We start from the raw sequence: 288358 nt of genomic DNA, 5'->3' as shown, positions 1-288358 counted from the left end.
ATATGTCAGGGTGTGCTTTCTAAATGTATTGTTGTGCTATGAAAGCAAAATATTCCTGTGCCAGGAAGCCAGTTTTTAAATACGCAGTATGTTTGTGTGACAGGACCCACTAACTTCTGAAATATCCATCACCCTCACATTCAGAGTTCAGCGGAAGTGCTGTCAGGGTTGAGTATGTGAAACAGATTTCTAGGACAAGATCTCTATACAAACATCATAAGACCTCTGTTAAACCGGTTTGATCATCAACCTGTTTTCTTGCTGAGCATGTCTTCCGCTCTTTGGTCTGTGGAGTGTGTGTTGGTGTGGCTTTTGTGTGCGTGTCTCCTTAGAAGGTCTAAGAGGATGTAAATCACCCCGTCAAAAGTGAGGGCTGTGAAAACATCCTGAGTGCACACTGAGACATCACACACACACATACACCCACACACACACACACACACACACACACACACACACACACACTAGAATTGTCCGTGTGAGATGAGTAATAATTCAGCTGGTGGAGTGAAGTGAAGGAAACTATAAGAATTAAAATTCAATAAAACAAAATTCAATAAAAAATAACAGAGGTGCTTTTCTAGGAAAATAATATTACGTCTTTAAAATGTAAATCTATGCATTACAGTAATTGGGGGGGAGAGGGGGGTGAGTCAAATGGCACCTTTCCGTTTTGTGCAAAAAACACATTGACAAACCACATCCAACAAAATCATTTACAGATAACCTTCAAGTTCCGACCGCAAGAACTTTTTAAAGACTTTAATCTTAGAGCATCTGAACACGCAGTGACACCACATTACATGAAAAAATCTGGCCCACGAACATAGTGTGCCAATGTTTTGTTTCCATTTCCCTCACCTCGGAAACTTATTTTTTTTGGTTTCCTGTGTCAGTTGCAGACGGCTGAAAGTGTTGCTACACCAGAGAGCTAAATATAACACAGAGACATCTGTGGTAAGGAGGTTTTGAAATCATGCAGATAAGCGTTTTGTAGAGATGTGGGCTGTGAAAATGTGAACTTCCTAGTTATTGTAAGATGGCTTCCAGACGGTATGCTGAGTATGGTAAAGTAAATTCAGGATATTTGGCTTTATTTGAAGAAGCCATGTGATGCACTGGACTGAAGGTTCAAGACTTTTGAACCTTAATATTAACTTTCTCCTCCTTATCATTATAGACCTGTAATTTGAGTTAAAATGGGCTGAGAATGTTCCTTAGCTGTATAACACAACAAACGCATGGAAAGGAGTATAATGTGAGTAGAAACCAATTTTAGATGGTCAAATAAATTCTAGGTTATACCTTTAAACAGCAGTGCCATATGAAATGAAATGAACACCCAGCTGCTCTTTGTTTTTAACGTATGTCCTTATAAGTCATATATTGTCCTGTAGCTGTCATTGTGAAATAAGAACATACTTTGATGGCTGTCAGAGACCAATCAAGTCATGGGTCAATGGGTCACATAGCAACAGGCTGCAAAGGCCACAGAGGAAGAGAGAGAGTGACACACAGAAGAGAAAAAGCAAAGACAAATGCTTATCGCTTGAGTGCCCTCGTGTCGGCAGCGCCATCTCTGACTGTCACCACCTTGAGTGACACACATCAGGGTTGAGGGGTCAGCAGGGGTGAGGAAGTGTGATGTATCTGGGTGTGTGTGCGTCTGTGTGTGTGTGAGGAGCTGTAAACTTCCTTTGAGAGGAACAATAAAAGCTGTGATTGCAGGACAGATTTTGAGCTGAACAAAGTCTCAGGAAGTATCCCCAGGAACTAGTCAAGTCTTCTTTATCTCATTAAAAAGATTAAAAATCTGTGACAATAAGCAAAATTTCCATCAAAAAATCTTAATATTGATAGTAGTGCTTGATTGCCAATGGTTTGCTAGTTCGTGTTTGATCACTCAAAGCTTCAAGTAAATCCATCTCGTTACTTCCTGGCCGATAAAAAAGTACTAGCCCAGCAGCAGGGACTTTTGAGGGAGTAGAAATGAGGGCCCAGGACCCAAATCCTAACTCCTAAAAATTACGTTCATATAGAAGTAAAACAATTTCTTATGTACATTGTGGTGACAAATGTAACCTAAACGTTACCCAAAGTAATTAAAGCAGAATTTAAATGCCAAAATTAAAACATTGTGGCAAAAGTGAAAGAAAAACAAACAAACCTGAGCGTAAGCAGGGCAAAAGTTTCAGTTTGATGCCTGTGACTAAATGGACAGGAAGAAATGAATGGGTAACTTGGCCACATTTTAGGGCTGAAAGCAAAGTAGTCTTAGAAGTTGTGTGCCACTGTATGTGTTTGTATATATGTGATATATGTATGTGTAGCAACAAGCTAAAAGGAAAGAATGGAGTAAAATGCCCTCAAGAGGCATTTGGACACTTGAGCTTTATTAAAGAAAGAACAGTAGATGAAGGTGAACGGGGGATGGTGAGTGAAGGTGGAAGTGTGTGTGAGTGACAGAATAGAGGATAGGTAGGGGGCAAGGCGGTAGGTGGTTGGTGTGACCATTGTGAAAGGACAGGCTACTGTTAAGTCGGGTGGGAGCTGCAGAGGAGATTGGAGGAGAAGTGAGGGTGTGACTGACACATAGTAGTGACGACTAGCAGGGGGTGGTAGGCAGAGAATAATGGTGGCAGGATGCGGGTGTGCTGCATTGACGAGGGTGTGTGTGTGTGCGTGCCTCTGGAGGCTATGCGTGGTCTCCATGTTGTTTCAGGTGTCCATACACCCCCAGCCAACCAGCAGGCCCTGGGGGGAGGACTGGCAGCTCATTAGCCTGATCAAAGACTCCTCTTCCCCCTCTGGTTTAACACACACACACACACACACACACACTGCTGTGTTTACCAGGCTAATCTGGGGCTAATCTGCCAATATGCAGGATGTAGGGATCAATTTAGGAAATGAGGGTGTGGTGATAAAGGGAGGGGTGGAGAATGGGAGAAAAGGAGAAGTGAGGTCCAGATTGTCACATTGCCGGGTCAATTATGCATATGCTTTACCGTGCAGACGTTTTGGTTAAAAAAAACAACAACAAATAAGCTCTTAAATATTCTGTTGCTTGGTGGTGAGAGTATTGGTGTCATGGTAGCCTCAGAAAATCAATTTATAAGGTGTACATTTCATGTTCTATTTCCAATATATCTGTATAAAGCGCATCAGTTTAAAATAGTTCTTATAAAGCAAAGCAAAGTCAATCAGCCAATACCATGACTCAGCTTCTGAAGCTGAGATGATTCATTTTAGTGAGAATGATATCATGTAAAAAATAAAAAAGACCCTATAGTGAAGGGCCGCTGTTTATTTTCTGTTCATGTTGAATCGGATCCTGATTCATATCCTGTATTGACTTAGCATTAGTTCGAAAATTGACCACCTCATCATCCATCACAATAAAAGAGCCTGTGAGTCAAAGCATCCCTCTTGAGCCACATCCTCTCAGCTCAGGAGGAGATCTAGTTATATTAATCAGAGGCTTGTGAAGCACACTTACTCACATTTGGACACAAATGCACACAAACACACATTGACTCTAAAGGGCTACATCTGATTTACATACACCTTTACAGACTGGTAAATTTTTATATATAACTATTTCTACTTTATAACTAGTAAAGCGCTGCCTTTCCAGGATGTGATAGGGTTAAAAAGCCTCTGAACAAAATGTTGGCATAGTATCATGTTTTGGGGATTACACTTATTTTTTTTTTTTGCCCAGAGTTAGATGAGAAGATCAACACTACTGTGTTACGTATGAAGCCAGAGACAGGCGATGATTAGCTTAGCTTAGCTTAGCTTAGCATAGCATAAAGACTGGAAACGAGTGGAAACAGCTAGCCTGGCTCTTCCAAAATTAAACACTCCACCTCCCAGCACCTCCAAAACTCACAAATATACATACACACAATATACCTAATTTTGTTCAATCCCTCTACAAACAGAAAAGCAAAAATGACAAGTTGTGTTTTTTTGGGAGGCACGTGCTGTAAATATTTCTTGGCCGGGTGCAGTGACTTCCTTGAATGAGCTTTAAGGCTCTGACACACCAACCGGCAACCATCAGTCGGCTCCCCAAGGTCAAAAAAGTGCCTCGGAACACACCGAAGCGGCGCCGACTTGAGCGCATGTTCTGCACGTGCAAGGCGTTATACGTCTCCATAACAGCAGGCCGCGCTAATCTGTATTGTCGCCCAAAAAATTAAAACCAGAAATGACGGGACATCTCTCTAGACCTAGTAAACACAGAGCACGCTGTAGGATGGCTAGTAATAAGAAGATACTGGCGTTGTCAGCTCCGGTTTTCTCATGCACTGATTCGAAAGTCAAGGGCTAGCACTCCACTAATCAGACTGGTCATTGAGTCCAACTGCCGAATGGCCGGTTCAACAAGTCAAATCGGCCCAAATGAACGCTGACGGCTCCTATGACTGACAACATCACGGAACACACCGAACAGACTCAAGTCACTGACCTTGCCAGACTGTCTGACGGCCGATACCGTCGTCAGTCTGAGGAGCCGTCAGCCTTCATTTGGGCTGATTTGACATGTTGAATCAGAAGGCGGGCAGTCGGGCTCAATGGCCAATCTGATTGGTGGAGCGCTAACCCGGAAATGACGAGCGGGATGAGCCTGACGAACGCCTCTCAAAATCTGACGAAAATCTTTTAAACTGACCTTTGACGATCTGAAATGAAGACAGATTCAGCAACTGCATGGCCTCACTGCATGGTTCGGTGAACTATCTTCGTAAAATATGAAATTGTATTCCGAACAAAGCCACCATTATGCCCGGTTGTAAAATCCGGGAGCAGCCAGACCCACGTGACGCGTTCGTCCAATCAGCTGCCGGTTTTAATTTTTTGGGGCCACAATACAGATTAGCGCCGCCTGCTGTTATGGAGACGTATTACGTCTCGCGCACACGCAGAATGTACACTCAAGTCAGTGTCGCTTTGGTGTGTTCCGAGGCAATTTTTTGACCAACTCGGGGAGGCAGTCAAGAGGTGTTGGTTTGGAGAAAGCCAGGCTAGCTATTTCCCCTGCTTCCAGTCTTTATGCTAAGCTAGGCTAATTAGCTCAATAAAGTGTCTCTCTGCACAGTTTACTTCCCAAAATGTTGAAGAATTCCATTAAAACAATGTAGGACACTCAGCCTTAGCACTGACAACCTTCAGAATGGAACTCAGGGTCAATTTTACATGCAATAAATTTGTTAAGAAAATAAAACTTCATTGCAGGTTTACACACTCTTACAGGTAACAGTAAGCAATCTGTATTATGTCAGCATCCACCGGCTGACAACAGATGTTTAATAAAAGCCCAATATTGCTCAGCATTGTGTCAGTCTAATGCTGTTCCCAGACATTATCAGCCTGCTCTTTTGTATGACCAGTTCACAGCTGACCACATTTGGAAATCATCACAGGTTTGTTCCCAAGATGAAACTGATTTCCTTTGTCTGCCACCCACTTCCACATGCTCTGTGTGTTGTTCTCCAGACTGATGGTTAACAGGAAGTTGCTGTAGCTGTCTCACGCTCAGCCCTCGCCGTCTCCTCCTGTCCTTTCTAATGTCACGTCTCCTTCCTCTGCTCCTCTTTTCTTCTTCTCCCTCCGATCATTTCATACTCCCCCTCATCTCCTCCTCGACAGCCTCTCACCTCCTTCCTCCTCTCCTTTGATCCCCTCACCCCTCTCATCTACCCTCTTTTCTTCTCCCTCTTCCGTCCTCCTGCCCTCGCCTCTCATTTACCTCCTTTTTTCCACTCACCTGATCCTCTTGTCTTTCCTCCTCTTCTCTACTCCTTTTCCTCTCCTCTTGTACACTGTCCCTCATCTGAAGGCTTAATTTAGGCTTGTCATCAGAGTGTCTGTGAGCTGAAGTTGGATACTGCTGATGCAGCAGCCATCGCAACTTCTGGGGTGCAGATAAGTCGCATGCAGTACTGCTTGTCTCTATATGTTTCACATGACAAAATATAATTTTTCAATTTTTTTTTCAACTCAAATATGTTAAAAGCAGAGAAAAATAGGCCGAAATGATTTAGTTCACAGACAATCTAAAAATAGGGAACACATTGTGGATTTGATGTTGATGTTATCAGGCTGGCTTCTAAATTTGACTTTAAAAACAGCATTGGTGCTAAATGTACCTCTTTTCCTATCATTTCATTCCATATTTATTTCAATGAATGACAGTTCATACAGTGGCCATGGCATTTCATAACACTGCAGCTTAAGAAAATACATTCAAACAAACAAAACACAGTGACATAAAGGAAACATTTCCCCCAATTTGACAACACAAGTTCAGCCATTAGAAGGAAAAAACTCTGTAAAATGGTTATGTACAGTTGTACATAAACATTTTACTGCTTAATTTGCATACTTCTGGAGTGTATGTGTCACCAGCTCTTACAAAGTTGATGTGGCTTTTCCTATTATCATGACATTAGGAGACTGAAACTAGCTGTGCAGAGGTTGAATGATACGTAGGCTAAAGAAAAGGTGGTCTTATTAGCCTATAGTCCATTATAACTGCTTGTGATTAAGCTGCTTCAGAGTTCAAGTCCTTTTTCACAATGCATCCTCATACCTAAACGACATTATAGGTCGATTTCCAAAGACACATACGACCGTTCTGTAGTAAACGTTGTAAACTGGAACAAGTTAAGTTTAGGAAACAAAAACACTTAGTTAGGGTTAGCAAAACATCAGGGATTGGACTAAAATGATACTCGTAAAACTACTAAAATAAGGACGTAACATGACGGACAACATTGCGAAGATAATATCTGTATAATAATAAAGATAAAACATTAAGATTATACTTTTGATGCTTTAAACTCAAACCACAGTGTGATATTTATACTTGTTGGCTCTTAGATTCTGTATGTTTGTATAGGACATGTAGTCAAAAATATAAAGTTGAGATTTTATCAGTAAGGCTTTCTGTTCATTTCAGTTCAGTTGAAAAATTCCTGAAAAAAACGGTTTAGTTTGGACTTTGCGGCTCTCGTCTAAACTGAAAGAACCCCGCAGGGCGAGGGGAGGAAAGGAGCGCTCCGGTGGAAGTTGACCTACAAACTTTCTTCAGAAGAGTGACAGGAACCCAACTGCACTCTGACCTCCAGGGACCAACCAATCACTATGGCGTGACCAGCCATCAGGGGCGTGGCTACAAAGGCCCTAACTTTTCCTTGCCACCTCTAACATTCTGGGCATTCCAAGTGTCGCTGTGAGCACATATCATCCAGGCAACCCAGGAATGAACGAACAAACGAACGGACAAACACACACGCACACACCACATATCACATACCACACACAGATTCAGTGGTGAAATGTAATCGAAAAATACATGTATTAAAGTATTCTTTAGGACGTACTTTAGTGCCCCCGTATACTTCTGCTAGCCTAAATTTCCAAGAAAGATTTTATACTTTATACTTTTCTCAGGGCTTTACAATCTGTACCACATCTTACCTCCTTAGACCTTTCGATTCAGATAAGGAAAAGCTTTAAAACTTTATTACGAACGGGGAAAACAAAGTACTACAAATACAGTGAATTACAGTATACAACAAAGAGTGTCAAAGTGAAATTACAATATACCACCAATAACTTATATGTAAACAAAATCTAACATATAAACCTTGATCACAAAACCAGCACAGCACCATATACACCAAAACATGCCAATGGCAAAATAATATTTTTTCTATTGTGACTTTGAAAATCTTTTCCCCGTATGTAATTAACATGAGTTTCAGAATTAGTTCCCCATGTCCCATATGCCCACACATGCTGTTTTCTTTTATTTATATCCTATTTTGTCTTTGATGTACCCTTTTACTACTCGCTGGGCCAGGCATCATTAACATTTCAACTAAATCTGAAAGTTAAAACTCTGCTGTCTGTCTGCTTAGTTTGGCACATTCTTGAGTTTTAGTATGAGTGATGTGTATGTTTTGCGGCTACCTGGTTAAAAGTATTCGCCCCACATTGGTTGTTCTTTGCCATTTATGCATTTGGGAATATGACTACTTGCGTATCCTTGGCAAGTGTACCAAGGATTGACCGACTGCATGCGTGCGTGCTTGCGTGTGTGCGTGCGACAGTAACATGTTTCTTTATGTGCCCTCCATATGTGGTTCGGCTTAGAGCGGTGCAGTCCGCATCCCGTCCTGTGGTGCTGGCTAACATCACACTCAACACACATACACACACACACAGTCTCGACACTGACCCAGACAGAACGCGACCAGGCTACACACTAATTACATGCCTGGAATTAGACATAATATCAACTAGCCGGTTATGGAAAGAGGGATGGAAGGCCAAGTGAGGGATGTGTGTCCAAGTGTGTGTGTAATTTTTGCATGTACTGTATGTCAAATATGAAGTCAGACAAAAGGAGAAAATCAAAAAGTGAAGTACATAACATTTTCAGCCTTGACAGACAAGTTCATCTTTGGTGTTACAATATAAACTCTCCTAATAAACTGTGTTTTAATGATGCTTAGTTGCAAAGATGCAAAGTGCTTTCGCCCATGTTTTGCCTATACAGTGTCCTATTGTAGGACAGCATCCCACAATGATTAAAACACTCAAGTTCAAATGGAGTTTTAAGGCAAGAGACACTGTGCATCTGTGAAATTATTGCTGAACTGTTGTTGAAAAGTGAACAAATATTTATTTTTTTAAACATCGGCTGAGCATGTTTTACTTATAGTAACATAACTTTATATATTAGTAATATAACTTTCATATGTGTCTGTACACCATCAAATCTTTGAATTATTAATATTTCTATGCGATTAAGAAAGGCATTCATAGACTTTAAATGAAAAAGGCATGAAAATGAGTTGAGATCAATTTTGTAATGATTAGTTTATGTAAATAGAGTATTATAATTGTATTTCTTATATTTGTCTGTAGAAAAAGCGGGGACAATATGTTTTCAACCATGAACTGTTCTATAGTAATAAGAGATATTATCACTTGTAGTGAGTGGTAAATTTATATTGCCACCTCTGTCATTTTTCTTGTATTTTGGGGTCCTGGCAGGTCCATGCTTTGTCAGATTGACAAAATGATAAGTCAGCAGAGTTTGTGCTGAACAAAATAAACCATTCATGTGGGGTTAATGATAGTGTAAAAGGTTCTAGACAAAGATCAACTGAAAGTAAATTTTTTAACCAGTGAGTTTTTAACCAAAATGTACCAAGACTCCATTAGCGGATGAGTCCATTATTTTATTTTATTTTTATATTTTTATATCATTCTATAGCGTCCCAGTAGGGCTCCTTTGGTATTCAAATCCAAACAATCACATTTTGGTCAAAGTAAGTAGGCCTATGTTTTACAGTCAAAATGAGCTTTTCCCAAGCCCTTTTAAAAACCTTTCCCCAAGTGACCTGGTTTATGCATTATGACGTTGCTTCAATACATCACAGTACGGTACAATACAGTTACTTGGATGGCAGTCGGCAAGGCCCCATGTTTGGAGAAGCAGACAGGAAGCTAAGCAATGTACGTTACGGATCCGAAAGTCACACAACACCACAAACTTCGGTTCACCAAAGTCACACAATAACACAAACTAGACCGATCAAGGCAGCGAAAGCATCTCCCGTGTTCTGCGTGGTAAAATTTATATTTTTGTCAAAGGAGTCTGGTGGCTAATAGAGTGTTATGTATTGCAGTGGACGGGGGCAGCAGCTAAATGTTTTTGAGCCTCCTATAAAAGGACCCTCTAAAAAGTAAATATGTAATATTTGTGGAATATTTTCACCGCCTTACCTTGCCATCAGACAGTCCTTTCCAAAGTGGAACCGTTAAAGCTGTTATATCACTCTTTTTAAATCCACCAGATTCCTTTGACAAAAACAGTAATTTCACCTCGCAGAACACGGGGGTTGCTGGTCTAACAATACCGCTGCCTAACATGGTGTCCACAGTAGTAACGTTACAGTGCTTAGCTTCTGTGCCGTTGTTTCCAAACTTAGCACAGCTAGTGCTGGTGTTCACATTAATTATAACCTTATTGATTAGCTTACTGTGATAACACATTGCTTTTTGCTAAGGCTGAGTGGGTGTTTCCATTTGAAAACCCCAGAAAGGAATAATGGATGGACTCATCCTTTAACTGAAAGTACTGGCTGGTATCTATTTTTTGTTTCATTTTGCAATTTGCTCACTCACAATATAGCATGTCGGGAACAGGTTTGTGAGACGACATCAAAGAGTAGACTATCAAACTTCAATAAATAATAATAATACATGGTTGTATTAAAAATAATTCCATTCAAATAGATTTAGTTTCTCAAAACCATGTTCACATGGTATGATGGAGGGTCAAAATTACACACAATAGAATAATGCCGAAACTGTGACACAGAGAAGGAATGATCTGCAATATAATGCTATAGGTTAATGCTGTTATAATAAACAGAGGTAAGGTGCTTTTCAAAAAGACATCTATAGTTTACATAATACCGGAAGTATGTTTTCCTGTTTTTCATCCATAAATATACTGCTGATTTCCCATACTGCCGTGACTCCCGGAGTTCATCGGAGCATATAAACAATTATATAGAAGAAATCAAGCGTTCAGGCCTACTAAATCAGCATACGATTTCCACAGGACCACCCATGCTAAAAATGTATCACAGTGTTTTAATGAGATGGATGTATTGATCCCTACAGGGAAATTCTTTTCATCGCTTTTTCACCAACCCAGGAAGTTCAGAGGTCAGGGTCAGCGACAGAGCAGCGCCCCTGCAGCTATCATGGATTCAGGGTCTTGCTCGAGAGCATTTCAGCAAGGCAGATGCTTGTCAACATGGACATCTTGTGTCTGGGTCATCCAGTGAAAATATAGTCTACCTGACCTTGAGGTCAGGGGTTTCCAAACTAAGGATCCTCATGTGCCCCTGAGAGTCACCAGCAAAATGAAGCTGTCGGAGTTTAATGTCACATTTATCCTATTTCATATCCAAACATTTTTCACACATGTACTGTATACATAAATTAACTGATCGTTGTTTTATACTTTCACCAAAAAACATATTTTTTCAATAATGTCAATAATAATCCTTATTGTCAATAATAATCCTTTCAGCAGGACTCTCTGAGACAAGATCTCTTTAATAGGGCCCTGTAGTCTTTTTGCAGTTATTTTGAGGTCACTATTTTGAGGACCGATGCTCAATGTACAGTCTTGCCTGTAATAACATGGAGAAAAGCTTCTGCTAAATGGCATATGCTACTTGAAATTGTCTGAAGTATGACCAACCCAGACCAGGTGAGGCCACATTTCCAGGGATGGCTGCCCAGAAGAAAAAAAAACATTCTATGGGCTCACTGCTGATTTAGACAGACTGCTGCTGAGGGACCAGGGCTTTTCTAACAATGGGTGTGACTATCTGGAGCCACAGAACCCATTTCCTCCTGCGTAACCATGTCAAATTACTGGTCAGAAGATTTCCTTTCAAAATGTCATAGACTTATGTGGAATAAACTTGGCAAAAGTGTTGCTTGGTTTGGTGTTAAAGTAGAAATATTTGAATTCTGGTGATGGATTTGTTTGAATGTGTTTCTTGTGTAGACACTGATTAAAGATGATAAATTAATAGGGTTGGGTACCGAAACCCGGGTCCACTATGGAACCGGTTCCTACGCAACTGGTAGGAATCGGACCGGATTAGAACGCAAATTTTGTTTCCTCATTTCGGTTCCACTTAATGTGTTGACTGAAATATTTTCCCTCTGTCGCTCTGAAACAGACGTAAAAATATTACCCTTTCTCTGTAGTCTACCGTTAGCTAGCTACCGCAAATGTGAGGCTACTTTCAAAATGTCATATTTTCCCTCTGGGCTCACCAAAACGGACGTAAGAGCATATTACGGCTTAGGAATCGGAATCGTTTTAAAAGTACCAGTTCGGCATCGGAATCATAAAAATCCAAACGATGCCCAACCCTATAAATTAATAATTAAAAAGTAGAAGAAAATACATGTCAGACAAAAAAAAGTAGGATCCTTCAAAAACTTAACAAAATGTAGGATTTAGTAATTCATTTTTAGGGAGCAAAAAAAAAATCAGAGTCAATGAAGAATCATGAGGTTATTTTTGCACATGGTGAAGGTTTTTGCATCTTTGTTTGGTAACACTTTACTTGAAGGTATCTACATAAGAGTGACATGACGGGGCGGCCTCTAGCTCACCCAGTAAGAGCGTTCGCCCCATGTTGGCAGAGTCCCGCAGCGGCGCGGGTTTGAATCCGACCTGCTTCCCTTTGCGGTGTGTCGTCCCCCATCTCTCTTCCCCTTTCATGTCTATCCACTGTCACTGTATAAATAAAGGGAAAAGCCCCAAAAAAAGAATCTTAAAAAAAAAAGAGTGACATGACACACATGAACCCTAACCATAACCCTAACGATAACTTGTCATGACAAAAACCAAATGACACTTACTAAAAGAAGCGTTATGTCATAAACTTTTATGACTTGTTTATAATATTTATGACACGTTCATGACAGTGTCATGTCACTCTTATGTAGATACCTTCAAGTAAAGTATAACCCTTTGTTTTTCTATATCTGCAGAACAAATTGTTTCACCAACGTTTTGTTCACTGTAACTTGACTTTAAAGTGGATTTAAAGTAACTTGTAGTAGATTAGTAATAGATAATGAAGTTTTACAAAGAAATTAGATTTTCCAAAGTCTACAAATATATATTTGATTAAAAGTAATAAATAGCTAGGATATTGTTACTCCTCAGGCAGCAGAGCCAGTGTAGCTCATTTGGCCTCTGTGCTGTTATTCCTTTACAGGAATGTTAAAGCTCTCTAAGTGAATTAGGTCTAATGTATCCTATTATGCTGCAATGAGGGCAGGCCAAAGTCATCAAACTCTTTATTTTGATGGATGTGGACACACAGACTCATACAACCACATGTACATACATCCCCACCCCCCTTTCCTACCTCTCTCACCACACACCTCTCCTGACTCCAAAAGCACACAAACACACCTCCTGACCAGGCAGGCAGCGAGGAAGGAAGTCAATATTTGAGGAGTTGAAGCTGGTCGAGATACGCCTCTTACTGTAGGCAAACTATGGAGTTTTCTACAATGCAGCTCTCAGCTTTCTCAGTTTAAATGTCGTAGGTTAAAACACGACACTGCTGTTACTCTTGGCCCTAAGCCTACCCTACAGTTTAAAAGAAAAACCAACCTTACGGTAACACTTCACAGAAACACAAGTACTGTTGATGTACTCTACTGCAGTGGTTCACAACCCCCACAGCCATTTCAGATGAGCTCAAGTAGCCTACCCTTCATCTTCATCACCCATCATATTCCAAATATGTCCTTATGGATCGACTATAAACTGTGAGCTTACATGTTGCTCTTGCATGTTGCACTTACATGTGGCTCTTTGGCTTATTTGAAGCTGACGTACTTCTATGTGATTCTTGCTTTTCTGAGTTTGTAACTTCATGGTTGAATGTAATTACTGGAATTCACTTTGGATAAAAGTGTCAGCTAAATGAAATGTAAAGAAATGTAATTTTCATACAATTGAATTGTCAGTGTTTGGATGCTTTGGTAAAGTTTGCATTTGTTCTGGTACAACTTGGAGTGGCAGAAACTGGAGGTACAAGTTATTCATTACTTAGCTATTTCAATGGTTTATACAACTACAGCTACGGGTATTTAAACTGTTTGATTATAGCTTAGTATTTCAATTGCTATTAACTATTTCAACCATGTATCCAATCATTTTAGGTAACTATTCTGTTTATTTATAGCTAACTATTTCAACATTTATGCTATGTTAAGCTAGTCCAACCTTTTATTCAATACTTTTAGCTTTTAACTATAACTGTTTATTTATAGTTAAAGGTCCCATGGCATGAACATTTCACTTTATGAGGTATTTTAATATTAATGTGAGTTCCCCCAGCCTGCCTATGGTCCCCCAGTGGCTAGAAATGGCGATAGGTGTAAATCGAGCCCTGGGTATCCTGCTCTGCCTTTGAGAAAATGAAAGCTCAGATGGGCCGATCTGGAATCTGCTCCTTATGAGGTCATAAGGAGCGAGGTTACCTCCCCTTTCTCTGCTTTGCCCACCCAGAGAAGTTGGCCCGCCCATGAGAAAGAGAGAGCAAAGTGGCAGTTGGTCAAGGCCTAATTGTACTAAAGATCAGCATCACACCAATTTAATCCTATTTGGCTGTTTATTCTCCTCCCTAACATAAAGATGCAGATATATATTTAAAAATCTAATTTAGTTGAGTTTTCTGTATTCCCTAGCAGCTACAGACATACCCCTGGTTGGGAATCAATGCTCTGTTTCGATATAAACAAATCTCACATGATGATAAGTAACATGGTGGGGCACCTCACAGTTTCCCTTTAATACGTCTTTGCATTAACATCCTTTAGTAAATTTGAGTAACCAACATTCTGCTATAATCATGGCCAAGCAGAGTTGTTTTGATATGTAGGAAGAGATGCCCATCTGAATGCACCAGAGGACTAATGCTCACAGCTACAAGGTAGAATAGGATTGCTCAATGTTCCTTAACACAAATATTTACATGAAGCAAGCAAAGCAGACTTGCCAACTCAGAAACAGAACTCTGAATGGAGACAGAGTTTTTGCTGTGGGGTTGCAGCTGTTTTTCAAACGTCTGTATTCAATCTCAAACGTGGCCATTTTTACTGCTACTATTGAGTTACAGTTACTCATATATAGGTATCTATTGAGATACCTATATATACAGTATATACAGTATATATATATACACATATATATACATACATACATACATGCACATATATATACATATATATATATTTAAGAACTGAAGTTGAAGCTATTAACTTTTAAATAACTTTTTCATAGCATATTAACAAATGACTATGCTGCACATCTGTTCCAGAAACATGATTCAAAATTGGGCAATGAGATACTGTTTACTTCATGTTGTAAATGTATATTTATTCCTCTTTTATGAGTCATTTATGAGTCAGTTTTTGTGTTATCATTTCTAAAATTTTCTCTTCAGGAATTTGATTTATGTTTGTGAGGAAAGCTGTGCAGACATGGTGACCTGGTGTGAAATACACTTTGAAGGCTTTGAAAGATCTTCAGGCTGTCGCAGTTAATTGGTGAGAGATGCTTATTGTGAAGTGTAAAGGGGGTGGGGGTGAGGAAGTAAATGGTGGGTTACCTGCAACAGGAAGCTTTTGATGTAACCTGTGAGCACTCTACGGCTATTGTTGTGATTTGCATTTAAGCACTCACACACACACACACACACACACACACACACAAAGACACATGCATTGAACAATTACCAGCTTTTCTTAAGTTGTGTCTTGCGAGCAGTCAGGAAATACAAGATTGACAAACACCAATAAATTAGTGAAAAACATCAAGTGATAGACTTCAGTGATAGACAACAATGCTATTGACATTGTAATTTGATTTAGAAAGAAACATTTGAGGGTTAGTCTGACATGGGGATAACAGTTCAACTGGACGTTTTTAGTAGAAAGTCTTTTAAAAAAAAATACAAATAATTAAGGTTTTGTTAGGTTTGCACAGTGGAATGATAAAACATTCTTAATATTAAATTTGTCTGCTGTGGAAGCAGATGGGGTTGTCCATTAGAAAACTCAAGCTCACAGCAGTAGCCAGCAGATGCGGCAGGAAGGAAGGCTGGGAGGGAAGACTCTGGAGGGAAATCTAGGCCTTCCCTTCCGTGCATGTATGCCTGGATGATCACACCGACAACAAATCTACAATTCAACAAGCACTTCATGTGGGCCGTGCCTGCAAGCCACACAGCTGTGCACAGAAATCTGCAAGTATATCTACAGTATGTGTCTTTGTGCATCTCCCTATGCGTGTGTGAGAAAGAGAGGGAGATAATAAAAATGTTAGGTAAAGGAAAGAGAGTCTGCCATGTGAGATTTGCATATTTGTTGGTCTGTTTTGAAAGATTCCATTTTTTTATGATACATCTTTAAATTGCAGTGCTAACTTTTTATTAGAAAGATCCCTCTAGACAGAAAGTAAAACCATACAGCTTATTAACTAATAAAGGTCTGCATTGCATCATCTTGTTTTTACCTAGAGCTGTTTTGCAATACTGTACTGTAGATATTAGTGATGCTATTTAAAACTAGCAGCCTGCAGTTATAAGTTAAAATATTTCACACAAGACACTCTGCAGTAGAATATACATCAGATGACTGAAACCACGTGGAAGGCATGCAATAAGATCACTATAATCTCGCCCCTATTTATATAGTCAATCAATTCAATTTTATTTATAGCCGATAGCCCAAAATCACCAAATTCTCCTAAAACACTGGATTACAATCATCACATACAACACCCTTTAGCCTTAGTTACTGGTTATGTATTTACTTTATTAATAAATAGTATTAATAATATAACAATAAGCTAGTAAAGTCATGCTAAAAAAAAAAAATATGCCCCCTGCATTATAAGGTTAGAAATGTACTTTTGAGCAGCCCATTCACACTTTAAATATCTATATATCATTACAGGCATATAATAAAATAGGTAATAGGCCTATAATAAAAAAAAATAATAATAATATTATAAGAAATAGAAAACGCCATAGTGATTAAGTCAAATTCAGAGGATTCAGTTAGTTTTTTGTTTCCGGTATGTTTTACTGATAGGGATGATATATTGACAGTTACCAGTATTGCTGATTCATCCAAATACAATGACATTAAATTCTTTCCTTCCCTTTCTTTTTCTCTTTGTCTCTAGCTTTCTCCAAAACAATAATCCCAATTTGGAGGTGTAGTGGTTGCCATGGTGATGTGTGCAAAAGGATAATGGGACAACTGTTAACCTTTGACTGGTTAAAAGCCCCAAGCTGAGGGAGGGGGGAGAGGGTGGTGGCGGGGGGGTTGCAGGGGAAAAACGCGCACACACCCGAGCGCGCGCGCACACACACACACACACACACACACACACACAGGGATGTCAGAGAGAAAGGAAATTCACACTCATTTCCTCCGTGTGGTTTCGGTACAAATCAACAACATCCTGTCCTTTTGTGAATCCTGCCTGCCCTCATGCTGGTTTGCGTTTCAGAGTAGGCGTTATAACCCCCCACCCTTGTCCTCTCCTCCCCCTCCTCTCCTGTTTTTTTTTTTTTACACTACCACAGAAGCTGTAGTCATACCACCTCACATTGTTGGAGAGAATGGAAGGGCACGTCCTTGTTCGCAATAAACGGCTTTAGATAGAACAGGGACACAAGGGAGCAGACATTATTTAGCCTCATCGAGCTGAGGCATGTGATCTGAAAGGGTCTCTGGCATCCTGATTAAAACAGAAAATAGCCTTCATACTATAATATGTTATTCATCAAAACCATTCGACTCATATTCCCACAGATTTATGACTTTGCGGAGATGTTTTGTTTCCTTCCCGTGTTTTTCATTAGACACTTTGGCACCCATTTATCCAAATCATTAGAGATCAGATTTGGCAGCAATGAAAAAATAAATGAATTCATTGCAGATTCAGCCCCCTCACATCTCCCTCTCCCTCTCATCTATTACACAAAACCACCACAATCACGTCTCCTCTAACATGTTGCAGGAAGCGCGAGCTGCATAGATAAATAAATTAACAGGCTAAAATAAAGCGAGAGTGGCACCACAGCCGATGAGCCGACTCTTTATGTAAATCAGGCCTGACATTGCCCTTGTGACCAAAAAAAACCCACCTCCCCGTTCCCTCACCCCGTTTCCCTCTCTCTCACACACATTCGCTATTTCGTCCCATTCATAAAAATCTCGGCATCGCGCCTGCGCAATGCCATTCGGAGTCCTCCCCATTCATAAAAATGTAACCTCCGCATTTCAGCCCTCCCGAGTCGCTCTACCCTCCCATTCACAAAAAAGAGAAAAAAAAGTCGAGGCATCTGCGCAGTGCCGTCCCTTTCATTTCCTCTACCCTCCCATTCATAAAAACTCACTTCCCTCCCCCTCGGTGGTTGCAACATCATATCCAAAGCCCTGCGTCCACAACGGCAATCGCCTTTACGCACCAGCGAGTGGAGAATCGTGCAGGAGACCCGCTCTCCTTTCGCATTACCTTGCTCACATTATTTCCTAACATTTGGACTTATATTTACTCAACATTTGTGGAGCTACTCACTCGCTTGGACTGGACTATAGTCTGCGCGCAAACGTCGTGCGCAACGAAGATATGAGAATTTTATCCTGAAACCACAGTAAGTGATCACCTCTGGTGTTTCCTCATCGTTAAGTGTGTGTAACTTGTGAGCTTGTGGCTGCAAGAACCTTCAAGCCCATTAAATGCCTTCGCTTGACCGTCCCTCTCAATCCGCCGGATCACAGGCATGAAAACGCTCTTGCAAACTCTATTTTGCAGCAAGGCGTTTCGCCGAGCTGGCTTTGCACTTTGAGTCAATATTTAACCACCGATTTCGTACCAAAAGCAAGGTTGAGTGGAGTGGTGAGAGGGGAAACACTGTCGCGTTGTAAAGCGTAGGTTACTTGTTAGAAATGCCGCTTTATTTGACAGCAGGTAGGCTACGCATTTCAACATATATAGTGTCACTATTTGTGGCTTCTGTTAAAACCACTGTCACGATAAAAGGCAGCGGAAAAGATCCATATTTCCACCTCTGTCTAAATCTCCGTCCACTCTGAAGCCTAGTTCATGTTGTAACCTATCTTGGACGGTTCGGTTGCGTGTCTCGTTCTCGCTGCAGAGACCGCCTGGTTGGCGCACCATGTCTGTGGTGTCAGGTGTTTTTCCCATAAGCAATTTTTTTTAAATCTTATCTGGCTAACTATGAAAATGTGGTTTAAGCTTCCTAACTGCCAAGAGCAATAACGTCCAAATTCACGAATCTAACTGCGCATTTAACTAAAACTACCCCTCCACCGTCTGGTGGCACACAGTGTACCATTTTCTTTATCAATGTCATATTTTTGTCAATTTACAGATATTATGAATCCCTATATAAAAATGCTATTTGAATATGCCGAGCGGTCGCGTCCGGTTTATGACTCAGTCCATTCAAAGGGAGGACGTACGCGCGCGCGCACACACACGCACTGTTCCGACTTGGAGCTCATAATGGTCTGGATTTGACGTGCCAGCAATGTCGCAACAGGTTTTCTCAACCAGGCTTTTGCAAATTAGAGTAAAAGGAGAACAACATGAGCCGACGGTCAAGTAGAGCTGTGTAAACTACTGACAGATTTTTTAATTTTTTTTTTACAGAAAATAGATTATCAATGAGCAGTAATAAAGCACAACACGACCGTTTTTAGGTCCTTGGAAATTGCAGGTTGCCTTGAAAGAATCTTCAAAACCCAAATGCATCTTATGGACTTGAGCTGGGTTTTGTGGTATTTTGCAATTAGCTAAGCACCGCAGATGTTGGTCAGTGGAAATCTCGGTTGTGGTGCGTCGTTTGTCTTCAATCATCCTTTTGTTTCTGTAAAGTAGGTCAGGTCGAGCGTTCATCGATGAAATGAATGATGAAACCGATTTCATTCAGGTTCATCATGACTGGAGCGCATTGATTCATGCTTGCAACACCGAATGCAGCCAGCAGCTTTCATTCAGAAAAAACTGCAGTTCACAAAATCAGATCCATTCACATATTGCCAGATAGGTCCGTTTTTCTTCCGATTCAAAATTTGCGTGTTGCCATATACAGTACTGTAGGCATACATTCACTGAGAGTGACACAATTACAGTACACCAATTATAGATACAATTATATTACTGTCATATTAATGTGTGATTCGATACAAAAACCTAATTTCCTTAACCTCTTGTATTCATTTTGGCTTTGTTAAAGTTCCTTTTCTGGCAACCTCTCCTCTCTTTGCTCTGCCTTGTTTTGCATCTTTAAGTCTTTTGCATGCAAGCCCTGCTCTCTGGTGCTCCCTGCTCTTTAGAGGGGAGGCGGTGAGAGCCCAACTTCTATTGTTCTAATGTCAAAGTTAGAATAGAGGAGGTTTGAAACCCTGTTGGTATTCAGTCTAAAGATCAAGATCGGTTGGAAACTCTACATTCAGATTATTGCAGAGATCCGGCCTTGAAAAAGATTTCTGTTGAGAGATTGAAACACTCTGGTTGTAAAGATTTAATAGTTGTTATTGGTGAAGTAAACTACTTGTAATATACTTCAGTTTGACATGCTCTTTGGGGTGTTGATTTGAAATCTAGTAAACCTGTTTAGTCAGTGTATGATTTATTACAGTCATACAGAAAAGTCTCAACCATGTGGGGAAAGTAGTCATCAGCAGAAGCAATGAAAAAGCAGCAGGAAATTGAAATTATACCACAAAAGGTAAAAATTACACTTTACGTCCTGACCCTCCAATATAACGTGTGAATAAATACAAGGTTGAACACGTGCAAAAAATGTTTTTTTCTCATACCATGTCAAATAAACTTACGTTTTGACCTCAACCTCCCCTGGTTAGGTTAAAGACAAATTAAGGAAGGCACGTATTCACAATCTGTTCATTATGGCTAACCTGGCTGTCAGTCTTTGGACCGTTTTGTGATAATGTACAATGATCACAATGTTATTTTCCCCCTGTCACCCTTTTATTCATAATATACTTTGCTGTCTTTGTGGTTTAAGTTATGGTGTTTGGGGAAAAAAGGAGGATCAAAAGGGTAAAAGAGCAAGAACTTAAACAACAGCAGATGCAGCCGGTCATAACTGTCTTTTTTGTATCTGTCTTTGCAGTTTTGCTAAATGCTGCTTTAGAGTGAAGACGTGCAAGGCACCAGCCTACACATGGAGTCCAGGGTTCCCCACCACATCCCCGGAGTGTCCTCCTCCCTCATATCTCAGCCCCTGCTGGACAGTCGAGTGCCCTATGGCCGACTGCAGCACCCTCTCACCATCTACCCCATCGACCAGATAAAGTCCTCGCATGTGGAGAACGACTACATCGACAGCCCGGCCATCGTCTCCCAGCAGCCTCCGAGCCAGAAGTCCGTGAACCGAAGAATCACCTGGCTTGGTCAGAATCAGGAGGCCTTCCTGGGGGCAAACCACAACCATCATCACAATCACCAACACCAGCACCACCAGCAGGGCAGGTGCGAGCCCCACCCTCACCAGGACAACACTACTCACCCTTGGATTTCCTTCAGTGGAAGGCCCAGCTCTATCAGCAGCAGCAGCAGCACCTCATCTGATCAGAGGCTGCTGGACCACGCTGCGCCCACCCCAACAGTGGACCACCACCCAAACCTGCACCCCCATCAGGGCCCACTCAACACAATCACTACCCGAACTCCAGGCTGCTTCACTTCCGCTGAATCAAAAGTCCTCACCTCCTCTTCCTCTGCTTCCTCCTGCTCCTCCTCCTCTAAATCGCTGGACCTCAAGTCTGCAAAGATGCCTGCGGGAGGCGTGTGCACCACTGGAGGCCAGCAGGGGTTGGCGCTGATCCCCTCCTCCCCGGCCGAGAAGAAGCATCTCATTCTCTGCGAGCACTGCGGGAAGTGCCGATGCACGGAGTGTACGCTCCCCCGAACCCTACCCTCTTGCTGGGTCTGCAACCAGGAGTGCCTGTGCTCTGCTCAGAGCCTGGTGGATACAGCCACCTGCATGTGCCTGGTCAAAGGGATCTTCTACCACTGCACCGAGGATGAGGACGATGAGGGCTCCTGCGCCGACAAGCCCTGCTCGTGTTCCCAGGCTAACTGTTGCGCACGCTGGTCCTTCATGGCTGCCCTTTCAGTTGTCCTGCCTTGCCTGGTCTGCTATCTGCCAGCTACAGGCCTGGCCAAACTGGGACAGAAGTGTTACGACAATGTTAGCAGGCCCGGCTGCCGCTGCAAGAACTCGCAGGGTGGTGTGAGCTCCCCCGTGTGTAAAAACGGTGGCGTGGAAGCAAAAGTTGGGACATTAGAGAAGCAGCAGCAGCAGGGGTCATGATAGTGGCCCAAATTGGCTAGCAGTGGCCTTGCTAAAAAATGGACAGGACCACACAGTACTTGCTTGCTCTCTATGGATAGGACAATCCAACACCAACCCCTTAAACTACCCCATTAATCTGCTGGAAGGTGACTTATGTAAAACAAAGGTACTTAAATGGCTTCTTGACTTATGTTTGATAGGATGGATGATCAAAAGGGGCCTGATCTGAGAGAGTTGGCTAGTATGAATAGCTACCAGGTCCCCTGAGAAGTTTTTTTGTTTGTAAGAGTGACTGAACAAGAAAAAGAAGAAGAAGAAGAAGAAGAAGAGACTAGATTGTGGGACTGGTGTTTGTGTTGTTTTGAAGGCTGAAGGCACAAAGTCATTGTACCTCTCTGCTGCTCTGTATTTCTCAGATAATTTTGTAACGGTAACTAACCAGAAGCTGGTTTGCTGATCCTCGGATAGCGTAAAAGTTATTTGATAAAGATAAATATCTGTACGTCCCGCTCCCACCCCTCAAAAGCACAGCCCAGTGTCCCTCAAGAACAAGTGATTACCTGTACTGTGCTTTTATGATAGGCCACTGCAAGAGTAAAACCACCACTTACTCACTCTCTCCACTATTATGATGATCACCATCTTTTAGTGTCACCATTTTTCCTCTCTTAGCTTTAAGATGCTAGCTTGGTAATGCTAACATTGTATCTCTAATCTCCATGGAGGAGCTGTAAAAACATACGTTTTTTTTGGAGAAAATAATAGTAATTTCCCATAGCCTAATAAAAGTCTGTATTGTGCATAAGCAGTTGTACAGCAAGTGAGAGAGAGTAATCACTTTACAATGTGTTTCCTATTTTTTGGGGGGTGAAGCCCGGAGATTCTAAAAGATTTTGAATGCTGTTCACCAATCACCTCAGAGGTAATGCATGTGACCTGCATGCTCTAGTCTAATGGTTACCCACCGTGCTAGAAGTCGATGTGTCGTAGAGAAATGTGTAAAAAAAAGTACACCCAACCTTCTCAGGGACTGTTTCAGTAATCCTCTCTAGAACTTGGCCTACAGCATGTTGATTTCTAAACTGCCGAAGAGCCTGGTCTACTTCCTCTTTGCACAAGAAGGCAAAGAAACATTTGGGGGCAAAAAGGCAATAGTGAATAATTTAAATAAAGTAAGCTAAGTGAGAGACAAACTGGCCAGAAAATAATGTTTCCAGAGAAGCGGAGATGCAAGTGATAGAGAGTGAAAAGGAGGGAGGGAAGACATAGCAAAGTTGTTGTGTTTGTATCTAGTCAGCCTTTGTCAAAATCAAACCTGCCACTTGCACAACCTTTTTAGGAAGACGCAAAACCCTTAAAGGATGTACTAAAGCACAGTATAAACCACCTCAGCTATCGCACATTAAGTTTGCGTGCACGACATTTAGTCCACACCTCCTTTACACAGTGTCTTCATTAAATTCTAATCATTAATGCTGCATAGCTGCGTTAATCAGATAGTCTGTTAGCATGATGTTCTTAGGACTTTGCCAAAGGAAGCTAGCATAGAATAGCTTGTTTTCACTGTCTGAGTGATCACAGTTGTTATGCACTCTTGCCAAATGAGGTTGACGGCAGTTGGTTCTTAAAGGCATGCTGCCCTTTAATACAGATGGCCTTTTCTGTTTGGCATAAAGGCATACTGTCTTTGTTGCTCCATAACACACACCTCTCTTTCATGTTGGACCCTTAACTTCCATTAGGGTGCCTAACTTTACCGATACCTGTGTTTGTCTTGTTGCACAAAGCTGATAATCACACAGGAAAATAGGAAAGAAAAAAACATGCTGTCCTTAGTCTTGAATGTATGAGGCAATATTTTCAAAACATAGCAATTCCAAGTCCGAGAGTAAGGTGCCAAAACTGAGAATGATTGTGTGACTGGGCAAAGGCCTAATACATGTAGATGGGTGGCAAAAATCACAAATGTTTTGACAATATATTTAGTAATAGAGCTATGCAGGTGAAATGTTATTTGCTGTAAATAGTTTCACAACATTTGTGTCCTTTAGAAGAGACTTTTAAATGTCCTTGAAAGATTGCATGGTACGTTATAACTACAATTCAGTACAAAATATATAGAGAATATATTAAATATATATTTTGAGGGTAAGATTAAGATGTTTTCAAGGTTGTGAGGAGAAAAAAGAAAGGGAGGGTTGTGAGAGGAAGGTCCGGGAAGGGGTAACAAAAATGACAGGTCTTTCTATCACTAGCACTTGATTTAGAAAAGTGTGCCCAGCAATAAAAAAAAAAGAAGAAAAAAAACTCCTGCTGTTTATGCTATCCATGGCTAAGTAGCAGTCGAGAGGCTAAGCTAAGTCCCTGGTTCCTCTCTGAGTCCTAAAGACTGTGGACTTATTGAATCCACACAGGGAACACAATCTACCCCTATAGGGATCAACCCATTTCCTGCTGTTACTGCTCAGTTTCTCAGCTCTCTCCCCTCTTTTTCTCTTTCTTGCTTTTTTCCCCTCCTTCCTCTCTTCCCTCTTCTTCACTCCTTCCTCCCTGAGAAATAGTCCAACAAACACCCCTGGCCTTGATTGACAAACACAGCTGCTGTGCATAAACTTGTCATACCACAGAGACGGGACGGAAAGACAAGTGTGTCTCTCTTTTTCGTCAGTGTCCCCCCCCACCCCCCATTTTTGTTTTTCCTCTCGATTTGTAGTTCTGTGCCATTTACTTTTTAACCAGTGGACCTCTTTTTTCAACTGTCGCTGCCTTTCTTTTCTCTTATTCCTCAGCACTGTCACTGCAAGAGCAATGCTCTTTACTTCACATTTAGCTATATACCTTTACATGTGCTCGCTAGCCTTTTTTAAGGTGTGGAATAATCATCCAACAACGACAACTCAATGATTAATACCTTTTTTTCCCCCTTTGCAACAATGCTGTGACTTTTACACACCCATATCCCTGTGTCGCTCAATTGCGGGCACTGAGTTTTTTTTCAACCCAAACAAGAGGAAACGTCTCATACAGCTGGGTGATGCTATTCCATTCCTTTATGCCTTTGCAATGTCAATGTTGGGGATTAAGAATGAGATCTGTGCTTTTGTTTTGTTTAGATATAACAAAAAGAAAAAAAATCTCTCATATAAAAGGTTCCCTTTATAGATATATTTATTTCGAAGTTCTATTTTATATAGTATTTATTTAGATGCCAACTTTTTGTTTGTGAAGAAAGCTTATGTTGAAATGGAATGTACATTGACAATGGAAATATATATTGTTAAATATACCAGGCTGTTGTGTCGTTACTTTTGAGTAGTTTTCACCCAGATATCTCACTCACACACACACACACACACACACACACACACACACACACACACACACACTCTAGCTTAATGTAATGCCAAATATATACACCAACATTTTCTACTATTAAAACTTGATATGATGAAAAAGGAACAACATGCTGATTGAAACCATAACTGCTGCAGCCTGAAGTCATGTACAGTACATTATAGCACAGAAAATCCCTTTTTAAACAGCTTTTAACATCTCTGTAACCACTTATAAGCTTCTTATGAAGAAACTTTAGTGACTATATGCTGATTACTTACAATTAATCATTCTGTAAGAGAATATTTACGGCTTTAGTTGTTTTACATCAACACTTCAACTTCCTGAGGTCCCCCGCTTCCTGTGTCTGAATAGATCGCTCTCTATAAAACACTGGTAGGTCACTGAAGGCCAAATAAAGCAGCTTGACCTTAAACTGAAAGAAAACGTTCCATAAGTATCAGGAAAAAAAATTTAGCGACTTCCTCTAGACGATGTAACATGACACAGATGGCCACTTCATATCAGAGCTTAATGCTTGATGGCTGCTGTATTTGTGTGTGTGTGTTTGTATCACAGGTTAAACTGACTTCCTCCTAGTTTATAGGGGTGGTCTGTTATAATCTGGATGTGTAACATTCCTTTCTCTCCAAAGCACCTCCTTAAGAAGCTGGAGCACACAAAATCTTCCTGTCTGACACACACACACACACACACACATCACGCGCCCCAGCCCACCTGCGGTGTTCGTTCTCCCTCCCTTTCCCTTCCCCTTTACACGCTTGTTTCCTGGGTGTTTACCCAAATGCACCTGGGAGAGGAGAGTTGAACAAATGAATGACAGAGAGTGTGTGAGAAAGGTAGAGAAGAGACAGCAAGGAAGGAAAAAGAAGACATAAAGAGAGCAGAGCAGGCCTTCCAGCATCACATAAAGAACATGTTTCCGCTGCAGAAGCCCTGCAGGCGCTGCAGCGTCTGCTCCAACAGGTGAGATCAGAGACCAACCTGCCGGTCTGTCAGCACCCAGCTGGGACAACACACACACACGCACACGCACGCACACACACACACACACACACACACACACACACACACAACACACACACACACACAAACACACAGGGTGACATATTATTATCAACACAGGAAGCTTCAGCACAGGCAGGTGAAGAAGAAACCATTTATTATTGGCTAGTATTATGGAAGGCTGGATTCACTGAGGAACCAGTCCTGGGTCAGAAACTATGCAAATATTTTTCTGTGCTGTGGTTTGGCCTGCTGCACTACCAAAAGGGTTGGGTTTACCACAGGAGACAATGCAATGAACACCAGCCAGAAAACAGTTAAACTAATATTTGAATGCTTTTAAAAACTGATTCTGCACGTTTACTGTGCTTTTTTAAATTCGCTAAGCATTGTGTGTGTGTGTGTGTGTGTGTGTGTGTGTGTGTGTGTGTGTGTGTGTGTGTGTGTGTGTGTGTGTGTGTGTGTGTGTGTGTGTGTGTGTGTGTGTGTGTGTGTGGAGGGGCTACAAGCGAGTATGTCAGACTGCTGCTGCATGTTTGTGCTCTGCTTCATTTGGAGTGGTATTGTACAGTGTCAAGAATAAGGTCGCCACACCCAGCACACACGTAGGCACATCAGCTGTTATGTTATGGCAAAGTATTTCTGTTGTGCTGGTAATTTCTCACACATGTAGACATTCTCAATTCTAAGTACGACTAATTATTTAACTTAGCAACTGAGAACATTGTTCAACTGTTCCTTATGTTTTTTAGGACAAATATATGTAATTTTGATCTAGTATAATGTTAAGAGTCAGTGGCTGTGTGTGTGTGTGTGTATGTGTGTGTGTGTGTTTGTGTGTGTGTGTGTGTGTGTTGCACCATTATTACATTTGAGTCCCACTGAAAAGGTTGTGTTGCGATAACGCAGAACAAAAAGGATCATCAGGTGCAACCTCCAAGCGACATAATCTGACTTGACCCATCTCATGTTTGTCTTCTTATCTGCTGTGTTTCACAACTCAGAACTCATCCTGCTAGGTCACTGTATCGCCGTACATCGATGACCCGAGATACCACCTAAAGGGGCAAGATTCCAGTGTGAATCTTCATTTGGTTAACATGTGTTAGACCAGTGCGCTAAGGCCAATGGGAAAACCACATGCCAGTTTCCTGCATTGAATGATGTTTCCCCTCAGCTGGTCTGAATTCATTTGAGATTTTCAAGACGCTAACTGTAATTTTGACTTTCCAGCACTTATGTTAGCTCAAGTAAATCCCCCGCAGTTTGCTGTTTAGATGACATATTGCAAAAGTCATTTTCACATCTGCTGTAGCGCTCAACCAAACACCGACAACCCCCAAACACACACACCACACACACACTTTACTCTTTGTTTGTTTTTTCTTTCATCCCCCTCTCTCTCTCTCTCTCTCTCTCTCTGTTTACAGAACTCAGTCTAAAAATGCAAATAGATTTTTTTTATTAAAAAAGTTATAATTTGACGATATGCCTTTGCCTTTGGAGTTGCAGGGGCAAAATTAGTATGCACAAAAACCGCATGATATGTCGTCCTTGTCAGACTAATTTGTTGTTAAAGTCAGGATCAGACTACAAAATGTTGGCCCTAAAATGGCCCAAACGCACAGATGTGTGGAATTGGGAACTTTGATTAGCACCAGACAATGATTTGTTATTTTATCCGGCGTTTTGTTTCATAATGGAAAACAATTCGCTCTGTACCTGCAGGTCGTGCAAGACTGCAAGCTATGATTTGTCTCTCATCCAAGTTACAGCAGCAACATGCTCAGCTAATCGGACACAGTAACCATCTGGAAAACCTAACACTATTAGCTGTTTTCAGTCAAGGTTTGGTTTTTATAGTGTCTAAGCCAAACATGAAAAATATATCAGTTGGGAAAAACAATCTCTTCATAAACCTGTAGACAAAAATCAAGTTTCCATCCACATGCAGCGCAAATTTTAACCAAATTTCCAGTAAATTGGCAAAACAAAATCCAAATGAATGCATGTTTCCATCCATTACTGGTATGTACATGTAAATATTAAGAGTTTGCGGCATTGAGATAAACAGCTGGTGGCACTAATTCTCCAGTTGCCATTAAACCACTGCTGAAGAAGACACTGCAATGAGGTGACATAATAAAAAGAGCGCCAGTCAAATTTCAAATGAACAAAAACAATGTGGAGACATGACGGAAATAGGGCACAATATGGCATATGACTTTTATGGCATAACATTTTTTTTGCAATATTTCAATTTTTTTCTTAATTTCCTGTGATTCTTATGTGCAAATTGAAAAGCTCTTAAAAACAGGTGCATAGAATCACACTTAGAGACTTGGGTGCCCTGAATCAGGAGCAGGGTGATGATGGCGAGTGAGGAGGAGTTTATGTCTGTGTATAAATGTGTGTGCTTATGGGTGAGTTGGGGAGAGGTTCGTAACGCTCGTATGCACATAAGATCCTGCACAGGCTGCAGGAATGTGCACTCTTATATGGGGCAGACATGGCAAGTGCACCCTGTTTAGAAATGGAACCCCTGACATTTAGACCTTAGATAGATCATGTAGCCCCCCCCCACACACACACACACACTCTCTATCTCCTCCTCTGCCCTCCTCCTTTTCACTCCTCTCCATCCTCTACGGAATTCAAAAGTAAAATGAACCCAAGTGTGACAGGACGGCTTGAGCTGTAAGAAAAACACACATTTCAACACTTGGGAAGTGGCGGGGAGAGAGGAGAGTAGCAGGAGCTGCTGGGACAGTCGGAGGAGAACAGGGAGCAAAGGAGGAGTGGTTGTTTGGGATTCTGAGAAGCTTGTCTTGTCTGATTTAGGGTGCATCCGTCCTTAAATGGTCAATGACAGCCTCAGTGTGCTTGAACTACAACTGTAGGTATTAATATAAAACATCTTAAAGTTTTTCATGAAAAATTTCTGCTTTCACAGCTATTGTGAAACATCCAAATAGTTTTCACTTCCAGTATTTCAAAATCTGAGGCGGTGGTGCTGGCACATGTTTTTTTATGGAACAGAATATATCTCAGTCCACAGCTTAAGTGTTCCTTTGAGCCCAAGGAGGCGAAAGAGTAAGAAAGACAGAAAGAAGAAGAGAAAAGAGAGATTAGCCACGATTTTTAGTGCTGCAGTTGCCTACCTACCAGCAAGTCAGCCAGGCAGTCAGCCTGTCTACCATGAAGCCAGTCACCCAGCCAGCAAGCAAGCCAACCGGTCCATTTCATTCAGTGGGGCCACTGGCATGGGACCAAGTAATGCCACGAAACAAAGAGCTACTGTCTTGCATCACTTCCCCTCAGAGAGGCCATCGAGGCCGCAGCCTCTTATCACCAGGCACTGCCAGTCTGCAGCACACCAAGGCCTGCACCACACCAACCTCTTTACTACTTTCTGTTACAGTCTTCTCCCATTATACCACCATTACACAATCCCTGTACCCAGAAAGAGGGTTTTATTTCAGCTTTCAAGAGTGTCAACAAGAGGGGCAGTACGTAAAAAGAAAAACTAATTAAACCCATCAAACAGCATTTTAATTGAATTGCATCTGACCTCCCAATATAAAGAACTTATTTTTTTCCAGTACCAAGTGATGTTATTTTATGTTCATACAGTATGTGTTTTTCGCTTCTTGTCAGTGGACTTCTGCTTTAAGAGTGAGTCTTGTGTCTTAGATTTCCAACTGAGGGAGAAACATTTAACATTTGAAGCCTAGAAATTCTACATATTATTATATTATGTTGTATTGTGATTCTATTATTTTGTTATTGCAAAAAGATAAGCAGTGAAACTCAGGAATCTTAATGGGCAGCTTTGCTTCTCCGTCTTGATAAGTATTCTGCCGGTGTAGTTTGATACTTCCTTCCATGCCACAACCTCTGTGTGTTTGTGTGTGTGTGTGTGTGTGTGTGTGTGTGTGTGTGTGTGTGTGTGTGTGTGTGTGTGTGTGTGTGTGTGTGTGTGTGTGTGTGTGTGTGTGTGTGTGTGTGTGTGTGTGTGTGTGTGTCTGTTTTCAGGCCCTGTGGATGCCTGAGGGGGGGTGGACATGTGTAAAGGAACAGTTGCATTCCTTTCAGATCCTCCTCTCAAAAGGGAAAACACACACACACACACACAAACACACTCTTTCAAATCTATACAAAGTAAGCTTACAAGAACACACAAACCTACACCCTCTCTCCCCTCTTTCTCTCTCTTTTCCCTCTCGTTCTCTCTCTTTCTGAACAACAGCGGAGCAGAACGGTCCCCCGAGGCGTCGGAGGGGCCAAAACTGAACCGACCAAACTTGGCTTCCGACCCCGGAGTAGCGACACGCCCACTTGGCGGCAGCCTGCAGTGCATTCCTGGTGAGAGCATTGTCAAAGCCAAGCACTTCCTCTGGCACAGTGCCAGCCCCGCCACAATAACATTTCATACATTTATCTCTTGCGTCTCTTACACTCAGTACTGACACAAACAGAGAACAGACACACGTGTGCATGCACGTACAAAGACAAGTATTGCTGGTTTGATTCCTGTCTTTGCTCTCCTCCTCTCTGTCCAAGTCTTCCTATCCATGTTCTTTCTCTAATCTTGTTTTCTCTTTTCTAAAGTGAAGCTTTAAGTCTAAAGTGAAGCTTTAAGTCTTCTTTCCCTCCCAAAATTTCACTAGATTGCAAATAACATCACCTTCATTCTGACCTCCACTTGTTACAGTATACAACTGATATCCTATCCTCCTCTGCCAGTTTCAGAAATGTACTATGTCCAAGATAAAAGTGTGCACAAAATTACGTTTTTCGAGAGACATAAATCATGTAAAAAGAAAAGGCTGCTTCTTAGTTAATATCGAAACCACGCCCTGTAGTTGATATAGCTGATTGGTCCATCTTTCAGCTGCCGAGCTCTTATGATTTTCAGCGGATGTTTTTTTTAAGATATTCTCACAATGAAAACTGAGATTTAGGTTGGTTTATTTGTGGCTTCACATCTATGGTAATTAATTAGATCTATACAAGAAACACACCAAGCTTGCATCGAAACGAAAAACACGTATATCACCCGTTTGCCAGGGGATGAAAAGGGAATTTGTGAGCTATAAAGTCCTTTAGAGTTGGTGTATGTTAATAATTCATACTAATTATTCATGTCAGAAAAGGTGCCCGCTATAATTTTCCAAACCCCAACATGATATTTTCAAATTGCTTATTAGTCTTTCCTATATTTGGCTGGATGTAATTCCTGCAGAGGTTCTCAAAGGTTAAATCCGCTTAATTCACAAGTCTGCTTGTCTGTCCTTGCTCCAGTTTCTATTCTGTCAGTACATATACAAAAGGAGCCAAACACACACAGAGAAAGAGAGAGAAACAAGGAGAGAGAGAGACTTATGTAACAGGTATGACTTCACAGGAAGTCATCGCCATTGTGTGTGTGTGTGTGTGTGCTTGCGTGCATGTGTGCGTGCGTGCGTGCGTGTGTGCATGCTTTCATGTATGCGTGTCATAACAGTGCATCTGTATCTGCCAGCTTTGTTGTCAACAATGAGGCTTTGTTGTTGGACTCAGGAGGTTGAATCAATGTCCTGTTAGACTCTTGATTTTCAGTTCCCTGTGTGAGCCGGTACACTGATTGGACAACAGACATATTGTCATATTTTAAGTCCCATTTACAGCACTAAATGCATAATGTATAAGATGGAGATGGTTTTGTTTGATTTTTAGGTTGTGGTTATTATACTGTATGTTAGTGTTGGATGTGACGTTTACTGAAAAATGGTGGGACATTTCACTGCTGTCCTGAGGGTTTTTTCTTAAATTTGTGTGGTAAAATGCTGTCAAAAAATCTGACAAAGTCACCAGCACAAATAAAGACAGTTAGTTGGTGTGCATGAAATCATTAAGTCATGGCCGAGAATATCTGTCCGCTCATCTTCATAGGAAATGAATGAACTTCCAGAGACTCACTGACTATAACTGTCACTGTGGCGAGAGCCAGAAGAAACAAATCCAGGTTACACATCAGACTAGAGACAGGCAGCTTATGTGAACTTTATCCTGTGGGTATGCAACATGCCAGCATATAGACTTTGCTTTATCATGCTATATACAAACTATGGCTGCATACAAACATTCACAAAATTAATATGGACTCACTCTCACACATCCTGGGGGTCTTGTAGGGTTTAGTTGTGAAGGCTGGATGTGTTGCGATAAACTTACAGCAACTTTGTATTACAAATCCAACAGTGGTTGTGCCAGTGACTGAAATAATGATGTGACACACACACATATGTTACTCTACTGAATCTGCCAACTCACTCTCCAGCTCAGGAGAGGAGAGACCCTACTCTCGTGAAACGTTGCTCTTGTAAATTCCACATGGTCACATCTTCTTTAACAGCCGATCACTAACATAGCTCTACTCTGAAATGCCCTCTCTCCTTCCTGTTAACATACATCTGTTCAGTCAATATCATGAGCAACAAGGTAAATCACCACAGCAACCTATCAGAAACAACTCACCACCTCGCACACTAACGCACCTATGGGCAAAAAGAGAGGTCAAGTCATGTTTTCTCAGATATGTGAGAGTTGTGTGCATTTGTGAGTGCGTGTATATGTGTTTGCATGTTTAGGACCTAAGGGTGGGGTATCTCGGCATGTCTCACTACGGTTCAATGTTTCCTTTTAGCTTAGTTGGCACTCTCATGTTCCTGTTGGCTGACCTTTTCTCTTCCTGTGAAGTTCCTGTCATGCATTCTCTGTTCTCCAACTTCATAGATCTCCTAGCCAAAGCCAGTTGTACTGCATGAAAGTTTAGAAAGAGGTACATTATCACAGAAATAGAAGTGAAATATTTAGCACAAAGAGTTTGATGAACCTTTGATTACATTATGAAATCGTACGAGGTACAATTCCAGTGAAATGTAATCCCATCAGTATTGTCTGGCTGCACAAGTTTACATTTGCGATAGGGGGAAAAAAGCTCTGGGTTTGTATGTATTTCTTTAAATGAATTGTGCACTTGCAAAATAGATAGCGGAGATAGCAAAGGAGAGGACTAGCACTGTACATCAAGTAAACCAGACTAGTTACGTACAAGTGTTATTCCAGCTGTTTTAGCTTTCATAACAAGTGGGTATGAGGAGAACAGTTAAGCTAGTCTCTGTTTACCAGACCTTCCTCTACAGCGCTGCAGAGGAAGGTCTGGCTAGTCTACACAGCATTCCGGGATGTGAGAAAAACATGCTCTGGTCTATCGACATTTCTTTAAACCAATCACAATCGTCATGGGCCTCGGTGCCTGGAAGGAACTTGTTTTGGTTGAATGTGTACATTCAAATGTGTACATTCAAATGTGTACATTCAAATGTGTACATTCAAATGTGTACATTCAAAAGTTGTTTTAGTCGAAAACTCAGATTGGACAGTCTAGCTAGCTGTCTGGATTTAGAAAGAAAGTGTAAGGTAACGGATATCTGGCCAAAAAGAAGAACGTACGGCTGAATTTCCGGCGGCAACAGAGCAATCCCGGAAGTGGAAGTTCGTGGATATAGACTACAGTTTAGCTAGCCATTTGGGAAGGGCTTAGGGAAAGACAAAAAGCTTATTTTGTGTGACAGTAATGCACATAGGAAGTGGTAAGAAGGCAAGTTGGAAGCAAAGCAGCAAGTGTACGTCCTGGGTGAGCAACTACTGTTTGAGTGGGCACCACGCAATATCCAATTATCATAAAAAAACATTATTTTAAGAGAAAGAAGCATCACATGAGGTGATAGGTGAGGATAGTTGTACCTCATCAATTTTAATGATTCTTTCTCCTTTTTTAAAGGAACACGCCGACTTATTGGGAATTTAGCTTATTCACTGTAACCCCCAGAGTAAGACAAGTCAATACATACCCTTCTCATCTCCGTGCGTGCTGTAACGCTGTCTGACGGCTCCAGCATTAGCTTAGCCCAGCACAGATCCTGCAGGTAACTGGTTCCAACTAGCCTACTGCTCCGAATTGTGACAAAAGTGACAAAATAACGCCAACATGTTCCTATTTACATGTTGTGATTTGTAGAGTCACAGCGTGTACAAAAAACAACGTAACATGAGACACAGCCGTCTTCTAACAGTAAACACACTGGGAACTATATTCTCAGACAGGCTTGCTGCGAGCATATCACTCCGCCCAAGTACTATATTCTTCCGCCTGAGAATATAGTTCCCGGTTGGTTTACGGTTAGAAGATGGCTGTGTCTCATGTTACGTTGTTTTTTGTACACACTGTGACTCTACAAATTACTTTTATCAATAATTGGTAATGTTATATTCTATCTATTCGAAGCAGTAGGATTACTGGAACCATTCACCTGCCTGTTCTGTTATGGGCTGATGCCGCTGGAGCCGTCAGACAGCTTTACAGCACGCACGGAGATGAGAAGGGTATGTATCGACTTGTCTAACTCTGGGGGTTACGGTGAATAAGCTAAATTCCCAATAAGTCGGCGTGTTCCTTTAAAGTGTGTGCATTGAAACTCCCTTGACTTTAGGGATGTGCAATATTAGATAAACTGGCTGGCTTTTAATCTTACTCAAAAAAGCTCTGTACCCAGCTGTCAATCAATATGTCTCAATAGACAATTCCCTCTCTCCATGTTTTCAGAGGTTCTAATTATAAACCCTCTGGATTCACTTCCTGCCAGCCATTGTGAAAAGTGATTTAGGTAATGGTTTCCAAGAAAGGGAACCTCTAGGAACTAGTTGAGCTGAACCACGTACTTGTGCACACACACACACACACACACGCTTGTGTACAGACATACAAATGCAGCCAAATGTATATTAGCAGCAAGCCTTGTGAATTCTGTGGCAGTTGTGTTGTCTATGAGAAGTGGTCTGGCCTGTGAAGCCCTGTGGCCTAGAATATATGTATGTGTGTGTGTGTGTGTGTGTGTGTGTGTGTGTGTGTGTGTGTGTGTGTGTGTGTGTGTGTGTGTGTGTGTGTGTGTGTGTGTGTGTGTGTGTGTGTGTATGCGTGTGGTTTAGCCAAGGAAGTGGTTGTCTCATTGAAATGCTTACGAGACGGATCCTTCAGACCCCCACCTCTCTACAGTATCTTGTGTGTGTGTGTGTGTGTGTGTGTGTGTGTGTGTGTGTGTGTGTGTGTGTGTGTGTGTGTGTGTGTGTGTGTGTGTGTGTGTGTGTGTGTGTGTGTGTGTGTGAGAAAGAAAGCGAGGCATCATTCAACAGCCGCTCCATCCAGGAGCATCGGATATTGGATTAGTGTGTTAATCTCCCTCTCGTTCTTTTCTCACGTTCCTCTTTCCTGGGCCTGTGTGTGTGCACGTGTTTTTGTGTGGTTGCGTACACTTGCCTTCTTCAATACTTCCTCACAGTCCCGATTCATCCTTTCCTTTCCTGCCGATGGCCTATGATGCTGTAAACAACATGCCATGTTTGTCCTGGCTGCTGAGGTCAGACATAAGCTATGATTAATGCTCAATAATGAGACAGAGAGACAAATAAAGAGCTATGTTTCTATCCAACTATGAAAGAGTATAAAATAAATGTCAGATCCATTTCCATCAGCTGGTTTTAAGTGCAGCATCCACAAGAAAAAAGGAAACATTTTTAAGTGATAGATTAGCCATTATTGCTTAGAATGAATGCTTTCATCCAAAAACGAGAATAAAAAATGCACTCGGTATTATTGTAATGTTTCTTCTAACAGCCATGTAACTGCTATTGACATATTATGCACGTAAAAGACAAAAGATTTGACATCTGTCTCATTTCCAAGCTGCAAAATGAATATTTGCACTATAAATAACTACTCATTCAAGCCAGAGTGTGGTAGTTATTTATTTTTAATTTATTCACTAGTATGTCTTCCTTGGTTTTTGGCACTTTTGCGCTTTATCCCAAAATTTCTGTATTACAATATTAAGAAGGTTTTAGGGAAATCTGCGCTCTCAAATCAGGGTTTATAATTTTCATACATCAAATATTGAAATTTGGGACATTTGGATTGTAGGATGATTTTTATGAAGACTTTGCAAAAGGAGCTTTAATATTTATAACAATGTCATCACTAAAATGAAGTCTTACATGGCAAATAATGTAGCTTCCTGTGCATGTAGAACTTTAGTAAGTATGGTATGTCAAAGTTGAACCTTGAGGTCAGTCGGTAATCTGTGATGGATTTCAACAACAGACAGTTTGAGTGATAATTTTACTCGCCTTCGTATTCTCTTCTTAATAGGTTAAATTAAGTTTGGCTTACTTCCTAAACCGGGACTGAAACAGAACAACCTTTTCAACACTGTGTCTTCATCAGAGTCAAGATAAACATAAGGCAAACACATGTATTGCCAATATAGATTATTGGATAGTTGGATGAACAAATCTGTTGCATAATGGATCCAATAGTGGCAGTTGCCATACCCCATGCACTATTATGACATCCGAAACAAAATAGCACATATATCTTAAATAGGGTTGGGTAGCTACCGAAACTCGGTGCCAATAGGGAACCGGTGCCGACGTAAACGGTAGTAACGAGACCGAATAAGAACGAAAGTTTCGGTGCCTCATTTCGGTGCTTGACTTTACACTACACCTGACAGCATGTAACGTTAGCCTACCTTTAGCTAGCAGCTGGATTAAACACCGGTAAAATGCTGACAGCTAACGTTAAACAGTGTAAAGTGTTTATCAATAGCGTAAATTCCGCAAACACAGACGGTGCATTCACTTAAAACAGGTAGCCTCGTGGTGCATTCACAGTAATTGTAAAATACCCTTTTCCCATCTGGGGTTCAACAGCAATATACTGGTGAAAAAAGTTATTGTTATAGTTATTACATTATTATTAAATCTTTAATTTTGACCATGGCCTTAGCAATAAACAAGTCACTGACTGTTGTTTACTACCCTTATTTTTTTTCTTCTTCTTTTTTTTAACTTTATTGAAAAGTACCGGTTCAGGCACCATTTAGGCACCGGCACCGTTTTAAAAGTATCGATTTAGCACCGGAATCGAAAAAAAAAACGATACCCAACCCTAATCTTAAAGTACAAGTACAAGCTCAAGTGTGATCAGAGAATGAATCCAGAGCATGGAGCGATCAAGTTTGGCTAACATCTGGGGGATTGTCATCTTACTTCTTTTCAGCATGTTGCAGCAATCCCAGAAATCAGCAAATAACCCAAGTTATAAAAACGTTCCACCCATCAGTGTTTTTAATTAAATTGTTGTGAAATTGTTATCATAACCATCTGGCGGGAGATGCATCCATTCTCTGCAAATATTGAATAATGTTCTTTTTTTCCGACTGGAAACCAGTCCAAAGAAAGATTGTCAGTTTCATTATAAATGAAAGCTAAATAATGAAATGAATGTTAACAAACTTGACACTACAATAGATGCTCCATTTTCTGTAGCTCTGAAATTCACACTTTTGTGGCATTCATATCAGGAAGATATCCATAATTGTTTGTAATTCCACGCATTTAATGTGAATGATACATGGGAAAACACAGCTAGAGATCTGGATAAAGAGTGAGAAAAAGATAGAGACAGAGGGAGAGAAAAGAGAGAGCGGCGGAGACAAAGCACCTGCTCGACGACCTCGGGGCCCAAACAAAGACACCTCTGTCCCACAGTACAATGATGCCTGGGACACTAACTTCCTGTGACTGGTGGGACGACCACACAGCACAGCAAGCTAGCTGTTTGTGCAGGCTGAACACACACACACACACACACACACACCTCTGAACAAGTTTTAGTTAGTAGAAAACTGAATTTTATTCTTAAATTCATTTCAGAGAAACTGGTCCTTCATTTTAAACTGCCTCAGATGAAACATATTGTTTCCTGGTGGAGTTTGGAGTCGGATTAAGATGAGCAGTATGCTTTTTCTAACATTTCCTTGCAGGTTTGAATTCATTTTAATCAATATATTTAATATATTTAATTAAAAAATTGTTTTGTCTGAGAGATTTAAAACGCAGAAGAGAAAACAGGAGTCTGGTGCAAAAAAAAGAAAAGAAAAGGAATTAGAATCACAATCCACAAAAGTTGGCTGCCCTCTCCCTTCAGGGCTGAACTGGATGCTAAACTTGAGACTAACATCGCCATGGAAACAGCTCAACAACCATAGAAGAAATGTAGGTAACATTGCTCAAATACTGTAGTTACCAATAGGAGGTCAATACAAAAGAGAAAGGGAAAAGCTTTTTGAAAATGGAAACGTTAGATTAAAGCTTACATCAAAGGACTTTATTGTCCTTCTTTCCTTATCTTTTCTTTGGTCTCAGAACTCAGCTGAGCAACAGGTCCATGATATTCAGTGTTACATAACTGTCCACCACCTCAACGTCTGTCTTTGATAACAGGAAGGAGACTCAACCTTTTAAAATCAACACACCCGTCCTTGGATTTTTATAGCCGTACAGTTCAAGGAAATCAAGGCATACAAATCCTGACCTCCTTTTCCTGCTTACCAACTTAGAATCTATAATATATTTTAACTGTTTTTGTAACTGCAGCAGCTGTAGCTTTAAATCCCTTACATTCAAAATACATAAACCTTTAGAAGTTACTGGTTAGCTGCTTACAATTTTAAATCAAAACAGCAGATTTATTCCTTATTTTAGGCTGTAATTGATGTTTAACCACAAGAAACTGCTTTTTGACATGCAAAAAAAGGATTCCCAAGTCTATTTCATTAAAGCTCTTCCCTTCATATAAGCCAAAAAGTAAACCTTTAGTTTATAAAGTAACTGTTTATAGTAAATGCAGATACAACTAGGCCACTGTGACTGCAGAAAACAATCTATTTCCACTTAAAATAGTCTATTGAATTCTATTTGCCTGGGTCAAGACCGTTGAATCTGCCGACTCAACAGAAACAGAGTGTAGCTAGTTGACAATTCTGTCTGATATCAGACAATTATTCTACGTAACTTAAAACTTAATATACACTATATGCATCCTGATGATTTATGTTACAAAAAAATCATGTTACTCTAAAAGGCGAGTAAACTGAGTTTTGGCTACAGATGTTTTCACCACAACAGTGAGTACATGTCAGTGACTTGCAACTTTGCAGATTTTTTTTCCTTAAATACAACTTCTGTAAACCAATTACATACATTCCGACTCAACCAAACCCTGTAGTAGCAGAGCTGTGTCACAGTCATTATGGCACAAGATATATGGGAAAAAAAAACTGGGTACTACGCCTCGCCGATAGGACGATGTGATTGGAGTTTGATCCTGGCCACCAATTATGTGGTTGCTATGTTTCCTCTGTTGCTATCCGTGTATCTTCCTTTCACACGCCCGAGAAGAGGAGGACAAGGGGAGAGGAAAGGATATTATAAACAAATGTTGCATTTGAAGCCAAAAATATATCATTGGTGGGCTAAAAATTGGGACTTTACATAAGTTTTACAAAATAGTAGCAACAGTTTTGTGAAGCGGTACTGTAATAGATTTTAAGTGTGATTTTATTCTCTTGCACTTGATGAATTTAAAGTTTGGTTTTTAGATGTCCCTCCTTTCTTTCTTTGCTAAAACATGTTGGCTACACACTAAACATGCAGCTCCATTCAATATTTAGTGATACGTGTTAATCCACAGCAAAGATTCTTGCTATGAAGTACAAAAAAATCAATTTCATTTAACACCTTGATGCACATTCAGAGCCACTGTAAACAAAGGTATTCATACTTCCAAATATGTAAGTTAACTGCTTGATCACTAAAGAAACTGCAGGAAATATAAAAATTGACAACAGACCTTAATTTGTACCACTTTCTAATAAGGTTACCTTATAGATCAATTATACGCCAACTAGCCAAAGGTTGTTCTTAATGGCTTATAAAGTATTCATAACGGCATTAGTTAATTGTTCAACCTATAATACAGCCATTACTTACAACATATGAACCTTTATAAAGGGTTTCTTATAGAAAGTGGTGCCTCTTTATTATGAAATGGTCTCGGTTTGTCATGCAATAATGCTGCTCACTAAGTGGAAAAAGTAACTTTTGTTATTGTATATACTTTTATAAAGTTCCCTTCAGCAAAGCCTGCAAACATACCTTATGCAGAGATGTCATATGTATACACAGGGGTTGTGTCAAATTGATCAAACTTCACTGTTAAGAAGTAGTAGTAGTAAAACATGTGTTATAGTCTCATGTTGGGTGTTGGCGCAATCCCAGTGATAGCACACAATCTCCTTTCCTGTTTGGCTAATCACAGTTTATTTGACACAAAGAACCACAGATTTGCACAACAAATATTTTAAATTTTGGAGGATTGCACGTTGGTTTTGTTGGCGAGCTATGGTTTCCCAGAAACCACTTCTTTCCATCCCAACTCACAAATGCTCAGCCAACATAGACCAATCAAAAATGTTCTTCGGCCCAGAGGTGAATTAAGCTGATTTAACAATAAATGATTTTTGTAAACCTCCTAATATTTATACATTGTATATAAGAGTGCAGCCCATAGGTAGTTTGACAATGACATATTTTTTGCGTCAGTTCTGCACTTCTGCACATTGAATTTTAAATGAAAAACCAACAATGTTTAAGTGATTATTTTCAGCTTTAATTTGATGTTTACATCCACATTAGATGTATCATGCACACATTTCAGTGCACTTAAACACAGTCCCTCAATTTATTGCTGGCAAAAGGTAATTGCACAAGTCAAAGCAAAAACATTTTTAAAAATGTGTTTATTTATTTTCTTGCCAAGACTTTAATGAGCAGACCAATGAGCAGACCAATGTTAAAATTATCATTTGTGCTTTAAAGCCGAAGTTATGCACCTATTCACAAGAAATCACGCCAAATTCATAATGATAGTGATAAAAAATGCTCCTATTCTGACTGGAGAACTTGCAGAGAATGTAGAAGGAAGCAGGCAATTTCAACACTAACAGAGTCTGAGAATGCCAAAAGAAAACTCATTCACTTCTGTGACCTTAATCATCCTGTAAATGCAGTTTCCTTGATTTAACCTCTTAAATATGGGTATTAGATATTTGCGCCATCGCTGGTTATCTCCTCTGATTCCTCTCTTCCCTCTTCCTGTAACAGAAGGAGACGTTTCCCCCCTTTAACTGTGGAAACCTCGGGACACTGAGTCCAAGCCCACAGGCCTCTCAGAGTGTCAGCTCGTAATGTTGCTGCTTAATGAGGGAAGAAATAGCAGTGGTTACCCATTTGGTCCGAGTCCTCTTTCTGTCGCAGAGTGTGTGTGTCTTCACATGCCTGAATGCTTGTGTGTTTGCACCACGGCTGTGCACGAATGAATGCTTGTGTGTAAATGAATGTGATTGTTTATTTGCTGTCTGTTTGTAGGATACAGGAAGCCTTGGGGGCCCAGACCCTTGCTGTTTGATATGGAGGTGTGTGAGAGAGACAGAAGAGGCAGTGGAAGTTAAAGCCATGTCTGCTGTCTATAACTGCTGGGCATAGAGTCTCAGTGGAGCCAGAGCATGGCGCAAGGGGACACACACACATGCACACACGCATGATTTATAGCGGCCTAATGATCCACTCAGGCCTTGAGCCGATTCATCCCTTATGTCAAATCCTACAACTGGAAAACTTTGCACCAACATAAGGGTGCATAAACCAGTCCCAATTTTGTTTTTGTAAACTTTCAACAAATTAAAATGTACAGAGGAAAAAAGATCCCATAGAAGCTGTACCTCCAGAGTAAGAGCGTGTTCTGAAGTTATGGGACATCCTGTAATGTCAAGCCGCAAAGTCAGAGTAAACTGATGCTACTGAGCACTTGTTTTGTCATTACTGTCACTTTGCACATTCCAAACGATAATGAGAGCTTTGCATAGTATCTTTCAGTGCTGAGTGAAGCAGTAAAGGGAATTAAGTGTTTTCACTTTTTGTGGAGGTGCACATGAACCAATGATCACTATTAATGCATTAATACAAATACACAGCATCAGGCAACCTTTATTCTCTCCAAGAAATTAAATTTCACAGCAAATTTGAAAAATAAGTCACCTGAATTACGTTTCTTACCGATAATGTATGTTATATATAAAAGTCGCAATACGTTCATACCATACGGAACATGCAACACGTTCACCGACAATGTATTTTATTTGTTTTTCAATAATATATGCAAAAAAAGCATAATTACATTTGTTTATGGTTATTTTTAGATACTGACAGCATTGGCTCTGGTGAGAGAAACATTTAATTCTTTGTTAACTACTGAAAAAGTGAAAAGGTCTAAAAGCTGAAAAACACGTGTTTAGTTTAACAACCAGTAATGGATACTCAGATCTTAACCAAAGTACATTTAGTGCCACAAAAGTCTTTGCACACCCTCCATCTACACCAGGAAACTCCCTACGACTTGCATGTGGTACAAAGACCTAGCACTTCCTACAGTTCACTAAAAGAAATGGTGCCACTTGATATACTCAAGGTATTAATTACGTTTCCACCAAAACGTAACTAGCAAAACAAATATAAACGTAATTTCAAGGGACAGAGTTGCAAATGGATGTGGTCTTGTTGGTTGAGCTCATTAAATAAATGGTACACTTTTCAAATTAGACAGGTTTGAAGCATCGACAAATTTTACAATAAAATGTAAAGCTTATGTTGTTGGTTATGTTGATTGTCAAGGTACATAGATAAAATCTCTCAACTTCTGAGTGCATCTTTTTTTTTTAAGTTTGTTTTCAGAGGTAAAAAATGCTTAGTGTGGCCACAAGAATGACCAAGAATTAATGCATTTTTAGTGTGACCCAAGTCTTGAAATATTTTACATAAACAGCTTTTTTATTGGTATTTTAGGGCATTTTATTTGTAAAGAAACCTGGATGAAGAAGGCCATTGTTATCTAATAAAAGTACATTTGAAAGACACGGAAAATGAATACTGTAAGATTCTGACAAAATATGTTCTCTAACAGCCAGGCCTCCCCACTGACAGTTTTTTTTAAATCATAAATTATTTTACAAATACCATTTTGCTTAGCTTGTGTTGCAACGCAATGAATATATATATATATATATATATATATATATATATATATATATATATATATATATATATATATAAAAACTCCTCTCCCTCCCTCTTTTTCGCCTCCTGAGGTTTTGCTGCAGTTTCCTTAAGTAATTTGACAGTTTCACCACATCCAGTTTGGTTTCTGGCTGGTGTCTTGGCTGGGAGCGCCGGCAGAGCTTTTTCTGGAGCCTTCTTCTACCCCCTGCTACAGCTCCAATGTGGTTTCATCTCTGAGGGCCTCTAAAGCACATGGCTGTCGTCCCAGTGGGAAAGGACAGAAAACAAGAGAGGCAGACGGTGGTGGAAAGAGTGAAAAAGAGGGGAGAAAGAGATGAAGAAAGTTTTAGGAGGGAGGAAAAGACTGAAATGACCACAGTGATGGACATTTGTGCTCCGAGCAAACAAGGCAGAGAAAGTGAAGGCCTTCATTCTTCCTTCCAGGTCGTCCCCACTTCCTCCCTCTCTTCAAGCCCAGGACATAAACACCAGACAGGCAAAGAGTCTAACCTAAAGAAGAAGAAACATTTCATTTAGCAATTTGTCCTTGTGTTCCCTGACCTCCACTAACCTAACCCTGGGCTTTGCAATTCCATGCTGGACCAGAGACAGAAAACACTCCCCGCAGCTCACAGCTGAAGTGTGTAGTTTCGTTGTGTAAATGCAAAAAACAAGAAAAGATCCATTCATACTGTACATTTCTCGTCATATAAACTTTCCAGACATTTGATCAAGTCCAAAGACAGGTAAAATAATTAGCTGTAAGTTATTAATAAGTTTCTTGTTGCAACTGTGATGCAACTTCTTGGTCAAAGCTCTATTAAGAATACATCAGCGTGTCCCCGTTAGTATAAGATGCAAAAACTAATCACAAAATGGCAACAAAAAAAGAATGCCCTCATTGGTATAATTGCCATATTATCTATTTCTATTATAAATAAAAATGGCTTGCATTTTCCTGTGAAGCGACCTCTTGCAGTTATCTATATTTGTTGTAACACTACAAAACATCTTATTGTGGAGGCCCAGGCATCTTGTCTCCAACACATCCTCATACCTTAATTACATATTTGGTCAATTTAATCATTGGTCGTAATCATGGGACTGTTCTATTTAACGTTACGGGCGCAGTTTTAAACATGTAGTAAACATTTTGAAACGGAACTAGTTAAGGTTTAGGCAACAAAAATACTTGAGTCACATAAAAAGCTGCTAAAATGAGGACCTAACAGGATGGACGTCATTGCGTCACGGTATAAGGTCTGTAAAACTTGGTTGACTTGTTTGGTTGAACCATCCACCACCCCAACTTCACTCCTCCGTACGTGGAAATGAATGCTTATACTTTGTCACCTAACTTCCTTGTTTGCTCTCGCGATAATTAGGTCTGGCAATGCGAGACACCAAGGCCTGACACGGACAGGCTGGAGTGTAGCAACAGGGAGCTAGAGAGGAGGTGACGAATATAAAACTTCACAAATAGCAATTAGCAAATTACCGTTTGTTGTTCTTCCATCAACACCAAAATTATTTTTTCTTATATGTAAAATTGAACACCATTTATTACTGGAAAGCTGAAATAATGCTATTGGAACATGCAGAAATATACAGAAAGACTTATACTGAAAAACATGCATAGTACTGTTATGATTTGGAGTAAAGACATAACCCAAGAGAGAGAGAGAGAGAGAGAGAGAGAGAGAGAGAGAGAGAGAGAATGAAGAGTGGGAGAGAGAGGGGGGTGAGTAATTTACACCAGGAAGTAATTACGTAAATTCTAAGCCGGGTCTTCTAGTTTACAGTCCAGCCATAAACCCACTGTGATGTCTGGCTCGCAATAAACATTATTTATTTCTTTGTTAATAATGCTTCCTCTACTCCTCCCCCATGTTCCTGTGTTGTTTTTTTACAGTAAAGAAAAAAACTAATACAAAACCCCACTCCCAAAGTTTAATGTTGAAACATTTGGTCCAAGGTTAAAAGTATGGGTAGGGTATGTTAATATAATTATTTTTTATGAAACAAACACGACCCCTTGATGTGGGTTTGTTCCATGTGGTTTGATATGTTTTCTGTTTGTGGAATGAAAAGCTGAAGTTTCAAAGTGGGCATTAAACAGATTTAAAGACCTCAGGACAAAGAAAGTGAAAAGTTGAAATCTGATAATATCAAACTTTGCCAACAAGTGTCTTGCAATCATTTAGGATATCAAATGGAAACACATTTTACCTTGTATACATCAACTCTTCTCCCAACTCATGCTATCCCAATTGTCCCCATTTTGTCGCATTTGTATTATATTGTATTTTGACTGCATCCAGACCAAGTTGGCTGAATCTGAAAATGCATCATTTTCTCATCTTCACACCCAAAACCAGATAAATATGAATAAGCCAACCTCGCAGTTTAGTGTAGATTGGGAAAACAATGAGGTAAGCCTTTCTCTTTTTACTTTTGAGTATTTACAGCCATGTTTGCACAACATAAAATGTAATATAAAAACTCCTGATTAAAACCTTTGATCATTATTTCAGTAAGTCCAGATCAAGTAGCCTAACGAATATTTGCTCGAAGGCTATGATTCTGCACCACCATCCACATTAAACCTGGCCTAATGCCGCATGTCTTATTTTCATAACATCTCGGTTGCCCTGTCACAACATCTGCAGTCCTCAGTCGGGTGCCAATAAGCCACCCGCTGAAAAACACTAAGCAGAGGTTAAAGTCCGCGGGGACCAGGCAGCTTGTTTTCAACTGTCAGAGAGGCGGGATTCCTTAATGACATGTTGTATCCCATCCTAACTAACATTCTCCCCACAGGGTAAATAAAAGCTCAAAGTTAGTAAGAGTGTGTGTGTGTGTTCAGAAAGAGATAGATGATCGGTCCTACTCAAGGAAAGAGCCTCCGGTGACGTACATGCACAGCTCATGTGTTCAGGCAAGAGAGGAACACAGAAACAAATGTCCACATGCATGAACGCATGTGTGAGTGTGCATGTGCGTGTGTGTGCGCGCGTGTGCGTGTGTACACATGTGCATGCACACCAGATAGCCTCTGTTTATTTAGTTTGAGGTGACAGCAGGAAGGAAGGCAGGTTAACGAGCTGCCGGCTCCAGGCACCCAGTGGTTACGCAACCCCAGCCAACTCCTCTCTCTCTCACACATACACACACACAACACACACACACACACACACACGCATACATAATGCACTCACCTGGGTGAGAAAACAGACACTCACAACTATGCAGGCACATTCGAGGGCTCGTAGACCAGATTAATGGGATAGTGACTCTGCACATACTTGCATAACAACAAAACTAATCGTTTACTCTGCCTGACTTGGATTGTCACTATAAAGGCTTCTGTCATGAAACACAAAAAGTAGAGAACAGCTCAACAGCTGTTGACATTATGTTGTCATAGCACCATCGCAACAATAGATCACAGTCAATCTATCCAAATTGTGTTTTTATTGCATTCCCTAAATAATCCGGTTTACAGACAAACAGGTGAGGATCATCAGGGTAGCAGAGGAAATAAACTGATATAATTTGGCCAAGAGGTAAAATATAACGAGAGAAGTGCAGAGGGCCAAGAACAGAGTCCTGAAGTAGTCCATTATTCACATCAGAAAATGTAGATGGAGTATTATAGGAAATACACTCTTCTTTCAGATAAGCAAGACTTTTAACCACACAAGAGCCAAATTGAATTTCCAGTCGGTCCAGTATCCAATGATCTATGGCATACGGCCGCACTGAGATCCAGAGTACTGTATGTGCAGTTTCAGTGGAGTGGCAGGCCCTGAAAGCAAAGTGAAAAGGTTTAAAAATGAGGGCCGAAAGTTGCTGGTATACAACTCTTTTTAGGAATTGAAAAGATTGGAAGGTTAGAGACGGATAGATAATTATTCAGAGACCCTGGGCCAAGGTGTGGTTGCTTAAGTAAAGGTTCAACCACAGAAATCTATAGTAGGCACAGTTCCAGTCGTGATAAATTAACAATATTCGGCATTGTAGGTCATAAATAAAAGGTTTAGCTGGTAGGGGGGTCAAGGAGGCAAGTGGTTGGATTAGAAGCCAACAGTAGCTCAGACAATGTTTCAAGAGCGGTAGTCTTGAAATTTGTGAGCTCATCAACATTTCAACATATGAATATTGCACTACCAATTCTGCTGGAGATGAGGAACAAATGTTTTACCTAATCCAATCTATTTTTCTGCAGAAGAAAAGCAGTTTACAGACGGCTGCTTTTGAGTAAGTTTGGCTACAGATTAAAAAAGAAACAGAGGATTGTGTTTGTTACTGATTACAGGAAAGAAATATGCTGCTTTACCAGTTGACAGCACACACACTTGTAATTTAATACACACACACACACAAACGAGGTAGAAACTTTCAGTTTGGATTTACACCGTTCCAATGTCCTGCAGACCATGTGTTTCTTCGGTAAATCTTGACTTTGACGTCTATCATTACAATTTATTTAACACCAATATGTTTGCATGTATTAGTTTCAACAAGCCTAACTAGGCTTATTTATATAAAACCCACCAAGATGACACCAAATATTGTCAGTAATTTAAAATTACTCAATTCAGTTACATTCTGTACAGAACATTTTTTTTTATTTATTTATTTTTTAAGAAATGCAAGCACAGTTGCCATTACACAATCACTGGCAGGCAGGCATGCACTCTTACATTCTCACATGTACACACACAGAGCTGGACATGTGCACATAGTCACTAACATGTCTACCAGGTGCAGCATCTGTGATTGTATTTTGTGCTGCGTAGAAACATCCAAACTGATTTACAGACCCAAAGGCAAAACACAGAACGACAGAAAGAGACAGACCTAAGTGAAAAGGAAAGGAGAGTAGGACTTATGTATAATTTACGTATAAATGTGATTTTATGTGTGTCTGTTTGTGTGTGCACACGGCAGTGATGGTCAGTCAAGCAGAAAAGACTCCCCACGTCACCCATTAACACACTTTCACCTTTGACCCCCACCCCCGCCCCCCCGCCGCCCAAACTCCACTGAATGGCCCTCTAATGGAGGCCAGACATTAAGAGTGCATGCTAGTGTGCGTTTCCACATGCGCTCATAGTTGGTTGCATATGTCCATTTGTGTGTGCATGAGAGCGACAGACAGAAAAGAGACAGACCGAAAAGAAAGTTTGGGAGTACAAAGAAAAACCAACTCCAGAAAGTGGAGGAAGTTTACACAGCCGACTTTGCAGAGTTCCAGGACCTGCTCTATTTATAAAGACAGCAAACCCTCACTACATGCGAGTGTACGTGTGTATGTACACAAGAGCATATTTTCATGTGCAGTATGTGTGAGCTGTTTGAGTACATTTCAACGTGTGCACAGCTATGTGCATCCATGTGAGTGCATGCGTGTGCGTTAGAATTAATAAATACGCACAATTGAAGGCTTCCTGTTATTTGGCGTTGAGGACAGAGGAAGTTATTTTGTGGTACACTGATAATTTTGGTCAGAAAACCGGGCTATAAATACTGTCAGCGCTAAGCACTCCCGCCTTCCTCTCCTTGCTCCATCCCTCCTTAAAAATGAAAAACTGGTGTGCTGCAGGAAAACAAGAGAAAAATAAGCATGCAGGGAGTTGTTTTTAGATTTTTTACAATGTCGCTCTCTCCACTCACTCCAGTGTCATGTCCATTGTAAGGAACAGGCATTGTGTGGCAACGTATGTAACCGATAAAGTCCAAAATGAATACATAGACAGCTTTATGTGTAACATGTGCATATAAAGCTTTATTTTAATTAAGTTCATTTGAGTTATGCTTAAAGTTTACATTGTTTATAGTTTGAGGGCATAGTAGCATGTTGTTCATTCTGTATGCCAGTGCTAAATGAGAACAGGTGTTGTTCAGACAAGAAAATGCTTTACACTGAAGGACAAGGCTGGCTTTGTTCTATACGTTTCTTATTGTCAACAAATCCCAAGAAAACTTAAAAACCAGCAATTAATTTATCCTGTTAACAAGCATTGCCTGTATAGCCAAAGTTTGATATAGCTTTTTCTTCTGTGCCATTGTGTCCAAAAACTATTAAAAAACACCACAACATTTTTTTCATTATAAAAAACAGTGGGCAGTGTAATTTATTTGCAGTCAATCACACATGCATCATTCTGGTGCCGTAAATATCCACTAGCGCACCAAATGTGTGTTGATCGGCAGGTAAAAGTAATAAATTTATAAAAATAATCCCTAATCCCTAAATTTACTCCTGTTTGAGTCACTAGTGGCCATCTGTTTCAAGGAATTACTGAGCCCTTTTCAAAATTAAATTATATTTTTTATAAAAGATTTTGGTCTTTAGTAGAAACAAATAGCCTTAAGGTCACAGACATGGCAGAGAAGTCAAAAAGTACTGAGATTTGTTGACAGTAAGACAAACAAAAGAGGAGAATATTCTTATTCTTGAAAGGGAAACAACTAAAAACAGGAAGAAAAAGTAGAAAAGCAGTCAAAAAGGACAAACCTGAAAGTAGTAGTCGAACGCCCTGGTATTTGAGGGCTTAACAGTAATGAAGACTATAGTGGAACACATACAGGTACACACACACAAAACAGGAACATGTTCACCAATTTGCACACACTCACAAAGAGAAAACACACACCAGGGGCACGGCCTGCTACACATGTGCACACTTGCATTAATATGGCACTCAAAGATGCATTTGGTCACTGCATGAGGCATGCCAGGAAATTCTTTCAAGGGCATGTTAATATTCCAGATGCTTTTGGATATAAACAAGCCTCCAAATTGGAGAGCGGAAATTCGATTTGAACGCAGCTCTGCGTGGCGATACAGAGATGTTTATCCCTCTCTGCCTATCTCTGTAGCCGGATGGCTGAGTGGCCACTTAGTGTTTACCTATGATAAGGGCTTTCTGTTTGACTACCAGTTAAGCTGCAGTCAACAGAGAGGCCACAGTGGGGAACGTAGTTTTTATAAAAACCTAATTGCTGCTCTTGGTGATTCGAGTCGGGCTGGTACAGTTCACTCTAGACGGGCTAAACAGGATGGGAGAATCATTTCTGTGGTTTGTTTTATCGTACTTCGGTACAAGATGGGTGTGGAGTTTGCAGTGCAGCATTGCACAACAAATTATAGAAAGGTTTAGGACCTTTAACTTCACCTGTGTGTAGCCTATGCATCTTAAATCACACACACTACTAATTGATTATGACTACTATTTGATGTAGTTCAACAACAGTTTGTAGCTTATCTGCTTGCTGACACTGAACCTCTAATGTTTTACTGATGTCAAAAATGTATCTTCAGGCAAAGACATTTTGGAAATGAACTCTCCCTGTGAATGTTTGGGATTAGACATCTGCCACAAGGAATTTGATCCACAGTTAACACTCAAGAGCAGCTTCAACACGCAGCTTTTTACGGCCATGCTTTATGTACAGGTTGTTAGTCTGAATGGCCTCTCATCATTAAGGACAAAACAAGCACAGCTCAGAGTTTATGGCAGGACCACTCAAGTCAGCGATCCACAGGAAACTGCACAAAACTCCTCGTGGACTCCCTAAGAGAGTTCAAGAGTGTAACAACAAAAAGCACTATTTCATTTCAAGGTATATAATACAATGAAACTTAACTTTGATCATATTATGCTAATAAGTTCTGTAAAACAGCAGTGCCCTGATGCTATGCCAACTATTGTGCTAACCAGTGTTTACTAATACTCAACCTTTTACAATCTCTTTTTTTGGTAATCCTGAAAAATCTTGTGTTCACTGTGCCATGTCAGTATCGTTCCTCTCAAGCAACCCCGGTTTGTCCTGGGACTCTATCCCCCGGCAACATCGGAACTCACTGTTTACCCATCCCATAATAAGGCTCATTCAGCTGAGGACATCTTGATTAGGTCTGCTGAACGTCTGGTTCTCATTTAGCATGGAGGATGGGGACAGAGAGAAAGGAAGGAAGGAAGGAAGGGGGTTAGAAAGGGAGACGAGGACAGAACAAGAGAGGTGAGTGGAAAAAGGAGGTGACTGCCCATGAAACAGAAAATTATAAATAAAAGGAGGTAATATTGTCTAATAGTGAGATTTTGGGATTATGATCAAGTTGACGTCTACTGGCAAGTTTGGGTTTATATATATATGATAATTGATGAGAAATTCAAAGTGCATATTTGTTTGCATCTGACCTACAGAACTGATTTGGGGCAGATCTACTATAATGCAGAATGTGCATTGATTTGTCTACAGGGCATAAAAGTCTACCCAAGTTAACCTCTGCAATAATGTGGCAAACTCATGCTGATAACCCTCTGTCCTGGGATAAGTTGACCTAATATTTGCAACAAACATCTGGAATTCTGGTACATTTAGATTTCCTTTGAGATATATCCTTGAAAGAACTTCATTTCAGAGACTGTTGGCATGTGACCCTTTCCTGGCAAATCACTATGCAAACAAGCAAATGAGCAACTAGTGAAACAGTTCCAGAAATCTCAGCCAGCCTCTCCTATCCAGCTATGTCAGAGGTTGACAGGGTTTTTTGAATCTGCTGACATGTTAAGCTAAGGTGTGTACGTTGACTGCCTATATATCAGCTATTACACTGCCATTTATACTGCAGAACACTCAAATGTGGTTTTACAGAAACCTATTGGATTGATCTACAGAACAATAAAGAAGAACATTTCTGAAGCCAGCCAGGAGACTTTAGCTTAGCATAGCATAAAAACCAGACAACTAGCCTGGCAAAGGTAGAAAAATCCTCCCATCAGCACCTCTAAAACTCACTAATTAGCACATAATATCTCATTTGTTTAATCCGTACACAAACCAAATTGTAAAAAAACAGGTTGTGGTTTTACATGCAGTAATGTGCCGAACAATCTTTTTGAACGGGCGCAATGACTTCCTGGAGTCATGTGGTCACATGAGGTTGCCAGACAACCGGTAAAGATTTCAGGAACTCACTCTGCCCAGCCAAAAAACTAGTTTGGCACTTAACTCCTCATTAAACCACAACTTGTCATTTTAACTATTTGTACATATTAAACAAACAATATATGATGATATGTCAGTGAGTTTTAGGGTGTTGGGAGGCAAATTAGTGTTTTGGCTTTGGCTTGTACCTAAATTAACGAACAGACATGAGAGTGGTATCAATCTTCTCATTTAATTCTGGAAATGTTTACTTATGTCTATTAAATGTAAAAAGAAAAAAAGTCCTCAAAAGGAGTCGTCTCATTGTTTTGTTCGAGCAAAAGTCCAAAAACCAAAATAAATTCATATTGAAATAATATAAAAAGAAAAAAAGATTTAATATTGTAGAAGATGGAACCAGAGAATGTCTGTTTTGCTTGTTAAATGACTTGCAATTAATCAAAGATTCCTGATCTTTGATTGTTGTGATTTTATTTAGTTTTAGTAAACAAAATTCATCCAATACATGACATTGTGCAAGTGCATCTCCCCTTCACAAGATAAAGTAAGAGACGTGATGATGTCCAACACAAACAAAATGAATCCAGTAGCGTTGTTGCATCAGAAAATGCTGGTATCACATTCACATGGCCTGCAGCTTTAATACAACCTCAGCAGAACACCAACCAGACACACCCACCCACACACAAATACTATCATACACACATAGGGCAGGGTACCGAATTCAATACTTTTATTTATTTATTTATTTGGGCACCGACCGAATTGCAAGTATCAAAAAATGCCTCGTCATTTAATACCCAATTTCAATACCTATGGAGTAAATCGCATCAGCGTCAGTGAACCAATAAGCATGCAGCATGCTTCTACCAAGATCTAATAATGTTGCTGATTGGCTGTCTAACGTTACACGTCGTAGAGGCAGGCAGAAAAAACTCATTTAAGCACAGAAATGAGACTTACGTAGTAGGAGTTGAAAAATAAATAAAAAGATGTGTGCCGTAATGTGTAATGTTGTAATTTATTTTTGGTTTATAAAATTGGTATTGGTAAAAGTATCGCTTAGGAACCGGTATCGAAGTCACGGTATTGGTTTTGAAAAATGTTAACGATACCCAGCCCTAAACAAACACATAAGCACTGAGCGATACACAGACCAACATACATACTCATACAGTATATTTATATTAGTGTATAGCCGAATATGCAACACACACACACAGAGCATGTTTATGTGACAGAGTAGAGTTCATGTCACAGATAAGGATGGTAGAGTCAACAGTGCTGTAGATAGCCTGCTGATAGAGTGTTCCTGAGCTTCCGCTGCCCTTTGTTTACCTAATGATAAAGTGGATCTGTATGTATGCGTGTGTGGATTTGTGTGTCTGTGTGCATGAACACTTGTGATTAAGTGGGTGTTTTCCATCTCCCATTGTGCACCAGGCCACATCCTATATCCTTGGGTGTGTGTACATTGATGTACAATTGGAGCATATCTGTCTCATAGAGATTCTGTTTGTACAGTAAACATATCATGGCTTTCAAACGAGCAAAGTGGCAGTTGGTCAAGGCCACACTCCACCTTGCCCCCCCTCTCTCCTCCTCCATAGCTACAGACACAGAAATGGCACATCCTAAGTAAAGCTCATTGTGGGACTGGCTCTAATGGCTGTAGTTCTGCACCAAGGCTGAATTTCGGGAAAGAGACTTTAGATACAGTGTTAGGGGATCACTAAGGTCTATATAAAAGCATCCAAAGAGCACCATGTCATAGGACCTTAAAGCACCGTTGACGTTAGCGTTTTAGCTCAAAACTCCGTTTGCCTAGCCTCACATAGCCACGAACCAGTCCTGTTTTAACGTATCATCCAATTTGAGACAACAAACAACTGACTCTACCACAGGCTAAACGTATTACCTACAACCACTGCCAGACTGAAATGTTTGAGCTACAAACATGTAACAGGAAAAGCCTTAAATCAAGAGAGGCCATCTCATAACTTAAAAAAATCTCCCAGGTTCAAGTCACTCAGAATTAGAGTAGAGGTTAAATGCCTGCTGACAGTTGGTTAAGCAGCTCTGTGGATCCACACAGTTTGAAACTGATGTACACTACTGTGCAGCATATATGCCCAGAGACAAATAGATTTAAATCACATTAAGTAACTAACTTTATTTTGTCAAGCAAAAATATTATGCTCCATACATATTCTTTAAGTGTTTGTACCTGGAAAACACATGTTGGCTTTTGTAAATGCTTATCATGCTATGTTTACACGTGGCAGGCTATTTTCATAAATGGACATTTCACCCTCTCCGTTTTCAAAAATAACATTGTGCACACCTGTCAGTTTACTGAAAAGTGTTCATTTACACGAACCCGTGTATATATGCCGTCAAAAGCATGCCAAACCTGTAGGTGGCAGTGTAACGAGAAGCTCAAGCCCACATTAGCCAATCAGAATCCCGAAAATAGCAACAACAGCAACAAATCACTTAGGCTCATTCGAGATGAGCCAGGTCTGCGCAGAATCGATCACCGGCGATCGCCGCCCAATGCATGCCGGTTAGATTTGTGTCCGACTTGATCCCAACTTGCTCTGACGTCAACGATAACCTCACGAGAGCAAGGTGGTCGCAGTTCTGAGGCAGTCGACTCAACATGACGTTTTATATGAACTTTTTATTGATGTTGAATTGGAGGGATTTTAACCGCCATTTGTCTGATTTAAAGGTTTATTCCGTACAGAACACATGTTGTGTGGCTGATATGTTTAGAAGTCAGAGAGACTAAATCTGTTCAGATTACGGATCATCTACAGTGTGTTGTTAATTAAAATCAGCAACAGATTGTATGTAGAGCATTCTGAGAGCTACTTTGTCATAATTAAAACAACTGGAGACTGTGTACAAGCTGATATATGGGTCTGATAACATTTTATTAAATTGGAATCGGACCACAGTGTTTCTGTCACTTCCTGTTCAGCCTGAAGGCTGCTGGAATCGGCTGGAAACTGTCCGACTTGACAGCGGATTTTTGTCACCGCCCCTTGCTGCTGCCGCCTGCTCTCGTCCACTTTACAGGCGAGGCGCAGTTCATCTCGAACGAGCCTACTTCCTCTCTCTTTTCAACAAAGATGGCGCCAGGCATCACGTCGGCTTCTGCTGCCAATAACCAGAATTTTTTCTCAGTTTACATGCAAACGTGCAAACAAAGTTTTCCAAAATCTCCACTCTGGCCAGAGTTTTTAGAAAGAATAGTTTTCAGAGGCGAATTCTCCGTTTGCGTGTAAACGAAGGGCACAAACGAAGGGAAATGTCTCAGTTTTTCAAAATAACCATGTACGTGTAAATGGGGTATTAGTGCAACTTCCTCTTAGTACAGTACAGACCTCCTCTGATATCTCTGTGTGGGAAATTAGGTTACAGTACAATCAGCTCAACAGCAGATTGGAGAAAACAGGATAACAATACAGACACATACAGTAGGTGACAGCCAGGAGGAAGAGCTCCAGAAGAGGAGAAAGAGAGATAGACAGTCGGACAGACAGACAGGCAGTTGTTGTACTTTCCTCTCTGCAGTCTCCAGTTGAACACAGAGCGTAGGAGTCATGCATCAGCGGAGGAAATTGGGAATGTGAAACATGCCAGATTAGAGAAGCAATCTGAGGGCTTGCAGACAAACTCAATGGATCCAACCATGGGAAGAAACATGCACTCAGACACACACTCATATGCACACACAACCGCAAATACCCATTCCGATTTTAAACCACCTGCTGCATTCCACAGCCAATAAGTCAGCTACTTAAGGAGCCAGCTTTTAATCAGCAAGTCAGTCAAAGAGCCAGGCAGTAAAGCAGCCATTCATCCCGTTAATCAGCAAGACAACTAACCAGCCGATCTGTAAACCCATCAGTCAGTTAGTCTGATTTACTACTTAAATATTTGCAAGCAAGCAGCCATTTGCAGCATCTTGTGACACAGAGACATCAGTGCAGAGTAACCCCAAACACGGCAGGAAAGATAGCTTGAAATGATGACCACTAAAAGGTGTATAATCTAAAGAAAATTACATGACTAAACAGTGACATGCAAAACAAAATACAAACTGTGACAGACCTTTATGTTCAAGGGACAGATTCTGGGAGACAATAGTGTAGTCTTTTAGCAATACTACAGAATTTAGCTAAGCGTTGGTCAGCCAGCCACCGACACACACACACACACACACACACACACACACACACACACACCACACACACACACACACACACAGCCAGCCAGGACAGGACAAGAGCAGAGGAAGCAGTTATTACGGAGGAAGCCAAGACTTCTTAAAGCCATTATATGCCCCTCACAGAGAGGCAGTCAGAGGCAACACAGCTGACTGGAGCGCTTCAAAGCAGGAAGGAGCCTAGCCACCACCTCCACCAGTCTGCATGTTCAAGGGGAAGTGAGGGGTTTACAGGGTGAGATGGGGGCAGGGTGAGCAGGGTGGGTATTTGGATGTGTGATGGCCGCACCTGCTGCTACACAGCTAAATAAAATGTTGGTAACAGCCCTGCTTACACTAGTTTTCTATAGTTCACTCTTAATAGTTCATTTTCTCCTCATTGGGTTTGTTAACCTTTTGACCTCATGTACAGTGCATCAGCAACAGATACATGTTGGCAGTACATTAGTTTGTATTTGTAGTGCACACATGTAGTTCACTTCTGTACAGTCACACTTTAGGTTTTTAGTTATGAGATTTTGTTTATTTCTTTAGTATATTAATTTGCTGGTGCTTTTCTTTTAGTTAATTGATCAAATATGTATACTGATATAGAGAAATTGTCCTGTTTTATTTGTAGTTTATGTGGTAGTGTCTTCCTTTATGTTACCCCTTTATTAAAAAAATAGGTCTGATTAGCCATTATTTACAGTATGTTCCCCTTTGTGTTCAGTTTGTGAGGCAAAATTAGTCTGTTCAGTTCTATTAAGTTTATGTCAAGTTAGCATAACTCTTCTCCATGAACCATCACCTTATCGTGGTGGAGAGGTTTGTGTGTCTCTGTGAACCTGAGGGCTGTGTTGTCTGGAGCTTTGTGCTCCTGGTAGGGTCTCCCAAGGCAAAGTGGTCTCAGGTGAGGGGCCAGACAAAGAATGGTTCAAAAACCCCAATGGAAAAACAAGGTAGAAATGGAGTGACCCTGCCCGGAGGAAGCCCGGGGCCCCCGTCTGGAGCCAGGCCCAGACGGCGGGCTCGTCGGGCGAAGCCTGGTGGCCGGGTTTGCCACGCGAGCCCGGCCGGGCACAGCCCGAACAAGCTACGCGGCTCCCATCTCTCCAGCCCATGGGCCCACCACCTGTGGGAGGAACCGCTGGGGTCGGGTCGCGCTACCACATGGGTGGCAGTGAAGGTCAGGGGCCTCGACGGACCAGACCCGGGCAGCAGACGCTGGCTCTGGGGGGGTGGGGAGTGCCACCTCTCTGTGGGGAAGGAGCCGGAATTGGTGCGGGAGGTGGAGCGCTACCGGTTGGATCTGGTGGGGCTTACCTCTACGCACAGTCTCGGTTCTGGAACTGTACTCCTGGATAGGGGTTGGACTCTTTTCTTCTCCGGAAGTTGCTCAGGGTGTGCGGGGCCCGGGCGGGTGTGGGGGATACTAACAAGCCCCCGGCGCGAGCCCGCTACGTTGGGGTTTACCCCGTGGAGTTTACCCCGGTGGACGAGAGGGTCGCCTCCCTACGCCTGCGGGTTGTGGGGGGGAAAACTCTGACTGTTGTTTGTGCATATGCACCAAACAGGAGTTCGGAGTATTCGGCCTTCTTGGAGACCTTGAGTGGAGTCCTGCATGGGGCGCCAGTGGGGGACTCCATTGTTCTGCTGGGGGACTTCAACGCACGCGTGGGCAATGATGGAGACACCTGGAGAGGCGTTGATTGGGAGGAACGGCCTCCCTGATCTAAACCAGAGTGGTTGTTTGTTGTTGGACTTCTGTGCTAGTCATGGATTGTCTATAACGAACACCATGTTGAACTATAGGGATGCTCATAAGTGTACCTGGTACCAGAGCACCCTAGGCCGAAGGTCAATGATCGATTTTATAATCGTTTCATCTGATCTGAGGCCGTATGTTTTGAACACTTTCGGGTGAAGAGAGGGGCAGAGCTGTCAACCGATCACCATCTGGTGGTGAGTTGGGTCAGGGGTGGGGAAGACTCTGGACAGACCGGGTAAGCCCAAACGTGTAGTGCGGGTAAATTGGGAACGTCTGGAGGAGGCCCCTGTCCAACGGACTTTCAACTCGCACCTCCGGCCGGAGCTTTTGGTGCATCCCTGTGGAGGCTGGGGGCATTGAACCAGAGTGGACAATGTTCAAAGTTTCCATTGCTGAAGCTGCGCGAGGAGCTGTGGTCTTAGGGTCTTAGGTGCCTCAAGGGCGGTAACCCACGAACACCGTGGTGGACACCGTGTGTCAGGGAAGCCGTCCGACTGAAGAAGGAGTCTTTCCGGGATATGTTATCCCAGAGGACTCCGGAGGCAGTTGCAGGGTACCGAAGGGCCCGAAGGGCTGCAGCCTCTGCCCGTGAAAGAGGCAAAGCAGCGGGTGTGGGAGAAGTTTGGAGAAGACATGGAGAAGGACTTTCGGTCGGCACCAAAGTGCTTCTGGAAAAATGTTCGCCACCTCAGGAGGGGAAGCGGGGAACCATCCAAGCTGTGTACAGTAAGGATGGGACACTGTTGACCTCAACTGAGGAGGTAATAGGGCGGTGGAAGGAGCATTTTGAGGAACTCCTGAATCCGACTAATACGCCCTCTATGTTAGAGGCAGAGCTGGAGGATGACGGGGATTGGCGGGCGATTTCCCGGGCGGAAGTCACTGATGTAGTCAAACAACTCCACAGTGGCGAAGCCCCGGGGATTGATGAGATCCCGTCCAGAAATGCTCAAGGCTCTGGGTGTGGAGGGGCTGTCCTGGTTGACACGTCTCTTCAACATTGCGTGGAAGTCTGGAACAGTGCCAAAGGAGTGGCAGACTGGGGTGGTGGTTCCCCTTTTTAAAAGGGGGACCAGAGGGTGTGTGCCAATTACAGGGGTATCACACTTCTCAGCCTCCCCTGGTAAAGTCTACTCCAAGGTGCTGGAAAGGAGGGTTCGGCCCGATAGTCGAACCTCAGGTTGAGGAGGAACAATGCGGATTCCGGTCCTGGTCGGTGGAACAACGGACCAGCTCTTCACTCGCAAGGATCCTGGACGGGGCCTGGGAGTATGCCCAACCGGTCTACATGTGTTTTGTGGATTTGGAGAAGGCGTATGACCGGGTCCCCCGGGAGAATACGGTGGGAGGTGCTGCGGGAGTATGGGGTGAGGGGGTCTCTACTCAGGGCCACATCTCACCGATACGACCAAAGTGAGAGCTGTGTCCGGGTTCTCGGCAGTAAGTCGGACTCGTTTCAGGTGAGGGTTGGCCTCCGCCAGGGCTGCGCTTTGTCACCAATCCTGTTTGTAATATTTATGGACAGGATATCGAGGCGTAGTCGGGGTGGGGAGGGGTTGCAGTTCGGTGGGCTGGGGATCTCATCGCTGCTTTTTGCAGATGATGTGTTCCTGATGGCATCATCGGCCTGCGACCTTCAGCACTCACTGGATCGGTTCGCAGCCGAGTGTGAAGCGGTTGGGATGAGGATCAGCAGGAGCCAGTTTAGGTGGTTCGTGCATCTGGTGAGGATGCCCCCTGGGCGCCTCCCTAGGGAGGTGTTCCAGGCACGTCCAGCTGGGAGGAGGCCTCGGGGAAGACCCAGGACTAGGTGGAGGGATTATATCTCCAACCTGGCCTGGGAACGCCTCGGGATCCCCCAGTCGGAGCTGGTTAATGTTGCTCGGGAAAGGGAAGTTTGGGGTCCCCTGCTGGAGCTGCTCCCCCCGCGACCCGACACCGGATAAGCGGACGAAGATGGATGGATGGATGGATGGATGGATGGATAGCATAACCTGAGTTAGGTTTTGTTTAGTTGACCTTTTTTTATGGGCCCAGAACTTTAATAAATACTTTGTAAATTGTTTGCTTCATTTTTGGGTAAATAAAACCCCTCTTTTTCAAAAATCCACCAGTTGTACTCACACGCATGACACTGTGGCACAAGCCTCCATAGGTGGCGCGCTCGCTACGACCATACACGGATACGTTTATGCTCAATGTATTGTTCGTTGGCAACAGTAGTAAACACATTCATGATAAACACCAACATACAGCCAAACATTACATTTTTCTTCTCTAATTATTAACATGACGTTTATCTCTAAATCAAAATTACTTTCTGCCTCTATCACTGATACGAACACTCTTTCTATTAGGTCGTTTTTAGCTTTAACAAAGCAATCTTTTTTTTACCCACACATTTTTCCAAACTCCAGCAAAAATGCTTCTTCTTTTTCCAGTGTGGTGGCTCTCATCTTAACACATATTTAAGGCCATTAAACTCCCTGTGGTATGTACATGAATAATTATATAGATGTTTGTTGTAGAGGCAAACCTGCTTTGTCTTCCCAGCCGACCATGTTGAACTGAAAGCGCAGTGTGCGCCGAGTTACAAAAATTCAGAGGTGCACGACCACGTACCGTGACAACTTGCGGAGCCTTCGCGCTTAAACGACAGACGTGGTAACATCATTTTATGGCTTGCGCACCTCGCACTGGGAACACCACAGCAACCATAAACTTAGCTTGACTTACAATGCCTCCTAGCTCGGTCCCTCTTAGACTGGAATGAGATGATTTTGTAGGGCTTGTTTTTACCAGAAATGTGATTTTTTACAGGTTTAGTGATGTCTAGCTATGCAAGTTTTGCCAGAATGAAAGTCCCATTTACTCTGGAAAAAACCACAAACCTTAACGTGCACAATTAAATCTGCATTAATCAATGTTTTTATATTAACAATGGGTTTAATGTTTTGGCACAGTTACACAGTCACCAAATGCCATATCCACTTTATGAGGTGGCACATTTGGGTTTACTACTTGTTCCGCATGCCCCCAAGCGGTCAAAACAAATGAGTTGATACTGCTTTAAGAAATGTAGGAACTTAGAGAGACCGAAGGACAAAAAGAGAGGTGGCTAAAGTAAAAATAACAAGCTACTGGATTTGCTGGTAAGTTTTGAAATAAGTCTGGCCTAACTGTGCTATATGTTGCTAAATAGCTATAGAACAGCTATCATGTAGCCTTTAGTCGGTGTATCTTTGTGGCAAATGAACATGAACTTCAAAAATCAATCCAGCAGTCAGTCAAATACAAATAAAGTTAAGCGAAATGCGATCTGAGCGCATTGTTGTCCTGAACTGTTTATGTTAATGAAGTTTGAGTTCATGACAGCTTAGAACAAGTAAAAAGCTCTAAAAATTTTGCAAAAGCTAAAGCTAAGCTCACTCTTGTGTTGTGAATTAGGGTCAGGGTTACATTTATGACTGAAACTAAAACGGAAATAGAATTTTGGCATATTTTAGAATTGAAAACAACCTATTAGTGGATTTTTTTGTAATGTGAATTATCACAGCGGATGAGAAGTTATCCGAAGGAAGATGATTGTGGTTGGAATGGGATGGAGCAGGAACGGAGGAAGTAATGGTGGTGAGTCATAGCAGAGCCTAAGGATGGAAAGTAGGAGGTGAAGGATGGAAGAAAGTTTGATGGAAGGGAAAATGGCTTTGCTGGGGAATAGTAGAGGCATAAACAAGAGAGGAAGGGAGATGAAGTGCAGAAACAGACCACTTCCTGCCCCATTTCAAAATAAAATTCATGCTTTCATCCTCATACCTCTTGTATATTTCTTTTAAGAGTTTTTAAAAGCTTTATTAGAGAATTCATACAATAAAATGATGCCCTTTCCTTTCCTATGTATCTTCTTCTTTCCCAATAATCCCAGCATCCTTTTGCCTTTTACACCCCCCCCCCTTCCTTATTTCCTCCCTCACATTTCTGCCATTTCATCCTCTTGATCCATCTTCCATCTCTCCCTCTTGCCCTCCTCATCTGTCTTCCCTGTCTGTTTTTTTACCCCTCCCTTCCCACACCCTCACCACCTCCTCCTCCTCCTCCACTCTCAAGCACCTGTGCCCCTGCGGAGGGGGAGTTCCAGGGAAGAGGAAACCCCCGGGGCAGCCAGGCACCTCACAGATGGTTAGCAAATTATACCTTCATTACCTCTCCTCTTCCTCTCTTCCTCTGGCCACTGCTTCACAATCACTCGCTGTTCCTGAGACACCTCACATCTGTCAGCAGCTGGCCAGTCTGCTCATAAAAGTAGCACCTATTTAGGAAGTTTAGAATTATGAAACCACAATACTGTTTTTATATTATGTTTGCAAATAACTATTTTTATATGAACTAAAACTCAATGTAGGCTAAAATATTACCTAAACTACAGTATAATTATAGTACTGTTAAAGCATTTCTTTGTTATCTTCGAAGGATAACTTGCTCTATGGTAGTTACTCACTAAATTGTTGTAAACTAAACTAAAGTGACCTGTAACAGGTACAAGGACATGGCCACATAAGGCCCATGAGGCATTATGTAAAGTTCAGTTTGCACTCAATCATTATAAGGGCTTGTTTATACACCGGGAAAAAAACAACTTACAAGCCTAAAATGTAATTTTAACATCCAATCTTGCCAGCTGTATTTACATTTTATTTTCTTGGTTGTATTAAGTTACTGCGCAGGGACATTGTTTTGCTAATCCCCAAATGTGCTTATTCAACACGCAATGTGCCTTTAAAACCATATAAAAAAACATGTAATAAATATTTTTCAATTGCCACAAGACTATTTTTTGTGTTTGATGTAATTTCCCTGAAAAATAAATTATCGATACCAGAAAAGATTTTTGCACTGCACAGCATTAACCACAACAGGGATGTGTTGTGCTATGGTCTGCCAAGGAGCAGTGGAAACAGGAATCATATTTTGTCAGGAGTAGTTTCAAGAAAGGCAACTCTTGTAGATTTTTTCCTTACTAAATCACAGTCATTATTAATAAGTCATATTAGGCAATAGTTTAAACAATATCACTTTACAAATAGTAGGATGATTTACGAGAACAATGATCAGCTTTGAGCTTTCTGTTGGCTCACTCTGATGGCTCTATTTCCAGAGAGATCTTAACACATCATCTCTGTTGGACTGGAAAGTGAACGTGTCAAAACGAGTGGGGAGGTAAAATTAGGTCTGATAGAAAGATGCTCATGGGAACTATAAAATGGAACACTAATCATGATTCATTGGGGTCTGATATATGATACAACATCAGCCTGAGAAGTCTTTTTAAGTATTTCATAGAGTTCGACGGTGTGTCTCAAATTGCTGTTCCAAAGCTCTGTATGATTCCAGACAAACCCAGTGTAACGTAATCCTGTACAAGGCTGTGTGAGAGCCATGTACGCCAAACACAGAGGAGAAAGTTTATCATTGATGGACCACTTTTTCTGCAGTTTGAATGGAGACCACAAAATAGTGACTATAATGTGATTTGTGTCATTTCTGATATTTTGCAGATCAGCATTTGTGTGGTTCTGTTTGCACTGAACAGCTTCCAAAACCAAATGTAACAACTGTTAGCATGCTAACACGTTGGCCATGTTAAACATTGGGGACCATTGTTAAATATTATACTGTACCTGCTATAAAAAATAAAAAAAAGACTGCATAATCATCATGAAACACAGAACTTAACTTTGACGCCTTTCCAAGTTCTTCTAATTATAGATCCGCTGTTTTGGTTGAATACGGTCTTTAAGTTACCAGCTGTTTGTTGATTTCTAATGACCACTGACTGACTCTCACACCCTGTATCTTATTTCCATGCCTCCTCCAGCCCAGCGTGAAAGCACAGGGCCCAGTGCACCCATTAGTCAAGCCGAGGAAGGCATGGAATAATAATGAACGCACCTCACACGCATGAGCAAGTAAAGCCCCCACCACCACTGCCGGTGAGTTTCCAGGAGGTATTTCCATCATGTAAAATGTATGTCCCTCTCATTTCAACAGATCTCTCCAATCCTCGATCAAGAAGGGAGATTTTCTGTTTTCAGCACTATGAAATGGACCAACTGAAATGGCAGAAAAAAATCCCTTCTTGCTCATTTCTGTCTCCCAAAGTTTGTTAGAGTTTTACTTTACATCTTGTAGCCATCATCTTTATCCATTTTTCTCATCATCGTTATTATATATTGTGGTTACGCACACTGTGTCTAATCGTAGTCCAGCATTTGGTTTACTCATCTTCCTACATTCTGCTGATTTTGTGGTCTTGAAGTAAGATTGTTTTTAAGTTTTATATTATTGTTTTCAACTACTGTATGATTGTGTAACTATATTATATACTTTACTGTTGTGCAAACAAACTATCAGACTAATGTTGTAACTACAGGGAGAAAACAGTCCTGCCTATAGCCATAAAGTCTTTCCCCATGTCCTGCCATGCTCCATGCTGCAACTGGCTTCTCCCAATATTTACTCTGTCTTCTTGGATAAAATACATATTATACATAATGTGTAATATATTGTTGTTATTATTATTATTATTATTATTATTATTATTATTAAAGCCAAAATAATGGCATTGCAAGGCAGCTGCTGGATTGAGCAGCACATTTAAGAGAGCAGAGAATCAGAGTGAAATGATTTCCTCACAGCTACACTCAGCAGCTTCGCACTCTGGCAGGTTTATATATTTTTTTAATCATTCAACATTTATTTCATGTTATTCCAGGGAACTGAAAAAGTATGCTGAGGTTGGCCAGTCAGACAGAAGCTTTAACATCGCACATGTGGCTATGCATGTAGTTCCAGTAAAGGTTGAAGACAGCAGTTGGCCTTTGAGATTTTCACTAGGAGCAATTGTTAAACTGTTCCACTTCTTCCTTGGAGCTATCTGATGTTTACACCATCTGAAATATTAAAACCCAAAACGCAAGATGTTTTAATGGCTGCGCCAGCCCATCAAATAGAAATATTCTTGAAGTCTTGTGCATCATTTTATAATAGATTCACAAAAATCATAATTCGTATCTCCAATCAAATCAAATTCTGCTGGTTTTGACAATGATTTTTATTGACTGACCTACCATCAGGGTCAGTCAGTTTAAGAGGTTTAAAATGTCTTTCATCACATACATCCTAACGGAAAGTGAGAGATGAAGATCTTATAGGAGAGAGCAGACACATGGATGAGACAAAGCAACAATGCAGTGGCAGAGATGCTGTGGAGCAAATGGAGAGGCAGACAGGGAGATGGAGATAAAGGGGGGAGAGCCCACAGCAGGCCAGAAGTCCTCCACTGCTACTGCAGTGGAGTGACAATGAGAGAGGAGAGAGTATGAGTCATACACAAACCCCTCCCTCTCTCCTTCTCTATCTCTCTCCCTACCCCCTACAGAGCTGATGTAGCCGGGTTGCGTTGATCCTGACTCATTCATTCACAGCCGAGTCTCCTACTTTTGTTATACAGATGAAATCGTCCTACTTAAGAGACCATCGCAGCTCTCATTATAGTGTTCTGACATACTTTCCTGCTCTGGCTGCCAGAGTCCCATTCACAAAATGCTCCAGTCTGGAGTATGTGCAGAGGAAGGCACAAACACACACACACACATCTTCAATCCCTTATACGGTTGTCTTGTATAGCTGAATGGGTTGTGGACAAGTGTGTGTCACTGCTAGGTTTTGGTGTTTAATCCCTGCTGGGGCCACCCACACTGAGTGTGTGCACCCATAGTACTGTACCACTTCCGATACATTCCTGTGAATGTGCTCCATCTCTCCTCTATCATATGTGGCTTTCCCTTTATGAAGATTCACCTCTATTTGGTTATTTCTCCCTCCCTACCTCCCTCCCAACATTTTTCCTCCTCTACCCTCCAGCATCTACCTCCATGTGGTTAGCTCATCTCCTTTTCTTCCTCTCCTTCTCTCTCTGGTTAGCTCATCTCTAGGCAGTGAGCTTTGCAGGCAGCTAATTATAGGCCACGCTGTGGAGCGCAGGGCCGGATGTGACAGCATGCTGTGTTTGTGTGTGCACTCTATGTGTGCTTATGTGTGTTTAGTGCAGACATATATGTTGCTGTTTGTCTCCTCATATGTCTTTCTGCATATGAGGAGGTGTGTCTATGTGTGTCCATGTACAGTATGTGTTCATATTTTCATGTGTGTTCTTTTACATGTAATCTACTACCAGTTTTAGCCCCTGGCAGTGGATAGGGCAGTGGATAGTCCTCACTTCTAAGCATTTCAGAATGTATTCCATAAGTGAAGGTCTTCACAAGTATAACAATATGTGTGTGTGTGTGTGTGTGTGTGTGTGTGTGTGTGTGTGTGTGTGTGTGTGTGTGTGTGTGTGTGTGTGTGTGTGTGTGTGTGTGTGTGTGTGTGTGTGTGTGTGTATATGTGTGTGTGGAGCCACCAGCAGGATATCCAATCCCAGCCGTTCCCACACTGTACTGCAGCTCTGACTCATACAAGGTGGAGGCAGAGACAACCAGGGTCTGATGACTGGCAATGAGTATGTGTGCACACACACACACACACACACACACACACACACAGACACACACACACACACACGCATACACATATGCATACTACTTAAAGCACTGTGCATAGACATAAACAGAGGCTAAGTTATATAGTCAGTTACTGTGCCAGTATTATATCTATTTATAGCTATTTAAGATCATTTATGAGAAATTCAAATTTTCTAGGTCCTTCAAAAACCCCTTTAAAAGGTCATTGGACAGACTTAAACATGATCTATTCCATGGCCACAGAAAATATTTATGTCTGATTGCCTGACAGGTGTTTAAAATAATATCACCTCAAGCAGAGTTCCGGTTTACAGTTTATACACTGTTCTAAGTTAGTGCGCAAGGTATATTAAATTGCAGGTAACCATAGGAACAGCACTCCTGTGTTGCGCCACTACTACCTCATGGTTACTACCTAACCATGAGTTAAACTTTCTTCAACAGTTTCTGCTGTTGAGAACTCACATACAGCCAGGTACACACCACTTTGAGCTTCAAGTCCATCACAATTAAACATCTTGCGAGCTGACAATGTGGGAAATAAAGCATGACTTTTTATAAAAGTAACTGTGTGCACATCCCACCTTCTGGCAGGTGCAGGACAAATGAAAGTACTTAAAACGAAAAGAATGTAATGTCCGCAACTACTGTGAGCCCTACATATATCCCTTCATCAAATGTGTTCACCATTTGCCTGAAGAAGACCCAGTAGGGTCGAAACTTTGCATTTTATATTAAATATGGGAGTTTAAAGCAGTGTTGCGGACTTTACAAATAAAGCATGACTACCATTGACATTTACACATTCAGCAGACACAGAGCAACGTAGCAAATGTAAGTCTAGTATTCACAAAGTCATTTAGCTTGGCTTGGGTTTATACCAATACAGTATCTGATCTGGCTCTTTAGTTGCTAAATGCTTTATAATGTTTGCCGTTTGGTGTTGGGCAGGTTACGTACAATGGATTAATCAGACTGATTGCAACTGCTACATCTGGAAATGAGGTTGAAAAAAGACTGAACCAAAACAGTAAAGTTGATGGCCATAAAACCAAAACAATGATATATGTGGATACACAGGTTTTCGTTTGATATTTACCTGAAGATGCTGCATATCCTCATTCCTCTACCACACTGTTAAAGTCAAGAAACACTGGTTTAAAGTAAGAGAATTTCAGGGGCCGTCCACACGGAAACGTTTTTTTGTGCAAACGCACATGTTTTGCATCGTTTGGGCCGACCGTCCAGACGAATCCTGCAAACGCACTGCCTGAAAACGCACTTTTTTGAAACCAGGTCTCAGGGTGAAAAAATCCGAAAACGGCTCTCGTTTGGCTTCGTATGGATGGTAAATACGGATCCGTATTGATGATGTCATCGCCACACCCCTCTTTTACACCCTCTCCCACGGCCGCTGACGCACACAACTGCGGTGAAGGTAAGCGAGCATGTCCCAGCTCCATGGTCAAACCAGCTCACTTCATCTAAATACTGTGTCTCTGCTCCCTGACCCTTCCCTCTGGATTCTACACAAGATATATTGCTAACGTTATGTAGCCAACGTTAAACATCGCTAATGTAGCTGACCGCTAAAGTAGCTGACCACTCCAGCAGCGAAGTAACGTTAACTGCTATGGCTATCTGTTTATAAAGTGGAAGTAGATAACTTATCAACTAGCTAGCTAATCTGTCTGCTTATCAACTCCCTGAACGGATTATAGTAACTTTTACCACGGCTTATTGTAGAAAGGCTACTGCAAGAAAAACGTATAGATTATTAAAAAGACATCATTCATGGATCATTGATGTTTGTTTGACTGCCGATGTTAGAGCTAGCGAACGTTAGCGCGCTAACGCTAGCTCGCTGCTAGCGCTCGCAATCATGCAAAATAAAAAGCAATCCAACAGCATATTATACGAACCAAACAAAGACACGTTTTCTTGTGGCAGCCTTTATAAAATGAGCAGTGGTGAAAGTTATTATAGTCCACGGATGTATTAAGAGAAAATGATAATCTAGCTAGCTAGTCATGTTATGATGGGAAGTGGAAGTGACTATGCTCTTCTTCTCCGTTTTCTTTGGTAAATTTCTGTAGCAGAAACAGCGCCGCCTATAGGCTATAAAATTTAAATTAGATACATGTTCAAAATGACCTAATTATCACCAAATACAAACATGAACAAACTGTGTGGCAGCTCAGCATATTTATATTGTTTTACCTACATTCTTTGATAGTTTCTGTAAGGTGATGGTAAGGTGATACAAAGAGGAAGTGTCTGCATTAGACAGAGAATGTGCACATGGATTTCTCAATGAATGAAACAAGATTGCGTCCATTCATACATTACACACATAGACTCTTATGCATGCACACACATGCACTCGCATAGACAGACAGATAATAGCAGCTTCACACGTAACGGATGAGATCAGCAGTCAATGTGTATCCTTTGAGATGCCATGGGAACTCTCTCTCCTCCTCCCTCTCTTTCTTCATTATCACTCGCTCTTTCCTCCTCTCCTGCTCTGCTTCTGCCTAATGGCTTCCTGTGTCATCCCCTCCCCCACCACTATAAAAGGAGAGAGGCCTGTTCATTCATGCATTTAGCCAGTCAGCTGAGGGAGGAAAAAGGAAGTAGGGAGGGAGGAGGGGAGACAGAGATAAAATGAGAGGAGAGGAAGAGGAAGAGGAAGAAGGCTTCCTCCCTGTGATGAATAGGTCACCTGTATTACATCACTGATGGTGGATGGAGGGATGAAAATAAAAGGTAGGATAAAAAAGACCAGACCCCTCCTTTCCTTCTCTCTCCCCCTCATCCTCTACCTCACTGTCTACTCCTCCCTCTGTCCTTCTCTCTCTCTCTCTCTCTCTCTCTCTCCCTCTCTCTTTCTCTCCCTCTCCATCACTCCCTCCCCGCCCCATCCTGACAGTATGAGTCACAGACAGACCAGTTCCCTTGATGCACTGCGGAAACGTAATGTGACGTAGCCTCCACATCTCTCCCTCCCTCGCCACACGCGTCCCGCCATCCATCCCATTCATCCATCTGTCGCTCCCTCCCATTCATCCATCCTCCCATCATAGCACAGCAAGTCTCCATTCACAAAAAGCCCTGTAAGCCGAGAGATAGAGAGACGGCAGGTGGATTCACACCACCAGAACGAACACAAACTGTGTCACACCAGAATGTTATAAATGTCAGTAGAGTATAATAATGCAGTATAAAACAATCAATTATAATAAAATACTGCTGTAGTAAATTAATTATTAGCACTCATACCATTAAAGCTCACTAAAGAAAGCAGAAGGGAAAAAAACTGAAAATCTTGGCAAATGTGCAAGTATCTTTACTTTTAAGTAAGTTTAATCATCAACGTTGTTCAAAGTTTATTGTTGCCATGGTTACAGCATGTCAAGCAGTCAAATATGAGCTAGATTGAGACTAGATTATGCTCCAAGAGTAATTAAATTGTTGACAGACAGTATGTTTGAGGTGTCCAAACAGTCAAAAGTGAACAACTAACAATCTCAAACTGTGAATAGAATAGAAAAGAATAGAATAGAAATGCAATTAACTATACTGTTCAATATATGTGGTTCAGTTCAGTATAATACATTGTAATAGATAGCAGTGACTAATAGTATATAATAGAATGTGCAGTATATAGTGCATTACATACAATGAGATTTATCAGATTTAAATCATAATACAAGACATTGCATGCATTAGGAGCAGAGGGAAGATTGTTTCTAACCAATAATTTAGAATTGATAATGAAGTTATGGAGAAACTCGGCTCTCGGTGTCTGACACAGCAGCATCTTTACCACTGGCATTCACAGACAATCTTCCAGTTAATAACACAGACAACACAACGGAGCTACATTTTATGACATTCAGAAACGTCTGCAGAACTTAACTCGCCAGCAGTCTGTGGAGGTAAGCAGTAAAGTGAGAAACAAGGGTCATTTTTCATGTTATAGACTAAATAGTGCCATCCAGCAAGAAAAATATAGGAAGGGATGTCATGACATTACATTATTGTCAATGGATAATTACGAGAAATACATCGAAGGGACGGTCAGCCATTTGCTTGTAAGGTGCAAAATCTGATACATTTACAGTATATGGTGACAAAAGATTAGAAAGCACATTCTATTGTATTGGTCTTTGAGATTCTGTATATGTTATTCTTGTATGCAGACATACCTTGCATGGAGTGCAACAGAAGAATAATGTTACATTTCTTGTGTGCCAATAGTACTTTAACTGATTGTCAGGAGTCAAAGCCACAACAGCCATGAAAAAAGTCTCAGTATTGTTAATTATAACAAAGTAATGAAAATGGTTTATTTAAAATGGCATGCATGTTGAATAATACTAACCAGACAAGACAAGTATGTCTGGATAACCAGACATACTTGTTACGTTAACTTTAATGCAACAACTGTAACTGTAACCGTAAGAAGGTTATCCAGGATAGATAATATATTTTGATTACTAGTGAAATGATAATTAAGGTTTTGGGTGATTTTCTATTTGCCCTACTAACCAAAAGTCAGTCTCTCTTTGTGCATTTTTAAGGTATTAAAAGGTGAATTTAGTTTAATACCTGGATAGCTATGGGATCAATTAGCAACAATGATCAAATGTTTACATTTAGTGTTTCTCACCAAAATGCATACTGTGTATCCTTTAGGTCTAACAAACCTATTGAACGCATTTCCTTCCTAGTAAAGGGAATTACATGGCTGTTTTCGAAATCTTCCACTGCATACTACAATACTGTCTATGTCGGTATTTATGTTGGATTTTGCTTTTGTTTGCATACTGCATACCACATGCCACATTTTGGCCAAATCAGTACTTACTGTTAGTATAGTAGGCAGTTTCGAATACCGCGTTCGCTAGCTTGCTCTCTTCTTCTTCTTCCCTGCTTTTGCTGGCGCATTGCTATGCTTGTTTGCATGTTTGCACCACCACCTGTCAATCAGCTGAACAGCAGGAAACCGGTGGCAGGTGTATCGCGTCTCCCATGTGCGATACAAAGAAATCGGGTACCCACGTTTGAAAGCACTATTGCTAGAGGTCAAACACACCACTGGGTACCTTGAAACTAAGCCTCTATCTTTGGATATGTTTGACCTCACAGCAGCTCTCATCCTCTGATTCTTTAGACTACCAGTAACCCAGCTACAGTATGACCTTGTGTGAATCTGAGTGATCATGAAAATGCAAAATTCCTCTAAAACTGAGCAATATTTCTCTGAGTGTGTCTAATCCCTTTGAATAATATCATTGCACGTGTGTTATAATAAATTACATCACTAAATGATTACAGTAGTCAAAAGAGACAAACACTTTAGCAACTTGAGTGTGATTTTATGAATGAATGGGTGACATTCAGGTTTGCACTGCTGGTTGGTTGAAGAGAGGAGCAGAGAAAATCTCAACATACAGTATGATTCACCACAACAAAGTGTTAGGGAGGGGGTGGTGATGTCATTGGTGGTGGTGGGGGAGTCATCTGTGAGTCAGAGAGGAAAAAGAAGAGGTGGAGATGGAGGAGGAAGAGGATAAGGAAGAGAGGTGGGGGGAAAAAAGGAGCACATGGGGAGGGTACCTGCTGTGTGTGACCCATGGTAACAGGCAATGCTGGCCTATGGATGACTCACCACAGCTTTACCAACCTCACACACACACACACACACACACACACACACAAACACGCATGCACGCACGCACACACGCACACACGCATACGCGCACACACACAATACACAGGGATGCTCATGCCATTCGCCATGACACACATATGTAAAATTACGTCATAGCCTGTTTCGTGGCATTAGAAGCATGTAGAAAGCACATGCGTATAGACGCACACACTAATACGCACACACATACGCCACATGAAGTGCAAGGGAGAGAAGGGGAGGGTCAGGATGACTCACACATCAATGATAACACCCCTCCCTCTGCCCCAATCCCACACACACACACACACACACACAAGAAGAAGAAGAAGAAGAAGAAGAAGAAGAAGAAGAAGAAGAAGAAGAAGAAGAAGAAGAAGAAGAAGAAGAAGAAAGGACATATCATTTGGATGCAACCCACATCCTCCCCACATCCTGGGGAACCTCCCATCTGAAACTCAGACTGACAGCAGGAGGCTCCGGCTGACTGCAGTTTGTCTAAGGTGATGGGAATTCTCTGGCAGGATAGTCTGACTTTAAAATAATTAAAGGATAAAGTCCAAAAGTTTGCAATAGTATGTCTGTACCACTCTCAAGGTTTCTACTGTCAGCGCTCATCTGTTAATATCAATTTATTTTCGTCTAAATCAATTTCAATATTTTGGATAATATATCTATATACATGAGGAGCTTAGTGGAGATGATCATCACAAGTTATGTTTTTTTTTCTAATATATCTAAGACCACATTTCCCGGAAACCCCCTCCTTTTAACAGAATGTATCTTTTCTTATCTTTCTGTATCTTTGTCTTACCAAGGAGAATAAACATGTAACAAGTGATTTTTCCACCGGCCTTTCACTATCACCATCTGCTGTTCTGAGAAAACTCTGACAGCTGTAGCTCCATTTGTACTGAACAGTGCCCTCTGGAACTCCTATTAGCACTACATGCTGGTGCTGTATACTATTGTGTACTGTAGTATAGTATACTGTATTGCTTTTCCTGCAATTATGCTAACGCAGGATTTTATGGTTTTTATGTGTTTCATGTTCTGTTTTTGTGCCCGTGCTGCAAATCAATCTCCTTTACCTGACTTGTTTGGTAAAGCAATCTTAGCACACATCTGAACTAGAGTCACCTAATCTGAAATGTTATTATTAATTGATTTTAAAATGCAAATTGGTGTCTCTAATTGAATGTATCCCATGTGTCCCATGTGTAGAACAATTATTGTGCTGTTAAGCAACGTTAGTGGAAAAAAAATTAATATTAAGTGTATTGCTCTTAAGCCCAATCAATAGTGGTAGTTGTAAAATAAAAAAGGGGTGAGAAAGGGATCATCATATGATGCTTATTCTTATTTCTTGCCAAAAGTCGTATCACTTTTCAACTATTGTAAACTCAAATACAGTTTGCACAAAAAGTCTGTGTAACAGAAGCCAGAAAAGTAAAGCACGTCTCTTTGGAAAGATGGCTCACTCCCCAGCTCTCCGTAAATCAAAAAGTCGTCTCTTATCTTTTGATAGCTAAAACATGCAAGTAGTGCAGGCACTTGGCTAGCACACATAATTCCCATCAATTACGCCAAGAAATACTTCCGTCTCAGTAAATCGAGGGCAGCTGACAAGACACAGACAGCTCTTGGCACAATGGAGTTATTTTATGAATGACATCTGGATAAGGAGAACACCTGGACTGGGTGACCCTGCTGGAGCAGAGGAGGAATGACGTTACAGAGGGATTCAAGTGGACTGAGGCTGAATCTGTGTAAGATGTGGATGATGAGGAATTTTGTTGTTTGTGTGCTTTGCCAGAATTTACTGCTGAAACACTGTCAGCGATTAAACCCATCTGCACCTGGTAAAATGGAGCTTGTTTATCCCAGGTCATCTGGTGATGTGGTGGTTCAGTGGGCCGCTGTTCATATGACCTTTGCCCTGTTTTTCTTTTTCTCTCTCCTGACTTTACAGGCTATTTATGCTAAGAAAAAAAAGATCTTAAAATACTCAAGTAATAAGTTTTCTAAAGTTGAGACAGTTTAAAGTTCACATTTTCAGCCCCAGAGCTACTGAACATCTGTAATTTCTGACCAACAGCTGTTTTTGTTTTCCCAAAGTTCACAGAGCAAAAGAAGAAATTACTTAAGGAAATCAGATTTTTTGAAAGTAGCAGTAGTGCAGCAACTCAGAAGTAAACAACAGAAAGAAAACTATAGTTTATAGGAAAGAGAAAGATTTGTTTAAAAAGTCAAGCAACATTCAACAGTTCCCTTTCAGTATGCAGTCCAATTCCAATTTCCTGTCATCAAATCACACTTACAACACTAATACTCTAAAAAAGTATGGACCACATGGCATGAGTTTACAATAAATATTCTCAGTTACAGCACAGTATCCACCATAAGGCTAAGCACACCTTTGGACTGGATTTATGCAAGCATGAAAATCTGGTTTGCTTGACTTCTGTGCTCTGCTGTTGGGAATACTTTAATCACATGCTGTAAAATAATCATTTTTAGTGAATTGTGAGTGACATTTTCCCCTCTGTACCCAGTTACAGATAACATGAATGGAGCTAACTTCATGTCAACTGAGCACCACTAGAGGCCAATATCCAACCATGATGATGTGACACTGTGTGACAGTAAAGGTTTCCAGTGAAATCAAAGACTTGTTCAGTTGGTGTGACAGGTCTTCCAGGTGGGGTGACCTTCACTTCCTGTTCCAACTGCAAGGAAAAACACTGCTGACATGTATAATTAGCAACCAGCAGTAAATCATCTCGACTCCTACACACACACACACACACACACACACACACACACACACACACACACACAAAGTCTCCTGTGTGTTAAATTTAGCATGGCTAAAAGTACGTCTCATGTTAGTGAACTGAACATTGGGTCAGCTCAGCTTCCTCTCTGTGGCTGAGGACTGTTGGATCTCCACCTTTTTTTTAGCCTCTACACACCGGCTAGGCGTCCACACTATAAAATACTTAACATGGAAGATTGTAGGTTTATTTAGGTCAAGTAAGGTCATCAGCGTGAGGTTGAGTTCAAATTAAACTTGATCCAAGTCTTAAACAATGTATCATCCACTGACAGAATATATTTCTCAAATGTCTTGATATATCTCTCTAATTCAGATATTTTGGAGAGAAAAAATCATTTGAAAATCGCAGTCTTATTGATCCCGAGAGGCTTCCCTTTGTCAATCTTGTGATTTTATTTTATTTTTTAATGCTTTGCTTTAAAATGTTAACTTCTTAAGCAGCCCAGAAAGCAACAGGATGGAACTAGACTGACATTTTGTAAATGTGTTAATAAAATCCAACAGTGACAGAAATAGCTCCTTCTTTTACTTAATATCAATAAACCTATCTTTAAAGAGTCCTCTTATGTCCATATATATCATAGAGAGTTATGATTTAAAGTTTTTGTGGTGAGGCAGCTTAGAGGAAGTGGCATCCTGCAACCGGAATAACTAAAAAGTTGTGATGTTTATTTACTGGACGCTTATTATCATTTGATTAAAAAGCTCAACACATAAAATGTACTTTTTTCAGTTTAATTTCAAACATTTTCCAATGCAGGTATTTCAAATTCTTCTAAAAAATAATCATTCGGCTTAATGAGGGCAAACATAAAAAGAATGACTCTTTAACAATTCATTGTTACGTCAAAAAAAACAATCTCTGCTCTGTATTAATATATTCCTTAGTCTTCACAGGGCAGGGTTTCTAAATCCAATCTGGCAATACAATAATTCTTTCCTCCATTGGAAACCATCGGGGTGTTAGTCACTAAGGGCGTGGGAATCATTTATTTACCCAAAACCGTCTCATTGCGCATCTGAATCCAGTGACAGACTATCAGCCTATGGAACTTTTTCTTAACAGACATTTTTGACTTTTCATAGTAGACATGTCAACATGTCTGCCGTGAAAAAGGTCTATTCCATCCCTATCACCGTGTCCTTGAGCAGGGCAGCCTGCCTAAGAAGCTCTGCTGGACATCCCTGCAGCTTTACCTCTGCTGACATACATGCAGTGTATATACAGTATCTATCTATCTATCTATCTATCTATCTATCTATGGAAACGACACTACTGATTACAGTGTGTGTAAGCATGGACTAAATACATGAGGAAAAAATGCTCTAGGGGAAACCCGGCCCCTGCTCTTTCATACATGTGGTCCTCAACCTTTTTAGCCCAAACCCCAAAAAGCTAATTATTTTTGCCTTTTCAGTCTTGTATTGCCTGAATTATACACTACTTCACAAGGGACAAAAAGCATTGGTCAGAAGGTTTAAACGCACATTAAAATGGTACAGGAAATATATTATTTCACACTGCATAAATCAACCCATAACCCCAAAATTACACACTCGTCCCTGGGCTGAGAACCATCTCTCTATACAAAGGACTTCATCTGATAGAAGAGTGGTGAAAAATAACACGAACCACATTGCCCCCTGGTGGCTAAACAGAACAATAGTTCATGCTGCTGTTACCAACAGATAGTAAAACAGTGACTAAGGCATTCATTTATACGTCACAAACTTCATAATTGCAAATAGCACTTGACAGTTCACCACTAACAACTGAAGGGTTTTATACAGATGTCTCAGAATTCACTATTTTACACCAAGAGGGGACAATAAATGTATTCAAATCATGTCAAGCAGAGAAAAAAAAAAAAAAGTTCTTTTCTCCCTTTTGGATTGGGTAAAGCCAAAAGTTATGTATAAAGAGGCAGTTGGGAGGGGGGGTATGATGGACATTGATGGATTGTGAGCTCAGTAGATGAAGAGGACTCGGGTGCGGGGCAGGGTGGAGAAGGTGTCAGCCATTTTGCGGATTCTGGCGTAGTTGATGAATCCTCGAAGGAAGAGCAAAAAGCCTGAAGAGCAAAAAAATAAAAGGGACAGTGAGACACAACTAAAAGTGCCGTACGGATGGGTGATCATTTAGAGTGACTTAACATATACATAGTTATTTAATCGATTGTTAAATCTAAATACTAGTTATGAAAATAAGAATTTACTGTTGAAAAAAACTTGTTCTCCTCCCACTTTGCACCTCTATGCGCTGTAGTCAATAACAGGATAATTAAGGGTTAACTACCCTGCTATAACTATTCTGTACCATATATGACACCTCTACACTGCTGCAATGGAGCTGCAGAGGGCAGAACTGTGTTAGCAAGACAAAACCATTTGATTCCCTATTTGAATCATTTGAGATTAGAGGTTGGTTACTTACCCAACACCAGGAACACCCACCACAGCCAGTACTGTCCATCAAAGTAACCAGGGAAGTATGTGGAGAACTAGAAACCCAACAGAACAACAGAAATGACTGGTTTGAATAAATATGGTCTGCAATGGTTTCACTTCTCAAGAGGTCTTTGAGGAAATAGTGCAACGAGCCAACCACGACAGAAACTACCTAAAAATACCAGAGTGGTGTTTGGAGCTTTTGAGTTGTGTGTTGTTTGTGTGTGTACCCGGACTATGAGGATCCATTTGATGAGGGAGAGGCCAAAGCCTGAGATGGCCCCATAGCGGCCGGCTGCTGAGGTGGTCAGACAGAAAGACAGGAAGAAACCGATCCAGTTGAACAGAAAAGCCACTGGATAGAGAGGGGGTGTTAGACATGTCATCAAAAAACAAACAGAAAACTATGATACTTATTTGTATCTTAAATATGAGAAGATGTCATTTAGCCTCGATTTTAAGCAAAGAGAAGAGGGTGAAGATAAAAGAAGACGGCTGAAGAGAAAAGAGAAACGAGTAGGTTGGGTAACTAACTGAAAAAAGTGAGCATGAAGATGCCGTCATTTCCTATCCTCAGCTGATCAGCGTCTTCAAAGTCATCTCTGGTCACAAAGTCTTCATCCTGTGACAGAAGAAGAAGAAGAGCAAAAAGAGAAAAGAGTAGGTTATTTAAGCACTCAAACTATTTCCCCACAGCCAGGCAGTAGCAGAGCTTTCCAGGGCTTTACTTTACTTACATGAAACTATTTAAAGTCCACAAATCAATCAATTTGATGCTGTGAAGTGTGTTTTATTTTGACCAATTCACAAATGCGTATTTCAACGCACAAAATTCTACAAGTACAATTTCCCATTTTTTTGGGATCAATAAAAATAATCTAATCTAATCTAGTGACTGAGATCAGAGTGAATTGTGATGAAGCACGGGTAAGCACCTGAGGGTGGAAACCAAGCTTTGCTCACAACAGAGAGTAAATACAACACAAACAACCAACAGAACAAGGGAACCATCACAACAACACAGCAAGCCCATTTAATTACTACCATTGTCACTTTATCTAAAAGGTCTGGAGTCAGTTAAATGCAATGTAGGGCATCAGGAGGACCAGTAGATCTTGTATAACTATCAACTAGGGTTGGGTACCGAAACGCGGTGCCAATAGGGCACCAGTTCCGACGTAAAAGGTAGTAAGAAGACCGAATAAGAAGAAAAATTTCGGTGCCTCATTTCGGAGCCTGTCTTTTTTTTTTCAGCAGCATCGCTGCACGGGACGCTACGTTACCGTTAGCTAGTAGCTGGATTAAACACAATGGTTAAAATGCCTACAGCTTACGTTAAGCGGTGTAAAGTGTGACTGTATTTCCCTGCAGAGGATTCCAACAGCGGGACGTTAACAGTCTGACTGCAGCTGCCGTTGTCGGAAAAACACAGACTGTGCATTTACTTGAAACTCGCCAGCCTTGTGGTGCATTCAAAGTTATTGGAAAATACCCTTTTCCGACCGGGTGCTTGTTTTTGTCGTTTACCAGCAATTTACTGGTGAAATAAGTCATTGTTATAAGTTATTGTTATTACATTATTAATCAATCATTTAATTTTGACCATATGTCGTTTTGTCCTCCTTTTTTTAAATAAATAAATAAATAAATTTCGGTTCAGGCACCGGTACCATTTTAAAAGTATCGATTTAGCACCGGTATCGGAAAAAACCCAAACGATACCCAACCCTATTATCAACTAAGCACTAGCTAGCATTCCATTTACACACAGAGACATACAAGAAAAGGTGGGGTACTGAGTACATAAACACTGTAGGTACATCTGCGTTCTCACACACCAAATACACTTCCTCTCATCATACACTCTCTTCCCACTCCTCCCAGTTACCTCCAGTGAACTTCGAATTACATCGCCAAAAGTCTCCAGACGTTCCCTGTGCTGAGGCTGCTGTTGAGCGCAAGGCAGTGTGTGGCAGAGAAACACAACACCAGCAAATAAATCAAACAGGGTGGCCCCACATGCAGTAAGGTGCAAAGCTTCACAGTGACCCCTAGTGGGCAGAGCTATCACTTTCCACTTAATAGATATTTTTAACAGAAACCGTAGTTTTTAAAAGGCGTGTTGGATAGTTTCCAACTGAGTGATGGCTTCCACGTAAAAAGCTTGCACACGGGAGGTTAAATTGCTGGTGTCCTTTTCAAACATTGAATACAAGTTAATGGCATCCTGTAGATAGAAGATTAGGTGTGCTGAAGAATGTTGGGAAATAGTTTTAACATGACTTTAAAATCAACATCCATCGAGCCAAAATGCTTAGGTTATCAACAGTTAGCTCGTTCTGGTTTCCTAACTGCGTCGTGAGTTATAGGAGCTAAACTTGGAGCTTCATGGAGACAGCTAAAGTTTATGTTAGCTGCCCTACAGCGGTCAGAGTTAGCTTTGACTTTATATATTACCTTCTAACAGCTGTATTAACAGTAACGTGACAATCCGCAAAAAAAACTGTTGCTTTTAAATCACTTAAATAGTAGTGACAGTACCGTTTGGCTAAGTTATAAATGCCGTTAGCATTTTGGCTAACACTATTGTTACTTAGTTTATGACAAATCGTTTTGGCTGTGCTTTCTAATATAATGTCATTGTGCTAACCGAGCAACGTTAGCCTTTACAACAGAGCTGCATCAATACACTTGTTAGATAATGTTTCATTACAGAGTTCTCTGTTGATTTGTGTTTGTTGTTGTGTGCGTGGTGGAAAATAATGTAAACAGAGAGCAGAGTGCCAGAAATGCAATGCGCCATGACATAGATCCCCTTCAAGGCCAGGCTGATATTGGAAGTGGACCTCTAGTGGACAGAATGTGTAACAACAACCATATGCTTATAGTGGCATTGACAATGCATAAGCCTGATTAGTGTAGTATGTATTTATGTCAGGCTGCATTTGAGAATTAAATATTCAAATATTATTTGAATATTTAAAAAAATTACAAATGAAATTCAAATGGTATTATAAAGGAAGACTGACAGCTCATTAACTGGAAAGAAAAAGGTTTCCACACAAATGTTTTGTATTTATAAAAGAACATGGATATCTCCCTAAGCAAAATTGCCATTAACAATTTTAACATTGTTATCAGTAATGTAAGGTTTTTAGTAATAAGTAGTTGGAAAAATACAACATCAGGAAAAGTGTGTCTCCCTTCAAAAACACCCACAGCTTGAAAGCAACTTAAACTGCAAATTTCAACCTTACCCACTGTGAGGTAACTCATTTTACAGAGATTGTACTAACCATAGCTACATCACAGGTTAAATACCTGTACAAATATGTAAGGCTCATTTGGTGAATCAGTAAAGAAAATGTTTCAGTCTGAATCTTCCTACACGTTTTAAATGCTGCACCGATGTACCCCGATTTTGGAAGAACAAACCCAAGTGCAAAGTGCACAGAGGGAAGTTCAGGGGCCTGGGAGGTTGAAGGATTAACAACAGAACAAGGGCTAGCACATGTGAGAGCACTTAGATAGACAAGGATAGACAGTGGTCATTATGTACAACAAAAAAAATGATGTTTTTCTTTATTTTTATGAATCTTCTATTGTTCAAACCAGCAACATGTTGAAAGCAGTTCCTGTAGGAACGACTAATAAATAAAATCAGATCTGAAGATAAAAAAACAGCTTTCCATTGCAGGGTGCCTTGCAGTCAACACAGGAAGTGTGTGTGTGTGTGTGTGTGTGTGTGTGTGTGTGTGTGTGTGTGTGTGTGTGTGTGTGTGTGTGTGTGTGTGTGTGTGTGTGTGTGTGTGTGTGTGTGTAAGTAAATGTGAGATACTCACTCTTCCAGTTACCAGGGGAACAGTAGTCTCAGCCTTGGTTCTTTCTGCTTCATCATAGGAAGGTAGCGTAGTCGCTACGTTGTATGATGGAGGCTTGGGGTAAGCCCCGTCATCCTTGTAGTCAAAGTAGGCTGAAGAAGAAACAGCACAGTTCCAAAAACAAAAGGCAGAAATTTTACTTATAAAGTCGTATTTCGTATTGGCAGACAGCAGACTGGTAACTCGAGACTTGGAGGGGATCTCTGAACAAGTATTTCCTCCTTCTCATCCACCACGGATAACAAACTGACTTTTTAGATTACAAAAATGCTTCTTATGCAAACAAGACAACTCTCTACTGTGTGATATTTTACTCATTGAGCAAATTTTTGACTACCCTATAGTGGTAATATACCTGGGAAGTATGGTAAATGAAAACCCCTGATGCTCTGTAAGATGTTAAACATGTAGGAGTCAACTAAAACTAACTAATAAGCCTTCTAAAAGGAACCACGTTAATTTCACGAGTTGCATTTCCCCAGTTAAACCTTTATTCATATATCAATAATTTAAGCTTATCAACTTTTTTTTTTTTTTTTTTAAATAGTGCAGTTATTTATTATTCACTGGCTCAAGAAATCTTACAGCACTAGGTTTCCTCTGGTTCTCCATTGTGCAGACCAACACAAATATGACTCCCCAACGTGCCACCATTGCAAATGACCTAAAACATCTGGATGAGTCACAGTCTTACCGGCACTGTCCACTGCAATGCTGCTGTATGGGGGTGGAGCATCAGCTGCTACCTGTGGGCTCTCTTGTGGGTCCTCCTCATTGGGAAGCTGTGTGGGGGGGTGGGGAGAACCACATCCTGGTTTATTTAGGGCTACATTACATGTGTCAGCACTGGCTGCTCTCCATTTGAAACAGATGCTTTTAGGTAAAGAAGCTTCACACTGCCTGTGTAGTAATCAAATTATTATTTTAACACCCTGGCCTACTTAAAAGAACTAACAATCTAAGCTTCAATAAAATGACAAAAGAATAGAAACCGGGCCTACATATTCAAGCACACATTAACATTATCAAGAAGAAATGAGCACCAACCACATGTTCCTCATTTCTCCTTATTTCTTTCTGTCTCGTTAAAAGTTAGGAAACATGTGACTGGCCAGACTCAGCCACTCCACTCATGATTCAGCTAAACAAGATTTTTTTTTTTTTAAGGCAAGCCCATATGATAAATTAACACTGAAGTCAGTTTCCAGGAGAGACCACTGAAGTGGTGCTGAATACCAAGTAGTAGATCTGCAACATTGGGTTAGCAGAGGTATAAATTACAGTTAACAACACCTTAGTTTTCCCTTTGGTGTGGATGTGACAATTTATTGTACAGGTCCCATAGAACTCAATAATTTCCTAGGAAAGGTGATATCCCACCATACATTTGTAGGGAACATTGGAACAGTCGTAACCTGTAACTGGCACATTTCTAAATAACTCAAACACTAATTAACTCCAATTACTTTATAGCGTAACCAGTGAGTCTTTTAGTCAGTAAGATGAGCTGAAAATGCAAAAATATGAAATGTGTCAACTGGCTTGTTTCAACATATATAGACGATTAATTACATCATCCATGCAACTATTAAATGAATAATGAACTAATATTTATGCGGCGTTAAATTGAGCCATTTTCAAGGTTATTAACTCCCCTGGAAAATATCCGCAAACTCAAGTAACTGTGTCACTCCTAACATTTTCTCGCAATGTTTCTCTACCAAATAAAATACATCATATACGATACTTACTACCTCACTGAGGTGCACTAAAATAGCTAACGTTAGGCCACAGTAAATCATTGATTTGTAACAGCAGTCTCTAATGCATCTTTACATTATTGATCACTGATCAACAATATGAGCAAACTATAGCTAAGGACTAAAGTTATCTGCGCTACCAACCTTGCTAAGCAGGTTAGCGAGCGGATTGCGGTTAAGCTAGCTAGCTAGTTAGATGACCAGCGAACACACCCACTTGCTGTAGGTCATGTGTTATGGTTGCACTAAACATTATCATTAGCATATACAGAGAGTTGCCGAGAAGCGTAAAATTAAGCTAACGTTAGCTACACTTCAATGGTAACTAACGTTAGCTAGCATACAATTAGTTAGCTAGCTAGCTGGCAAAGCTTTCCTGGCGTAACTCAACAAAATCAAGAGACAACACGCCCCAACAGGCAATCACATAACGTTACATACTGAGTAACGTTAGCGTGAGCTTTAGCTAACTAAAACCCTAAAACGAAACCATTAGCTAGCTTGTATCGCATTGATTAAGCTAGCGTGTTGTTAACAACGAGCTTCAATCGATGAAAATAACGAAATTAATCGCAACAGCATTGACCTAGCTAGCTAATTAACGACAACGACATCCTTGAATAGGAAACCGCCACTTTCAGGAAGGTGACACCACCGACACACCTGGGAGTGTCTGTCAGTCTGTCAGTGTCACGTTAACAGTAACGTTATACAGCTGACGTTACCGCATGATGTTAAGTCTTTAACGGTATTAGTAACCGATAGTGTGTTTTCATACCTGCTGATATCTGCCGCACGGTTCGGCCATTCCGATTTGAACGGCTGGGAATCAACAACAGAGAAAGAGACAACCAACGAAAATGATATAGCTAACAGTAACGTTACAAAATGTGAACTCAATCCTCGCCACACTGAAAACCTGTTTCTCCCTCGACTGCTCGGTGCTTACACTAACGTTACTGTCAAGCTACAGTATTGGTTAGCTAGCATAAAACACAAGGCTTCCGGTTACCTTTTTTAAATTAAGTCCAGATTGAGAACTATTATTAGACAGGACATATATTGAGTTCTATTTTGTTAAGTACTAGGTAGCTTCCATCAGTACTAATCTGTTTATTCGGTCAATCTTTCTTATGAAGAAACATTATCACATTTGTTAAAAAAGGAACATTTTCGTTGCTTTATTTTGAAACCAAAACTGGGCGCTTTCTTCTTCGTTCTTGGTTACTTGATGTAGGTCTTGTTCGTCAATCGATTGACGTCATTGGCCACAACAAACCGTCTATCGCCCCCATTTGGAACAAAGTGAAACAACCACGAATATCATTAACAAGTTACAGCTCTGTGGAGATAGGTCTGGCAAGCGAGACAATAACGTTACTGACAGAATTATCTTGGAAAAGTCACCCATCATCAGTCGCGGAGGAAGTACTAAGACCTTTATACTTAAGTAGTAGTATGTAATAACTAACAGAGTGAAAAAAAATAGCAATCCCTCTCCCCCTTCCCCCTCCAATATAAAGTATAGGCCATAGCCTGTTTTAATCTTGATCTTTAAAGAAAAGTAGCAATATCATTGTGTAGAAGCACTTCTATTTCAAGTAAAAGTCCTGCATTCAAAAATGTACTTAAGTAAAATTACAAAATTATTTAAATAGCTTACATTTCATGTAGCCTACCAAACGTACACTTGCTTGTGTGTTGATATTTTCCTCTGAATTGTAGTTGAGCAGAAGTAAAGTAGTAGGAAATGGAAATACTCAAGTTCGTGTACCTCAAAAATGTTTTAATGAGTAGGTAACTCATGAACATCAGTAATTAGCACATTACTTATACTATATTGCAGTTTAACAGTTTAACACACTCAGAATAATAGGCATCATTGTGCAATAAAAACAAATGCAATTGGGTCTCGTAAGGTTTTATTGTATCTTTATCTTAAATAAAAAGACAACAACAATACCTGTGACACTTTATAAGCGAGCTCAAATGTTGGAGAAGTTATATCTCATTAATTTCTATTCAAATTACTTGGTAGGTTTCCGGTACTTAAGCAGCACAGGGTAAGTGGTGCCTATGTGCTTTTGGTTGTAGTGGTGGCAAACAATCTCCACATCATAGAAATTGAATTGGACTTTGACACGCTCGTTGGGCGAGGTGAGGAAACAGAGAGTGTAGAGGGCGAACTCGAACTCGGGACTGACGCCGATGAAGATGCTGCCCTTGGGCTTTATACCGTCCTTCCAGCTGAACTGTAGCGCCAAGATGTGTTTGTTCTCGTCAGGCTGCAGTGAGAAAGAAAAAAAAAGAAATGGCAGGTGATGAAAGAGAGGAGAAGAGGATGGTGAGGGATGGAAAAACATGTAGGATCATTTGACAATAGCAGCCATGGGCTCATTCTGATCGGTCTGAGGAGAAGAGACAGTAAAGACAGACTCAGGCTGTCAGTGTTTCACATACTTATGTTATACACACCACCTGACATATATAGGCCAATTTTTGCCAAGAAAAGGGGAAACAAATGTGAAAAGTAAGGCATGATAAAAAATAGAAATACTCATCAAAATTATAAGATAATAAGTCAGAATTTTGACTAAGCCAATGTTATAATTTTGAGTCATTTAGTAAAATTCTTTGACTTTTAGCTCATAATTTAAGATAACATCAGGCTTACCATTCATATTTTTAAGTTTATCATCCACAACCTTTCATCTATTTTCTTTTCCTGGTATAAATCTTCTATATGTAACATAATTTAAAGAGACACACATTTCTGGGAAAGATTGCCATTAAACTCAGCCATTAGCTGATGACAATATTGAATATAATGATGTCCCCTTGGGTCCAGTGCTCCATGCAAATATGTTTGCATATAGTGTGCTGCATGAAACGTGGAAACGGCATAGGTGATTGTGAAAAATATGCAAAGTAGAATATGAAAATGATGCATTGTTTTAAACTACAGGAGACTCCTTATCGTGTTTAAATAGAAAATGGGTTGTGCTCAGTGATTTGCATTAGGCTCAGATTAGAAAGACAAAATACAGAGAGCTGAGGAGAAGGCGAGAGGTTTCTCATCAGTGTGCAAGAACGATGATGAGAGCAAGACTGCAAAGAGTGCAGCTCAACTTTGGGGAGGAGAGGAGGTGAGAAAAGACGGGAGGACAGATGAAAGATTTGTCAGATATATTGATACGAATATGTGACGGGGAAATACAATACAGATAGGGTAGTGCTAAAAATATATTCTTGCCCCCATTGTGGTCCATCTTTGTTAAAACAAGAGACACACCATAACATTGTACCTGGGGTGAATTTGCAGAGACGCTGTAGCCTTTGTAATCGATGTGTCCCAGCTTCTCTTGTAGGTAGAGCTGGATCCAGTTGTGAAATCCGATGACAGTCCGCCCTCCCCTCGTCTCACCAACAAACACGTGTTCAAATCCAGAGGAGTCTGGCCTGAAGGGTGAAAGACAGACACATTTTCTGATTTGTTGTAAATCTGATGTACTGTAGGCTTTCCACGCCATTTCGTCAGTTATTTTGTCCAAAGAATCTCTCACTCTCATTTTCAAAAGGTGTAATTTCATCAGCTTATGCTCATGCCCCAAGCTCAGTTAATTTATGGAACCTTTATAACTCTAAACTTAGCATGTTTAGACAACATCTATTAAAATGACAAAATTATATTAACTCATGTGCCATGTGGACAAAATGTGGTATTTATTTGCTGCTTCCTTCCTGAACATGCTACAAATAAGCATTTCAGTAGTTCTACTCACAGTAATACTGACTGAATGTGCTACACTGAGCCAGTTTCTCAGAGTAAGACGGTTACCATCAGAGTGCCAGATTCCACTTGTGAAGTTATATTTGGTGCTGTGCCAGATTCCACCCACCTGCTGGATCCTCTCCTCGCATAAAGTTCAAACCAGATCCTGTACAGCTGCTCCTTGAATTGTGTATCGTCCTTTGGAGAGAGCTTATTCTCTACCAGGTATTTATGAGCTATCTGCAAACAAACAAGAATTTACTATTAAATGTTGTCATTTACATTTTTTGCCACACTAGCACTGGGGCACAAGGATGGCAATGTCAGTCAGTCAGTCAGTCCATCACTTTGGTTCAAACTGAAATATCTCAACAACTATTTGATGGATTGGCAGGGCATTTTGTGCAGACATTCATAATTCCCAGACAAAGAACCCCTGACTTTTAATCTAGCACCATCATCAGGTCAACATTTTAATTTAATTCTTCATTGCCACACTAATGATATTCCCAGCAGCCTCGGATGTACTTAGTGTTTGGTGCTAATAAGTCAATGTTGCTTAATTAAGATAGTAAACATGGTAAACATTACACCTGCTAAACATCAGCATGTTAGCATTGTCATTGAGTGCATATTAGCATGCTTACATTAGCATTTAGCTTCAAGCAAAGCTGTGTCTAAGTACAATCTCACAGAGTATCTAGCATGTCTGTAAACGTTTAGTATAAAAAAAAAAATTAAAAGAAAATTAAAAATTTTTTAACAGCTGCTGCCTAATTCTTTCTCATTATTTCTTCAGTAGAAATGGGCCTTTTAGAGGCACAGCAAGATGGGAGAGTTTATATCCAAACGTTCCCACGGGTACCTTCATAGTGGAAGTTTGAATGATGGCGTCCAGGAATTTGTGGTTCTCTGCAACCTCCTCAGGGGTTACAATTTCTGGCTCACCGGTGTCACTCACATAGTTATCCAACAGGGAGATAAAAGCTGTAGAAACAAACAGACACTTATCAAAAAGTGGTTCTGTTCAGTCTGGGACATGGATATAATGACAATTATGAAAGCTGAATACAGAAACCTCAGAATAAATGAGGATTTCTATTTATAAAAAAAAAAAAAAAAATCCTCAGCTCTAGTAACCAGATGACAGACAGCAAAGCAGGTCGCTAAAGACTATGGACAAACTAAGTATAAAAATAGCAAGGAGGGAGAAATCCTCCTTTTCTTCAATGGGACAACTGCCTCAGGGTGAACTCTGAAAACCAGCTGTTACATAACTCAACTCCCTATGCAGCTCACATGATACACAACATACTGTATCTTTGTGAAAACATCACTAGACAAGAATTGCCGGAAGGAAGCATGCTTGGGTAGTTATCATGCAGAGGAAGATTGAAGAAGCCAGTGGTTGCAGAGGAACATCTTTCTGCACCCAGCGCAGTGAACTCTGCATACTCTGTGGTTATGCAACATGCCACAGTTCGTCATAGGAAGATTATGAGTAGATGAAAAAGGTTTACTCTGAAGGGAGGCGGCGAGGAGGATCGTATCAAACTGGTAAACAGTGCAGTGGAATGTGTGAAGAGATCATGTCAATTCAAACATTTTTTTAAGAAACAGCCTCATCCCACAGAAAACAAATAAAAGACAATAAACATTAAGGCATGACGAATGCACTTTTGACATTCTACTTTAATGCACTTACCTAAAAAAGTCTCCTTTTTGAAAATGTTCTCATCGACAAATGTAAATAGAGGATATCCTGCTCCATCGTTGTTGTCGCTCATGGCCATGCTGTCTCCAGCTTTGCCCTGCAGCAGGAAGAGAACCACTCAAACTTCAAAACTGGATTTGTGTAAATAGTTGATGTCACTGCTTTCTGTTTTCCCCATAAAATCTCAGATGCTTCCAGCATGCTTCCATACATTTTGCATTCAGTCAGAGCTACTTTTGCAACGTGGAATGCACTGCCACAGTGCCAGACAATAACCAAACCACTTATAAGTAGGTGATACAGAGGAGAAACAACAGAACCAAACAAAGATATAACCCACAACTACAGTAAAAATTATTCTGTTGTCTAATCTGAGCTGGCAGTTTAGATCAAGACCACAATTTCCACAACCCTCATTGCTTGTCAAATGGTCTTTACCTCTCTGGTTTTCTCTTGATGTTCCATGTGAAAAAAAGATGCTTCAAGGTGGTACACAAAAACAACATGAGGCTCTTAAATTACAGACTGAGCAATTGTAGATGTATTTAAGGGCCAGCTAGGATGTCAGTAAACGTGTGTGTGTGTGTTGTGTGTGGTGCACCTGCAGAGAGATTCTGTAGTCTTTTCCAGGTTTGAGTCTGTTGACGTCGTTGTCCCACAGCTCCTGCACCATGGCCGACAGCTCTCTGTCACTCTCAATCATGATGCGACCGCTGGGTTGTGTTCTTGGTTCCTGCAGTGGATGAGCTGGAGCAGAGGAACAGTTGATGAGTTGCTTGAAAGCTTGGTGTTAACAATGGTGGACGTTAACAAAAGGCACATTTACTCTAGTAATGAACTAAAGTAGAATTTTGATTACTATTCCCGAGGAAGATATTGAACTTTTAGTTTTAATGAGCTAGTAAAACATGATGCAGTGCTAAACAATCTTTGGACTAATTTTACATCATGGTATTGCCAATGTATTCTGGTTTATTTTAAGGATTTGTATACTTTTTAGATCACTTCTGATCTTTAAAGTGAGTATTTAATTGTATTCATAAATGTCTGTCGACAAAGAGTATTTCACATTTTAATTTAAAAAAAACTGTTAAATTCAGTAACTTTTAGTGGGGATAAACATGTTAGAAACATGTCAGTGTGTCACAGTAGTCTCAAACCATCTGTTAAGGAGTTTCATCATAGGCAATAATCAGTAAATGTCTTCAGTGGCTGATCAAACTTGTGTGTGCTGTGTTGTGAAAAAGAATCCTGTTTTCTTTTAGTCCGGTGCGTACAGTATGATTATGATCACTATAAGAGTGATGATGTTCAATGAAATTGCTCAACAAAACCCAGAAATATTCTGGTGTACAGGTTATCAAAGAATTGGAATTGCTGTTTTTGCTAACATGTCTTGTCAGTGATTTAAATGTTGGTGTAGACAGGAAGGCCTGAAATCTGATTGTGGAAATCATTCAAATTGGTTTTCTTTATTGTTGGACTTTTAGTAGACTTGTAGTATTGCTTTAAATGTCTTGTAAGCTCATGCGCCCAATCATGGTTAGGATTTATTCATATTTAAAGGTGCTCCAAGCGATGTTGGGTGACGTTATTCTTGTTGACGTTCAAAGTATTTTCAAACAAAACGAGACTAGCTCGCCCCTCCCTCCTCCTCATCCCGTCCCCTCCCCCTCGATCCCTTCCGTGCTTCAGCGCACTAACCCCTGCCCCACCAAAGTCCTTCTTGACGGTTATTGGCTGAACGCTGGAACACGGTTTGTTATGTTTTTGTGGTGCAGGTTGGCCACTCTGTTCTTGTTGGAGTTAGCATGTTCAGGGGACAGGCTGCTCGCGGATAGTGAGGAGAGGTTTGCTGTATGTGACAACATATGTTGTAGCCTAAAAAATGCGTGACATCGCTTAGAGTACCTTTAACTATCCCTTTTGAAAGATAGTTTTGATTCATACAGCCATACATCTGTCGGCACTGTATTGGGGTATTCATTTCAGAATTTGAATCTGACTAAGACTAAGACATGATAAACAGAAAGCCAACATATCAAAAAACACCACAGCAAAAATGCCTTTAGAGTTTATTTAGCAAAGGCTTCTTAGATAGATAAACGCATTGATGGGAACATATAAAAGTAAAGTTGTATACATAACAATGAAGCAGTGATTTGATAGGCTATCATGAAGCTATTGTGTAGTCCACAGCATTGTAAAAACATAATTGCCTCCCCAGCCAGCCAGACAGAATTCATCCATCCATCCATCCAGCTCAACACCACCACTGCATTCCACAAAAACATGGCTGACAACAGAACACACATCGATGATGACACTGAGCTCTGGGATCTTCATCACCACCATCCTAGCCCAAGGCCGCGTCCCATCAGCCACCACATCAAAACTCCACTGACCTTTCCCTTTGAGTCTCGTCGTGCTTTTCTGGTTCAGCGAGGAGAAAACGATGAGTGATTTGAGGGCTAGTGAAGTTCCTCGGTGTCGGTCAGGTGCTGCTGGTTGTGGTTTCCTGTGTTTGTGAGAGCAGGTGTCTTTATGGGCATAGTAACAGTTCAGTCAGTCAGTCAGTGTATGGAGAAAGACAGGCAGGGGGGGGGGGCAGGTCAGGAGAGAGGGGCCATTTTAAAAGGTTATCCCCTGTCAGCAACTCTAGCCAAAGGGATTACACCATGTTGTCGTCTCTTTTCAATCTGAGGCAAAATTGTGAGCTCTTTGTTTCTTTAGTATTCCATTGTTACTCTCTGTCACAGTATAACCTCTGGAGTAAAGGGTAAATGTGGGTTATGTTTCAGGTTACAAGGTGTTCTAAAGGCTTACTTAGAGCCCTACAGAGAGCTTAACATATACGGAAAATATTCAGTTGTGGTTTGCGAATAATTCAGATGTGACATTTCATTCTAAAGTATTTTAACTCTTAAGACCACAAGTTTGGTCAAAATTGCGGAAAATTTAAATAAAATCCTTCACATCAAAAAAAGAGTAGTGACATTTCTGAATAAAGTCAAACTAAAGAAAACCCTTGTATCAGGTTTGACATGATTTGATCAGCATTTGCTTCCTTACTATATTCTTGTTTAATAATGACATGTAAAAAAAAAAAAAGTTGTATATATTTATACATTCATATAACCCTATTGTTTTTTTCTATTTGTATTTCTTTACTTTTTACACCGAATGCCGTCTTTATTAAACCACAAAAAAGGGAAAAAACTACTTTGTGGTTCCTCCTGTACTAAGTTATGTATTGTCTTACTAAACATTAACACATAATTTTACAATAGCTTAGAGGCAATGGGACTGGAAGCCTAAATGTGATCCATATTGGAGGTGTACATTTGTGAGGAACAACTAAAGTTAAACTTAAGTAAAAAAAATAAAAAATAAACAGCTTAAAAATACCAATGAACACCTGCAATAATATGTCTCATGACCTCACAGCAACCGTGGTTGGTTTCATTTGGTTGTTCCGTTGCTAGTAGCAACCACTACTGGCAAAGTTCTGTGGCAGTGACATGGTTCCAGCCACTATTTTGTCAGATCTGTAACCAAGCAAATACTGACAGACATCTTTTATCTACTCCTGAAATGCACTTGTTGGAGAATTATCTACAAGCCGTTCCTCTGATTTAGTAGAATTTAGTTTTTCTACATTACAATCGGCTTACTGCTAACCAAGCTAGCCACTAAATTAGCTGTCTGGAGCTAACGCATTGCCAAAGGAAAATTCTAAGTAACTGATGAAGTACTGTTGTGATAAGTGTTCATAATTTACTCTTTTGATTTCTATCTCTTGTGGAATTTATGTGAATGTTTGCTATATTATGTAGTACTGTGTTGCACTTCCCCATGTGGACTTAATGTTGCTATTTTACTGGTGTTATTTTGTTTCTTTCTGACATAAAGCACAATGGAACTGATTTGACAGCTAGTCTGTGAATCCAGTTTCCTTGTTACTTTACGATACCTTTGGTCTAACTCTTGGATCTCATCTTTTTTCTAAATTGTAATCACTATTATTGAATTTGTTTCCCAATACTAGTTTCTGTTTCATAACTGCTTCCAGTTAAAACCACAAGGGCCAATTACTATCTTTACCTTTTATTGCAAGTGTTTAGTTTGCTGCATAACGCTGCACCTACACACGCATAGTAAGGGAAGAAGAATTATGCTGACACCAAAGTGCATTTCCAGTCTCAGATTCAAGTCAGTTTGTTTTTTTAAGATAATTTTTTTGGCCGTTTTAGCCTTTAATAGACAGGACAGCTGTAGACACGAAAGAGAGGAGAGAGAGAGGGGGAAGACATGCAGCAAACGGCCGCAGGTCAGCCTCTGCATATGGGCGCCCGCTCTACCAGATGAGATACCCAGGCGCCCAGATCCAATGAATAATTGACAAAATGTTAAGTGGTAACATTTATTTTTGCCAATGCATTTTAACTGGATTCTGCAGGTCTTGCATTCAAATGTTTCTTACATGAGAATGAAGTGACAGTGGGTCTGCACTGAAGGGAAAGTGAATCCATGTGCATTTCAAGACTGAACAGGAGATTGTCTTCTTACCGGTCCAAACCAGAATCAATTATCAAAGTAGTCTGCATTTTTGATGCAGTAAGGAGCAAATCACTTAACATTGATAAGATTTGATGCAGTGATCAATTTCAAACAGAACCGCCTCCATGAGATAGTCCACTTTCTGATCAAATGTAAAAAGAAAGAAAAAGAAAATAAGTTAACATAATATATTTCTTTGTATCTCTAGACATTATCAAGATTATATGGCCTCTCCTTGACACTAAAAGTTGGCAAAAATAAAACTCGTACAAAGGAGGGTGTGAATAAACCTTGTCAAATATCATTCCTAGTAAGTATATTTACTGAAGAGGCCTCCATTATTACCTTCTATATGAAAACAAAACACATTCCCCATCTCATAAAATGCATCTTTTCAATCTGCCTCATTTTTGTCATATGATGTGCAAAGACAAACTTCTGTAAATTAACTCATCTCAAGACAAAGCAAATCTCAACATAATTTTCATTAAGGAGAAGTTAAAAAAATTTGTTCTGTAATTACACTACCAGTCAAACGTTTGGGGTCACTTAGAAATTTCCATTCCACTCCATTACAAACAGAATTTATATTTTTATTTAGTTTTCAGATTACATTATGAGTTTACATAATTGCAAAAGGGTTCTTGACTGTTGTAGAAAGAAGTGGCTGATCTTTAATGCAATATCTACATTGCCCATTATCAGCAACCATTCATCCAATGTTCCAAAGGCACATTCTGTTTACTAATCTGATATCATTTTGCAATTATGTAAACACAATGTAATCTGAAAACTGCTACCCTGATTAAAAACAACAACAATGCAACTGATCTCAGCTGGTATTCTGTCTATAATGGAGTGGAATGGGAATTTCTTAGTGACCCCAAACTTTTGACCGGTAGTGTATGTCTGGTTGACAAATCCTCAGGTTCAACAACCAGGACACGTAACATGACAAAGTAGGACAAATGCAGTCCTTTTCCCTGGAACACCCAGTTGCTAGCTAATTGGAAGCAAACGCCTTAAACTGGTTCCAGTATCACCTGGTGATCATTATGAGCCTATGAGATGTCAAAACCCATCAGGAAAAAGTCTAATTAAGGAGAGAGTAGATCTGTAGACCAGATTTAGAGTATAATAAAGAGAAATTAATCCACAGTTTGTTGTTTTGGAATAAAAGTCCAGTCCTATGACATTGTCATATCTAAAACGTTCACTAACCACATATTTTTGATGTTCATAACCAAGAGCGATTCTTTTTTTTTTTAAAGAAAATGTCTACTTTTACCAAAATATCTCTCTCTGAGCTAAAAGCTAAAACTGTTATGCCATTCATGAACAAATGCTTTATATATCTATAGGACATCTGTCATAAGTAAATATGAAAAGTTTGCACCCAGACATTGAATGTTTTATACCCAAAATGCCTGATCATATTCAATACATAAACAATAGTACATGGTTTTAGTGGCACTGTTGTGCTAATGCAGGCATAGTAAGTGCCACAGGTGAAGTGATGGTTATGTGAGATAAAGTGCTTTCAAATGGAGCATACAGCAATGAGGTACTGCACAGGTTGTCAGTCCTCCTCATCACTCCAGAAGGCATCTTCTTCATCAAGATCCACACCTTGGAAGAGTCTGCAGCAGGAAAAGAAAAGATACACTCAACCAATGTTTTATTTTTATAGATGTATAGGGACTACTTGGCTGGAGTGGTAAACAAAATAAAGAGAAAAATGATCACTCACTGGTTGTAACATGGCGAATGTGGGTTGTTGAAGTGACTGTACGGGTTGACTTTGCTGAGGAGACCCAGGCACAGCCAACAGAAGTATTGTCTACACGAGGTACAGGTCATCTTATTACAGCCATCCACTTTCTAGAAAGACAAAGAGACAAGGCATTAGGGAGAGGACTCAGCAAACATCAATCAACAATCGTAACTCACACAACCTGGGGCTGGACATAGGGACCTATAGGGACAGTATGGAATAGATAATAACATTTGTAAACACTTTATAACCTGTACATTTGAATTAGAATGGCTTAAAGGTTGATTATTAACACAACTACATGTACATCAAACACAGGCTGCAGTTTACATTTTGTTATCACCTGACTACCTTCTCTCAGTCGGTGTATAAAGGAAGTAAGATAAATGCTAAATTTAAAACTGACGGCAGTGAACGCTGACCCCTGGTGATAAAGTCAAAGCCTGTTCTAACCGTACTGTGACCAGCAGGAGGAGCCCAACCTGTATATTGGTTCCACAGCGTGGGCAGCATTTGCAGTTCTCATTAAGCCAGTCTCTGCTAAAGGACTCTTCCACTGCTTTCTGGATAACCCTCTTCCCAAAGCGTTGCTCCATGAACTTTTTCCCCGCAGTTGAGGCTGACAGGTACTCATCTCTGAGGTTGCGCAATTCATCTGTGGAACAAGGCAGAAAACAGGGACAGGAACTCAGGGTTAAGATTGATAAAATGTGGTACCAACTCATTCTTTTTTTTTTATTGAACTCTTTAACAATCTTTTTGTAACACTTTACCATTACAACACCTGGAAACCATTATTATTCACAATATATCGACCCACAAGGGACTCTATCACGTGTTCAGCTTTCATAACTGAACATCCCAACTGTACAGTTAGTTTTATATAACTGTTAGTAGTAGTTAACAAAGCATAACAGTAAGTTATATTTAAAATACACATGGCATTTAGTATTACAAGTTGCAAATAAGTTAATTTCATTAGAGTATTAACTAATTTACCCTCAAAGAAATTGTCTCAAAAATTGTAACTTTAGTTAAAATGCTAACTGTAAATCATTTGGATGGCTGTTGATAGGGATACATCCAACATAAAGTGCCAAATAAATTGACACGACTAAACAGCATGTGTCTCACATTCACGTAGACATGCAGCAGACCAAGACAGGAGGGTGAACTGTGAGATAACCTGATACCAAATTTAGAATTAGGTCACAACAAAAACACCTGGCAAAAAATAAATAAATGAAGAAACAATTAAGTAAAATAGTTAGAACCAGATCATATCCAGAACAGAAATGGCAACACTCTTCAGTTGAAGGGCAGTATCCATTTTCGATAAGCCAACCTGTTGCTACACAGCTTCAAAAGTCTTTTATTAGCATGTGATGTGCAGCAAACTTATTTTCAGTGACCTTACCTGCAGGGATTTTACAGTGGGAGAGACCATGATAGCCCAGCTTGCACAGTGTGCAAAAGGCATACTGGCAGGCCGAGCAAATCCCCATGGTAGTGTCTGGCTCCACCATAACAGCGGTGCCGCAGGACTGGCGGGGACAGTAGACCACGTCGGCCATGAGGTCCAGACTGGACTGGAGCAGCAAACGGTCATAACGGGCAAACAGCTCCTCATCCACCAGCTGCTTCACCTGAGAGAGGAAGACCGAGGAAGAGAGATGGCTCATTACAAGGGATAGGCTGGGTAAACTTGCAGAGTGGGAGATTAATTTAACCATCCTCTGAAAAGCACTAATTCAACTGTAAAGTGACATTAGAACTACAAACAAACACAGGCACATACACACACAAACACATCTTCTTTACCACTCTGTTACCTGTGATGGTGTGGCTAAGGAGGTACATTTGGGCTCAGGGCAATTAAGGCACTGAACGTTGCCGTCCCGTATTTGGATCTGGAAGTATTCAGTCATGCAGGCCTTGCAGTAGACATGCTGGCACTCCTTAAAGCAGAGGCAGTTGGAGCCCAGCTTCTCCACAAAGCAGATCCCACAGCCGAACACCTTGCTGTCAAACACCCTCTGGCGCTGCTCCTCGTCAAAGTCCAGGAGCTGAGGTAGGAGGTCGGCACGCGGGTCCATCACCAAAACGGCCCGCTGGTCCAGTTGAGAAGGCAATGACAACTGTGGCTGCGGTTTCTTTTCTTCAGCATTTTCAGAATGACTCCCACACTGTGTCAGAGCTGAAAAAACAAAGTATTAATCACTCTTAAAAAATAAATTAATTAATAAAAAAAAAAGAAAAAAAACATTAGGCAAAATAATATAAAAATATGAAATAATATTTTGATGGAAGAAAAATGCTTATCATGTGGTGATTTTACTCTGACACAATGTGCTCTTGTTTGAGAGCAATTGGGCAATTGTTTTATAACAAACAAATTAGGCAGAGTGAATAAATGTTAATTTGCAGGTACTGTACCTAGATAATCTACAGAAAAGCAGAAGAGTAGATTAGCGTTTGGGCTGACTAGTTATGGGTGAAAATGAACAAACAAATCTTTTCAAACGACTCTTTTTCGTGTCTGTATGTACCGGGCGAGTCTGACGAACTGTTCGAACATACCAGTGCTCACAAATCCACGACTTTTCCCACTCGCTCACGCTGCTCCTGCTACGGTGGTGCAGTCGCTCAAAACATAGGAAGCGGGACAACCAGTGAATCATTAGCCCCTTTCACACCGCCTGTTCAAGGCGGCACTAATGTGCCTTTAAGCCACCTCGCCTTGGGAGCGAAAGTTTTGAAGACGGAATCGGGGGACAGAGTTGTTGCACCTTAAAGGCCGGGACACATATAGCCAGACGGCCGACCGTTGACAGAAAACCCCGTCGATATGATCAGTCGCGTCCCCGAGGTCCAAAAAACTGCCACAGAACACACCAAAAAGACGAGAGGAGACGAGACGTAATACATCTCCATAACAGCAGGCGGCGCTAATCTGTAATGTTGCCCAAGAAATGAAAACCGGCAGCTGATTGGACGAACGCGTCACATGGGTTTGTTTTCTCCGGATATTGAGAGCCAGACTGTCATGGCGGCCGTTCAGAATACGATCTCATATTGTACTAAAATAGTTCACTGAAACATGTTTCTGAGAACATTTTAAGCGAGAAATAGGTCATGCAGTTGCTGAATCTGTCTTCATTTCAGCTCAACAAAGGTCAGTTTAAAAGATTTTCATCAGATTTTGAGAGACTCTAGTCACCTCATTGCGCTCGTCATTTCCGGGTGAGTCCCGACTTCCCTGCCGCCGACCGAACATGTGAGGTCGGCCAAAATGAACGCCGACAGCCCCCCAGACGGACGACGGCACTGGACACACTGAACAGATTTGAGTCACTGACCTCGCCAGACTGTCCCACGGCCGATAATCGGGTTAATGTGTCCCGGGCCTTAAGCCGGTAGCAGAGGTAGTAACCGAGCGGAACCGACGTCTGCGTGAAAGGGACAGCCAACATGGCGGTACTACATGCAGTATGATGCGCAAGTCGACCCACAGGCAGGTCAAACCTTCTCCTCCACTCGCTCCCTCTCCAAACACACACATTCACACCTATACTTATATTGTTTAATATTACATTTAGAGAATGTGTGATGTGCACCAACAACACCAAAACAAATTCCTTGTATGTGTTAAAAAATGTACTTGGCAATAAAAACCCTTTCTGATTCCGATTCTGATTCTATAACGTCACTGCTAATTACACACACACACACACACACACACACACACACACACACACACACACACACACACACACACACACACACACACACACACACACACACACCTAATAGCCATTTTACATAAGGCAAGCTCTAATATTAACTTGGGTACATCGGCGAGGATATATGAAAATACTTCCCCGTTTGTCACCGACAGTGACCTACTAATTTTAAGCGGCACCTGACGAAGGAACACGAGTGGCCAACCACTCCGGAGATTGGCATTTACAGCTGTACTGTGCGGCGTAAGTCGCCAGGCAATCGGTTTATGCCACTGTACTAACCGGCATACCACTCCAGGGGTCACTAAAATACGATCTACTTCTTATAGAGATCATGCTGCTATTACTACTAGAGAGGTATCCCAGCTAATGCAGATGCATCCACACAAGCAAAATGAATTAATTTAACAAAACTCATAGTGTACCTGTGGCTGCTGGGTCGGTTTTCCTGCGCTCACCAACTGCCTTACTTCCTCCCCTTACGACTTCAAGAGGAGACTGGATGCCCAGAAAGTCCAGAGCCTCCTCTTTGAGGAACTGGATCCATGTGAAAAGAATCACACAGCCCTGGTTCTCCTCCCACAGCTCATCCAGGCGTCTGCACAGAGAGCTCATCTGAGGAGGCATAATGGACAAGGAGAAAAAAAAAAAAAAAAAAAAAGGTATTTAGGGTAATGAATGGTAAGGAAACCTTTTGAGTGATACCATCAAAAACTCTTCTTTAAAAGGTAAAGCCACTTTTCTATTGCATAATAAAGATTGAAATTCCATTGAAATCACGTTGATCCATAGTTCCGTTGAAATTTCAACATTGTTTCAATATTCCTGATAATTGAAATACCATTGAAATTCCGTTGATCTATGGACAGGATTTCAACGTTGTTTCAATATTAAAACAGGGTGCAAAATGATGTAGAATCAACATCAGAGTTTGATGTTGATTCAATGACTGGAATGTTGATTTAACATAGTTTCAATGACTGTTTGCTATCTGGGAAACCTTGCCGACATGTGCGGGTCAGGTTTGTATGGTGATGTAGTGAAGAATTATTTAAGGTACCATGAGTCTTACCTGTGCAATGGTCATCCATTTAGAGCTGAGAATGAAAACTGGTGAGGATGTGGATGGATAGTCTGCAGGAAGCTCAAAGTTGAGCACCAAGGGAGGTAAGAAGCAAACGTTATATCCAGTTTGATTCTCTCCTGCAACACATAGAGACTTAGTTAGATCCCAAATGGGAGTGAGACCAATACATGTAAGAGTAGCAGAGGAGAAGAGAATAACTTTATGAAAATCATCTACAAAACAGATCTAAGGCAATATAACAAAAGTGCCTACTACATTTGAGTTTTGCTTCACACTGCCATAGCTCACTGACAGCTGTACCTTTGACAACAACTTTAAAATCAGGAGGGAGCTCCAGACAGAGTTGGATCTCTCCCCCCTGTGCCGACTCCGCCTGGTGGAACTCCTCCTCATCATAGATACTTGCTAAAGCAAGCAGCTCATCCTCCTGGGCTTCCTTGTCCTCAGACATTTACATTCCTGCAATAAAAACAATAACATGTGTGACAAATTCATTATTAGCATTGTATGCGTTTACACACAGCTAACGCAACTTTGTTGCGACATTAACATCAGCGTGCTTAAGCTAACGTCACGCTAATGTTTTACTTTGGCCCCAAAGTTAGCACGCTAGGTAGCAAACGTAAACTTGATCCTTTTTTAACGTGGTCACCATTTAATAATAATTTAACACTCGCCTAATTAACAACGGGTGTTGATGTAGACAGGGGCAAACCTGGCAAACTTCACGCCAGGACACAGTTAAGCCAAAGAACTACGAAACTAACGTGGTTAACGTTAGCAGTGGGGGGAAAAGCATTCAAGCTAGCTATCAATGTTAGCTGATGTAAACACTGGAACTATGGCTAACGCTACACTCTTAGCTCGGCCATGCTGTAACTTTCCCTCTGTGGTAGCAGCATCAAACAATGGCAACTACTCTTGTGTACTGAGCAAAGGTGCAACACGCTAATGTACGTGCGGCAATAGTTATAATGTGAAACATGACGCGTTTCTTACCTTGTCCGACCAAATACTAATGACACCTGCATGGATGTATTAGCTAAGAGAACGGACTCCTGCCCTCTGACTGGTTCACGACAGGAGTGTGGGAGTGGAAGCGCCGCCTGCAGGATGCTTTGTGTACTGCATGTTTACTTCATTCAAACTTTGCTAATAGGGACACATGCATTCACATGTATTTACAAAAGTTTTTTTGTGTTTGCGTAATTATTATTGTACTACTTTGCATTGTAGGATAATTTAAATCATTGACACAAATTTATGTTCTCAAATTATTTGAAACTCATACGATTCCTATTGACAGGAGAATGATCCATGGTAGGTAAGACTTATAAAACTAACTTTCTGTCACATTTGCTGAAACTGTCCCTATGTTTGAGTAGAACTACATTAGGCAATTTAAAACCTGTACCACCTACAGCCTGTAGTGTGATTTGTAAAAATCCACCGCTCCCTGTTCAGATGCACCAATCAGGGCCGGGGGTCTAACTGCATGTCAATCACTACTCATGCACACACATTCATTCTCCCTTGTGGGGGGAGGGGCTTAGTAGACCGTTTGTGCTTCAGCAGAAAGGGGGGGAGGTACTGAGAAGTTGTTCAAATTCTTTGGCTAAGTCCTGGATCTTCACAATCCTACCTACAGCACCTTTAATACGTACATAATTGTTTTATTCATATTACAAAATAGATACGTCCAATGCCAAATGCTTTTCTGGCAGTATTTATAGTAATAATAATAATTATAATTTTCGAATATTAGGATTGCAGGACCTCCAAAGATTATTTTCTTTAAGGTCAGCAGCTGACTAACGTTAATAGGTCTTTCAATCTGCCTCCAGAACCGAGGCTGACATTTAAATTGCTTTTGTCAGTCCAAAATTCTATCAATCAAGTTTACAAAACTAGAAAACCAAGAAACATTTTCGAAATTGGGACCAGTGCATTTGCTTGGAAAAATACCTAATTCATTATCAAAACTGTTTCCAAATAATTATATGTCCAGTGAGCAATTAACAACTAATCGTTCAGCTGTATCATTGTCTGTCAAATTGCAATTAAATGTCCTTCTGGTCAACTTTACCAACTTGGGCAGAGTGAGGACCTAGCACTCATCTACTTACATAGCTATCAAATCTATGCTCTCACCAATAGAGATCCTTTCGTGAAGACAAATAAAAGGCATTTAAGTGAATGTCCACAAATTACATGGTTACAGGGTGTTGTAGGGTGTTCAATAATCACAATGAATGCTTTTTTACTTTTCAATAAGCCATTTCTCAAATCACATGCTTTTTTTGGGTCAATATTTATTTTTGCTTTTTTTGGTGATGTGGCAACAACAGCAGCACCCAGAAGGTAATTTGTTGGACCACCATTCACACGGTTAAGTAGAAAAAAAAACAGTACAAGGCTACAAGAGAACAACCAACAGATCATTGCTTTTGAATGAGAAAAGCCAAACAATGAACTACTGCATGACAGTAACTTGTAGTATCTAATTTCAATATACAGTACAAGTAAACTCAACAAAAACTCCTTCCTTTTACACTGAATACATCATAATCCAGCATTCCAATTATTTCTAGTGAAAAAAATGCACTATTTGTCATGTGCCACTGTACCTATTTCATATTTAGACATAATGCAATTTTTACATTTTCATGAATCATCATGTGTTTATTAATAGTTTTCTTCTGCACAGCCACTTTGCTTACAATTCAAATCTGACATTCTTAGCTTAAATGTGCTCAGGAGATGCTGAACAAAACAATCTTTGACATAATGGCCATCAAAGCAACACAGAAAAAAAAAAAAAAAAAGTTTCTACCCCACAACTTTTATGTCATAAAGTAATCCATTCAATATTATTATTATGCAATATTTTTGTATTCATCAAAGAAAATAGGAAATGACATGCTGAGGTGGCTGACTGACGAATAGTATTGATTAGGGATGCTGCTATCTGGGTCTTCTGTGCCATCAATAACAATCTCAGAAGAATGACAGAATCGGGGGCGAGTAGCAGGACAAACAGTAACTCAGGTTGCAGCCACAACAGTTAGTCAATGTCCATTTCAGGGAGCTTGTTCTTTGCCGTTCCCTGTTCCGGGCCTGCAGATGTGGCTTTGTCTGAGTTGCATGGCTGGCTCTCTGTTCCCTCCTGTCCATTAACTGGCCCGTTCTCTGTTTTCTCCTCCTTAGGAGGCTCCACCTTGGGCTTGGGTTTGGACACCACGGGGTTGCAGGCTGAATAAAGCTCCTGAACAGGGAAAAAGAAAGCATTCATTAGCGCAGTGGTTCCCAAACATTTTCTGCACGGCCCTCTTTTTGTAGATACAAATATTTTCAACCACCTTTTTTTTTTTATCCAGAGACCATTTGCTCACTTGATCAGTTATTTTTTTAAAGATATTTGTTTGGGTTTTTCCTTTATTTAAAACCGTTGAAGGGAGACAGGAAACTGGGGAGAGAGAGGGTGATGACATGCACCAAAGGGCCTCAGGTCGGATTCGAACCCCGGCTGCTGGCAAGGACTGAGCCTACATGGGGCGCGTGCTCTTCCAGGTGAGCTCTAGGCCGCCCCACTTGATTAGAGTTTTTAAAATGACATTTCTACAACCAATTTGGACAATGAAGACTTGTTTTATTAGTTCACACGTCCTAGCTCCTTCTACAAAATTGCTACAGGCCTTAAAATAATGTAATGTGTTTGTGGTGTCTGGCAATTCTAAATTTTACTGCTGGCTGTGTGTGGTTAATATTTTCTCTTTTTTTTTTTTTTTTTTTTTTTTTTTTTTATAAAAAAAAAAAAAAAAAAAAAAAAAAAAAAAAAAAAAAAAGGGGAAAAAAAGGGGGAAGGAAAAAAACAGAAGGGGGGGAGAAAGAAAAAAAAGGGGGGGGAGGGAGGGAGAGGGGAAAGGGGGGGGGCAACGGCGCCTTTTTTTTTTTTTTTTATTAAAATAATTATTGTGTGTGTGTGTGTGTTTGTGTGTGTGTGTGTGTGTGTGTGTGTGTGTGTGTGTGTGTGTGTGTGTGTGTGTGTGTGTGTGTGTGTATGTGCGTGTGTGCGCGTGGCTGGTTTAGCCAAGGAAGTGGTTGTCTCATTGAAATGCTTACGAGACGGATCCTTCAGACCCCCACCCCTCTACAGTATCTTGCGGTGTGTGTGTGTGTGTGTGTGGTGTATGCCCTCTCAGTACCTTGATCTTCGCCTGGATCTCTAGGACTTTGACCACTGGTTCCAGAGTGAGGTCCTGATTATTCTGCTGGTTCATCTTGCTGTTCATCCAGACCATGGCATCCTTCACCTGCTTGTCCACCCGGGTCACCTCTAGCTCATCAAGGTGATCGTACAGCTCATCCTATCGGGAGAACAGACACACACACACACACACACACGAACACACACACACACACACACACACACACACACACACACACACACACACACACACACACACACACACACACACACACACACACACACACACACACACACACACACACACACACACACACACACACATTAATGGAGAGATGGCAGAGCAAGGGGGGCTGCCCAAGGATATGCAATTAGGTGGTGCCTGCCAGGTGAACTGGCTAGGCTTGGGCCGGTGTAAGGCCGCGTTCAAACAGCCTGCGTCGGGCATCAGACGGTCTGGCAAAAACGCAGGTCTTCCCTTTCATTTTTAATGGGGGTATTGTGTTTAGGCTGCGACAGAGAGTGCCGCAGAGCGGACAAGCAAAAAAAAAAAAGCAGTGGGCCAGTGGTGAAAAGTTGAGACTGACTCAACTTTTGGAGAAACACAACCCCCATGTCACGCTGCAGTGGCCAATTACATATGTGACCGGAGATCACACTTGTTAGTGTGTTTTGAGCTATGGTTTATCGCTTCCACAAGAAAGTTTTAAAACCCTGTGAGGGTAAAAAAAAAAAAAAACGGAACACAAGCACTAAACAGCCCGGGAGTTTTTGCAATGGCTGAATGTTTCCTGCAACAACGAAGTACTCGCTGTGTCTCGCTCATCTCTTTTCCTTCTCTCTTTCTCCTGTGAAATAAAGCTGCCTTCAGGTGCGTTCAGAAACGTCTAAATCTATAAACGATCTGACGGAAAACAGTAATTGTGAAATATAAAGTCTACTTGTGCTACATTTGGGGGTTAAGGAACACAGCGTGACCCCCTGCCGCACAACCCTGCAGCAAATCGCTGGATCGTTTTTTTTTGGTCTGAATGGACCGTAAACCTGTTTGGATGTCGCGCCAAAAACCGGACCACCGGAATTTACCACTTGTCTCATCCGCTCCAGAGCCGTATATGGAGAGAGTATGTCCAACTAGGGAATCAAATGTTCCGAGTTATCCCGCTATGCGATTGGTTCCGAGGTGGTCACGTGTTTCGTGGACTCCATGTTGGATCCCATTGACATAGTGCAGGGAATAGTGGGGAAAAAATAGTCCACCACGTCACACTTGGTCTGTACGGGGCCTTGAAACAATTCTATTATATTACCAACAAAATCTAACTAAGGCTAAGCAATCATTTGGTAAGTCAACACACTTGCTCTCTGTGCCAAGTTACCTTTGCCTTGTAAGCTTCAGTGATCTTCATGTACATCTGGATCTGCCTGCCAAGCTCCTCAAAAGCTTTTGGTCTCTCCTCAGCTTCCATGTATCTCTCACATATTGGCTGGCCCATGTTCTGTAGAAAGGAACATCAGGATTAGTCAGCCAGTCATCCAGCAAGACAAAAAGGAAAACCATTAACTTCTGAAAGTAGTGATATTGTAGAGGATACGATCATATATGCTCCTGCAAACATAACATCCATGTTCAAAATCCTTTATAAATAAACATGCATATAGAATTTTTTTAATCAGTGCCTTCAAGTTTGGTGCTACATGGATCACTGTCACCGGTACACAAGTCCCAAAACTGTACAGTAAACCATCTTCTGAAAAATCTGAGTTCACTTTTGAATAGGAATAATTCTACTTCACTTAGACACGTGTCCAGTCACACAATGCATGCCTGGTTACCTTCAGTTCAGCCAATTTGTCAATGTAAACTTGTTTCTGTTGGTCCTCTCCGTCTTCATACAGCCAGTTCTCTGTGTCCTCCAGTTTTAACGAGAATGTGTCACGATCCTACATGTTGTACCAGAAGCAAGATAAAATTCACAAAAAACATGAACAGAACCAAACATGAAACACATGCATTATATCTGGATTTAAATAAAGATTAGCATCTGTTAACATGTGATATATATTTTCAAGTGTGATCTATACTCACAGCTTCATTTACAAACTTCTCCAGGATGCCGTGCAGTTTATCCCTCATTTCGTACACATACTCTTCTACGTTGTTCTTTGCGTCATTCCTCTCCTTCTCTAGCTTATCCTGCATGATCATCTTACCCTGGAATAGTCACAATGAAAGGGTTACTGATTAGTCAGCCGAAGAGCACACCAACAAACCACTTGATGATGGACGGAATTGACTGAATATATTAATTATATTTGGTGAGGCTCACATCCAAAGAATCATATTTAATGCTTGAATGTAATATATGATAATATACCTTTGATAACAACAATCAAAGCCTTGTGAAATGTTACAATCGTGTTGTGGTATCTAAATGTAAGCTTGAGAAGTTTATAAGTGGGAAAGTGAAGAAGCACTAGGGTGGGGACAAATCTTATCCGCCCATGTAGTACATCTTAAAATAACATTGAGGAAAAAAAAACTTTTAAGTAGTTTTAGAGTATTATGTTATTAGATAAAACACAGCTACAGCAGCAAATGAAGCCAGGACCAGTAAGACTCACGGGCACATGGCTTGGACAAATACAATGAGATCATGGTAGACATTGCAGGTGATTTTTAGAGCATTACCTCATTCTCCACAAACATATTTAGTGTGTCATTGGACAGTTGCCAGTGCAAATTGTTCTCTATAGGCAGCTCCACTGTCTTCGTTTTGACTTTGGGCTTCTTCGCCTCAGGGGGCAGGTCGTTCTTCTTCACCTGCTTGGCTTCCTCTGCGGTCTAAAAAAAGGAGAGATTAAATCGTTTTTGTAGGACTAAAGGCCATGTTAAATATTTAACATATGTTTTACATAAGTGGAGCAGAGCATGAGAAATATTAAATAGCCGACAATCTGACTGATCTTATTCTTAAAAAGATGCCTTTACAGCATAAAGTTATGTGTGACTTAATTCAGTTTCATTAATTTCCCACTGGTTAGTGGCCCCTGACTGGAATCTGTCACGATCCACTTTTAAGATTAAGTGAATTATTTTTGTCCTTTTTTTTGTGCTTTTGGGTCTTACCTGTGATGATACAGTCACTTTTCTGTCCAATCAGAACACCTGATCCAACTACAAAAGGCCCTTCCTCCACCTCCCTCACTCTCAGCAGCATGGTTATTAGCCACCACTTTCTGTTCCTTTGGTGTATTTCATTTGCAATAACCCTTCTTTCGTATAGCTGTTTGTTTGACTTCTGTTGCTTCCCCTGAGCCAGGGTCACAACAGTACACTTAATGCAACGGTTACCTTACTGCAGGGCGATATGGCTAAATAGGTTATCAAGACAACAATTTCCATTTCATGCCAGAGCAATATTTATCCCAATATTTGATATTTTTTCTTTTAAATTCTTATATTCTAAATGTAAAAGTACAAATCCCAACTCCAATGAAGTTGGGGCATTGTGTAAAACGTAAAAAAAACAAAAACAGAATACAATGATTTGCAAATCCTTTCCAACCTATATTCAATTGAATACACTACAAAGACAAGATATTTAATATCTGGATGGTCCTTTACCTCTTTGGCCCGGAGGACATGACGTCCATGATTTCCAAAAACAATTTGAAATGTGGACTCATCATAGCACAGCACACTTTTCCATTTTGCGCCAGTCCATCTCAGATGAGCTCGGGCTCGGAAAAGCCGGTGGCATTTCTGTGTGTTGTTGATATATGGCTTTCGCCTTGCGTGGTGGCGTTTTAACTTGCACTTGTAGATGTAGCGACGAACTGCGTTAACTGACAATGGTTATCCGAAGTGTTCCTGAGCCCACGTGGTAATATCCTTTACATAATGATGTCAGTTTTAATGCAGTGTCGCCTGAGGGATCGAAGGTCACGGGCATTCAATGTTGGTTTTCGGCCTTGCCGCTCTGAATCTTTTGATGATATTATGGACTGTAGATGATAAAATCCCCAAATTCCTTGCAACTGTACATTGAGAAATGTTGTTCTTAAACTGGTGGACTATTTGCTCATGCAGTTGTTCACAAAATGGTGAACCTCGCCCCGTCCTTGCTTGTGAACGACTTTTGGAGATGCTCCTTTTATACACAATCGTGACCAAATGACCTGTTCACCTGTGGGATGTTCCAAACAGGGGTTTCTTGAGCATTCCTCAACTTTCTCAGTCTTTTGTTGCCCTTGTCCCAGCTTTGTTGGACTGTGTTGCAGGCATCACATTCAAAATGGGTGAATATTTGCAAAAAAAAACTATAACGTTTATCAGTTTGAACATTAATATCTTGTCTTTGTAGTGTATTCAATTGAATATAGGTCGGAAAAGATTTGCAAATCAATTAATTCGGTTTTTATTTATGTTTTACATAAATAAAACGTTCCAACTTCACTGGAATTGTAGTTAGAAAATGGGGGGGGGGAAATTGGACTTAATTATTAATACAAAACCTGTTTGCTAAAAATAAAATGTATTGATTAGAAGAACTTGCTCTGTGTCGAAGTTATGGTCCAAGTGTAGTGTTTTCAGTCCTTAACCTGATAAAGTGTTTTCCACAGGTTGACATATTTTTTGCGTTGGATCTGCTAAACAATACACCTTTGAGGTTTGTATTATATTTATACAGATATATATTTTTTACGACGTAATAACTCTTAGTTAGTTATTGCCTCTTTCACTGGCAGAGCTCTGTTTTGGAACTTTGTTGTTGGTTTCTTAAAAATACTGGTTAAAATTACACTAAGGCTGCGACACATTTAGGCGATATTTAAACAAATAAGGAAGGAAGAAAATAAGGAAAAAAAGAAGGAACCTTCATCATTTCCTTCCTTCCTTCCTTCATTTCTTAATTCCTTCCTACTTTTGTTATTTCCTTAGATCCTTCTTATGTCCTCATTTTCCTATTTCCATACTTTGTTCCTTCCTTGTTTACCTCCTCCTTTCCTTTTTAACTTCCTAGTACGGAAATAGGGAAAAGGAAGGAGGTAAGGAAGGAAGAAAGAAAAGCTGGTAAATTCAACCATACACAGTATCAAAAATGTATTGACACTATGGTGATTGCATTATCGCCCAGCACAAGGTTACCTCCATCTCTTCAGCCTCTGATTTCTTTTCTTCGTTGTCTCCAGTCCGAAGTTTCTGATCCTCCTGGTCCACCTGCATTTTGTTCTGACACACGGTAACAAAAGGAAAGACATAGTACATAAATATATAAATGATAACATATGGCATTCTGCGGCTGGTTTTATCCAAACTTTGGGTTTAGAAAATGTCAGCGTGAAAATCACAGAGAAACACCAACCAAACGCGTATTTGTAAGAAGTTGTAACACTGAATTTGACTTGACAAGAGTCAATTGGTTTGTGCAAAGCATTTTGTATGTCGATTTCTGTTTATTCAAGACAACACATTCTTCTCCCTCCGTTCAGAAGAGGAAGTTTGCTGCCTTTTATCACATCACAAAGTCCAAATAAATCAAACTAAGCTATTTAAGCTTCTTAAAATGGTAGTATTTGTTGCACAGCTTTTTGAGTGACATTCAATCAGAAGAACACTTATGACACATTACTTTAAGGAAAAGGGCCAAACTCTGGAGCACAGATGGGAATTAACAACTCCAAATAAAATGCCAAACAAATTACAAAGGAGGCATTAGCGAGAGATAAAAGCAACCCCTTGAAGCGGTGTTGAGTTTGTTCAGTCAAGACATCTAAAATTCCACAGAGATGACTTTTCAAACTGACTACTAAAAACCAAGGTGTGACCAGACTTACTGAATGGGATCTCTGAGGTGAAACACAAAGCAAACAGCATACAAAAACCAGGAGTATATATGTGTGTGTTTCTCTGTCTCTTTCTCACACATCACAACACAGTCATTATTCTCTTACACCCAGTGCAAATACACACCTCCTCCTCCTTCCCTGTCTGGTCTGTCTCCATTGGCTCTTCCCCCTCAGCTGTTTTTATGACTTCTACGAGCGAGGCACTCGATACACTGAACATGCCGTGAACGTTGACCCGAACTTTCACCTTGATCTTTGCACTCTCCCCAGATGCCTGAGGAACCACATTCTGGATCAGGAACTGGCCTGTAGGGCAGAGGAAGTAGTTAAAAAGGTTAGAATAGGTGAGAATATCTTCTTATTAGGGGAAGGGTAAAGGCCTGTTCACACCGGGACGAATTTCGCGCGCGATATTCGCCGACGTTTAACGCCTCGTGACTAAACAAAGGGCGCCAATGTGAGTGTGCACACCGCCGCGAAAAACACCACGCGTAAAAGCGTCATTTTTTAAAAAATGCCTCGGGTTTGTTTTTTTGGTTTGACGCACCGCGTCAAAAACTATCCGACTAATGAGATTGGCGCTTTTGCTCATGTGTCTGGAGCTTCTGAAGTTACAGTAAACACAACTTGGGGGCGCTCAAACACAAAACGGTCTTGCTGAGCACACATACGTAACGGCGAAGAAGATATACGCCAAGTAGCGTCTACACTGCCGGGAAGAAATAAGACGAGGAAGATGCAAGGCAAGATGAATGTAGAGCTGCTGGTCTCGTTGGTGTCGGAACATAAAGCACTTTATGACAAATGCGACAGCGACTACAAAAATCTTGACAAAAGAGAACTGCTATGGAGTGGTATTGCAGAGCAAATGGGCCTTGATGGTGAGTTTCATTTCACTTAATTGTCTTTCATGTACATAGGCTTGTAACTTTTTCCCACAAACGTTTGACAATCGCCATCGTTTGTGTGCTGTAGTGGAGGAGGTAAAACAGAAATAGAAAAGCCTGCGAGATACATATACAATAAAAAGCGCCATCTAATGTCAGGGAATGAATTTGCATGTTTACTTGGCTCATCGTCAGCGAAAATCGCTTGGGTGTGAACACAAAAAACGCGTTGAAAAACGCTGGCGAATAACGCGCGCCGATATTCGTCCCGGTGTGTACGGGCTTTTAGGACGCTAGGCTGAATCACAGGAAAATATATTTTTCTGAAAATTAAACAATTTACATGTCACAATTAACTAGGGCTGAAACGATTCCTCGAGTAACTTGAATAATTTGATTACTAAAAATCCTCGATGCAAAATGATTTGCCTCGAAGCTTCGTTTAATCCATGTTACCGTAACGTATCGCTCACGGTGTTTCTGCACGGATGATTGTTACGGTCGCACACTGGGCTGACGCTGATGTCGAAACATGCCATGAAGACTGACTGCAGCGTAAATAGTGAGGGGCTTAGAGGAGAGACAGGCTGGAGAAAACGACAGGATGTGTCCAAAGTTTGGAATCAGTTCAAACATAATTAAAACGAAAACTCTGTACTGCGTTAAATCTACGCCGTGGCTACATACGTAGGTACGTGGAGACACGGACCCTATGCCGATCCTTCGCCGTAGCCTGACGTACACCTCTCGAAGAAAAAAAAAACCGTGGTCAGAAAGCACAGAGGAGACACTTTTGTTTCTCTCACTATGACTCTAGTCGGTACTCGCTCCGAAGGTAATCGCCGCCACTCTCTCACTCGCTTTACCACACACTCCCCACGCACACATACATGCCGCCCCTGCTGAGATCGACGCACACACACCAACGCACAAGTATAAACTTCAGGCCACTTACGTAGGCTACGGCGAAAGTTCTGCGTGGAGCCGCCGCACAACCATAAATCAAGCTTAAGCCGGAGTTGTTGCTAGCTCCGTGGCTAACTCGCTAATCCCCTTCACTTCAATCAGCAGGTGGCAGCAAGACACGGAAACTTTGCTTGCGTCTTGGGAAGTGTAGTATTTATTCACCGACAAATATACAAAAATATACACACACTGCACTGTGCTACATTCACAGCTAACACAGCTAACACAGCTAACACACACACACACACACACACACACACACACACACACACACACACACACACACACACACACACACACACACACACACACACACACACACACACACACACACACACACACACACACACACACACACACCTTGCAGTACCTATAGTGCCGTTGGGGTAGGGCAGCTCCTTGGGGTTGTTATAGTAACCTTCAAGGGTGAAGGGCTCTTTCCGGAAGAAGGTCAAAACTTTGGAGAAGGGAGCTGCATGGTTCTTTGGGAAAACCTCACAATCACTGTAAAAACACAGCAGAAGGAGTTCATTGAGACAACATAAGTAAAGACCATTCAAGTAAATATTTTACAGACCTATACTAGTCAGGATTTAAAAAATAATCTCGTAAAATGTGAATGCAACTGGCATAGATTTCAGATAGTGGGTGTGTGGTACAAATAGACTATGGGTGTGTGCAGGTGTGGCAGAAAACATGCAGGTACAGGTAAATGCGTCTGAATAGACAGGGGCAGTAGGCAGGTGTGGTCTTAAAAACCAAACCCATGCAGACTTCTAACCTTGTCTTAACTAGGGACAGACCGATTATCGGGCAAATTATCGGCGTTTTATTTGCCTGATAACCAATAAAGTTAATTGATTAAGAAGTGCGCTACTTTGGCTCGGCTACAGCTCTGTGTCTGTCCCTCTGCTTCGGTTTCACTCCCCACTGAGTCTGACTTAATCAGTCCCTCCAGAAAAACGCAATTATGCGATCACATAATTCAATGCATAAACAGTCAAAGTCTGCATATTTATGCGGGGCCTGCATTTTTTTCAAATACGCCACACTTTCACCGCATAAATTGCTGATTTCCACGCAAAATATGCCGGGCTTGCATGATTTCATAATCCCCGCATTTTCGTTGCAAAAAAGACACATATGTCTTAGCAGAAAAGTTGAAAAATATTGCGTTTACTTCACACAAGAGCAGCCATTTTCCCCTGCTGCCATGGGAACGTTATGAAGTGACTTAATTACATGATCATTTAAATTCCACTCATATTTTAGTTTCAGCTGTTAGACCATCAGTGAGAACTATGGTATAATAGACATAACACAAAATAACAGAGATGACTCCTAAAAACTAACTCCTTAAAGCTCAAACCCCAGAATATCAGTGAAGTCCATTGAATAAAGTAGAGTATTAGCTTTGCAGAATCTTGTAAAGCACCATGTCCACGACATCACACGAGGTGTGATGAACTCTCCTATTCTCCCTGTGAGATGCAAACGTTAACCCTCTGGGCTCTTAGCAATTTTTCCCCATCTTTAGGTCGAGAGGTCGGTACAAGACAGTTTTTTTAGGACAACCTGGGCTATCAGGATATGTATGCTGAAGGAATGTCACATGAATGTATAAATTGTTATAGGATTTATAAGACAAAAGAAAAATCTAAAAACGCAAATTGAATCTCACAGAAATGAATTGAAATCACAGATAACCATAATGAATCAGACTTTTGGTTTTAGTACCACTTTTTGCTGGGCAATCAGGGGAAACAAAAATTAACTCATAATTTTTTCCCATAAAAGTACATAAGCTTTCATGAAAAAAAGTTAGTTGTCTCATTTCTCATTTCCAAAGCATTTCCTGTGATTTCTACTATGAGAAATCCTGCTTGTATCAGGCGCACGCCTTAGACTACTATCCAAATGCAAAAATGAGAATCTCTGCTGCTGGAGATACTGAATATGACGTAAAAGGTATATTTTAATTTTGTATACAATATCGTTGGCCTGTGACTGTTATGTAAAACTACTCCTTATTCGATGTTCTCAGGTAAGGCTGACAGAGATCGTACCTCAGTCCCTCCTCTGCGGCTGAATTCCATTTTAGAGAGATGGAGTAGGGGACAACATCTGTAATGGAGAACTCTCTGACTTTGAATGCTGGCGACAAGATAGCACACTGAGGAGAGGAGGAGCAAAATACAAAAACACAAGTTACCAAGGCTCAAACCTTTGCTTCGAATTATTCTGACCAACAGCAAAAAATTCTTTATCCAACCCAAATATTAAATTCCAACTGCAAAAAGAAAAACATTTGATTTGTATTTGTGAAGCTTTAACAAATTTTTTTTTTTTTTAACATATATGGCAAAAAACAATTTGAAAACACATCCAAATGTCCAAAGAACAACAAATAACTTGCATCACTAAAACATTACGCATGCGTTTCATATTACTCTCACTCTACTATCACAGCTGTTTGCTGTGGGAGTCACCAACAGGACCAAAGTGTTGGTCATTCCAGGTGACCTGTACCTGCAGAGCACAGCCTCTAGCCACGGCCTCGTCTGCGTTCAGGGTGGTGCTCAGCTCTTTGCCGAAGAATTTGCTGATTCGCTCTTTAATTGCGGGGATTCTGGAGGCACCACCCACAATCTCCACTGCATAGATATCTTCTTTTTTTAGCTCTGAATACAGGAAGCAGGAGAGAAGAATAAGACAAAACAATATTGTTGAGGTTTACAGAGTCACAGCTTTACTTTTCAATAGAGATGTTCCGATACCAGTATCGGTATCGCCTCCGATACTGCCTAAAACGCTGGTATCGGGAAGTACTGGAGTTTATGCACCGATCGGATAACATGTAATAAAGTCCTAAAGAAAATCTACGTTAAAAGTAGTTCATTTATGTTTTTTCCCGTTATAACTGACTGTCAAACTGGATAATAATTGTTTGTGTTTGTTTATGTTTCACAAAGAGTTTAACCTGAGCCAGACAGACAAAGATAGAAATCATATCACATCCATACAGGGATAGTAGTATACAGCTGTTAAAACATAATAAAATATATGACACACTGGTATCGGATCTTTACTTGGCATCGGCCGATTTGCAAGTTCAGGTATCGGGCCATCTCTACTTACCAAAACGTGTGTGTGAACAGCAACAGAAGTCTTAAAGCGCCCATATTATGCTCATTTTCAGGTTCATAACTGTATTTTAAGGTTGTACCAGAATAGGTTTACATGGTTTAATTTTCAAAAAACACCATATTTTAGTTGTACTGCACAGCTCTCTCTCACTGCTGCAGATCCTCTTTTCACCTGGTTTCTGTTTTAGCTACAGAGTGAGACCTCTTTTCATCTTCTTCTTCTGTACTATCTTTGATTGCACTCGCACATGCTCAGTAGCTCAGATGTAGAGCATGTCAGCTAGCTAACTCTAGAGACAGTAAGTTGTTTCTACAACTTTGGTCAGTTACAAGGCAGGATTAGCTGGGAGACTTCTAAATGAGGGTGCACATGTAAGTAGTTCTTTTGTAGATTATGGTGAACTTGTGTGTGTTGTAGCAGTGCTTTGCTATTGAGAACGACGTAGCATGCTAGCGTTAGCATGCTAATGCTAACGCTACGAGCTAACGGTTGTGGTTAGCCAGCTCATTTCGGACTGTGATGTCACAGTCCGAGCCGATTTTGAACAGCTCACTAGGAGACTGAAGGCAGGACACATTCAGAAACCGTATCTCACTCAAAACAGCATGGATGGATTTTTTTCAAAGTTTGTATGTGTGTGGAAGCCCCAGAGACACAAAAGAACACCCCAAATCCCAGAAAAAGTGATTTTTTCATAATATGGGCACTTTAAGGTGGAACCACACGTGTGTTTGCATAAAAATAACACTGAGGATATGCCTCTTTAAAATTGTAATCTTTTGGTGAAAGCACATTACTCAACAATACTAAACACTACTACTCTGGTATACCCATATATATGTTTTAATTAAATATTTGCCATATGACTCCTCAGAATGGACAAGCAAGAGCAAGCAGAGATAGAGAGGACACAAGGAATGATTAAAGGGAGGCAAGAAGGCAGTGTCCAGAGGGAAGGGCTGTTTTAGAAATATAAGCGAGTGTGCATGTGCTGACGGGGATAGTCCAGCTGCTATTAAATAGAAAGATGTACTCACTGGCTTGTTCCATGACGTTGCGCAGGGGACCCTCTACTTTGGCCAGCAGCCCTGCACACATCTCCTCAAATTGACCTCTGGGGACACATGGTCATAGATTAATAATAGACTCACACACACCGAGTACCTCTAAAAGTCATTTCTAATTATAGGAATGCAGTTTTTAAATGTGTGCTCATCTATAGCAGCCCTCTTTAATATTCAGACATTAGTCCATAGAAAACAAAAATCAAAGACTGTAAAGGCTTCACATAATCAATAAATAGAGCAGACAGGTTGCTTTATTTTCCCTGGTCCATCTTAAGGCCGGGACACACCAGCCAGACGGCCAACCGTCAACAGAAAAGCCAGTCGAGATGATCAGTCGCGTCCCCATGGTCCAAAAAACTGCCTCGGGACACAATGAGGCGACACTGACTTGAGAAACGTAATATGTCTCCATAGCAGCAGGCGGCGATACTTTGTATTGTTGCCCAAGAAATGAAAACCGGTTGCAGCTGATTGGACGAACGCGTCACATGGGTTTGTTTTCTTCGGAAATTCAAAGCCAGACTGTCATGGCGGCTCGTTCAGAATACGATCTCATATTGTACTAAAATAGTTCACTGAAACATGTTTCTGAAAACATTTTAAGCGAGAAATAGGCCATGCAGTTGCTGAATCTGTCTTCATTTCAGCTCAACAAAGGTCAGTTTAAAAGATTTTTGTCAGATTTTGAGAGACTGGTCACGCTCATTCTGCTCGCCATTTCCGGGTGAGTCCCGACTGCCCTGCCTCTGACTGAACATGTCAGGTCAGCCAAAATGAACGCCGACAGCCGAGACACACACCGAACAGACTGTAGTCATTGACCTCGCCAGACTGTCCAACGGCCGATTATCGGCCCTGTGTGTCCCGGCCTTTAAGCAACAATGGCACAAAAACCCATTAATTATAGTGTTTCCCAGGCCCTCATTAATGATTTTGTTACACCTATTGCATAAGAGACTTTATCTTTCTATCTTTTAATTACTAAAGTAACGCTGCATCTTCACCTGTTAAGTTTACCGGAAACATCAATGTCATTCATGAAGCACTCAATGTTGAGAGGCAGGTCTGAAGAGTTGGCACTCATCAGCTTCTTGAGCTTCTCACACTCTTGGTACAGTCGGACCAGCGCCCGGGGCTTGGACTTCACGTCCAGCTTGTACTTTTTTCCAAACTCCTCACAGAAGTGGTTGACTAGGATGTCGTCAAAGCCTTTTCCACCAAGCTCTGAATCAAACGCTGTGGCCAGGATCTGATGGTGGTGGAAGACAAGTGGTAAATATTTGAAAATGATCAACTTACTGGATGAATATTTTATAATCCCTTCATATCTGTATGGGTGTGAGTGAAGATAACAAATGAAAAAAGCAGATTTGTGCTCAACAACAATAAACCACTTTCATTCGCTACATTAGGTACCACGGTATAAACTTGTGAAAGTGGTGAAAAGTATCTTAAAAATCTTATCAATTAAATAAATTGACGTGAAGATAAAGTGTTTCTATTAAAACTACTTTCTGGTTTTGGCCTACTTCAGTTGCAAGGCAGCCCACATACAGTATATGGCATTCCTAATAAGCAATAACGTGTGCAACATGTGGGCCAAATGTTCTTTTCTGCAGATTGTTTTTAAATCATTGGTTTTATCTTTCTTTATAATTCAGCAAAAATGACTAAAAAAACAAAACAATGCTTGGTTACTAGCTCTGCTTACCATCCTGTTTTATCTATGCCCACATGAGAAAAGAAATTATCAACATTTTGGCAAAACATAGTGCTGTATCATCATATGCTGCCCTAAAAACCTTTTCAGCGTGAGTATCGCTTTTCAAAATGGGCACAAATTATTCATCACTCACCTTGAGCTTTCCCTTGTTGAAAGCACAAACTGACACCTGGTAACCAGAGTGGCCCACATCCACAAACACCACTATCCTGGCCTTCTCTTCTGGAGCTGGCAGGTCCTGTTTGTAGATGCCATATGCCAGAGTGACTGCAGCAAACAGGCATAGTCTGGTGTTAGTTTTTGCCCCACAACTATGCTTAACTACATCTGACCTATAAAAATCTACCAGACTGGAGCGCCTTGGTAGCTGAGTGGTTACAGCGCATGCCATATAACCGCAACTTCCCAGGTTTAATTCCAGCCTTGGGACCTTTTTTACATGTCATACACCTCTCTTGCTCCCTCCCATTTCTACTCTGTCATATAAAGGCAAAATTACCCAAAAAATTTATGTTAACTTTTTTTTTTTTAAATAACTACCAGACTGAAAATACTTAAAAATAAAAATGTAGGCATAGCTTCATGACATGCATTTGTTTCACAACATGATGGGAAAGTTGCAAACTAAAATATAAATCTGATTCTATGTTTATGAAAATATGCTGTAGCACTATTGTGGAATATTTAGACAGATGTATAGCTATGGCATAGCTCAAACCAGGGAACCTTTACTTAGCAATGCCTTTTGCCAAATACTTAGCTAGAATTAGACCACTCAATACTTTCTCGTAGCTTCCTTAAAAGAGGTGACTGCTCTGGGAGATAAAAACATCATCTCACACAAAATAGCATCTACTATTGTTGAAAAGCCCGATAACTAGTAACAATGATTCAGATGCTGCTAGTCCTGCGTAGAGAATACTTTGTTTCAACGTACCTGCAGTGGTCTCATTCATTAGTCGTAGACAGTTGAGGCCTGCGATCTGAGCTGCATCCATGACAGACCTTCTATCTGCGTCAGTGAAATAGCTCGGGACCTGGGAGGGAGAAAACAATGCAGATGAGGGATTTATGATTGGAACCCCCCCCCCCAAAAAAAAAAAAAAAAAAAAGTATTAACTGTATGGCATTGATAATGCCAAAAATGTCAACAAGTTAAAACGTATACCTTATTCCTTCTGTGTGAATGATCACTTCGAAAACTATTGATATATGAATCGCCTGCATCGCAAGATGTCTGGATCATGTTGTCGTGTTAGTTACTCTGGGTGCCAAAACAAAACATTTCCTTGTGGAAAAGGGCTAAATTTAGCTATTGGCCACAGTAATAATAACAACATGTTGTTCATCTCTAGGGCTGATACAAACTGTAGATTTAGCCGTTCGCTAAGTAACAACCGCTCTGTGTGAAATCCGTAACATTACATAACAGATGCTGCTGGTGAACGGTGAATACATATACTGAGCACAGCAAGAAACACACATCCCACTCTTCACCCAAAAGGTGCAAGATAGGAAATAAGGCTTTCAAACATACATCTTGAAGTGCCTAAAGCTCAAAATGTCACATGAACAGGTGGTAATACATTTATACACCTTGGAGGGCAGCTTTCACTGGCCATTTTATGACCCCACACTCCTTGAAAATGCAAGAGGATGACATTAATAACTGACACTCAGAATAGCAGAGAACTTAAGTACAGAGAATGGTATAAAGTCAAGTAAAGTGAGTCACATGTCTCTTGAAGCCTCATCAGTCCAATGCCACATCTTTAAATAAACTATGTGCAGTGATCCAACAAGAAAATTAACACCTCATTAAACATTTAAAGCCAATTAGAAAAGATATGTTGCCACAAAAAAGCCTAAACACATCCAGTGGGACATAGATATGCATATTTCCACACTTATAAATAATGCACTGTACTCTATTAAGATGTTTTATAGATTTTCAGACACCCTGCTGAAGCCGGAAAACCGCTGCAGATGTCTCCAGAAATGCTTACCGAGATGACACAGTCCACAACTGGTTTTTTCAGTGCACTTTCAGCAGTCTCCTTTAGTTTGGTCAGCAGCATGCCAGTGACCTGCTCGATGCTGAACACTCTCTCCTCCTCCATGTACATCACCTACAATTGAGGAGAATCAGGAACATGATTACATTGAGGCAAACTGTTTAACTAGCTTATAAATAAGTTTAAACAGCTATAAAAAAAAAAATAATGAAAAAGGCCGCCAGTTTCATTAAAGATATTTTAACAGATTGAAAGCTCATAAAACGTATGTGTATATAGTATGTATATATGCAATCTAAAAAACTCTTAATACAAGGAGTGACTCTGTGGGCATCAACAGCTTGATGCAATCTTCTCTGATTTATCAATTCTTCTGAGGACTCCCATTAATTATCTCCACAGTGACACAACATGTTTTGAGTCTTAAGGTCCTGACACAGCAGGCCGAAGGCAAAGAACTAGTAGCGACAAAGGCCTCACGTCACCTGGGTCTTGGCCAAAAAAAACGGCACTTGAATGCACCACAAAGACTACAGTCGACGGCCAGCTAGCACGTATGTTCTGCCCCTGCGTGAAAGGAAATAACTCTCCATGCCAGCAGGCGGCGGGATTCTATTCGTCATTTGAAGATGGAAACCGAATATTCAAATCACTGCTATGATACATTCAACAAAACAGTGTATGCCCAAATCAGCCAGCGGCAGCACAGAGCCTACGGCCCTTCTGCTTCACTCCCGACCGAGGCGACAGCGGAGGCCGGGAGATGGCTAGCTAGCTTGTCCATCTCCCGGGCTGTCATCTGTTCTCTCTGCAAAGAAGTCTCCCTGCGGTGGGGAGCAGAGGGACCGAGCAGCCCGCTGAGACAAAATGCCAAGAAAATTAATAAAACAGCTTAAGACAGAGGCAAGAAAGCCTGTTTTTTTAGGATAAAGAAAGAGGACTGGATAGACAGGGGAAGAGAACATAGAAGAGCAGCTATGATTTAGAGAGAAGAGCATTATGTGAGGCACTTCTTTGAGCACAGCAGGCTACAGAGGGGTAAGCAATAAAGTCAGGAATAAGCAGATTTTTATACTTTCTGTGTTAAATTTCATTTTTGATTGAAAACCTAGTTCAGCGTACAGTACCACTGATAAATACAGCACCCGGTTGCTGGGTGTGCTAACCCAAGCCTTACTTTGACATTTTGTAACAAAAGAATGCTTCTTTTTGGTTACCTATGTAATATGTAATATCTAATACAGAATAGGCACCATATTCTTAATCTTACTTTAATACCGATGGATCCAGAGGGCATCTGTGCCAGGTCGTAAACCAAGTTAGACTTGGCTGACTGGACATAGGGGTCTGAAAATGCCCTGCCATGGAATCGCTTGAAGCCTTGCACCGTGTTCTGACAGTTGGTCACCACCTGGACATGATGAAGACATGATTAAATTAAATAAAGTTACCAGTTCCCAATTTCTTGCATTCAATTACAAGGAACTCTAGGGATGTTAACAGGGCAACTGAATTGATCTTACCTGGCTCTTTGCAGCTGCTCCTATAGATCGATTTCGTGGTCCAAATGATACGAATGATCTGGAAAACATCAAACAAAAATGTTAAGCTCCAACATACATGCTATTACGAGCAACCTGCCTAAGTTCATTGTATTGTCCACCTATATGTGAATACACCCTATAATCACGACAGATTTACTTGGCAGTTAAGTTATTACATGGTCTCATGCCTACACATGACATCACATTTCATAGCTCAACCCACATAAAACTGAACAGACTGTTTCCCATGTCTGCAGTAACAACACTAAAGTAAAATTCAATGTGTAATATAATTGTTCTTAAGATAATTTCTTACAAACAGTAGCTAATGTAAAAGTGAAATCTTCCACAATGTAAAAAAGTATACTTTTAACCTAAGACAGATCGTTAACCTTTTTTCATATAAAGCTTTATTGAAACCATGATTGTGGATGCATGTAGGCTTGTTACGGTATTGTTACAATATCCATCTCTCTCAGTTCCCACAGTACTGTATAAACACAGTCTGAAGTGGTGTGGTCAGTCCACTTGTATCCCAGCGGGTTGTGGTCTAAACATGCCTGTCATCGTCATCCCTGTCAAACACAGATGTCAGAGCTACAATCGCCGACAACACACAAGTGCAGTTGGTGATGTCAAGGAAGGGTCAATGCAACACGTCTGAGGAAATTGGCTCAAGAGGCACCAGGCCACATCTTGAAGCAAGACCAGAGTATTAAGTTAAGTTTTATGTTAAGTTTTTATTGATGTGAAGGGCAGAGCACATAGACAGAAGAACATCTAGATAAAAACTAAATAAAAGGAAATAAATGAAAGTTGTATTAAATAAAATTAACACTTTTAAGGATTATTTAACAAAGTTGTACACTAGTTTTAGGGCAACACTTCTGAAAGGCAATGCTCATCACGGTTTGATTAATAGATTACATTATTTTGATTAAATATATCCGTATCACAAGATAGCAGAGGCCAGACTGATGCCTTAAAATTGCATATATGATTTGACCAATCTCCGAAGAAGCAAGCCACTCTTCACCATTTTGTTTCTGTAATTAGCAAGTGTTTGGTTTTTTTTGGGGGGGGGGTTATCAGTTTAAAAATACTACTCGGAAACATTCACATCACACTTTTATAATAAGGCCTGAATGGATGTTCATATTCCCCATCAAAACCTGCAAGGATTTAAAACCTAAAATCAATGAAAAAAGCAATATATTTGATGAGGTAATAACACAACACCTCAAGCGATATTACATTTTAAATACAGGATATATAATATACTAATTTGTTATAAGTAGTCATATTCTTGAACTCATTAACAAAGTCTCCTTAATAGCACATGCACACATGACAACACCTTACAAACAAAAAAATTATAGTTTTTCTAAAAGTTAAAATCATAGAAATAAAAACATTTTCATATTAAATACTGTTAAAATAAACTGTAACGTTATATATTTAGAACAAACTTGCTAGAATATTCTAGAATATGTTGTATGATTCCAACAAGCGGTTGGCTGCTGTCGTCATCGTTAAGAACATAACGCAAGGCGCACAGTTTGCCACACGGGGGACACCGGTTGGGTCGGAGCTTTCGCCTTCAAGACATGAACAACATTGCTAAGAACGGGACAAACACCGCCCGCTCGTGTTCGTTGTGGGCAAATGAAGCCGGTTTTCAAACTATACAGTAACGATACTCAAACGGTACGCTCAGCTAACTAGCTAGCTAACTGGGGCTCCATGGTTTGTGGGAGAACGAGCTGTGTAACGTAACGTTAATGATTATTTCTAGATGGTTCCACGATGCGCATCACAATATTTGCATCAGAAGTCCAATAAATAACACCTGCATTTTAGGTACTTACGGTGTGCATCTGTCGCTGTACTCGTTAGCGACAGTCTCGATCCCTCCGGCTCGGGCTACAGCTACATAGCAGCTTTGAAAGCCCAAGTCAAATCCCACCACTGACATCTTCAGCGATACGACTGCCTTCTAGCTATAACGTTATCTACAGCTCTACTTACAAAAATAAAAACAAACGTACAGCTTTAAACGGATGTAAAAAAAAAAACAACAACAGGTGAAGTAGTTGTGTTCTACTGTGTTAAGTCTGGCTACTTATAGTCATAATCCACACCACTATTGCCGGTGTCTCTGATCTGTGTTGGCAGGCTGCAGCAGCAAGGTGGTCTAACTGACTTCTCGCCGGGAGTCATCGCGAGATCTGAGTAGAAGCTATCTCTGGACCTTTCTAGAACCATGTGGAAATGACTGTTCTAGAATACTTTGGTTTTTTGGGGATAAATATCCGTACATTCCTGAGTATTGAGAGATCATTTCGTGGTTAAAGATTTACTGTGAATGCAAATTGCATAAAGAAACCCTTGACTGATTGTTCTGATCATGCCTGGGATCAACTCAATAGGTGGTAAAACAGACAGAAATAGACTGCTGCATGAGGGTGTTGAAAGTATGAAGTCATATACAAGCCTACCACACAGTTTAAACGCTTGAGTGAACATTACATTTTTACAATTTTGTAACTTTTGTAATTAGCTATGATTTACTACACTGTTGGCAGTTTGCTACCATGTGAGCAACACAGAAGCACAGGAAATGGGACAATGCGCAGCACATCATAGCCTATCACCCCACTAAAACACTGCACTCCGGAAATTAATTAAATTAAATTGATTATTTGAGTTTATTCTACCTTTGTAAATTAAGCAAAATGTGAAGGATATACAACATTTTAGATACGCATGTGCTTTTTATAAAACATAAAGTAGGCCTTTAACATGCTTTGTTGGTGGGATTAAATACTGTTTAAGAACCCATGAAAAATAATTGAGAGATGATGAGATGTCCCTGCATCTCTGACAAAAAGTAAATATGGGGGGGTGTAATGACAGTTGAATGGTGGGTGGGAGCATTGTGTTGCTTACACAGATGCACAGCACAGTATCTGAAGATATGGAAATAAAGCCAAGAGACAAAAAATATGTGTAGGCTAAATTACTGCTTAATATCTGCTTTTAAGGAAGATAATTTTTTTTGTAATGTAAATCAATATAAAAAAGCATGTATGAGAAGACACAGCCGTTACAGCTATTGAAAGTTTCATACTAATTAAAAATGTTACCTGTCGTTAGATATTTCATATTTGCATTGTAATGAAATTAAAGCAATAAATACAATCCAACAAGGACAAAAATATGAACTGTTTGTGATTTGTGATCATTTAGTGTACTAAAGCACCCCACTGTGTCAAATCTTGCATTTGTTTTCATTAAAAACGCATTACTGTCAAAATGAACTATAGGCTAAAATATAACCATTATTTTCCTCAAACATCTTTTTGGCCCATGAATGGTAAGAAAATTAAGTGCACTAAAACAACAGGTTACTCATAAAATATGTAAGATAAGATAAGATGATAAGATAGACTTTATTAATCCCACACTGGGGAAATTCCTGTGCTACAGCAGCTCAAAAGAAAAATGTACACACATCAGAATAACACAAATACACATTAATTAGACATAGGAGAAAAAATATACATAAACTATAGGAAATGGAAAAATAGAATATAATTAGTTATAATAATAATAGTAATAAAACAGCCGTATTTACACAATAAACAACCTTATATAAACAGACAGTATATAAACACAGATATACAGATGAGTAAGGTGCGAATGAATAGAGTTAACATATTGCACAGTTGGAGGTGACACAGAGTAATAAATAGATAAATGTGCATAGTGCAGAATATTGATGGCATAGATGCAGTAAATCATTGTTGCCAACAGTGGCGCCTGAATTTCAGGAATTCTTTAGTCTGTTGTTATAGCCTACAGGCTAGTTTAAAACTATGGCAAATAATTAGGGATTGCCACTTATTTTACATTTAATGATACTAATTATCTAATGTGTACAGACTAACACCTGTACAGTAGGCTAAACATTTTGAGCTCCACAACAACCCTGTTTCCCCCCCCAATATGTTTATTAGGTTATGCAGGGACATCCAATTTACATTTACATTCAGAGTTATACATAAACAACAATCCTGTTTTAACGTGTTATGTATCTGTATGTACATACTTCAGATTTGGCATGGCATGGCCTTTTTCCAATTTTTGAACCCCTCTTCAGATGTAAATACTGCACCACAGGAGAAGGCGAGACTGAATGTCGGCACGCATAACAGTAGGCAGAGTCTTTAAGCTAGGTTTATGGTCGCCTCTGAGAGGATTCCAGCAATTATGGGCTACCATAGACTGTTAATATTAATAATAATAATTCATAATATACAGTCTATGTGTGCAACTTGCTGGAGAGACAAGATAGCTCACTGAGCGGTTTCACGTAAAAAGTGGTACTACATCAAACCTAAGACAAACTGTGACTTTCTTCAGTTGCAAAATTATCTTTTAAATTTACGAACATCATATGTGTAATTCCTGGCTCAATTCAAACAGGATCAAAAAAGAATTAGTCTCTCCCCATTCACTACCATACATATTTTTTTCTCTCCAAAATAAGGTCCCATGAGGTCCACCGGAAGGGGAGGGACTTCGCCTCTCTTAAGGTTGCCGGAAATAGGTACTGGTACGAAACCAATGAAGAAGAAAAAGTAAACTGCAACATGGCGACTCCCATGCATAGAATAATAGCTAGACGGCAGGCGTAAGTATAATTTACATAACTTGATAAAACTGCACCGTTTTCATCGTTTAAGCGAATATGGCGGTCTTTTAAACACAAATAACATTGAGCTCATCGTGCTTCGTGTTAGATGTAGGCAGTAAATTACGAACACAGCATGACTGATTAATGGAGCACAAATGCGCCGCGGTCTTTCTCTACAGTACAGAACGATTATTGACAGTTTTCTGTCCTCAGACATGTGTTAGTCTTTAAATCATGCCTGGTATATTTTAATAACTAAATAACCGGCGAAAGTAAAAAAAAAATAATCGAGATTATCGTACAACATATGTCAATTAACAATAATAACTAGAGGTGTGAATCTTCACTGATCTCCCGATTCGATTCGATTACGATTATCATGTCAGCGATTCAATTTGATACGATATCTCGATGCATCACGAGGCGTCGAATACATTTTTCTATTAAAGCCATGTAGGATATTTAATTCATAGCTTTTCAAGCTTCAAAAACAAAACATTCTGCAGTGCTCTAATACTAAATAAAGTGCATACATAAAACTACAGCACTGAGCACATGGCACTTCCTGAATGTGCAAAACATAACAGAATATGTAAACAGAAATGTTGTTAGGCCTACATTAAATTGTAAACAGAAATAATTGATTATGAGCCTGCCGATTAGCATCTTCCATGTCCATGACTTGGATGTATCGATTATTTGATTAATTTCAACACCTCCTAATAATAACTGCGTGTAAGATACATGTTGTCGACTAAAATATTTGTTATGTCTTGTTATATTGACATATATCACATGTGTGATGTTCATAACATTCCCACATTGGAAATAGAGCTGGACATGTAATGTTGGCTTGGTTCAGGATCATTAAAGCGGGTTTTCAAAATGATGACTTCTACAGCACTATGAAATTATTTGTGTATTTATAGAGAGCTCTGTCCGCATCATTAAAGTTGTATATTACTCAAGAAATAAACTGTGTGACAGACTGTAGAATGTTTGATTTAAAACATTTAGCAGGCATCTTCAAAAACATTGATAGGTTTCAACCTTCCAACAGTTTTACCAGCTAAGATTAAGGCATACTTTCTTGATCCCGCAAGGGTAAATTTCATTTTTTCCACTCTGTTGTTAGTTATTTCACACATTAAACCTGAAATACACACACATGCCCAGGACCTACTAATGGAGAGATGTCAGAGTGACCAACCTGATCTCACAGAATTCCGTAAAATGAACATGGGCCCTTAACTCTAAATCCGTGGCAGTTTCACGGAATTGCAACAAAATCCGTTATACTGCCACGGAATAATTCCGTTAAATGAACACGGATCGCCAACGGATCGTCAAATTCCGTGATGGGCTCACGGAAGAATTCCGTGAAATGAACACGGATTGCCGAAAAAGAAACACGGGCTTACGTGACACGCAAGAAGAACGGAGCGGTTGGGTTCAGGAAAAGGTCGTGGGTGGGCTTACGGTTCTGTGACACACGCGGGACATGCTTATAAAAAAAAACCAAAAAAAACACAACTGACAAACGCCACACGCGGGACGCGAACTCCGGTCTCCTGGGTGAAAGTCCTGTGTTTTACCCATCCACCACCCCAACCAACCTCCTGACGCGAAATTCCGGCCTTACGTACTACTCACTACCGTGCTACGTCATCTTCTCATTGACTTTACATTGGCATTGTTTTCCGTGGTGGCTACACGGAATTTTCACACATTCCGTACCACCACCACGGAATGAGCTGTTACCAGTCCGTGCCCATTTTACGGAATTCAGTGAGACCAGTCTGGAGTGACGGGGCTGCCCATGACAGGCGCCCCGAGCAGTTGGGGATTTGGTGCTCAAGGGCACTTTGGAAGTGCCCAGGAGGTAAACTGGCACCTTTCAAGCTACCAGTCCACACTCCGTACTTGGTCTGCACGGAGACCCTCCGGTTCCCAAGCAATGTCCCTGTGGACTGAGCTACTGCCACCCCCAAAAGCGTCAAAGCTGTACTACGAAAAGTACTTCTTTTAACCCCTAAACTGATAACAAGGAAATGTAGCTGCAACAGTGATATGTTTTTTCTTTATAGCTGTAGTGACTGTCATCATCTGTCCTCATTCAGATTTGTCTGTTTTATTTTGCGTAGAGAGGCAAACAAACAACATGTGCGTTGCCAGAAGTGTTTGGAGATGGGACACTGGACCTACGAATGCACAGGGAAGCGGAAATATGTGCACAGGCCGTCAAGAACAGTTGAGATGAAAAAGAAACTCAAGGAGAATGAAAACCAACCCCTCAGCATCACTGGGTAAGGCGTCTCCGTCAGTGCACTACTAATGACAGAAAGGCAGGTCTTTGCTGATTCTGTTTTATACTATTAGAACATGTGAGTAGGCCTGTCACGATAACAAATTTTGCTGGACGATAAATTGTCCCAGAAATTATTGCGATAAACGATAATATTGTCATCGAGAGACCATTTGCATCTAATATAATGATAATGTCCAAATAATAGGCCTAATACTAATAATACTACTACTACTACTACTACTACTACTACTACTACTACAGGTACACATTTTTAAAGATCAATACACTTTTATTTCTAAAGAATATTTAACACTGGAACTGGAAGACATTTTAAATATCCACAATATGTCTTTGATCTCCTTTGGTATGTCGTCTTTCACGCTGATGTAGGCTACAGTTGTGGAATTGCCGTTTGTGACACGTAAGTTCTCAGACTAGAGACTCTGTACTACATTTTACAATTATTTAACACTAAATATTACATTTAAATAATATATAATAAAAAAATAAAATCTAAATGTATGGCTAGCTGCCACGTGGCGAGTAAATGTACCAAAATAGTTCTGTTTTTCAGTCTTCATTTTGGCGAAGGTGCGGCTTCTACTCCTCTGCAGGTCGGAGCTTCGTGGGCGGGCCGACACACAGACACACACACTTTCCACACGTCCGTGTCAGCGGAAGCTGCTTGTACCGTTAATGTTCGGTTGCGTATTGCGGACACATGGAGCCACTTTCCTGAAACCGCTTGCGAGACTGAAGAGTCCACGCAGCGCGTGTAGTATCCGAGCCCGTCTCCACAGTCTCCACCTGCAGGTTGTCAGCTGTGTGTTTTGGAATGAAACGGAGAAAACGGGACGCCGAGTAACACGGGTGATATCGGCTCATATACTTTCTTCTTGGGGGGGCCTTAACTGCAAAGTGCTGCAGGAAACCGTGCTCCAACTCTCCGCTCTCCGCCTGGAGTAGCCTACCGCCCACACAAAGACCATGCGCCTGACAAGAGGGTTCACTCCTCGTTACGCTAAGGAACCGAGAGTGGTCCTCCAGTCTCTTTGGTAGAGAGAGAGAGGGAGAAACGAGGAAAATAAACAAGCATGCAAACGGAAATTATCGCGGCCGGAAAAATTATCGAGCTCATTTTTTCTTATCATGCGATAACTCGATTTATTGACTATCGCGACAGGCCTACATGTGAGTGATTTTCAAAGTGCTAGTAGGTATTTCAGACTTGTAAAAGTAATGTGGAGATATTTTATTTTCTTACTGGCAATGCCGTGGTTGCATGTGCACCCAATAGTGTTTAGGTGAAACAGAGCTGTGGAAGATGTATAATATAATGACATTTGGCAGCAACTTTGGATAACTAACATCGGGATATACGTATAATGACTGAAGTTTACTTTCAATTTGGTGAGTTTCTGGCATTCAATGACAGTTTGTGAGGAAGACAACAGCTTCACTTGTTCACTTCAACGGCCAAATTGTTTTCCGTGTCCGCCTTTTTTGCTCAGTAATTATGGGGTCACAAGTCAGAAGGCACTAAATATGCAGAGACGGCGGTGTTAACAACTTTTGGATTTACAGTTGCTCTGCTAAAGGGTTTGGATCGAGGTGGGCGACCAGATTGAATTTCATGGTTGTCTTAGTCAGTCAGGGAATTTGACCCACCAGAGGAACAGTGAGGGTGTCGGACTAAGCTCACATGTCATGTTTTAAGACTCTGTGTACCATGGAGCAGGAACCACACTCAGCAGTTTCTGACCCACACTAAACAATTTAGCCATATATAAAAATGGAGCCACTGTAGAAAACACACAGCAGACAGACAGCAGAGTCTGGATGAAGCTTTCTGCATTTGTACCAGAAAAAGATTCAAAGCTTTGGGGCTCCAAACACAGTGACACCTGGTGGCTTGCAAAACGCATAGCAGCCCTCTAAGACGGGCCATAGCACTACACCTCCTATTTATAGTTTGTCTCGTGTGTGTGCAATAAAAGTTCAACAGGCTTGCGTTATTATTAAATCTGTAATACTTTTGTTCATAAACGCGGCGTTAAATTCCGATGGTCTTGTGCAACATATTACAGTAAAATAATTATGTAATGCATTCTTAGTCTCTGCAATCCTACGTATAAAATATTTTTGCTGACACAAAAAACCTTAATGTACATAATTGGTGTAGTTTAGGTCCAGTGTCCACTGTGGGCTCATGTGTTTTAACTTCATGGTTGATATTTATGTAACCTTTCAAATGAAATGTGATGTGATTGGAGAATGATAATCATTGAATGAGCTTACCAATTTTATAGCATTGTTAGTTGGTGTCAGGTGTAAATGATATCATACTTACGATTATGTCTTTCTAGCGTACATTGCCATATTTCTGAATGTATTCTCTTCTTATCTTACTATAGTTTAGCTAAAACTTTAAAAACTGAATGAAGCACTTAACCGAAGTGCCTGTGATGTCTGAAGCGTCCGGTGTCATCAGTCACATGGTATTACTCATTTGACACAAGCGCCGATGCCCTGTATTGAAACATTGTGCTTCACAGTAGTGAAACAAGCTTTGGAGCTTCGGTATCATTCTACTCTACTATACTGTTAAACACTGTACAAAAACTAGTCTCACTGTGCCAGACCCTCCTCCATAGCGCGTTGAAGTAGGGTCTGGCTACTCCACACAGATTTCGGGGATGGGAGGAAAATGTGCTCTGGTTTGATGTCATTTCTGTAATCCAATCAGAATCGTCTTGGGCAGTGCTAAACTCTGCACAGAGCCGCTGCAAAATAGTCTTGTGAGAGAAAACTCAGATTGGACAGATAATCTAGCTAGCTGTCTCAGTTTACCCTGCAGAGATCTGAAGAGCAGTTAACCATAGTCCTCATAAATCCACCGAATTTTAAATTCCAACACAAAGAAAGCGGAAGGAAACGGAAAATGCATGCATCCGGCGGAATTTCTTCACTAAGGCTGTTGCTTTTATTCTCTTTACAGACCAGGAACAGAAGGCTCCAGTGAGAAGAAAATGAAAAAAAAGTAAGTAGGATGTATATTGAACCATGTTGTGACAGTTTTATATGTTTTTGCTACAAACAATATATATTTTGATGTGAAATAATTACTAGAGGTGCACGATTTCCATACAATATACTTAAATAATAAACTAAACAGTTTATTTATTTTTTTTCTTTTGGCCAAATTATACTTTTACTCAGTTACATTTTTGGTGGTTTATGCCTCGACACAGAGGTCCAGGGTTCGAATCCGACCTGTGACAATTTCCTGCATGTCTTCCCCCTCTCTCTCTCCCCTTTCTCGCCTAGCTGACCTAAATAAATCGATTACCCTAAATCGATTTCAGCGCGCCATCTTGAAAGTGTCTGAATACCTACCTCGAGTAGAGCGCATCGAGGAAGCTTGCCGGAAGGAGCTATAATAGAATTGGGCCAGTCGGATCATACTAGAGCTGGGCAGTATATCGATATTGTGATATGAGACTAGATATCGTCTTAGATTTTGGATATCGTAATATGGCATAAGTGTTGTCTTTTCCTAGTTTTAAAGGCTGCATTACAGTAAAGTTATGTCATTTTCTGAACTTACCAGACTGTTCTAGCGGTTTTATTTGCCTTTTCCCCACTTAGTCATTATGTCCACATTACTGATGATTATTTATCAAAAATCTAATTGTGTAAATATTTTGTGAAAGCACCAATCGTCAACACTACAATATCGATATCGAGGTATTTGGTCAACAAATATTGATTTTTCTCCATATCGCCCACCCCTAGATCATATACATTAACATTCTTATTAGTGGATGGGTTGTGGTTGGGTACAATAAAACATAACTTATGAGTAAAATATTAATTACGTTCTCTAAAATGTGAACATAGCAGAGCTGCCGTCTGCTGCCGTAGCAGACTGCTTCATTTGTAAGTGCGTCCCCATTAAGAGAGAGACTCGAGAAACCGCAGCCGAACTTCATTATTATTATGATTATTATTATTTCAGAAGCTAAAGGTTTAATTCTGTTTCCCAAGTCAGTTACTACAGTTAGTTTTGCTGCTTAAATGTCCCACGATATTAGCTGCGGTGAAATTACTGTGCGCATGGAAATGTTTGCAATTACTGAAAGCTGCCTCTGTAATCATTAAATTAAATCGTGAGGAGGAGAGGAATCGGGGAACAAACTGGGAATTGGGAAAGGCCTATTGTCATAGAAGGTTGATAAGATCACATGAAAGCCATGTGAGAGTCGTATAGTCACGTAAATTCAAGTTTGAATTGTTGTGAGAATCTGCCTAGGAAAGAATGTCGGGATGACACTGTGATCAAGTGGTGTTTATGGATGGGTAGATGTCATGACCTTTGCAGCATTACTGTTCCACTCTTCTCTTCCAAACTGTAGAGCAGTCAACGTCACCTGGCGGCCCACGGGCCACATCCGGCCCGCCGAAGCTTTTAGTCTGGCCCGCAGAATAATCACGAATTCACAAAATGTAAAGAGGAAAAAATTTGTTCTGTTATTTATCATTTCAAGCATTTAGAGCAAAAACCCAGCCCCCTGTATTTGCATTTCTATTCACATGCCGGGATTCTGTGCAGCGATGCCCGAGCTCCACACACACAGCTGAGCCGAGATGTGTGTGAGTTAAAACACACACACCGCTGAGCCGGGATGTGTGTGAGTTAAAACACGCAGCACCTGACTGGGTACGATACGGCCGCTGGGGCAGATGAACTCGCGCTAGTCTCTTTTCTGTAAGTAGGCTACAATAAAACCTTTGTGAGTTAAAAGCCAATACTTATCAATGCAATCACCTGTGTAGACCGGCATAAACGCGTAGAAAGCGATATTTCAGTCTGCTCAGTCCACTCTTGTCCACCGTGCTGTTTTACGCAAACACAGCTCTACTCTGCAATTTTTTACAAACAAGCTAAAACAAAAGCTGTCAGTTTTTAGTCTAACTGTTTATCTTAGTTTGCCGGGAATCTGGAAATTTGGACAGATTCTTGTAAACCTCACTGCTGGCTGAACAAACCAAACTCCGCTAGAGCGGTAAATCTATGGAGGTATTTTAAGACCAAAACAGATACATGTGGACAGATACTTAACAGATACTATGCAGGTGAAAGACGCGATCGTTATGTTCGAGTTCTTCATTCTTGATGATGATGATGCTGGTTGTATTATTTTGCAACAGCATCTTTCATTGTAAATGAGGCATAATTGACGAGTGCATAGCCTGCTTATCAGTCATTCATGATTAAAGCTGGGCTTTTCCACGTCTTTGACAGTGACATGTTTACCCGACAGCAGCCATTTCTTTCTGCAAGCATTTTCCACCAATCAGGACGTTGCATACTACAATAATGTTTCCATAATCACAGACTTTAACCATCACTCCTCAGTGAACTGCCTCCTAGTCTGAGATCATTTTCTAGTTAAAGAGACAGTTATCAGTATGTATGAGTTTGCTCACACTAATACATGTAAAAAAAATATAGCATTAATTCAATAAGACAGTGGAAATTTCAAACAAGAATAGGCGTATTAGGTATAAATTTATTTTATTTTCTTTATTTGAAAGTCCGGCCCCGGAGTGTCTGCTTAGAAAAATTCTGGCCCTTGAAAAAATGTAGTTGACGACCCCTGCTGTAGAGGTCTATCTGAACATAGTTGACTGAAGTGTAATGTAACTGCTCCCTCTAGTGGAGACTATTGATGACTATGGGCCACTTGTTTAAAGTGCTCATATTATGCTAGAGGTTGTACCAGAATGGGTTTACATGGTTTAATTTTCAAAAAACACCCCCATTTTTGTCATACTGCACATTGCTGCAGCTCCTCTTTTCACCCTTTGTGTTGATCTCTCTGTTTTAGCTACAGAGTGAGACATCTCACTTCTGTTCCAACTGTGTTGGGAGTTGCACATGTGCAGTAAGGACTAATGGCCAGTCAGAAGCAGAGTATGAGGGCGAGCATTATAATGTGTGTTATAAAGTGATGCAAAATGAGGCACGTTCGTCCCGGAAGTAAAGGCTGGACTACAATAGAGCTGTTTGAAGCGGTTTGTGAACAGTGTTTTCTGTTGGAGATGGTAAGTCCCTTTGGGGTGGACTTTGGGCTTTTTCACTTTGTAAACCTATAACCTGCACAAAAAAGATATATGACACAATGAAAGAAAGAGAAATGGACAAAAAGCAAAATATGAGCACTTTTTAATAGTGCGTTCCATTTGCACTCGGAACTCAGATTTTCCAAGGTCAAAGTCGGAAACACACCCCCTGACCTCGCCGAACTCTGGTAACCACAGAGTACCCCCGAGCTAAAATTCCAACGTGGCTGGTCCATGTCCAACAGTTGTGATAGCAGTAGTAACATACAGTTATAAGCACTTCTGTGTTATTTGTGTCTCACTAAATCAGTCGTACACGCAGTGCTGTCATGTCTGTGGCCATGTTGTTACGCTGTTTGTATGCAACAACAAAAAACAGCATAATGGCTAACCTGGCTAGAGCTAATGAAAACAATGAAAATCCGACTTGTAAATGGAACATTCGACTCGGGTGTGACGTCATTCCCAGCTTCGGCTTCCGAGTTCTGAGGTAAATGGAACGCACTATAAACCTCAGCTAGTCTATATCCACGTTGCCTTGGGCTTCCTTTGTGTTGGCATTCTAAACTCCGGTCGATTTATGAGGACTACGGTTAACTGCTCCTCAGATCTCTGCAGGGTAAATCCAGAGCTTTTGAACGTACACATGTTCCACCAAAACAAGTTCCGGCACCGTACCGCCCATGATGATTGTGATTGGTTTGAGTTTCCAGAATGCTGTCTGGACTCGCCAGACCCTCCTCCGCAGCGCTGTGGAGGTAGGTCTGGCAACGCGAGACTATAGACCAGCAGTAAAACGATTCTACTATTGAATCATATTACAATAGTGATAGTTTCTTATCCAGTACTTTTCAATGTCTGCTTCTAAAAATTACAATGTATTTGTACATGTCTTAAAGGTCCCATGACATGGTGCTCTTTGGATGCTTTTATATAGACCTTAGTGTACCCCTAATACTGTATCTGAAGTCTCTTTCCCGAAATTCAGCCTTGGTGCAAAATTCAGACATGAAAATCACTCACCTTTTGGCGAAATTCCCCGTTTTGAAACCAAAATAGGTGACCTACGTGAATCGTGTAGATTCGATTAGAAAATGTTTAAGGAGGGGGAGGGGGTTTAAGTACTCGGGCCTGATGCCCGATTTCTGGCTTTTAGAAAAATAAATAAATTTAAAAAGTCCACATGGGATTTGTTTTAATCATAGACAGTATATAAGAAGGTTTTAATGCGCTGGATTTAACAAATCATCGAACTTCCACCAACCAATGAAACGCGTTCTAGCCAATCAGATGCAAAGTAGGGCGGGTCTTTGCCGAAATGTCAGAGTGCGGTGCCGGTGTGGTCTCCGTGGTAACCTGGTGGTAACACGGCTAAAAAAAAATGGAGGCAAAGTTTATCAAACTTGGAGCATGTAGATACAGGCAGCTTTAGTTGATAAAGTAGTTAAAAACAAATGGCGCTGGGCATGAATAGAGGACAAGAGGAAAAGGGTGGAGACTGGAAGCAGTTATTAGCACTTGGTGCCTCAAATTGAGGGAGCCGGGTGCTTGCTTTTGCAGCGCATGTTGAAAGAAGACACTGGACGGCAGCAGCGGTAAGAAAGTGCTTTCTAGTCATTAGATGCTAGTCACAAAGCTTCGGTCCGTGCACTCTGTCATACGAGTACGTTACCGGCAACGACTGCTACCGTTGCGACTGCGCCTTCACTGACCGACCGTGATACAAACGATACGTGTGTACGTTCATAGCGGAACATGATTTGTAAAAGCTTTGTAAAAGCTATCTGAAGCCCAAACTGCCTTGACAAAGCTGTCTGTTTGGAATTGGCATGGCAGGTATTTAAACATAACGGCCTTGTCCCAGCGTCTAGATGTCTAGCTATATGAAAAGATAAACAATGCGACGTTTTTAATAAATGTAAATGAAGCAGCTAATATCAACATGGACAAAATCATGAATGTACTAATTCGCTTTTTTGATGATGACCTGGTCAAAGTAGTAAAGTTTAGTTTTCACAATGATTCATTGTAGGATTATATTATTGCAATATGTAAATCCACAGTGACTCTTTATTTAACATATGTTTGGAAGAAGTAAAAATTGATCCAAAACTTTTTAGTTTTTAAAACTTATGACTTATTATTGTGTAATGTCAGAAGGACTTAACTTTAATGAGTGCATATTGAAATATTACACTGTTGGTCGGCAAAAAATGCATCTCAAAGTGCATCAGATTGATGCTTTTAAAATATGGAATATTTACATTTTCTTCCGGGGGAGCATGCCCCCGGACCACCCTAGAGGGGTAATATCCTTCTCACCTTTTTCACCCCTGACCCATTTTCATGCCTGAGAATTACAGCCACTAGAGCCAGTCCCACAATGAGCTTTCCTTAGTATGTGCCATTTCTGAGAGGGCGGGGGGGCAAGGTGGAGGGTGGGGGTGTGGCCTTGACCAACTGCCACTTTGCTCGTTCGAAAGCCATGATGTCTCTCTCTCATGGGTGGGCCAAATTCTCTGGGCGGGCAAAGCAAGCCCCCAGCAAGAGCGCCGTGTCTATATGCCAACATGGGCTTAGCGGATAACGGTGGTACTGCACCCCATGGCCCAGAAAGACTTTTCACATAGACATTACACGGCGAAAGAAACGTCTATATTTCAGCGGATAATTTGTTTCGGGGTATATCAACTTACCAGCTTGAACAATGAAAGGGTCATTGTTTAAAACGTTACGTTTTTAACATTTTTAACATTCACTAGAAGCGAATCCAGAATTATTAAATTTGAAATGATGAACGCGCATAATGGACGCGAGCAGACGCACGGGACTGCGCACGCCCGCTCACATGACTGTTCTCCCGAGCTCACGTAGCTAGCTGTAATAATGGATATAGCTAATGGTCATAATTCACCATGTGTTCTATCAATACGTCCATGGTATCATCTTATGAAGTTATGATACATCCGAGGGATGTATGTATGTTGTAAAGCCTGTTACGTGGATGTAACGTCATTAGCGTTTCCCAAACTGGCGGGGCTATCAGCTAGCTAGCTAGTTGCTAACATCAGGGTTGGCTAGCATGGCTGTATTAAGATCATGCCTACATAACGTTACTACAGACATAGTGATGACATGGCCTTGGTTCTCTCTTATGATCCATCCGAGGGCTGTATGCTGTAAAGCTTGTAACGTGGATGAGAGATGAAGCCATGGATGAGCTCTGTTCACGAAACTGCAGGCTAACTGCAAGCGCTAGCTAGTAGCTAGCTAGCTAGTAGCACGACATAATGATTAAATCTCCTTGGTTGTCTAGCTAAATACATCTATCGTTTATTTAGGTAAGCATGTAAACGATCAGGAACAACGAAAACACAATGTTTAACGTTAGTGAATATTTTAGACAATGAAAACGGCGAGTTCATGAATTTGCCACGAGAGATAACCTCATGAACGAGCATGTTGCTACCGGTTGCTAAGACAACACAAACAAATTGTTGCTAGTGCGCGTGTCCACCGTGACGTCATGGGCCAAGAATGCGGAAAAGCCGAGCTCCATGTTTGCATAATGCGCTTTTGAGCACTCTCATTGGAACGTACGGGGCTTCCCGCCGAACACTGTATCCAGTTCTCTTAATACATCCATGGGGCAAAGCAGAGAAAGGGGAGGTAACCTTTCTCCTTATGACCTCATAAGGAGCAAGATTCCAGATCAGCCCATCTGAGCTTTCATTTTCTCAAAGGCAGAGCAGGATACCCAGGGCTCGGTTTACACCTGTCACTATTTCTAGCCACTGGGGGACCATAGGCAGGCTGGGGGAACTCATATTAATGTTAAAAAACCTCATAAAGTGAAATTTTCATGCCATGGGACCTTTTTAAAAAGGTCAAGTGTGCTGATCTTAATCAATTTTATGATACGTTATAATACGTAAAACTTGCTTGGTTATCCTCAATTTTTCATTTGTGTGTTTTACTGTTGATTTAATGTGTCCCAGTAGCCAGAATGCACAACACCAGGCCCCTGAAACTAAAACGGCTAAATGGTATTCATTTTAATATTTACACCTCTGCTTTTTCTCCTTTGACATGTCAGAATGTCTTCAGGAAAAAGCCTGTACTTTTAAACATGTAACCCCCCCCCCCTCCTCCCCAACCCTCTTGATAGCTTTGCCAGCATCTGGGCACTGATTTATTTATTTTTTATTGTTCCCAAATGAATCGATTTTTGTAGGCTGTTTTCATGGCAGACATTTTGACTTGTCGTAGCTGGGAAAGCACAGGTGGAACTAATAACCTTAACGATGGCTTAGTTCCCGCAGTTATTGCAGTGCTATGCAGCAATTAATAATGTTATTATCTCCATCTGTGTTTGCCATTGCAAGATTTCTGCTATGACAAAGGGCCTGTTCAACTTTAGTTTAACTCCACATTTTCCCCCTGGACATGTGTGCTGCCACCTCCCCCAGAACACTGACTTGCATCATAACCGGTTGAAAATTGACTTGTGGCTATAGACTACAAAAATATTACAGCACAGGTTTTTAACGGATTTTTTTAGGCCAAGGACCCCTAGCCTGAAAGGGACGAGCAGGGACCCCCTACTAAATATATTGTATAAAATTGAGGTGCATAAAATACTGGGCCTACAATAACGTGTAGGGCGGCTTGAAGCCTATACACATCCCTTTTCATGGTGCCCTACAGTACTAAGCTATTCAAATTATAATTATTTACATATTCATATATCATCATGTTTTAATGTTAAACATACATGTGGAAGGCACAGTGAATCCATCGGCTTACCTGTAACTGTGGGGGCTACCATAGTGGCTACCTTACCTATAGGCCAGTAAGCCTATCATCAATGTTGTTGAGGTTGTTGTTTTTTTACGATTAGGCAGTTTTATCTTTGCTAATATGTTGGATTCATGTTAATATATATTTTCCTACATATTTTAATTGTTGGGGAACCAATAATTTGGTGGCCCCCCTCCAGTGACTCTGAAGACCCCCCCCCCCGCCCCCCCCTGTTGAAGCTCTGTATTGCAGTGTATAACTTAGCAGTGTGGACTTTTGCAGACAGTTTGGCTCCAGCATAAATTTGGATGTTGTGTCATGTGTAGTTGCTTTATTTGTTTTAGTGTGCCAGGCCATGCTTGGTCTGTTGGTGGGAGGGGCATATGCTATCAGTCAAGAGGTATCAGAGTCTGGTGACTGTGGGAAGTGATGTGTCAAACATCACATCAATGACACGCACTACAGTGTCACTCCCCGACTCACTGATGGGGGAGACTAATACGATTTTAGTTTTCCTTTGGTGTGATTACACTGGTCTGTACAACCTTCAAAGAAGAAAAACAACAGCTAAACAGAAACCTTGCAGATTGGCACTTGTAACCTCATAGACATGTCATTTACTTTCAACAAATGGAGCATTTTTTTTCCTCTCATCTCCTTTTGCGTAGTGACACTACAACAGTCATTATCAGAATCAATAATACAATCACAAAAGGATTTATTACCAAGTAAGTAACACAAGGAATTTGACTAACAGGTAACAGCGTGAGACCTTTTTAAAACAATGCACACTGTTCTGTATTCATGTTTTTCCTTTGTGTTCTGCCACTTGCTCTCAGGGCTAAAGATGGTAGCAACAGCAGCAGTGATTCAGATGGCTCCTCAAGTGACTCATCGTCGGACAGCAGCGACTCCTCCAGCTCCTCTTCAGATGACAGCGACAGCAGCAGTGACAGCGACGATGACAGCTCTTCCTCATCTTCCTCTTCTTCCTCCTCTTCCTCCTCAGACAGCTCAGACTCGGAAAGCAGCAGCGATTCAGATCAAGGACCTCCAAGGAAGAAGAAAAAGAAGAAATAAATATGTTGGAATAAGTGGGTTTTCTTGTTGTTTGTTTCCCTGAGTAAATTTGAGCTGTCCACAATGTTTTTCTCCTAATTCATTCTAGTTAGTTGGATGGATAGGACACTTTTAGGGCTATGCTACAGTTTTAGCAAAAAATATAAATTGGAGAGAAAAGAACATTTTGGGTTGGCCATCGTGTCATGTCTGTATTCAAAACACATTTCCCGTTACTTTTATTAATGTGATATTTTCTCGAGTTTGTAGTTCTACTGAGGATGTGAATTTAAAATATCTGAGAAAACTTATGTGCTTATTCATGTTGAATTTGTGTTTTTGTACGAAAGTATATTTTTAGTCAAATTTAATCTGTACAGCTCACAACCTCAATAAAGCTGCGCCATATCTAGAATCGAAAAGACATTGACATGAGACCTTTTTAAAGGATACCGAATAAAAGTTTATTACATTTTAAATTAGTGAGAAGGTCTTGGTATAAAATTGCAGTTGCTTGTTCACTGTAAAATAAAGTTGGTGTGTTTATTGTTTTTAAGGTTCTTGCATATTTGCTATTGTAAAAGGTTTTATTTTGCTAAAGAGAAAAATAATGACTACATATATGCATTTGAGAATAAAATGAAAATAAATTGTCTTTTTTGTTAACTAATTTACAAATAAGGATATTTTCAAAAACGGCATCTCACTGTGCTGGGCAATGTTTGTAGACATGGTGTCGTTTGCTAGGATAATATGAAGTGTTTGGAAATGTTTTATTTGCATTCATGAGTTTATGTTGCCTCTTCCATTACTAGACCCTGGATGATGATGATGATGATGAATTTGGATGTGGTTGTCTATAAAACTGTCCATAATGCCAAAGCATTGGTCATCAAAATTTGTTGCATGTGTGCCGCTTAAGTAACTTAGAATGCAAATGATTTTTAATGTAGTGGGCTAAAATTGTCTATTTCTTAATGTGCTTAATCAAACACTAAACTTTTTGGGGGATAGCTTATTAATAGCTTCTTTTGAAGAAATGAGATCTTATGAATCCAAAATAGACTAATCAAATCATTCAACTTAACTCATGAATATGAGTTGTTGCACCTTAAAGTCTAGAATCTAAGCATCACGGATAACCAGAAAAATACATTGTGTGTAACTGAATTTACAACATATTTTTCTATTGGCAAAAGGAGACGTGGGACAACTGTATTTAGCAGTACATTTGTATATTAAAAATAAGAGAGGGAACAATGAAACGCTCCTATATCCGTCCTGACCGTAAAGTCTGCAACCTGTGCGTCACATAAATGTTGCATTCACAACGTGGGAATTACCATATCTTAGTGCCCCCATGTTTGAAAAAGAAAACGTAGCAAAAGTGCCCTCTATGGTAGATAAAACATGATAAAGGGTGCCTTTCCAGTAAAGAAAACATGATGATGCCTAGGGTGCTCTTCCAGTAGAGAAAATGTGATGCAGTACCCTCCAGGGTTGCCCTAAAATTGAGAAAACATGATGTTACATGCTAGAAAACTTTTTCTGTGCGCTGGTGCCACAGTATATAAATTTAGTATATCATCTTTTTATACAGTCTATGGTGCCACACTGCATGCAGTTGATGCTTTTTAATTATTTCGTTTGCCCCTGCCCTTTAGACAGCCTGAGTCCGCCACTGGTCCGCTGTCAAAATAAAAAAATCTCTCAAGTTGTATATACCACCTGAGGTACCGTCAGTGTTATTTTCAAATGGTCCATTGTCCGTAGTGCTCCAAACGTATCTATTTTCCCTGTCACGTTTACAAAAAAACTTCATGTTTACTTGGTTAGGTGGTTGGCGTAAGATATTCCCGACAGCAAGTGAAGGCAGCACCGCTTGCTGCCATCCGTGCATCCAGTCCTGTCTGTGGTACCTGCTGGCTGCTTAACTTAGCTAGCAGCCTTACCTATTAGACACTTATGTTCAGGGATAATAAAATGACCGACAAACAAAATGAATTTATTTTGTTTTCCACTCGATGCGCATTTGCGTGTTAAGGAAAAGATGGATACCATCCATTCGGTTTTAGTATTTTAGCTGTTACAGCGTTTTGCTGAGTCCATTTTGCGTGTAACTGGAAAAGACAAAGAGAAAAGAGCTTTCCAATAACGTTAGCTAGAATGGTTTGGGCCTAAAAAGAAGACAAGAGGTAAGGATGGTGAATATCACAAAATGCGTTATTTGGTGATTAACTGTAATAAGTGGTTATCTGACATTTTGAGAGAATGTTAATTTACATTTCCGCTGAAATTTCCAATGGTTTCATAGCTAGCTAGCCGTTAGCCTAGCCCCATAACGCTACTAGTAGATTTGGCTAGCTAACATAACGTTAATGCTAAAGCATATATACAGGTAGCTAGTCCTGTAGGTAGCGTGTTAGCTTTTTGCTGAACGGGCAGACATTGAAACGTTAGCTACTTTTGAGTTCCGATTACGACAAACATTTTAGCTACTTCTGAGTTCCGATTACGGCAAACATTGATTGTTAAAATGACGATAACGCTAAATGTTAATTGTATTCGTGCTGTGTCTCCCCGTTCTCGAAAAGTAAGACTAATATCTTGTTAGTGATCATGTTTTTGTTCGTGTAATGTTGGCTAACCGGTCATGACGTCTGTTTGTGTTGTCTCTATTTTGCCATGGTTAACATACCTTGCACGCCTAAGTTAGCTAACTAATAGTAATTTCTGTTATCGACACGCCGTTAATTATTTGATATTTCACATTTTGTTAAGTGCAAACGGTGAACAGAAGCTGCTTGCAGTTTGTTATGCATATCAGTCATCCACTTCAGCTTCGTGATTAAACTGTAACGTTAGATGAACTCTTAAAGTTAAAATACGAGCAACAATTATTTTACTTGCTTGCAGTTTCTCTGCCGTAAACAGGACAATTTGACTAATCCTAGGCCCATAACAGTCTTCGGTTTTCAAACAGTGACCAGCAAAAACTTTTGGTTACTTGTCCTATTAGCATCTGCACATCCAATCCTGCGTTTATTAAATCGCATGGCTCTCAGTGCCACTCCTAGTTGTCTAAAGTCAAAATCATAATGACTGAAAATGAAGGCAACTAAATAGCTTATGTGTCTAGCTTTGGACTCGCAAAAGCACAGCTGATGTGCTTTTCTAGGAAGCCATTTTACGTGCCACAGTTGGGGGAAGGGCCAGAAAATGCATCATAAGTCCACAGTTAAGCAAGTAAGTAACAATTAGGAATATCACTACTACATGTATATAGCAGGGTATACCTGGCACCCTGATGACAAGGACATAGCAATCAACTTGTTTTTCCTGGTTGACACATCATGGGTGGGGGAGGCTTAAGGTCATGAACTCATTTATGGCAGGTTAGTTGTGAGCTAGCACAACATTTGTAGTCAGGTGGATCGAGGTTTAGGTTGTTTTTGAGTTGTGGGTGCAGTTGTACATGAAGTATATTGTGTGTGGAAGTGTTAGTTTAAGAATGTTATATTTTAATGTGGACATGCAGGAGTGATGATACAGCCGTTGGTGTTTAATAATTAAAGCAAGAGAAAACATCAACCCTTCCCTTTTAGACAGCAACTCAATGCCGGCACTATTTACCAGACCTATTACTCAAAGAAATTGCCAAGTAAAATAAAATTCTCAATACACTAATGGATACCAGCTCAGTCTGAGTAAGCACGGTGGCTGTAAAACATGTTGAATACTCCAACTTGCATTATTAAAGCACATGTAAACAGCTTAACTAAACTATAGTTTGTGACATAGATGGCAATCCTACTGTTTGATGATAGATTCCATTTTAATCTACTCCCATGTTTAGCGGCAAAAAGAGCAGCTTAAAGCATAATGCCTTTGCTAAACTGATGATGTGGTGAGAGCTTTTTTGGGGATTAAGCAGGCTATGCTAAAGGAATAGATGATATGACCAAATATCAACATTAACATTTGATAATATTTAGTCTAAAGCTGTTTTCACATATTAACTCTGGACAATGTCCCTCACAGACCAGACACATTCTCACTTACAGGAAATACTCTTGTTTGTTTAGGCAGGGGGTGGAGCTGGGTAGAGCGTGCAGGAGGCAGGGCATGACGTGGCGGTCACGTATCCGGTTCGTAATTTGGTCATCAACAACCAAGTCGCTTGCTGCTCCTTGAATTTGTCTGATTTCGGCGTCGGCCCTTACCGACAGAAGTTCTCAAATCTCGTCATCTCATCAGTTAGGCTTTACATATTTGTTGCCTCATTGTTTAAATAACCCTTCTTTTTCACCCTCGGATGTTTGTTTTCTTTCAGTTTTTGGCGCGCCGCATGATAGAAACGTCATCACCATGCCCACTCGCTGGCTGTAAATTCTCCACACAATAAGCTGCTCAATTCACACATAGGCTCAATCAGAGATTACACGGTCTTTGTACCCATGAGCTGGAGACCGTTTGATGTCTGATCCAACTGATTCGGGCGTTTGCGTTCTCACATACAGCTCCACTGGGTAATGTCCAGATAATTTCCGGTTTGCAGTGCATGTGTGAAATGGGCTTAAGTTACTACTATCTCACCCAGATGCTCTCTAATTTACAGAAATGTGTCATGGATTGATTAAAGTGAATTGTTACTCGGTAGTACCAACGTGATTAGGTTGGTACCCAACCCTGAACTTGAGCGTTTCCGATGCATGTCATTTTAAACTGTTAAAGCGAAAGCTCATTTTGCATCCTGTTTTTTTTTAGGACGTTGAACAGAGATGAGGCAGAAGCATGTGACTGCAAGATCACATGACCCAGGTGATGTAGTTTTTGTTTAGGGTTAGCACAGAAGCACCTAGGGAAATCTTAAGCCAACATGAGACATGTTTGTGCCTAAATTTAATTCAGTTCAATTTTATTTATAGTATCAAATCATAACAAGATTTATCTCAAGACACTTTACAGATAGAGTAGGTCTAGACCACACTCTATAATTTACAAAGACTCAACAATTCCAGTAATTCCACCAAGAACAAGCATTTAGTGCAACAGTGGCGAGGAAAAACTTTTAGGCAGAAACCTCAGGTGGTGAGGAAAAGTTCCTTAGGTAACTGCTAATGTCAACTTCTTTCAAGCAACTAAAGTAAACAACCTACATTTAAATACTATTTTAGTGTTCGTAATAAAGGTCCATATTCCAACTAATGTGGTCCATGTAAACGTGGTCAGTGTGTCATGGCAGAGAGAGTGGTTTTTTTTTCTGATGTCTTGTGCTCCCTGTGACGCAGCTCACTGTGAAATTCTCTTCACATCCTGTTTAGGTTTTGCTCTGTGGCTTCACTATAACCGTTTCCTCTGTAGCCAAGCAAATGGCACATCGTGCAAATTTTCTGTTGAGATGTTGTGGTGACTTGTCCATTCCAGACAGAGGAGTGGGTGCATGTTTTCTTTGGCTTTGACACATCTATTGTACATTGCAGTAGTAGTACAGTGTGGTTTTCCAGCCTGGGTATTTGGAAAATCAGCAATGCCTAGTTCCAGACTAGGACAACAACAAGTAATTGTACAGGATTGTCGCGCTGCCCTCTCAAAACGGAGTGGTCCATGTCCGAATTAACCACATGCTTTACAATATTCCTTTTGTGCTGTCTTTATCACCTCCATCTCCCTTTGGTTATTGAAATGAATTTCATATGCAAAGTCAAAAAGGAATCGTGGCAATCTTCTGGTTTGTTTATGCAGATGCTACTGCATTTAAGCAGTTATATTCTTTTCATTAACCCTACCCAAAGCAAGAGCTAATGGTGTCTTCAGCTAAGACCTGTAAGTTTATAATCAAATCTTCTTTCCTTTATAAATAGAAGCTTGTTGAAAGTAAGTCGTTTGAAGGCTCTTCCAGAATCTGCCAGTTTAATTAGCCCAAATCTAATCGGACATCAGCAGCTCTTTTTTTTTATCCCCTCAGTACTGTTGTTCACACAGCAGAAAAATATGCTACTCACTGTGTCCTGACCTCATGCATGTGTTCTTCAGCTTTTGTTCTCTAGGATGTGAGTTAAGCTCTCATGTGGCTATATAGTCCAGTGGAGGTGAAGCTCATTAAGGCCATTTAATTTCAGAGATCTGGCGCACATCTTTGCTGTGAGATATACTATTACTCTGGGAATTATACCATCAGTCTTGGAATAGTGTAACAGTAATACGTCTGATAAAGGCAATGGAATTCATTGGCACAACATTTTTCACAGCATGGTAAGTGCTTTGCAGGCAATGATATATGGAGCAGTAACATAAACAGTAAAAATCCAAGTTAGTGAGACTAATATTGCTAACCTAAGCATCTGCACAGGAACCTGCATGGCAAAGACTCCAATTTATATATCATGCTATTTAATTTTTCGTCAACTGGTCTCTTCATTCACGTTCACAATTGGCCACAGCATATATCAAAGCTCATGCTCTGGTGAGTGCGTAGGTTTATTTAGAGGTTGAGAGTAGTAAGCTATAGGTTAGCATGTTTCTATTTGTAGACGGGCAGATACTCCAGTGTCAGATTTAGCCAAGACTGCTCTCTGAGGAATAAGATTGTGACTGATATATGGAAAACTATTACACAGTACAGAAATCCCTATGATGACTCAATAGGGTTGGGGGTCATTATGGACTATTCTTGTTATCACATGATACATAGCAATGACTGTCATGTTGTTCTGTTTAAGTTGCATGATGCCTTCTGTTTTAATGGTCATGTTTGAGCTGGGTTATTGTAGTTTTCTGACTAAGGAACAGTTAATTCATGCTTTTTGGCAAGTAATAGACTATTAAGTGGAGTGTTTCATGTAGGTAATCAATGATTCAGACTAAAAGAGAGCCTGATATACCAAAGTTGAGGGTTGATCTGTTTGCCGAAGCCAAGATGGATTTCACATGGCAAGTGCTTATTGACAATTCCATTACACTGAGCAATAACCAGTGAATTAAGATAATTAAGCCTTTTTTAAACGGTTGACAAGGGCCATTTTTGCAGTATAATCAAAGGCAATAACCTATCGCTCACATATTCACAAAATTGCTCGTCCTGCTCCCGCTACTACAGTTGTGTTTAAGAAATGACCAAAGAAAATTCAAACCATAATAATAATGTTGTGCTTAAACTTGAAGTCTGCCTTTCTGCCAGAAAGATTGTTTATTTGAACTCAATACACAAACTATTACACATAGATATAATAGCTATCTTAGATATCCCAAAAACTTCAGTGACAATTTTGTTATAGCAGTATAGCCTATATATTCTCATGTAATAATCCCTGATGTCATTAGTCACTCTTGAGCATCTTTTGTTCATATATTTGCTTGCAAAGCTACTTTTACTCAACCAGTCTGGATAATTTCACCGTTAACCATAAGAATTTACAGGACATTGGTAAGCATTTTCACAATTACAGAATGATTGAGCTATCCAACATTATAAAACTGCACGATTTGAGTAAACAAAAAGGTGTGCGTGACAGTCTGTATGCCTCCAGTCTCCACATTGTAACACCCTTCACTTTACCGACAGCATTAACAACACATGAAGCCACTGTGTCTTCAGAAGCTTGTTTTATTGTTTGCTGTTAACTCACTTTACATCGTCTTTGCGATCTTTTTTTCCCCTCACACAGCGCCTTCGTTAAGTCCGACACCGCTCACAAGCATTCGCTCTCCTCTCTTGCTTCACCACTCGCACACTGATGTCACTCACTCAACGCACCTGCCGTTGTCGCTTTCACTAATTACGGATTTATGCTTCTGTGTTTAATCAACGTTGACTCTGCCCTCTGAATTACGCTACTCCATGGATGTATTAAGCACTACCCTCGTCCACCAGTCCAGTTAGTCTGGTAGCGCGTGTCGCATATGGTCACGTGAGTATCGGAAGTGTAGAGGGGTTCAGAGCATGCAGACTTTAAGAAGAGGCTGTACAAAGTATATTTAGTAACTTAATCGCTAGTTATTATATAACCCTCTTAAATGCCCTTGTTTATAAGGGAATACAACATTTATTATTTCAATAAGAATACATTTTCCTATTTAATTTGTACTGTTGACCAAAGCTAAAATGTCTATTTTTAAAAGATGGTAAAATATTGTTGCTTAAAAAAAAGTAAATTATTTTTAATGTCATAACTTTGTATGTTTAAGTTGAGAAGTGCACATTTCAAAATGTTTGTATTTTGTTCATTTTCCTTGGTAGTCAAGTAGACATATGATACCATTATATCGCAGTATTGTAAATCGCAATATGACTTTTTTTCCAAATGGTGCAGCCCTGCTTAGTTTATACTGTAGTGATCAAATCCTATTGTATGTTGAATCAATATTGACTCAAAGCAAAGGGAGTGAACTCTTACCATAGTTCAGATACAGGTGCAGAGGGTCATGCGAAAAAAGTAAATGCCTCACGACAAGCTTGGTGTGCACATTGAAGAGCTTGAATGACGCAGGTTCTTTGGAAATGTTGCCAAGATAGTAAAAGGTTGCGTGTCATATGCCACTAACAATGTGGCAGAAAAAAGTACCCTGAGCATTTGTGCCAAAGCTGCGAGTGACCACATTTTCTTACTGAGCTCGTCTGAATTAATTTTTCAATAAAAAAACAAATCCACATAACCTTTCCAGGTGGTTACAGCTATGTATGGTGTTTACTTTACCACGGATTATTATGTTGTTTTGAGGAGTCGCGGTATAAGAAACAATTTGGTGATGGAAAAAAGATATTGATCTAAATGTAAAACCCAGTGTAACCACTCATTGCACTTCGCTTATTTATTTTTTGATCTTTGACCTGTCCTGAAGGCATATTGCAAGGCTCGACAGTAACGATTGCCTGGTTGTCCTTGGCTTCCAGATTGAGTCAATTGGCAACTGTTTCATGGCCTCTGGTTTCCCCCTTGGCAAAAAAAACCCAAATCAAAACCTACAAAACTGGAAAATCATTTTTCAAAAGAAGTCCAGTATTTTATTTGGTTGTCTCCGTAAAGTTTAAAAATTGTCTACGTTCATGCGCAACACAACTTTTCAGCTGTTGTGCGACAGCTTTCCACACATGCGCGTTTGCCGTGAAAAGAGACAGCAACGCATTTTTTTGTTAAAGTGCCTGGTATCTACCGGACGGAATAGCAACGCGGATTTCTGTGCGTCGTTATGGCGCCACTTAAATGTCTGCGCTGCTCTCTGATGCTCCGAAACAGATGTTAGAGGCAATAGAAACATCACTGCATGTCACGCTAGTAAACACTAATAACACGTTACTCTTGGCAGCAGGTAATGTTAGCTACAGTAGTAACTGGATTAAACACGGTTAAAATGCTGACAGCTAAACGGTGTAAAAGTGTGACTGTATTTCACTGTAGGATTCCAACAGCAGGACGTACAACCGTCTGTCGCTAAAGCTATGAGCTAACAGACACAAACTAGCACTTTGTCACTGCTGTTGTCGGAAAAAAAAACAAAGACTTGAATAAAGGTTCCCTATTTCCATCTGTTGCTGTAACGTACGTTAACATCCCATGGTCTCTTGAATGTAGCATACCTGTAGCAAGCTCTTTCGTAGCGATAAAAACAAACGTCGAAGCGGAGCTCCGTGCTACAGAGCGGCGATTGCAAGTTGTTTAAGCCGCTACAGACCTCCGTCACAGCTCGGTTGTATCAGCGGCATTTAGTAGAGGTGTTGAGCCGCAAAAGAGTTCCTCAACACCGCCTCTGGTGCCCCGCATGGTGCTCCTTCAGGTCAGCTGTAGCTGGTGGTTCAGTTATCCCAGAATAGGTGACTGTCAGCCGGGGACAGTGCACCGCGAGCTGTCGGTCATTTCGGCGGAGATTACGGATAAGTAAGTAATGAAACGACTGGTTAAGAAAATAATTAATGTTAGTCCCTGTCGCTGCCATGTTGTTTGTGTCACTTGCTGTTGCTGTTTCGTGTGTGCTATGATGTTGTTGTTGTCGCTTGCCCTACTGCTATGTGAAATTAACTCTACGGAAGCTCCGGGGAGCCAAAAATGTGCCATTACATAAAAACTCGATTTACTTATTTTTTAAATCGCCTGCAACAAAAAATTCGAATTAATTAAACTTTTCACCCAGGCCTACATATGTGTGTACTACTGAGCATTAACATGTTTCATGGAGCGGAAGATATGACTAATTGCCTAGAAGTATTGTAATTAGCTCGTGGTACTTTGTTGTGCAGAGCTTGCGCCGCATTCGAAAGGAGTTGTTTTTGCATCCAACCATTTCTAAAAATTCTTCCAGGTACAGCCAGGGATGTAGAAGGGTTGGCTGGTCTTCCTGGCTACCAACCTCCTCGCTGGTGCTTGGTTGGGACGTTTTGCTCGAGTTCTCTTGAGTCTCTGCCACGGACATCAGTTCGCACTACACTACGTACGTCTGCTATTTCCTTGCTGGAGTGTGACGTGATTTGTGTCATGTGCAGGTGCAGGTGCGATGGATCGCGTACAAACCAATAGGGTGTCGGAATGGTATATGTTTATGCTTCTCATCCAACCACGATCAAATTCACTCTGTCCGGATGGCGCGATTTATCTGGATAGGTTTTAGTTTTATTTTTTTATTTTTTTTTATTTTTTTGGACGATGACAAGTCGGAATGAAAACAAGCAGAGTTGTAATAGGAGTGACGAGGCTATTTTTAAAATGTAAGGAGTAGAAAGTACAGATGCATGCGTGAAAATTGATTGAAAAATGAAAAAGTCTGCTGTGAAATAATTACTCCAGTAAAGATAGATACAACTAGATAGATACCCAAAATGTACGAAGTATTTGTACTTTGTTACTTGACACCTCTGATTCTACTCCACTTCTCAGTAAACAGGCTTGCTAGATTGCAAATATAAAAACGCTCCTAAATTAATCTAAGATTAATTAGTTTTGAAATGCAGAACAGTCCCAGCACTGGGCTCTTATTGCTAAATGCTATCCGCTCCCTCTGATTCAGACAATGCATGCCTGCTGAGTGGAGGCATTCCAGGCAGTGAGTCAGTTCAAATGCTTCAAACCTGCCTGAATGAAAGGATATAAGCAGTTGTTTAGAGAGCATGTTTTGACATGTTAATTAAAGCTAATCTTAAACTGCAAATAAATATTAACTTTTTTTTTTTTTTACTGAAGCAGGAACTAAAGAATTCTGAATACTCACTTAATCCTAATTTTGACATTGTCTTCCTCAAACATCATCAGCTAAATACTTGACGTAAAAAGACCGAAAATTAGGCTTATTCATTACTCCTACTACTGTCTGATTATGTCCGGCTAATGTATATTACCATTTGTGTTTCCTACGGAAAGCAATTTGATTTTGTAAGAGTGTTGATTTAAAGTCACTGCATTGTCAAAAGTCATTGTTTTTTTGGCCATTTCTGATAGAGACCTTGTCCAAGCGGCATGTGGTCTTGATGGCGCTCGTCCCCAAACAGCTGCTTATATGAGGCAGCTTTGCAGCATTTGAATGGACACTCCCTCTGGAATGCTTGCTGTCAGCAGGTTTGCTTCAAAAGCATCAGGGGAGGTGGCGCTGACTGCCCATCTGTACCCATTACTGACAACTTGTTGTTCAGATGCATTATAAAATACTCTTATCAAACTGCCTTTGTATGAATGCAGGAAACAGTTTGACGGTTAACAGTTTTGGGGGTTGTTGTAATTATATATATATATATATATATATTATAATATATACAATATTGTATATTGTATATATATTTTTTTATAATATACAACATCCAAGATTCACATGAAAACGACTTGGTGTGAGCTTTTAACGTAAAATTGGGCCCATTTGTAATTGTCAAGATTTTTAGACTCCATACTATTTTGTTGGTATCACAAAGCTTTGTAGGTGCCCAGTTGCGATTTCTACGTAATGCGATTTGTTATTGATTAAATCAACCAAATAGCATGCTTCTATTTCTAAAAATAAATGGCATATATAATTGATGTGCTGAAAATACCTGATAAATCCTTGCATGACTACGCCTGGCAAGTATGAACTTAAATGGAGAGAGGAATAGATAGTAAAATGGTGTTTTAGATTAGATAGTATTAAATTTGAAATGATTTAAAACAGTACAGTATTTCCAAAAACATGAGTCCCTCAGTTCTGTGCAATCGTAAAGTTTCCATTAACGACCATGTCTACAGAAAAGTTAGGCATTTCAAAATGTCACAAAGTGATTGTAAACTGAGTCAAGGGAGTTTCCCAAATTTGGATTTCATCATTTTATGTCAGGACTTACTTTTGCATTAGCCCTTAAGTGACACCATACAGTACATCATAAAGATTATAAAATGATCTGACAAAATCATTATGCATGTTGCCCAGAGTGGAATCTTTAAAATCTTTAGTACTTTATTGCAACAGAATTCCTGAATGATCACATAAAAGAAAACCTTCATAATTCAAAGCAAGTCAAAGAGTGTAATAACTAGAAGATAAAGGTAAAAGCTATATGATGAGAAGAAATGATAACATTAAAGACTTTGTGTACTTGCCTAAGCCAAACTGCTAAAATGTGGTCATGTTTACTCGAGTGAGTTCACTTGCCTGGACGGTTTTAACAACAATCTACGATATATAACACCCGCTCTCCTTTAGAGCTTTGATTTGGACAAGGAAAAACTAATATGAGAAAAAAGGGGAGATCGCAGAATGAGCAGCAGAGCAGGGAACCCTTCTCCCAGGACTGACAGACATGCAACAGATATTTTACATAAAGTAGCAGCACAATGGGGGGGAAAAAACAGAATCACAATCGTAGGTACCTTTTTAAAAACCTTAGTGTATACTATTATTAATCAGTATTAATCATGATCATGTATAGCTGATGAAAACTCCCGTTGTTATAACCTGCGCGCCGGAAACGGCGCACTGTCTCTTTAACAGGCTGCACGGGTGCTTTGCCCTGTGCTGGGGCATAGTGGGGGAGGGAGGGAGGTTGTTGACGGGAAGATGGGCCCTGATTGGCTGGGCCTTACAGAGGCCAGTGACATCACATGGAGGAGAGGCCCTGTGGTGTAAAATAACATCTCCTTTTATGGGACGAGGTGGATCATTCCATTCTCAGAGAGAGGTGAGATTTGGTTCCCCTCTCACTGCTCCCTTAATGCTGTCTTCCTCCCTGTAGATTTGTTCCCCCTAATGGCCTGTGAGGCTGTTTTGTAAATTAATATAGCTAAGTAAGTATGTCTTGGATCAAGCTTATTTATTTCTTTATTGTTAATCCTCTCTTCTTAAACCACCTCTTTTTTATCACGTTTCATTTTACTACTACTCATTTTGAGTTTTAAGTTTTTAATCATTGTCTCTCCTTGATTTAAGACTTTAAGGTGTAATTAGTGAGATTATTTTATTTTTTAAACAGACATGTATTACAATGTTTCCGCAGTCTACAAATGCCTCATCATCATCACTATGCTTTGTTGTGTTGAGCTTTGTGCCTCAGTAAGTGCCTCTATTTTTCTTTAATTCATAATTATTCTTTATCATGCTTTAATTTACTGTGATTAATAGATCCCTCTACTCTTGCTAGGCAGTTTGTCCTCATAGCTGAAGATTAAAGTTGGCCCACAGCGCTCTTAGCATTAAGACAAGAGGCACCACCAGGACTGTCTCACACTATTGTGGACTGGAGACATGCCAAATCTCTCTTTTTATCCCATCTTTCTCTCTCTCTCACACACATTCCCTCTTAACATTTATGCACTTACCCACCCCCAGCCTTTTTTCAACTCTTGTTCTCCACACATGCCTTAACCTCAAAACACTACAGACAGAAACAAAAGCTGCGGCCCTCTAAGACTTCACCTAGCATGTGACTACCCCCGCTGTTTGCAGACGTGGTATCTACCGAGAACGAGCAGTCACCTCCCCTCCCTAAGTCAGATTTGTCACCACTCCAAGGAAATACACTGTACCTTCGAGTCGAGTAAAGAAACTGTAGTTACACTCTTCCAGATGGACGCCCACAGATACATTTAGGGAAAAACGTGCCAGGTTGTCTTTACTGCAGGAGGTTGGCGTAGAAATTTAGGCTGACAAGTCATAACGAGAATACTTCTGAATCCCTGGGAGATCCTTTGAATCCTCCTCCCTCCTCCTTCCAATGTTTCAGTGGTTGGGGCCATGGCCTCTCAGTCAGGGTAAGAAATGCACGGCTAGTTGGCTGCTTTCCTTATTTCTCTTTGTGTCTGGAAAGAATAAAGCACTTTTCTTAATGTTCACTACGTTGTACAAGTCATACTACAATGTTTTGGATGGTCTAACTGGCTGTCTCACAGAATCCCAGACTGGTATTCATGGTGTTCAGATGACCACCATTCTTCCTTTTTTTTTTTTTCCTTTCTTTTGGTTGTGTTAAAGACATGGCCTGGCTGTTATGTTGTGAGTAAGAAACAGATGAGCTGATTAATTTAGGTACAGAGTGAACTGCCTCTTCAACTCTACAGACTTTGACCTTTTCAGTCTGGCACACCATTGAATGATTACAATAAATGTAGCTGGCCACCACACATTGATAATAACGAATGCCATTTCAACTCGTGTTGTATAAGAAGTGATTTGCTTAGGCAAATTTTTTTTCCTTGTTTTGAAACAATCTACCAGCCTACCTTACTTTTGTTGGCAACTGATCAACTCTGTAGGGCCTGGGCCTCGGATTCAGGCTGGGCTCATTTATGATCTGTGCTTCTTAACATTTGGTCTTGAAACAACTATAATATAAATAAAATTGCTTGTTCTGGGTGTTTACCAAACTGGGGACTAATGCGTGGTTTTCCAGAAGGCCATATGTTAAATGGCAGCTGAAATTGTGGTTAGTGAGTTATGTCTTTTTTTTTTTTTTTTTTTTTTTAAATTCCCCAATTTTTGTTAATGCCCCCAGAAAGAAATAAGTTATGCTCAATCAGAGTCAGAGACTCGAGTCTGTTCGGTGTGTCGCGCACCGTCGTCAGTCTGGGTGGCTGTCGGCGTTCATTTTGGCCGACCTGACATGTTCAGTTGCCGGCAGGGCATTCGGAATGAGGTGACTAGAGTCTCTCAAAATCTGATGAAATCTTTTAAACTGACCTTTGTTGAGCTGAAATGAAGACAGATTCAGCAACTGCATGGCCTATTTCTTACTTAAAATGTTTTCAGAAACATGTTTCAGTGAACTATTTTAGTACAATATGAGATCGTATTCTGAACGGTCGCCATGACAGGCTGGCTTTGAATTTCCGGAGAAAACAAACCCATGTGACGCGTTGGTCCAATCAGCTGCCAGTTTTCATTTCTTGGGCAACAATACAGAGTAGCGCCGCCTGCTGTTAAATAGATGTATTACGTCTCGTCTTGTCTTTTTGGTGTGTTCTGTGGCACTTTTTGGACCAACACGGGGAGACTGATCATTTCGACTGGCTTTTCTGTCAACGGTCGGCCGTTGGCTATATGTGTAAGCAGCTTTAGGCAGACTTTCTCCACTGCATAAGATTTTTGTGCAGTGATTATTTTTTTCTCTGTCCCTGCTGTCTTTTGTGACACAGTAGCTTCTACCCACTGTATTGGACACTTGGGAAACTCGTGATAGACAGAAGTACAGTTGGTTCAAAGTTTTTCAGTAATCAATAAGTTGAAATGGCAAACTTGATTCTTATACAAAGTTCGTCCACATCTCATTGTTTAGCGTAGCTTGTTTCCTATAGGAATATTCATATTTACTTATCCTCAAAGTCATATGATTTCCTCAAAACAAGAACTGGCAAACAAGCATTGTTTAACTGGGTTTTTGGCATGCTTCTCCATATACCTTGTTTGAGTTTTTAGGCTGGTTTAATGCCACCTTAAAAACAGGTTGCGCTCAGAGGCTTAATCCATATTCACACAGTCACATCACGTCACCAAGTTTTTCACATTCTTTTTTTTCCATTTGGTTACTTGGTGTACTTCGATATTTATTCAAAACCAAAAGCACACAGACTTTTTTCCTCCATAAAGAGGACTAGAAGGATCTTTGCGGGTATGGGCCTAAATACGAACATGTATGCTCAAGTATTGTTGAAACTATTAGCAGACTTCTGTCTGATTTTTCTAAAGTGCTCTGCTACAGTATGACAGGGTGTAACCCCCCTGTTCAACTAATAAAAACGAATAGATTGGGCCAATTAGTTGGCAGAATGGACATGAGCAGTGTTTACAAAGGATTCTGTGCCTGAGGCTTTTGACCATTCAACACTGTACTTAGAGTTGCCCATTCACACATTCAGCCCCACTCCAAAACTGACATTGACAGGCTTATTAACATATACAGTACATGTAGTACTAGTATACTAAATGCACCCTTTGCCGCATTATTTTTTTATTTGTGTATTTTTCTAACCAGTGGAGTTGTAGTGACTGTCATTTCCAGGCCATGAAACTGTATTTTTATTTATTTATTTACTTTTTTTTTTTTTATTATACCACAGACATTTGTACCATGAAAGACCTTCAAATGATACTTGGTACTTGTCAGCTGGGTGGTAGAATAGGCAAAAATAACTAACATCAAGCTGAATTTACTAGGATGTGGCTGGAGTAAATCTTCCACTCTTGTCAGCTGTAATAGATCATTGTTGTCTGTAAATGGAGATCAGTTGTAGCAAGTTTGTTATTGTGCATTTGTACTCTAACATTGTCTGTTCAGTTTAAGACAATGTATCGTCTAAACTTTGTTCTTAGCTGTGCTGAAAATCAAATAAAGTCCAGAGATGATAACCGTTGGCTGTTGATAGATGTTTGAATGATGGCTAGCCTAAACAATGTTTTCTCCTCGTCTTCACACCTCCCTTTGATGGAACTGGTGTTATTGGTGGTCTGACACAGTTCTCGATGACCTCGGTCGCTTCCTGTGCTTTGGTTTAATGTAACCTAGCTATAGTGTGTAAATCACGTTGCCTTTTATGAGTGATGACTCATAGTTGCGGGGTTGTTGATGATGTAAAACAGGCACTGGCTTTGGAAAGACTTTGGTTGGAAAAGTACTATTAAGACTTACTGATAAGCTTTATATGTAGCCTTGTTTGTGTACCTTTTCACGTCTTCTTTGACTTCGCTGTGTGTAGTGTTTTTTTTTTGTTTTTTTTTCCTGTTCTAAAAACGGTTTCCTCTTTGCTTCTTTTCATCTTTTCATTCATACTTAGTGAAGATTGAAAACACCCTTGTGTGTTGTGTTTATAATCTAGGAGGAGACCGGGTGGTTGCTGTATAATCACACTCTGTCAACAGCCTTTAAGTCATTGTTGTCAGTGAAGCTTTCAACTCAAACTGGGAGTCGTTCGGCAGGCTGATAATTTGCTTGTTTCCAGTTTCAAAAGCTCTGCAGTTGCTTTCTGTTAAACAAGGTGCACAACAGACATAACAGTTACATTTTGTACTTTGTCAGGTTGGTTGCTCCTTAATAAACACGCACTTGTTCTGTCCATATGCCCATGTTTTAATACTCCCGAAGTGGCATCCAGCGGAACATTTTTATTTTGAAGTTTTACCATTTGTTAAAAAGACAATAACAGCATTGTGTTTTATCCTCTGGTAATGGACACACTTTTGTTACACGTTCATGCATTCAATGTTTGTCTCTTTGGGGTGAATCCATACATTCACTTACAAGGTTTCTGCCCTCAAATAGCTCTCTACTTTTATGTTTGCACTACACACATTATGCTCAGAAGGACAGGAAGGGCAGACATGTGTGTTTAGCAAACCGTTATGAAGTTGGAGGCTTCAAGCTACAGTTTAATAGCATGCAGGTTATTATTTAATGCTAATTACAGGCTGATTTACCTTTTTATGCTACTACTGAGAATATTTTCATATTCTTTTCATGTCGTGAGTGATGCTTTTACAGTGACTCCAAAAAAACAAACTTTTCTATTTGAATGATATATTTTGTGAGCTAACAACCATCCAAATTGTAGTTGTATGACAATGTAGAAAACGGCCATTAGTATTTTCAGCTGGTGTACAAGTTTACATTGACCATCTGTACAAGCAGATTATTTGCTGTAGAAGTAGGCTACTGAGCATTGACTAGACCAGTCTAAGCCTATTAGAGACTACTTTCTCCACAGGTCATCTCTGTGCTCCCCTCTGTTCAGGATGTGTGGGGTTTCACTGATGATGGTCCTGTTTGTGGTTGACCAAAATACTGACTCAAAAGTAGAGGGTAGATGATGGCATCCTGACTGTATGATCTGTGTGGAATAGTTGGAAACTTGTACTTGTTGGTTGTCATTTCTGGACCAAGGAATCCTAGCAGGATAGAAAACTGAAGGGCTAATGTTGTTTAGTTGTTACCTCACTGTTGAAGTTTTAGGGAAATTCTTACAGACTCGTCAGGTGTTTCTTTCATGAACGTCTCACTTTCATGATACCGCGTCTTTTTTATAGCCATCCTTGTAAAGCCACAAGATAAGAAGTCTGTTTACAGTCTCTCCTCGGCGTGTTTTTATGTTGACTTGTTGTTGTTCTGTTTGCGTTATTAGCAACATGAACCGTGAGGACCGGAATGTGCTCCGAATGAAAGAAAGAGAAAGGAGAAATCAAGAAATCCAGCAGGGAGGAGGAGAGGCCTTTCCAGCAAATTCACCTCTCTTCCCTGAACCCTACAAAGTGGTAAGTTTGCTTACCTATCATTCCGTGTTGACCTGTCATTGATTAGTCAGTTTAGAGGAATTTGTAGCAGTGACAGGAAGTGAGAACCGCACATACTACCTGGAGCATTCATGTTAATACAGTTTTGTCAACACACATCAGGGCTCTAACTTAAGGGTGTCCCGCCGTCCCGGGGATGAAAAAAGAAAACACATTTTGGAAAGTAGACCTAGCCTTAAAAAAAAAAAAAAACTGTGATTAAGCCATAGCATTAATTTCTGACAAAGTTGTACATGTAGTATTGTGTGGGAGTACACAATTCAAGAGTGTGCAAGAACTCCGTAATGCACGCGTACACAGCGAGAAGATGGACTGTGGCTGTCAAGCAGTAACTAGTTTCGCATTGCCAGACCTATCTACAGCGCTGAGTAAGGTCTGGCTACACCACACATACATTTTTTTTTTTTTTTTGTATTTCGTTAAACCAATCGCAACCATCTTCGGCGGCGCTAAGCTCCGGACGCAGTGACGGTGGTCCTGCAAAATTCTCTCGTGAAGGAACTTGTTTTGGTGGAACATTTGCACCCCGATAAAAGAAAACGCCACATACAATATTAAATGAAGTTTGCTGTTCACACAATACAGTAACGGGAGCTATTTAAATTGACTAGATACATTGTTAAACATCATTTGCTCTTACCATTGTATCACCGCGTGTAGATAGATAGATAGATAGATAGATAGATAGATAGATAGATAGATAGCACTTTATTGTCCGTATACACGGAAATTTGTCTTGCAATACAAGCTCCAACAATCACCACACAACAACCTAAAAACAAAAGCTATAAACATAGAGACATCAATACAACATAGATACTTAATTAATTAATTAATTAATTAATATAAGGGGTGGGGGGCTGCCCTGCAAGAGTGGTCATAAATAACCATACATATATAGACAAGGTTAAAAGGGTGAGATTAAAAATTGGGGGGAGGAACTATCACTTCTTTGCTTTCCTGTGTTGATTCAACAGAGATATTGACAGAGATATATTGACAGAGATATTGACAGAGGAACAAATGAGTGTACTTCGTCCATAGCAATCTCCATCAATCTGCCCCAAAATGTAGCAGTTAGAGAGTAAATGGCGTAAACATATTCTTTGTAAATCTTTACAATCATTCCCCAAAAAAAACAAGCAGGCCTGCCTTACTGCGCAATCCAAATTTTCTTCAAAACCTGCCATTTTCAGCGTGTAGCTTGATAGCTCGAAGTTTGTTATTGTTTCCCGAAGCAAACAGAGTTTGAGAACGGCAACACAAAGAGAGCAGAAGGTGAGGGACATCATGCGCCGGATGTCAGGCAATTATCCTGGAAATGTACTTCCGTTGATCCAGACTAGTAGTTACATAGTGTGAAACAAAGTTTACAGATATTACAAATCAATGAATAGGTTTATCTAAAAAATGTTTTTATAAAATGCAAAGCTATTTGATAATTCATTATATCACACATCACTTTTGTCATTTTATAATTGGGATGACCAGCATTTATTTTTGGACCGTTTATCTTGTGTTTTGGGACAGTTTGGGATGGTGATGAAAAAAGTTAGAGACCTGCACTTTTTTTTTTTTTTGAAACCTATATCTTTGCTTTCTTTTTGCCTGCTTTGCTGCTAAAATGATTTTTTTGGCTTCAGGCTTCTATGGCAAAGGCACACTTCACGTAATATTTGTTTGACTTCATTTCTACATCATACTGAAAAAACAAACTTAGTAGTTGTAATTTAATGAAAGATTTTTTTTTTTTTGTTTCTTTGTCATAATGACCTTCAGGATCCTGCAGTCTTGGTTTAGTTTGTACTTTGTGTTATGAAAGCTAAATAGGGCAAACTCAAGAAATGCTTTAATACCCACGCGGGACACGTCTGAACAAGCTCTACTGACAATGACCGTCCTTCTTTTTATCAAGATGATCTTGCACAAATTTCAAGCTGGCTGAACTGTGTGCAACATATCTGGTTACGTCAATCATAGGTATTAGAAACTATCTGATGATTTTTCAAACATTTGTTGGCTTAAATTAAATAATGGTTAGCTGTCAGATAGTCAGCCATTGACTAACTCTGCACAAGATGCAAAAGTGTCGACTTGACAACACCTGTCTTTGGTCGGCTGTTTTCTAGTGCAGCTAACGAAGGTAAACATAAGATCATGCCAGCCCCCCCACCCCCCATGTCTTCCTCCTGTGCTCACAGACATGCATAGATGTAGGCCAGCCAGCTCCCACCCGGACAGTATAATTGTAAAGAGGATTTGAGTTCTCTGAACTGGTCTAATCTTTGCCACTAACCAGATTTGAGCAGAGGTAAGTGGCTCTTCTCCTTAGCTAGAGTTGGCCATCAAAGAGGCAGAGAGGAATGTGTCCTGACAGGTTGGGAATAGAAAGGGACCAGAGGTGAGCGATGAGTGGCTGGCCTGTGTGTTTTGTACCACAACAAAGTGAAAGGTAAAAAGCTGACTCTGAAGAAGGAAAAGCCCTTGACCTTTTGCACAGGAAAAAAAGAAAAAGAAAAAAAGCAGTCTTCAGAAACCTAGTACAAACTGGCTCAACAAATGTTGAAAAAGCCAACGGTTTAAGTCTACTGGCTTTTCTACACTTTGTATTTTTTGTCTCTTGCTTGAGTCTTATGTAAGCTTCAGTTTGACTTTTTTCCACCCTCTGTCACGCTCCACTAAGTGGAAGTTTACTGTGTTCTGCATTAAAGGCCATGTGTGCACGCAGCTGCAGCTGTGGCCTCCCAGATGTAGACCAGCAAAGCAGCAGTAACATTTTATGGTGCTGAGTTCACACAGTTGCACAGAATGAAGAGCACAAAATTATCTGTTGAAAGTTAAACTGTGGTATTGGTATATTTGATGATAAAGTACAGCATACTGCATGTAATGTATACTGTACACACTGTAAGTATGTATGAATACATATTGTGATTATTGATTTTGTTTATCAAATAGGCCTTTTAAATGGTGCCACGAACTATTTGTTTGTGTGTATATACAGTATGTCTATATTATACAATTCGCTTCACTCCAGTCGTCAGCTCTGCAAAATGTACACTAAATTGTCTATTTTACAAATATTAGTTGTGCTTTATGTGGTTAACATTGGAGGAGTCCCTCATCAGGCACCGAGGCAAGCTGATTGATTGATCGATCTTATTTGCCCCAGAAACTAAGCACATTCTAAGCAAATACTCACTAAATAAAAAATCCATGAAGCACATTCATGTTTGTCTTTTTACTGCATTTTAAGAACCACACGGATGAAGCAAATTAGCCAGGTAACAGGTTAAAAACTGATGCCATAGTTAATTTTTGCAAGCAAAAAGACAGCAGAGGAAATTTGGAAGAGACAGCAATCCGTGATTTGTTTTTGTAACTTACTGTTGTGGAAATGCAAGGTTTGAAGTGATGTTGGAAAGGATAGTTCCTGGCCAGCAGGGAAATACGGCCTCAGGACCAGAGACTTTTTGCAGGGAAGGAACCAAAGTCTCTGCAACTCTGGTCAGCATGGAGGTAAAGTTCCCGAATATGTAAACCGGCTCCTGGCAAACTTTCTGCAGACCAAACGGGCTGTACGATGCAATACAGCACAATGCAAGAATGTTTTAATAACGTTCTTGTTTTTACAGACTTCTGCCAACACACACTACATTGTTGCAATTTATGTCTCTGTAAACAATGTTTGTTGAACAAACTGTGTAATGATTCAGCTGTTTCTAATTTACCTCAAGCACTTTCTTTTTATACTTGTTTTTAGCTTTATCAGCCAACGTATGTGCCAGTATGTGTGATAAGCCATAATATCAGCCTTTTTTAAAGTACTTGTATTAAGTACTTGTAATTACAAAAAACAGAGGCTATTTCTATTTCGCTGGTGGTTTAATACAATCATAACAAAGCACGTAATTTATGCTAGTACTAGTAGTACCCCCCCCCCCATAACAAAATGGGTGATGCTTCACTTAATCCAACCACACACGTGAGCCAGGCCATGCTAGCAGAAGGTAGTGGTGTGCGTGTTATGACCACGCTAGTTACATTTCCTGCTACAGATAACTGCTTGTGTTTCCTCACCCTCTGTGTGAATCTGTCAAACAAAATCCAGGTCTGAGGCTTCGTGTGAAACTGGATATTCTGCACAGACTGTTACTGCTGGAACCTGTGGTCTCAAAGTGATTGATTAACCTCTGTGTTTGAACTATGGGTAGACTCTTATGTGTTCACAGATGGGTGTGGACTGATCTGGGACCAGTTTGAACAAGCTAACCATGTGATTGGCTCATCTGAATGTTCAATTGATTATTTTCTCAATGTTCCGTCAATCATTTTTCATATAAAACTGGTATCCCATTGTTTTGGATATAATTACGTTCTTTCTTTTGTCAGATGTAAATCTGCATTTCAATTATGCTAATTTTGCATATAGTGATTTTAAGTTTTTTGTTGGAGTGCTACATTTCTTTTCTTTCTTTCTTTCAAAATGTATTCAACAGGAAAGGATTAAAAAAGTAACATTTAGTTACAGTTTAAAAACGGGCCTGACTCGGTTTAAAGACTTTCTCTTCATTTTCAGTGTTTTGTTGGAAAGCAATTAACCCAAGTGTTGAACCTGTGCCCATAATGACTGTTTTCTCTGCCCCCTCTTCTCTCTGCTTTCCCTCTCCATTTCTCTCACTTATTTTCTTCCATATTCTTTTATTTTCTCAATGATTTTTGTCTCTGCTTTCTCTATTCTCTCTATTTCTTTCATCACACTGTCTTCTCTCCCACCTCTTTCCCCTTTCTCTGCTTCTCTCTTCAGTCCAGCAAGGAAGATAAACTGTCAAGCCGTATTCAGAGCATGCTGGGCAATTACGACGAGATGAAAGAGCCGATTGGTGACACACTTCCTAAGCTTGGCGGTAAACCTTCTAACAGCTCGTCTTCCTCTGAGGAGAAATCGGGCCCACCTTTATTTGGTGGGGACCAGCGCGTCGTCGGTAGCGGTGGCAGCAGCCAGAGCAGCAAGTGGACTCCTGTTGGTCCTGCAGCAGGTGGATCTTCATCCCAGTCCCAGAAACGCTCTGGTCTCCAGGGCGGGCACAGTAGCCAGAGAGGCAGTGGCACTAGTGGCAGCAGCAGCAGTAGCCAAAGACACGGAGGGGAGGTGCGGGAAAAGAAGTCAAGTAAACACAGCGGAGGGTCAGAGCACTCAAAGTCACACACATCTAGTCCGGCCAAGGGCTCTCTGAGTTCCTCCGGCAGCAACAGCCACTTGCGCAGCTCCTTGTCTGCCGAGCAGCATCACAGCAAGGAGCGCTACCGCTCCAAGTCCCCACGAGACAGGGAGGCCAACTGGGACTCTCCCTCACGGGTTCACACCACCTTCTCCACTGGACAGCACTCGAGTCAGGCATTTCCCCCGTCTCTCATGTCCAAACCCGGCTCCATGCTGCAGAAGCCCACAGCGTATGTGCGGCCTATGGACGGCCAGGAAACGGCAGAACCCAAGAGCTCACAAGCCGAAAGCTACAGTGGACAGTCGCACAGCAGCACCATGGGAGAGATGAAGTCCAACAGCAAGGCCTCACTTTCCAAACTCAAGATCCCCTCACAGCCTGTAGAGGTAAGGCTTGTCCACTGGCTTTCTATTAAGGGGATGTACTGTGTGTTTATGTAGCTCTTAAGATATAAATCTATAGTAGCAGACGTTGCATGTAGAATGAATATATATGAGACACACACACACACATGGCAGAGCTGTGTTAATATTTGGAGCACATTCATAATGATGTAATAATAGAGTAGATTACCTCGCCGCATGTTAACACTTGGTCTGTTTGAACTCTGTCTCATAAAATGCCTGAAGAATGACTCATGCTACACAAAATGGAAGCAGCCTCTCACCTGCTGGACTGACATCATGTTATTAAACGTGTTAAACGTGATGTTTCTGTCTTTAGGGAGCCGGTGACGCCAACTGTGTCGATGAGATTTTGAAGGTACGTATATGATTGTATTTGGCTAAAAACGCCCATTATCAAGCTGACCGTTCCTCACAAGGCCTGTTGCTCGAGTCAATTTAAGACCATTGCGCATTACGCCTCAACTCATTTTCACTTTTTTTCCTTGTGCTTTTTTTCTTTCTTTCAGGAAATGACTCAGTTGTGGCCCCCTCCGCTGACAGCCATCCACACCCCCTGCAAAACAGAGCCATCCAAGTTTCCATTCCCCACCAAGGTCAGCATCGCACCAGTCCCTGTTTTTACTGTTTGATTCAAATTATTTTGAGTCATAATGAATTAATAGGGCTAAAATTATTTATGTTCGGTGCAAACAGACCTTAAATAGCACGTGCAACCAATCCAGAGAACATTTGGTGGCCGCCTAATTGAAACTATAAAGTGATGGGACTAACTATTGATTAATAGTTAATCTGATAGTGAAATGAACTCCAAAACTGACCTGAAAAGTACTTCACCTCTGTCGTGCTTGCATGTACGGTGTATATATAAACGGCCACAAACTCAAGGAGGAAAAAATCATTCAGAATAGATTCTTTTTCATTAATTCATTGATTGTTATCAGATTCGACAGACAAATTTTTATGGCTTTGTGAAAATAATTCAGATTGTCTTTTTTTTTGTGTTTACCTCAGGACCCTCACCCCTTTCCAAGTGGACACAGTGAGTATCCCACATATTTCTGATTCAAACATGATAGATCTAGATCTTTTACTGCATGTATATATATGTATATATATATATGTGTATATATGTATATATATATATGTGTGTATATATATATATATATATATATATATATATATATATATATATATATATATATATATATATATATATATATATATATATATATATTATATTTTTATTTTTTTTTTTTTTTTTTGTGTGTTTTTAGAGCGAGGTAGTTCTTCCAAGAGCTCCAGCAGCCACCAATCCAAAGCTTGCGATGAGCAGCCCACGTAAGTGCTTCATCCTTTCCTCCCTTTGTCTTTTTTCATTGTAACCCCATGTTTTAGAGTTCTCAGTATTGATCCAGACAACAAAGAATAAAATGAAACAAATAGTTATAAGGTATGAAGCGTTAAGGAACCAGAAATGGATGGATGTCTTCAGTAAGTTATAGAGACATAGCCAGCGATCTCAAACTGCAGCAATTACGCTGCTGTAATAAAACACAAAGATTTAATTTAGGTTCATTCCTGTATTTCAGTATGTTGGAAGATGACCTGAAGCTCAGCAGCAGTGAGGACAGTGATGCTGAACAGGAATCTGCAAAGAACGCCTCAAGGAACACATCTGCAAGGTAGCAGAAAGAATAGTAAAATTACTTTTGTAAAATTTCAATACTGAGTTTTAGTTGCGACTGCGTCAGGTAGAGGTTGACTCCAGCTAAAGTTTTGAGGCCTTGGCTTGCATTATAGTCTAAGGTGTTTTATTATCTTCCTTGTTCCTTATCTTGATAGAGATGGTGTTCAATTTAGGTGACTTTCTTGTCATTTTGTATCTTGTGTTCCCTTATGGATAGTGCAATCCAACAGCATCACAATGGATGGCCTCAGGAATTAAAATAAATTGTTACCTCAGGTCATAAAATTCATTTTAAAATGAAAGGATTATTTTTTTAGGATTTCTGGTTTGCATTATATTGACATCATTCTTTTTTGGTCATTGACTGTATATATTAAATAATCAGCTGATGTTGGGTGTTTTTAAAACCTAAACAATGGGGAAATGTTAAAGAAAGACTATAAACTATATTAAGTTTGGGATTATTGCTTTTTTGTTTGTCCAGAAGGCCACATTACAGAGTCTGGCAGTACAGCTTTTGGCTCAATCTGGTCCTTGTCGCTGCAATAAGTGGTTGGTCAGGGTGTCGGGGTGCAGAGTGGTGTGGGATTTCAGGGGATAGCATCAACCATAGCTGAAAAATGTGCAAATTACAAATCAAGTATGGAACCGTTTAGAAAAATACAAGCTATATGTAGAGGTGAAGAATAATCCTCAGCTGTGAAAGCGTTGCCGTCCATTGTCAAGAGATGATCAGCATATTGAACACTATAAATCTTCACATGGAGCAAAGATGTGTCCATGAAAGTGAAGACAAGATTTTAAACACACAACGTGATGGGGTTGTTTTTATGCATCTTCCAGTCTGTAAAACATGACTGATAGTGTGCTGCATACCTTTTGCACACAATATAAGGCTGTTTTACTCTTTTCTGTAACAACAGCAATAACAGTGAAGGAGCGGAGCAATCGAGGGATGACTCAAGCAGCCACAGCGGCTCCGAGAGCAGCTCAGGCTCCGACAGTGAGAGCGAAAGCAGCACGACAGACAGCGAAGCCAATGATCACCCGCGGCCCGCCTCTCCAGAGGTAATGACTTCCCAGTTACTTTGTACAACGTTGTAGTGCAATTTAGGTGATTATGATTCTGTACTTGATCAACTATTATTTTCAATTGCACTAACCACCTCGCTCTCTCCACCCTTATTTTGGGTTGCAATAGTTAGAAGGCAGTCATTGTACTTTCTTCTTGCCACAATACCATCTTTTTTAGTATTTTATTTTAATGTTTGACAAGGTTTCATATCATTTTCATTAACTAACACATTCTTACAACTGTGGGCTCTGCTCCCGTTTCAGCCTGAACAACCCATGGCCAACAAGTGGCAGCTGGACAACTGGTTCAAGAAGGCCAAGCAGTTCTCCCCAGCCTCTCCAGTGGACAATAATGTTCCAACCAAGTGCAAGAAAGAGGGCAGAGATAACGGCTCAGGACGCGGCTATAGTAGTCAGGGAGGGGGTTCAAAAGACTCAGCGGCACCCATCCCAAGCAGGGACCTACGGGCGGCACAAAAGGGTGCAGAGGGTGGCCGTGGCCGGCAAAAATCCCCCGCCCAGAGTGAGGGTGGCACAAATCCACGAAAGAATGTGGGTAAAAAACAGCCTAAAAAGTCTGAGAAGCCCCCAGTTGTGGAGGAACCCAAGGGAGGTCTGAGGGTGGAGAGTGAGCCAGCTCCAGAGATACCTCCTCATCGGCCCAAAGCTGCTACAAAGGGTTCCCGCAAACCAAGCATAAAAAAAGAACCGAAATCCTCGCCACGGCCCACCGCAGCTGCTGTCACCACTACTGCAGATAAACGCAAAGTCAAGGCACCCACCAAGACTCCCCAGAAGTCTCGCGAGTTTGTCGATACGGACTCTTCATCATCAGACTCTGAGGGGAATGACAGCATCCCGTCCTCGTCGCAGACACCCAAGTACACCGAGAGTATCAGGACCCCTGTGTGTGTGTTTTCTCCAATGGAAGAAAAAGAGTTGTTGTCTCCACTCAGTGACCCTGAGGAGCGCTACCCTGCAAGGCAACCTCAGCAGCAAGTGTTACTAGTGAAGATAGGTTAGTCGAAGCTGCTTATAAGACGAAGAAGTCTTATAATAATATAACACAAATTCTGTATTAGCTGGAGTGCACACGCCTGAAAATGTTCTTTTCTTTGGACCAAAGTAACCCGTACCCTTCCCTTTCCTTCCCATTTCCTATAGATCTCAGCTTGCTGTCTAGGATCCCAGGGCGGCCCTACAAGGAGCCTGTAGAGATAAAAGTGGAGAGGGACGACTCTCTAGATAGAGACAGCAAAGAATTCAGCAAACAGAACTCTGAGAAGAGCTCTAGTAAGGCAAAGAGGAAACACAAGGTATACGACTTGATAAATCAAATTCCTGTCTGTGATCTTTAAATTTATTTCTTGCTTTAAGAAGAGTAAAAGGAGGGTAGTGGCTAGTGCCTACTGATTTCCCACTCTGCACAGTTTTTGTTCCAACAGGTTTCCATTTTTAAATCATAGCTGTGAAACTACCAGACAAAGAGACTTACAATCTAAGTGATATGTTGGGGTTTAACAGTGAGTTGGGAAACCATTAAGGGTTGGTGGAAGGTTGTACTGTACCTTGTAAGAAATCAAGTGCTAAGTTGCACATTTCTTTGTCTTCAAAGCACTTTCTTCAGAGGCACGTACACACAAACACTTAAACATTCTTGAATGTGTCTTTTAATCTTCTGCAATCTTTGTGTATTTTAGAACGATGAAGAAGGCACCAAGCCAGAGAGCAAGCGATGCAAGCTAGAGGAGAAGTCCCTATCTAATCATAAAAACGGCAGTAAAGAGTGGGTATTCTTCCTTTTCCTTCTGATTATCATTCACAGTAAAACCCTCTGCACACCGGGAACACTTGGTAGTAGTTAATGTCTTTACAGGCAAAATGAAGCTTGCCAGATTTGTTTTTCTCTATTCTTACAATTTTAACAAAATAAACCCTCTAAACTCTGAGCCCTATAAAATTAAAGCATAAAGGCTCAGTGTCGTGGCTTGTTTGTTACATTGCGGCCTCTTCAAGCTGCACTTATTATAACAACCTTTATTATAAGGACATCTCTGCTATAATCCTAATGTGGATCTGGAAAATGTATCTTTATTCTTTTGAGTGTTAATATTTTATGATGTGAATACTGTACTGCAACAAAGCTTGTCCATTTTAAATAATAAATAAAAGATGTGTTACAATGACGATTCATGTCCCACCAGGTCTAAGAGGTCTTCGGAGAAGAAAGAGGAGCCTGTGCCCTCTCCTTCCATATCAGGTATTCAGCGGATGCCCAAGGCAGAGCATCCGAGTCGAAAGAGGACAGTCAGCCAGTCCTCCACCTCTTTGTCCAGCGGGACAGGAAGTGGAAAGGAGGGAAGCCACAGCACCAAGGGCAACTCCACCTCCAAACAAAGAAAAGGGGAGGACAAGGGACGTAGCACACGCGATGGCAAGGTGAGTGCTCTCGACCTTATCGCCGGGCATTTGCTGTTGGTGTGAATGCGTGGCAAGCATTTTGGATAGTGCAAGTGCAATCTTTCATCATCTTTGCCAACTGTGCAGTGTTTCCCCTGGGGAGCTTAAATAACTAAGCAAGCATGAAAAACAAAAAAACATGTTTCTGTGGGATTAAAGGGAGTAGTCGAGAACATAACTTCTATATAGGTCTATATACTGTATACTATGTCCAATATCCATAGAGCCAGAAACATTTCTACTTCTAGACACCCTCAATCTCACCTTTTTCTCCCCTCTACTTCAAACACCAGGCCCCTTTTTTCCTGTAACTTTATTTCCCCTCGCTTGCTGTCTCTGCAGGAGAAATCCTCAAAGGGCTGCGATAACCAGCTGGCTGTGCTTCCACTCTCCACGGACGGCTCCAAGGCTCAGAGATCCAAGCTGGTGTTTGAGGACAGGTAAGAAGAGCCCTTTCCACTGTGGATAACCCCTCAGCAGGGTATGCAGAAGGAACTGCTGTGGGGATCTAGGGTTGCCTTTGATGCGTTAAGCTGTAGGAGGTTGGGGAGGTCATGAATAGATGTGCCTGCATGCAGAAGAGATGATGTAAATTTCCATTTGAAAAGGCTCTGTTGGGAATCTGTGTCCTTTGCATGAAGAGGTAAAGAAACAACATGGTCTTGCCTTTTTATTGTTGTCTGTTGTTTCAGGGTTTGATTCAAAGAAAGCATAAGGATATTTTTGTTTTTAGGTTTAGTTTCCAGGTCTGTGCTAAGAATAAATGTTTGCAGAAACCGAGCCATTACAGTGTTGTGGCTTTTTTTTAAGGGTTCAGGGAAGTAATTAAATTAGTTTGACCTGTTTAAAATGTTGTTTCAGGGTCCATTCGGCAGATCACTACTTACAAGAGGCCAAGAAACTTAAACACAATGCAGATGCACTGGTAAGAGCGGCAGCCTAATGCCTATTTACATACGTAATTGAGATGCTAAAGTGTCAGTTGCTGCATGCAAAGCAGTGATGGGAGAGGGTGTTGTTGTTGTTGTTGTTCTTTAATGTAAAACAACATCCTTTTGAGTTTCTGCATAGAGATTAATGATAGATATAGGAACACATTTTGAGTTTTTAACACATTTCCTTTTATTGCTGTCATTTATGTGATTGTATTGTATTTATTGTATTGACTGGGACATTTACCTCAGACACAACGTTTTCAAAGCCCTTTTTTTCTCTGTGCTCTCACAGTATTTGAGCTTAATGTCCAAAAAGCAAAAAAACGGGTCGCTGAAAGATGAGCAGGTGACTATATTTAACTGCAGATCTGGTGTCAGTTACTTACCTGAGGCTAATGAGATACCTGTCTCAGCTGCATGGCATTTCCACTCAAAATCCTTGAAACATTATTGGGTTGCTGCTGTTATGAATTCTGTAATTTAAATACAAAACAGAAAATAACTTCTACATAAAGTTAGACAAACCAACCAATGATGCAAACAGACAAACACACACACACACCCTATTGAGGAGAACTAAGCAATAACATTTATTTTTGTTCTCTTAAAAGAATTTGACGTTATATCCATTATGGATGCGACTTTCAATTTCTTTGTGATGTGCCTGGATTACAATGTATTAGACCTATTATGCTATACATTCAATCCAGAGGCCAACACATAACATAATTGAGTTGTTGCTGTTGTTATTTAACGAAAAGAGTTTATGTATTCCACACCAAATCATATACAAACCATGTCAGTTATATATAACGTGACCATGCCAAAAACCATGTCAAATTTAAAAGTCATGTGAACAGGCTTTAGTCATGCACTGCTGTGACAGTTTCAGAAAGAAATGCAATATTAGACTGGTACATGCTCATTAACTTGGGATGCACCGCCAACAGAAAATGTAATTTTTGTTGTGTCCCTGTTCACTCTTTTGCAGTTGGACCGTTTTGAGAAGGCAGTTTACTACCTGGACGCTGTGGTATCTTTCATTGAATGTGGTAATGCTCTGGAGAAGAGTGCCCAAGAGGCAAAGTCTCCGTTTCCCATGTATGCTGAAACCGTGGAGCTTATCAAGTAAGGACACATAAGTACCTTTTGTTGTTATTGTCACAATTTAAAGGGGAACCCCACAGATTGTGCACATCAAAGTCTGTTTACAGGTCTTAGATAGTACTACTGCATATGTGAATGAGAGTATAACCTGGGAGTGTAGAGTTAGAAAGAAGTGATGACACACCCAAAAATCCAAATGACCTGTCTGTGGTCGATTTGCATTGTGGGTAATGTAGGTGCCAGGTTTGTGACAAGGAAGAAGAATGTTTGGAATAAAAAAAGGCGGTATCTCTGTTTGTTGCATCAATTTTGATACATTTTTTGTAATTATTAAACTACCATTGTGAGTCCATGTTATAGAAGTGCTCAATCAGTGTACATAGTACTCTTTTAAACAGAAAGTCAGTGTATTAAATGCATATGCAATGTTTCTATAATGATTTAACAGTTGGTTCTCCTAGAAGCTAAAAATTTGTTCTGTCTGTACGTTCAGATACACTATGAAGTTAAAAAGCTACCTGGCCCCAGATGCTACTTCAGCAGACAAGAGGCTAGCAGTGCTTTGGTAAGTATGCTGACTGACAACCAGTTATGGATTTCATGTTTAAGAGGTGTCATCCTGTCCTTAGCCATCAACTAAAAGGACTCAACATCCTTGCTCTTTGATTGAATGAGAGTAGTGTATTTAAAGGTGCTGTAGGTAGGATTGTGAAGATCTGGGATCTTCACAGTTTCTGCTAAACCCAGTCTCCTAAGCCCCTCCCCCCACGAGGGAGAATGAATGTGTGTACCTGAGCAGTGATTGACACGTAGTTAGACACCCCCCTGGCCCTGATTGGTGGATCTGAACAGGGAGAGGTGGATTTTTGCAAATCGCACTACAGGCTGGAGGTGGTGCCAGAGGAGCCAGATTTTGTTAAAAATTACCTGCTTCATGTAGTTCTACTCAAACAGAGGGTCGGTTTCAGCAAATATGTTAGTTTTATAAGTCTTACCTACTGCATCTTTAAGGAGTCCACCTATTTTTGGTCATTGCTGTCTTCTTTGCAAGTTTACTGGAAGATCAAAATGAACTTTTTTTTTTTTTTCCCCAGCCTGCGATGCCAGTCTCTCCTCTACCTGCGGTTATTCAAGCTGAGGAAAGACAGTGCACTAAAATACTCCAAAACACTCACTGAACACTTAAAGGTACATCAAAGCTGAAATAAAAACTAAAGGAACACAATATACATTCCATGTATGTCATTTTTTTCTTTTTCTTTCTGTGAATGTGTAACCTGCTGTGTACATAATGTTCTTCCCCTGACTTTGTTTGACAGAATTCTCTGAGTAACACCCAGGCTCCCTCTCCTGGAATGGGAAAGTAAGTCATGTCCTCCTTTGCTGTTTGGAGATTAAACGTAATTGTGAAGGAGACAGCTGTGTTTCCTGTATTTTTAAAGGTTTAATTTTGTTTTACAGATAGTTAAGATAACTATTGAAATACTGTTTTTTTTTTTTTTATCCGCGCCTGTGCAGATACTTGTTGCTGTAATTTCACCTGTTTTAACATCTTGCTGTAAAGAACAGTTTGAAGCTCTTGAGTCATACTGGGTAGCAATTACATAAATACGGCTATCAAGGATGATTTCTAGTTAGTGCTCAGTTTATCTAACGGTCATGCCGTTACAGGCGTTTTGTTGGGCCATCTAAAGATAACTTGCCGTGGATCAAACTGTTTCCATACCAGTTCCAGCACTTTCAACACCACGTCTGCTCGTTTCTGTTTCCTAACGCAGCAAGGCAGCGGGTATGCCCTCTCCAGTGTCTCCGAAGCTGTCGCCAGGCACGGCCGTCGGCTACCCGGCAGTCGTCAGCAGCAGCAGCGCCAGCTCGTCCGTGACCATACCTCAGCGCATCCACCAGATGGCTGCCAGCTATGTTCAGGTCACCTCCAACTTCCTGTACGCCACCGAGGTCTGGGACCAGGCGGAGCAACTATCCAAGGAACAGAAAGGTAAACTACCTCCTAAACTGACCAGGTTTTGGGACAAATCAATACTTGTTTTTCCCTACACATAACCATACAGTAAAGTAAACGTATCTGCATTAAAACACCAGGGTCTCATTTAAAATTCTCTAATAGTATAGCATTGTTGTTGCAATAGTATAATAGTATAGTGTAATAGTATAGCATCTTTTTATGAATGGAGTTGAAATCTTCTAAGCCTTTGTTGCTGAGATGTGTTGCAACTTTTCTCCACTATTCAGGGTAATGTTAATTGATTAAATAAAAAAATAATTCCATTACTTTTAATTTCAGAATTGATCTATCTAATAAAGGCAAAAATACCCAATAAAATATACTTAAAAAATTTAGAGCATGCTAAAAAAATGGAGCTGTGGAATCCTTTGATGTACTGAACTGATTATTAAATTATTAGTACTCATAAGCAGTTCAAGCTAGTGCTGAACCAAATAGTTGATCTACAGGAAATTGGTAGCAATTTTGTAAGTCAATCGCTTACATGATTTATCAAACAAATATGTCGTTTTCAGCTTCTCAAATGTCAGTATTTGTAAAAACTTTAATTAAAATGTAATATCGCGTGGTTTTCAACTTTGGTTGGTCACAACAAGGTATTTTAAAGTGCTCATATTATGCTTTTTGGTTTTTCCCCTTTATTGTGTTATATATCTTTTTTGTGCATGTGATAGGTTTACAAAGTGAAAAAGTCCAGCCCAAAAGGACTTACCTTCTCCAACAGAAAACACTGTTCACAAGCTGCTCCAAACAACTCTATTGTAGTCCAGCCTTTACTTCCATGACGAACGTGCGTCACTTTGTAACACATGTTATAATGCTCGCCTAGCTGCTAGCGTGGCACGCCCTCATACTAAAAATTAAACCACATAAACCTATTCTGATATAACCTCTAAATACAATTATGAACCTGAAAATGAGCATAATATGAGCACTTTAAAACATCTCTGGGAAATAGTTTTTCACTATTTTCTGAGAATGTAAAGAAAAATAAATTATAATGAAAATACAAATGATCTTGCTTGTCTCACCTTGAACTTTTCGCTGGCTGTTAAAGTGACCCTGCCCCCTCTCACTGTCTCTTTGTTTCCTCAGACTTCTTCTTGGAGTTGGACAAGGTGATGGGTCCTCTGATCTTCAACACCAGCAGCATGACAGAACTGGTGCGTTACACACGGCAGGGCCTCCACTGGCTGCGTCTGGACGCAAAGCTTATTCCCTAGCGAGGACTTGTTCTCTGCACGCTGCTTCCACACACACACACACACACACACACACACACACACACACACACACACACACACACACACACACACACACACAACACAAACACACCTCAGCCTTTTGTTCTGCTTCGTAACTCCAACGGTGCTACCACGCGACGCATGCCCTCTCAGACAGACACACATACAATGATGTACTGTATGCACGCACACACACACACATACAAACAATCCACCTCTGGTCCTCCATGCGCGCACACACACACACACACACACACACACACACGTGATGAACTTCTCAGACATATCTCCAACACTGTGTCCATTTTCTACACCAGCTTGCCAAAAACACTGAGCAATCTAGAGCATCTCACACCGCCGACAGCACCACACAGGGAGAAGCATCGAAACTGCAGCACAGGAACAAAAGAGCTTATCGCCATGCTTCATATATCGGCATTCTTACAATCTTTGAAGGCCATGTTTTTATCTCTTTGGCATGGAAGCACTGGGTGAATTATTTCTTACTAAAACGCTTAACAATGGGGTCTGGTTTTTAGGCTACTTTGGCTTTTAACTTTTTATTTGACTTTGTTTCACCAAAGTACCTCCCATAAACACCAAAGGTGCTTTAAAATGAAGGTTTCTCTTTATCATTTTTGTGCCTTGTATGTGAGCGACAGGAAAACAAACAGCCACCCCTCATATCTGATGAATTGTTTTTATGTTTCCTCTTTTTGTTGTTGTTGTTGTTGTTGTTGTTGTTGCTTCAACTCATTTTATGCATTTTGCAGTTAATGGAAGCTGCTAACATTTATGTTTTTTATTGCAGTCTTTCAGTTTTAAGTCAAATCCTGTTAACACATTTTAGAGCAAAGATGGCATTGGCCACAAACTAAGTTTCATTACACCATCTTGATTTCTCTTTCCTTCAAAGTCTCTAGGCGCTAAAGCTAAATCATAGAGCACACCCACAAGATTTAAGGACGTAGGGATAGCCACTGTGCATAGCAGATTCTGACACACACACACACACATATTTATAAATGTTCTTTATCGATCAGTGTATTTATTTTTAACAGTGTCATTTTATGTTCCAAAATCATGAACTACTTTTAGACGTGCTAGAACATTGAATGTTGGTCAGTTTGTTTAAACCACTGTGGTCTGGTTTGATGCAAGAAGCAGCATGGCCTCCAGGGGCCGCTAGCGGGGGCTTTTAGTCTCTTGGCCTTAACATAATTGATCATGTTAATGTTCTCTCTAAGAGATTTGCTGTCTTTGAAGCTCCAGAGTACGAGGCTCTTCCTAGGAAATGTTTTTACACTTGTAGCTCGAGGAAGGGTCACTTCCAGACATGGACGTGTTCATCTTATTTTTATTTTTTTTTTATCCCCTTGTTTGCTCAGAGTGTATTTTTCTAAGGAACAGCAGGGAGTGTCTTAAGTATTGAAGATCATTTCCACATGCAGTTATTTACATTGCAGTTTATTAAAAACTGGGCCTGAGTTGACCACTAATTTGGCACAACTAAAGCTAATTCATCGGGAAGGAAAGATTATGAGAGGCAAACTTATCAGTGTTGCATTTATAGAACAAAGAGTTTTAAATCTATCATTATATATTTCAAAAAAAAGAAGTATAACGGCCAATATAGATTTTATTTATATAGCAAGCAGTTGTTTTTTTTCTTCCTCTGGCCAAGCAGAAGTATAACTTTTCAAATGCATTCTTTTAAAACAGGGTTGAACCAAGGGTTATTAGATGCAAAGTATTTGTATATGTAATTTTTCCTATTTAAATTTTAATCATACTTGTATTACAAGACGGTAGATAAGAAACATGTCAGCTAGTTGTTAGGCTGGGTAAAAATGACAGAGTAATAGTGAATTTTGAATGAAGACGTTAATATTACACCCATGATTTCACTTGACATTTGGGGGTTTGTAATGGCCAATGACATGAAGGACCTTTCATTTTGTTTTGTTTTTTTTTTTTTTTTTTTTTCTTATGCCCACTTCTTACTAAAACATGCTGGAAATATGAATGCCTGGGTCAATTAGTATTGATGAGAACTTTCATTGGTTTGTTTTGGTTAGTGGCAGATGTTTTTGGACAAGAGGAAAGTGACAGAATGTTTCAGACCTATTATAGTCTAACTTTCTGGCACTTTTCTCCCATTTTCAAACATAGATTTGGTGTATTGACACTTCATCTTGCACCTTTTTCATCTCAAGAACAAAAACACATCTTAAGAAAATTATTATTTGGCTCTGGTTTAATTTTTTGATTTTGTTGTGTTTTGTATTTTCTTTCCTTCACTGGCTCCCTGACCTTTATTGTAGGAGGGGATACTGTTATTTCCTCTGGCACTTGAAAAAGAGAAAGCCAGAGGAGGTATTATTTTAATCTATGCAGGATTTTTACAACAACAAAAAAAAAAAGAATCCGTTTCTGTGGAAGAACTTTCATTTTCTTGGCTTGGGATTTTTTTTTTTTTTTTTCTGCCTCAGTGAGAAACCTGATGAACTCAAGTGTCCAATGCCTTTAGCTTTTGCAATTTTGTGTACTGGTTTAGTATATGTGTATATAGATCTTTTTTTATAACCAAACACCGATGGCTTGAGCCATTTTGTACTTAAAGCTGGAGGCCACTTTTCTCATAGGAATTCCTCTGTGGGTTTTGCCAGCCCAGTTAATGTCTTCATACACTGGTACACTTTGTAAGTACAGGTCTGCGCCTTGTGTTCCCTACACTATCTTGTAGTCAAATGTGCAAAATTTAGCATTAGAGTAATTTTTAACAGTTTGTTACTCACACTTATTTATTTTTCTGCCCCTTTGCTTAGTATTTTTTTTTTCTATTTTGCCATTTTAAGGAGTACCATTTTATGAAATAGGAAGATGTAAATGTATTGGGGTTGTTCATGATGAGATTTCCTTGTAAGTAGTAATTAATATTAATTCTAACTTGAATGAATCCAGGGTAAGATGATTATTTTTTTTTATTTTTTTTTTGACATTCAGTAGGAAGATGTTAACACTTGCATGTTTCTATTTAAATACAAATGTATAAATTGTAAATATAACATTTCTTTAAGGGTGAATTTCTACTACAGGTTGACATTTTTATTAAAATTTAAAAATGCTGTAAATACATTCGTGAGATACTTTATGCACACTTTTCCCGCCTCCGTGGGTTTTTGTGTTCTCTTCTTCCAAGCTGTTACAGAGTACATCCTAGTCTCTTAACACTGTATATCAAATTGATTATTCGGTCTTTTTTTTTTTTTTTTTTTTAAACAGTGTACGTATACTTTGTCTTCTGCTTCACTGTCTCCCAGTATCATGGTCGCCACATAATCATTAATGTCTCTAGATCCAAGTGCGAATATTTTGTCTTCTCTGTATTTGATATGGAGGCGTGTACTTTTCATGAAATGTATATTGTTCATCTCATGGGATGGATGGATGGTGTGTACAGTCTGTTATGTAAAACCACGTCTGTTTTCTCCTCACGAGAGAGATGTATTTACTATGTGTCCCTTTTGAACAATTGGTCCAACATGTCTTTTGAAACAAAGGTATTTCTCTACAGGTCAAAACAGTTGTAGCAGTTTATACAGTATGTTGTATAACACCTTTTTTCTAAAAGTCGTCTCTAAAATGAGACCAGCAGCATACACTATGTACAATAGTCAAAGTTGGATTAGTTTTAAGAGAACTGATGATAGAGATACTATATATGATGGAGGCAATATGATTAAAGGTACTCCTTGAGTTTGATCTTCAAACTTGGGTTATGTAATTTAAAAGCATTCTTGTGAAGTGAGTATTAATTGTGACTAATGAGAGTCTGTCCTGAATATTCTTTGTATTTTGCCGTATTGAGAATAAAATATATATGGATATGTTTAATGGAGTGAGATTATTTAGTTTTAGAGAAGGCAAAAAAGCGACTTTTAAAATGAGTAATCTTTACATTCAGTGTTACTCAACAAAACACACTGCATGCTCATGAGCTCATAAGTAGTCCCAGTGGCCAGAAACTAATTATTTTTCCCATGGAAAAAAGATTATCTTTTTGGAGTACAACTAGAAATGATCTAACCCTTTCCATAATGTATCATACATTGTTATATAAAAAGATACCTGTATATCTGAATGTAACAGATAATTGTGAACAGATGTGATGTAAACGCCATCGACAAAGAGGGAACAATGGCCACAAGTTGGGATATGGATATGAGAAAGTAGTAACACTCCAAATGTATAAATACTCCATTACATGTAAAAGTCCTGCATTCAAAATGTTATGTTTTCCGTACAGAAGTATTAGCTATAACATATGCTTACAGTATCAAAAGTACAACAGTATGTTAAAAAATTGAGTATTATTGGATTATTATTAGTGATGTATTATTTGTTTAGGAGTATTTTATGTTTTAGCTGGTTGACGTGGAGCTAATTTTACTGTTGTACAGATAAACATTGCAGTGCCTTGCATTTCATAAACTCATAGCTTTTGTTTATAACAACTTCTGCAAAGTAACTACAGCAGTTAAATAAATGTAATGGAGTAAAAAGTATAACATTCCCATTTGAGATGCAGAAAGTTGCATACAATGGAAATACCCAAGTAAAGTACAGTATTTAACTAAATGTACTTAGTTACATAAGTACTGCTTATTGGAGTGTACTAACAGAGTAAACAAACTAATTTCCCTCTGGGGATCAATAAGGTATAAATTATTATTAATATCACTGGATTGGCAATAGTCAATCACTGTCATTGCTGTTAATGGTTATGATTGCAATAGTATCACTTACATTACAATAAAAACAATATGAACAGGGATCAGGGTGAGTTTGTGAGGTAGATAATTGTGTTAGTCTTTATTGTAATATTTTGTCAACGTTTCCTGGGTTGTAATCTAGGGAGTAAGGAAGGGACGATGGTAAAATCTTAAAAACAGCTACTATTTGCACTCATTCAGTCATTGCACTCTATCTGGAGACAATTTGCGGTCATTTTATAAAAAAATTAAATGGGATTCAAGTCACATCTGCCTTTTATTTTTTGCAACTATATTAATGATTCTCTCCAAATACATCTTATTTTGTGTATTGCATGTGACATGCATGTAATTGGAACACACCTGCCCTAAATATAACATGTTATGATTTATATGTAACATTTACATAAAAGCACCGAGCAGCATTAATAACAACAAACAATGCCTGCTGAATAAAAAATATTACTGGTGGCCTGGAAGATGTTCATATTTTGTTCTACTGTATCCTGAGCCATCCAAAATAGTGTAACTTTAGTTGTTTGCTTTAAGAAATAGATGGTGCTTAGTTCATTCTTCTGTGCATGAACAAATAGAAAGGTATTCAAAGTAGTTTATGTAGCTTTGCATTGCAGAGCCTCTTAGAAATGATTAGCTCCTTTCAGTCCACAATGTGCTGCCCTGAGAACATTAACTCTTATGCAGACTGATGTTTTTTCCCCCAATTTGTCTTATCATTTTGTGTTTTTTTTCCTCTTGTCAGTTTTTACTAATCATTTATATAAAAGATTACAATTTCCATTGCCAGCTTGAATATTTCATGTTAAACTATTCCCATGTACTACATGTTTCTTTCATTGAGTTCAGTAAACATGCAATCAAAATGTCACTGTTCAGTTTTGGCTTCTGCTTCTTTCCAGTGAACTGAAGGACATCAAAACAATACACTCCTGTTTTCCCTGTTCTGCCATTAACACGGGCTGACCAATAGGATGTCGTGTATTCCTTAAAGTGCCCGCCTCTCGCCGCATCTGATTGGCCGACATGGTCCTTTCTATTACCTTTCATCCGCTTCTCTCTCTCTCCAGGGAATAAGGTAAGCTAACTGCGAGCGAAGGAAAAAGGAAAGCTCATTACCGGGTGCTGCGATGCACTGTAGCCAACTACAAAAAAGTGCTTAAGTTAATGTATTTCTTATAACCGTCATTCACTAGAGAAGAGGAAGCACACCCGAGAGAAACAAGGACTACGAGTTAAAAACAGCGAAGTCACCGGGAATCAACAGGTACGTGAAGGGGACTTTAGTAGCAGCAGGTGCATCTAGTATCACTGGCTTTTCAGTTTCGGTTGTCAACTGTATCAGCTTACCATTTCTAGTAAAAATAGATTTATGAAAATATGTGATATTGAACCTCTCTTTATATTTGTAGTTTTAAAAGGTGTAATGCGTGTCGGGGGTAAAATTAACGTCTTTTAATAATCTACAACTGATCTCAGTTCAGTTCTGTTCAGAGCAAGCGTTACATAGCAAATAATCCTTGTTAGTGGTCATAGTGGTTGATTATATCTTTGAACATAGTATTGGTATTGCTACTGCATGTTCTCTAATGTAATGATCTGACTTAGTAGGTATATTGTAAGTTTTGTATTTAAATTTTTAATATATCGCCCATTTTAAATGTCTATTCTCCTTTTGGAAAACTTCCTAGGGCTGTGTTTCTTACCTGGCTTTTTCTTTTTTTCAGTTCAGATGTTCAGTTTATAATGGATTACATTTTTAGTAAAGCTGAAATTCTCTGTTTCCACCATAAATATATATTGGGTTTTTTAACTGCTACAAGCAATTTAACATCACCTTGGGCTCTAGGAAAACAACTGACCGATCATTTGAGGATACAAATAATGGTTAGCTACAGTCCTGCAATGGATAGTGTGGAGACAAACAGTAGTAGTAGATAACTTTATTGTTGGGTTTGCGGCACAGTCGCAAGGCACTTCATGACAGGACATCAGACATATGACACAAACAAACATACATCAGACACCGACAGACATAACATGAAGAACATACATCGCACCCTACAATAATACACTATACACCCTTGGGTGTATCGTGCAACCCAAACTACTGTTATATCACCACATTCCAGCAACCCAAACTACTGTTATATCACCACATTTAATTGCCATTTTCATAATTTCTATGTTGCACATTACTTACGCAATATCTGTTGTTTGCTGGTATTGTGAGAACAACATAGTATTGTCCTCCCTTAACCTTATCTCCTCGCCTCAAATTGATACCTTGCCCTGAATTATGCACTAGAGGGCCTTTCTACCTAATGACTGGACCATGTTTTATTTAAAGTGGGAACAAAAGGGAAACCAGACACTGGTGTTTTGTGCTGTGGCTGAAACTGAAGCACTCGTGAGGTGCATTGGTCAGATGGTGGGTGCAGGAGGAGCACACTGGCCTCTCTGTGTTTGTTGTGCTGCTGAATGGCCTGCTCAGGCCGCTGACCCAGCTCGACTCCACTGCACCCACAGAGTCTGACCTGGAGGCTGCAAAGAGACCCTTACAGAGACATTTGTGCAGAGTAGACGTGCATGTAGGTGTAATACACACACTCACACACACACACACACACACACACACACACACACACACACACACACACATACACATACACATACACATACACATACAGACATACTTATATGTGCACCAAGGCAAGTGAACCCAAAAGCATGCATCAACCTCTTACACACAGGTGCTCACATAAACACCTGTTGATCCAAAACTCATCTGATGTTGCACTACTTGGATAGTCCTTCACAGATGGATGGTTGTACTTGTCAGATAAGGTAATGACTCATTATATTGTATATTGCATTATACCTAGACGCAAAGCCAAAACATTCAAACATGTTGCAATAATACACACATTTGGTAATCGTTGCACAGGTGGTTGTATACATGACAGCATGATGAAGTGGTGTTTGTGTTTGCAAAACGATTAAAGAAGAAAGGAACCTGGAAACAAAAGATTAAACAAATGGAATGGCAAGGCTATGATATGTAAAGTTACCCTTGGTGTTGAAACATGATCTCTGTTTCTTTTTTTTCCCTTTGCTATATCTCACTCTCTCTTTCTTTCTACCTCCTAAGGTAACAAAAAAACGTGTGCACAGTATCGATCGATGGTGTGCTGCAGAAAAAGCAGTTCAACAAAATTGAATACATTTGTATATTAAGACATTTTAGACTTAAAATAGCACGGGTAACAGAGACTTTGTGGGGCTGGTCGTTCTTTTAACAGTGGAAAATTTGTCTGGGTGTGTGTAGTTTTCACTTGGATGTTTACATTCTTTCGGTGTCCTTTTTACTCAGCCTACCTCTGTAAAGATGAACTAACTGGTTTGGCTGCGTGAGTGATTACGCTTAGATTAGTTCAGATGGGTTCAGATTGATTCTGCACCAATAAGGAACCTCATGGACACACTAGCAAAAAAAATAAATTCCATACTAAAAACATTTGAAGATGTTTCTTGCTGAAAGTGATCCAAATGACATGGTAGGATCACACACAAAGTGATACTTTATTTCAGATAAAAACTAAAATGTAATACAATTCCAGAGTCAAAATCAAATGACCTAATGCTGCTGTAATTAAATAATGATTACACTGTATGGTGTCACTTTGAAATCTAGTGAAAGTTTCAATGTGATAAATAATGGACAGGGTTGTAGTAGGAAGGTGTCAGGGTTATAAATCAGTTAACACCTTGTTGGTTTTTGATTTTCTTACCTGTGTTGTATTTTCCCATAATAGAAGTGTGACCTTATTTCCACCTCTTCCTTTGTTACCTGCATTATGCGAGGCTTTCACTGGCATTGTTGGTTTCAGGAAAATAAACGTGTTAAGGAAGTAGCTGTGAATGACTCATTCTAAGGGCCGGGACACATCAGGCCGATTATTGGCCGTGGGACAGTCTGGCGAGGTCAGTGACTCAAATCTGTTCGGTGTGTCCAGTGCCGTCGTCCGTCTGGGGGGCTGTCGGCGTTCATTTTATAATAATAATAATAATAAATTGAATTTATATAGCGCTTTTCATGGACTCAAAGTCGCTTTACAGGGCAGGGTAGATTATAAAAACATAACAAAACAAAACGAGCAAACAAAACAAGTAGAACAAAACAAGATACAGATGAAAAAGGGAGGGGGGCAGGTGGACTATGGGTAGGCTGAGGTGAAGAGATGGGTCTTGAGGCAGGACTGGAAGATGGTGAGGGACTCAGAGGTGCGGATCTCTTGGGGAGGGAGTTCCAGAGCCTGGGAGCTGCTCTGGAGAAGGCTCTGTCCCCAAAACAGCGCAGGTTGGACTTTTGGATGGAGAGGAGACCGGCTGAGGTGGATCTGAGGGACCGTGAGGGTTGGTAAGGGGAGAGGGAGGTCAGTGAGGTATGAGGGGCCGCATGGTGGAGGGCTTTATAGGTGAGGACCAGGATTTTGTAGGTGATCCGGTGGGAAATGGGAAGCCAGTGGAGTTGTTTTAGGACTGGAGTGATGTGGTGCCAGGATTTGGAGCAGGTAATGAGGCGGGCGGCGAGTTCTGGACCAGTTGGAGTCGGTTGATGTTGGTAGAGCTGATGCGAGGGAGAAGTGAGTTGCAGTAGTCCAGTCGGGAGGAGATGAAGGCGTGAATGAGTCTTTCAGCAGCGGGGGTGTGAGAGAGGGTCTGATTTTGGCGATGTGCGGAGATGAAAGAAGGAGGTTTTAATGACTTGACGGATGTGAGGCTCAAGGGAGAGGGTGGAATCAAAGATAACGCCAAGGTTGCGGGCCTGGGGAGATGGGGAGACAATGGTGCCGTCGATGGTGAGAGTGGGGTTATTGGTTTTGCTGAGTGTGGATTTGGAGCCGATCAGAAGGAATTCTGTTTTGTCGCTGTTGAGTTTGAGGAAGTTGTGTTGCATCCAGGTTTTAATAGCTGACAGACAGGAGTTGATGTGGGAGAAGGGGAGGATTGTGGGGGGATTTGGTGCTGAGGTAGATCTGGGTGTCGTCAGCATAGCAGTGGAAGTCCAGGTTGAAGTGGCGGAGTATCTGACCAAGAGGGAGGATGTAGATGATGAAGAGGGAGGGGCCGGGCACGGAGCCTTGGGGAACACCTTGAGTGACTGTGGCTGTGGCAGAGGTGTGGTTGTGGAGAAAGATGAAATGGGATCTGTTGGAAAGGTAGGGAGTGGGGCCAGCTGAGTGCAGTACCGCCGATACCGAGGTCTTTGAGTCTGGTGAGCAGGATGTTATGGCTCACAGTATCGAGGCTGCACTCAGGTCGAGGGAGGATGAGGATGTTGAGGGAACCGGTGTCAGCAAAGGTGAGGAGGTCGTTGAGGACTTTGAGGAGAGCGGTTTCTGTGCTGTGTAGGGGGCGAAACCAGATTGGAGAGGTTCGAATAGGTTATTGGCAAGAAGATGGGTTTGTAGTTGTGGAGGCGACTATGCGTTCCAGGGTTTTAGACAGAAAGGGGAGGTTGGATATTGGGCGGTAGTTGTTGAGAGAGGAGGGATCCAGACCAGGTTTTTTAAGGATTGGGGTGACAGCGGCAGTTTTGAAAGCAGAGGGGACAGTTCCAAGGGACAGTGAGGAGTTGAAGAGGTTAGTGATGTAGGGGCATAGGACCGGGAGGCAGGACTTCAGAAGTGGAGTAGGGAGGGGGTCAAGGGAGCAGGTAGTGGGTTTGGAAGAGCTGATGAGTTTGGAGATTTCGGGAGGAGTGACTGGGTTAAACTGGGAGAGGAGGAAGTGTGGAGGAGGGGTCGGGAGGTCTGGAGGGATGGAGAGAGGAGGGTCCAAGGTAGGTGCTGGAGTAGATCCTGGAAGGTCAGATACAGGGGATAGGGATTTGTAAATGAGATTGATTTTGTCAGTGAAAAAGTGGAGGAATGAGTTGCGGAGATCCGGAGTAGAGGTAAGGAGGCTGTTGGTCCGAGGCTTGATGAGGTTGTTCAATGTGGAGAAGAGGGTTCTGGGGGTTTGGCAGGGGTCGGTGAGGATGGTGGAGAGGTAGGCAGATTTGGCAGCAATGAGGGCATCTTTGTAGGCGGTGAGATGGGATTTATAGGCTTCATGATGGACTGTGAGGGATGATTTCTTTGTCGCACGCGTGCGTTGGCGGCCAGTTTGTTTCATTTTCGGAGTGCAGGTGTGTACCAGGGTGAAGAGGTGTTAAAAGTGACGGTTTTGTTTTAAAGGGGCCAGGGTGTTGAGGGAGGTAGACAAGGTGGAGTTGAGGTGGTCTGTGAGGTCATCGGGTGAGGTGAGGGTTGAGTCCAGGTGGAGAGTGGTGGAGAGCAGGTCAGAGAGATGGTGGGGATTGATAGATTTGAGGTTGCGGAAGGTGATTTCTCTGAGGAGGCGGGGCGGGGTTGGAGAAGGGATGGTGAACCGTATCAGTTTGTGATCAGAGAGGGGAAAGAGGCATGGATGGAGGTCGAGCACTGGTTGGTTGGTGGAGCAGACCAGGTCGAGGATGTGACCTTTTCATGGGTGGGGAATGTGACATGTTGGGTGAGAGAGAAGTTATCCAGTAAAATTTTGAATTCTGATGAGAGCTTGCATGTGGGGGAGTCCATGTGGATGTTTAAGTCACCGAGTAGCAGCAGACGTGGAGAGAGAGATGAGGCTAGTGTGGGAGTTCAGTAAAATCAGAGAGGAAGGAGGGATTTGGTTTAGGTGGCGGTAAATGAGGATGACTGTCATGGAGGAAAGAGTTTTGAAGGCGAGATATTCAAACGATGATACTGAGGGGAGGGTGAGTTCTGTGATCCGGAAGTTCTGATTGAAAATGGCGAGGCGCCACCTCCCCGGTGGGAGGGGCGGGGTTTGCAGATGTAGTTGTAGCCAGGGGGGATGCTTGGTTGAGGGAGAAGAAGTCTTTGGGTTGTTGCCAGGTTTCGGTGAGCAGAAGGAAGTCAAGAGTGTTGTCGAGGATTAGTTCATGGAGGGCAGGGGCTTTATTGTTGAGACGATCGGGTGTTGAGGAGGGCAAAGTTGGCATGGTGAGAGGGTGGTGGGATGGGGGCAGGCTGGAGAGATCTGAGGTTGTCCCGGTTAGCAGTGCGTGTGGTGTCTTGGGGTGTGGGGGTATTGCAGTTGAGGGGGACAGTGAGCCGATTAGCAAATGATTGGAGAGTATGATTGAGTGTATGTGAAGTGGGGAAAGCACTGTAGTCCGGTCCGGGTTTCTGTGTAGCCTGATGATGCGTTCAGCCCTATGTGAACCAGTGGGTGAAGCATTCAGATGACGTGGGACAGGTGCAACAGAGCGTGCAGGTGACCAGATGGATGGAATGGATTGTCCGTGGTGGAAGAAAACAACTTGCGGCGAGAGCTTCTGTGGATGTAACCGTCGGCGTAGAAGTCCGAGCTGTTTGATGACTGGGATGCAGGATGGAATGGAGTAGTTGACGAATTGGACCAGTTGCAGAGTTGAATATTTGATCATGATGCCGAGGCGGAGGGCCGGAGAGCTCCCGTGATAGTGGTTAGCCGTAGGCTAGGAGCACAGAGGTGGGAATGGATGAATAAGGTGATTGCCAAAATGATCCACAGCATGACCGAAGGAGAGGAATGTCTAGTCTTGGTCGCGGCTCGCATCTGGTGGAGGTTGCCTATGAGAGGAGGAGGTCAGCAATCGTTGGTTCCGCCGCGAAGCAGCTAGGATTTGCCGCCACGCGTTTGGTGAACGGGGGCAGCTAGCTAGCGGCTAACCGGACGAGGCAAGAGTCCGGTCAAGGAGCCCCAGGCGGCTTCGGGAACCAGCAGAGAGACTGTCCAGAGGTACAGAGGCTGTCCAGAGGTAGGGGGTACAGCGAACACAAACACAAGAGAATAGCAGACGAATAGCAGATGAATAGCAGACGGAGAAGCGGCGAATAACCAGCGCCAGCGTCCTCTCACGTCGGTGTCGAAAAGGATTTTTGGCCGACCTCACATGTTCGGTCGGCGGCAGGGAAGTCGGGACTCACCCGGAAATGACGAGCGGAATGAGGTGACTAGAGTCTCTCAAAATCTGATGAAAATCTTTTAAACTGACCTTTGTTGAGCTGAAATGAAGACAGATTCAGCAACTGCACGGCCTATTTCTCGCTTAAAATGTTTTCAGAAACACGTTTCAGTGAACTATTTTAGTACAATATGAGATCGTATTCTGAACGGCCGCCATGACAGTCTGGCTTTCAATTTCCAGAGAAAACAAACCCATGTGACGCGTTCGTCCAATCAGCTGCCGGTTTTCATTTCTTGGGCAACATTACAGATTAGCGCCGCCTGCTGTTATAGAGATGTATTTATTACGTCTCGTCTCCTCTCGTCTTTTTGGTGTGTTCTGTGGCAGTTTTTTGGACCTCGGGGACGCGACTGATCATATCGACGGGGTTTTCTGTCAACGGTCGGCCGTCGGCTATATGTGTCCCGGCCCTAAGGGAGTGGGGAATTCATTGGTGTTTTTTTTTTTCCACTGATGAAAAAAATTATTGACTCAGGCTGGCTGTAATCAGGTATAAAGAGAATTTGTAAGTGAAAACCATTAACAGCAAGATTTCGATGTCAGCTGATGTGATCAAGTACCATCAGGTTTCTATATGCAATGTTTCGGTAAGAATGGAAGATTGAGAATGAGATTGTGCTTGTAAGGTTAAGCTACAAAGTGAAAAGAACTCCGCTGTCTGAGTTTAATGGGTAATAAAGTTAGACTATTCAGGATGACCTATGCGAGATAAGCTCAGGACATTATGTGATGCAGAAGTACCTTTTCTATTTTTGAATTTTGGTACATCATGGCGATGCTATAACATAACAATTAAACTGTAGTTAGCATGAAGACTAATTAGCATAAGGTGTGGCATTCTGGTTGGTAAAGTCATCATGACGTCCTGCTCTGTTTTGTAGCTAATGACCTTGATAAGATGATGGATGCATGTTTTAGTGCGTGATTGTAACCGACAGGTATTCAGGTTGTATGACATCATTGCACTGACAACCAGGAAGGTCTCTTTACGTGCTGATAAGAAGATCAGAGTGGAAGATTTGATTCTAGAGTCAGAGAACAGAAGGGGAAGAGAGAGGGGAAGATGTCATATTCAAGTCAAAATTCCCCCGCAGGATTAATAAGTAATGGGAAATATGAGGAAATTCCGAGGTTGTTGAAACTAGCAGGCTTATCAGGAAAGGAAACATTAATAGGAAAATGCCTTAATATTGAATAGCTTTACAGATAATCTGGATGAAAGCAGAAGTAAGTAAATTGAGTAAATGTTACTTTAACATTACATCATTGTGGTAAAACTGTGTGTGTGTGTGTGTGTGTGTGTGTGTGTGTGTGTGTGTGTGTGTGTGTGTGTGTGTGTGTGTGTGTGTGTGTGTGTGTGTGTGTGTGTGTGTGTGTGTGTGTGTGTGTGTGTGTCCGAATTGCTATCACAGAAATAAAACCTGTGACTGTTTTTTGTGACGACAGTAGTGATGCGGTTCATCTATATGTAAGAACCTTTGGTACGACCGTCATATCCATAATCACAGTCGTGTATTATTACTTTTGTACTGTACAGAGGTCACCATGGCATTGTCTGAAAGGCTTTCTCTGACGTCTATTAATGATAATGAGAGATTGCACGTAAGCAGTCACTTAACCTACGGTGGCTTACTTATGTAGGTAGAATGGTTTTTTTTGATGAAACTGCTTGGCCAAAAGTAGCTGTAATGATTATGAATGATCAATTTAATTGTATCTTAACAATGGCAAATTACTAAATGTAATGTCAAAGAGAATTATCATCAGACTCTGCAGTTTCTCAGAGCGTTTTAGTGTTTTTCAGCTCATTGTTTTGGTTTTCTTGTCAGAAGCTTTACTGTTTCGTTTTGTTTTCGAAAAAAAGGTCTAAAAACCTACTTTACGCTACCTGCTCAACACCAAACAGCAGATTGACAAAGTATTTAGCAGCTAAAGAGACAGACATTTCACTCAGGAGTTTGTGAAGAGCAAAACTGAGCTAAAGGGAGAGTGAATATTGGACTTAGTTTCCTCAGGTGGCCAGAAACACAATTTTAAATGAAAAGCCTACTAATGTTGCGCCGTGAGTGCTGGATGTGTAAACGTGTAACTGTTTGCTAAAAGGTTTATCATGTTAACTTCAAAGGTAAGTTACTTCCTACCCTGTTACAGGTTGGTTTACTTTGTTGCTGTCCGTTATTGGCCTCAAAGGGAAAAACACCCTTCTGCACTAATTTATTGTTTAAAAAAAACTCAGACATTCACAGCTTTTCCAGCTCTTTTTTGCCATCTTTTGTCTAGTTTCTTCTAGTAATGGGCGATAGAAACAATATGCAATTTAAACAATACAAAATTGGCCTACGATAGAGATTTTAATTATATTGCATGCTGATAACGCGATAATGCATGTTGATGACGCAATCTACCCGCGAAATTTAGAGCCACGAGCTGCAACCGGCTGCAATGCAACAAAATTATTTTCTTTGCCTAATACTGAAAGTATTTTCAGTACAGTGTCTGTTCCTTAACTAAAAAGACACCACCTTTTCCTGTTCTCTGCATCTTGGGTGGCATTTAAGAACCAAGGATTTAAACTAACTAAGTGTAGTGCCTTTTAGAATGGTTTGCACTAAAGAAAAGAACTCCAATACTTTAAGCTTTTTCTTTGTTAAAGTCTCTGCAATTAGTGTACTTGAATTTTATTTATCTGCAACATTATGTTGTATAATTACAGTTTTGCACAATACATTTTCTCAAAACTACATACTATGTTTCTTTCTTTGAAAAAATAGATTTAGCAATTTGGCTTTCCTTAGGGTCTATGTAACCTGTTCTGAAATGGTTTATTATAATTTATATATCGTGATATTAAAATATATATATATATATATAGTTATCGCAAAAGGCTGCAATGTATATCGCAATATGGATTTTAGGCCATATTGCCCATCCCTAGTTTCTTCTCTTTAGTTGTTGCTTCAGGTCTCTTTTCTGGCTGAAAAGTGTGTATGGTTATGTATGGCTCCCTGCCTATTCTGGTTGTCTGACAGGACCACACCTACACTATTGTATGGCCTAAAGGACCCTCATGGGGACATGGCAGTGTCATATGTCATGTGGGTTTATGTGTTTGAGTAACCTATTTGTATAGGCAGCCAGATTTTTAAAAACTCTGTCCTACACCTTTTCTCTACTTTTTGGGGAAATATAGACGGACATAAAATACCTACTCTATCTGTAAAGTGTCCCGAGATAACTCTTACAAATAAAAAATAAATAAAATTGAATTGATTTGAATTGAATTGTAGCAACAGCACACTGCAGAGACGATAAACAAAACTCTGCAGCCATAGAGTAATTTAAGGTGCTCTGTAGCGTTTTCTTTTAAGTTATGTTTACATTCACTATTAACTTACCTTGTATCCTTGAGGCCTAACAAACATATTTTCTCCCTTACAAAACACTTGCAAAGCCAATTTTTCAAAACATTTAGCTTTTTGTTTACATCAACACTATAGTTAGCAGCCTTCTTTTCCTCTGCCCTTGCAGGCACATTGCTGCATATTTTGGCACATTACCACCACTTGTTGAATAATGTGAAACCACTGACAGGACTGTGTATCGTGCCACACTTGCAAAATAAACGATGAGTACTCCTCAGTCCTCATTAAAAATGTGTTCCATAGTGCTAGAGGTCAAAAACTCCACAGGGTACCTTTTTAAGTGATTTGTAAGAGATTTACACTGATCACGGATTGTGAAAGTTTTAAAATGTTTATGTTGTGATAATCAAGGTCACAGATGTATCAAAAAAGGGGTCTACACAGAGAGGCAGAGAGGAAGAGAAATGCTTTTTCTAACGCTGTTTCACTGCAGTTTGGACGACAGAGCAGCCCTTCATCCTTTGTGTCTGTGTGAGAGTCTGTGTGTGTATTGTACCTCCATAATACACCGTGTTAACAGGTCTGCTGGAGGGCCTTCTCAGATTTCATAGTCCCTGATGAAAAGGTGTGGGTGAGGGGTTGTCACCGAGACTTGAGCCAGCCGCGGACGCAGTAATGTGGCTGTGACATTGAATAATAAAAGAGGCATTTACAGCCGTCTGACATGGCTGGAAGTAGAGGCTTGATGTCTTTATTTTTTTTTTTTCTTCGACACCTGGGTTGTGACTCAGTTATATTTTCATTCTAAATTGCTGAGATAAAACTGCTTAACCCTCATGTCGTCCTTGGGTCAAATTTTACCCGTTTTCAAAGGTTTTTTTTGTATCAGAAATATGGGAACTCGAAATAAGCGCCGAAAATGTTGAAAAAAGTGACAAAACGTTGGGAAAAGCGTACATTTTTTTTGTAAAAAAAACGACAAACACAACAATAAAAACTTAATAAACACCAGAAGAAAACGCCAAAAACGTTGGAAAAAGGACAAAAACATTGGAGAAAAAATGGACCAAAACATCTGAAAAAGCTATAAAAATGTTGAAAAAAGCGACCAAAACTTCAACAAAAACATAAAAAACATTGAGAAGGGACAAAAAAGTGTTTTTTGTTATGGTCGATGGGAAGACAACACAAGGGTTCATTAATTAACATTACTGATAAGCAGTGAGTCAGTTAATTAGATGAAATGACACAATTTTAAGTAAGTTAGGGCTGAAACGATTATTCAATAACGAGCAACTATTTTGATAATTGATTCATCGTTTCACTGATTTTTGGAAAAAATGGCAAACATTCTCTAGTTACAGCCTCTCAAATGAGAAGATGTGTTGCATTTCTTTGTTTTTATATCATTGTGAACTTAATATCTTTTGGCTTTGGACCAAGACATTGAGGATGTCACCTTGGTCTCTGAGAAGTTGCAATGGTCATTTTTTTCCAATATTTTTTTTAAGATTATTTTTTTGGGGGCTATTCCCTTTAATATACTGTGTAGTGACAGTGGATAGACTGGAAAAGGGGGAGAGAGATGGGGGACGACACGCAGCAAAGGGTAGCAGGTCAGATTGGAAACCGCGCCGCTGCAGGACTCTGCCAACGTGGGGCGAACGCTCTTACTGGGTGAGCTAGAGGCCGCCCCTCCGATGTCTTTTGACATTGAATAGACGATTAACTGCAAATATAATCGGCAAATTAATTGATTATGACATGAATCATGAGCTGTAGCTATAAAGTAATTTCAAACGCGTTTGTTTTAAATGTGGGCGCTAGAAAGAAAGGCAAATTCAAAATTCAGTTAGTGAGCGTTTTTTTTTTCTTCAATTTGTGTCATAGGAAGGAGTGACGTTTCCCCCCACAATAGTCACATCATTACTTCCTCAAGCAGCACCACACCATGCCATTTTATTCTCCCAGGTTACAAAGTCCAGAGTATGTTGCCCTGTTTTCTGGTAAAGATTAATCTCTGTGTGATTTATATACCCCACCCCCCTTCCTCTTGATCTGATTTCCCTCTCTTCCCGTGCTCTGAGGTAGGAAACCTGCGCTGCCAGCAGTAGAAGGAGCCCATTGTAATCAGCTCCCCCTAAAATTAACCACGGTGGCAGACTCAGTGCTGGGAAACACAATGGCGATTAGAAATCACTTGACTCCTGAGCATGATGATCAGTACTATTAGGTTACTGTACGTATGTGTTTGAAAAGCAGGACATTTAAAAGTTAACACCTAGTGTTTCTTCTCTGCAGAGGCGTCGATATAATGGGAGATCTACTGTACAGCCGGCAGTCTATAGCCTGAGGTGTAGGTGGGACTCTGTCTTTATCAGCACATCAGACACACATTTGTTCTTTCAATACAGCGCCGACATATGTTCTGTGGGCAAATATGCTAAGATGGAGGTGGGAGGACTGACAAAAATCACGATCCACGTGGCGAGCTAACAAAAAACTACTGTATTCCGGATAAAATTATAATTGTCTTTATATTTTTTTGATATAGCTTTGTGCAGCAAAAAGCAAACTTCTCAGAGGAAAAGCGCTTACCCAAGATTACTCAGTTTGAGAGACTTATCAGCCTGTTCAGGGGGAAATTGTTGGCTGCGTTACATTGATCATCTGCTTCATAATGGCCTGAAGAATGATTAAAAACTGGCTAAATGCTAACTCGGTTCCCACCTGGAACAGATTAATTACATTTCAAAAGCTGTTGGTGCTTTAATGCCAGAAAGATTTTTTTTCCCCCTGTCTACGACAAGGCTGTTGCTATATACTGGTGTGATCAAAAAAAAGAAAAAAGAAATGTAGCAGCACTAGATTGTACAGAATTTAGGCATGGAAAAGCCATTGAGGAACATTTTGAAAGCTGAGACCTTTGCACAAAGCTCCCGTTTTGCTTTTCTAGCGGCAAGCTGTCCACTAAATCAAAATTCATTCTTGGTTCATTTTACAGAAAAATCCCCCTCTAGCCTTGATAAGGCAATACATTCCATGTTAGTCAAATGTTTGGCTCAAAGAGAGCCCACTTGCTCAAACTTTACTTTTGTTTTTATGGGGCCAAAATTGAGATTTTTTATAGTTATGATCAGTAACACAAAGTCTCTTCATTAAATAATAACAGCTGGTCAGGGGTCATCCTGAGTAATTGAAATTCTGGCTGTTGGGGCTGGGTTATTTATTTTTTCCTTGATAACTTTTGGAGAACATTTGGATAACATGTCTAAGACAGTCTGACTAAAACTTGGAATCTCTCGTTGTTTGGAACTGAATCCAAGCAATTAAATCTAGCTTGATCCAACAAAGTCCACTTCAGTGAGGATATTTCACCAGCTTTGCACTTAAAATTTGACAGCTCAGGCCATCACAAATGGCAGGTTTGGCAAATCGTATACCTTGAGCATGATGTAATCAAGCCATCTGTTATTTAGTCTGCTTTGGGCTTTTGTGCCTCACAAGGGGGGAGGCAAAATGTTTTCTGTGGTCTGCTCTGGGCCAAATGACTTCATCTTGTAGGTGTTTCAATCAGCATCTGTCTGCAGGGTAAATTTCCCTGTTGTCTCTGCTTTTGTATGAACGAAAGTACATGTTTAGACAAATAGAGACCCAAAGAGATCTCTGACCAGTAGCAGTGATACTGTGAAAGCAGTAAGTTGATTTCTCCCAGTCTTTTGTGTGTTTTACAGAGAGAAACTAAACTGGGTAGATAAAAGCAAAGTAAATATATCCCTCTGTATTTCATTCAGATTGTGAATTAGCAAAGTAGTAATCGCGAATACTGAGCTCCTCCTTTTTGTACAGGAAACCTGTCAGGACTCCCCTCACCGGCTGTGACCTTTTGTCTGTGTCTGAGGAACATGTGGGAGACAGAAGTGTAAATAGAGAAGAGACTGAGTGTGATTTGAGACCAGGCTCAGGCCAATAAATTACTGGATTTTCAAGAATGGTAATATGAGACCGATTAAGTTCTGTTCTGACACCCGTTACCCACAAGACATCCTTATGCTCCTGATAATATTCACATTGTGCGAAAACAAAAATGTGGAGAATGTTGGCCACTTTTTTTATTTGCTTTATTTCACCTGACAGTAGGAGTCTGTCCTTTTAACTAGATTAACAATTTACTTTCTCAAGAACACGTCTTGGCTCAGATCTGTTGTTTACTTCAGCGGCAGCAGCGCTGGGGTCATTTGGAGTGAATATTAACCGTTTGCCCTCACACAGTGTCTCTGTCTGCCTGGCGGGTTCTTTTGCAATTCAAATCTCTGGTGCAACACTGAGCAAATGTTTCCTTGTTGTCCTGCCGCTGCTGCTCTACAAGGCAGCGTATCGTGTGTCTGAGCAGTCCTTTTCATGCTGCTTAAAGCATCCTGGCAGGTATAAAAGGAAAGATTAGAGGCATGTCTGTTCACTTTCATCACGCCATATTAGATGGTAGACAGTGACGCAGTTTCGAACACCTTTTATCCTATTTATCCTCATATTTCTTTTTTTGTTTTCGGCTGTTTCTCTTACCTCACCATGACGTGACATGATGTCACAGACATGCTCATGTAACAGCAGGAGCTTCTTGCCTGAATGGCTCCTAAGCCTTTTCCTCTTAACAGTCAGTGTAGAATTGCTTGTGTGTGTGTGACCTATTAAAGTGACCCAAAGAGATGCACGCATGTCTGAAATGTATTTGTTAAAAAATTTTCTGCAAGGTTTTTGAATGTGCGTTTGTTATTGAGTGCGTGTTGAGTCTATTTTATAAACTCATACTGGTGTTTTCAATCAGAATGACAACGGTGCAACAGGAGAGAGGCTCAGAGCGCAAACATTTTAGCAAAGAGTCCGGAGAAGTAACCTGACTCCGCCAGATGGATTGCTTCACATTTGCTCGGCATATCCATCTGGTAACGTTCCGTTGGAGATTTTTTGGAAAGGGGTGAAAATACTAGTTAGCTGATTGGATAAACCCTCTGTCTATCACCACCTGTGTTGGTGATAGATGGGCCAAATCAACCAATCAGATCAAACTCTTGCCGAAACCAGTCGGGAGAAGAGCAAAAACATCTTTTCCTCCGAGAAAAGCCTCCAGTGCCGTTTTTTTGCTCTTCTTTCAATGAAGGAATACTTTCTAATTTGGATAAAACTTGCGCGATAGCTACGCTCATCTCATCCGTGGAAGCTGGCATGTTGTTTAGACTGAACAGTCGCTTCTAGTTGCGTCACACCTAAACCTGCCTCAAAACCAACGCTGATTGGTCAGTCGTTTGGCGACCGGCTCCAAATTTTCTCTATCTCAAGATGCCAGACTGATCTGCGAGTGGAAAACTGGAGCTCGCGAGATCAGGACGGTCTCACGAGGCTACCGGAGAAGAGCTCTAATCAGGCAAAATAAGTAGGGGTACTCTGGGTGTGAAGTGCTTTAACTCCCCCCTTTAAAAGAAAGTTTTTGTACATATTAAGAAAACAATCTATAACGTGGTAATTAGTCAAATATAGACGTGCCGGTTAGTTTTCCCTTGTTTCCAGACTTTATGCTAAGCTAAGCTAAGCTCATTTCCTGGCGCCTGTAGCTTCACATTAGTGTACAGACACAAGAGTGGTGTCAATAGACCTTTTTCACGGTAGACATTTTGACATGTTATAGTCTGAAAAGCACAGGGGTATTTAATAACCTGAATGATAGCTTCATTCCACTTAGAGGAGGCCCTTGTATTGTGCATACTGGCTCACTGTAATATCTCACTGGGATACTTTACCCTCAGAATGACTAGTTGTATATCAATTTGATGTTTTGAAGAAAACATTTTGTTTTGCATGCCTCCACAATGAACGGAGAATCAAAAAACTCAGTCTTGATGCATTGAAGTAATAGGGGACCGCGTTTAACGGCAAAACTATATCAAAACATCCGTTTACAAACTCTCACGCAACTTGTGCAGCATAATCCAAGTCTCGTTTATCCAGTCGTATGCTTAGTACTTCCCAAACCCATGCATTTTGGCCAACACCTTACTATTTACACTTCTGCGAGTCCAGACAAGGAGTGAGCCTCGGCAAGCAGGAGACTGTTTTTGCGGAGTGACATACAGTACTAATGGTCATTTTGAGAGTGAAGTATTCCTTTTTAATGGAACCGAGCCATTACAAATGTTATGAATTTCACCTGAGCTTTTCCTACCATGACAAGTCAAAATGTCTGGTGTGAAAAAATGTCCTCTGATCTAATTCTCGACAAGAAAGCAAACAACGGCAATTTAAAATACTTAGGCCCTGCACACCCATGGTTTTTCTCGGGAATGTGTCCGTGTGTACAGGGTGTGTTTGATCAAAGCTGCCAAGTGGAATTCAGCCATCATTAATTGCAACAGCCTGCTTTCACTGCTGTGACACGTCAAACTGTCTTCTGTCAAAAAGGCCTATTGAATAAATAAGGATCAAAATCCAGTGTGGCCGCAACATTACCAGTGTGTACCATTACCAGTGTGTACCAGTCTGATAACCTCACGTAGTACCCACCCACCTTCCCCTGAGCACGACTCTAGTCAGTGAAAGTAACTGAAAACACCTGCAAGGGTGTGCAGGGCAATTAACAAAAGCAGACAGGAGTTTGGACAGATGCACTGTCCACTTTGCTTGATGCCTAAATCTTGCAGTGTGCAGTATTTTTTTGTGTGCATTTGCTGTTGGAGAATGTTTTTATTCCGCCTTCAAAACTACTCCCTGTGTAGCTTCTATTGCATTCTGTGGTCTAGAAATGTCCATTCATTGCTGTAATTGCCTCATATTAGATTGGTCTCAGGGAGGCCATAGCAGGAATGCTGTTGTCTTGGAGCTCAGCAGATCATTTAGTACTGTAACCTGACTTTGACCACTCCAGGAGGTTCGAATGATTACAGGAGGGTAAAAAAACACCCACTTCTAATTATCTTGTCTGAGTGTCTCAAAGTGCTAATGATAGTGTGTTGATGTTAAGATTTAGGATTTGTGTGACTGCAGAAGGATAGGGATAACGTTTTGTGTGTTTTCCCATGGTTTGTGTGCAGTATCTAAATTACCCAAGGCTATAGACATAGCACTTACATCTGTTGCAGCTAAATGTATGTAATGTCTGGAGAAGACTGTGAATTCAGATTAATTGAACAACTTAATATGCTCTGTCACTCAGTGCTATTGCTAAACACTTATTGGCAATTCATGCGTTCATGATTGGTGCTTAATCGCCCTTGGCATGTTATTTATCTGGCACTTCTTCCCTTGCATATTTCCCTCACTGCAAGATTAAATATCTAATGTCATTATGTAATGGGTATTGAAACTAAAACGTTGTACTTGGGATATAATAAAGCCTCATGATATGAAATAATCAGGATGTCTTACTGAATGTCCAAACATGTTTTTTTTTTTTGGGGGGGGGGGGGTTGTCCTCTATGATGGTGAATTGAATGTCTTTGGGGTTTTGAACTGTTAGTCGGACAAATCAAGATATGTGAAGACGTCTCCTTGGGCTCTAGGAACTTGTGACATATTTCTGACCAATCGATTAATCAAGACAATTAATTGCAGATGAATCCATAATGAAAACACTTGTTAGTTTCAGCCCTACTTAAGGAAAATCAAAAGTTACCACATTGCTTAATTGAATGTAACCCCACAGGTTTGTATTTCTGTGATCTCCCTGCATGCACACTGTAGTTTGTTCTACCAGGAAGTGTCCCACACGCTATTCTCTTATTGTCTTATCTTCACCTGCTGCCCAGGGCAATAAATGATTGGTGAGATCATTGCACGGATGAGTATCTGTTATATAAGTGATATTTGAATACAGAGGTGAAGTCAATTATTTTTGAGCACAAATTACAATATCTTCAAGCGATGGTGTAACATTTAAGAGCAGATAGGCTTAGTGTTGTGTGAGAATAAGCCTTGCTATTAGTCCAACTGGGAACTAGATAACTATTGCATAATAACTATTTACCAGTCAAACTGAGGGCTGTGTACTGAATATAACAACCTGTTTGCTTTACTGTACCTGTCCTAGATGCTTATCAAGCACATTCCATTCCATTTGCCTCTGCCAAACAACCAAACCAGTGATAAGGCACCAAGGGTCAGAGTGTCAGCTGTTTGGCCTGCTGAGCGATTGTCACCATGCTTAACAAGTACAGATAGTCAATTGTTTTATTGTATGTCTTTTATATTGTTAGTTGTTTGAATTTTGCTGGCAGACAAACTATAAAGTTGAGTCACACTGTCTGTCACTTTCTCTTCTTTCTCAAGGACCAGAAACTGTGTGAAGAAAACATGGACTATGTTTCTGCCTGCCAGAGTAGACTGTAGAGCCATGCAGTGAACCACTTTGTGAAGCTGTACTTAGGCACAATGATGCTTTGAGCTAAATGCTAACATTCTTACAATGATAGCACTAACATGCTTAGTTTAGCATGCTAACATGCTAATATTTGCTAATTAGCACTAAACATAAAGTACAGCTGAGGAATGCAAGTGGTTTTGCCATTTAGTATTTGGTCATAAACCAAAGTTAGGACATATTTAAATGTTGACTTGATGGAGCTAGATGAAAACTCAGCGGATCACCAAAGTTGTTAGGATGCATCCTCTGGAAACTATGAATGTCTGCACAAACTTTTGTCCCAATTCATCTCAAAATAAATAAATAACTGCTGCTAGCATGGCTGAAAATACATCATTAAACATTTACCTTCTCCTCTGCATATCCACGGACCGTAAATACAAACAAAAGATTGTGATAATTACCACTGCTTTATCTCAGTGTCGGTATAGAAGTAGAAGTGTGAGGCAGACTTAAGGAAAGTATGACTAAATAACACCTAGAATGTGTTGAAAATTAAAGTTAGATTAAAATAGAAGCTTCCTTTAAGGTGCGATATTACACAGAGTGGTACAGTACACGTTTTGCTTCTACCTGTCTTTTTATGATGATTCAAACTAATGTATTTCCATCAGTGACATCCTTCCAGGGAGCAGAACAGCAGTCAACTACGAACAACATATCGTATGGCCTTTATGCCACACAAGTCTGCATATAGTGTGATAAGTCTATTAACAGCTTTTGCCCGGATTTTATCAGCATTAATACATTCCATGAGTAACAATGAATAGTTGGAAGGGGCAAATACCTGTACTGTGTATAGCAGCTTGCACAAAGAATTCATTGTTTTCTTCCCTGTCTGTTTGCAGTAGGACTTCTTTGCTTAGCTTAATTTTATGTCAACATTTTATGAAACCCAAACTGATGCCCTTTATGTGCTCTAATTAATGATGCTAAATCAATTTGTTTATTAATGGCATTTGTCCTCTTGTGGTCATTCATCTTACCAGTATTCCAGCCTTATACAAGTATTTTTATGTAGTTTGGTTTTGCATTTGTGACTGTCTTGTGTTTATGTCTTGCTGCAGAACAAATTGCCCTACGGGGACAAATAAAAAGTCTAAATCTAAATCTATTCAATCTGATATTAGGATCTGCTTTATTGTTTTTGTTTGCTCCGTTTGTTGGCTTCAAATGATACAGAGTTACTGCAGACCCTTAATCGTGACATAGAAGGCACTATGAGATGACTTAACGATGGGGTTATATTACCAGAACAACACATGTACTGTCAAGTCTGTGTCTCTCTGGGGAAGTCTTGACCTCTGTGCTCAGCCGCACGTGCTCCTGGTGAAGTCATGCAGTGTCACGGCTGCCGCAGTACCAGCTCAGGGGCCAACGTGGGTGAATTCCTGCGTCTGTTATGTGTCCGTGGTCAGCTGGTCGCACCACAGCTCATTATATAACTGGGTAGACATGGTAAATGCAGCCTGGCAGGGCAAAGAGCTATAGGCAAGAGATGACACAGGCTGAGCCTAACCGGCAGCGACTCTCACAAATGCATACAGGTTGTTGCTCTCAAAGTACATACACAGAAATACACATACAGCTAAAAACAAGGACAACAATGCTGAACAAGGTACACAAACATTTGACTCACATGTACGGATAAAAGTTTGTATAAAAAAGAGCATATATACATATACAGATGCATACACATATGTACATGCGGGCCTCGTGATCTCTGGTACAAAGTGGTGAATTCATGTCTACTTAATTTCTGGTTTGTCAGACACTACTGTGGGTATTCACATTTACACATTTCCCATTTTTCATTATTCTGACATTATTTATAGACTAAACAATTGAGTATAGGGAAAACATACGCAACTATGCAAAGGTAGTGGGGGGCAGTGGACAGATGTTGCCCAAAGAAATGAATTTCAGCTGAAGACCAAACTAATCTTTATATTCTCTGCCCTGCTTAGGCTGCAGACAGTGTGTCTTCAGGGTCTGTGGAGAGATGAGGCCTGAGCTATTAGGAGACACTGGGGATCCAAGAACAATAGATGCTTTTTTTTTAAAGTATAATTTTTTTCCCGAAATGATGGAGTCATTGAGACTTTTCCCACCTTTGAACAGGAAGTGGGTCATTTGTTATTGTGTTTTGTTTCCTGTGGTGTTTGTCCTCAGCTTCCTGCCGGGCCATCTCACTTTCTGTTTTTTTACATTCCTCACCCTGGCCCTTTTTGTCACTGTGGCTCCCTTGTTGTTGGTGCTATCACACATCTGCTCTGAATAAGGTATCCTTTGGAAATAGATGCCATGAGATGTCGTTAACTGTCTTGTTACTGATGTGATCCTCGAGCCTTAATTAAGGTCAGGTGTGTGTTGGGCATGGGTCATCTTTCTGCTGACGTCTGAAGATACCACCTTGCGTCAAGGAAACCTTGTTGGTCTCCTGCCCAAATGGGTGGTGTTTTTTTATTCCTCAATGTGCAATAAACATTGTCTGTTGCATAACTTTTTATTTCATGTATAAAACTGCGTGTGACATGGCACTTTTACAACGTTCAGTTCCCGGTAGTCCAATTTGCTTCCATAATTGTCCATTTTATAGTCATTCTACATCTGACTTTGATCCAGATCAGTATGTTCTCAGATTTTAATACACATACCAAAGACTGAAAACAATATGCTGCAGTAATAATGAATTTGCACGGTCCATTTTCAGACCAAACGCACCTACACTAAAAAAAAAATCCCATCCCCTGCAGCCTCTACTATTCTAGTGCGGAGGAATTCCTACAGTATCCCATTAAACTCACCATGTCTAGATCAAATTGTAGCCCCCCATGGGGGTCCTTAATACAAAAGTAATTCTCTTCTCAGAATAATATGAAGTGTATCATTGATAGAGCCCTGTGTTCAGTTTTAAAGCTTGAAGTGGCCAGGCATGGTGCAGTTCCTGGTTAATGGTTGACCAGAGAGGATACAGAATGCTTAACTGTTGTGTTTTTTTATAAAGGAGAATATTATTCATACACTCTTATTGACCTTGTTGCATTTGTGTGTGTGTGTGTGTGTGTGTGTGTGTGTGTAATTATATAAGCATTTATTTCTTAACTAGAAGCTTAACACAGATGGCAGGGCTGTTAGCAATTTGCAGCCCTGCAATTACAGAAGAAGCAAGTGTTGTAGTTACAAATGCAGTATTATGCATTTAGTAGACATGTTTGTTAATTTAGGTGTATGCAATTTGAAGTTTTGGGCCAGATCAAGGCAGGAATGCAGAGCTTATTAGAGTGTGACAGCTTGTGTTGGTCAGCTAGAGATTTTAGACACTGGTGTGAGCACTGCCCAGCAACACCCAGCCACAGTTTCTCACCCCTGCACACACACACATAGACATGCTGAATCTCTCTGTCTTTTTCTGTGTTTGACACACACACATACAGGAGTAATTGCACTGCAGGCGTTGTGGTGATAACATCGCATGGCAACGCGGCTTTCCCTTTCCCGGTAATAGATGCTTTTCTATGTCAGTGCTCAACACCCGACCACTTCCACCTTTTCAAAAACCGCTTCCTCTCTGTTTCTGTTTGATCGGGGGACAATAGGAATGATGTCTTTCAGGTCCTGTGGGAGACTTGAGTCCAGAAGTGAAGTGTTTGTGCTTGTGTGATGCCTTCCTCGTCCATTTTATACTGACAGATTTGAAAAGATTTCTCATTTGAAGACACAAGGTAAAGATTTGGGATATGTTTCCAGGGGCTTGTGTTAAGTCTCTTCAGCCTACCTTGATATTTAATGGAGGGTCAAGCACTATGCATGCTGTACATTGTGAGTAATTCAATTCAATTCCATTTTAATTATAGTGTAAAATTATAACAATGTTATTTTACAGATACCGTAGGTCTAGACCACACTCTTTTTACTCTAGTAAGTAACAAAAATAATGGTTCACATTTTGATGAAGGCCTGCAGGGGCCAAAAGGTCAAACGAAAGATTTATTTTTTATTTCCCTTTGAGTCAATAATCTGCCCTCGGGGAGTCTGGTCTATTATGGTTTTGACTGTTCTGTCCTATAGGAAGATAAATATAAACAGCATGTACAGTAAGAGTTGTAGGCAATAGTGTCTTCATTCAGCCTTGTTTTGCTCCCATGGTGCATTGTGCTGGTTTTGACAGTGCTACCCTCATTGCTACCAGGATACTTTTAGGCCAGATAATTGATCTATGACTCATATTTGTTCCTCTTGCCTTAATAATTGAGTTGTCCAAAAGTATTCAAATCGGAATGAACTATTTGTCTGAGAGTTGAAATGACAGACGGACAGTTAAAGTAGATCTGCTTCACTGTTTGTGTTCGAAGTTTTCAGAGATATTTTTGGAGATAGCAGCAGAAGATAAAATCACATTGTATGTAGACCTTTTATCGCAGCAGACATTTTGATTTGTCGTAGCAAGAAAAACACAGGTGCAATTGATAACATTAACAATAACTCCTCCGTAAGCCATGCCAATCAGCAAGCTTGCGCAATACCAAGGGCCAGTTTCCCAAAGATAGATTTGACATTGGCTAACTAATGGTCAGAATTCAGAATATTTCTGGAAGAATAGAATATTTCTGGAAGAATTGAACAGTTATTACCACATTTTACTGGGAAAGTGCAGTAGATTCACTAGGAAATATCTCAGTGCTTTTGCTAACTCGTCAGTCAGACTCAGGATAGTTTCTTTGGGTAAATGAAAACGACTGACTATATCCTAACTGCTGTATATTTCCAATACACTACTGCGGTCTTTATTTTTGTGAAACTGTCTAACTTTATCAGACTAATCTAAAAGCACCATTAAGTCTGTCCCTAACACCACAGACCAGTCTAAAATACCTATGTGAACCAGGTTTTCCAACACATACAGTAAATGGATTGCAACCATTATTAATGTCACTTATTAAAACTGTGTCTTTCTTTCTGCAATAAAAATGTATTATTAGTTGTTCTACCAAGCAGATTTAAAGTCTTATTATACTTATAGTGAATGCTTCTGTTCGAGAACAACAGGGCTAACAGTAGTATTTTGAAGAACAATCCATTTAGCTCCTCAGTCAGAGGTCCGTCAACCCATCATCATCTTAATCAGCAGATTTAGCAGGGCCAGCAGGGCTAACAAGCTTGGTTGGCTTGCTACCATGGCATCAGTCACTATAGGCCCCGAATTTCCTGCTTGTACTCTTTCGTCTTCCTCTCTCCCTCATCTGTGTCATTTCACCTTTCATTCCTGTGGTTCGACTGTGTCTTCTTATCATCCTGTACTCGCTGTTTCTATATTCTCTATTTCTCTATCTGTTTCTGCCTTTTTCTTTTCAGACACCTGGTGGTCCAGTCTCGTGGCTGCATTAGGAAGGTCACGCTGGAACACATAATCCAACAATGAAAGACAAAAAAAAAATAATAATCTGAAAGAATTTAACACCCCCCCCCCCTCTCCCCCCCTCCTATTCTTCATTCCTCTCTCTCCCTATCAGTCTCACCCAATGTTCTCTCTCTCATGTATTGGTTTTATAAATCTAATTCTTCACGAAAATGTGTCCTTGCCTGACACCTCCTCTGACCTCGTTTCTTTTAAAAACAAATGGTCTAAATAAATAAACGAAAGCTTCTTTGCTGGACACAAAGTGATCAGGTTGCATTCATTTTTTATTTTATATTGTTTTTAGAGTACTTATACAAATGTTAAATGATGCCTTCACATTTCTTCAAAGTGTGAGACTCAATAAGTATAATAGCTTAAGGTCTGGCTGTAGTTAGTGCCTGTATCACTGTTACAGCTCAGGTGTTCTTTAATTTTGCACCTTGAAAACTATTTGAATATCAAATCTACACATATGAATTATATAATCTTGTTTAAATGCATCTCTCCCTCTCTCAGTCCTATGTACATTTGTCCATTACAAAGAAAGGTTATGTTGTCATCAAGTGGAGTCAACCACAGCAGCAGTAAAACTAACAACATGACACTGACTACGTTTACATGCACATAATATTCCGGTTTTTGCCCTTACTCTGAAAAAGACGATATTCCGACTAAGCTGTACTACATGGCTAATGAAAGTGAGTATTCCACTAATATTCCCGTTTACGTGTGGCCGTGCAAACTGTTTTTAGTTTTTGCTGTTGGACCGTGCAAACACAGCGTCCCTCTTTTATTCCTTCAACCAGCTTCTCGAAAAGGTTGACGTTGCAATGTGTGCGAATAACCCACGTCTTAATCGGAAAATGCTATATTCGGAAAAAGGCCTTATTCAGAATATCCAGTTGGAATATGCTGTTCACATGACATGTATCAAATTCGGAATATTGTCATTAGAGCCTGACCGATACATCGGCAGGCCGATATTTGGCATGTTCCAAACTATCGATATTGGCATTTATAAAGGCTGATAAATTAATATTTAAAAAAAAAAAAAAAAAACGGACGAAACACCCTTCAACCACGTTATGAGTGTTAGCGTTGCATAGTTTGTCCACCAGAGGGCGCTCCACAACGTCCCTGTTGGCAACACTCATGTTTAACCCTTTAAGTTTCATATCTTAATTTTTTATTTTTATACAAATTTTATTTATCAGAACTTTAATATATGTTGATGTTCCACTGTTCTGTTTTGACAATAAAACAGTTTACATTATTATTATCATTATTATTATTATTATATATAAAGTTTATTTTTAAACTGCATTATCATTATTTTAGTGAGGACTCATAAATAACTACAAATAACTAATGTTAGAGAAATCTGTTGATGTTTTGTTACGCGTTTCTGGATTTTTAAAAAAATATATATCGCCCGATATATCGGAATATCGGATTTTTAAATCACCAAATATTTGTATCGATATCGGCCTTAAAAATCCTGTATCGGTCGGGCTCTAATTGTCATATTCGGAATAATAGGTGAAACGTGGTGTGCATGTAAACGTACTGATTGATGCTGTTCTTTGCACCACTTTGTCCGACACTGTGCTAACAGTAACACAAACTCTGCATAGCTGGGCTGGAGCACTGCCAGCCACCATAGAAAAAATAGAGAGGGCAAATAGGGTCTTTGTCCGACACCAGACAATCCAACAGGATTGTAGAAAGCTGATGGTGTCATTGAGTGCAAGTTTGACCCATGCAGAAGACGTGTCAAATAGTGTTTTTAAATGCTTAAATCTTAGCTATTTTTGTGAATTTAGTACTATATTTTCAGTTAACATACTTGTCACTAAATCTTTATGATGTAATAAAGCCCACCACCTGTCTATTAAAAGTGTCATTCTCAATTTAATTATTCGTTTATCACATTGTTTATAGAGATTTTTTTACCTTTGAAAAATCTTCAATCAGTGGCCAATCAGTTATGTGGCGATTACTACATGAATTAAACATTGTTTCTACAATAAATTACAGTAATGCTGAACTACATATCGGTCTTAAAGCAGAAGATATAACTAGACATCTCTGCAGTTGGTTAATGGTTAGGCTAGCTGTGTAACTTCTTTATAACTGTCATTACCAGGGTTTTAAAGTGGTTTTAAAGAATAGAAGAAAACAGGGGAGACTAATAGCTGTTAGGAATGAGAGAGAAATTGAGGGTAATGGTGGGGGATAGTTAGTCTTTGTGACAGTTTTTTTTGGGGTGGAGGCTGGGAGGTCACCCATCCACCCACCAGCCCCACTACCACTACCCCCTCCCTTCCGCCATCCTCCCTCCTGCCTTGGCTAGTCTCCATGTGCCGGGCTCAGGGCCTTGGGAATGAATGGCGCCCGGCCTCTGCTCTGTCTTTGAAGCCAGCCAGGAATGCGAGGCCTCTTTTTTTCTGCCCTCTCTCTCTGTTGTTCAGGCGGCCGGCAGCACTAGCAGCTATCTGCGGCAGTGAAATATTCCCTCCGCTGCGCTCATTGTGCATCGGAGAGCCGGACGTCATCGACTGGCCAATCAGTGGCTCCCGCTAGGCAGCCTCGGGTCTCGGTGGGGGGAGAAGGGACTTGCTAGAAGTCTTCCCTCTAATATCTAGCTCTCCTGGTTACTTGGTCTGGTCCCTCTCATAGAGAAAGAAAGAGGTTTTGACAGAGAAACATGGATGGAAATCGTTCAGCAAATCCTTATTTAAGTTGAAACTTATTTCTTTTTCAGATGGAAATCAGGAAGGTCAGCGACTTAGACTCAAAGTTTGGGTGAGTTTTTCTATTTCTTTCTTGCCAATGGTGCTCTCTTAAGTTTCTTAAATTTCATTCACACATCTCTGAGTAGCTGCCGGTCTGCCTTGCTACTGTGACTGTTGATCCAGCCTTCCAACTTGTGTTCGGCTTTCCTGCTGTCATTGTTGAGTTATCTTGTCTCTTGTTGTTGTGGTTTGCGTGTGAGGGTATTTGTCTGGGCCGGTCACCCTCTGCCTCACCCTCCCTCCCTCCCTCTCTCCTCTCTGTACATTTTGTCACTGCCTGTCCCCTCCATCACTTCCACTTGAGCGCTGCCCTGTTTGGGAGCCTCTCTCTCTGTTCGCAGAGAGCAAGAGGAGGGCTGGAAACCACACAGACAGAGACACACCACAGATCAGAAGGCCCTTCATAAACACATGGAATCCTTAATACTGTAGTTTGAAAGGCTCTTGGGAGGCGGGTTTTGTGTGTATGCAAAACGACCACCTAGGATCATCTTTGATTCGGGTTTTTAAGCTCGGCCAAAAAACACGGCAATACTGGGAAAATGTTGCTCATTAGAATTGATTATAAAGGAGGTTTCAGTTGTCAGTCTAAGTTACTAAGTGGTCATTTACCTGAGGATTTCTATATTTGTTGGATAAGATAACACATTTCTTGCACCTCCATTAATGCTGAGGCACAACTTTCATACTGCAGTGTCAGAGTTGATTAGCTGGTGGGCTTGTCTTTGTTTTATTGGCAACATTATTCTTTATGTATGCATGACAGGTATGTAGCTTCATCTTGATGACAAAGGCATGGGGAGGCATGCAGGTCACGGGAGAGAGAAGCCTACTTTTACTCTGTCATTAGAGTCCACCGTAAAGCCTAAACCTATCATTAACTTGCAGGGGCTGGTGTCTGTACTGAAGAGGACTTTTTGGATAGCTGATGATGGCAGCAGGGTTTCTTTGTGTAACAGAATTGTAGGACTTGCATCCCTATAAGTTATTAAAGTCTGTGCACTTTTACAGTGAATAAGGAAACTTGTGAAAAATGTACAAGAGAAGTTTGAAGACACCCACCATAGACTGAAGTCAAGATTGAAGTGAATTGGTTTCTGGTCATCAAAAGATTCATCCCAGCTCTGGCCTGTGGAATAAGTGCTGCAGCAGACTCAGTTCGAAAGGCCTAAAGATTATTGATTAAGTGGTATATGCAAGTATTCTATTGGTTGATATTTACTGTGGACATACATTGTCTTTACAAAAACATTACAGCTTCTAACACAAAAAAATAGCCTGTAAAGATTTCCTAATGGTCTGAAAAGTGAAAAGTCAAAAGTGTAATGCTGCCCCAAATTATTACATTTTAGATTATTTGGCAAGAAATGGATTAAGCAAATGCTTCTGTCCCAGGAACAATAAGGGGAAAAGGTAGAAAAGTCTTTACGGCTCACAGTGCTAACAAGGCATTATACGTCTGTCACATGACTAATCCTCCCAGATTTCTCTAGCTCCATATAGAATTCCTGAAATTTTTTGATGTGTGTGCTGCAACCTCGAGGCTCTTAATTAGAGGCCTTGTCGATGCAAAATGGCAGACAGACTCCTCCAACAGGTGGTTAACTGTACTGACCTACAAAACCAAGCTGCAGTTAACCGTGTGAGCTGTGAAACATAAAAATGACTTAAAACCTTGTGTCTTGTACACAAAATGTTGTCTGAGAACATTTTTCTGACCAAACGATTAATCAGTAATAAAAATAATCATTAGTTGCTCACTAATTTTGACACTACCTTGTTGAACATTATATTGTAACTTTTTTTTCACTTTTGAAACTGTAAAATCCTTTTGACCCTTAAAAGGTAAAGTAAAAAGAAAGTATGAGTGAACAATAAAAGTACAGGCGATATCCCAAATTAATGAAGAACAATAATATTATAATGAACTTTACTTGAGTTAAAATACCTTGGGAGTCATGACTAGGAAAGTTTAAGAAGTTTTCCCTTGGTGCTGCCAGGTACCAGCACCTCCACTCTGCTGGGAAGGCAAAAACAGTTCTCTACTGGAAAAAAAAATAAAAAGGAAAAACATCAGTCGAAGGTATATGATTTGTCCTTACAACTTAGAACAGGTGGAGCATAATTTTTCCACTAGAGGAATTTGACCTAGAAATGCCAGGCAAGGATTTTTCACTGGTGGCTTAATGTTTTCTGTCAATAGGGTTCGAGCAGAAAGCACCTTGCAATAAGTTCCTATCTTTGGAGGGTAGCTGATTTAAAAAATATTTCCACGTATACAGCTGATGTGGGGGTGTAGCTGTTGCATGCCATTGAGTGTTTGTGTTTGTGTGTCAACATAGTGGACATGCGAAGTTGACAATCTTACACAAACAATTGTGTTTGTGTGAAATTATCATGGCATTGCAAAACAGTCAAAACAGCTATGTCATGAGATGTTTGTTGAGACTACACAAAGCCACATGATATATTAAAGATGCAGTAGGTAAGTCTTAGAAAACTAACTTTCTGTCACATTTGCTGAAACTGACCCTATGTTCCAGTAGAACTACATCAATTATGTAATATAAAAAAAATCCAGCTCCTCTGGCACCACCTACAGCCTGTAGTGCGATTGGCAAAATTCCACCGCTCCCGGTTGATTTTCTCCAATCAGGGCCACAGGGGGTGTCAATCTGCCTGTCAATCACTGCTCAGGCACGTACATGCATATATAGTGTTCTCCCCTCCCCCTTCCCCGCACACGAGCTGCAGAAAGGTTTCCCAAAACTCCGGTGTATATTGGAGTGGCTTTTCAGAGGTGGCGTGAGCTGCGGGATTTTAAAGATCTGAAGAACGATGCAGATGTAGCCGCATTTCTTCTCGACAGGTAACATAATTACCATGAATGATTTATCTTACACTTGGTTATTAGTAGTCAAAAGTCCACAAAGCTACGTTGGTGAGGAGAATAGTAACGTTTGCACAGTGGTCGGTCTGATGTGATGCTGAAATGGCTAACGCTAGCCTGCTAGTTAGCATCGTTTTACTGTTGGTGAGTAAAGTTAACGTTGTGTTAGTGTTTAGTTATTGAAAATGTTGTCTGTCTGACATGCCGGCAGTTCTGTCAAACTCCCTTGTGTGGGAGGGGCTTAGGAGACGGTTTGGGCTGCAGCAGAAAGTCCTGGCTCTTCACAATCTTACCTACTGCAGCTTCAGCAGTATCGGTCTGTCTCTACGTTGTTTTTAATTTTTTTTCTTCAATTGCTGCTGGAACACACATTTTGCCTAACCATATCATTCTTTGAGTAGTCATTTACCACAGACTGGAGTGTGACAGACTGACTGACTGATGACCAGTTTGTGCTGTGTTTGTGTTTTCTCCCCCAGGAGCTACTGAGCAGACCGTGTGAAAAGGCTTTGAATAAACAAAAAGGAGGCAAGAAAATGACCTAATTAGCGACAAGCGTGACGGACAACCTGGTGCAAATGTGTTGATGGTAATTTCCCCAGTTTCACCCGCAAGGAAGACACATGCATCAGCGCACATACACGTACGACACATTTACAAACCCCGCCCTTCCCTTCCTGCCATCCGCCCCAGTCCTCCATGGAATCCTACAACTTCCACTTTGAGAGAATGAGCAACGTGGACCTGCATCCTCTGAGCCTGTCCGTCAGCCGGCTCTCCCCAGCCAAGTCCAACAGCAGCATCGCCGACCAACTTGCCCACCACCAACACGGCAAAGGAGATTCTGCCTACAGCTCCTTCTCTGGCGGGTCCACTGCCCCAGACTACCCCTCCCCCTTTCTCCCAGATGACCTACAGTCCAGCTCCTTCAGCCACTATGCTGATCTTAAGTACGTGAAGTCTATTTACCATCCGACCCAGGTTCTGCAGTCTGACTCAAAGACCATGGACCAGCTCTATTGCTCTGTGGAAGCTATCTCGCAGCAGTTCCGCAACAATACCAGCACCAATGTAAAACACCACAATGGCAACGACAGTTTCCGTACCAACAACAAAGCACTCTCTAAAAAAGCGGTGCATTTGGGGCCACCATCCCAAGGTGCTTACCCTCCTGTCCGTCCTCCTCCAATCCCAGCACGCCTGGATAGTTTCATAGCAACAAAAAACTTGGAAAACAGCAGGGTCCACCATCAAGGCACGGAGTTTCAACCCCAGCAGCCACAGCATCAACAACAGCTCAGACCCCACAATCGACTCCATCCACAGCCCCATGGTCTGAATGCCCCAAAACCTGAAACGGCTAACCCAGATACAGGCAAATCAAGCTACAATCCTGACCCAGTGTACTCAGTTTGGAGGGGCTCTCAACAGCAACAGCCACAGGCCCAGCAGCCGCCAAGCTACCGCCCCCACCTCCAGCCCAACGATCAGACCAGGGCGGCGTTAAACCCAGAATACCTTTTCATCACAGATAGCAAGGCTGCCTCTGAGCCGCAGAAATCAACAAACATCCTAAGTCGATCACCTCCCCTGGGAACAAGTCAGCCTGAGCACCTGAAACCCAGAGAGCCTTCGAGCAGTGGTGGATGTAATGAGAACCATCACAACAAGCCAAGTGGAACCACTAGCCATTTTGAGAGTCAGCGCCAAAGGGCGCACTCGGCCCATGGTTGGCTTGGTTCAGAGCCGAGCCGAGCTGCCAGCCCCTGGAATACTGGTCAGAGTTTTGTCAACAGCAGCATCCAGCATAAGGGTCAGTTCTACTTTGTGACGGGAGTGTGTAAGCTGTCTGACTCTGGTATGAGGACACACTCTGCATCTGTGTCTGGGTTTGAGGCTAGGAGTGAGAGCTCCACTGTGTTGGAGACACACCAGCTAAGAGAAAAAGAAAGATGTCACAGCACAATGGATAATTTGTTTAGACCTCTCCAAGAGAGCTCTCGCTCTTCCAGTGGTGTGATTCCAGATGAGAGAGAGACTTTCACATCCAAGATCAAGGACCTGTCCTCCAGAAGCCAGGATCAGGAGAATCCGAGACTATCCCTCATCTCGACGCAGTCCTTTGACAGCTTAGAAGAAATCGACATGATGCAGAGTCGAGATATTGGCCGCCACACTGCCAACAACCCTATATTCTACTGTGGACCTGACAGAAACTGCCCACCACATTCAGCTAAACAAACGAGCGAGTTCACCTCACTGATAAACAATGAACAGCCCAACCAACACAAGAGAGAGGAGCAGGCAAAGAGAGGGAAACGGCAGCCTTTGGGGGATGTAGCCAGCGAGAAAATAAACAAAGAAACTACCCCGCTTCTTTACCACCTCACCGGAGCCGGCAGGGCAGCGTTACAGCCTAAAAAGGATGCTGATTTCAGTATAAAAGGAAAGGAAGCCATCCCAAACAAAACAGGTGATGGAGATGTGGCTCCTAGCGATAAGCAGAGACCTCCAAAAAGTGACACAAGCAAGAACGATAGAGGGGAAGTTATCTCTGTTGACTGTAACACCCTGGACGACTCATTTAAAAAGTACTACAAAGAAAAGCTGAAGGATGCCCAGTCGAAAGTCCTAAGGGAGACGTCATTTAAAAGGAGAGACCTGCAGCTGTCGTGGCCGCACCGTGTCAGGCAAAAACCGGAGCTGAGACCTACAGTGATTCACACTTTCACCCCATCACAGGACTCTGAGACTTCCACAGATACACTCACTCCCTCTGTGACCTCTGAGGAAACAGAGAGGGGGAGCATAAAAGAAGACGTCAGGGAGAGTCAGGAGGAGATGGACAAAGAGGCTAAAAAGGAAAACGGGAGACCAGCAAATGTGGCCATGCCCCAGGTAGCACGTATCGGAGGCAGGAAGCGATTGACTCCAGAGCAAAAGAAGATGTGCTACTCTGAACCAGAGAAACTCAACCAGCTTGGTGGCGCACCCGTCCACTACGCATGCCGCTCCTTTGGCAACGAGAATGACAACCCGTTTGCAGTTGAATGCGAGGGAGAGGAACGTGTGCAGCAGGGAGAGCAGGGACTGGTTGCAGCACGGAGGAAGATGTTTGAGACAAGAGGTAGAGCGCTTTCAGCCTCTAGTGCTTCAAAGACAAACTTAAAACATCTGCAACAGAAGGCCCTGGTGGAGTACATGGAGCGTAAGACGGGCCAGAAAGTGGCTGAGCCACAGCAACCAGCGCCTCAGATATCATCTCCATCCAGACAGAGGCATTCTCTGGGGGAGAAACCCTTTGACTGGGGTCCCAGGCCTCTATCAGGAAATCATGAAGGCAGAAATGCCAAGAAGATACTCCACAGACCCCACTCTGCAGGCCGCATCCTTGACTCTTCCACCAGCTCAATCAGGTACGAAAAAAAGAAGCAGAGCCAGAGGGCAAAAAAAAAATCATAGTTTGATGTTGTTTTTTGTATTGATCAAGTATTTGATTTTAATTCTGACAAAACAGGTACGCCCAGTTCTTCTCAGCTCAGTCTTGTTCGGGCCAATATGCCGGCCAGTCAAATCAACCCAAATGGAGGGAGAGTCAAGGTCCATTTCACGGGAAGTCTGCCTCAGTGGAGAGTCTCTTGGACCAGCCGGAACTACCTAGTTTCCTCAGGAACAGATCCACATCCACACCACATGCATTTCAGGTAAGTCTGTTCAAATTGAGACTGTTAAAAATAGAACACATATTACGTTGAAGTCAGTGTCTGAGTATACCCAATTAACTTTCCATTCCAACAGGCCAGTCAGAAAAAATTCACTCAACGAAAACAAGATGTTTAGTAACCCACGTCTGGCTTTTAATGTAGTGTTTCACATTGGTTTTACGGTATATACTTTGCTATTTAATTCAGAAGCATTTACGTTTGTACCGATTCAAGTGTAACTCATCTATTTCCTTTTGGCTCTTCTTCTGGGTCTGTAGGCACTCGACTATGAGGAGGATCCATTACCAGTTACTCTGGAAACCTGGAGGTATGTACCAGCACTGCAGACAAATTGGGACATTTTTATGTGTTTTAGGTCAGGAGAGTATTAGGTCAGTGAGTGTGCGCTGTGACACAGACTATAAATCTCCACTCGATTCGTTGTGGCACTGGAAAGTCAACACCCAACTGCTCCAGCAAACCAGCATTCCTTTAAAATGATGGGCTGTAAAAGAAGAATCATTGACTCAACCATTTGCAAGTAGTTGACCTATTTCTCAAAATTATATTGCGATTTGTAGGAATATCATATAATTATTTTGAACTCTTTGAAAGAAAAAAAAAATGTCCAGAGCCCTCGTATGATGCATTTGTATTTGCCTTTAAAGAAATTGCATATGAAAATGTGATAGTTAAAAGTTTTGATATTGTGTTGATTTAAAGTTCTAAAGTAATCCGAGTTTGTACGAATTGATGGCTTACATTTAAACACTGATTGTCAATGTCAGTCCCCAGACGGATGCCACTGAGGACTCCTTAATCAAGCCACCCCCTGAGGGCCATCAGCGGGTCCGTGTGGTCACACAGAGGGGGAAGTCCATGGAAGAGCTTGGGGCATCGAAGTTAACAAGACCATCAGCCCTGAGTAAAAGTTCGGAGCAGCTAGATCAACTGTGGAGGGATTCGACTGGACCAGGAGGACCGGACCGAGACAAGATGAGCGTTTCATTCTTTGCCGAAGTCAGAGAAGCCCAGGGGCAGGACGGCGGGAGGAAGAAACAACCTCTAACAGAGCAAGTGGGAAAAGAACCAGAGATCGGTGGTCAGAAGAACACTCCGGGACAGACACAAAACCAAACCCAGAAAAAGTCTTTATCGAAGCAGAACTCCGAACATGGGGAGGATGCCACAGTAGGAATAAGGAACTCAAGCAGATCCACCTCCCCGGCAGCCTCCTGCTCCTCGGCCCGGGCCAGGCATCACTCTGGATCTCCCGGTTCGCACGGACCGGTCACAGATGAGTTCGGGTCCAGTAGACTGCCCAGTGAGACTTCATCTGACACACCTTCCCCCAGATGTCTAGAGACCAGTGAGAGGGGGATCAAATCCACCTCTTCCACCCCCACCAAGACAAAGCTTCCTTGTGAAAACAGGCCGAGCTCCAGGTAAGATTAGACGCCGTGTCAATGCAGCATTTGTTTCCTGAAATGATTTGACTAATTGAATGTGCCACTTTCTTTCACAACACCCTGACATTGTCACCATTTGAATATATCGCCCTTCAGCCAACTGGACTAAAACACACTCTAACAAGTCGTGATTCAGGTGTGATTCCTAACCATGATTTGTTTAACTTCCAGTAGAGTCAGGACTTCTCCGTCTGGGACTGGATCAGAGAGAGAGCAGTCGGTGGATGAACCGAGCGCTGACGCCCCGCAGCCTGACTCCAACCATGAAGTGTCTCTGAGCTGCGGCGTCACCACAGATCCATCGCTGTGGATTCTTCCTCCAGAGGAAGAGATCCAAGACGAACACCAGACGTCGCCGCTGACAGACGACGTTTTTGACGACGAGCCCGCCAGCTCGGCCCCTCCAACGCAGACAAGTGAAAGCTCTGTGTCTCCCTGCACCTCCGTCTCCGACACAGACCTCGATCGGCAGGCAGAGGAGGAGGACAATCCAGAAACGGAAGATGAGAAGTCGGGAGAAGGCCAGGAGATGGAGGAGAGGGGGGCACCGGAGGGAGAGACGGAGAGCGTGGAGAAGCCTGCTGAGACACCTCAGTGGAAGGAGCTGGTAGAAGCGTTGGTCGAGGCCGACCGATCGCTGGCCAGAGTGCTCTACCCACTGGCCAATCGTAAGACGGCGCTGATGCTGATGGAGCAGCTGCTGTCAGAAGACACGCTGCTGATGGAGGAGCACTACAAGAAGAAACAGGAGCAGAAAGGAGCTGCAGAAAGGTAAACGTTAATGTCCTGGAACACAACACTTAAAGGTTAAACCAGCTGAGGTAGCTATAAATAAACTCCCACTAGTTTACGCTATTGGGAGCATTTTACTGACTGAGTTCGAGAAGACAGCACACCCCTGAGAACACTTACAAAATAATAAGGAATATGACAGATAGAAGGTGTAAAATAATAGAAATGGCACAATATACATATCGCAAAAGGTTGCGACATATCGCGATAGACACTGAGATAGAGATTCTTTGTATTCGTTGAAAGAAAATATCAGTAGAAAACTGCACATTAAAGTGTAACTGTAATTCATTTTTTTAGTGGTGCCGGTTAGGTGTTTAGAGTGCCAAGTTACTTTTCAGTTAATGATTCCTGGTTTAATCTTTCTCCATGGAACTTGATACTTGTTTCTAATTGCCAAAGCTCCACCAGTGCTGTGTTACCTTTTGTTGCATCACATGCACGGACACACCTGGCTATCTGCTTACATGCACCCCCATTTCTGCTAGTGTAAGCACATTTCACACACAAAGAGAAATTTGCAGTTGCATTTCAGAGTTTTGTAAATCTGTAAATAAGGGTATAGTATACTGTATTTAAGACACTATATGTGGCACTTTAACAGGGTGCAAGAAAGCTATTTTGACCTAAGCATGTTTTTTTTTTCCTAGTGCTGAAACGGTCGAAGGGGCTGAGCCACCTCCTTGTCCTTCTGTTCCTGACAGCCTGAAACCTCAGTGTACAGACCTGCAGAGTAAAGCTGACATCACTGAGAAAAAGGTAATTATTCATTTATGCAACATAACAGAGGTTTTTTTGTCCAAAGTACCTCACAGCACAAGTAATGTGTGTTTTTTTTTTATCTTTTTAAATGAAGTATTTTGCCAATTCCTCATGACAGAGAGGTGAAAGGGATTTTTTTCACAGTCAAAACAGAAACAAACCATTACAAAGATGGATGGTGATATTTTTTGCAATGTAGTCTAACATTAGACCGAGATGACCTCACTATAGACGATGCAGCTCTTCTGTCTCTCCTCTCCCGTGCTGCTGCTGGGGCATTTGGGTTAAGTGGCATCGGCACATGCAGTTCAACATCACATCTCCTTAAATCTTCTAATATTTCCTCATTTATGTCATCAACACATCCATGATTCACGGAAATGTTGTGTAAAACCAGGTCATATGTTTCCTTGTATTTATGTATGGTTTGCAAAAATGGGAACTGCTGGGTCCGTGAGATGAGAGAAGCAAAGTGTATGCGCGGTGTGCACACTCTACATTACGGCCAAGCATGCGCCCCTAAAATAGCATCTGAATAACACGCCACTGACTTTAGACCAGGTTTTTCCTGGTCTGTGGCAGAATTGTTTTCTGAAACTGCAAAATAGCACCAAGTAACGTTTGTGCCGGAACACGCCTCCTATTTTTGCTGAACCCCCGGGAGCGCAAGTTCATTCCCTAATTTACCGACGTATGTCTGTGGAGGGGAAAAGTCCGCTGTGCGTCGGGTGCACAATAGGAATGATACATGTGTCGGTGTACAAAGTCTATTGCGCTGCGTGCTAGATAGGGCCCTATGTCTCTAAAATTGTCACGACTTTGTTGCATGCACATTAAAAAATGTCAAGAAAGCAGACAGGACAGCAGAACAAATGGGACTTTTAACCACGCACTTTGAACTGTGTTGTCATTCTGTTTTTCTTTTTAAAAACACAAACCCTGTGGTGATTTCACATTGATGCTATCTGGTTCCTATTTGGCTGTGAGTGGACTCAGACTGAGATAGTTGTGTGTCTCTTATCACATGATGTACTGTCTGCCTCTTATCAGTATCTCCCACTTGCCGAATGTTTGGTTTAGCAGATAACCTCCCCCTCGTCCTGACTGCCTCCCACATTTACTCTTGATACAGTACGCCTTTATCCTATGACAGTAAACACAAAATAATTTCTTTTTAATTATTAAAATAAATTAAAGTATGTTTTCCTTCACGTTTTTTCACATTTGGCTCTGTTCCACCACGTGTATCTCTCCTGTAGCACCATTGCCTTACATCTCTCACACATCACCTTCTCTGCTTGAATTACCAGCGTCTGTTAGCGTCCTATATCGAGGAGCGTCTGCGCTCGCTGGAAGAGACCCGTTGTGCCCTGCAGGCAGAGATTCAGGAGAACGTGGCCCACGGAGAGGCCCTGCAGGTGCTGGTCCGTGAGCGCTGTTTGCCCGTGGAGCTGGAGAGGTACAACCTGTTCATAGGAGACCTGGAGAGGGTGGTCAACCTGCTGCTGTGCCTCTCTGCTCGGCTGGCCAGGGTGCAGAACGCCCTGAGCACCGTGGACCAGCACACAGATGCCGAGGAGAAGGTGAGCAACCAAAGGCTTTTTTTTTTTTTTTTCAGCCCCTTTCTTCGGAGATCAGTGGGGTCATAACTTAGGGTTTTGAAGGTCTGTCATTTCCCTTTTTAAGAGTCCTCTTATCTTGCAGACATCTTTGTTTTTTGTTTTCATTTATATTTGTATGCTATGATAAACTGCTTGCAAAAACTTGCCCTGCATGAGTAATTCATTAATTTATTGCTTTATTTATTTGTCAAAGTTGCATAATTGTTAGTCTATATCCTTGACGTTCCACTTCTGGGATTGCTCCGTTGCCGCCGGAAAATCTGCCAGATTTCACTCATTTAGGCCGGATATCCGTTGCCTCGGGCTTTCTTTGTGTTGGCATTTTAAACTCCAGTCGATACATAATGATTAACCTTTCCTCCGATCTTTGCAGGGTAAATCCAGACAGCTAGCTAGACTATCTGTCCAATCAGAGTTTTCTGTTGCACGACTAAAACTACTTTTGATTTGATGTGCCGCCAAAACAAATTCCTTCCGACCCTTTTTTTGCAGCGGCACCGCGGCTTTTCTCCGGTGCCAAGACGATTGTGATTGGTTTAAAGAAATGCCAATAAACCAGAGCACGTTTTCCTCCCATCTCCGAATGGTATGTGGAGTAGCCAGACCCTCCTCCAGCGCGCTTTGGAGGAGGGTCTGGCTAAGTGAGACAACATCATTGTTTGATGGATTCATTCAAGGGGCCTCATTCCCCAAACGTTCTTAAGAACAAATTTGTTCTTAAACCCCACTTGTGCAGTTTTCCCGAAAGATTCTGGCATTCACCAATGTTTTCTTATTTGGGATTTGTTCTTAGGTAAGAACAGAATCTACGCACACTCAAGAGCACGGTTTATTTTTTTATTTATTTTTTGTGGCCTTTATTTGACAGGACAGCTTAGACTTGAAATGGGAGAGAGAGGGGCATGACATGCAGGATAGAGCCACAGGTCGGGGTCGAACCCTGGGCCTCTGCGTCGAGGAATTGGTGCACGCTCTACCAACTGAGCTACCCGGGCGCCCTCAAGAGAATTCGTAGGCACAACTGAGAGCTGACATGTTTGCGCAAAATAAGTAGTTATACCGTTTCCGTCCGTTTTAATTTAAAATGTAATACTTTTCTCCTTTTATAACTAATTATTTTCATTATTTTACACATATGTTTGTTTGTTTTAATAAATACACACTGCACTTACACTTTTGCTCATTTGTAAAGCACTTTGAATTGCTATTGTGTATGAATTGGCAGCTCCCATGCCCTCAGCAATGCTCTCTTTCGGTTTACTTTAGAACAGCAAACACATGCCGCTTGGGAAACGTTTAAGGGCGACTTTAATGGAGTCAAGGTTTAGAATTCAAAATTTTTTGTCATCGGCGTTTAATTTCCAGTTTTTCTAGCTTGTCTGTGTTTGAGCCAAATGCTTTATCACATTCATGACATTTGAAGATTGTTTTTGATATACTGCCCTTTTTGACTTGATATATTGAGAAATAATTACTTACATTTTGTCATGCTGCATCGGAGGTAGACACCCCTTATTGAAATAGATTTACTGTCAGACATTTAGGTCTTTATTTCAAATATCATGAGTTGCGTCACGGGATGTGACTTGAGCTCTGTGCCTTGCTTTGTTTCCCTTCTGAATATCCCGTTTCATCATGCGTCCCAGTATTCACACCATCAATTTATGTTTGCATGGATGCATACGATTTCTAGATTTCTCCCTAAAGGGCTCTTTGTCAGTTTGTCCATCTGGAAAAGCCTGTGCTGCATACTGAGGGCTTGTTAGAGGCTCATTTGTTTTCTTGCTGTTATCAGCAACACTGGTATTTACACTGAACTCACCGAAACTCCAGCCAGGTTTCGATGATATTTGTATCCACCCTGCCCTCTGTTGACATAAGAAAATACTGCACCTCCTGCCCTGTGGCTGTTTGAAACCTAATCCTACAACTATTACAGCTCTCTATTACATCGAACATATTACCTTTCAAATAAAACAAAAAAGATTACCCAAAATATGACACTTGTGGTAAGAAATATAGCTTTTGGACATGATTCATTTTCAGATTTTCTATCAGCAGTCCTCTCAAATTCTGTATTTGTAGAAGTTTGCTCACAGCAGGATTTTTACTCAGCAGGTCTAATGCTCTGCAAGGCATGATTCCAACACCACGATAAGGTTCAAAGTCCAATAGCAGAGAGATGAAATGTAAACTTTGAACTATTATCAGGTATAATTCATGTTTGTTGCCCTCTCTGTCTCTGCACTTAGCAATCTCTGGACAGTCGCCACCGTCTGCTTTGCAAACAGAGGGAGGACGCCAAAGATCTGAAGGATAACCTGGACCGGAGAGAGAACCTGGTCTCCACCTTTCTGTCACGTCAGCTGTCCGCCGAGCAGCTGCAGGACTACCGGCGCTTCATCCAGACCAAGGCCTCGCTGCTCATCCGACAGAAGGACCTGGAGGAGAAGCAGAGGCTGGGAGAGGAGCAGCTGGAGGGCCTTTCCAACAGCCTGCATCTGTGAAGGGAGGAACACGAAAGCACAGATTCCTCCTTTCTTTCTTTTTTTTTTTCTTTTCTTGACTTGCCTTAAAGGAGCACTGGCTTATTTAAAAAAAAAGACTGTACAAGACATGTAGAGAGTTTTGGCTGTACTTTTCACTTGGATTGTAAGTGGTCCATCTCATGTCTTCAACCCTTTTCACCCTGTCATGACTTTCTTTTATTCTTTAAAAGAGTTTGACAGGGCTACTGGGGAACCCACCATGCCTCTTGCTGCTCTCCTGTCATAATATATAGGCTGCACATGAGATGAGCAATAAAGACTTTTGAGCTCCTTTCTGTCATCTGTCGAAGGGTGCCCAGAACACTCGCCCAATCTCCGCCCAGTGTCAGTCTGCACAATCTGCAATGTGTACATGGAGGCTTTTCCCAACGTGACGCACATTGAGCTGTGTGCCTTGATGCTGGTGTTGCTGTGGAACATTTTCCATTAGAGCTGCTGTGTGGAAACTTTGCGTCCCTTGTTAGCAATTCAGCAACTGTCCTTCACTTTTTCAATAAGATGGTAGTGCTACAGCCCTGTATCTGCACCTGTGGAAACCTATTATAAGCTTTAAGATTGTATTTTGACCTGTGAGAAGGGTTCAGTGAAAAGAGCGTAGCCTGAGACAGGGGCGGTTTACTGTATCATGTCAGTAAAATGTACAGCAGATCGAATCGTTTTTTTTTTTTTTTAAATGTTCCTTCTTTTTTTTTTATGTGTTTCAAATTAAGGCACTAAAAACCAAAAAGGGTGAATGAAAAAAGCACTTTGTAATGAAACATGAATGCACATTTCTTCAAATCAGATTCAAGTAATTTCCAGTGAAAGCCTTACTCCATCCATTTAAACAATAGTTCTATTCTTTTGTTTTGTCTTCAATTTTAAATAGGAATGTTTGAAATATTCTTTCTTTAAAAAAAGTACTTGAGCAGACCCAGCAACATTCACCCTAGTGTACAAATACCTTTCCAGCTAATTTCATACGTAATGTTATTAAGTCTTGATGATTTCACGCTGGAAAGGTTCCTTATAAGGAGATGCTAAACCTCTTTAAAGCAGATTATAATATAAGCAACAATTATATCACTGAGTATTTTCTCCTAATGTCCCTTTGTCGTACACGTGACATGTGATACTTGAAATACTTTTGTATCGAACAGGAAAGTCCACAATCTTCACTTCAGGTGTCTTAAACTAATTTTCTATTCTCTACCTCCACTGTGTGGGCCCTTTTAGACATTAGTAACCATTAGTAAAGTTTATTCAAATTTACACAGTAGTTAAAAAAAAGCTCTTGTTGTTAGCCCTGAATGAAAACACACTCTTGAATCAAATGACTTTCCCCCTAATTTAAAAGAAAATCTCACATTTTAAAAACTGCACGTGTTTTTACATTATTTGTCATTAGTTTTTGTAGTCGTATTAATTTCTTTTTACTGAATATTCAACCAGATGCATCGGAGAGCTGTTTAAAGAGTGATGTGAGCTGTTGCTCTACGTCTGTGTGTGTGTGTGTGTGTGTGTGTGTGTGTGTGTGTGTGTGTGTGTGTGTGTGTGTGTGTGTGTGTGTGTGTGTGTGTGTGTTGTGTGTGTGTGTGCTTGAAATAATGAATGTCTTAATTTCATGTGTGTAGAGAATAGTTGTTGAACAGAAAGACAGAACTCCTCTCTGAGTTTGCCGTTTTAAGTTTTCAACAAAACTCCTATGAAGTCGTAAAGTGATCAAAATGTTATTGTCCCTCAGGAAATAATACCTGTTGGCTGTACTAAAAAAATACAAATAAAAAAACTGATCCAGTGTATGGGTTGACTGAGGCAGAGCATCATTAGTAGCCTCTTCCCATTTAAAAAAAATTAAATAAAAAAAATAAAAACATTACTCACTAACTCAAAATGTCAAAAAATATAAACTGGAAACTCTTTTACATTGAAAGACATTTTCAGTTTCTTTGGTAAACAGTTTCTCCACCCCTTCCACCACCCCTAAAGCATTTCTCTGGAGATTTACCACCCTGTCCGTTTCAGTTTGCTAAACAAATGTATGTTTGTTTTGGCCTTTTGTGCTGACTCAGGGCTGAAGGGTTAGAAGGATTCTCGTGTTGTTCCACGCAGCCTGCTGGAATTCCTGAAGTATGCAACATTTTGGAGAAAGAAAGACTGTGGGGGGAGAAAGTGAGGAAAACTCTCCCATTGAGGAGAAGCAGCACATGGATAAATACTTATTTAGGTCCTTGCTATGTGTGCATACAGTACTTACAAAACATCTGACAGCTTCTTGGGTCATTTCTTGTTTCTGTGATTCAATCAAAGCGGTGTTTTGTTGAGGTTCGCAGAAAAATGGGCCTGATTTTGAAGTAGGATTAGTTTGTTTCAAATACTGGAAGCGTGTAACACTGATACGAACAGAATCTGTTTTAAAGCCAAGAAGAAAAGACATTTTACACTGAGTCCCCGGTTGATGACAGCAGAGACATTTCTAAATCCACTTTTTCTGCTCTATTTCACACCTGTTTTCTGTTGAGAGTTTGAGTTGTTTTTGTGCCTGTTTTGAGTTGTAAATTCTATGTTTGTAATATTGTGAATAAATTAAGCTCTCCCTCTAGTGTACCACGGTTCTCCTTTTTTCCCCCACAGTGAACTTGTCAAGTCAAAATCATTTTCATCACTTTATAAACTAGGAGCAGTTAACTGATGCATACACGCATATCCACCCTGAACAGTAGCAAACAATTGATACAGGAGCTTAGAACTACAAATATTGGCAATATAATATTTGAAATATTTATGCAAAGAGCGATTCAAGTTGTGTGCTACTACGTCAGTATTTAAGCTGTACAGAACAGGTAACATTGGATATTTTGTCACATTATTTCTCAAAAACGTGTTAAATACTGTTAGTAAGCAGTCAGTCAGCAGCTGAGGCTTTCCTGGATTGGTGTTTCCTCTCAGAGCTCGTCTCTGCCCTCTGCAGCCACATCAACGCACTGCTGCTGAGGGTCCCAATCAGAGCACGATTTATTGCCATAAGTACATTTTAACTAGCAAGGAATTTGCCTTTGTGTTTGGTGTATACATAAACATATTAAAAGGAAATGAACACAAAATAATCAATAAACAAGTCCAATAGTTTACTGTCACTGAACTGGGAGCAAGAATACTGGTGCAGTCAGCTTCCTCCCTGTACATTTTGATTCACATTTTCCATCTAAACACTTTATGGAAGCTTCAACATTCTTTTGCTTCAGCAAACCAAACAATTACAAGCAGGGTTTAAACTGATGCTTTGACGGTAGGGGGACATTTTGTCATATAATTCAATTCTGCACTGCACCAAGTCAGTCTCAATGCTATCTTTCATCACAAAATAAATGCTGGGTTTAAATTCAGTTTGCCACTAGAGTGTCAGCATCTGTTACCCTCAGTGTCTAGTCTTTATTCTAAGATAAGCTAAGCTAACCAGCTGCAGTATGTAGTATCAGGTAAATGGAAGTGTAAAGGAATAGTTTGACTTTTTGGAAATACGCTCATTTGCTGTCTTGAGGATACCAATGCCACTGTCATGTCTGCGCATTCAATATGAAGCAGGAGGCAGTTAGCTTAACTTAGCATAACGACTGGAGATAGAGGGTAAACAGCTAGCCTGCATCTGTCCAAAGGTAACAAAATCCACCAGCACCTCTAAAGCTCTCTAATTAACATGTTAGGGCTTCTTTGTTTAATTTGTACAAAAAGCGACCAACAAGTTGTGATTTTACAGGTGATTATGTACAGGACTATTTTTTGGAGTTGTTGCCATGCTATGTCACAGTAACGACAGGAATGCTTAGTTGGTGCAACCTGCTCCAGGAAGTCATTGCTCCCAGCCAAGAAATAGTTTGGCACATAACCCCCATAACACTGTCATTTGTTGTTTTTACACGTAGTTTTTGTACAGTTTAAATAAACAATATATAAGTGTGTTTGGACAGAGCCAGGATAGCTGTTTGCCTATGCTTTCAGTCTTTGTGCTAAACTAATCCGCTGCTGTCTTTCACTCTCATATTTACCGTAAATAAATGAGAGTGGTATCTATTTTAATTTGCATGTAACTTTGCAAGAAAGCAAATAACCACATTTCCCAAAATGTCTAACTATTCATATAAGAAAAAAAAAATCACATTCTGGGATCTAAATGATGCATTGATATATTGTCAACAGTTTGTCTTCCTCCGCCTTTGTCTCTTTCATGCCTCCCTGTCCTTGTTTGTTCAGCCTCACAGTGGAATGCTGCCCGGTTTGTTTGTCAGCGATAACAAATGCTTATTAAAAGAATGCACTGGGAAAAAAGAGAAGGATTTCAAGTTGTTGGCAAGTGGCAGATGAAACCCCAGGAGGACAGTGAGAGACACCAGACAGCACTTAATGTCCTTACAAAGTAAAAAAAACAAAAACACTTTTAATCAGATTCCCACTGAACGCAGCAGGGACACAAAACCCAACTCTGGGAATTCTCAACAAGTAAGATCTTTGTCAGACACTAATTGCACGGTAACTACTGTAGGTCTAGCATCATTACAAAGACAGTGGTAAGTGGTGTTGCGTGTCGGTAAGTGGTGTGGGTAAGTTGGTGCGGTACACTGCAGACGACAAACAGGAGGGAACAGGATGGTCTGAACACTGCAGCAGCAGTTCTGTCACAATGCTGGGTAATGAGGAGCTTTGCTGCTGATAATCACTGACTCTGAGGCAGGGAAACAGCTGGGAAGCAACATCTACACCCTGCAGGGACACAAAGTATTTTTATTCGCTTCATGCCAGGGGTTCAGGATAGTGGCTCCAAAACTCACTTTTCAACCTGAACTCTGAACTTTCCGCCCACAGGAATGTCAGCAGCACACCTTTATTCTCCTCCTCTAACCTCTGGCAGTCATTACTAGATGTATCGCCTCTTCGGTACAGTAGGAGTTTCTGTGGGAGCGCTGCTCTAATTAAGCTAATGAAGACCTAGCCATGGGTTAATAGTTTACAATGAAAATACATTCCAGACACTCCTCATTATATTTCTCTACAGCCTCCAATTTCATGCGAGTAGGAATAATTAAAACAGAAATTTGGGTAAACCCAGGTTCATGTGGAGATTTCTTCACCACAGTATGGCTGGCAGGCCTAATTTATGTTGTGTTGTTAATTTTACTTTAAAAATACAGAGATGACAGATTTACACTGGATTTTGTCCAATATTAGTATTATATAATATAAGAGGAGAAGACAAGTTAAATCCAATTCTACTCAACATCAGCAGATGTTAATAAAAGTCATAGATCACTTAAAGGGATAGTTTGACATTGTGTGAAAGACCCTTATTTGCTTTATTGCCAAGAGTGAGATAAGAAGATTGATACCGTCTGTAGGATAAATTTGAAGCTACAGCCAGCAGCTGCTTAGCTTAGCTTAGCTTAGCATAGCGACTGGAAACTAGGGGAAATAGCTAGCCTGGCTCTCTCCAAATGGCTTTTTGTTCCCTTAGGCCTTTTCTCACACACATTGTTAACCCAGGGTTAACCTAAACCAAGGGCTATACGATTTACACTGCACTTCTACTAGCTCTGGGCTAAATGTCAGTTGGAACACGTAACATGCTTCTGGCTACCTCCTTTTTTGCGCCAGGGCACCACGCAAAGGGTAGCTCTTCCTCCGAGTTGTCTCCTATGCTTTCCCCATAGAAAACAATAGACAGCCAGCACAGAGGATTTTGAATCTTTACTGCGGCTCATGTGTAGGCAGCTTTACGCTGCTCCGGAGCAGGGCCAGCAAGCCCTAGGCTAAAGTCGGGGTTAGCCCACTTGGAATGTGGCAGGATTGTGCCAGTGTGAACGCTTTCTTAGCCCCAGGCTCACAGCTCCCTTAGCCTGGGGCTAAGGACAGTGTAAAAAGCCCTTTAAAGGTAACAAAATCTGCTGGTTGCCTGGCAACGCCATGGTTCCAGAGGATCTGGTAGGCGGGACAGAGCTAGGCTAGCCGTTTCCCCATTTCCAGTGTTTAAGCTAAGCTAAGCTAAGCTAACTGTCCCCGGTTCCAGCGCCATACTTGATTCACAAACAAACATGAAAGTTGAATCGATCTACTCTAACTCTCACCAAGAAAGTGAATTTTCAAATTTTGTTTTACCTTTATGGCCAGTGCTGGCTCAGAGAGGCTTTATGTAACTCAAGCAGTTTGATACAATTTTGCCAACCAGAACCATAACATGGATATGTATCTTTTGTAGAAATGTACTCCACTGTGATTCATTCTATCGAACCGTAAATGGAGTTATATAAATTGCACTTTACAGATTATTAAATCAACACTCATTAATGGACCAATCTCAAACAAGCATCTCTACACCACTCACTTCCAAATTCTCATTTTGAGAAATACTTTGCACTTTGTTTCTTTTAATAAAGTAATTTACTTCTTTTATCGAAAGGATTTGAGTACTTTTCCACCGCTCTGGGTCTTTTTCCTGAGCTTGTGATGGCAATTCTCCTCACAGCAGCAGCAGCTTAATAAAACCCTGAGGTTTGGAGATGAAACATCGTCTTGACATAATCTGCTGGGGCAGTGACATCATGAAACACAAGAGAAATAGAGGGACACGACTTGAGGCGGGAACAAGAAGAATGTTTCTCACCACAGGACGCGTACCAGTTTTCTAACATTGCTTTTTCTTTACCCACGATTCCTTTAGCTCCCAAACAAGATGCACCTAAACATGTCACCTTGACACATTCAAAACCTTACTTTTATTCTTCTCTTGTCAACCAGGACCAGGAACCAAGACAGACAGGAAACAGGCCAGCATTAATACAAACTTTCAGCCACATATGCAAACACACACTCATTCCTAGTCAGCTGCTCATGTGGCTGACTCACAGCTGTCTCAACAAGCCAGAAGATGGATCCCAGCCACATTTCAGAGACGTTTTTGCACCTACGGGGACTGTAATGATTCATGGAGCACCTGCACACCTCTTTATTAATAACACACCCTATGCCTTTTCAAGTATAATACAGTCCAGTGTAATCCAGTGACGTTTTCTTTCAGGGAATTTCAGTGGGATGTTTGTTTCTTCTAAATGTTTTACTTTGCAGTGTTAAATAATGAATCTGTGATAAAGTGAAGCGATAAAGAGGCAAGTCCTCTAAATCCTCCTCAGAGGTACAAACAGTATTTATTTTGTTGCTTCTAGAGGTCTGATTCACCCATAAGTCAGCACATCCTCAATTGTCAGTTTGTTTGCCTCTGGAAATCGAGAAGATGACCACTTCATTACGCAAGTTCATCTCAGTTAGTCAGAGGTGAAAACACAAGTCCAGGCTTGATCTCTCTGCTACTTCAGTAGCAGAATTTATTTGTCATAAATTGATGTCCTTGTTAGCACTGATTCATTTTGATCAAAAGTGAATTAGGGAAGACATTTTTTTTGTGATTAACACTTTTTTTTTATAACATACAAAACATACAATTTGTAACATGAACACACAACACCCTTCGTTATCACCACCCACCCAAACCAAAATCAAGAAAAGATGACACAGTAACTACAATATTCAAGACCATTCAACAAAATAGACAATAAACCATTAACAAAATACATATATGAATAAATGACAACACCATAAGCCCATCATACACGTCTCTCCCCAGCACAAAGCTTCTTAGGAGCCCTCTAGAAAGCTGGAAACTTTCCCCATTTTCTAGTTTAAACATCCAATCTGGCAAACCGTTTATATTACATCTTTTCAAAGGCTGCCACCCTAGCCATCTCACAAGCCCACTCCTGGATTGACAGTACCCCTTCATTCTTCCATCCTCTTAAAATAATCTGTCTGGCTATCATTAAACTAGTCTGAACCCAGCTTCTTAGTGCTTCTCCATCCTGCTTAGGATTGACCCATCTCCCAGAACAAATCATTTTGGGCTGAATAGAACCTGGGTCCCTGCAATCTGACATAGGTTATCATGTATCCCGGTCCAAAACTCCTGGACTTCATCACAGGACCATAGGACATAAAGTATTTGGCCGTCCCGTGTCTTACATTTCCACCAATTTGGTGTGTCTTTCAGACCAATTCTAAACAATCTGGAGGGAGTCCAATAGAAGCGTTGCATAATCTTGAACTGAATGAGGTGCACCCTCACATCAGTGACATACTATAGTTTTAATATTCCAACAGATACTGTCCCACTCCTCATCCTCCAGTGTAATAGGGAAGACATTTTTGAAAAGAACTGGCATTTAAAAAAATAGTTATTAATGCACATAGGGAAAAGAAGTAGTGTATAGTCTGACTTACTGAGTGCAGTTCATTTAAAATCACAATAACTGGGACTATATGACACAAGTGCATTTTTTTTAACTAAAATGTAAGTGAAAAATAAAAACAACTCTTAATTAAAAAAACAAACAGGGATTCATTACAAATAGTGATTACACATACAATAAACTTAATACATTTAGTGTTGTTTTGTTAAGCTTAGCTGTGAGCATAAAAGGCAGAGTGAAGATCAAGATGATGCCTTTGAGATACCATAGACGGGTGAGTAATCATGACGACTCACAGGACCCACTGGAATATTCTGAATCATGTTTTATTTACACTGGTAAACTTTACCTTTGAACACAACTCATAGGCCTACAGGTAACATCCAAAACTAAAACCCTACTTTTATAACTCAAAATCAAACAATTATGCTGATAAGAGCATATTTTCATTCATTTCCTCTTTCATATTTTATGTCATCTGACAAATATCAATGCCAAAAAATGTTATTGAGTTATTGCTTTTTTTGTCACTGTTGAAGACGGACTGAAAGTCAGAGGAATGCCAGTCCCACTCTCGAATGACTGACAACGCTATTCCTCATGAATATAAGACAAGAAAAGTGTGTCAAGTTTACATAAAAGCATCTGATACGATTCTGTGTCTGAAGCTGCTGTCTTCTCGTTCCTGGCTGGGGTCATCGCTCATGGAGTAAAGTCCTGGCCTCTGCTTGTGCTTCTTCTTGTGGCCCGTCACGTTGGGCTGGAAGAGACGGCTTATTGAATGCAGGCCCTTGGAGAGATCCGGGAAAAGCTCCAGCTCTTCTTTCTCATGCAGGACCTTGTCCTGAGGCTCCCGGGCTTTGGGTTCGCCCAGCATCTCTCTCACAGTCTCAGAAATGCCTCTGTGCACATAGTGATAGGCCTTCTTCCCGTAGTTGTCCCTGATGCTTGGATTGGCCCCGTGCTCCGCCACCAGCATGGCCATGATGTACTCTTGGTCGTGCAAGGCAGCAATGTGCAAAGGAGTGTATCCGCCGTGTGTTTTTGCATTAACGTCAATGTCAACTCCTCCTTGCCTCGACAGGTCGATAATCTTCACAAGCATGTCACTGTTTCCACATTTGGCTGCCCAGTGCAGAGCGGTGAACCCTGACATGAAGTCCCTTTTCTCGGCCAGCTGGTTGTCTCTCAGCAGCAGGCCGTAAACTTGGCTCCAGTGGCCGGCTGCACACTTGACCAGCCATTCATGCTCTGACGGCTCCAGGGGAACCAAGTAGGAGGCCTTTGTCTCTTTGGGCTCCACTGACGCCTTAGTGCTCTTCCCTGACCGTCTCAGCTGGGGTGAGCTGATGCCAGTCTCCACTGTAGGGGGCCTTTTCTTATTCCTAGAGGAGTCCAGTTTTGGGCTTTCAGGAGGGTTATCTGGGTCCACCTTCAGTTTGCGGATCTCCACCCTGGTCGTGGTGGGTGGCATCCTCAGAGGTAAGCCATATGGTTTGCTCTGGATGCCGGTGGGCTCATTTACTGTACCCCTTCTTGAACAGTTATCTCCATTTGTGCCCTGCCTTTGGATCTCAAAATTCAGCGTTCTTTTAACTCTAACATCCGAATATTTGGTCCTTTGCAACGCCAGCTGCATTGGAGAAAGTAATTCAGTAGGATTTTCACCACTTTCACTCGCCTGTTCTGGGTCAGGCTCAGAAACAGCTGATCTCTCCCCTCCTGCATCATCAGAGCTTCCAGTCTGCTCACTCCGCGCAGGTGGGCGCTGCTGCTCACCTGTCAGCGGGATCTCTTTATTTTCAGTCTTTTCCACAGGGCTCTCCGCAGTCTGGACACCGTCCAACAAATGCTGATACGCTTTCTTGACGACAACGTAACGGACTCCATCGATTTCTTTGACAAAGGCGACATTGTTGACAATAGTCTTAAAAAGCTCCCTGTTCCGTTCTCTCTCTGCGGGATCGTCGCAGTCTATTGAAGCTTTGAACTTCCCCACCAAGTCGGATTTCTTCACTTTGCCCCCCTCCGCTATCAGCGAAAACAACACGGACTCTTGCGTCAAAACCATTATTAGAACTGTAGGCTTCACGCGGATTGAAGTTAAAACGCCCAATGAGCCGCGATACCTGTTCCTGTTCCACCTTTGTCCCGGTGACGGATAGCCTACACTCACCTATAGCCGCTCACTTCTCTCCTCCCCACCTGGACGAGTCATTTTCCGGGGGGAAAGCGCAGACGTGGTGGACACAATTTGAATAATATGCATATATTTTTTCCTACAGGTAAAGCGAGTTCAAAAATACAACAAACATCAAGTTTATTTTTCTGTCATAATAAAAGTAAACTTTGGTAGGCTATAGCAGTAGGCCATTAGGCTAAGTGTTTTTCTTTTGTTTTTGTTTTTTAAGAAATTGAAATAAACAAATGTGAAATGCTTTGTCATGTCAGTAGGCCTATAGCCTATAGGCCTACTCCAAAAGACCACATAGAAACTAGTAGGCCTAGGCTACTCTCATTCCCATTTAGATGGTATAACCAATTTGAAGAAGTTTGTATTCATTTACAGTAGGCCTATATATAATAGCCTATACTTTAAGCTAGGCTATACGACACACACACACACACACACGCACACACACACACACACACACACACACACACACACACACACACACACACACACACACACACACACACACACACACACACACACACACACACACACACACACACACGAATAAGAAAGACGTGTGTAGATCAGATAATATTATGGTATGGTCCCAATATATATTAGCCTATCTGAGCTGGCCAATTTTTAATACCTAACTACATTTAAGGCTGATCAAAAACGTGTGTTAGGCCATCCAGGTTTGTGAAACTATCAACATCGCCTTCAAAATCTAGTATTGTTCGGTGGGACTCTAAAAACACAGATAGGCTACACAAAGTTGATAAATGTTTAATGTAAACGGGATGCCAGCAGAAATAAGGCTGTAGGCATACAAGTCCCCAGGGCGCGTGCACAGTAGGCTACAATGAACACAACAGATACACTGGTTTTATAATTGGAGTTATAATATTGGAACAATAGCAGATAGCTTGCTCTGATTGGCTGAATCGCGTAAAGTCAGTCTGTGACCTCAATAATTAATTTAAATCAATATGAATGCCCTATCTTAAAAACGGCACACATAGTTGGCCACACTTATGTAAAGTTTAGCTGTTATATTATCTCCACCGCTCTTCCCCTGTCACTCTGCGGTGCTACTCGCTCCTGTCCTGGCTTGCATGTGTGCAGCATGACATTCCTGACTGAATGGGAGTTCCCGAGAAGTGGCCATATTGGAACGTATCTGTCCCGCCCAAAGATGTAACCCTAACGTCAAGACAGTTCACTTCCTACTTTAACATAGGAATAAACGTTGACCTTTACACTACCCGGAACGCTCTGAGGCAACATAAAACTGCTTCATATTTAAAAAAAAAATACATATCAACATTTATTTGGCAAGCACTCTTTAAAATGAATGTAAATAGAAGCTAATTTGAAAAAAAGTGAGTATTTATTAAATGTTTATATCCGCATTCATACGCATGCGCAAAACATGAGTACATTCCAAACCGCTGTTAGCTCTGTTTACAGACTTATTTTTTCTACTATCCCGTGCTACATAACAAAGATATATCAGGCTAGCTCTTTTACAATCGTATCGACTCCCATCCAAAGCCGAAACGAAGAAAAGAAACGATTTAGCCTGAATGGGCGAAACAGAAGTGAAGTAGCAGTGAGTCCTCTTGTCGCCTCCCTGCCTAGTTACCAGCTCCTTCTCCGCCTTGTGCCTCTCTTCCTATCCTATCTCTGTGTCAGCTCGGCTCAGGCAGCCTCTCAGTAGTTTAGCAGGCTAGTACGGAGAGACGAGGGCTGCTCCCTTTCGCCTCTGCTCAGTAGTCTGCCCAGCACACCATACATTCCGCACCATGGCTGCCATGGACGTTGACGTATTTTCGGTAAGTAAAACCCACGGGGTTTCTTGTTTTTTTCTGCCCGTTGAAACCGAACACATTGCAAGTGCAGCCACGGAATACTTGTTGTGATTAGCAAAAGTGTATGTGTGTTAGCGGCTGTAAAGCTAAGCCTCCCCCGCTTTTGAATACTGTAATGTGGGCTCAGCCGAGATGGTGGAAGTGATTTTTGTGATGGTGACTGGGGTTTCTTTAAGTTAACGTTAAGACAAATTAAAATGACTCTACTATTCGTTGACTATTTTAATGTCGTGTCGTGTAACGTTTATTTTCGTATTTGCGTTTCTGTCCATTTAACGTTACGTGCGTTGCTGCACATTTGGGTGTAAGTTAGCGAATGGCACCAGTACACTGTTTGCTGTTGACGTTATTAGGAATGGTTGTAAACGCAAAACATTTAGCTAGGAAAGGTAATATATCATATGATTGTTTTTGAATACAACAAACACAGTGGCTAGTGTGTAAACTTGCATGAAACATTGTTTTTTTTTTATTCAAGTTTGTATTACTGATACTCTGCTCACTTGGCTCCTCTGTAAACAGAAGACTAACTGTTTCTACATAATGCATCTATATTGAGTTGTCGGATGATGTACATATTATATTATATCAAGACAATCATGCTCTTTTTCTGAAGAAACTATATTTGATGTATTTTCTTTCTCCCTGGTTTTCTCTTACAGGGTGTTGTGACAGGGTTGGTCTTTCTTTTATTGTACAATAATTACTTTAACTATCAATCCATCAGTGTTGGTGTGCATTATGTCATACTTGTTTGAGTGCTTTCAGATACATTCCACAACGCTAGATAGCAGTTACTACAGTGTGTGAGGAGTGTCAGTCCTAGGTAACAGTGTGTTGACAATGACCTGGTTTAATTTTAACTTCCGGTTCAGGGGTGCAAAATTAAACTTGTGGTTAACTTTCTTGACTTCTATGTGATGTTTACACCAAAGGCCGTGTCACTTTTACCAGCCAGATGCTAAACAAGCTCTGGCTACGTTGCTGATGGCCTGTGTTTCTCTATAGTATTCGGTTGGGCATACTATCAGATGATAGTGGAATGTATCCTGCATTGTTTTCATTGTGACAAGCCCTGTTGCCAGTCAGGTGTGTCCCTGTAGGTACAGTATCATGGTGATGCAATTCAGGCTAAAGGGAGAAAAGAACACTAACATACGGTAGGATAGTCAGTTCTCAAGCATGTCAAAAATGTACAGAGTCACCCAACAAAGCATTTGGAAAACCAATATTATAGTGTGTGTACACAGGATGGGATTTAAAGAAGGTGATTAACTTTTTGGCAGAGGCTTGAAGAGATCCTTGCGGTGGTGAATTGGACAGTAAGCAGCACTGAGTTTCAGGGATAAAGAGATTAAGAACACAATCCGGGCCACTCCTAACACTTGTTGGTGGAACCTGCGAAGAAAGGCAAGGATCAAAAAAGAAGGAGCATAGGATATAGCACACTTGGCATTTCTTTTATTAGGAAGGTGTCCAAGACGGGGTGCATGGTTGCGGAAGATACTGCAGACTTGCGATTTCTAAAATGTCTCTTTTGGAATACAAAATTAGAGCATTGATGAATGAGAAAAATGCTGATATTGCAGTGAAACGGGGCAGTGGAACAACAGTGTTAACAGTGTTAGCAGTAGCACGGTTGCCTGACTGTCCGACTTCCTGTCTAACTTTCTAAACTAAGTGAGATCATATTAAACAAACTGAGGGCTCGCCTGGCAGTAAGCGTAAAGGCTGCGCTGTTAATTATGTGCAGTTATGGATGTGTGGTTGGTTGCATTATTGGCCCACGGCAATCCCATCCAACAGACATCGTAGCTTTGGGATAACTTTCTGGGCCAGGGCCACATGAGGCGACCAATAGAGCCAACTACCCATCTATTGTTTTCACTCATTGATTGCATTGTGTGTGTGTGTAGCATATAGAAAAGGGATGCTGTTCATTTAAATGGTTATGTAATGAAATGCCCTACAACATATTTAGCATGTACATTGCTTACTGACCCTAATGAGAATTGTCTCCCCCCCCCCCCCGTGACATGCTTGCATGCATAAAATGAAATTAGCTTCATAAAGTGCTTAAAGGCTAGAGACAAGTAGTGAGGAATTATGGGGTAAGTCGCTTGCACTTTAAAACGGCAGCTTTGCTTGTTTGTGCAGAGGGTGATGTTAACTTGTGAATACATTATCTCTATATGGGCTCTAGTTCTTACAGATTTATTTAGTGAATTCAAATGTTTTCATTTTAAACACATTCTAGGACTTAAACCACACTTCCTTCAAACCTTAGCCATTGCCTTTTCCATGTTGTTCAGCTGTATGTGGCTCACAACAGATTGCATGTTGAGTACACTGACTGTTGTGCGTCAGCAGTAATATTAGCTCTATATAGAACATACAACCAGAACTGCCTAGAGGCAAGCTTGTCATATCCTATGTTGTCGATGAATCACGACAGCCGAGCTCCATTCACTGAATAAGTCTACACGTCTATATAATGGGTCAGAATTTCTCAAAGACCTGTTGGGAGCCCAATTTGTGACGCTCTAAGATTACAGTAGCTTTCCAAATAATGAGCTGAATAAAGCTGAATGAAGATTTTGAGGCGGTAATGTTTGTTTTGATGTTGAAATACCATCAGCGTTCTTTCTGTTTGCACAAAGCAAGGCAAGTTCACCATAAAATGTAGTCCACATTGAACAGCTGTTGACAGGATGGCCGGGAAGTTAAACTGTAGGCTCACAAGTTTAAAGCTCGCAGCACCCAGTGAATCCATCAGCAGTCCTATGTGTTAGTGAAAGGCTTTATAGCTCAAAGGTCCCTAATTCTAATGTTTATTTGCTTCACATGGGATATGGATGTGTTTTTATAGTAAAAAGGCAGCATGGAGTCACATTTTTTTCCGATTCTGAATAATGCAACTTGCACGAGGCATGTGAATGCCGACTTGACTGAGACAGCTCTCCAGCAGGGCGGACAGCGACGCAAAACAGTAAATAAGAAAAATGCAGTAGCTTGCTGTTTTTTCAAGTCCAAACTACACGTATGTGTGACAGTGCAAGAAATGTCTTATTTTTCTCTCTGATTAATCGGTCATATCAAAACAAAATGAAAGGAGGATTTACTGCATCCAAAAAAGGCACAAAATAATACATTTAATTTCCTGAGCTGTACATGTCCGATTTCAGTTACTAGCTATCATTTAACAGCGTTCAAGAACATGCATAATTAGTCTAGATCTTGAATACTTGAATATAGCACTTGTGAAAGCTTTTTACATGCATTTGAGAGAGAAAAGCTCACCACAAGTTTTACCTCTGATCCATAAATAATATATATAATATAGATATGTATTTTGTCTTGTTGCTAATAACATAAATGACAGAACTATAAAAATTATTTTATTAGGATACATTTTTTCGTCCTAGGGTCAGTGATAGTAAGAAAACAGTGTATTTTTTGAAAAGCCCTAAAAAGATGAGTGAGCTGTACATCTGTCTTGTAAAATGGTTCCTGTCTCCTCTCCCATCTGTCTCACTCATTTTTTATTTTTGTTTGTCCTGTTGGGCATAGATGAGTGATGAGGCTGAGCAGTAATGTGGCCGTGCAATTATTGTGCGCGAGTGTGGGACCAGAGAGATAGAGAGCGAGGACATTTGATTGTAAGATTATAAACCGATGAAAACTTGTTTTTATCTCTGTGCTTGTGAATTCCTGATGGAACACACATGTCATCCAAATCTCAGCCATCAACATTTTTACCGTAACCACGTCACCGCCAACACAAGTAGCAGCAGGAGAACGGCTATTGCAGTACACAAAATCTGTTGGTGTGGTTAGAGCTGCCTGTCAATATTGCAAAAACATCTTATCCAATTATATTAATTGTTCGATGACATTGGATGGGATGTAAAATCTTTTGTGCTGCAATTTATAATACAAAAAAAACAAACCTTTCAGATCTCAGAAGTATGATGTACCGGTCCACACACAGCATGACCACAAACCGAGGGCATCAGGCACTTTCCTAAATCTACATGACCGTCAGTGGACAGGCTCCGGCCACCACACACCTGAGCTAATGAGTACTAAATGTGTGTGTGTGTGTGTGTGTGTGTGTGTGTGTTTGTCACTGAGGTATTGTGTGGTCTCCTTTTAGGGTTGCACGATATTGACAAAATGTGATATTGCGATATCGATTATGAATATTGCTATATCGGTATTAATTTTGATATTTTTAAACGTATGCAAAATGACAAAAGTTACGGGAAAATGCATCAAAATATATTCATAACAAATTAAACAAGTTTTCTTACAACACAAGGTTTAGTTCAACTGACAGTCATATTGGACGGGTACAACGTGAATAAATAAATATGGACCATGTCTACAGAACAGGACATGTTTTACTGGTTGGACAGTATAACATATAAGGACCATGTCTACAGAACAGGACATGTTTTACTGGTTGGACAGTATAACATATATAAATGAGGACCATGTCTACAGAACAGGACATGTTTTACTGGTTGGACAGTATAACATATATAAATGAGGACCATGTCTACAGAACAGGACATGTTTTACTGGTTGGACAGTATAACATATATAAATGAGGACCATGTCTACAGAACAGGACATGTTTTACTGGTTGGACAGTATAACATATATAAATGAGGACCATGTCTACAGAACAGGACATGTTTTACTGGTTGGACAGTATAACATATATAAATGAGGACCATGTCTACAGAACAGGACATGTTTTACTGGTTGGACAGTATAACATATATAAATGAGGACCATGTCTACAGAACAGGACATGTTTTACTGGTTGGACAGTATAACATATATAAATAAGGACCATGTCTACAGAACAGGACATGTTTTACTGGTTGGACAGTATAACATATATAAATGAGGACCATGTCTACAGAACAGGACATGTTTTACTGGTTGGACAGTATAACCTGTATAAATAAGGACCATGTCTACAGAACAGGACATGTTTTACTGAGAACAGGACACAACTTTTCTTTCTCTTTTCTGATTCGTTCCATTTTGTTGTCTCTATCTATTTCTTCACTTAGACTGTCACTCTGTCGAGATATGCACACACGTGGTACGCTCCATAGGGTTTGTCACGTACTGGACACGTGGTACGCTCCATAGGGTTTGTCACGTAGTGGACCCGTGGTACGCTCCATAGGGTTTGTCACGTAGTGGACACGTGGTACGCTCCATAGGGTTTGTCACGTAGTGGACCGTGAATGCAGCTCCATAGGGTTTGTCACGTAGTGGACAGCGGGTACGCTCCATAGGGTTTGTCACGTAGTGAGCCGCAATGCGCTCCATAGGGTTTGTCACGTACTGGACCGCGTAGCGGCTCCATAGGGTTTGTCACGTAGTGGACCCGTGAATGCGGCTCCATAGGGTTTGTCACGTAGTGAACCGCGTGTACGCTCCATAGGGTTTGTCGCCGTACTGGCCACGAGGTATGCGCTCCATAGGGTTTGTCCGCGTACTGGACACGTTATGCGGCTCCATAGGGTTTGTCACGTACTGGACACGTGGTACGCTCCATAGGGTTTGTCACGTACTGGACACGTGGTACGCTCCATAGGGTTTGTCACGTACTGGACACGTGGTACGCTCCATAGGGTTTGTCACGTACTGGACACGTGGTACGCTCCATAGGGTTTGTCACGTACTGGACACGTGGTACGCTCCATAGGGTTTGTCACGTAGTGGACACGTGGTACGCTCCATAGGGTTTGTCACGTACTGGACACGTGGTACGCTCCATAGGGTTTGTCACGTAGTGGACACGTGGTACGCTCCATAGGGTTTGTCACGTAGTGGACACGTGGTACGCTCCATAGAGTTTGTCACGTAGTGGACCCGTGCGCTGATGTGCACTAACGTGCAAGTGGCACGGTAACTGGCCAATGAAACATGATCATTATAGCGTTTCAAGCGGCCTCTAAATCGAAAACAACTAAGCCACACAGCCAACAGACCGGACGCAGCGCTCCACAAAATAAACAAAATATTGCGTACTTATTGCAACACTTTCGATATATTGCGATAACAATATTGAGTCGATATATCTTGCACCCCTAGTCTCCTTCCCTCACAGATGCTAAGTTGAATTAGTGTGTCAACAGAAGCCACCAAACCTATATCCGCCTTCAACACGATATTTAGCTCATGTGGCTTGCAGTGAGTATGGCTTACTTCCCCCAATTTGTCAAACTACCACAGCAGGCTAATGAGATGTCTCATCCTTCAAAATCCAACAGAGTATTTGTCATACAAGTCATTTTTCAGTTTCATGTGATGTTTTCATAAGGAAGGTTTTCACATTTTGGACCCCATCCCAGACCATGTTAGCTAAGCTTAGTCTTCTACAGGTCTCAGTTTAAGTGCAGATTCTATTGTCAAGTTAAGTCTAGGCTACGAAGGCAAGTCATTGCCATTAGTGTCCATTATTAGATTGTGTGTCAAGTTCAAATGTTAAAAAAGTCAACTGAGAAAAACAAAATATATCTGTCTATTCAGTGAATAATATAATACTATATGTATGTATATCTATCTATCAATCTATCTCAAGTAGGGCTGCAGCAAACAATTATTTTCATTATTGATTATCAGTTGTTTTTTTCAATAATGTTTTATTTATTTATTTTTACTTTGACAAAAATGCAATTTTTAAAATATTGATTTACAATCATAGGAAAAGGAGCAAAATCCTGCATTTGAAAAGCTGGAACCAGCAAATGGTGGCTTTTGTGCGTGATAAATCACTTCAATGATTAATTGATTAACAGAGTGGTTCTTTAGTTGTGATTCTTCAGAATCCTGTGTCAGTACAGACTGTGTCTTAAAATATTCAATATAAATTATAGATATAGGAAGCGGAAAATGCCCAGTGAAGTGAACGAAAGAAAACAATACCATTGTGAAAATATAGAATACTATCTGCTAGCAGTTGATCTGACTGCCTCCTTAAAATTTAATGTGAAAACAAGACATTTAAGGGAAACCAGTTCTACACAAAGTGCACATCAAGTTATTGTAAATATTTGAAGCCTTCAGAGGCCTTCCCTTAGTGTGTATCCCCCTACACACGCATCAGCTGCAGCAGTGTGTGTCTGTCAGGTTGCTGCTGGCTGTCGGGTAGAGGCTCACTGAGGCAGTAGCAAGCTGCAAACACAAGTCAGACACAAGTCAGCTGGGAATGGAGGACAGAACACGATCGAGAAGCTGAAGATGGGTCTGCAGTGGGAGAGAATAAATCATAGGAGAATTTCAGGTCATATTAGGACTGTTAAGGAGTGATGGGTGCGTTAATTAGATCTTGGTTTTACCCTTAGTTTGTGTCAGGTTGGATCTGTGTAGCACATTTATTTAACCTTTCGGAAAGTCGATGTCAAAGTGTCACTGGACTAGATTAGTGCTGCAAAAATTAGTTGAGTTCAGAGGTTTTCAAACCATGAGGTGTGGGAGACTGTATACCTGGGTACGTATATTTCTAGATTCACTGTGACTTACATATACTTATACTACAGAAATATAATTATCTTTGTCCAATGTGAATAAACATCCATGAATTGGCTTTCATAGAAGGAAGATGCTGCTTATAACTTCAGAGCTTGCCAGACATTAATCATCACTTTTTTTTAGTTTTCTTCAGTATCAAAGGAATCCAGAAATAGTTCTGTATATCCATGGGTAAATTGCAAACAGGAATTGCTAATAACACATTCTGCATACTTTTTATGGTGCTAATTTGCCAAAATGTAAACAAATCCAGGCTAAAAAAAAAATGGGATCATGTTGTAGCCCATAGTGTAACTCCTTGGATCCATGGCAATATTAGGGTTTTGGTCTAGACGGTTGGCACCCAGTGTTACGCTTTAAAAAAGAACTGTTTTTTACATTAGTTCATAGTGTTTGCTCTGTATACCTGCATATGGCACTGCTTGATTTAACATTGCAGGCCTTTTTTTTTTTTTTACTGCAGACATTTTGACTTGTCATAGTAACAAAAGCACAAGTGTTACTAATAATGTAAACGATGGCTCTGTTCTATTCATTTAAAGTGCTCATATTATGCTTTTTGGCTTTTCCCTTTCCTTTATTGTGTTCTATATCTTTTTTGTGCATGTTATAGGTTTACAAAGTGAAAAATCCCAAAGTCCAGCTCAAAGGGACTTACCATCTACAACAGAAAACACTGTTCACAAACTGCTCCAAACAGCTCTGTTGTCGTCCAGCCTTTACTTCTGGGACGAAAGTGCGTCACACACGTTAACACACGTTATAATGCTCGCCTAGCTACTAGCATGGCACGCCCTCATACTCTGCTTCTGACTGGATAGTAGTCCTTACCTAGCTACTGCGCATGTACGACTCCCAACAAAGATGGGACAGAAGTGTGATGTCTAACTCTGTAACTAAAACAGAGAGCTCAACACACAGGGTGAAAAGAGGAGCTGCAGCAAATTGAATTTATATAGTGCTTTTCAAGGACTCAAAGTCGCTTTACAGGGAAAGGTAGAAAACAGAAACAAGGCAAAACAAGATTCAGGCACAGATTAAAAGGGAGGGGGGCGTGGGGCTACGGATAGGCAGAGGTAAAGAGATGGGTCTTGAGGCGGGCCTGGAAGATGGTGAGGGACCCAGAGGTGCAGATCTCTTGGGGGAGGGAGTTCCAGAGCCTTGGCGCTGCCCTGGAGAAGGCTCTGTCCCCAAAACTGCAGAGGTTGGACTTGTGGATGGAGAGGAGACCGGCTGAGGTGGATCTGAGGGACCGTGAGGGTTGGTAGGTGGAGAGGAGGTCAGTGAGGTATGAGGGGGCCAGATAATGGAGGGCTTTGTAGGTGAGGACAAGGATTTTGTAGGTGATCCGGTGGGAGATGGGAAGCCAGTGGAGTTGTTTTAGGACTGGAGTGATGTGGTGCCAGGATTTGGTGCGGGTGATGAGTCAGACGGCTGCGTTCTGGACCAGTTGGAGTTGGTTGACGTGGGTAGAGCTGATGCCGAGGAGAAGTGAGTTGCAGTAGTCCAGTCTAGAGGAGATGAAGCCGTGAATGAGTCTTTCAGCAGCGGGGGGTCTGAGAGAGGTTCTGATCTTGGCGATGTTGCGGAGGTGAAAGAAGGAGGTTTTAATGACATGACTGATGTGGGGCTCAAGGGAGAAGGTGGAATCAAAGATCACACCAAGGTTACAAGCCTGGGGAGATGGGGAGACAACGGTGCTGTCGATGGTGAGAGTGGGGTTATTGATTTTGCTGAGTGTGGAGTTGGAGCCTATGAGGAGGAATTCTGTTTTATCGCTGTTGAGTTTGAGAAGTTGTGTGCAGTACAACAAAAATATGGTGTTTTTTTTTAAATTAAACCATGTAAACCTATTCTGATATAACCTCTATATACAATTATGAACATGAAAATGACAATAAAATGAACACTTTAAGTGTCCTAGTAAGCCGTGACAGTGAGCATGCACAATACCAGGACCCTGAGAGCAAGAAGACTGTAAAGAAAAGGCCTATTGCTGACAGACATTTATTTTTTCTCCATCACTCAGCTACAAACATTTTGAACTAGTGAACTGGTTTATGCCTCATTTCACTTTGAAGCACCTGGGGCCCTTCTCTGCCATTTCCTGTTGGCCTGGTGATACGGTGGCTTGAGAACTGACTGTGTTGTTTCCTCACTCTGAGACAGTTAACCAGAAGCTTTCATTCCTGTCATACTTTGCTGTTCTTCTCTGAACTATAGCTTGAGTGGGTGGACAGATGCCTTGTTCAGACTGCCAGCCCAAATCCAGTGTTGCCCCACACATAGACTAATATGTAGACCAGCTAGCTGTCTGGATTTACCCTGCAGAGATCTGAGGAGCAGTTAACCATAGTCCTCATAAATTCACCGGAGTTTAAAATTCCAACATAAAGAAAGCGGAAGGTAGCGGATAGTTGGCTGAAAAGAGGGATTTCGCGGAAGTGGAACGTTGGGGATATAGACTATATCCAGATTGATTTTAGAAAGTCTGAATAGCAAAAAACACATGGCGTGCGACTTTTGCAAATCAAATCCAAACCACATTTGGAGGTGGTTTGAAATGCGATTCCTACTGATGCGTGTCAGTCTGGGCGCTCTGGCTGCTCAAATCGGATTTCAAAGTGTTTTTGCATTTTAGCCAAGGGTTATAAATTGTGCCTATACTTATGCAGATAATAAAATAGAAGCACAGAGGCTCTCTAGTCTGAAGCAGTGTAAACCAAGACAACCTTTATTTACTTCCACATTGTCAATGGCAGTGCAGCTTTCATGTTTTACCTTTCACAATAAAAGCCCAACTTAAACTCACTTGATAAAGTGGCCGGGTTGGATCAGTGGGTAGAGCGGGCGCACATGTGCTGAGAGGTTTGTGCCTCGACGCAGAGGTCCAGGGTTCGGGTCTGGCCTGGGGCAGTTTCCTGCATGTCTTCCCCCTATCTCTCCCCTTTCTCACATAGCTGTCCTGTCAAAATAAAGGCGGAAAAGCCTGAGGAAAAAAAAACTCACTTGTTAAAGAGACTAGTCAATAAAATAGCTTAAAGTGCCCATATTATGAAAAAATCACTTTTTCTGGGATTTGGGGTGTTCTTTTGTTTCTCTGGTGCTTCCACACACATACAAACTTTGAAAAAAATCCATCCATGCTGTTCTGAGTGAGATACGGTTTCTGAATGTGTCCTGCCTTCAGTCTCCCAGTGAGCTGTTCAAAATCGGCTCGAACTGTGACGTCACAGTCCGAAATGAGCTGGCTAACCACAACCGTTAGCTTGTTAGCATGCTAACCGTTAGCATTAGCATGCTAACGCTAATGCTAACGCTAGCATGCTACGTCGTTCTCAATAGCAAAGCATTGCTACAACACACACAAGTTCACCATAATCTACAAAAGAACTACTTACATGTGCGCCCTCATTTAGAAGTCTCCCAGCTAATCCTGCCTTGTAACTGACCAAAGTTGGAGAAACAGGCTTTCTTTTACTGTCTCTAGAGTTAGCTAGCTGACATGCTCTACATCTGAGCTACTGAGCATGTGCGAGTGCAATCAAAGATAGTACAGAAGAAGAAGATGAAAAGAGGTCTCACTCTGTAGCTAAAACAGAAACCAGGTGAAAAGAGGATCTGCAGCAGTGAGAGAGAGCTGTGCAGTACAACAAAAATATGGTGTTTTTTGAAAATTAAACCATGTAAACCTATTCTGGTACAACCTTAAAATACAGTTATGAACCTGAAAATGAGCATAATATGGGCGCTTTAATGTCACTTGCAACCTGGTACACTACGATGACGTCCAATCCAGAGTGACGGAAGTGCCGAGCAGATGCTTCTCTTAAGGTTCAGATATGCATTGAATAAGCAAAGTGAGTTTCCCGAAGCAAGCCTGTGTGACCTGAAGTGTAAATTTCCAATGTGGTGTGAGGGAAAAAAAATCGTTCGCACAGAAAATGTTGTCAAAGTGGTCCTTGAACAAGATGCCTAAGTAATCACCAACTTTGTGCAGTAAGGCAGCTACCAAATGTGAAACTGTAAACAAAACGGGGTTGATGGAAAATGAGCATGCCATGCAGGCCTTTTTTTTTATCCTTCCCTGGAATAAATAAAAGCTTATAATCGTCAACTTGTCCTATTTTAAACACAACTCACAAATCCAGAGAGTCATTGCACCGGTTTCCTTCCAGGCCTGCGACCAGAGGTCCCACCCTCCCCCCTCCAGCAATCTATCTGAATATCTCCACAAGCATTAATGTTGTTTGACAAGCTCTGCGTTTACAGTGAGTAATAAACAAAAAAATGGTCACTTCCTCTTCCTCATCCCTGTAAACCTGTTACTGAGTACCACAAGCAATACAGGATTTTGGCAAATGCTTCTATTCAAAGCAACTCACAATAAGTACATTCAGTCTCAAAAGGAACAAGTGGGAAGAAAAAAAAAAAAATGGGAAGTGCAACCTTCCATAAAGAATTTCAAGCGTTTGACTGTGGCTATGCTGCTACCTGACTTGCCATAAAACACATTCCCTTGGCTTGGCTGTATGTTTCACAAACAAAAACACATGTTAACGTGTGTTAATGTAATGTAATAAACTCACAGCGCGCTTAAGCTCATTATTGCTTAGCTCAGCTCACGTCAGATTACTTCAGTGGTGTTGCCTGACACATTAAGACACACACACACACACACACACACACACACACACACACACTCCTCATCCTTTACTGTGCAGTTCGGTGGGGTTTCTAACTCGTCTACTGTGTATGCAGAGCCTGCCTCCACCTCTCAGTTCAGTACATTTGGGTTGGTTCAGCTGAGCTGTGCTCTGCTCTCAGGCTGCCTGTGTTCTGTGACATCAGCCTTCAAATATGCAATCCTTCGTGGCTGAGCCAGACGAGCTCGGGTGGCCCCATTCATCTCAAGGTGCTGTCTGTCTGTTCCTCCACAGCTCTTACACACTGTCTCTTGTCACGGACCGACTCTCCCTCTGATGGGTTAGATAAGGGAGATCAAAGGTGAAAACGCTTACAACCCAATAGTTTTGTCTGTCTGTCTTTGGTTGGTTGTACATCAGTAATCTTTGTGCTTTTAGTTCCACGATGCTCTCTCCTAAATGCAGATTTATTATGGAGTGGTTGTGCGTGGTCAGCAGCGGTGGTGAATGGAGATCATTCTTAGTTTTGAGGACAGGTTTGAGTGGTGCATCTTGTTGCACTCAATTTGATTGTATGGGAAAACATGATGATACAGGGGCTAAATTACGGTTTTATAACACGTATTAACATTGCTTGTACTCTGTGGCTGTGGTGATCAGTGCTGAAGTAATAGAAAGGAGTATCTCTGAAATGTTGTTGTAATTATTCCAAAGAACTGTTATACTTACATCCTGCAACTTTATAAGTGACATTTATTCCCAACCGAGGATGTTCTCATTTTCCGCACTCTCTGCACTCTGTAATGAATCTCTGAATGAGTTAATTTGTCTGGCTGCTTCTTATAAAGTGTATATTTTCTCTGCAGGCCCTGATTACCTATCTCATAATGTTAGGCGATGAGTTTTACATCTGCAGAATGTATGCAGGGTCTTTTATTTGCATAGGGATGTGAATGCTTCAGCTCCAGCTCTTCCTACCTCTGACTAATGTGTTCCCCATGTGTTTTCCTCACATGCGACCAGACTTTTAAAGATTTGTTTTGTTTGTGTCCCTCAGAATGAAGAGAAGCGTAACCTGAGTTTGGGCGGACATGTTGGATTTGACAGCCTCCCTGACCAACTGGTCAGTAAATCGGTCACACAGGGATTTTGTTTTAACATTCTCTGTGTAGGTGAGTACAAAATGACAGTGTGTGAGCAATGGGTGGGAGTGTGACAGAATGTTAAATACTGTTTACAATTAGCAACTCACAGAAATGGCATGCTGTGATTATTTTCCCTCCGAACATGTTTAACTACAACAGTACAGTAGTGACGATCTGTTGTTTTTCCTGGCATAACAGAAATGCACAACTGTGTTGCTGAAATAAAAAGTCAGGTCTGAAAGCTGATGACTGACTCTCTCTCTGTCTCATCTCTCTCTACTTGCCACCACTCACAGGGGAGACTGGTATCGGCAAGTCGACGTTAATGAACACGCTCTTCAACACCATGTTTGAGAACGAAGAGGCGAGCCATTATCAGAATGGCGTGTATCTGCGGCCGCGAACATACGACCTGCAAGAAAGCAACGTCCACCTCAAACTGACGATTGTTGACACTGTTGGCTTCGGCGATCAGATCAACAAAGAGGACAGGTGAGGATGGTGAAATGATGGATCGATTCAGTGACGTGATGTGTGCAGGTCAAAAGATGTCTAGATGCCAGGATGCAAATAACATGCTTCAAGAGCATTATAGCCACTATATTTCAGTGTGAAGCTGCTCCTAGTTCATGACCTGTAGCCGTTGCAGTTGTGGAAGAAGCTCTCCTATCTTTTTATTTGAGCAAAAGTACCAATGCAGCAAAGTAAAAGTACTCCATTACAAGTAGAAGTATTTCATTCAAAATCATACGTACTTAAAAGTACAGAAGGATTATCAGAAAATTGTACTTAAAAGTATCAAAAGTAAAGGTACTTGTTCTGCAGAAAAATGGCCCTGAGAGCTATGTATTATCGTACTGAATAGATTAATACTGATGCATCAATGTGTAAGCAGAATTTTGCTGTTGTCACATAAGTGTAGTCAAGTAAAAGTAAAAAAATATTTCCCTTTAAAATGAAGTGGGAGTACAAGTATAAAGTAACATAAAATAGAAATACTCAAGTTAAGGACAAGTTCCTCAAAATTACACTTGGTACATTCCGTGAGTAAATGTGTGCCGTTAGGTTCCAGCTCTGAGTCATCGAAAAAGCTTCTGAAACAGTGGATATATATTTAACGCTTTTAAACCAATTTGAACCCAGTTTTAAGCCATACTCTTAGATGTTAATTGACCAGATAATCACCAAAACCACACAGTGCATGGTTTAAATCGAGCTGTTGCAGAATTTAGATGACACTGTGTATGAAACAAATCGTGGTAAATCTCACAAACGGTGCCATTTACCGCATTAGGACAGTTTTGATGTAGTCTGAAAAACAGTACTCATTGTATTGTCCTATGAGTGAAATCCCATTCATCTGGTCATCTGAGTACATGCATTAAACTCACACTTCAGTGTGTTTTCCATTTGAATCCCGACTGTTGCAATGACAGAGTTTCTTGTCAATCTTTATCCAAAGCTACCTTTCCATTTTCAAGATGGCAACTCCATAGTTTTGCCCAGATTAGGTCCATGTTGCTTAGGGATACAAATGAGAGAAACAGACCCAAACTAATATCAGTCCAGGTTTGGGTTTTCTCTGTAGGATGGAAATAAGACGAGGTGAAACAGCATTAAAGAGGAAATAGCTGGGTTTTTTTTTCTAACATGCAGCTGTTGAATGGAGTGTTCTTGTTGTGACCTAGCCAGCAAGCAGCACTCTCACGCCCTTTGATAGCAGAATTCTCTGTAGGCTGTATAAACCAACATGCTGAAGGACAGACCCTGCAGCGGACTGTAAATGCACACAGAGAGAGCCTCAAAAGGTCAGAGTTGGTGCATTCCTCAGAGAAGATTGAAGATAGATGTGAAGAGAGAGGACAGATAACTGTAAACATGGTGCTGGCTGAGGATATAGAATATATTGTTTGGATGTCTCACTCTGAGCTGTGAAATGTGGGAGGACTTGCTGTTGAGAATTTACCATTATATTCTGCTGTTAGAAGTACTTAGCTACCAACAAAGAGCACGCAAGAAACAGCTGGCTATCACATTTAAAGATCTATCTACTTTTACCCCTGAAACTGTGCATTTTGGGCTTGTAGGTGGCTCAGAGTGGCACTTTTACTGTAGCAGGCACCTCACGTAGACCTGAAAATGTGGGTCGCACTTCAATCACTTTGAAACATTTGGGGTCCCTATGACTGATGGGACGTCGATTCAGATGTATGACAATTTTACAATTTTTTTCAAACTTGTCTGCTTGTCAGTGAGAGCCAGAGGAAATGTGAAAGCAGAGGTGACACCAGCTGCAAACAATGAGGCTGAGGTGGTCATGTTGTGCCCAAATATAGCAACATAACATAAGCAATGCACATCTGTTTGAGAACCACAGCAATGTCTGTTTAAAACATTTTTGAGACATAAATTGGAGGCGAAGCTAGTGGAATTGTGGAAATGGAGCAAATTTATTGAGCATCTCAAACACAGATTATCACAACGGCAGATATGTAGTACCAATGCCAAGTGATGTCGTGAGAATTAAACTATGAGAGGCTTGTATCTATGGTGACTGATAAACCACAACCTCACTTGAAAGAGACATTTCAGGCAGCTATGATGCAGTTTATTAAATATGTGGCTGGCTCTCTCCAAATGAACTGAACTAAATGAGTTAAAGCTGCAGAGTCAAATAAACTGCTCCAAACACACTTGCTGTGAATGCAGCATTGATTTCTTTCAAAGTGTCTCATGACCTAACATTATCAGGCTGGTGACCGTTCTGTTATGGAAAGACATTTAAAAACGGCATGCAGAGACAAACTGGACATTTAATTTTTTTTCTTCTTTTTTTTTTACATTTAACTTGATAATCACTGCGGTGAGGAAAAAAGTCGGATCACTTCCATTGTGCCCCAATTGAAGTGTGTGTCTTGTTTTGGCTCCTCGGTGCTACTAGATGTATTTTACAGTACAGCCCAAAAGAAAAACCAAAAATATTCTTCATGAAACATGAGCTATTGTAGTGGCAATGTGTTAATGCCATGTTGTATTCATCTCATTTATACTAGTGGATAATGTTTTCTAATACTGCCATACAGGTATGTCTTTGCAAGGTGAATCTTGGATGGATTTTTGATATAAATCTGGTGAGTTAGACAAATCTGTAGAAGCTGTAGCGTCCTCTATTATTTCCCCAGAGTATTGCTTCATGTCAGAGTTGGTCTCCTCTAGCAATGCAGGTCATACACAGTGTTGTGGTATTCCGAATTGTATTGAATTCGACATACATTTCTGGTCTCGTTTGTTTAAGCTACACATGCAAAAAGCTCATGAACAAACACTACAAACCTTTGATGTTTTCATATCGCACATTACTAATTTTTCTGAATTTACTGGTGACACCGTAGGCTACAAGGGCCATCAGAGCACTGTGAGAGGACAGGATGTTTTGCAGCCTCTGTGATTTGTTTCTATCAGACTCCCATAAGCCGAGCACAAATGTGATGCAGCACTAAGCTGTACAGCTCTAAGCTGAGATCTTGGCATAGAATCAAATCACACAGTTACTGAAAACATAATTGTCTTGGTTTGTTTCCCCAGTGACAAGTCCATATTTCCTTTTTATATTTAAACACTTGAATAAAAAGACAAATATTTATGCTTTTTCCCCACAGACATAAATCCTTATAGTTTCTCTTTGGCTGTCTCCACAGTTACAAGCCCATCGTCGACTACATCGACACTCAGTTTGAAAACTATCTCCAGGAAGAACTGAAGATCAAACGCTCGCTGTTTAACTACCACGACACCAGGATCCACATCTGCCTTTATTTCATTGCCCCGACAGGACACTCCCTCAAGTCCCTGGACCTCGTCACTATGAAAAAACTGGACAGCAAGGTACACACAATTGACACGCATCCATATGCTGTGGTTTTCCCCTTTGTCAAAAAGCACACCCACACACTCCCAGTCCTTTCCCATTGTCTGTGATAACTATCAGTGTTGCTGAAATCCGATCTCCCTTTCACTGTGACCGGTGTGCATTTCACTGAGACGTGGAGATCCCTGATCTTTTTGTTGGGGTGTGGACTCTGTGTCCCAAAAGAAAAGAAAAATGTTGCAGTGAATGTGCAAGCTTCCATTTTATTTTTTTTAACAGGATTTCAAGAAAAGTTCACAGGACCTGCCCTAGGCCCTCTGCCCAAGGTTTCACACTTAAAAGCCAATATGTTGCATGTTTTTGTGAAAATGTTGCTGGGTTTTAAAGTCCATCCTACTGTCTAAATTGCCCTATAATACTGTATATATCACTGCCTTATATGGTCATTGTAAGGCAGTGATATACATTGATAAATAAATAGTACATCCTCATCATGGTCATCTTACTAATACGGAGTACATATTTGCAGCTTAAAGGCCAGTTGTACAGCAGTCAATAGTCACATTCAGAGCCACATTGATTTGTGGCTTTTTCATTGCTCGTGTGTGAGTACACAGATTATTGGTCAGTGGATCTGTGTTTTGCCATACATTCGATGAGTGCAGCTCAGTGGAGACACAATCACTGGCTTGGCCTCAATTAGACAACTGATTGGAAAAAAAAATCTCATCACAACAGCACTTGGATCATGAAAGTAGGGGATGGGGGGAGAGAGTTTTAGTGGGGGAGGACGGCATCACAAAGGGCAAGAAGGGGAATTTTAAGGTTTAAGTTGAAACCATGTTGTATTTGTTGAGATTACATTATGTTGTAATTTTGTGGAAATCTTTTTCTTTGTCAGCGGTTTTCCTTGAATTTATCAGTTGAAGATGGAGCCTCTGTTGCTTGCTTTGCCGTTGTGGCTATTGCTACTTATGTTACCTGATCACTTTCTTTGTAAAAGGAATATATAGGCATTAATATTATACAAAGAATTTCTATATATATATACGCTATTGATAATGAGGATTTCTTTCCGCTTGATACCACACTTAAATAAATTAAACCTGTTGGCATTTTGAGCAGATGTTTTTGAAAAAAAAAACTTGTGATTAACACAGCTAAAACCGTTCAGTGGTTTTTGATCCTAAATTTTGGTTTCAACGTGTGGGAAGTGTGGCATTTCAGGAAGGGAAAAGAGCCTCAAACATTTTTAAGCACATGTTCACAAAGCCCAGAAGAGAAGAAATGACAGAGAAAGAGGCAGTTTAAATGTAAGTGAAAGTGTTTGACCTAAGGGGGTTATACTAATGTCGTAGATATCTACAAGCACCTAAACTGAGAAAGCTGCATGTACGTAGATGACAAAATGCCATTTATGTCTTTTTGTTGAGTCATGTGCGTTTGCTTGTACAAGTTTTGGGATATGTATATGCTTGGTGTTAACAAGCTTCAGTGATGAAGTTTTGTTACACCAGTCAAATTGATTTACACAGTGATGTATACATACAGATCAAAGCAGATGGTCAGAATTCAAGGCTGACTTTATAGCATTTGCCACCCTATTGGCTAGGAGATTGATCTTACTCAGATGGAAATCCTCCACTCCGCCCACAGTTTATCACTGGCTGAGAGATCTTTTGTCCTACTCCAAGCTAGAGAAGATGAGGGCTACATTGCAAGGTTCCACCACTAAATTCTAGAAAATATGGAATCCTTTTCTTGAACATCTGAAATCAATTCAGTTCCCCTCTGCCAATCTGTAATCTGTATCGTACACTTCTAGATGTGTGTAGTTTATGTGTGCTATAAGTAAGTGGAAATAACATTTAATGTACACTTCCTGCAGGATTGTGTCATTCACAAAGGCCTATTTTTGTTTGGTTTGGTTTGTATTTTGTGTTTTTCTTTTCCATGTGTGAGTCTTTAATTGTAATCTGTACTGTGTCTATAAGGTGTGTATGTGCGTGTGTAAGTGTATTCAAGTCTGAAAATTTCACCCAGAATTTAAACAATGAGTTCCAAAATAAATAAATAAATATAAATAAAAAAAAATCAGATGGTCAGCCTGTGACCAAAACCTGCTGGCTTACCTCTGCCAACTATCAACGCATGGCTGCCCATCTCTGCCAAATATCTCCCGGTACTATTTAAAACAATGACCGGATAATTCAGCCAACTGTCATTCTCAAGGAACACTTAATAGTTTTATAAGGACATCAGAATAAAAACGTTTTGTCATTGTAATATATTACACAGTGGACCTTAACCCTGTTTTGTAGGTTTTGATGATGTTTAAATTCGTAAATGTTAAGAATTTTTATTGTTTAATATGTTTACTTTGTAATTTATTCCAGTTGAACCCATCCTAACTACTTAGAACACATTTTGCCTGATGACCAACTGTATTTTTAAAGCCAAATTCATGGTCAAGAGGAATGATAGCAGTACTTGTATTTTTCTTACCAGAATACTTTTCTGACCTGAGAAAAAAACAAAACACAAACGACTGAGAGGACTTTACACAGAAAGGGCCAAGATCCAAATGATCCAAGATCCTGTGAGGTGACAGAGCTGACCACCGAGCCTCTGTGCAGTCTTTAACAGCCAACCGAGTGATCAAAACCTGGCACCCTATGTTTGCCAACTGCCTCCTGATGCCATCCAAACCACCACAGCCAACTCTCTGTAGCCTCTTCTTTGAAGCAAGACATGGTAGCTTACCTGAGCTAAATATATTCTCTTTATCCCAGTATACGACAGGGGTGTTGAAATTAAAAATTTCAGGCCCACAGTCACATTTTTATATATATTCAGGTCAAAGGGAGCATTACCGTGTACATATGAATTTCTATCTGTAAACTAAAGCTAAATGAACAGAGCTGTCCGGTCTGCCAGATAGCTCTGTCACAGAAGCAGGGAAACAGACCAGAAACCATTGCTCCCTTAGTCTGTGGAGTCTGCTTTGCTGACAAAACTAGACAATGGTGTTTTTCTTGTCCCTACAGAGGATGGTTAAAGGCCAACCAGAGTGAACGTGGTAGGTGAAGGCAGGAAGAGAGATAAGGGCCTGAAGGCGCTGTCCTTTTGTTTTAAATGTTTTTTTCTTGAATAGGAGGAACTCTTTACCATTTAATTATCTGATATTAGGATGTAGAGGTCATTTGACAAACAAGGATTGATATTTCCTTCTAATATTTTCAAATGTCTCATAATTTGCACTATAATCAGTCCGATGTTTTGCTTAGACTTACTCTCAGACTTGGGTGATATAGTATTTTCAAATGATTTCGTTCTCTCTTTGGTTAGATTGTTTTGCCTGTTTGCACCAGACCAGAGGTTTCTAACTGTTAAGTTGATGTGGAGGCTCAGAGGGAAAAATGTGAGGCAAAGATACTGTGTGAGGTGAAAGAGACAGGTACATGTATGTGTTTATAAAAATGACAAGTTAGTGTTTGTAATTGGCCTCAGTGCTCGATTGCCTCAAACATGTTTACTCCTTAGTCAATCTATCTCTTTTTTGACATTATTAAGGCTCAGAATGTATCAACATGGTTCTTATATCCCTTGAACACTGACACTCCTCTATGCATTCATATAGAGATCTTTGACCGTGTAAGATTAAAACAAAAAGGATAGAAATATCGGGCTATGTGATTTTCTTTTTTTTTTCTATTATTATTATTATTATTATTATTATTATTATTATTATTATTATTATTATTATTATTATTATTTTACATGGTTACAGCTACCCATCTGCTGCTCCTCGTTGTTCAGAACAAACACTGAGAACTGTTTGGGAATACTCTTTGGCCGGCTGGGAAAACCCAGTTGTGGGAAGTGAAAAAATATCCCTATCCCCTCCCTCCTCACTGAGATTGTTGTCAGCACTGGATCGTCATTAGTGAACTTTGTTAAATAAGAGTTAAAACATGATACTGGCTGCCCTGCTGTAAATTAATGACCCAATAAGGTATGATGAGTCTGTAATTTGACTCCTAATCAGCTCTTGCTCTGAGGCACACTACTGAATGGATGAGTGAATCTGTGTGGATCCTCCTCGTCCTCCCAATTAGGGATTTGGGTTATACACCCGTTCAGAGGAATGCAGACAAACTGTGTGTTTATTTCTGCACATCTGCTGCTGATTGAAGATGGAGCCTAGTTTGTTTTCATAATCACTGTTTGTTTTATGTATCTGTTAGGGTTCATAACTGAGCTTATTCACTGCACAGTGTTGCTGCATGTGGTCTGCTATGCCTCCTCAGCCATATTTAGCAATGCACTTAGTTTGGTTTCTGTTTTTAATTAGGTCTTCAGTATATTTAATCAGTATTTGTTTATGACCCGCTGACAAAGGGATGGTAATTGCTCCAATCTGTAATTCCCCTAACACATTGCGTTGATTCTGTGTGCATCTGCTCTCATCATATTGAGCTCGACAGGTACATTTTGTCCTGTCATGAAGATACATGTCAGACCAGCCCATGAAAAACCATTACATAATGAATTCTTCGTACATAACGAATTCTTCGTACTTTAACACAAAGCAGCTGTCAATATTGAAACGGGCAGACTCAACCATAAAATCGACGTCAATGCTCTACACATTTAATAACTTTGTTTATTAAATCTTCCCTCCTTTTTTTTTTCTCGTCCTTTCCTCAGGTCAACATAATTCCCATCATTGCCAAAGCGGACACAATCTCCAAGAGTGAGCTGCATAAATTCAAAATCAAGATAATGAGTGAGCTGGTGAGCAACGGTGTCCAGATATATCAGTTCCCAACAGACGACGAAGCCGTCAGTGAGATCAATGCCTCCATGAATGTAAGTCATGTTGTGACACTGAAAAATGTAATACAATCAGTCTTTCTATCTTTTTTTTTTTTTTACCTTTTTTACCCGAAAATACCAGATGTTTTTGTGCAAACATGGATGGGGTTGAAAGTAGAAATGATAGTATTGTACTTTAGATTTGTGACACAACAAATAGGATTTAGATTTTAAGATATGTGTGCCTAGCCTACTGACTTGTAACATCATGTCTTTAGCACCACGTGTTACACATATGGTAACAGCAGCATATGTTGACAGAATTCTATTGCTTTTAACACGTGCTGAAAAGTATGTTTGTCTTATCTAGACACTTTGCAATCCCACAAATCTGTGAGTGTATACAGGGAAAAACAGTACAAAATATTTGCAGACACCAGCTGACCCTGTGCATGTTCTAGGACATACAGTGTATGCAAACATTATACATACTTTTACACAAAACTGTGTGACTACTTGCTCCGTTCGTTTGCACCAGTTCTCCATTCCTCAATTCATTCCATAATAAAAATATTTTATGAACTCGATGGCAGCACATGCTTGCCTACAGCTGGCTTCATGTCCTTTTGTACATTTTCCATTGTAAATATGATCCAGTTATTTAGAAATACTGAAAAGAATATGCATGTAGCAGTATAACTGAACATACGCTTTTGCTCAGGGAGCAAACACAAATACATTTTCTTCAGATTGTTTAGCCTTTTTTAGTTCTGATTGTATAATGGGGATGATGTGTATAATTACACCGTGCTGAAACACACACCCACACAAATGCCCAAACAGTAAATTATCTCTAAATAAGACTGCATTTGGTTTTCCTAGACACAGTCTCCTTGTACAGTATCCCCATCATAGTCGGTTACGCCAGCCAGTTGGTTGCAACTCACCACCTAATTTTTGAGGTTGCGCATCGGGCATGTTTTCCCCATGATGCTTCACTGTCGATCCTAACGAGGTGTAGTAGCTCTGAGAGCAATAAGAAAGTGTTTTATTACTTCAACAAAATAGGCCTTTCAGCCCCAACAGAGCCACATGTTAAACTTAAAACACAGCTCTGTTGCAGCTCATATGTCAACGTGGTTACACTCTTCTCTGGTGTGGTCTGCTTTTGAAAGATAAGAGAGATGACAGCCACAGGGAAACACGTTTTATTTGAAAGTAAACACTAAATTTTCATTCATCCATTTTGTTGTGTTATTTGCACATAACAAAATGTTTGTGTCAAGTGCAATTTAACTTGTGAAGTGGTTACTGTGCTGTAAAGAACATCGGCATGTAAGTATAGGAAAAAAAAGTCTTCTAGAAAATAGGGGTGTGCAAAAAAATTAATTCACATTCGAATCGCGATTCATGCTCTACCGATTGAAAATAGATTCATAGAATTCCAAAAATCGATTCATATATTTTTTTATTGTAGGTCTACTGCAATCACATTTACATACTGTGAATCGTTTTTTGAATCGAAAAGCGATTTTGAATCGAATCTTGAGCCTAAAAATCGATATCGAATCGTGACATTTTCTGATTCGTGCACCCCTACAAGAAAATGTAACCCAGAAGAATGAGGGAGCTGGGACTCAGCCCCTATTAATGGCTCCAGTTACATCTGTGGCCTCTTGACCTTTTTAACACTTTACCATCCTTTCCTGCGCAGGCCCATCTGCCTTTTGCTGTTGTTGGGAGCGTGGAAGAGGTCAAAGTGGGGAACAAAACTGTAAGGGCAAGACAGTACCCGTGGGGTGTCGTGCAAGGTGAGAACCATTCACAAGCAAGTTAATCAGGGTGTGTGGGTGTTTGTGTTTCTCAAGCGAACACAACAAGTGAGTACATGAAGGGGGTCATTGAATGTTTGAGTCCTTTTTGTAGACTGCCACAGAATGAATATTCAAAGCAAAACGACAGAGGGAGTACTAAACTGTGATATTGGCCCTTTAAAGTATTTAAAGTGTATTCTTGGTACCATAGTACAGTTCTGTTAACATTTATTTTCAGTCAATAGGACATCTATGGAAAAATAGCTTTACTTTGAGATTACACAGATAAATAATTTCCGCAAGTGCCAGTTAATTATTACTCAACCATTTCCTGATAGTAACTGTTCTGCTGATCTATGTCCAGTTTCACTCACGTCACAACTTCCCTTGTCTCTAGTGAAGCAACAGAATGGCCTTCAACAGTAGTTGTCTGTGTCATTGTCCCTGCAAGGTGACCCGTTTTGAGAGCTAAACACCATTTGCGAATACAAAACTTAAGAGATTTGTAGTTTTCTAAATAAATAGTTGTAATTCATTTTTGCCCTGTATAACCCTGATGATGCTGGTTATGTTGTATATCTGTTGGCTGGTTGTTAGGTTGCTTGGTTACAGGTATGAACTAGGTAAATGAGGTGGGGTGATACATATAGAAATGGGAGGAGTGCTATATCATGAGATATTGGCACTGACTCAAATTCCTCTCAACCAGTCAAGGCACAGTGTCAGAACTTGAACTGTGGTACATAGGGTTGGGTACCGAAACTCGGTGCCAATAGGGAACCGGTGCCGACGTAAACTGTAGTAACGAGACCGAATAAGAACGAAAGTTTCGGTGCCTCATTTCGGTGCTCGACTTTACACTACACCTGACAGCATGTAACGTTAGCCTACCTTTAGCTAGCAGCTGGATTAATCACGGTTAAAATGCTGACAGCTAACGTTAAACAGTGTAAAGTGTGACTGTATTTCACTGTGGAGGACTTCAACAGCGGGATGTAACAGTCTGCACTGCAGCGCAGCAGCAGCTGCCGTTGTCGCAATTCATAGATATACAATATGTTTATATGGTCGGAATGAAACAACACAGACGGTGACGGTGCGTTCACTTGCAGCTGCCGTTGTCGGAATTAAACAACACAGACGGTGCGTTCACTTGCAGCTGCCATTGTCGGAATTAAACAACACAGATTCACTTAAAACAGGTAGCCTCGTGGTGCATTCACAGTAATTGTAAAATACCCTTTTCCCATCTGGGGTTCAACAGCAATTTACTGGTGAAATAAGTTATTGTTATAGTTATTACATTATTATTAAATCTTTAATTTTGACCATGGCCTTAGCAATAAACAAGTCACTGACTGTTGTTTACTACCCTTATTTTTTTTTCTTCTTCTTTTTTTTTTAACTTTATTGAAAAGTACCGGTTCAGGCACCGTTTAGGCACCGGCACCGTTTTAAAAGTATCGATTTAGCCCCGGAACCGAAAAAAAACCAAACGATACCCAACCCTAGTGGTACAGTCTTCATCATGCCATAATATGGGTGTGCATGTATAATGATAATAATACAATATAATGTGACGAGTTGTTGCTTTTTTGTCATATATAATAGTAAATGAAATCATCTTTGTTTTGTCAGACACTTAACCTGACCTAGATGAGCACATGCAGGAGAATTGAGGAACCCTATAATTAACTTTCACCTTTCTACTTTGCAAATATCATTTTGGTCACGCCAATATATGTTTCATCATAGACGCAAAATTGAATCATATGATTCAACATCCAAAATAACCTGTGTAGGATCTATTTTATACCACATGCTGGTCGTTTTGAGGATGCTTTGTGCTTATGGAGAAGCGGCATGCATCCTAACTCAGCAGCTGAGAAAACAAGCGGTCTATCAGTATCCATGGTGAGAGATATTGTCCTGCTCACGGCAGAGTGGCGAGTGCGTCCCACAGTTTGCCTGTTTATTTATACCCTCCCTCTCAATGCGGAGCGCCCTCCACAGCTGCGAGTGGGACTTGATGCAGAGTGACACTGCAAAATGAAGGGCGAGTTGGTAGAGATTGTCGGGAAATTTACATTGTGTGTCTGTGTGCTTTTGATGTGTATGATGTTCTATACCAGGTTTCTCCCTATACATTTCTGCCTTAGTGTGTGCGCGTGCATATATGCCTGTATGTTTGCGTGTATGCATTGACCATGGAGACATCACCAGGGATTTGTTTCCCACAGCTCATTCCTCCAGTCTTGTCAATGAGAGTAAACATTTTAATTTGATAATGTCACACAGAGTTGTGCTGTGAGAATATTACTGTTTAGATGGCAGTTATACTCTCAGAAAAGCTCCCTCCCTCCAGCTTTCCCTCTCTTCCTTCTTCTCCTTGGTTTACTGCTCTTGTGTCCATATCCGGTCTTCCTTTCCTCTTAACATTATACACTGACCACTCATTCCCCAACCCTCAGAGGACACACTATGGTTATTTATAAAGCCCACTGTGTGTCTCCTGGGGGGACGGATTCCTTTGGACTCCCATCACCATGAAGCTATAGTCCTGTCCTGTAACATACAGTTGTGCTGTCTGCAAAAGGTTATTTCGGCTTTACTGTAAACTAATTTCTTTGGGATTTGTCTCCATCACTCTTATAATGAATTACATCTCTGTCATTAGAACAACATTCAACGACTAAATCTATCTAATGTGTAAAAAATATTTGTTTGCCTCAGTAAACTTTGGGTTAAAACCATCTATAAAATGAGATTAGATGTTGCATTAAAAGAAAATTGATTGGGCTTTTAATTAATGAACTGAGTTGGCAATTGTTGTCATATTCATAGAAATTATGCTGCTGTGTTTCCATAAGCATCATACGATAGTATTATTTCTAGAGAAGAAACAATTTTATTTGTTCTTTGGTTTTGTTATTGTTATTGTCTGCATCTAATTATCTTATCAACCTTGTCTTTCTCAGCCTAACAACAAACCTCTAGTCTGATGGGATGTATCATGCATTACAAGAAAACTACTTAGCTTGTAGTCAGGCCTGCCTGCCAACTGATGGCTCACCATTCATACAGCACACTTTGTCAGAGTATCTGAGGACAGGGACCGAAGAGGACAGAAGTCTCAGTGTTTTACTCCACTTGGCCGACTGAAAGGAGAGCCTGTGTCAATGGAAACAGTTTGCGGATGCCAGATGTCATATAGATGGGTTATGGTAACCTCTCGAAGAGCCATGGAAAATTTCCATAGACTTGAAGGAAGACAGAGGAAGAGCTGTCTACTGATAAAAAGTGTGTGTGTGTGTGTGTGTGTGTGTGTGTGTGTGTGTGTGTGTGTGTGTGTGTGTGTGTGTGTGTGTGTGTGTGTGTGTGTGTGTGTGTGTGTGTGTGTGTGTGTGTGTTCCTTCAGGATCTTAATGCTCTATTATCTCTGAACTCTAGACATCTGTGACATGTAGCAGACCCCCCCCCCCCATATTTCTTTTCTGCAAGCTACTATGTGTTTATGCAACTATGCACACATGTTGAAGTGGGTGTTGAACATGGATGTTATCAATCACTGGCTTTGCATTACATTCTCAGTTGTTCTATTTTTTTTTCCTTCTTTTAATTACAGCATTTTTCAGGTTAGGGCTACATCAACAGATATATTAGCAGCTCTGTGAGGCATGAATGTGTTTACCAAATAGTTGTCTAGACATTTACCTTAAAACCACAAATGTGTACCTCATGGTGGTGCTAGATGAAAAGTTAATGATCTCCAAAGTCATAAGGATACGTCTGTTAATGTTAACGGTTATTAATTATTAGATGTTTATGTTTCGCTGGATAAGTGAAAACGTTCACCTGCTGGTGGCTCTAAAGGAAAAGCATGGATGTCTTACCAACTCTCATGGGAATCCAGCCAATAGTTGTAAACATGTCACTGAGACCCATAAAGTCAACCTACTGGTAGCACTAGAGGAAATGTCAGGGGATTACCAAAGTAACCATTCGTCTTCTGGAGACCATGGATGTCTATACAAAATTTGATTTGCAGTAGATGAAATAGTTGTTGAGATAGATCCGTGTTGGGTCAGTCGACCAACTAACTGACCGAAATAGACTACAAACTGTTTTAAATTACCAACCACTTACAGATAACGTGTCAGAGATTTGCTCAATATCCATTATCCATATCCAGTTTCCACTTCTCTTTTGCAATTAAGATTTGGGTTTATTATCAATTAACAAGCAAATTAACAAACAACGTTGGTAACTGCAGATTTATTGCAGCCATGTCTCCGTTTCTGTTCTCAGGCTGGCGTGTGTATGTGTCTGCAGAGCCCTGTGCGATATCTTGAGGGCTCAGTGCTGCAGTCAGTCAGAGGATTGGCCCTCATTCAGACCTCCATGGGGGGCCAGTACAGAGAGACTATGAGATGCCAAATGAACAGGCAATTTCAGTAGCCTGGATGCAGCCCCAGAGAACAGCTCATGTCTGTTTTTAACTCGTATACTCCCTCTAATGATGTGTGGTCAACCAGCAAATTTGAGTAAAAATAAGAGCGATTCAGACAGCTGCATGACTGCTGCTTTTTTGTAATGTCTTTTTAAGAGTTATTTTGTGTGCAAAAACATTAAAGTAGACAAGGGCAAGTTGGTGCTTATTCACACTTTTTTTTTTTTTTTATTTTTTTATATATATTTTAATGAAGGACGTCTTCTTTCTTTGGGTGGGTTGTTCAGGCACTGAACTGTGTTATGTTGCACTTTTCTGATGCTGCATTGTGGTTTGCTATCATGCACTGCAGGCTGCTTTCCCAGTATTTTCCATCAGGAGAAGCTAAATGCAATGTTAATTAGGCTTTTTTAATATCATTATTGTCTCCTTTACATCCTCAGAGCTCACAGCGTGCGGTGGTATTTAAACACAACACGCATCCGACTCTCCACCACTGCCACCCCAGGGTTCATGGCATATGCGCCAGCCCCTGAAACGCCACGTGCCTACACTCTGCACAGGCCCTCGGCCACCACACACACACACACACACACACACACACACACACACACACACACACACACACACACACACACACACACACACACACACACACACACACACACACACACCAGAGACAACAGAACGTTATTTATTTTTTTTTTTATCTTTCTGAGGTTTGCTAACCGGTTGATCACATTAACCTCCTGAAAGGGTTCAAGTTATTTTTCCTCTGACAACACGTTTTAATGAGTCACTCTAGTTTTTCCAAGATTATCCAGCTGCTGTATCAGGTTATACAGTGGACCACAGCTGTACCGTTGTGCTCCAGGTTTAATACTTTGCAGAAAGTTGGCACTTCAGTGTGCCTTCATTTAAAAATTGGAGGAGATTGAGCATATCAAATAATTTGAAGTTTTCCGAGATTCCACATAGACTATTAGGTATTATCAAGTCTGTAAATAGGGAGGGGTGATGTCAAGAAGGGAGAACTTCATTTTCAAAAGGTAGGAGTGATTTTATTTTATAATTTTTTTTTCTCTCGAAGAGAATGGGAGAGTCAGCAGAAAGGATTCTGGCTGCAGGGATATCTATGCCGGTCTTGAAAGGTCATAAAAAAATGTTGCATTCAGTTTCCTCAAAGGCAGTAAAAACGTTTGTATGACGTTGCACACAAACTAAAAGTGGGAGTGGTGCAACAGTGGAATGTGTGTGGAGGAAGCTTCCAATCCTTTCTTTGGTTCAGTCAACATAATCAGACCTGTCGCAATCACTGTAACTACTGCAAGCTACAGTATCTAGGAAGCTCATCGTTTTTAATGGGCAAATGTCAATTTTAGCAAAACATTTTTTATTTGTTAATCCATCCATCCATGTTCATCGTCTAGCAGAACTATTGGATTAAGTATCCTTAGGAATTATTGTTATATACTGTACTTTCAGAAGTACTGAAAAAATGTGATAGCAATAAATCATTCTAGGCCATATTGTTTTCCGACTGGTTTTCCGTCATACTTTTATACTTTAGCCGGTATGATCTTGGTGCAACTTTGTGGACCGTGCAGAAAAACCCTGTGGCTCAAAATTAGCAGTATACTGTATGTATGGCCATATTATTACCCACTTATCCAGACTACATCCTCACTGTTCAGTCCACATTCAGGCACCTCTGCCCACTTGCTCTTCTCACATTGACCTTTGTTGTGGCCTCTAACAGAACAAAAAAATCAACGTTGTAGAACATTTGTTATATTATTGATGGAGTAAATGAGGTGACGTGTGAGTAAAAAGGCTTCATCAGATTGGAAATGACCCTCCCTTGAGCTTTCGGTCTGTCAGACAGGAAACTCTTCCTGGCCTTTCCCCACCATGAAATCGTTTAACTGTGAGAGTCACAGTTAAATGATAACTACAAGTTGGAATTTATCAACTCCTCTTTGTTGTCAAAATGTGATACATTTATTTAATGGATTCCAAATGTGTTATATCTAGTTGTATTTTGTGCAGAGTACTTAACATTCCTGTAGAGATGTGGTATGATTTCCTGCTTTTGAGAGAGAGACGGAGAGGAAGGGAGGGTGACAGATGGGGTGTTTAAAATAAGTTAAAAGCAGTGGCCAGGCACAGAATGAAAGCGAGAAACAAAGACTCCGAACCTGAAACAAGATGTGACTGCACATTTGTAGCTCTGACGCTGACAACCAAAACCAAATCTTCAAACACCGTAGCAGAATTTGCTTAGCACATACAGTATAGGAAACAATTACCTGAACCGCAACTGCTCTCCTAATTCTGGTGTGTGTTTTCCCTTTAGTTGAGAATGAGAGCCACTGCGACTTTGTAAAACTCCGAGAGATGCTGATCAGGGTCAACATGGAGGATCTGAGGGAGCAGACCCACGCCCGCCATTACGAGCTGTACCGACGCTGTAAGCTGGAGGAGATGGGCTTCAAAGATACAGACCCCGACAGCCAGCCATTCAGGTAGAGGGAGCGCGTGGAGAGTGAAAACGGACACACACAAAATCCAAAACCAAAGAAATAGTGTCAACCGTAGAGACAGTTTCTATTGTTAAGAGACAATACTTAATCTATTCCTGTCTATCCTTCTCTCCAGTCTTCAAGAGACATATGAGGCAAAGAGGAAAGAGTTTTTGGGGGACCTGCAGCGGAAAGAGGAAGAAATGCGACAAATGTTCGTCAACAAAGTAAAAGAGACGGAATCAGAACTGAAGGAAAAGGAGAGAGAGGTCAGTCTCAAGGGAAGTTATGGTTATAGATAGCATTTGATTTGAAATGACTGCTGACGCGTCCACACATCAACACTGTAACCAGTATAAGTACATGATAATACATGTCAAGCTGCCCTCATATATGAAAGGATGGATGAGGTGGAGGTGAGGAAATGTGTTAAAATATTTAAAGGAACACGCCAACTTATTGGGACTTTAGCTTATTCACCGTAACCCCCAGAGTTAGATAAGTCCATACATACCCTTCGTCTCCGTGCGTGTTGTAGCTCTTTCCGACGGCTCCACCGGTAGCTAACCCTAGCACGGATCCTGAAGGTAATTGGTTCCAACTAGCCTACTGCTCCGAATAAGTGACAAAATAATGCCAACATTTTCCTATTTACATGTTGTGATTTGTATAGTCACAGCGTGTACAAATAACAATTAGAGACAGCCTTCTTCTAACCGTATATAAACTGGGAACTATATTCTCAGAAAAGCATTTCTACTCTCTGTCCGGTGCTTCTCAGGTGCTGCAAGCATATCACTCCGCCCAAGTAGCAGAGGTAGCACTGCTTCACCTTTCTGAGAATATAGTTCCCAGTTTATATACGGTTAGAAGATGGCTGTCTCTCATGTGACCTTGTTATTTGTACACGCTGTGACTATACAAATCCCGTGTAAATAGGAACATGTTGGCGTTATTTTGTCACCTATTCGGAGCAGTAGGCTAGTTGGAACCAGCTACCTGCAGGATCTTTGCTAGGCTAAGCTAATGCTGGGGGTGTCAGACAGAGTTATAGCACGCACGGAGATGAGAAGGGTATGTATGGACTTATCTAACTCTGGGGGATACGGTGAATAAGCTAAAGTCCCAATAAGTCGGCGTGTTCCTTTTAAGTTTGTTTGCAGTCAGTTTGTCCAATTCACCAGTTAGCTGTTGGCAAGTACCAGTTCAAATCTCGTGTCTCTCCTCCTGTCATCCCTGTCCCGTGCGTCCATCACCACCCTCGCCACCCCCAACCCCCCTCAGCTGCATGACAAGTTTGAGCAGCTGAAGCGGATGCACCAGGAGGAGAAGAGGAAGGTGGAGGAGAAGCGCAGAGACCTGGAGGAGGAGATGAACGCCTTCAACAGGAAGAAGGTGGCGGCCGAGACACTCTCCTTATCTCAGCCCCTCAAGAAGGACAAGGACAAGAAAAAGTAAGCCGATCCCTCCTTTGTAGCACTCACTCGCCTCATTCTTCTTTCCATAGCAGGAAGCTGCTTCTTCCAACCCTGCTCCTTTCTTTAACTAATTCTGTTGTCTTTTTCCTGTGCCTTTTTTAAATCCTGAAAATTTTTGCTTCTTTTAATCCCTCTTCTTTTTGCTCTCTAACCCCTGTTAGAAGTCTTTAAAAGCAGGAAGTCCTGTGGCAAAGTCCCACATTAATGAGCCTGTTAACTGGAGGTGCCGTGCAGTTGTCGACCTATCTCCAATACACAAGCATTTCAGCTATTATAAAGGCCTGGCATGTGTTAAGGAAACGTCCTCCCCTTTTTGTCCTGCCCATGCTTAACATTTCCTGTCCTTTCACTCTTTCCTTTTGCCTCGCTATAATTATTCAGGAAATTCAGCGAGGAGGTGGTGAAGCAATTACAAGCTTGTCTTATAAACTAGGTGATGCAGAATATACAGCTCACACGGGGCCAAACTGATTAATGATTGTGCATACCACGTATCTATGATGGATGGCACAGGTATAAAAACAATACAGGCCTTTTTAGCTTATACACTACAGCTCATACTTCACTCTGCTGTATTTTCCAAAGCATACTTTTCTTGAATTGTTCTTTACCTTCCAGACAGCTATCGGTGTCGACTTGCAGACAGTCGACTTGCAGACATGTAACAGACCTATTATTCAGTAACCAATGGCAGCAAACATCATGTTGCATTTACTTACCTGTCAAAACTCTGTTTTCTTTGGTGCGGGGATGCAGTCAGTTTACAGTAGGCGTTGTTTTAAAATGTCCTTCCTTGAAGGTGCATTCAATGAACCTTCCTTTTCTGGCTTTGATTTGTGCACACTATGTGGCACACTATGTGGCCAAAAGTATGTGGACAGTTTGGGCAAGTCCCCTTGGATCCAGTCAAGGGAAATATGAATGCTACAGCACACAATATTTTAAACAACAGTGTTCTTCCAACTTGTTGCAGCAGATTTGTCTTTTGTTTTCAAATGACAATGCTCCTGTGCACAAAATGAGCTCCATAATGAAATGTTTTTTTCAAGTTTGATGTGCAAGAACTTGATTGGCTTGCACAGAGCCCTGACCTCAACCTCATCTAACACCTTTTGGATGAATTACAACCGCAAACCACTGTAAATATATAATTTTAGTGTATCTCAAAGCAAGTTTTAAGTCTCTGCAAGTTAATCTTTCATCATCTGCACTGACAATATATCTGAAGCTAATGGCTGTCTGGGGTGTATAAAATGATGTAAAAAGTATGCTAAGCTGTGGACATTGATATGCGTTAAAGTATGCATGGCTTGCAGTTAATGTCGCCCCAGTCGTGTTGTCTGTAGCTTGAAATCGGACAGTTAATGTGAAGACGCTTGGCTCCATCTTGTGGCTACTCACACACTTTGCTTTCAGTGCTGCTTTAAGAAACTGATCTTCCATTTTGTGGTTTTGTGATGGACATCCCACAGGTCATCAGTTCACCTCTTATGTGTTTAATTTACTCTAAAGTTTTGTTACACTCGAGGAAAAAACACGTTTTAGTATTCCCGAGGAAACATTCAGGCTCCCCTGCTGACTGACTAACTGCATCAGACTATTCCTTTCTATTCACTAACACAAGCGCTGGAATGTATTTAGCTGTAGCACCTCTTTGCTTCAACTCTACTTCATTAGTTTTCTACAGAAGTCTTTATTAATCATTTATTTCCACAAAGTAGTTTGTTTATTTGTTTATCCATTCAATTTATTTTGTTTATTGTTTGTCATTGTTTTTCAGTTAATTTATGGGCGCTGCACACCCTCCCACACACGACCATGGATTTGTCCTCCATCGCCATAGCAACGACAACACCTGTTTATTTTGATTGTTTGTTTGTTCTTTTGTTTTGACATTCCATCTTGACATTGTGCACATGGACCAAAGACACTGAGGATGCTCATGATGAAGCACCAGGGGAGAAAAGAGTGAAAGATGGTGAGAGATTATGAGGAAAAAATGTTCACTTGCCAAACAGTGGCCATCTCATTTATTCAGGATCATTCATTCTATGCTTTTTTTGGACACTTTTTTATATATATATATATGCAATTAGTTTTTTCTATGTTGTGATTTAATGTTTTTTGTTTTGTTTGTGTTTTTCCATCAACTATTCACACAGAAACGAGAAGTTCAAACCTTTTGGTACTACAGTGTAACACAGTGGGCAAGTCATTTGAAACTGTTCATTATGTATTTAAAGAATTTAGGGGGTGACCAATTACTAATTGAAGATATCCGTGGAATCAAATCTTTCCTAAAGCTTTTTTTAAAATACCTGAGCTGTTTGAAATGTTGTCCAGCTGTAGTGTGCCTGTTAACCTTTTTGTAATATTGACCATTTAGTACATTTCACAGTAGAATAATTTCCAGAGCCCAAATAATACATTTAAATATAGCATTATATCATGCAATAAAACTGAGTACCTGTATACTGTATATATTACTGCATATACATAGGTACTGACAACCTAAAGCTTAGTCTTAACTCTTAATAAAAATGTATGCAATATTCTGGTGCTGTTTCGTATTAACTCAATAATATATGTGAATATTTTCTAGAGTTTACCCAGCTTAATATGCAAAATGTACCTACAGTTTTCAGAACATTGTCCACAATTGATGTAACTTTTCTTTTTCTTATTTTTTTTTAAACCATGAGTGACCGCCTTGATGTGAGTGTTGTGACAGTGGACACACACACAAACAGAGAGAGAGAGAGAGAGAGAGAGAGAGAGAGAATTCAGGAAAACCTACACGCCTCTGCTCCCTGTAGAAGAGTTTACACTCAGAGAGAGAAGAGAGCAGCTGTATTTACTGTCTGTCGTTGGAAATAAATGCAACCCCTCCCCCCCCCCCCTCCTCCTAACTTTGATGGGTCTCTGCCATGATTTGTTTGACGATATTCAGCCGGGAGGGAGATGAAAGTGAAACACAGGCAGGTGAAGGCACTTTATTCACGCACGCACGCACGCTGTCAGCCTCAACTGTAACCCCAACAGCTGTCCACTTGAGATGCAGCGTTTCCTGTTTAGTGGTCCCTAACTGTCTGCGTGTGTGTGTGTGTGTGTGTGTGTGTGTGTGTGTGTGTGTGTGTGCGCGCATGCGTTTACATTTTTATTAAGGGGACTTATTCAAATGTTTTGTCTAAAGAACATTTCAAAAGTTTAATTAATTTTCTTGTATTATGTTTATTTAACGGCACAGAATGTGTGTGTGTGTGTGTGCGACGGATGGAGGAAGTCCCAGCACAGAGTTGAGATCTTTTCATAGTAATGGTTTTGTCTTTACTGTAAAGGCCCTGCCAGCAGCACTATTATTATTATTCTGTCTGCCACCTGCAGGGCTCCCTGGATCTCATCCAGAAGTACAATCTGTTCACAGCTCCCTGTTCTCTCTATCCTTTAGTACACCAACACGCTCTGCTAACAAAGCTGAGTGGTAATGGCTCTCTGACAGTCTGTTCTACATTCAGGACAACATGATGGTACACACTGACATCGTATTATACGCTTGAGGTAATAGTGTCGTCGTCAAACAGGGTTTTGAGAGGTTTACTTAAGGAATTAGGAAATGACATAAGGAAGTCTGAGATGTGAGTACGTTAATTGTTAACTGCACATTCAGCACACTAAAGTCATATGGGGAAAACTTCACCTTTTAAATTGCTGACTAGATATTAAATACTGGAGTCTGGATATTATGGAAGCCCATTCCTGCCAGCTAAAGGGGAGAAATTACATTTAAGAATTTATCAAGTTTAAATATTTAGTATTTTGACTCCCTATCTAATTTCAAATTAGGGTAGTACATCAATTTAGAAAATCGACTGTAAAGTAAAATGTTGGGATTTTCCTATGGTATATTTATCATAAGAAGTTTGACTCATAAAAATACGTTATAACTGCTCTTTTTCTCTGTTGTGTATGTTACCAGAAGATGTCTTTTTATATTTGTTTGATATATAGGTGTCTAGTACTCCCATGCAGGAAAGCCAAATGTTTGACAACACAGAAAGTCCTAATCTAATATAGAATCACACTCCTCTAATTATAATTCTGACATGGAGTGCTCCACCGATTTAGCATTGCACTTTAACATTTCCAGATTCATGATTGACTGTTAAAAAAAAAAAGGATCAAAATTGATGAGAGAGAGATAGATAGATAGAGAGATAGATCTCTCTATCTATATAGATATATATATATATATATCGATATATATATATATATATATATCTATATAGATATATCTATATATAGATATATAGATATATCTATATAGATATATCTATATATAGATATCTATATATAGATATCTACAGTGCCTTGCGAAAGTATTCGGCCCCCTTGAACTTTTCGACCTTTTGCCACATTTCAGGCCTCAAACATAAAGATATAAAACTGTAATTTTTTGTGAAGAATCAACAACAAGTGGGACACAATCATGAAGTGGAACGAAATTTATTGGATATTTCAAACCTTTTAAACAAATTAAAAACTGAAATATTGGGCGTGCAAAATTATTCAGCCCCCTTAAGTTAATACTTTGCAGCCCACCTTTCTGCCGATTACAGCTGTAAGTCGCTTGGGGTATGTCTTTATCAGTTTTGCACATCGAGAGACTGACATTTTTGCCCATTCCTCCTTGCAAAACAGCTCGAGCTCAGTGAGGTTGGATGGAGAGCGTTTGTGAACAGCAGTTTTCAGTTCTTTCCACAGATTCTCGATTGGATTCAGGTCTGGACTTTGACTTGGCCATTCTAACACCTGGATATGTTTATTTGTGAACCATTCCATTGTAGATTTTGCTTTATGTTTTGGATCATTGTCTTGTTGGAAGACAAATCTCCGTCCTAGTCTCAGGTCTTTTGCAGACTCCATCAGGTTTTCTTCCAGAATGGTCCTGTATTTGGCTCCATCCATCTTCCCATCAATTTTAACCATCTTCCCTGTCCCTGCTGAAGAAAAACAGGCCCAAACCGTGATGCTGCCACCACCATGTTTGACAGTGGGGATGGTGTGTTCAGGGTGATGAGCTGTGTTGCTTTTACGCCAAACATAATGTTTTGCATTGTTGCCAAAAAGTTCGATTTTGGTTTCATCTGACCACAGCACCTTCTTCCACATGTTTGGTGTGTCTCCCCGGTGGCTTCTGGCAAACTTTAAACGACACTTTCTATGTTTAAGAAATGGCTTTCTTCTTGCCACTCTTTCATAAAGGCCAGATTTGTGCAGTATACGACTGATTGTTGTCCTATGGACAGAGTCTCCCACCTCAGCTGTAGATCTCTGCAGTTCATCCAGAGTGATCATGGGCCTCTTGGCTGCATCTCTGATCAGTCTTCTCATTGTATAAGCTGAAAGTTTAGAGGGACGGCCGGGTCTTCGTAGATTTGTAGTGGTGGATACTGTCCTTCCATTTCAATATTATCGCTTGCACTGCTCCTTGGGATGTTTAAAGCTTGGGAAATCTTTTTGTATCCAACCGGCTTTAAACTTCTCCACAACAGTATCTCGGACCTGCCTGGTGTGTTCCTTGTTCTTCATGATGCGCTTTACACGGACCTCTGAGACTATCACAGAGCAGGTGCATTTATACGGAGACTTGATTACACACAGCTGGATTCTATTTATCATCATTAGTCATTTAGGTCAACATTGGATCATTCAGAGATCCTCACTGAACTTCTGGAGAGAGTTTGCTGCACTGAAAGTAAAGGGGCTGAATAATTTTGCACGCCCCAATTTTTCAGTTTTTATTTGTTAAAAAAGTTTGAAATAGCCAATGAATTTCGTTCCACTTCATAATTGGGACCCACTTGTTGTTGATTCTTCACAAAAAATTACAGTTTTATATCTTTATGTTTGAGGCCTGAAATGTGGCAAAGGGTCGAAAAGTTCAAGGGGGCCGAATACTTTCGCAAGGCACTGTATACACACATATATATATATATACACACATATATATACACACATATATATACACACATATATATACACACATATATATACACACATATATATACACACATATATACATATATATACATATACAAACATATATATATACATATATACATATATATATATATACACACACACATACCTCCCTCCTGTCAACATTCATCAGATTTCATGCTGCTCCTTATGGAGCCAGAAACAGCTCTATAAAACCTTTTTCTTACATGTCGGGCAAGTAAATATAGAAACCAACTTGCCCGTTCATGCATCATGTTATCATCTGAGAATGCTTGTTGAATGATTTGATTTGAATGTGCCGTTGGCCAATCAAGAACTGAGTTTGCGCTTGACTTTTTTCCCCCTTTTTTGTAATGCTATAGAAGCTTTTGATTTTTTTTCCTCCAATGTGACATTTGTTTTTTTTTACTTTTATGCTTTTTTTCCAAAAAAAAAAAAAAACTTAAAAACCCTGTTGAACCCTGCAGTAGTAGTTCCAAAGTCTGACATTTCACTTTTTTCACCCTTTAGTTTTTTCTCTCCTAGTGGTAATGGGTTTCCATAGATATACTCTAAAGGCCCATACAGGGGTTTAATTAACCTGGCTGATTAGACCTATGTCCAAAATCACTCCCTATTCACTATATTGACTGTCCAATTGTATCTTACGAACTCTGTACGAACACATGCAAAGCAATATATATACCTCAGCTTGCTCAAGGGCACGTTGTCTCTAGACGATAAGGACATGTTCTTCAGATTATTTTTTCACTGACACAGGAACAAACATGGCAACCTTCAGAATCACATGAAAGCTCCTCCACCCATTAGAAATTGATAAAAACCAGAAAATTACACTTTAGACTTTTGAAGTCATAGCTTTATTTCTGTGGTTGACCAGATAATAAGATATAGCTGCCTCAGTAAATGGAACGAATATGAAGAGGAAAAAAAAAAAACACCTTTACATTGGTGACTGCTGGTGTCGAGTCCAGCTTGACTAGATGAATCAAAGCAGACTTTACAGTTGAGAAAACAGACAGTAACCGGTTCACATTAAAGATCACGTTCTGGACACAGTAAGCATTTTCAGCAGCCTAGAGTCCGTTCAGTGTCTAAAGGCTTCGAAAGCTTGGCAGTGGAGGTAAAGTCCCTCTGGACACACTGCAAGTTCTCTATCTGCCAACATTAAATACAGTTTAAATTGAAAACATAATATTTTGTCACCATATCGGTATGAGGATGAAACAGAACTAGGTGGTATTTACAAAATAAAAAACAGGATACAGTTATCCCAATACTTCAATCACAATGTGACATTATTTGGGGTATGATTATTGGTGCTCCCATACAGAACAATATATAATCATACAATTTTTAAATGAGAACATTAATGCTGGGTCATTAATCAGGTAATCTCATGTCAAAACAACCATTATTGGCCGTTCTGCTCTAGTGTTGAACTAATCTCCCAAAGGTGCTCTTGTTTTGTTTGATATGTAACAATAGTTGCATAAACAAAATCAACACTGACTGAAGCATTAATGAAATAAAAGTATTTGCAGCATTTAGTCAGGAAATTAAAGCTTTTTTGGAAAAAAGGTCGCTTTTGTAAATAACTGCTAAATAAAACAGCACAGAAATTAGTACAAGTAAGATTAAAATAATTAAAAAAAAGGGTTGTGAAAAAATATATTTTGCATAAAAAAAAAGAAGCTTTTCTTTATCTCAAAGTGCGATTGTTGCTCTGGGGGAACCTGAGCACCAAGATAACTCACAACTAACAAAATCAGGATCAACTCTCAAACTTACAGAAAAGAAAATAATTCTTGGCTTCAACCACACAAAGAAAAACACACACACAACTGCCTATTCTTATCCTTTAACTTCCAACCATTTGTGGTTGATATTAAAAAGGACAAGTAGGTTTTTATATTTATATATATATATATATATATATATATATATATAAATAAAAATAAAATCCATACACACCTAGAGATTCACATTTGGGTGTGGAGAAGTACATGAAACCACTAAAACAATATCTTCTAAATCATTTTTTTCTTTAAATGTGGCAGCAGAGTAACATCTGGAGTTACTTCAGAGCCCCACTGAACTAACAAGTGAGGTCCTTAAATGTGCTGAACTACAGTATATTAGACTTTGTAATGTTCTCACTGTGAAATGGGAGGACTGTCTGTGCACTAGTAAGAGGTGGGCGGTGTGAATAAATGGCCGACTAGTTGACGGCGGGGTGCAGTGGCGGGCAGGGCCAGACGTTTCCCTGCTGGGAATCAAACAAACCCTCGACTTCGTTTGCCTGCGCCCCCGGAGTCGTCTCCTCGTCGTACAAACGCCGGAAACCGTCGTAGTACTCATCAGAGTCCCCCTGCTCTCCAACGGCCGGCCCCCTCCTGAGGCGCTGCGTGGGGCTCCAGGCTCGCTCCTCGTCCGGGACCTGGGCGCTGTCAAAGATGTAGACGGCGTTTGCCGGCAGGGAAAACTCCAGGCTGTGTAGGTACTCGTCCACCATCTCTTTGCAGTGGATGAACTCGCCACTATCAACCTGGGAGAGCACCGACATCCCAATGAGTATACGCTAACCAAATGCAGTTTACCTTTCAGAAGGAACGAATACAAGAGTCATTTCGGAGATGACCTTGGTCGTCAACTTTAAAGCCTTCACTGACCTTACATGGGGTTCAAGTACTTTCCTCGCAGGTGTGCAGTAGCATTTTAAGTTGTACAAGTTCACTAAAATAGCCTTTCCTTCCCTCAGTGCGATCATTATTCTGACCATGTTGGACCTGTAGAAGCAGCCCAATGACCGCTTTAACCAAAGCTGCGTGGTTTTTTTTTTGGCAGTGGGGAACATCATTTGTTGACCTGAATGGGCCAGCATGTGCCTTTTCATCAAAAGCACCCACCAGTATGAAGAAAAATAAAAAGGCTAATTCTGCACTGCAAGAAGTTTGTAAACTGAAAAGAATCTAAAAAGATAAAAACAAGGACTGCTAGAATACACGGCAGCACGGCAATTAATCAATTCCAGTTGAAAAATAAACCTGTCCGTGCTCTCTCTAGTGGACAAACCATGTCATGTTTTCTAAATTACCTCAAACTTATGAGGCATTTCTGTACAGCAATTTCTTGTTATTCATTAACCAACTTTTTTAACAAATTTCAATGTATTTGTAGCAACAAAAAAATAAATAAAAATAAAATAAAAAAATCGGCACAACATCAGCAAATGCCAATGTACTGGTTGGGCTCTAGTATACTGTACGTGTCTTCAGGCAATTTAAAACATCTTTTCTTGAACCAACTATAATCCTAGAGAAAAAGCCTTCTTAGCAGGCCGCTGCATTTCTCTTACCTGTGCCTTCTTCAGCAGATCGGTGAAGATGGAGAACCAGTCGGGCGTGACCGCCTCCAGCTCCAAAGTGATGATGGCCAAGGCCAACGTGGAGCCCTTGAACTGCCAAAGCTGGTGGCAGGCCATACAGTGCTGCACCTGTCTGGTCCACAACGCCGCCTGGAAGCCCGCAGGCCTCTTCTGATGCCCCGGCCCGGCCGGAAGCAAACCGGGGTCCGTTGCCGAGTCCCAGCTGACGCCGGAGCCGAGCCCGATGGACGGAATTAGGTGAGGGTGGCCGGAGACGAGCAGGGCGTGGAACTAGACCGGAGGTGAACAGACAAGTGAAGAGGAACGAGACCAAAACGTTAGCATAATGAGGTCATTGTTGCCTCATTGTCCATCCATCGCTCACCCCTTACCTCTACTGCTTCATAAATAGGGTTGGGCATCGAGAACAGATTCCTACTTGGAATCGGTTCAAAACTTACGATTCCAGTAGAATCGTTTATTTGTTTGGATTTGGTTTCAAATCAGATCATCGCTTCCTAATTTAATAAGCGCAAGTTTTGTTTTCTTAAGTGGCCAGGCGCTTGTGGTGTTGCAGCCTTGGAGCGCAGTAGGCAGCACTCTTAGCGTGGCTTTATTTTACATTGAAAAAAAAAAAAAAAAAAAAGGCACTGTAAAACTGCAAACCACCACTGAATCAAAATAAAAAAAACTTTGCTCTTATTTCTGAAAAATAGGCATGTGACCCGTTTCAACTCCACCCATCAAAGAATCGGAATCAGAATCCTTAAAATCCAAATGATGCCCAACCCTATTCATAATTCAGATGGACATCAGATATACCATAGCATTTAACATCCAACCTCCCATATCTGACAGAGGGTTACACCACACACACCCCCATTTATTCCTTTGACCTAACCTTCATTCTCATCCACCCAGGACACCGTCCCTTTGCAGTCTGATTCTCTACCCTTCTCAAGCGTTCATTGCTGCATTCAAAGCTACTGCGAACAAACCTGAAGCTCTGTGCAGGAGGACCGATGGAGAATCCCACCATCAGGTTTTAACTAATGAAGACCCTCCCGTTTGCCTGAGGAATCATAGTAATCTTGTTCGTATCGTACGTGCAGTGCTTTTCTGTGTTCCCATCTGTAAGCAGGAACTGAGTGTGGGCTTGATGTAAAAAAAAAAAAAAAAAAGTTTGAGTTGGAGAATTTCTTCATACTTGTCACATCGTGATCAGAAAAATGTCAGCGTTATGTTGTGTTTAGCTCATTTGCTTTAGTTAGTGTCTTGCTCGGTAGCAAAAATAAGCCATGGGGTTTTTAAAAGGAAGTGGAATTCACTGGAAGGCATATGCAGCGATGTGGTGCGAGAGTCAAAAAGCAATCTCTGAAACTGTTGCTCCCCACTAGTTAAAACTTCCTAAACTCCCTTCCTCTTCCTTTAAGATTTTCCTTCTTCACTCCATTATGGAAGCGTAGGGAATTCAGGGCGATGTAGCAAACACGGGAAACAGGTTTTAGAGTGGACCGTCCTGATAGAGTCTCAGATGGTGAAAGATTTGAGCATCACATCGCTGAATCTGCCCTTCAAAAGACTTTTACTTGGATGTTCAAGCATATTAAGGATGTAATAAAAAAAAGCATCTCTGTAAATCTAATTTATTCATATCAAAGTGTCACAGTGAAGAGTCTGTGACATATTGATAGAATTTTATCGATTGCCGTTTTATAGACAATGGAGACGCTTTATTCAGGAAAAGGGAATGCAGAGTAATTTCGTTGAGGCAGAGGGAAAATGTAATTGTAAGATACTTACAGTACTGTTCAAAAGTATTTATTTGAAGAGAATATTTATTTGAATAGTATATAAAGAGAAAATGTCTTTATTTTATTATAGTTTTTATTAATACATTAGGTCTCATTATTTTAAAAAGTCTCTTGGATTTTTTTGTAATACCTAAAGTGAAGTGCTAGGACAATAACCGATTTACAACAATAACTCCACACGCTGTAAACATACCACACCGCTATCAGTCAGATCCACAAGCTGTAATAGTAGGGGAAAGTGCCATTTTTTGTTTTGCAGAAGACACTGAATCAGTCCAAATGTGCCAAAAATGCTTTTTAGTCACAGTTTATGGCTTTAAGAAAAATGTACCGGCCCTCTAATTTCAATATCACAAACAAATCTAACACAGTTATTCATTTGCTGTTGGGAATGTAGGCTATCCTTTGGTCCGGGGTGAGACTATTGACTCACAGAATGCACGACAAGACTTCACCAATCAACTTGGGGAGGGGGGGGGGGTCTTCTTGAGCAAGCAAATCTAAAAATCACTGTCAGTTATTTAATAGAAGTCGTGCATCAGGAATTATTGCATCCTTAAAATTAAGGAAGTCATCTCAATGGAAATCCTTTGAATAGTGTGGATCAGTACTGTGTGTGTGGAACTATTTGTCAAGAAAATGACGGGCTGTATTCATAAAGCATCCAACTGCTGGCCTACAACCTGTTTTGCCTCCTCGTTCACAGTAAGATGTAGTTCTTTGAGCCAAATTACAGTTTGTTTTGCTTTAAAAGCACTTTCATTGGGATTCATAACGCTGTGCTGCTAAGTGTGGCCAAAACTAACAAATGAAGTAACTGAAATTTTGTTTCACATGTGTAAAGAGTTTACAGTTTAAAAGCAACACTATGTAACTTTTAGCCCTACAGGTTGTCTCATTGGAACTACAACTCACGCTACCCGACGCGAGTTGTAGTTCCAATGAGACAACCTGTAGGGGGGACCGTCCCCCTACAGCTTGAACTACAGCTGCAGCTAAAAGTTACATAGTGTTGCTTTAAATAATCATATTGATGGTCAATGAAATGAACGGATTTTGCATACATTTGCCACAATAGTGATAAATGAAGATATACGGAATATCACGCAGCCCTGTGTGAAGCCCATCAAAACAGTACCTGCTCACACGGTTGCCTTGGCGCTGTAGTTCCTGGTCTTTAATCATCACGTCCCTCAGGACTTCTCGTTAAAGCGTTATGAATACAGCCCTGGGCCCAACAGCATGAAGGGACCCAAGTGATGTGTGCGTTTACTTCCAGTTACTGCCTCAGTCAATGATTTGTGAGGGTTTGAAAGTTACTGTTAACAAGCTGTGAAACAACATTGTGCCATACACTCAGTAACACGGCATGGGCATTTTTGACAATGACAAACCTGCTTCCACTTTAAAAAACAAACCGTCACCAATACAAGTCACAGCAGGTTATGGATTCGCTAACGACCCAAGCGGTCTACATTTCTGTTTCTGTCTCGTGAGATTTGAAAGCCTAAATGATCGTATATGTCTGCACACCCCCTCTGGTGGAAGCAGGATTTGGGTAGCCACTGTAGGGCTGCAGCTAAGAGTTAGTCAGAAGTGCCTTGGCCTGATATGCAACACGCCGGTTATTTTGCTTGCAGCTTTTTGTGCACCTACACAGGATTTGGGTAATTGGCCTGGGTTATACTGCAACTTTGTTTTGTCCGATGAGGTCACCTTTGCACTACAAATCTTTAAATAGGGTGGAAATAGACCTTTCCTAAGCATTTAAACGATGCAAGCAGTGACTTTTAGGGTTAGCAGTTATTTAAAGCAAGGTGATTTATTCCATCAACAAGTGTGCAAAGTCAATACAATGTCTGTTTTTTAGAAACAGCTGAGGTCAGGCTGCATTAGAATATTAACCAATAATGAGTTATATTTTAGTCAATTGTATTCTGATGTATTTGAAAACAAAATGTAAAACCAACATATCCTTTCATCAGGCTCTTTGATTTGATTGTTTGCATTAGAGAGAAGCATGGTTTTATTTTCCTTTCTTGGCTACAGTGATGAATAAAAAAGGAAAGGACACACTCCAACCAAGACTGAATGGAGATTATAATAATGGGCACAATGAGTTAAATCCAATAAATGCACAATCGCTTCTAGGACCAATTCTTTGCTGAGGGGGCAGGGGGATGTTTGTGAAACAACCATCTTGAAGCAGACATGATGCAAGTGTGATGGTGTAATGTGTGCTTTTGTTCAGCTGTGTTTTTAGGCAAGACCAGGATGTGAATTGACAAAGCATTTCAAAGTCCAGCCAGCTCACTATGAAATGCTCTTGACAACTCAGATCCAGTTAAAAAAAAAATATATTTGCCTGTCTATCTGCTAACTTACTATGTGAATGAAGTCGACTGGCGACGCCGTGTACAAGTCCCAGTGCAGCTTGTCTAGAATGATCCTCTCCATGCGAAGAATCTCAGCTGTTGAAAAGTTGCATCCGCTCTGCACAACCAGGTCTTGAACAGAACCTATTACCTGTTTAGACAGACACCAACAAAAAGGGAAACAAATAAACGTATTGTTTTGAAATAGCATTGACGTGAGTGTTTCGTACATTTCTTTTTTTTTTTTTTGGTTATTTGACAGTTTTTTATTTTTTATTTTTTTATTCTTATATCCTTAAGATCGTACCTCATCTTCCTCGTTGATTTTGGCAGCCAGGACCAATGAGGTAAAAGCAATGCATTTCAGGTATTTTGGTTGGGCCTAAAGAGAAAAGACATTTCGTGCTTAAGAACCAGAGAGATCTATGGATGTGAAAACAAACTTCTGAAATCAAATGCTTTCCACTGCTATCAGCAGTGACAGACTGGGATAAAAAAAAAAAAAACGGCCCTGGCATTTGCAACACACCAGCCATATTTAATAATAACCTAGCTTGGAAATTAGTAACTCTGCCTTCCGAGTGGATCTTTCCACGCAGTTTGCCGCAGTACAATCTTGAATATTTGTGGCTGTATGCATAAAATAAAACTTAAATAAAATTAACCAAAGACAAATTATCATTTGTGGCCCATAGGGGGGGCAGCCCTTCTGGCATTTGCCCAAATTCCAGATGGCCAGTCCATCACTGGCTATCAGTAAGTGCATTTGCAAAATGAGCACATTTAGGTTGGCATCTCTCAGCACTAAATCAATTCTAGTGGACACGAAGGATACAAGACCTTTAATAGGGCGTAATAGGACAATTATACTTGTGTTTGTTAAGGTCACACTGAGTGGACCGAAATGTATCACTATCCTCTCTTTCTACCTGCAGCAAAGCTCAGTTCATACACACCGGCACTTTAAAAAACTGTTTTATGAATATCAGAAAGAGTAAAGAAATGTAAGATGCAGGTTGTACATTGTTGGCTGTCAAAGGTCAGATAGCACTTCATGAAAAGCAAAGAGATGTTTAAGAGGTTTTGATTGTAGAGTACACGGGCTGTTCTAAAATTACATACACTTTATTCAATCTGATTGGCAAGTAAATGGACTAAAGATATAAAGATATGATTATTCAGGACTTACTCTGCAGCCCTATTTAGAGTACAATTTGATGTCAAATACAGATTAAAATGTAGCCTAGAAATCTAGATGCACCCTAGCGGCAGCAAATGTAATTTGCAGCCAGGGCCAGTCTAGCAACTCTCCGTTTGCTTTCGAGCTGGAAAAACCAAATTCTGGTCAGGCCAATCACATCGTGTATAGAGTCTGTGGGAGGGGTTAACATAATGACAGCAGAGTTGCGACGGTTCCGCGTGAATTCCCTGCTACTTGAAAACAAAGAAGATGGCTGCTGCTGGCGAACAGCGGTCTTTCGAATCTGCTTTGGCCGCGGCTCTGGAAGACTTGGCGTTAAGCACTGAAGTCCTTCTTAAAAAAGGAAGATGTGTTCGGAGTTTTGCCGACCGGATACGGCAAAAGTTTAATCTATCAACTAGCGTTGTTCTGGTTGGCTATGAGTGCAGAGGGAATTTGAAAGACAACAGTTTATCCCGCCCCTCGGATTGAGCCCTGCCAAAGGTGAGTTCCCAGACCCAACATCTTGCTGTGGGTCTGGCTTGTCAGGCTGGATTAAATGTATTGCTTTCATTGAACACAGACTTGAACCATTAGCTAAGGGGTCAATGGACCAAAAAAAGAATAAAAAGAAGATGTTTGTTGCTGTACTATGCAGCCAACTGTGCACGTTATTTCCATTCATTGGTCAAAAGTTGGAAACCATTATCACATGTTGTAGCCGTCTACCTTGACAGTAGAAAGCAGTCGGTTGAGGACACAGACTCCCAGTGCAAAGGTCTCTGGACAGAACTGGAAAAGCCTATTCATCTCTCCGAGCCAAAGGATAACCTCTTGGTGTTGGGATGAAGAGATGTCCGTGCCCTGAGTGGTCAGAGGAGACAACCATTGGTTAATAAATGAAAGATTAGAAGTCAGGCAGGGTTTTTTTTTTTAAGCAAATACTTCACTGTGTTTTGGATTAGTCAAATTAGGCCTTTCCCACTATATAGACTATTAAAAAAGGAAACACCAAGACAAACGTTCTTTCACATTTACACATGACTTTTTGACATCAGTTCCACTTCAAGACCCCACTCGTTTAGGATATCTCATATAGGCTACACATTAGGTTAATCCAGTTTACTCACTGATTTCACTTTCTTACTTCAAATATTGATTTGTGTATCTCAATAAGCTGCTTTTAAGAGCCAAAAAAAATATATATATATATATATATATATATATATATATATATATATATATATATATATATATATATATATATATATATATATATATATATATATACAATTTCCATAAACAAATGAGACCACGGTCTGCCTCTTTATTACACAATGGAAATGGAATTCTTACTAACAAAATGAAGAGGTTTCCCAAAATTCTGGTTAGTTCCTTTCACAAAAGACTCGTTTCATTTTACTGAGAGGACCAAGATTGTTTTTTTCTGTTGGCCTCAATCCCTTCTTTTTTTTTGTTTTAGCGGTTATTCAGAGTTAGTGTACCTACATCTGGAAATGACTGTTAATGTTTTAATAACATTAACATACTACACTTAGCACTTTTAAAAAACAAGCTGCAAATGCACAAGTCCACTTGTCTCACCTGGATGCATCCATTCTTGAAGACAGGCGCCTTCCAGAGGCGAGCCTCCCGGAGCAGAGCGGCCTCCAGCAGGCCGACCAGCCGGCGGCTCTCCCCGGCTCCTGGGTTCTTCATCGCCGCTACAGCTCGGGACAGGCTGCACCCAGGGCACACACTCCTGGTTAAGAGGAGGCAACACATGACATATTACAATGGAAACAAAACCTCCCTTGACCCATTTGCACGCCAATATTCACTCAGAATGCACTTACATATACTCAGGTATGTAGGCCAACAGTATTCCTTTCATATAACATATCAGAAATTAAAGCTAAACTAATCGTCTGTCAGACCTACAAAAGGTGTGTTTAACTGAAGGATGCACTGCGAACGAGAGAGACAAATATAGGCCTAAAATATATTTTTTTCTAAAACAGCACATTTTCCATTACACTTCTAAGTGTGTGTGTGTGTGTGTGTGTGTGTGTGTGTGTGGTGTGTGTGTGTGTGTGTGTGTCTTGTTAGTAAGCTATCTGGCTGTCGACACTCTCGTGGGTCGGACTTGGCGTAGCACCCCTAAAATACCTGGCGGAGCAAGTTCATCTCTGTAGGAGGCTACACCTTACATAAGGGCCTCTTGCATTCACCCAGAGGTCAGTCAGTCAATCTGCTCATTCAGCAGTGCTCTCTTATATTTATTTAATGCACATTTCACCTTCATTTTTATATTAAAGATTTGATGAGGATGCAAAGCTGTCTCTTTGAGAGGTAAATAACAAGGAGAGGCAAGTTACCAAAATGATTTACTAAAAAAGAGAAACTTTCAGGACTTTCATTTTAAAATGTAGCCCAAAACAGCAACATGAAGAGCTCCTTTAAATTTCAGACGGGGTTGGGACGCCAGTTGGTAGGCTAGCCGTTCATGAAACCAGCAGCTATCTGCTGAAAGAGCCAAGTATGCAGCAGGAAATCACTCAGTTAGCTAAACAACGTCGCCATTTTTTTCTGACTTTACAGCGCAGGTATGAGCAACGTTGAGTTAATGCAAAACGTTTAAATTAACTGATGTGTGACTTTGTTTCAATCTTCTGTGTGTGTGTGTGTGTGGGGGGGGATGATAAAAATAAAAGGATCCAGGCGGGATAATGGGCTGCAGCTGCTGCAGGCAGCCTCTTGCACAGTTGTTGTTGTTGTTGCTGCAGTCTACATTTGGCTTCCTGTTTTTCTTTGCATTTAAGCAGTCGGACTTACCTCTTCGTTTTCAAATGCAGGGTATCCTTTGGACGGCAGGTGCATTTACAGTTTTTCAATTAGTCCATATTCACCGAAAGCAACAAACACGCAAACAACAGTAGGGTGCTGTTAGAGAATACAATCCCGGGGAAAAAAACGTATTTTGGGGTGAATATACGGAAAGCAGCCGCATTATAATAAAAGGACAAATAAAACAAAAGGCGATAAAGCGCGAAGTACTTCAAATAACTGGGGCAGTGGCGAAAATAAGCGCAAAAATAAAAGAGGCAGGAAGCAAAAAAATCAAGGAGGATTGAGGGCAAGCTGTGTTTTGAACGCTCCTGACTCCGCCCCGCCGTGACGTCACGCCGTCTATTAAACAGAAATGTGTTAGTGGGTCAGACATACGGGATCCCTCACACAAAATGGTCGAGCTTTCACTGGAAATGGAAGATTTCTATACTGTGTGACCCAACAATATCTTTTGATCGTGTGCTAAAATATAACTTTAGGGTTAGCCTCTTTATGTGAATGACTCCTGCCGAGAGCCAGACTGCAGGTCCAGCAGCAGCAGCAGCAGCAGCTGATTATTTCTCTCTCCTGCAGGCTGATGTTTGTTATAAAAAAGATTTATGATCTTGAAATGGATCATTTTTGGGATCTTATCTTGTGCTTGTTTGACACCTGCAGCTTTAAAAGACTTCCATGTCTTTCCCCCCTTTAGCTGTGTGAAAGGTAGGCTGGTTCTGGCTATGACAACCAACTGAATCTCACAGGTCAGGCACTGCAGCCTCGTCTCTGTGCTTGTCTTTACTTGTAGGCTTTCATTTACATTTTGTCTAGTCGTAGCATAGAAAGCACAGGTGTAATTACATGAATGATGGCTTTGTTCCATTTAGGCTACGTGTGCCAGGTCCAGAACATCGATGTTGTTAATAATGGGACATTAGAGGGCCATTTGTAAGTCAAAATGTCTGCCAATTAAAAGTCTGTTAAAGAAAAGAACGGATGAAATTTACATTTCTAACAGTTATATTAAGATTAGTCTATATCCACGATGTTCCACTTCAGGGATTGCTCCGGTGCCATTGGAAAATGACTCTCTTTTTGGTCGGATGTCCGCTTCCTTCCGCAACTTTTTTTGTTGTAATTTTAAACTCTGGTGGATTTCTGAGGACTATGGTTAACTGCTCCTCAGATGTCTGCAGGGTAAATCCAGACAGCTAGCTAGGCTATCTGTCCAATCTGAGTTTTCTGTCACGACTAAAACAACTTTCGAACGTACACGTTCCACCAAAACTAGTTCCTTCCCGAGGCTATTTTGCAGAGGCATCTGGGCTCCATCCGGTGCTTAGCGATTGTGATTGGTTTAAAGAAATGCCAATAAACCAGGGCATGTTTTACTCCCATCCCGTAATGCTGTGTGGACTCGCCATATCTTCCTCCGCAGTGCTGTGGAGGAAGGTCTGGCAAAGCAACACTATTAAGATTAGTATCCGCATTAGCATTGCTGGCAGAGTTGGACCTGTATGATGCTGACCTGAAGCAAGGCTGGATTACGAACCCGACAAAGAGACCCCTAAAACACCAGGTATAGTGCGTGGCAATTTGTTTGTGGTAACTTGATAAATTACTATTTTGTTTAGTTACATTGAATGCACCACCAAAGAACAATTGAAATGATATGAGTGTAAGTTCATAATCAGACAAGACAAAGAAAACGGAGATTGTTGGAACCAGCACAGTTTTGACATTTTTACTTTAAAAAAAAATACTCACACGATTAATTGATAACCAAAATTGTTAATGATTAATTTGCTGCGATTGACTAATCGATTTAATCAACTAATTGTTTCAGCTCTACCCAAAAGAGAAACGGATTAACTGGCCGATCAACACTGCTATCAAAGAACCACATGCACTTGAACCACAGGTATGTATGCTAATACTCTAATAACAGTTTATGATGTATTTAATGTATTAATGAATAGTTATGTCTATTTACATACTTGTTATGGGTGAGATTAATGCAGACTGCCTAGGAGGAGCATGAAGGAGTTATAGTAGTTTCTAGACATTTAATCTAAAAATCTTTTTTTAATATTATACTTATGTGTAAAGTTGTTTTTGGTATGATTTTTGTGATGTTATCTGTCCCTGTTTGTACTTTGTATTTTGCTGACCATCTTGACTCCCTGGCAGAAGAGCTATTGTATCTCATTGGGACCTTTCTGGTTAAATAAAGGATTAAAAAAAAGAGTATTTGTTAGGATATTTTCAGGGCCCCACAGTCTTACACTGTTTGTTTGCACTGTAGTATGATGACCTGCTGCACCCAGTTGTTCTGAATATATAGGTGTGAAGATGTCACAAATTTAAATCAAATTCTATGCCATCTCAACTGATAATGAAAGTGAACCTCAAACTTTCTTCCCCATCAACATAACAATTTGTGTGGTTATGGGCTGAGATTGCAACATTCTCCAATGTATAATAATAATAACTTATATAATACAAAATTCAGACTATGCAACAGTAAATGGATTATACTGTATTACAAAGATTGTTTCTGCTTCTGTGCTGTCAGGAAACCTCAGAAACAACGTTCAGAGGCACCAGACCTTCTCAGTCCATATACAGAGGCAACAAACTTTACCTAACACCAGTCAACAGACGTCAGCTGCGGGCAGAAAGTGTTTACTTTCCACTCTCAGTCACCTCACACAGCTGACTGATAAAAAAAGAAAAGACAAAAAGTTGACCAGTTTGTCTGAGCCCAGGTCACGACTGGAATGTTGATAAGAAAAGATGGTTACAGCGAGCAGCATATCTGCATGTTGACAGAGTGTAACACCAGTGGGAACACGGTGGTTGTGTCCTGTATCAAGTCAGATTGTGTTTGGCTGATACATCTTGTTTGTTCTGTGCTCCGAGTGCTTGATTCTGGGGCTTTAACCCACACATACTGTATCTCTGTCCCTCTCTTTCTCCTCTTGTCTCCTTGCTTACTGCTTCTGCTGATCTGACGTTTTACATGTTTGCGCAATAATGTGTGCGTGTTTACATTCCATCACTCTCAGTCATACTAGTGGGAATATGACTGAGCGGAAAACTGTTGATATTCGTGGTTTTGAGTGTTTAGCCGCTCCCTGTTGGTACACAGTAGCAGTATTTGTATCACTCGGGTCAGGTTGGTTCTGTATAACATTGCTGATTCTCATAGCCAGAGCCAGGCTAAAAATGAACACACCAATGGCATTATACAGTGCTTAGAGCAAAAAAACAAGACCATCAACCAATATGCTATTATTATTTTCTTCAAGCCAACACAGTGTTTTCAAACTAACAAAATTACCTGTCAATTAAAGGATAAGGCTGGCTGGATGTTTTTTGTATCTGTCCCTATTTAAATAAACTACAAATAAATAAATTCTATATTTTTCTTATTGTCAACAAATTCCATTAAAAAAGACCATAACCAACTTTGTGCTGTCTGTCTCTGAATACTGAAGACTTTCCTACCCACTGTGGCACTCTGCCTCGAGCCAATTTGTTCCCACTGAAGAAGTCCATGTTTAAAACAAGTCCCACCAGACTTACTGTATCCTTTATGTTAGAGATTCTGAAAGTGGGGTCTGTGGCACTCTGCCACAGGGTCTGTGAAAGGTAATATAAAAAAATATATATATTACATTCTAATCTAACAAATAACTCTTAGAACCTGCAGATGTGTCTAATATATTTCTATTTCATGAACAAGCATTTCATGCTTGTGTTGTTCTTTCAAATAACTAAGACTCTAGGAGTGTAAAAAAATGTCAAACATTTCCAAGGGATGAGAGGGTCCCCAGTACAGTATTCTAAGGACTCTTTAGCTGAAAAATAAATCTCTACTCTGAGTGGCTGACACTCTGCACATCTGTCCTTAGTGTTAACTGTTTAACGTCTTGGGACCATGTTGGATTGATGTGTTTTGTAGATTCATAAAGAAATCAAATCAGAATCAAAATCAATGATCAGGTGACAGAGCTAACCGATCCTA

At 40.7% G+C, this 288358-nt stretch overlaps 12 protein-coding genes and 1 long non-coding RNA gene across 29 annotated transcripts; 6 read left to right on the top strand and 7 right to left on the bottom strand.

Moving 5' to 3' along the window:
- Window positions 1–18066: 18066 nt before the first annotated feature.
- Window positions 18067–22628, top strand: spry4 (sprouty homolog 4 (Drosophila)). Its single transcript, XM_039778135.1, has 2 exons — window positions 18067–18317; window positions 20829–22628. The coding sequence occupies exon 2, from the start codon at window positions 20880–20882 to the stop codon at window positions 22029–22031; it is 1152 nt and encodes a 383-aa protein (XP_039634069.1). The 5' UTR covers window positions 18067–18317; window positions 20829–20879; the 3' UTR covers window positions 22032–22628.
- A 53588-nt stretch (window positions 22629–76216) lies between these two features.
- ndfip1l (Nedd4 family interacting protein 1, like) lies at window positions 76217–84560 on the bottom strand. Of its 3 annotated transcripts, none has more exons than XM_039777907.1 (8): window positions 84365–84560; window positions 82521–82608; window positions 81788–81918; window positions 79834–79893; window positions 78480–78567; window positions 78176–78300; window positions 77932–77998; window positions 76217–77569 (listed from the first exon to the last, which is right to left on the bottom strand). In XM_039777907.1, the coding sequence occupies exons 1-8, from the start codon at window positions 84392–84394 to the stop codon at window positions 77466–77468; spliced, it is 693 nt and encodes a 230-aa protein (XP_039633841.1). In that variant the 5' UTR covers window positions 84395–84560; the 3' UTR covers window positions 76217–77465. The 3 variants fall into 3 exon arrangements, with proteins under 3 accessions (XP_039633841.1, XP_039633842.1, XP_039633843.1); XM_039777908.1 differs by having other exon boundaries at window positions 79834–79890; XM_039777909.1 differs by lacking the exon at window positions 79834–79893 and having other exon boundaries at window positions 84365–84559.
- A 931-nt stretch (window positions 84561–85491) lies between these two features.
- Window positions 85492–91680, bottom strand: endou2 (endonuclease, polyU-specific 2). Its single transcript, XM_039777906.1, has 7 exons — window positions 91478–91680; window positions 89674–89819; window positions 89064–89169; window positions 88224–88345; window positions 87486–87598; window positions 86892–87045; window positions 85492–85871 (listed from the first exon to the last, which is right to left on the bottom strand). Exons 2-7 carry the CDS (start codon window positions 89773–89775, stop codon window positions 85614–85616), a joined length of 855 nt encoding a protein of 284 aa, XP_039633840.1. The 5' UTR covers window positions 89776–89819; window positions 91478–91680; the 3' UTR covers window positions 85492–85613.
- A 1801-nt stretch (window positions 91681–93481) lies between these two features.
- rnf14 (ring finger protein 14) lies at window positions 93482–101342 on the bottom strand. Of its 2 annotated transcripts, none has more exons than XM_039778248.1 (9): window positions 100537–100687; window positions 100222–100352; window positions 99575–99764; window positions 97239–97603; window positions 96824–97052; window positions 95889–96061; window positions 95383–95513; window positions 95188–95272; window positions 93482–93774 (listed from the first exon to the last, which is right to left on the bottom strand). In XM_039778248.1, exons 1-8 carry the CDS (start codon window positions 100685–100687, stop codon window positions 95212–95214), a joined length of 1431 nt encoding a protein of 476 aa, XP_039634182.1. In that variant the 3' UTR covers window positions 93482–93774; window positions 95188–95211. The 2 variants fall into 2 exon arrangements, with proteins under 2 accessions (XP_039634182.1, XP_039634181.1); XM_039778247.1 differs by lacking the exon at window positions 93482–93774 and adding an exon at window positions 101236–101342 and having other exon boundaries at window positions 94858–95272; window positions 100537–100695.
- A 1186-nt stretch (window positions 101343–102528) lies between these two features.
- hspa4a (heat shock protein 4a) lies at window positions 102529–123842 on the bottom strand. The gene is made up of 19 exons (XM_039778108.1): window positions 123514–123842; window positions 121625–121682; window positions 121372–121512; window positions 120093–120215; window positions 119024–119123; window positions 118220–118353; window positions 117368–117612; window positions 116334–116410; window positions 114679–114830; window positions 114216–114322; window positions 112520–112653; window positions 110421–110602; window positions 109596–109679; window positions 107136–107288; window positions 106533–106658; window positions 106280–106387; window positions 105823–105942; window positions 104442–104603; window positions 102529–103501 (listed from the first exon to the last, which is right to left on the bottom strand). Exons 1-19 carry the CDS (start codon window positions 123618–123620, stop codon window positions 103301–103303), a joined length of 2514 nt encoding a protein of 837 aa, XP_039634042.1. The 5' UTR covers window positions 123621–123842; the 3' UTR covers window positions 102529–103300.
- Window positions 123843–126236: 2394 nt separating this feature from the next.
- On the top strand, window positions 126237–141292 carry zcchc10 (zinc finger, CCHC domain containing 10). The gene is made up of 4 exons (XM_039777163.1): window positions 126237–126341; window positions 128489–128650; window positions 131651–131692; window positions 140418–141292. Exons 1-4 carry the CDS (start codon window positions 126301–126303, stop codon window positions 140656–140658), a joined length of 486 nt encoding a protein of 161 aa, XP_039633097.1. The 5' UTR covers window positions 126237–126300; the 3' UTR covers window positions 140659–141292.
- A 1224-nt stretch (window positions 141293–142516) lies between these two features.
- On the top strand, window positions 142517–175615 carry aff4 (AF4/FMR2 family, member 4). 9 transcript variants are annotated; one of them, XM_039777156.1, is made up of 23 exons: window positions 142517–142832; window positions 145405–145458; window positions 159192–159321; window positions 164168–164971; window positions 165309–165347; window positions 165499–165585; window positions 166004–166031; window positions 166267–166330; window positions 166582–166674; window positions 167603–167747; window positions 168018–168771; window positions 168918–169069; window positions 169454–169539; window positions 169958–170192; window positions 170556–170653; window positions 171075–171138; window positions 171441–171494; window positions 172140–172276; window positions 172749–172820; window positions 173350–173443; window positions 173575–173618; window positions 174034–174251; window positions 175374–175614. In XM_039777156.1, exons 3-23 carry the CDS (start codon window positions 159196–159198, stop codon window positions 175499–175501), a joined length of 3522 nt encoding a protein of 1173 aa, XP_039633090.1. In that variant the 5' UTR covers window positions 142517–142832; window positions 145405–145458; window positions 159192–159195; the 3' UTR covers window positions 175502–175614. The 9 variants fall into 9 exon arrangements, with proteins under 9 accessions (XP_039633090.1, XP_039633091.1, XP_039633094.1 ...); XM_039777158.1 differs by lacking the exon at window positions 142517–142832 and adding an exon at window positions 143864–143883; XM_039777157.1 differs by lacking the exon at window positions 145405–145458.
- Window positions 175616–181386: 5771 nt separating this feature from the next.
- Window positions 181387–224713, top strand: shroom1 (shroom family member 1). 3 transcript variants are annotated; one of them, XM_039777349.1, is made up of 10 exons: window positions 181387–181579; window positions 208309–208349; window positions 211709–214645; window positions 214747–214933; window positions 215212–215261; window positions 215722–216378; window positions 216577–217173; window positions 217845–217953; window positions 219267–219539; window positions 221831–224713. In XM_039777349.1, exons 3-10 carry the CDS (start codon window positions 211929–211931, stop codon window positions 222083–222085), a joined length of 4845 nt encoding a protein of 1614 aa, XP_039633283.1. In that variant the 5' UTR covers window positions 181387–181579; window positions 208309–208349; window positions 211709–211928; the 3' UTR covers window positions 222086–224713. The 3 variants fall into 3 exon arrangements, with proteins under 3 accessions (XP_039633283.1, XP_039633281.1, XP_039633282.1); XM_039777347.1 differs by having other exon boundaries at window positions 216574–217173; XM_039777348.1 differs by lacking the exon at window positions 208309–208349 and having other exon boundaries at window positions 216574–217173.
- Window positions 224714–230704: 5991 nt separating this feature from the next.
- LOC120575624 (ankyrin repeat domain-containing protein SOWAHA-like) lies at window positions 230705–232633 on the bottom strand. The gene has a single exon (XM_039826439.1). It carries the CDS (start codon window positions 232463–232465, stop codon window positions 231026–231028), a length of 1440 nt encoding a protein of 479 aa, XP_039682373.1. The 5' UTR covers window positions 232466–232633; the 3' UTR covers window positions 230705–231025.
- A 1546-nt stretch (window positions 232634–234179) lies between these two features.
- sept8a (septin 8a) lies at window positions 234180–276776 on the top strand. Of its 2 annotated transcripts, none has more exons than XM_039777660.1 (10): window positions 234180–234405; window positions 247705–247819; window positions 248089–248284; window positions 251491–251677; window positions 256371–256532; window positions 258193–258289; window positions 265099–265267; window positions 265401–265533; window positions 266549–266718; window positions 276140–276776. In XM_039777660.1, the coding sequence occupies exons 1-10, from the start codon at window positions 234376–234378 to the stop codon at window positions 276303–276305; spliced, it is 1425 nt and encodes a 474-aa protein (XP_039633594.1). In that variant the 5' UTR covers window positions 234180–234375; the 3' UTR covers window positions 276306–276776. The 2 variants fall into 2 exon arrangements, with proteins under 2 accessions (XP_039633594.1, XP_039633595.1); XM_039777661.1 differs by lacking the exon at window positions 276140–276776 and adding an exon at window positions 268523–269294 and having other exon boundaries at window positions 234230–234405.
- On the bottom strand, window positions 273605–276114 carry LOC120544099 (cyclin-I-like). Its single transcript, XM_039777663.1, has one exon. It carries the CDS (start codon window positions 275327–275329, stop codon window positions 274985–274987), a length of 345 nt encoding a protein of 114 aa, XP_039633597.1. The 5' UTR covers window positions 275330–276114; the 3' UTR covers window positions 273605–274984.
- A 3162-nt stretch (window positions 276777–279938) lies between the features above and the next one.
- On the bottom strand, window positions 279939–284670 carry LOC120544098 (cyclin-I-like). Its single transcript, XM_039777662.1, has 5 exons — window positions 284335–284670; window positions 283105–283261; window positions 282229–282363; window positions 280627–280701; window positions 279939–280470 (listed from the first exon to the last, which is right to left on the bottom strand). The coding sequence occupies exons 2-5, from the start codon at window positions 283216–283218 to the stop codon at window positions 280321–280323; spliced, it is 474 nt and encodes a 157-aa protein (XP_039633596.1). The 5' UTR covers window positions 283219–283261; window positions 284335–284670; the 3' UTR covers window positions 279939–280320.
- Window positions 283249–287798, top strand: LOC120544100. 3 transcript variants are annotated; one of them, XR_005636452.1, is made up of 5 exons: window positions 283249–283365; window positions 283609–283736; window positions 285767–285907; window positions 286175–286249; window positions 286904–287798. It is a non-coding gene; the product is annotated as an uncharacterized LOC120544100 (long non-coding RNA). The 3 variants fall into 3 exon arrangements; XR_005636453.1 differs by lacking the exons at window positions 283249–283365; window positions 283609–283736 and adding an exon at window positions 283860–284105 and having other exon boundaries at window positions 285822–285907; XR_005636451.1 differs by lacking the exons at window positions 283249–283365; window positions 283609–283736 and adding an exon at window positions 283860–284105.
- The last annotated feature ends 560 nt before the right edge of the window (window positions 287799–288358 follow it).

Source organism: Perca fluviatilis, chromosome 16 (genome assembly GCF_010015445.1).
Source record: "Perca fluviatilis chromosome 16, GENO_Pfluv_1.0, whole genome shotgun sequence".
In the NCBI taxonomy this organism is placed as follows: domain Eukaryota; kingdom Metazoa; phylum Chordata; class Actinopteri; order Perciformes; family Percidae; genus Perca; species Perca fluviatilis.
The sequence above is the reverse complement of the archived record's forward strand: the minus strand, read 5'-3'. Positions and strand labels throughout refer to the sequence as shown.

Bases quoted from the DNA above. Each gene is read 5' to 3' on its own strand.
- spry4 (XM_039778135.1), top strand. From the start codon at position 20,880: ATGGAGTCCAGGGTTCCCCACCACATCCCCGGAGTGTCCTCCTCCCTC.
- ndfip1l (XM_039777907.1), bottom strand. From the start codon at position 84,394: ATGGCCGAACCGTGCGGCAGATATCAGCAG. The intron at 82,609-84,364 runs GTATGAAAACAC...CCCCCCACACAG, and splicing joins CGTGCGGCAGATATCAGCAG to CTTCCCAATGAGGAGGACCC. The intron at 79,894-81,787 runs GTGAGTATCTCA...TGCGCTCAACAG, and splicing joins TTCCCCTGGTAACTGGAAGA to CAGCCTCAGCACAGGGAACG.
- endou2 (XM_039777906.1), bottom strand. From the start codon at position 89,775: ATGATTGAGAGTGACAGAGAGCTGTCGGCCATGGTGCAGGAGCTGTGG. The intron at 87,599-88,223 runs GTACCCGTGGGA...GTTTGTTTGCAG, and splicing joins TTCAAACTTCCACTATGAAG to ATAGCTCATAAATACCTGGT. The intron at 87,046-87,485 runs GTGGGTGGAATC...TTCACCCTTCAG, and splicing joins GCGAGGAGAGGATCCAGCAG to GCCAGACTCCTCTGGATTTG.
- rnf14 (XM_039778247.1), bottom strand. From the start codon at position 100,687: ATGTCTGAGGACAAGGAAGCCCAGGAGGATGAGCTGCTTGCTTTAGCA. The intron at 97,604-99,574 runs GTACACTATGAG...TTGTTTTTTCAG, and splicing joins AACCGACCCAGCAGCCACAG to CTCTGACACAGTGTGGGAGT. The intron at 96,062-96,823 runs GTAAGGTCACTG...CTTGTTCCACAG, and splicing joins CCACTGTAAAATCCCTGCAG to ATGAATTGCGCAACCTCAGA.
- hspa4a (XM_039778108.1), bottom strand. From the start codon at position 123,620: ATGTCAGTGGTGGGATTTGACTTGGGCTTTCAAAGCTGCTATGTAGCT. The intron at 114,831-116,333 runs GTGAGTACATCT...TCCTGTATTCAG, and splicing joins CAACGTCATGGAACAAGCCA to AGCTAAAAAAAGAAGATATC. The intron at 106,388-106,532 runs GTGAGTATAGAT...TACAACATGTAG, and splicing joins AGAAGTTTGTAAATGAAGCT to GATCGTGACACATTCTCGTT.
- zcchc10 (XM_039777163.1), top strand. From the start codon at position 126,301: ATGGCGACTCCCATGCATAGAATAATAGCTAGACGGCAGGC. The intron at 126,342-128,488 runs GTAAGTATAATT...TATTTTGCGTAG, and splicing joins ATAATAGCTAGACGGCAGGC to AGAGGCAAACAAACAACATG. The intron at 128,651-131,650 runs GTAAGGCGTCTC...TTCTCTTTACAG, and splicing joins CAACCCCTCAGCATCACTGG to ACCAGGAACAGAAGGCTCCA.
- aff4 (XM_039777154.1), top strand. The intron at 171,495-172,139 runs GTGACTATATTT...ACTCTTTTGCAG, and splicing joins GGTCGCTGAAAGATGAGCAG to TTGGACCGTTTTGAGAAGGC. The intron at 174,252-175,373 runs GTAAACTACCTC...TTGTTTCCTCAG, and splicing joins ACTATCCAAGGAACAGAAAG to ACTTCTTCTTGGAGTTGGAC.
- shroom1 (XM_039777348.1), top strand. From the start codon at position 211,929: ATGGAATCCTACAACTTCCACTTTGAGAGAATGAGCAACGTGGACCTG. The intron at 215,262-215,721 runs GTATGTACCAGC...TGTCAATGTCAG, and splicing joins GTTACTCTGGAAACCTGGAG to TCCCCAGACGGATGCCACTG. The intron at 219,540-221,830 runs GTGAGCAACCAA...CTCTGCACTTAG, and splicing joins ACACAGATGCCGAGGAGAAG to CAATCTCTGGACAGTCGCCA.
- LOC120575624 (XM_039826439.1), bottom strand. From the start codon at position 232,465: ATGGTTTTGACGCAAGAGTCCGTGTTGTTTTCGCTGATAGCGGAGGGG.
- sept8a (XM_039777660.1), top strand. From the start codon at position 234,376: ATGGCTGCCATGGACGTTGACGTATTTTCG. The intron at 251,678-256,370 runs GTACACACAATT...TCCTTTCCTCAG, and splicing joins TGAAAAAACTGGACAGCAAG to GTCAACATAATTCCCATCAT. The intron at 265,268-265,400 runs GTAGAGGGAGCG...CCTTCTCTCCAG, and splicing joins CCCGACAGCCAGCCATTCAG to TCTTCAAGAGACATATGAGG.
- LOC120544099 (XM_039777663.1), bottom strand. From the start codon at position 275,329: ATGTCGGTGCTCTCCCAGGTTGATAGTGGCGAGTTCATCCACTGCAAA.
- LOC120544098 (XM_039777662.1), bottom strand. From the start codon at position 283,218: ATGAAGAACCCAGGAGCCGGGGAGAGCCGCCGGCTGGTCGGCCTGCTG. The intron at 280,702-282,228 runs GTAGACGGCTAC...TTTTCTCTTTAG, and splicing joins GACTGCTTTCTACTGTCAAG to GCCCAACCAAAATACCTGAA. The intron at 280,471-280,626 runs GTACGATCTTAA...CTGTCTAAACAG, and splicing joins AAATCAACGAGGAAGATGAG to GTAATAGGTTCTGTTCAAGA.